General features: G+C 40.1%; 3 protein-coding genes and 1 long non-coding RNA gene across 5 annotated transcripts in view; 2 read left to right on the top strand and 2 right to left on the bottom strand.

Moving 5' to 3' along the window:
- Positions 1–4,109, bottom strand: part of LOC120538536 (tissue-type plasminogen activator-like) — a 13,123-nt gene extending 9,014 nt beyond the window's left edge. The window contains exon 1 of the mRNA XM_039767932.1: positions 4,054–4,109. The gene's annotated coding sequence lies outside the window, so the exon portion shown is untranslated. The remainder of the gene's footprint in view (positions 1–4,053) is intronic.
- A 114,508-nt stretch (positions 4,110–118,617) lies between these two features.
- Positions 118,618–206,615, top strand: ikbkb (inhibitor of nuclear factor kappa B kinase subunit beta). Its single transcript, XM_039768286.1, has 22 exons — positions 118,618–118,812; positions 132,997–133,137; positions 134,501–134,595; positions 157,224–157,341; positions 162,372–162,441; positions 166,973–167,061; positions 167,630–167,719; positions 169,264–169,388; positions 176,377–176,484; positions 177,169–177,298; positions 177,948–178,142; positions 178,230–178,341; positions 178,420–178,543; positions 178,714–178,865; positions 178,989–179,050; positions 179,245–179,354; positions 185,242–185,291; positions 185,385–185,484; positions 185,747–185,894; positions 185,984–186,114; positions 194,138–194,243; positions 201,248–206,615. The coding sequence occupies exons 2-22, from the start codon at positions 133,033–133,035 to the stop codon at positions 201,293–201,295; spliced, it is 2,268 nt and encodes a 755-aa protein (XP_039624220.1). The 5' UTR covers positions 118,618–118,812; positions 132,997–133,032; the 3' UTR covers positions 201,296–206,615.
- Positions 206,616–206,759: 144 nt separating this feature from the next.
- Positions 206,760–253,652, bottom strand: LOC120538806 (voltage-dependent anion-selective channel protein 2-like). 2 transcript variants are annotated; one of them, XM_039768287.1, is made up of 10 exons: positions 253,540–253,652; positions 233,114–233,185; positions 222,119–222,168; positions 221,881–221,883; positions 220,123–220,275; positions 219,841–219,893; positions 218,181–218,408; positions 217,057–217,207; positions 216,580–216,637; positions 206,760–207,250 (listed from the first exon to the last, which is right to left on the bottom strand). In XM_039768287.1, exons 2-10 carry the CDS (start codon positions 233,178–233,180, stop codon positions 207,159–207,161), a joined length of 855 nt encoding a protein of 284 aa, XP_039624221.1. In that variant the 5' UTR covers positions 233,181–233,185; positions 253,540–253,652; the 3' UTR covers positions 206,760–207,158. The 2 variants fall into 2 exon arrangements, with proteins under 2 accessions (XP_039624221.1, XP_039624223.1); XM_039768289.1 differs by lacking the exon at positions 221,881–221,883.
- A 19,274-nt stretch (positions 253,653–272,926) lies between these two features.
- LOC120538804 lies at positions 272,927–281,283 on the top strand. Its single transcript, XR_005635519.1, has 4 exons — positions 272,927–274,416; positions 278,524–278,638; positions 280,784–280,931; positions 281,025–281,283. It is a non-coding gene; the product is annotated as an uncharacterized LOC120538804 (long non-coding RNA).
- The last annotated feature ends 7,075 nt before the right edge of the window (positions 281,284–288,358 follow it).

Genomic DNA, 288,358 nt, shown 5'->3' with positions numbered 1-288,358 from the left:
GGAAAGAAAGAAGAAGAAAAAGAATGAGGAGGAGGACAAAAGAGAGCAAGAGGAAGAGTAGAATTGAGTTCATTCACAGTGACAGAGAGAGGCAGGGAGAGAATAAGACAGAAAAATGAACAAGTCTGAGATGCTCGGCAGAGGACTAGAAGGAGGATAAGAGCGAGAGGCGCAGCGGTGATCATGGGCTCTGGGAGAGTCCTGCGGTAAATGAAGGAAGTAGCAGGAAGAAGGAGGATCCCAACAGGTAATGACAGAGCTGGCTGAGGGAGAGAGTCGGAAAAGGGGCCACGTCGTTGGCATCACAGTCCTGCTGAGCAGACGTGGAGGGTGAGTAGAGGGCACAGACTGAGAGACGGAGCAGCACTTCGGCTGGATTTGTGGAGAGAGTCGATTCTGTGTCTACAGTACCGTTCATTCCTGGCTTTAACTATTTATTGCATGTATTTATTGTGTTTTTTTATGGCACCGTTTATACAGACAGTTATTTATTGAGGAAATTGTTAATGCACTATGCACACCGTTTCTTGCTTTCGTTTTTTACTTTTGCACTTTACACCTTTCAACTTGCTGCCGTGTCCTCACTTGCCCTGATCTGTCCTCAGTTATGAGCTACATGATGCTCCAGTAAATGGAAGGGCCCATGGCTGCGAACACGGAGCATCACATGGATGGCGGTCTGGTTTAGTTCTTCTGAGTAGATTTTGATTAAAAAACAACCGTAGGGTGGGTGGGTGAGAATACTGCGGCTGCAGTTGTCCAGTCTACTAATCTAGAATGGCGAACCTCTTAAGAGTGTGACCAGCAGCTGCCGACAAACCCTGCCATCCATTGAATCACACGTTAGCAGTATACTTAAAAAGCTGCGGACACTCAATCTGGAGTGTGAACACTGCTTAACGGGCAAATACTTCTAATCAGATCTAAAAGAAAGATAATATTGAACTGCTTAATAAACTTACTGGGACTTTCGGTTTAAAACTGAACTTTAAACCAGTCAGCTATATGATAATAACAATCAACTTTGTCATTCCATTCAGTTTATTTTTGTATTGAGCTCTTTCCGGAGTGCATGCAAGTACATCTGTCCATCCATTGTCTACACCTGCTTATCCAGGGTAGAGTCATGGGGACACTGAGGCCTATCCCAGAAATCCTTGGGTGCAAGGCGAGAACATCATCTGGACACAGGGTGAACACACAAGCACACACACACCCCGAACACCTAACTGGCATTACTTTGAATTTGGAGCACCCATAGGAAACCCAAACTGGCACAGGGAGAACATGCAAACTCCAAGCCAGGAGCAGCCAGGAGCAGCCAGGAGGAACCCCTGGTCTCCTTAGTGCTACAACTGGGCCCACCATCAAGCAAATGGAAACTTTACAAATGACTAATTACACAACAACGAGGACATGTCAAGACGCAGAGTTATTGTCACCTATCCCCACTTTCCTATTGCTGAACAGTTTATATGAGTCCACTTAATAAGCTGTCCAATAGCTGTTGTCCAACAATCACACTGGTTTCCATTTTGCATCATACCAGTCAAAAACTGCCAATTGCCTGAACTGGAAAATTCACTTCTGTACATTTAGACACATTTTGCTGACTCCTGTGGTCTCACAGCTCCAGTGGTCAGGGTTTAAATTGAAGGCCGCCCATCTGAACGTTCTCGCCTTGTCCACCCACATTTGGATTGTCTTCCACATGCTAAAGACTTACAGGTTAGGTTAACTGGTGACCCTTCAAACTGGCCTGGCATTTGTTTTTTTTTTTGTGGGTTTGTGACCTGCAATGGAGTTCATCCTGTCCAGGGCTGTTTCCTGTTTCTACTGGGATGTGCTCCAGTTTCCTGTGACTCTGTAATACTCAGAGTAGGTTTGGCAAATGTATGGGTGATAGAACATGACCTAAGGTAGTGCCAACCGATACACTCAAATATGCCTTTCTTTTTGTGAAACTGTAAATAAAATAATAGATTGAGTCACCTACATGACAAGAGTCAATTTCATAATCCATACAGTATCACTGTTCCTACCTACACTCCGAACACAACGTGGCTCTTCAAAGCGGTGCCATGGGTTAATCGCTTTTGGTTCCCCTAAACGACTGCCCATGTGATGGTCCCAGAAAGAGCGTCTTATTTAGATCTGTAACAGGCTCCATAAACAGACAACAGCAGATCTGTGACTCTTACAGCACACAATCACACAGGCTACGTTCAGATTTTCGTGATCTGCCAGTATCCTGCCAGGTAGCCAACTAATACATTAAAGATTTCTGTTTTATTCATATAATCAGAAACTTTTCAAAGCTCAAAGAACCAGCTTCATATACAAAGCCCCCTTCTTGGAATGAAACAGTTCTTCGTCAATCAGTGGCTCGACAAGGAAACGGACAATCCAGTCAAATGACGTTACAGGACTGTTAGTTTTTACAAGTATATTAAAACATGCCAGTCCATCTATTCGAGCTGACTTTGAATTTTGCCTCGACTACACTGGACACATTTAATCATATTTATTTCAGACAGCTTAAGAACAACTGCCAAGATCTAGCGGAACCATTGCTGTGCCATCAATCAGTTACTTCTTCTTGACAGCAGACAAGAAGGCCAGCGGTGATCCAAACTCAGCTCTGCTGACCGCAGTGTGCTTGCCTTGTTAATAAACTGACCAGCACCAGTGGCTCTAAAACAACCTCCATTCCAGTGGGCTTCAGGTCTACTCTTATGTGCCTTTTCCTTTTATAAAGCATTTTGCCAGTCCACTTGATAAGCTGTAAATAAGACGACCAGCGGCTTGTGCTCCATCATCTGTTGCCAAATGAATTACATCAAACAAAACGAAATAAAAAAACACTTGTTTACAGTCAATTACGTGAATCTCACACATTTAATAAATTGACTAAAGGATGTGGTTCAACAGTCACAGCGACGTCCCAGCACTTACATTACAAAAGTCTGGCAAGCAGAATGATCAGCTACGATGACTCAGATGAATTAACACTTGTCTATCGTCAGCTAAGTTAAACCAGTAAAACCAGCCAGCAAACTGTATTGCACTGATCCTCCTCAAATTTTGCAGCCTGCTGTGTGCAAGCCATTATGTTAAGCTGGATGGATGATCCATCTGATAAAGCAGCAACTAATTACACCCTAGCATTTCTTTGCTGAATTATTTTATATTGATCACTCTAACAGCAAGAGTCAAATAAAAGATAAAGGATTTTCCGCAGTCAATTGATGTTAAACGGCTGCATCTACATCAGCATTTAGTGCATTAGACTAGTAATGCATTTTTTTGTTTTAATCTGGTAAAGCTTACTTTCTTCTCAGGTGGTGTTTTGCTGGACAAGTGCCACTGTGGGGAAAACCTCAGACATGCTGGAGGAACATAATCTTCAAGATGCCGTGGGAATGCCCAAGGCAAATTCTGTCTGCACCGCTCAGCTTATTGGCACAGTAAACCTCACAAGATTTCAGAAAATGGAAGGCGGGCGGACCGCTGCCCATTCAGATAGAGTGTGCTAACCTACTTAATAAGCCCTCATGTGAACTAAAAGAAACAGTGTGGTCCAGTGATTTCTATTACACAGTAATAGTGCTTCAGCGGTGAATTTGCAGTAATTATATTAATTTAGATGCTGGCCTGCTGAATAGCACAAAAGCTGACGCTCAGATAAGTCACCTCTGCCCATCAAACAATTATTAGGCGGCTGACAAAATGACACCGTGCAAATGCAATCCGGTCAGTTCCTTTACACCTGTCAAAAGATGCGCTGGCTTTCGATAGCGGAAAGAACTTACATTTGGGAATACAGTAAATGATGCCATGAAGGAAAATCACTCGTCCGCAATGCAGTTGTTAATTTGACGGCTTCAAGTGGTACGAGCTCGGTTCGCCTTAGAAGGTACCCACTATTGACCGGAGCAAATAAATAAATACATACATACATAAAAAGTGGAGTGGAGAGATTCACCCATGCAGATTCTCCAAACCCCGGGTTGCATTGAGTCGGACAGAATGATAACAGGATCAGGGACTCACCAATAACCAAAGATGAGACGATCTTTCCCGGCCGCTGCACAACTCCAGTCTGGAGAGCAGCGCTCTGCTGCCTGGCTAAAAAGCTTAGATGGGCGGGGCCAAAAGTGCGTAGCTATGGGATGCGGTGGCGTAATGAAGTGCAGAGGATGACGGAGATCGGACAGGAGAAAATGGGACTTCAGATGAAAGGCGGGGCTTTGCAGCTAAAAATGAGGTAAGGCGAACTCGGGACGGATGGGGATGAACACGGTGATACAAGTATGACTTTATTAGAGGGGAAATGTAAAGTGCCAAATAATAAGAGTGTGTGACCAGCCCGGGCAGGGGAATGAGGGGACCGGCGAGTTTGAAAAGTTTATAAACGACCGGGACTGAAGATATCAGGAAGGAGCGTGAGCAGAAAGGATGAAGGGAGGAAGGCAAGAAGGAATCGCACAAGCCCGTCGAGGAAGGCACAGGCGAACGAACACGAACATTAAAAGAGTGAAAAGACGCGCATCATTTTCGCCAAACCAGATTGAAAGATTGCAAGTTTCTAAAAAAATAACAGGCGCAATTTGTAGGCTGTGAACAGCTGAACACATACCTGAATAAAATTAATTGCTATCGATAAGAAAAAGATGCAGCGCAAGAATATGCGACTGACAAGAGCCTGAATAGCGTGTTTACATTGACTTCAGTATAGCAGTAGTTTTACGATGAGCTGTGATAACACATTTCAGAAAACATAACGGAGCACTCCAGATTGTGGAAACACATCAAAGCACCGACTCCTAAAACCAACATCAGTTATAAGATGACAACAAATGGAAAGTGATGGGAGCTTAATGTAAAACTATATAAACACATCGGCGCTGAAATGTATTACATATAATTAGGAAAAGCAAAACGGGAGAGAGAGGGGAGGGTGACACGGTGGTAAAAGGACTCTGACTCACACCTGACATCATCTGATGGCGATGGAGAGCAGAAAAGAAAACTATCAGCTGAGGCAATAAGAAGCGAGTCATTTCCAAAACACACCGTATTGCTTCCGACAAACCCACATGTCTTTATGCTCCCTTCCTATCCGCTAAAGTCCTTTCTAACACTTATAAATCTGATATAGCTCCTTTCATAGCGAGGACCACCTCAAAGAATTACAAACAATTACACTCTACTGTACGGTAATACAGGTGACAAGTTTCTGATTTGGGCGTGGCTCAGGGAGTAAGGGTGTCCAAAACACCCCCCGAAACCAAACACGTGACACTGGAGCATTAAACAGGGAGATTCAACGAATCCGTCTGAAATGTGGGGTGGCACATTGGCGCACTTGGGACAGGATTTGGACTTGAACGTCCCCTTCCGGTTTATCGCCCGCATCTCAAAGGCGTTTGAGTTTTTTGACGGCTTTAAAACGTGCGTGGTGTGAATGGATGGCTGCTGCAGTGGGCACTACGATGAAATGCAGCCCTGTCGCCGTTGGATCCCTCCTCGAGCGCAATGCTGCCAGTATAAGCACCTGCTCCTCGGCCCTTAAAACCCTTAAAGCGGCATAGGAATTGGGTGGATTTAAGACTGATGCTGTATATGGATGGTATCAAATCTAAAACGGGTATTGTCAGCTTGCAGTCAGTCTGACTAAGTGTGAGCTGTTCGGCAATGAAGAGTGGAATCAAACCGGAAAGTGCGGTTGTGAAAAGTTAATGGTTGGAGACCGAGGCACACGGAGTGAAAGACTTATTCAGCCAATATATATATATATATATATATATATATATATATATATATATATATATATATATATATATATATATATATATATATATATATAATAAACGGTCTGCCATAATTTGCTTGATTTCTGATTTTTATATAAAAAAAATTAACATTTCATTAAAAGTGTGCAGACTGGCTACAAAATGTAAATGTTTGTTACGTATATACTGTATAAACTTCATACTGATTTAACGGTACAAAAATTCAGTTCATACAGATCAGATTTTACCTGATACAAAATATTTAATTTTTATTGGGAATTCACTTCATAAATATAATTTTGACTACATATATATCAAAGTTAGGGATGACCCAGAGGTGCAATGGTGTTCCTGCATGGAGTCTGCATATTCTTCCTGTGTCTTTGCTGCTTTCCTCCTGATACTTTGGTTTTCTCCCACAGACCCATACCATGCAGGTTAGGAGAACTGGTATCATTAAACTGGGTTCTGGTGTGTGTGTGTGTATGTTTGTGTCTACCCCTTGATGGACTGGTGCCCATTGCTTACTGGGATATTCTCCAGCTTCTCTGCAACTCTGCTGCTCTAAGTGGATTTTTAAAATGGATGGATATATCAAAGTTCACTATATATTCAGTAGCTGCTTGGCATGTCTTGATCTGTGTATGCAGGTATGACATGTAAGGGAAACGCCTCTCTCTATTTTCAGCTGACCAATGGAAGAATCATGATGGCACTTTAGCCCCACCTCCCCCCGCCTGACCCAAAGCAACAGCCAAACTATCAACAGATCAAGAAATGTGGACGCCATGTCAGAGCAACTCTAAAGAGAACACAAAAGCAACATCAACATTTGCTCTGTTGTTCTGTTTTTGTGTTCATGTGTATATACAGTGGTGTGAAAAACTATTTGCCCCCTTCCTGATTTCTTATTCTTTTGCATGTTTGTCACACAAAATGTTTCTGATCATCAAACACATTTAACCATTAGTCAAATATAACACAAGTAAACACAAAATGCAGTTTTTAAATGATGGTTTTTGTATTATTTAGGGAGAAAAAATCCAAACCTACATGGCCCTGTGTGAAAAAGTAATTGCCCCCTGAACCTAATAACTGGTTGGGTCACTCTTAGCAGCAATAACTGCAATCAAGTGTTTGCGATAACTTGCAATGAGTCTTTTACAGCGCTCTGGAGGAATTTTGGCCCACTCATCTTTACAGAATTGTTGTAATTCAGCTTTATTTGAGGGTTTTCTAGCATGAACCACCTTTTTAAGGTCATGCCATAGCATCTCAATTGGATTCAGGTCAGGACTTTGACTAGGCCACTCCAAAGTCTTCATTTTGTTTTTCTTCAGCCATTCAGAGGTGGATTTGCTGGTGTGTTTTGGGTCATTGTCCTGTTGCAGCACCCAAGATCGCTTCAGCTTGAGTTGACGAACAGATGGCGGACATTCTCCTTCAGGATTTTTGGTAGACAGTAGAATTCATGGTTCCATCTATCACAGCAAGCCTTCCAGGTCCTGAAGCAGCAAAACAACCCCAGACCATCACACTACCACCACCATATTTTACTGTTGGTATGATGTTCTTTTTCTGAAATGCTGTGTTCCTTTTACGCCAGATGTAACGGACATTTGCCTTCAAAAAGTTCAACTTTTGTCTCATCAGTCCACAAGGTATTTTCCCAAAAGTCTTGGCAATCATTGAGATGTTTCTTAGCAAAATTGAGACGAGCCCTGATGTTCTTTTTGCTTAACAGTGGTTTGCGTCTTGGAAATCTGCCATGCAGGCCGTCTTTGCCCAGTCTCTTTCTTATGGTGGAGTCGTGAACACTGACCTTAATTGAGGCAAGTGAGGCCTGCAGTTCTTTAGACGTTGTCCTGGGGTCTTTTGTGACCTCTCGGATGAGTCGTCTCTGCGCTCTTGGGGTAATTTTGGTCGGCCGGCCACTCCTGGGAAGGTTCACCACTGTTCCATGTTTTTGCCATTTGTGGATAATGGCTCTCACTGTGGTTCACTGGAGTCCCAAAGCTTTAGAAATGGCTTTATAACCTTTACCAGACTGATAGATCTCAATTACTTCTGTTCTCATTTGTTCCTGAATTTCTTTGGATCTTGGCATGATGTCTAGCTTTTGAGGTGCTTTTGGTCTACTTCTCTGTGTCAGGCAGCTCCTATTTAAGTGATTTCTTGATTGAAACAGGTGTGGCAGTAATCAGGCCTGGGGTGGCTACGGAAATTGAACTCAGGTGTGATACACCACAGTTAGGGGATTTTTTAACAAGGGGGCAATTACTTTGTCACACAGGGCCATGTAGGTTTGGATTTTTTTTCTCCCTAAATAATAAAATCCATCATTTAAAAACTGCATTTTGTGTTTACTTGTGTTATATTTGACTAATGGTTAAATGTGTTTGATGATCAGAAACATTTTGTGTGACAAACATGCAAAAGAATAAGAAATCAGGAAGGGGGCAAATAGTTTTTCACACCACTGTATGTACTGCCGCGGACGGCCAGGACCCTAGCCCTGGATGGGACATGATTATTGTGGAAGGACGGGGAGGCAGACTGGGCTCAGGACATTTTCTCCCAGGGGATGCTAGAGGTCAGCCCCCCTGGGTTGTTGTGGTTCCAGGGAATCCCGCAGGGCATGCTGGTAGTTGGAGTTGGCTGCAGCCCTGTTAATTTCCGTGGGATCAGCATGGCAGGAATGCCCCCACACCCGGAAGTGCTGCCAGAAGAAGGTCACTGGACACCTGCAGCACTTAAAGAAGCCAGCCGCCACTACTCTGGGTGCCAGAGTCAGGAGGTGGGTGGACAAAGCTTGCCGGTGGAGGAGTGGTGGCAAAGGAGAGAGACAGAGAGAGGAAGGAGAAAGCAAAGAAATGCATTCGAATTGTACATTGGTGCTTGACTGTAATGCCCCCACATGAATAAAACTGGGTGCTGCGCTGGAACTTGTGTCTTGGTGTCTGCTTGTGTTGAGTTTGGACGGCTGGAGTGCCCCGTCTGGCACCTGTGCTTGGCTGGCAGGTACAAGAAAAAAATAGACTTTGAAAGAGGCATGAGGTCCCCTGCCTACACAGAAATCGTGGCATAAGATTCCATGTAAGGAATGGGTACTCTGCCATCCCAGCAGGATCCAATGGAGGGACATTGCCCAGCTTAAAGGAAGGACAGGGGAAGCACAATTATTATATGTTCCCCTAAACCACTAGGTGGGAATATCCCTGGGGACAGGTACACCAATAGACAACCATAGGGTATGCTGGGATTTGTAGCATCGTGGAGCAGCCCTGTGGGTGTTCCTGGGCGCCATGCTTTGTGGTCTTTGGGGCATCCAGCAGGCTATGTCCTGGCTTTGGAAGTACTCACGGGGTTCGAGAGAAAAGGAAGTAACCTGCCACTTCCGGGTGAGTCGGAGTTGGGAGGAAGGAGTACAGCGCTCATCTGGAAGTGTGGAGGAGAGGAAAAAGAAAAGATGAAGATGTACTGTGTATGCTGGAGAGCATTTGGGAAGATTATTGTATTACATAAATCACTTACTTAAAGCTAGGACTTGTGTTCGTGTGGTGGTGTCTGAGGTTTGGGGTGTGGCACTGCCCTCTATGGTCCACCTATATGTATATATATATATATATACATATACAGTACAGGCCAAAAGTTTGGACACACCTCCTCATTCAATGTGTTTTCTTTATTTCCATGACCATTTACATTGGTAGACTCTCACTGAAGGCATCAAAACTCTGAATGAACACATGTGGAGTTACGTACTTAACAAAAAAAGGTGAAATAACTGAAAACATGTTTTATATTCTAGTTTCTTCAAAATAGCCACTCTTTGCTCTGATTACTTCTTTACACACTCTTGGCATTCTCTCGATGAGCTTCAACAGGTAGTCACCTGAAACAAAACCACTGATACAGTGCATTGCCGCACCCACTACACGACAAACCAACTCAGGATCCCAGATTAGGACCCGAGTGCAGCCAAGCAACGGGTGACACCTCAGCACCACACAAGTTCAGATGGTATGGAACCAGTGGGAGGTTTTTTATGGTGGCTGGAGTGCCAATTCTGCCACCAACCCCCAAGTTTTTCGTGTAGGTTGGGGGGCCTACATGCAGGGCTGGATGCAGATTAACGTCATACCCAGGACGGAGTATATATATTTATATATGTATATATATATATATATTTGTTCTTTTTGGGTCCAATTGGATTGTAGAATTGTGATAACTCTTTTCTGGATTGTAGCCATGAGCGCTGTCATGTCTGACTTATCCTCTTAGTTCAAGGTGAACAGAACAACAATTTGTAGTGCTTAAAGTATGAAGAAAAGTTGACAAAGCAGGAGTTAAACAACAACCCTATGATTCTCCTTCGTGTTGCACTGCAGCTCTACTCGTAATCAAGCCCAACATCCCAGACTCCCATCAAAGTTGCACAGTTTTCCTTTTTATATTACAGCAGACATAAACAGCTTGCAGTGTTGCTCGGGTAAGTGACATTAAGCTTTGGTCATTTTGTCTGCTAGTCTGGCTTCAGTCTGTTTGAATGTTTCACTTGCTCTGAGCCAGAAGGTGGCACTGGTGTGCAAACTGTAGCACACAGGAAAAAAAATACTCATTGGGAGCCCTGGGATCAAAATGTTGAGTTCCAAATGAGTCCGTCTTGTCTGTATAGTCCTGGAGAGCAGCTATGCAAAATTTGGTCCAGATTGGTGAAAGAGTGCAGGGATGTTTAGGGAACATACAGCCCAATGGCCATTCCGATTTCTATACTGTATATCCAAACATGCAAACTCTACACAGGGAACTCTGGCTTCCCTATTGCAAGGCAGCAGTGCTACCACTATGTCACCATATTTTTATATATTGATGGACGGCTGGCAGCTCAACCCGGCAGGGATGCACCAAGAATGAAAGGATGGGGAAGGCAGCTACTTTTGGACACTGCCTTCCCAAAGACGCTAGATGGCAGCTCCCCTAGATATAGCAGTGCCCCAGATTCCCAGAGGGCATCCTGGGATTTGAAGTTTAGTTTCTCAGCCCTGTTGGGTACCTTGGGTGGCCCAAGGGGGAGCTGTCAGAGGACCTGGGGAGTCATGCTTTCTCTATAGCCTGGACGTACTAATGGATCACACAGATGGGAGCCCTGAAGTACTTCTGGACTGGTCTGGACTTGAGTATTAAATTTCAGTCAGGGTTCATCCCCTATCAGGATTTCAAACACAGCTTTTGTCTTTTTTGTACATTTTGATTCCATGTCTATGTTAATATTGCTGATCATTTAGTTTCAAGGTATCTTCTTTGATGTTCTTTGTGTTCTGTGGGTGGTTCCCCAAGAGGCTGAGCCACCCGCCACTTACAGCAAAGGGACTGCCCGCAGCGCTATAAAGGCTGAAGAAAACCCCGCAGTCCCTTTGGAATCGTTGTGGTGTGTTGAATTTAGAGGGATTTTGAGAATTCTTGTGCTTTTGTGATAGTATGGATTTGGTTTTCGGACTGCCTATTCTGAAGGCATTGCCTTTTGTGGCCTTTGGCTTTGTGTTTCTCTGAGCTTATTGTTGTCGCAACAGAGCATTTTTGTAAACCTGAATGTTTTTATGAAGATTCCTTATTGCCCTTTTTGTGTGACTGAGGTTTACAGTTTCCTCCTCTGCTGGGCATTTTTAATCACTGTTCTTGACTGTATTCTTGAGCGCTCCCATGTAGTGCCTGATCTATCTATCTATCTATCTATCTATCTATCTATCTATCTATCTATCTATCTATCTATCTATCTATCTATCTATCTATCATATAGTGCCTGATCTATCTATCTATCTATCTATCTATCTATCTATCTATCTATCTATCTATCTATCTATCTATCTATCTATCTATCATATTGTGCCTTTCATATCTATCTATCTCTATCATTGTGCCTTTCATATCTATCTATCTATCTATCTATCTATCTATCTATCTATCTATCTATCTATCATATTGTGCCTTCTATCATATCTATCTATCTATCTATCTATCTATCTATCTATCTATCTATCTATCTATCTATCATATATATCTATCTATCTATCTATCTATCTATCTATCTATCTATCTATCTATCTATCTATCTATCTATCTATCTATCTATCTATCTATCTATCTATCTATCTATCTATCTATCTATCGTGATGTGCAAATAACCAGACTTTATTTTTCTTCAGCTGGAGGGCACATCTTCCCCATAATCCCTCCAGCCACAACACAGTCCAAAGCACTGCAAATACACAGACCACACTCTTCCACCGACACACCCCAGTGTGGTGGAAGTGCCGGCTGTATCCCTTGAAGCACTCTGGGTGTCCCTGCTCCTCTTCACCCCAGCACTTCCTGGTGTGGCGGAAGTGCTGAGGTCCAGGGCTCTCCAGGCATTGGGGCGCCCCCTGGCGGTGACCACAGGCCCCTACAGGGTTGAGCTTCAAATCTCTGCACCCGTGGCCCCCAAAGCAATTGGGGCAGTCGCCCCCTCATGGTTTGGAGGAGGCGCAAGCCCTCCACTGGTCCTCCTGGGCATCCTGGCTGGGTACCACCCCCAGCTGTGTGCCAATCTATCTATCTATCTATCTATCTATCTATCTATCTATCTATCTATCTATCTATCTATCTATCTATCTATCTATCTATCTATCTATCTATCTATCTATCAGGAGTGCAGGACTTCTAGAGAGATCTGGAGGACCTGGAACAAAAGGACGGTCTGTTTCTGTCCCTGGAAGTAATTCTGGAACTTGGTCAGAGGTGACCTTTTAAAGCCACATTATAGCCAGTGCCATATTAAAAACAGCATTAGGAGATGACTTGGGCTGAAGGCTCAGTTGACAAAGGTAAGACAGTGGAGGGTTGAATTGAATGACAGAGAGACAGAGAGAGACGAGAAGAAGAACGCCTCTGTGTATTTGGTAAGGTGTCACATGGGAAAACTGCCCCACTTAGCAGACAAGGAGTCAAGACCCCAAATTTATACGTAAAGAGTGCCAGTGGGTTTGTTTTCAGTACTATTTACTTTGTTGCCTTGTATTTTACCTTTATTCACCCCATCTCAGTTGTTTATTACCATATGGACCATTTTAAAACTTTTTTTCTGGATAACGAGGGTCATTATAAGAGTGCCCCCTCCCTTTATGTTATATCTATTTATTTTATATAGCTGCTTGCTTACAAAGTACCGTGAATAGGTGCCTCAAAAATTAAATAAGATTTCAAAATACCACTATGTATTGATTATACTGCCTATTTTAGAGTACAGTTGGTCTGAAATATGGTTGCCTCCAGCTGTGAAACTGAATAGTGGGCTTGGGGTAGAGTGATTGTCAAGACTGCATTGCGGCCTGGTAGTCACAGTTTCTGGTAATGCATACTTGAATCTGAAGTAGTTTCATGGACCAGCAAAGATAAAGAATCTGCAGAGTTTTGAAAATGCACAGCATGGAAGAGACAAAAAGTGAGTCAGCACAAATATGTTTACTTTACAATTTCCTCTCCATAATGTGACGATGATTGCAATTGGCTTTGTAAATACAAAACTTTATAATGAAACATAAAGCTGCTTCATTCAGTTCTTGGAGCATATCCTTGCAGCACCAGGCCTTAGACAGGAACCAGCCTTGGATAATCACGGGGCCACTCATGGACAGTGTCATGGTCCTGCCAGGGTTTTATCCCTGACTCAAGTTTGTTTTTTTTTGTATTTAGTCTTTTTGTTGACTATATATATACAAACCGTATACCAAAAAAGTTGGGACACTAAACAAATTGTGAATAAAAACTGAATGCAATGATGTGGAGATGGCAAATGTCAATATTTTATTTGTAACAGAACGTAGATGACAGATCAAACGTTTAATCCGAGTAAATGTATCATTTTAAAGGAAAAATATGTTGATTCAAAATTTCACGGTGTCAACAAATCCCAAAAAAGTTGGGACAAGTAGCAATGAGAGGCTGGAAAAATTAAATTTGGCATTCCAAAGCTTCGGCGCCACAGATGAAAAAGCCGTATCACCCATGCTGCTGAGCTTAGTTCTGGGGACTTGGAGGGTGTTTATATGTACAGAGTAGAGGGTTTGTGAGGAAGTATAAGGAGTGAGAAGTTCCTGTAGGTAAAGAGGGGCATGTCCATAAATGCACTGATGGGTGAGAAGGGAGACCTATATATATATATATATATATATATATATATATATATATATATATATATATATATATATATATATATATATATATATGTGTGTATGTATATTTTGACAACTCTACAGGGGCGAGTGAGCCACCCAGCGTGACACGGACAGATGCAGGTGGCACACTTATAACAACACAAAAACCCAAAGGAACAACACAGTTCAAAGCACCAAACACAATACTTTTACTTTTCTTTTCTCCTCCACTCCTCCTTGGCAAGCTTTGTCAACCTTCTACCCGACTCTGGCTCCCCGAGTACTGTCTGCTGGCTCCTTTTATATGTTACCCAGAAGTGCTCCAGGTGCTTGATGACCTACTTCCAGCAGCACTTCTGGGTGTGGTGAAAGGATCGCCCATACGGGCTCTGGAGCAGCTGCAGTGCCCCCAGGCGGCACCCTCGGATCCCAACAGGGCTGTAGACAACTCCATCTCCCATGAAGCCCTGCTGGAGTCCGAGGCACCACTGCAACCCATGGGGTCTGCCATCTAGTGTCCCGGGGTACTGTTCTGCCCACACTTGTTCCCCAGGTCCTGTCAGTAAAGAGGAGTCCTAGCAGGGCAACTATATAGGTGTATATATTTATATATATATATATATATATATATATATTGCATGTATATCTTTTTATACATATATATATATATATAACAGTATTATAACATTGTTATTTATGGTTTGTTATCATTATTTTTGCATTTTATTTACTGATTATTATTATTTTCTTGAGGCCTGCACATATTTTGAACAAGTGAGACCTCAACAGAAATTTCCATTAAACCTAACGTATATATTTTTAGCTTTTTTAATTTAACCCCATGGAAGCTTGGTTTGAGTCACAAAATTATCTTTCAATGAAATGAGCTAATGACAAGTAACATCTATAGACATATACAGTACTAGCCATGTCACCTGTTGAAGACTAGTTAGGTTGGTTTCTCTTGCCCTACGTGCACCTTAAGCACCTTCTCTCAGTATCCTTGAGTCTCAGCTACTCTACACCGGCACTTCCCCTCTCAAGCACATTCCTGTAAATCTTCCTGGCCGCTTTTATACTTCCCGTTTTTGAAGATGACTCTCAACAAGCCTACGGCTTCACTCCTCCTTGTTTGTCTCATACTCGCACTTCCACCTTCAATCACATCACCAAAACCAAAATGACAAATCAGATTGGAGCAGATACACACACACACACACACACACACACATACACACACACAAGCCTTAGCATTTTATATAATTGTAGATTAAGGTGGTGCAAAACAATAAATAAATAAATGATTCAAGTTCTCCATAAGGCCAGTTTGATCATATTTATAGCAATCACGTACAATTTTAACTTCAATTTTTGGTTGCATTGTTCACTACCATCATCCATGCTGACAGTTCATAAAATTCATTGAAGATTAGATCATCTGTCCAGTGCTCTGGTGATTTCTTACGAAACAACTGAGACCTTTCTTTGCCTTTTCTCATAAGGACATCAGAGAAGGGTGTTGTTCTTTCTGTTAGCAGATCCTACAACTTCAGATGTTCAGATTCACTTGTCAGCTTAAGATGTCGAGGAATGTTTGCTATGGTGGGCGCTGCAGGCTTTGCACCATCTTTATCCTTGTTTCCTTGGAGATTCTGTCATCAATAAAGGCTTTAGTAGAAACTCCTACTTACTACTAGAATGTTCTAGAAACTTCCATTTACTAGTACAATGTTCTGGGAGGGCGGCACGGTGGTGCAGTGGGTAGCGCTGCTGCCTCGCAGTTAGGAGACCTGGGTTTGCTTCTCCTCCCTGCGTGGAGTTTGCATGTTCTCCTCGTGTCTGCATGGGTTTCCTCCCACAGTCCAAAGACATGCAGGTTAGGTGCATTGGCGATTTTAAATTGTCCCTAGTGTGTGTGTGTGTATGTCCTGTCGTGGGCTGGCGCCCTGCCTGGGGTTTGTTTCCTGCCTTGCACCCTGTGTTGGCTGGGATTGGCTCCAGTAGACCCCCGTGACCCTGTAGCTAGGATTTAGCGGGTTGGATAATGGATGGATGGATGGATTTAGCCAATTTGTAACCCTGTGTAAGAGTGACCCTGGATAAATCCGTACATCTGTTGGATAAAGTCCATCAGCCTCATGACGTAGTCATATATTCTGGTACATGGGAGGAATACGTGTTGCACGTTCGGGCCATCCTCCATTCACTATGTGATTCAGGGTTCTGGCTAAATATTTAAGCTACATGGTGGGCTGGAGAAAGGTTAGACCACAATGCTCCAAAATCAATGCCATCCATAATTGGCCCTGTCCATGAACTGAGGGGCAGATACAGGATTAGCAGGGTACTATTGCTGGTTAGTCGATGAGGCTGACAGTCCTATGATGTACCTGAACCAGAAACTATCAGACCGGGACACAAGATATGCAGCGGTGGAAAGGGGATCTCTGGTGACAGTAAGGTACCACCATTTGTGCCGTGAGTTCACTCTTATTATGGATCAAGACACTCTCCAGTGGGTAACCACACACAAAGAGTCAAACCCATGTTTCTCTAGATGGTTCTTGGAGCTTTAGCCCTATAAATCATCATCAGGGTGCCCTTCACACCAATTGCTGATACCGTCTCTTGCTTTCATGACCTCTTGGCTTTGGCCGCTCACCCTGGCAAGTCTGGGCTCTGCGGGGATGTCAAATCACACACATCTGATTGTAAAACAAATTCAGGGCTCATTTGACACCAGTAATTCCACTCCAAGCCAGGGGTCCTCATGCTTTTCTGTTTCCCATCCTTAGAACAAAAGATGAACAGCATGAGGATCTCTGATGTCATTCCTCCTTCTGCCTGTATCCCCACCTCTTCCTCTCATAAGTTCCAACACCACCAGAAGAACTCAGTCAGATGGACTCACATTTGAGAAGACATTGCTTATCAGCATAAGCTGATGCACAGCCTACCTCTCATTTTTATAATATTTTTGCATTATCTCTTTACCATATAGTTAGGTCTATATATATTTGGACAGAGACAACTTCTTTCTGATTTTGGTTCTGTACATCACCATAATGAATTTTAAATGAGACAACTCAGATGCAGTTGAAGTGCAGACTTTCAGCTTTAATTCAGTGGGTTGAACAAAACGATTGCATAAAAATGTGAGGCAACTAAAGTATTTTTTAACACAATCCATTTATTTCAGGGGCTCAAAAGTAATTGGACAAATTAAATAACTGGAAATAAAATGTTCATTTCTAATACTTGGTTGAAAACCCTTTGCTGGCAATGACAGCCTGAAGTCTTGAACTCAAGGACATCACCAGATGCTGGGTTTCCTCCTTTTTAAAGCTCTGCCAGGCCTTTACTGCAGCGGCTTTACTTTCAGTTGCTGTTTGTTTGTGGGCCTTTCTGTCCGAAGTTTAGTCTTCAACAAGTGAAATGCCTGCTCAGTTGGGTTAAGATCAGGTGACTGACTTGGCCATTCAAGAATTTTCCACTTCTTTGCTTTAATAAACTCCTGGGTTGCTTTGGCTGTATGTTTTGGGTCATTGTCCATCTGTATCATGAAACGCCACCCAATCAATTTGACTGCATTTAGCTGGATTTGAGCAGACAGTATGTCTCTGAACACCTCAGAATTCATTCGGCTGCTTCTGTCCTGTGTCACATCATCAATAAACACTAGTGTCCCAGTGCCACTGGCAGCCATGCACGCCCAAGCCATCACACTGCCTGACTCCACCGTGTTTTACAGATGATGTGGTATGCTCTGGATAATGAGCTGTTCCACGCCTTTTCTTGCCATCATTCTGGTAGAGGTTGATCTTGGTCTCATCTGTCCAAAGAATGTTTTTCCAGAACTGTGCTGGCTTTTTTAGATGTTCTTTAGCAAAGTCCAATCTAGCCTTTCTATTCTTGAGGCTTATGAGTGGCTTGCACCTTGCAGTGCACCCTCTGTATTTACTTTCATGCAGTCTTCTCTTTATGGTAGACTTGGATATCGATACGTCGACCCCCTGGAGAGTGTTGTTCACTTGGTTGGCTGTTGTGAAGGGGTTTCTCTTCACCATGGAAATGATTCTGTGATCATCCACCACTGTTGTCTCCGTGGACGTCCAGGTCTTTTTACGTTGCTGAGTTCACCAGTGCTTGCTTTCTTTCTCAGGATGTACCAAACTGTAGATTTTGCCACTCGTAATATTGTAGCAATTTCTCGGATGGGTTTTTCTGTATTCGCAGCTTAAGGATGGCTTCTTTCACCTGCATGGAGAGCTCCTTTGACCGCATGTTGTCTGTTCACAGCAAAATCTTCCACATGCAAACACCACACCTCAAATCAACTCCAGGTCTTTTATCTGCTTAATTGATATGACATAATGACGGACTTGACCACACCTAACCATGAAATAGCCTTTGAGTCAATTGTTCAATTACTTTTGAGCCCCTGAAATGAAGGGATTGTGTTAAAAAATGCTTTAGTTGCCTCACATTTTTATGCAATCGTTTTGTTCAACCCACTGAATTAAAGCTGAAAGTCTGCACTTCAACTGCATCGGAGTTGTTTCATTTAAAATTCATTGTGGTGATGTACAGAACCAAAATTAGAAGAAAGTTGTCTCTGTCCAAATATTTATGGACCCAACTGTATGGGGATCACCACCTGGTGCCCCAAATCTTTATCTTTGTTGTTTTGTTTTGTTACAATACATCATTTTTTTCAGATTTAAACAGATTATTACAAACTTGTTAAACAGAAACCATAACATTGAGTCAACCATTGTACAATTGATCAGGGATGAGTTTTGTAAAAGGGAAACTAGAAATCCTAATCAGTCAGTCATTTTCCACCCTGCTATATCCTAACTACAGGGTCACAGGAGTCTGCTGGAGCCAATCCCAGGGCACACACACACACACACACACACCAAGGACAATTTAGGACCACCAATGCACCTAACCTGCATGTCTTTGGACTGTGGGAGAAAACCCACACATACACGGGGAGAACATACAAACTCCACGCAGGGAGGACCCGGGAAGCGAACCTGAGTCTTCTTACTGTGAGGCAGCAGCGCTACCACTGCACCACCGTGCTGCCCAAATCCTAATCATCAGAAGTTTTTAACAAAACTTTATTTTTGGAAGGCTTTTTGAAGAGAGTTTTTCTGTTACTGTTATGTAAATAACAGTCCCTTTGCTGTTCGATAAGATGGCATCTGACTTGTTATCAAATGACGCACATGCAGCAGCACACTGCAGGGGGATACAAACCACAATGAGACACTCAGAATGATGTCACCCACATAGTGAATAACAATTAAAATCAATTTCTAAAAAAAACAAAATGAGGACAAATTATCCAGAAACAACCAATAAAGGCAACCTGCAGAAGCTCCTTAATAGATCCAGAGAAGATGAGGGTCCACTGGAGAAGGAGACCAAGAGAAGGTGAGCAGAAGACTCTTGGTTGTGATTGTTAGCCGCTTAGCGAGCTCATTTTAGCGTCACAGACGTGTAACTTGCAATATAGAGAACCGGTGGGATAGGGTGGCTTTATTATATGTTTCTTATTACTTTAATAAGTTTACCACAGTGTTAGTGTATATACTGGTACTTCACGTGTTTTAGAGGGTTAAGTTAAACTTTTTAAGAGAGTAGCCTTTTATAATTTGAAAGGGCAAAGGAATGTAGGCAGTAGTACATTTTTGGAGCCTGCTTTGTGACATGTCACAGTCTTCTGATAACATTCTGCAGCAAAACACAAACTTAACGTGAGGCAGAGCAGGGTGGTGATATGAAGGAAACTCTGCTGGGCACATTCTACGCAGCAGACAAAATGAGACAATGAAAGACAAAATAATAACCAAGACGCCATGCCAAGTTTTAGAGCTACAGGCTAAAAGTGAATTTTTAGAATATCCTTTGGGAAATGAGAAATCTGACTCAATCAGCGATTGGGAGTGACTCCATTTTTTAACAGGGTGTGCAATCCTTTTTCAGAAAAATACTTAATATTCATATTTCCTGCCAGAAAGGTTAAAACTTGTATCTGTTTTACTTAGGAAGTTCATTTCATTACATGGAATATGTAAGAGTTAGTTGGAATGTGAGTAAGAAGGATGATACTTTTCTTAGGCAAGTATGCCATGGTAGGCTGAAGGATTTCAATGACAAGAGTAACAAAATCCTTAAATACTGTTGACGTGTTTTCAGTTGCCTTTCTGTTCTTCATGCTATCATACAAATTTATTTAATCAGCTCTATTAAATAATTACATTGGGACATAAGCAATTTGAGAAATGAGTGGAGACCATTGAGTCAATCTCCCGCCTATTTGCTTGGTAATAGCCAAGCTGTCCCCAGTATCCCATCCAGATTCTGTCCAGATAATACACTACTATGGCTGTTCGTTTGTCTGCTCGTCGGTTTGCAAACCGTTTGAACTATTGACGTGAAATTTAATAGACATATACTAGGTGATCTCTACTATCCGTTTTCAGGGTGATGATTTTTATTCCTCTTTATCTTGTAGAATCAACTCTCAGCAGTGGCCAGCAGGGCGGCCATGTGGCACATGCGTATGGGTGCCGTTCTCATTCCTACCACCTTCGCCGTCACTTCCTCTACCACCCCATATCTTAAATCATTCTTGAGGCAGATTGAACACTGAAGTGTCAGCTTAAGTGAAAAATTAAGAAAAACTTACTAAGTAATTGCAACACAAGCACTGACTTAATCAGTTTTAATGTGAAAAGACGCCAACGAAAGAAGAGAAGAAGCGGGCCGCTAGGGTTTGAGAAAACAAGAGCTATTCAGGAAGCAGCAAGGGCATCAATATCTGAGAAAATGAAGGCTAAACGTACAGAGAAAGAATGAAAACTAGAAATCAAGCGTGTCGTTATCATGCAGTACGCCGTTACTGGTGAGATATATTGCAAAATGGAATAAGACAAGTCTGCAATGAAAGATCATACGATAGGTAATAACATTAGCTCCTCAACATATCATTACACGATCAAAGTGCTCTTAATATCCATCCATCCATCCATTTTCCAACCCGCTGAATCCGAAGACAGGGTCACAGGGGTCCGCTGGAGCCAATCCCAGCCAACACAGGGCACAAGGCAGGAACCAATCCTGGGCAGGGTGCCAACCCACCACAGGACACACACAAACACACCCACACACCAAGCACACACTAGGGCCAATTTAGAATCGCCAGTCCACCTAACCTGCATGTCTTTGGATTGTGGGAGGAAACCCAGGCAGACACGGGGAGAACATGCAAACTCCACACAGGGAGGACTCGGGAAGCGAACCCGGGTCTCCTAACTGCGAGGCACCGTGCTGCCCGCTCTTAATATGTAAAAGGTAAATATCTACCAGAATCTATGCTACCGTGGCACGGTGGCGCACGGGTTCGCTTCCCGAGTCCTCCCTGCGTGGAGTTTGCATGTTCTCCCCGTGTCTGCGTGGGTTTCCTCCCACAGTCCAAAGACATGCAGGGTAGGTGCATTGGCGATTCTCAATTGTCCCCAGTGTGTGCTTAGTGTATCTGCCTGGGGTTTGTTTCCTGCCTTGTGCTCTGTGTTGGCTGGGATTGGCTCCAGCAGACCCCTGTGACCCTGTGTTTGGATTCAGATGGATGGATGGATCTATGCTACCCCACACAAACAGTTCTGGGGGTGTGCCATTCAAAGATCCTGTTCAGGACATTTTCTTATTAAAAATCCATTTGTCATCAGCCACCATAAAGGGACTCTCATCACTGACGATCCTCTGACATCAGCATGGCCTCTTCAGATCTCACACCTGTCCATGGGTGGTGTGGTTTCCATCCACATCAGACAACATGCATGTCGGTTTGATTGCTGTCCTTAATTTGCCCCCAGGAGGGTGTGTGAATGTGGCCAATAATGGATTGGTATCTCATGATGGGTTGATTTCTTAAAACATTGTTTCTTGAGCTTCTGTTTCATTCAGTCAATGTGGTCACTCACACGTATTCTAAGGGTGCAATATTCACATCTGAAACATAACTTCATATAAGTGTATGTTTTGTATTAATATTCTGCAATATTGAAAGGCATTGTTAATTGCTGGGATTTTCCCATTATGGCACATTAATAGACTCATTCTTCAAACTCTGTTTCGCTCTGTTTGCTTACATTTTCCATCCCTGGTAATGGGAATCCAGTTTTTCACAGCAGTTCTGTTATCTTTTTAGGGAGGCATCCTCATCTCATTATAAGAGACCTGCATTTCAAACACTGCTCCACTATCTCCTGCCTGAACTTGTCATCCTATGCAGGGCGTTTCCTTTTGGTCACACCACCATAACCGAGGGCAGATAAGGAGAGCTCACTGATCTGTTGGGTGGCACTATCACATCACCACAGCCGGTTTACTCCTCAAATGTTGTTTCACTCTCACCACATTAAATTTGCAATCATTACACTAGACAACACGTTTTCTCAAAATTTGCACTTTCTTAAGTTTTTTTTCTTTTTTGTGATTATGATAGAGATCTTAGAGAGGCACAAATTATAATTTCAGACTGACTGTATCACATTGGAATTTGGAGAAACATGAAAATAACTTTAACTGAATTTAGTGTGTTTAATCGCCAAATGATGCTGACACATTGTTCAGATGAGATAAAAATGTTTTGCTGCTGATTTTTGTTTGTACTCAACATCGTTATCTAATCTAATCTGATGATTCTTGTTTTAATGTTCAACAATATTCTAGCATTGATGGATTCCACTTGCCCTGATACTTTCCTTTGCTGCAATATCCTGGTGACACCTTTCACATGTTCATCACTGACTGCACCAGGATTAGCAGGGAAGAAGCCCAAGTGTGAGTGCAGAAAATTAATCTTTATCAACATGTTGTCATGAACATGAGCCTCCTAAGCACACAGAGGTCCACAAATACCTCAAAATAGGTCAACTGGCTTTAACCATCAAGCCCTGGATAGCAACAAAAAGGGCAAATGCAGAATTTTTAATAATGAAAGATTTATTACCAAAACAATACTCAGTTCCACAAAAATAAGCTCAGAGGCAAAATGAGTTGCCTCTTACAACAAGGCAATCAATACATAAATCACAAGAATAATCAAAAGACAGAGCACAGAGGTCAAAAAACTAGAAAATAAAAGACTAAAAAAGAAGCAACAAATCACCAGGGAACTCACCAATGCCAGTGCATTCAATGAACCGCAAAGGACTGTGGGTTGTCCTCAGGTTTTTGGTGATGGACAGGTGACTACCCACAAAACACATGATACATAGAAAAAGATATATAAATATATAGCAACTATAATGTAAATAAAGTAAACATTTCTATCTATCTATCTATCTATCTATCTATCTATCTATCTATCTATCTATCTATCTATCTATCTATCTATCTATCTATCTACACTGTATTACCAAAAGTATTGGGACGCCTGCCTTTACACACACATGAACTTTAATGACATCCTATTCTTAATATATAGCCTTTAAAATGGAGTTGGCCCAACCTTTGCAGCTACAACAGCTTCAACTCTTCTGGGAAGACTTTCCACAAGGTTTATGGGGATTTTTGACCATTCTTCCAGGACAGCATTCGTGAAGTCAAGCACTGACGTTGGACGAGAAGGCCTGGCTCACTCACAGTCTCCGCTCTAATTCATCCCAAAGGTGTTCTGTGAGGTTGAGGTCAGGGCACTGTGCAGGCCAGTCAAGTTCCTCCACACCAAACTCACCCATCCATCTCTTTGTAAACCTTGCTTTGTGCACTGGTATGCAGTCATGTTGGAACAGGAAGGGGCCATCCCCAAACTGTTCCCACAAAGTTGGGAGCGTGAAATTGTCCAGAATAGCTTTGTATGGTGAAGCATTAAGAATTCCTTTCACTGGAACTAAGGGGTCAAACCTAACCCCTGAAAAATAACCCCACACCATAATCTACCTCCACCAAATTTTACACTTGCAACAGTGCAGTCAGGCAAGCACCGTTCTCCTGGCAACCGCCAAACTTAGACTCGTCAATTGGATTGCCAGACAGAGAAGCGGGATTCACCACTCCAGAGGACACATCTTCACTGCTCTAGAGTTCAATGGCAGTGGGCTTTACACCACTGCATCCCATGCTTTGGATAGCACTTAGTGATGTAAGGCTTGGATGAAGCTGAACGGCCATGGAAACCCACTCCATGCAGCTCTCTACACACTGTTCTTGAGCTTTTGAAGGTCTGTAGCTATTGACTCTGCAGAAAGTTGGCAAGTTCTGCACACTGTGTGCCTCAGCATGCGCTCTCCCCACTCTGTAATTTTACGTGACCTACTACTTCGTGACTGAGTTGCTGTTGTTCCCAATTGCTTCCACTTTGTCATAATACCACTAACAGTTGACCCTAGGAATATTTAGTAGTGAGGAAATTTCATGAATGGACTTATTGCACACGTGGCATTCTATCACGGTACCACACTTGAATTCACTGAGCAACCCACTCTTTCACAAATGTTTGTAGATGCAGTCTTCATGCCTATGTGCTCGGGTTTATACACATGTGGCCATGGAAGTGATTGGAACACATGAATTCAATTATTTGGGGGGGTGAATACTTTTTGTTTTTGCAATATAGTCTATCTATCTATCTATCTATCTATCTATCTATCTATCTATCTATCTATCTATCTATCTATCTATCTATCTATCTATCTATCTATCTATCTATCTATCAAAAAACAAACAGACATAAATGAGAAATTAGAACCCAAGCAGGGGTAATAGTGCCCTGCCTAAAACATAATGCAGACTGCACGCCATGGTTTTGCATGCATGAAGCATTTTGTTTACCAGCTGTTTGGTGGTAGTTTGGAGCTCTGCAGTTGCCAAGAAAATTCTCAAATGCATCCCTGAATGCCCTACTATTCAGTTTCTACCAGCCCCATTGGCAGATCTTCATTGACATTGATGACGTGTCTGATTTTTGGTCAAACAAAAACACCTTTCTTAATCTTGGCATCAGTTATTCTCAGAAACATCATTCTCAAATATCATAACCCTTCACATTCCACGTTCATCACTTTCACAATATTTTCCATCAGTCCAAATTTCGCAAGGTCAGGTCAGGTCAGGTAAGGTTGGAGAGCATGCACTGGTACGACAGGTTGCCACACCCATCACACAACGAAACAGCTCGGGATCCTGGTTGGCAACCCCACAAAGAGATATGCAGTCCAGTCCCACTCTTTGGAAATGACCCCCTATCTGCTGCAGCCAGGTGTTACGTGGGCGTCCTGTTGGTCAGCCATTCGGGTCCCCAACAATGAGGATCCTGCCGGCCAGATCACCCTTGGGGAATCTCACCACACGGTCCTACTGCTGTAACTGACACTCCTTCACAATGCAGGTAATGTGCCTCATTCAGGACTCCATGAGCAACCACTCATTCTACACAAAGTCAAACCAGCGGTACCCAAGAATTCTCCGAAGAGACACAGTACCAAAAGAGTCCAGTCTTTGTCTCAAGTCACTGGATAGCGTCCATGTCTCGCAACCATATAGCAAGACAGGAAGCATCAGGACTCTAAAGACTTGGACCTTAGTAATTTTGCACAAATATCAGGAGCATCACTCACCCCTTTCCAGCGACCTCTTGACCCCCAATGCTCTCCCAATCTGTCTACTGAATTCATAGGAAGAGTCACCAGAGACATGAATGTCACTGCTGAGGTAAGTAAACTTCTCGATGCAGACGACACTCTCTCTGCAGGCAGACACACTGCTGATGGCTGTGCCCAAGAAGTCACTAAAGGCCTGGATCTTACAAGAGGAATCAAACATATCTTTGTTGGATTGGCAAGTGTTTATGTTTCACACTTGCACAAACTGGTTTTCCCAGATTGTTTTTTAATGTAATGAGACTCTTGGCTGTCTCATTTGCAGAACTTGATATATTTGACCTGCATTCCAACTTTTAGATCACCGCAGGTGTTCCAGTTGCAGTGGTCATACTGTACTGTATATGTTGTCATCACGTCTGGGCTGTTGAGTTGAAAAAAAGACAGGCAGGACGGGTCTCAGCAAATAGAACTTTTCTTTGCACTTACAGGAACAGAACTTAAGCAAACCGGACAACTTCCAAGTTGTCTCCATCACAATAAGTGTAAATCTTAAGTTTAATGGAACTCATAGGTGTCTTCTTCGAGACGAGTCGACTGTAGAGAGAAAGGGGCAACAGAGGACAGGACAGGGTCAGGACAACAGGTGAGTGAAGGGATTTTAAAGACTCGTAATAACGTGTGATGAGTACTTCAAGCAGTACCGCAGCAGCTGAATTAACATTTGACATTCTCAGAGAGTGTTTCTTTTCAATTAGAATGCTGTTTAAAAGAGTGTTTTCCCTGTGGACTGAAGCTGACCCCGGAGACAAGGCACAGCACTAACATTCACAATGTATACTTATAATATGAGAGGAAACCATAAAAGTAGACAATTGTACTAACACAGCACCTGATAAGAAAATGTAAAATTGATTTTGTTTTATGATCAGCTGGCCAAAATCAACAAGAAACACCCAAATGTGTTCAGGAAGGAAAATCTTCATTGCTGTCAAAGGGCATCCCTCCCCTTACACCAGCGTGACTCACATCAGGCAAGGAATGTTTGAGTAGTGCTGTTATTGCTCTCACGTCAAACACTGTTTCAGTCCATCCATCCCATGGCACTTTACATTACAGAGATGCAGGGGATGATGAAACAGCTCGGGATTCTGGTTGGCAACCCCCCCAGGGAGACACACAATGTCCAGTCCCACCCCCTGGAAATGATTATCTGTCTGTTGCAGCCAGGTGTTACGTGGGCATCCTATTGGCCAACAATGAGGATCCTTTGAGCTGGATCACCCTCGGGGAATCATTCCACTTGGCCATAGTGCCATAACTGACGCTCCCACACAAGGCAGGTACTGCGCCTCGTTCGGCACTCCGTGAGCAACGGCTCATTCGACTCAAAGTCAAAGCAGTGGTACCCAATGATTCTCCAAAGAGACACAATCCCGAAGGAGTCCAGTCTTCATCTCATTTGGAGTTGATTATTTTGGTCCCTTAAAGAGGGTGAAGTCTGGTCAAGAGGTACGGAGTAATTTTCACTTGTCTAACAATCAGAGCCGTGCATGTTCATCACTTTCACAAACGTTTCCATCAGTCCAAGTTTTGCAAGGTCAGGTCCGGTCAGGTTGGGGACTATGCACTGGTAGAGCACGGTTGCCTCACCAACCCCGTGATGAAACAGCTCGGGATTCTGGTTGGAAACCCCCCCCAGGGAGACACACAAGGTCCAGTCCCACCCCCTGGAAATGACCATCTGTCTGTTGCAGCCAGGTGTTACGTGGGCATCCCATTGGTCAACAATGAGGATTCTTTGAGCTGAATCATCCTCGGGGAATCATTGCACATCACAATAGTGCCGTAACTGACGCTCCCACACAAGGCAGGTACTGTGCCTCGTTCGGCACTCCGTGAGCAACGGCTCATTCGGCTCAAAGTCAAAGCAGCGGAACCCAATGATTCTCCAAAGAGACACGTTCCTGAAGGAGTCCAGTCTTCATCTCATTTGGAGTTGATTATTTTGGTCCCTTTCAAGTTAAAAGAGCATGAAGTCTGGTCGAGAGGTACAGAGTAATTTTCACTTGTCTAACATGGAGATTGCACACAGCTTGGACACCGATTCTTGCACGTCGATTCATTTGCAGAAGAGGCAAATTAAAATCATGTGCTCGGATAATGGAACAAACTTTATTGGAGCAGAAAGAGAGCTACATGAAGTAATTACAAATCTTGACCAAGAAAAAAATCAGCAACGCTATGACGAAGAAAGAAATCAAATGGATCTTCAATCCACCATCAGCCTCATATCAAGGTGGAGTACAGGAAAGACAAATCAGAAGCGTAAGAAAAATTCTACGCTCAACACTAAATCAACAAATACTCGACGATGAAAATCTCCAAATGGTGATGTGTGAAGTGGAAATCAATCATCAATAACCCCTCACAAAGATATCAGATGACCCCAAAGATTTAGAGCAGGGGTGGGCAAAGTCGTTCCTGGAGGGCCGCAGTGCCTGCGGGTTTTTGTTCCAACCCAATGGCCTAATAAGAAGCACTTATTGCTCAAGTGACACTTCTGCTTCATTTTCGGTGACTCGCTCGTTAAGATTTTGAACTCCCATTGCTTATTTTAGTCTTAAACAGCTGCATTCTCAGTTTTTAATTGCTCCTTATTAGAAATAAAATCAGCAAATGACTAAAGAAAGCAGCAGTTCTCCATTTAGCTTGTTACCATTGTGCATTTATCATGCATTATTTGGTTTAATTAAATACTTGGAAGAAAAGTTAAGAGAAAAAAAGTGAAGGACTGAGAATTACTCCTCCATTTTAGACTTCAAATCATTTGTATGATATTCTTAGAAAGGGGAAGAAAATCTAGAATATGAGAATAAGCTGACATGGCAGAGTTAAAGCACTAACCAGCCATGATGTTTAATTATTGGCAAGAATTGCTTTCTAATTAAGCAACTGGGTTGGATCAAAAACCTACAGCCACTGCGGCCCTCCTGGACTGACTTTGCCCACCCTGATTTAGAGGCACTCACACCTACTCACTTGCTGTTACTGAAGACACAACCCGACATGCCCCCTGGACTCTTTTCTGAAAATGACCAGTACACTCGAAGACGCTGCAGACAAGTTCAATACATGGCTGATTTGTCTTGGAAAAGATGGTCTAACGGGTACTTAAATTCCAGTACCATATCCACAAGACCACACGGTCCATAGCGCACCCCTCATTCAGTCAATCTGTGCCTGTTCACTCAACATAAGCTACAGTTACAAAAAGTCTCCACGGTAAACTGGAGCGTCAACCCCGGGTCTGTCAATTCGAACTTTGAGACAACAGGTCAACAAGAACACTTTAAAAATATAATTTAGCTCCAAAAGAATTCATGCCACAAAGTTGATTATACGGTAGAGTTTCAGGTTGCTGAAAATTAGAGGCCACTCTTTAGATAACAATTCCTATAGTTAGGTGTGCTTAATTAGGCCCTTGTTTTTATTTTCACTCTGTTGTGCCACAATTATAGCATAATGTGGTATTTTGCAAAAATATATATTTGGCCTAAGGTTTCAATTTCTGAGGTTATGTATCTTTCTTTCTATTCACCTGATTTCGTATTTCAATATTCTTTGGTTTTCAGAAGCCTCCGCTTCCCAGTTCTGTCGAAGATCAGTAAGAACACAGACCATGAGTTAGCATTTCAAAAGCAACTTATCTGTTCATTTTATGTATGCTCTCCTGAAAAACAGTTATTCTAAAATATTAAGATGATAACATGCACAAAATCCCAAAAAGGAAGTTCAAGAGGTTTGTTGTAATCTACATCTGTTTAAAAATCACATACCGTATACATTTTTCCTGCGTACGTCTTACAAAAATAAAAACAGTTTGGTCTTTCTGATCTGGTAGACTGCCAGCTGAAAAAAAAGCAATGTAAATAATGAGAAGTGTAATGAAATCTAGAAATTTCCATTCAGTTAAAAAAGACAGAAAGTACCGATAATCGAAACACACCACAGCCAAGAACGGTTTAGTAGGGGGTTTATGTTTAAAAGGAGATGCTGAGAGAAAGGCACAGTGAGTGGAAATGAGAAGACAAATTCATAGAATGGGAAATGATGAAGATAAAAGGAAAAAAAGATATGGTTGGAAATTCACAGTGTTACCCTTTCTCACCTTCTGTACTCATTTGCTCTGAGTAGCAAGATGGTGCAGTAATTAGCCTCACTATCTCACTGCTTCAGGGGTCTATATTTAATACTTGGCCAGCCACTAGCTGTGTGGGATATTTAAGCTTCCTAAGTGTTAAGGCCTAAGCAACAGCTATTAAAATTATAGACTGCCCAGGTTTGAACCATAGCTTTAGAAGGTACAGTATATGATGACTATCCAGGTCTCAGGCTTACGCTCATTGAATTGTTCAGATATTAGGCTACCCACATTTATAAACTGTTCTGATGTCAGATTTTATTACACTGTGGTAGTAATTTAGCATTTAGCTGTCTGTTTCTCAGACAGAGGGTGATGGTGTGAGGGACCTCATTAGAACTGGCCGATGTTAAGTGTGGTGTCCACAGGGGTCAGTGTTAGGGCCGCTGCTATTTTTAATATATATAAATGATTTAGATAGGAATATAAGTAGCAAGCTGGTTAAGTTTGCAAATGATACTAAAATAGGTGGATTAGCAGATAATTTGGAATCCGTTATATCATTACAGAAGGACTTGGATAGCATACAGGCTTGGTCAGATTTGTGGCAGATGAAATTTAATGTCAGTAAATGTAAAATATTACACATAGAAAGTAAAAATGTTAGGTCTGAATAAATAATGGGCAGTCAGAAAAATCGAGAGTACACCTTATGAGAAGGATTTAGGAGTCATGGTGGACTCCAAGCTATCGACTTCCCGACAGTGTTCAGAAGCCATTAAGAAGGCTAACAGAATGTTAGGTTATATAGCGCCTTGATGTGTGGAGTACAAGTCCAAGGAGGTTCTGCTCAACCTTTATAACACACTGGTGAGGCCTCATCTTGAGTACTGTGTGAAGTTTTGGTCTACAGGCTACAAAAAGGACATAGCAGCACTAGAGAAGGTCCAGAGAAGAGCGACTAGGCTGGTTCCAGGGCTACAGGGGTTGAATTATGAGGAAAGATTAAAAGAGCTGAGCCTTTACAGTTTAAGTAAAAGAAGATTAAGAGGAGACATGATTGAAGTGTTTAAAATTATGAAGGGAATTAGTACAGTGGATCGAGACTTGTATTTTAAAATCAGTTCATTAAGAACACAGGGACACAGTTGGAAACTTGTTAAGGGTAAATTTTGCACAAACATTAGGAAGTTTTTCTTTACACAAAGAATGATAAACACTTGGAATAAGAGACCAAGTAGTGTGATAGACAGTAAGACGTTAGGGACTTTCAAAACTCGACTTGATGTTTTTTTGGAAGAAATAAGTGGATAGGACTGGTGAGCTTTGTTGGGCTGAATGGCCTGTTCTCGTCTAGATTGTTCTACTGTTCTAAATGACTTCTCTGGCAATGCCCTCAATATGTTGACATCAGTTGTCCCACTATGTACCGTTCTGGTTTCAGGCCCAGTCTCACCATTTCCTTCCACATGGTATACATAGGTGGGCAGGTGAGATGTGGTCAGAATTTACTACAGCATGAACTTCCCAGGCCTCAGGCTTAGATCCAGGCAGTGCGCAGTCATTACATTATGGGCTATGTACACTCCCCGGCCACTTTATTAGATAAACCTGTTCAACAGCTTGTTAACGCAAATATCTAATTAGCCAATCACATGGCAGCAACTCACTGCATTTAGACATGTAGATATTGTGAAGACAACCTGATGAAGTTCAGACTGAGCATCAAAATGGGGAAGAAAGATGATTTAAGTGACTTTGAACATGGTGTGGTTGTTGCTGCCAGATGAGCTGATCTTATCTACTGGGATTTTCACGCACAACCACAGAATGGTCCGAAAAAGGGAAAATATTCAGTGAGCGGCAGTTATCTGGGCGAAAGTCCCTTGTTGATGCCAGAGGTCAGAGGAGAATGGTCAAATAGATTCAAGCTGATAGAAAGCTGATAACTACTCGTTAAAGTGAAGGTATGCAGAAGAGAATTGCTGAGTGCACAACATGTCGAACCATGAAGCAGATGGGCTTCAGCAGCAGGAGACCACACCAGACGCCAGTCCTGTCAGCTAAGAACAGGCAACTGAGGATACAATTTGCACAGCTCACCAAAATTAGACAACAGAAGATTAGGAAAACATTGTCTGGTCTGACAATTCTTGATTTTTGCTGCAACATTTGGATGGTAGGGTCAGAATTTGGTATCAACAACATAAAATCATGGATCCATCTTGTGTTGTACCAGCGGTTAAGGCTGTTGGTGGTGGTGTAATGGTGTGTGGGATAATTTCTTCACACACTTTGGTCCCCTTAGCACCAAATGAACATTGTTTAAATGCCACAGACTAGACTACCTGAGTATTGTTGCTGACCATGTCCATCCCTTTATGACCGCAGTGTACTCATCTTCTAATGGCTACTTCCAGCAGGATAATGTGCCATGTCACAAAGCTCAGATCATCTCAGGCTGGTTTCATGAACATGACATTGAGTTCACTGTACTCAGATGGCCAGATCTCAATCCAATAGACGACCTTTGGGATGTGGTGGAATGGGAGATTTGCATCAGGATGTGAAGCCAACATATCTTCAGCAACTGTGTGATGCTATCACGTCAATATGGACTAAAATCCCTGAGGAATGTTTCCAGCACCTTGTTGAATCTATGCCATGAAGAATTGTGGCAGTTCTGAAGGCAAAAGGAGGTCCAACCTGGTGCTAGCAAGGTGTACCCAATAAAGTGGCCAGTGAGTGTATATCTGAGTCTTAAACCAGTCTTGGATTTGAGCGATTCAAGTCACAGATCTGGTTATTACTTTTACAATGAGTGAGTGTAGGATTTAAAATCAGTTATTATTACATCTTGAACTGTCCAGACCTCAGTTTCGACTTGACCATCACTTACTACACTAACTTTATTCAGACTCTGTCACGGTGCTATATTTGGACCACATACTCGGTCCTTATACCTGTGTAACCTGGTCAGATTTACTGGTTGCCATATTAATGGCTCAAACCTTGGCATCGTCAATGCTTTGGGGACAGTGTGAGCATGTATGAGGCATATTTTTAGCTGTAATAATATTACATTAACCTTTAAATCAAGATAAAATCATTTTGAATCATTTATTTATGTTCCAAGTTCCATTTCAAAGCAAAACATTAAAGTTTATCTGAGTGTGATGTCAAATCTCTCTACTGGAAAGTTTGTTTGCATTGGCCAGAAGTTAGTATCAGACGGAAGGACAAGTAGTTGCCCAGTTGTGAAGAAAGTGAGGTGTGAACCAATGATGCTGTTGTGATTCTCTTAGTCTGTGCTGACGTTATTGCTACGCTGCATTCTGGCACATAGTAGGTGGTAGTGTCTGAGAATTAATGCACAGCTGCCCAGTCTGCCTATCTGTGCTGTTCCCAAACAGAGGCAGGCAGTTGATAAGCTGACTCAATCTGTCTGGTGCCAAGCAAGTCTGTATCATGGTTCCCACTGCTTCCCTTTATTGTCATTTAGTCATTTTTATTAAGTGGAGGGCCTGTGACGATGTGGGTTCTGGCTCCACGCTCCCAATGCTATACAGGAAGCCTTTGAACCCAACACCGTCGATAACGAAACCGAGTGAGCTAGTCAGTGAAGGCAAATAAACAATTGAGCAAGGGGTGGTGCAAAAAGTGCAATAGTACTTTTATTAAAAGACAGTCAAACACAAAACAGTGTTCCATATAAATAGTGCAGTAGTTTCAAATTCAATAAATAAATAATCCAATAAAAAAACGTGGAAGTAAAACCAATACAGTAAATAGAAGAAAAACACAATCCTTAAAAACCAGAGGTTAAAATCTTCTCATGGAAGCAGTTCTTTAAAACAACAACAAATCCGGTGCATCGTTTCTGTTAGTGTCTCACCTGCTTATCCCGTTTGGGCTTAGCAGCAGGCAAGACGCTCTCTGCAGCTGCCCTCCTCTTACACACACGCGAGACTGGAGACCTCCCGATCCCTGGCTTCGGTTTGGCTCTCATTCCAGTCCCCGAGACTTGATGTCCACAAATCACCAGGATGCACACATTGGGGACTCCACCACCAAGCCTCCCAACTTCCGCTGCCTTTCTGCGGCCCTCTGGGGCTCGTCGCTTTCCTCTGGGCACTCCCGCTACATGGTCGCTCAGCGGAAGCAACATCAACTCAAACGCCTGGGTGTCGGCCTAACACTCAGCTTCCTCGCAGCTGCCCACGAGCGCTCGATCGCGCTCACCACACGCACGCACCGCGTGTCAGTCTCTCCTGCACCGCCTGCTTCCTCATTCGTTCCCTACAACCTCCGTCTTCTTTTCTTTTCTTTCCTTATCTCGTTCCTTTCTCATTCCCCCAAAACCGACTCGCGCTTCTTTTTAAATGACGAGGGCCACAGCAGCTGCAGCATTAGCCACGGGACAATCACGAATGTGGGCAGTTCCTCACCTGTGCACTTGGTGAGAAACGCCAACCCTACGGATCGCCCCGCGGCCCACTATGGCCCAACGTCCCCTTGCTAAGCCGCAATCATTTATTTAAAACGAATGGCTTTTGCACAACAAGCTGTGGACCCATAACACCACAGGGCCCTCCAGAAGTTGGCGCCAAGTAGTAAATGTTAAAGGTGCATTCACTTGTCTAAGTGACTGATTCTTATTATGGTTTGCTAATGGCACTCACTCCCAGGTACTGCTATCAGACCACCAGATGGCAGCTACCTAAATAGCATGTTTGGTCCCTTAGGGTATCCACACAGCTGCTTTGTGCTCTCCTCTTCCTTGCTCTTGTTGAGAGGATGCAACAAAACTCCAGCCTGCATACATCTACTCTCACAATCTCCTGTATCTGGCCTTTGTGGAGTATGTGTTTCCAGGAAGCCTCTCGTCTGCCTCCATGTGTCTGGTAAATGATCTTGTGTCATCACTCCTTGCTTTCAAACTGTGGAATGATTTTCCCATCGCTATCACAAATTCTCCTTGTTTAGTGACCTTCAGGCGTCACTTGAAGAATCGTCTCTAGACACGACACCTCCAGCTTTTTGGAATCAGGGAGAGCTAACAGAAGTACAGTCTGCTCTCGACAAGCTGTACTGTTGTTTATTGGATAAGTGAGGCTTGGTGCTAACAGCTGTGCTAAACTTCCTGAACTCAGCCAGGAATTGCTGTTCTTAAGATTGCGTGGCCTTGCCAAGCACTAACATACAGTCATATGAAAAAGTTTGGGAACCCCTCTCAGCTTGCATAATAATTGACTCTACTTTCAACAATAAAGATAACTGTGGTATGTCTTTCATTTCCTAGGAACATCTGGGTACTGGGGTTTTTTTCCAAAGATTTTTAGTGAAGCAGTATTTAGTTGTATGAAATTAAATCAAATGTGAAAAAATGGCTGTGCAAAAATGTGAGTCCCCTTGTAATTTTGCTGATTTGAATGCCTGTCACTGCTCAATGCTGATTACTTGCAACACCAAATTGGTTGGATGAGCTTGTTAAGCCTTGAACTTCATAGACAGGCGTGTCCAATCATAATAAAAGATATTTAAGGTGGTCAATTGCAAGTTGTGCTTCCCTTTGACTCTCCTCTGAAGAGTGACCAACAGCATGGGATCTTCAAAGCAACTCTCAAAAGATTTGAAAACAAAGACTTTTCAGTCTCATGGTTTAGGGAAGGCTACAAAAAGCTATCTCAGAGGTTTAAACTGTCAGTTTCAACTGTAAGGAATGGAATCAGGAAATGGAAGGCCACAGGCACAGTTGCTGTTAAACCCAGCAGGTCTGGCAGGCCAAGAAAAATACAGGAATGTCATATGTGCAGGATTGTGAGAATGGTTACAGACAACCCACAGATCACCTCCAAAGACCTGCAAGAACATCTTGCTGCAGATGGTGTATCTGTACATCGTTCTACAATTCAGCACAATTTGCACAAAGAACATCTGTATGGCAGGGTGATGAGAAAGAAGCCCTTTCTGCACTCACACCACAAACAGAGTCACTTGTTGTATGCAAATGCTCATTTAGACAAGCCAGATTCATTTTGGAACAAAGTGCTTTGGACTGATGAGACAAAAATTGAGTTATTTGGTCATAACAAAAAGCGCTTTACATGGCGGAAGAAGAACACCGCATTCCAAGAAAAACACCTGCTACCTACTGTCAAATTTGGTGGAGGTTCCATCTTGCTGTGTTGCTAGTTCAGGGACTGGGGCCCTTGTTAAAGTCGAGGGTCAGATGAATTCAACCCAATATCAACAAATTCTTCAGGATAATGTTCAAGCATCAGTCACAAAGTTGAAGTTACGCAGGGGTTGGATATTCCAACAAGACAATGACCCAAAACACAGTTCAAAATCTACAAAGGCATTCATGCAGAGGGAGAAGTACAATGTTCTGGAATGGCCGTCACAGTCCCCTGACTTGAATATCAATGAAAATCTATGGGATGATTTGAAGAAGGCTGTCCATGCTTGGCAGCCATCAAATTGAACTGAACTGGAGAGATTTTGTATGGAAGAATGGTCAAAAATACCTCCATCCAGAATCCAGACACTCATCAAAGGCTATAGGAGGCGTCTAGAGGCTGTTATATTTGCAAAAGGAGGCTCAACTAAGTATTGATGTAATATCTCTGTGGGGTGCCCAAATTTATGCACCTGTCTAATTTTGTTATGATGCATATTGCATATTTTCTGTTAATCCAATAAACTTAATGTCACTGCTGAAATACTACTGTTTCCATAAGGCATGTCATATATTAAAAGGAAGTTGCTACTTTGAAAGCTCAGCCAATGATAAACAAAAATCCAAAGAATTAAGAGGGGTTCCCAAACTTTCATATGACTGTATGCTGTATGAGTCTTGGCTTTTGCTGACAATGCTTTAATTTTGTATCTCTGTCTATCCATATATGTATCCTTTTTCACAGCTGTTTTATCAGATCATAAGGCTTACGAGGAGTTGGAGTTTCTATTGTCAATAGGAGTGTGGCCACAGCTTATCATCCATAGTAAAAATATATACAGTAATCATAACTGTTTCAAGTCCCAACTTCATGACAAGAGAATCCAAAGGAGCATTCAGTCAAACATAATTCTACACAGAAATAAATGATGCATATATGAATAGTGTCTAGATGAAGGTTTCACCAAGTGGAAGTTTACACATTTTATTCTTGCACAACATTGAATCCTGCGGTGGGTTGGCACCCTGCCCAGGATTGGTTCCTTGGCTCCAATGACCCTGTATTCGGATTCAGTGGGTTAGAAAATGGATGGATGGAACATTGAGTCACAGTAGATTTAATTTGGCTTTTTGACACTGTTCAACAGAAAAAAGACTCTGCAAAGTCAGTCAGTCAGTCAGTCATTTTCTGTCTCGCTTAGTCATGAACAGGGAAGTGGGGGTCTGCTGCAGCCTATCCTAGCTAGCATACAGCACAAGGCAGGAACAAACCCTGGAAAGGGCATCAGTACATCACAGGTGACCCAAATTTATTACAGATATAAAACACACAATATGAAGCCCCTTAACACGACACACCTAAATTATCACTGGTGCAACTGATTGTTCTTAGAAATCACAGAATTAGTTCAATGGAAACTACCTGTCTGGGCTTTCAGTTGTTTGTAGTCTAAATGCACCTTAATGTGGAAGGGCCAACTTGTGGTGATTCAGTATGGCACTTTACCCCACACAATGAAGACAAAAGAACACTCCCAGTAAAACGTCAGTAAATGGAGATAAGAAAATCTTCAAGTCTCTGAATATCCCTTGGAGTCCATTTAAAGAACTGGAAAGAGTATGGCAGAGCTGGAAATCTACTGAAGCAGGCTCTCCACAAAAACATAGTGACTGTGCATGAAGACAACGAATGAGAGAGACCACCAAGAGACCTGTGAGAACTCTGCAGAAGTGATAAGCTTCAGTGGCTGGGACTTGGGAGACTGTGCGGACAACAGCTTCACCATTCACATCTTTATGTGACGGCGGCAAAGAGAAAAGCAAAAGGACAGACCATCTCAGCTAGTTTGCAAAAGGCACATGAAGTTGTTTGGATGAGACCAGACCTGATGAGAACAAAACTGAGCTGTTGGCCATCAGGCTAAACACCATGTTTAAATGCTGCACACCATCCCTACCGTGAAACACAGTGGTGGGGGCATCATGTGGTAGGAATGCTTCTCCACAGCGGTACTGGGAGGTTTATTTGTGTGTGTGTGTGTAGAGTAAAGTGAATGTGGTAAAATATGGAAAAATCCTACGGGATAGCCTGGTGCAGTCTGCAAGAAACTGGTGCCTTAGAAGAAGCTTTTTGGGTAAGACAATGACTATACAACAATGGCTTAACCTCTTGTTGCCAAAATTTATTTACAATGCTAAATTAAGGAGAAGGGTCTAGCTGGTACGTCAGGTAATGCCCACAAAGTCAGTCACAAAACATCCTTTGACTCAGATAACTCTCCTACAACACTAATCTTAACCATAGAGTTACGGGGCTATAATGTTAATCATAGTCTAATGTGCTTGTAATGTTGGGGCATTACATAACTGACCTCATTGGTTCTACAGTCTGCAATTACACTTTGTTAAAATTAAGTGGAGATTGTTAATTTGAATATAGCACACAAGCAAACAAAAAGCTGGTATGTATTTTCATCTTAGCACAACTTACCTCAAATTTGGACAATTTCTCGAAATTAATAGCCAAAATCCACGTGCATGGCCACACCAACACTTCGCTTCCATCAGGCGGATGTAGTTTCCACTAAGATTGCCAGATGGTGTGACCAGCACTTCGCATACGATCCTTGGTACGTATCGAATATGCATCAACTGGCATTGACGGGTTACATATGCCACCTCGGCTACATTCAGGCTGGAAGCAGTTTGAAGCGATTTCACGACAATCATCTTACAAGAGGTTAATATATTGGAGTGGCCAAGTCCAAGTCCAGACCCCATTCTGACTATGCCACTGTAACAAAGATAGCCAAGAGACATCAAAAGTGTGGGGCAGCCACCCGTATACAGTAATCCCTCCTCAATCGCGGGGGTTGCGTTCCAGACCCCCCCGCGATAGGTGAAAATCATGAAGTAGAAACCATATGTTTGTATGGTTATTTTTATATATTTTAAGCCCTTATAAACTCTCCCACACTGTTTATAAATATTCCCAGCACAGTTATCCAGCATAAAGCCTTTGTATTCTCTTAGATATTAGGTAAGATTCATTGAAATTATGTATGTAAACACACTGTTTATATACAGTAAAACCTAAATATTATTTTAAAGATATTGAGTGTCTCCGATATCACATATGTTACAGCCATTACGATTGACCGGCCACCAGCAATAAATACGTACAATGCAGGAAAAATTGTATACAGTAAATGTGTGTACAGTGACACTAAATGTACGTACATGTAATAAGTACTGTAAGTAGAAAATTAATTATGGTTACTCACCAACAATGACACGACGACTTGTCCGATAACAATGAGTTTAATTTTACTGTACAACAAAGGAGAGCGTTACAGCTCTTCTAAAGGAGCCTCTTCAGGCGACTGTGTAGCACCGCCATTGTTCTTCTTTTGGCAGTCTTCAATCCAAATCCCTAAAGCAGATTCCATCCGGACTACCGCCTTATTACGTGCACTTAAAACTCGTTTTGCGCCCTGGTTAAAAGGACACTGCGGCCGTAGATCTTATATTCTTTTCCTCCTTTTTAAATAAAAAGAATCGTGGACTCATTGATGCCGTAATGGCGTCCTGCAGCGGTGTAGCTTTTCTCTTCCTCCAACATAACCAAAACATTTACCTTTTCGGCAGTCGTTAGCATCTTTCGATGGCGCTTGGGCACGGCCCCTGAAGCAGTAGCAGGAGCAGGTTGTTTTGGAGCCATAATGAAGGGCTTGACTATGCACAAAGATAAACACAAAAGAGAACAAAAGGTAACTCTTTACACAGCGAAACACGTTGATGCTGAATGAGCCAGACGAGACTTCATGGTTAACGCAGCGGAATCAAATTCGTCGCTCCGTCGCTAAGCCAGTCCGCACACAGGAACTTAACTGCATGTTCCGATTGGATAGCTTCTCAGCCATTAACCAATAGCGTCCCTTGTATGAAATCAACTGGGCAAACCAACTGAGGAAGCATGTAACAGAAGTAAAAAAACCCATTGTCCGTAGAAACCCGCGAAGCAGCGAAAAATCCAAGTTATATATTTAGATATGCTTACATATAAAATCCACGATAGAGAGAAGCCGCGAAAGTCGAAGCACGATATAGCGAGGGATTACTGTAATATGCCCTGGTTGCAAATGGGTATTTTTTGTGAGTTGTGTTTAGGTTGAAATCCAAAACAGAAACTGATTTTAGTTTGATAACACAGTGGCTTTAAAGGGTGTGACAGGAAGTGACGTTATCTTGACCGGTACTGGAAGTGATGTCGTCCATAGTGCCTGGACCGGAAGTGACATCATTAATCGCGTCAGTACCGGAAGTGACGTCATCAGTAACGCCATCACCTACTGGGATTACCTGTGGATAGTCTGCAGAGGACAGAGAGAGAAAGTTAGTGTAGCTCACCATCTCCTGGGGCCTCATGTATAAACGGTGCGTGCGCACAGAAATGTTGCGTATGAACTTTTCCACGCTCAAATCGCGATGTATAAAACCTACACTTGCCGTAAAGCCACGCACTTTCAATGGTACCTCATGCCTTGTCGCACGCAAGTTCTCCACTCGGTTTTGCAGACTGGCGCACCCAGCCAAAGCAATGGTACTGTTCCTGTGTGGTTACACCTTATTTTCCTGATGCGCTTTATAAATACACCGAAACTAACCGCATATTGTTTATTAGTGTAATGCATCTGATTGCAATTAACTTGTAACAATATAATGGTCCAGGGAATAGCCATAGTATTCCAAATACCATAACTGCTTTAGCGTTGTTACTCTCACTTCTTCTTCTTCTTCTTCTTTCAGCTCCTCTTGTTAGGAGTTGCCACAGCGGATCATCTTTTCAATATTTCTCTCACTGCACCACTCAGAGTATTTATATCACTGTATCTGAGTGTGAATCACAGCAGCAGCTGATCGGAAAGGGAATTATCGGTATACAGCTTTAAGGACACGCTGTCTCAGCCACTGCAAAATGTTTTAAAGCCTTTCCTGTACGGACCTCATGGTTCAGAAACAGAAACAATATCATTTATAAGGTGAAATTCAGCAAAATATGTTTATTAAATTATACAGATAAAACTTTAACTTCATTTAAATATTCTATAAGCTTACAGATGGCTTAACGCCTATTACAGAGCTGATTGTATGGCGATCAGTTACTTGGGGAAAGAAAAGCAAGGACTGAAGTGACGCTACGCCAATATATATTGAATATAAAACAGAAAGAGAAAATAACAACACAGCTAAAAACACAGCACAAATTTCGCAAAAGTTAAATGCTTGTGTCATGAGCACGAGGCGGCTATGCAGCCATCCACTGTGCATAAGCTACCTTACTGACGGCGGGCTAAGCAGCCACCGATTCTTCCTCTGCCCAGTGCCACCACAAGCCTAGAGCCGCCCCTGATTGTACTGCTGCAATAAATTATTTCATCAAGTGAAACCATGTTTAATAATGTGCTTTAGCTCCTATCATCATGAAAATGACATCAATGTATACATCTCAGTATTTTAGTTATTCAGAGAACTGTAACATCACGAATGTAATGGATTCTGTGTCCAGTTGGAGGAAGAGAGCCAGTTTAAAAAGCAAGTAGTGATTCACAAACACAGAGCACATAGAAGATCAAATACAAAACAAAGCATTTAACGTGCTACTTTAATTACGATGTGATTTGAGAAACTGGTTAATTAAACGATTTTAAGATGAAGTTTATGATGTTCTACTTTAATGACAAAATAAACTACGTGATTAAAGTGGAAATGTCGAGATTGAAGTTGACATTTCGTGCTTTTTCCCACCGTGTGCCTTTTTCTCTGTACTCTAATAAACTTTCATATGACACTCAGACAGTGGGCTTACAACTCGCTTTTCACAGCGACTTTGATATGTGACTTCTTTTTATTTCCGCACTGTGTGATTTTGTGAATGTGAGCTTTCAAGTTTCTCCAACACGCTAAGTCACTCGACAACTTCATTTTGTTGATTATACCACGGTTTATTTGAACAAATACAGTAGTATATGTTTTTCCTTTGCCTCCACTTGGTATTCGCTGAAATTCTTATATTTTCCCCGTGCTTTTCCCATTGTCTTTTCACAGAAGGCTGTGCTTAAGGGCGATTTATATTGATTTGCATATTCAAATAGGCGTAATTCTGGGAGGATTTGGGGCGTTACGTAAGCGCGTGCACGAGTGTTAGTTTTCACGCTGATCGGGATTTATGTAGCGAAGAACGTGGAAGTTGGAGTATGCACAGATTCCTGCATCTGGATTTTTCTGTGCGTAAACACATTTCGCTTTTGTGCTTACGCCATGTTATAGTGCGAGTTCTACGCGACGGTGTTATACATGAGGCCCCAGGTGTCATCATCAGAAGAAAATGATTAGACATACAGGAATCAAAGGCAATATATAGTAAGTGGTGGAGGGGATTAATAAGGATTAATTTGTTTCCATGGCTGTTGGTGATCTAACATAAAATGTGCAGATACCACAGTGGATTCAGGAAATATTCAGATCCCTACACATTCACCATTCAGTACCATCCAATTCCTCAGAATGACAAAACAACATTGACACAAGTATTCAGACCCTTTACTCAGTCCTTAGTTGAAGCCCCTTTGGCAGTGATTCCATCCTGGAGTTTTCTTAGCTCTTAATGCTAACAAGGCTTGCACACCTGGATTTGTGGATTTTTTGCCATTCCTTTCTGCAGATCTTCTCAAACTCTGTCAGGTTGGATGGAGACCATCTGTGGACAGCTGTTTTCAGGTCTCTCCAGAGAGCATCGATTGGGTTCAAATCTGGGTTCTGGCTGGGCGTTTCAAGGATATTCCCAGAGTTGTCCCTAAGCCACTCCTCTGTTGTCTTTGCTCTATGCTTGGGGTCATTGTCCTGTTGGAAAGAAAGCCTATGGTGCAGTCTGAGGGCCAGAGTGCTCTGCAGCCATTTTTCCTTAAGGATATCTCTGTGATTTGCTCCATTCATCTTTCTCTCAGCCCTGTCTTGTCTCCCAGTCCCTGCTGCTGAACAACTACTCTACATTGTGACGCTGCCATCACCATGCTTTACTGTTGGAATAGTATTGTGCAGGTGATGAGTGGTGCCTGGTTTCCACCAGAAATGATATTAATTTTGGTTTCATCAGACCTGAGACCTCACAGTGAGAGCCCCGTGGTGTGTTTTTGTAACTCTAAGTGTGCCTCCATGCATCTTTTACTGAGGAGAGGCTTCCATCTGGCCACTCTACCATAAATCATAAATTGGTGGAGTGTTGCGGTGAAGATGAATTCCTTCTGGTAATTTCTCCCATTTACACAGGCTCTGACAGAATGGCGATTGGATTTTTGGTCACCTCTCTTACCATGGCCCTTCTTGCATGATTGCTCAGTTTGGCCAACTGTAGGAACAGCGGTGGTCATTCCAAACTTTTTTCATTTAAGAATTATGATGTCAGCTGTACTCTTGGGAACTTTCAATGTGGCTGGAATTTGTTTGTAGGCTTCCCAAAATCTGTGTATCAACACAATCCTGTCTCTAAGCTCCGCAGGCAATTCCTCCAACCTCCTGGCTTGGTTTTCACTATGACACAAATTGTCAATTGTCGGACCTCCTACAGTATATACAGGTGGGTGCCTTTCCTAATCATGTCCAATCATTTCAACTGATGACAGACTGATTCCAAACAAGGTGCAGAAACATCTCAATGATCATCAACAGAATAAGATGAGCCAAATTTAAATTGTCAATACTTGTGTAAACATGAAACTTCCTGTTTTCGCTTTATCATTTTCAGATAAATGTGGAGAGACTATTGAGCCTTATTAATAAGATTGCTGTGGTTGCAGACCATGATATGGATTTAGAAGAAATTAAATGTACTCACTCTGCTGCAACCTCATCAGTTTTAAGTAGATTTTTGATCCACACCCAAGTTTCCTGCAGTAGATAATCCTCTCTTGTGTTCTGCTAAAAGTGCAGCCTATTTCAAACAGGTTGTCTCGTCATTTTGGTAATCTGATGTTCAGCTATTTTGTTGTCAGTAAATTAGAGCATATTAAGAATTACCATTTAGACTAACTGTTTGAGTGGGAAAAATTGAAGAATTTACGCATTCCACACAATTAGCATCTTGGCCTTTGATTAAAATTGATCTCTGAGGCAGCATGCAATGCCCCCTTTTTGTCATCCTTTTTGGACTTCTGAATCACGCACAGTCTCGGACAATTTAGTAGATAGTAAGACTGGGCTACAACTGAGCTAAAAGTGTGAAAAAAATCTCTAATGTCAAACGTAAGAATGGAGTATTTAGGGGTGGATTTTTTCCCTACATATTTCCATTTTCCTCTCATATCCTCAAAGGCGAGTGCTTTTGATTAATTGTTGATTCTAAACTGTGAGTGTATTTGTAAGTGAGCCCTGAAATGGACTTCCTCTTGTGTAGGGATGGTTCCTGCAGAATATATTTTATCTTCACACATTTAAGACATGGGTTAATCAGATATGAGAATGTTATGATTTCACCTTGTTTTGTCTTGGTAGAGTAATATTTTACTCTACTTTCCCCTTTTGTATTATTAATGTGTAGTCTTTGTCAGAATGCCTCAAATCTCACAGACTTACCACTGTTTAGAACATATTGTACCATATAACTTCTCCCCACCTACCCTTCTACATCTATAACCTCAGGCAATTAGGTGTAGTAAAAGACAAGCAGGAGTTAAGTTACACTTTAAATAATGTATTATTGATGATATTCATAAATAGTAACTATAAGCAAAGTACAAGTGAATATTGGCAATCATACAACCTGATAAATGCTGATATTTAGTTTCAGGTGGCACACAGACTTGTAGTTACTTAAAATGTCTCTAGTTAAGGCACCATTTTTGGTCAGCTTTCTTCAGAACAGGCCACATGCCTGCCTCAATATGGCTGCTGAGCTGTGCACACCATTGTGTTGTTCATTTCAGTTCATGGTGTCTGAGATGCTCCTTTATCATTTGGTTACGGAGATAGGAGGGGTAAAGCAATCAAATGAATTGATTTTCTGTTCAACCCCACAGCCAATAGGGTGTCATGGTACTTAAAGGCTTCTGATACAAGCCAATTCCAAACAGCTATACTTCAGACCAAATGGGGCAGAGAATACCTTCACACCTGCCCCCAAAACCATGTGTTATAGTGAAGCTTGACAGCTAGGCTGTCTGGCTTTGCTTTGGGGTTGATTGAGAGGGTCCTGCCGAGAAACATTTGTCAAACTTGTTTTAGTGACTTCCACCAACCCTGTTGTAAAATTACAAAGGGCTGGTTCTTAACCATCAAATCATTGCTATTCTTATCAATGATAGACAGTAGTGTTATAAGTTACAAACAAAGACATACAACTGTGGTGTGGGTTTGTTTCCTGCTTTGCCCTGTGTGAGCTGGGATTGGCTCCAGCAGACTCCCCGTGACCCTGTAGTTAGGATATAGCAGGTTGGATAATGGCTGGATGGATAAAGACATACAAAGTATTTATCAACTTATATGCAAAATTTCACACTACAACACATCTTTTGTAAAACATTGATGAAATGATGTTGAGTTCTGTGATTCCAGTGTGCCTATTTTGCTGCTACTTGAAATAACAGCTGCTGGCAAATCAGCACCTAACTGCCTGGTCAGCTTTTTAGTAACTCATTGTGGTTGTCACACCCCATTCCAATGTTTTCCTTTTTCACTCTCTATAAATGTACACTCCTTTACTCACACTGCTCACTAGTGTGAATATTTGTCCATCCATCCATCCGCCCTCTTCCGCTTATCCGAGATCGGGTTGCGGGGCAGCAGCTTGAGCAGAGATGCCCAGACTTCCTCTCCCGGCTTCTTCTAGCCCTTCCGGGAATCCCAAGGTGTTCCCAGGCCAGCCGAGACATAGTCCCTCCAGTGTGTCCTGGGTCTTCCCGAGGCCTCCTCCTGGTTGGACGTGCCGAACACCTCACGAGGGAGGCGTCCAGGAGGCATCCTGATCAGATGCCCGAGCCACCTCATCTGACTCCTCGCGATGCGGAAGAGCAGCGGCTCTACTCTGAGGCCCTCCTGGATGACTGAGCTTCTCACCCCATCTTTAAGGGAAAGCCCAGACACCCTGTGGAGGAAACTCATTTCAGCTGCTTGTATTCGCGATTTCGATCTTTCGGTCACTACCCATAGCTTATGACCATAGGTGAGGGTAGGAACATAGATCAACAGTAAATTGAGAGCTTTGCCTTACAGCTCAGCTCCTTTTCACCACAACAGACTGATGAAGAGCCCGCATCACTCGCATGTCGCACCGATCCACCGGTCGATCTCACGCTCCATTCTTACCTCACTCGTGAACAAGACCCCGAGATACTTGACTTCTAATTGGGGCAGGATCTCGCCCAACCCTAACAGGGCACTCCACCCTTTTCCCGGCTGAGGACCATGGTCTCGGACTTGGAGGTGCTGATTCCCATTCCAGCCGCTTCACACTCACACACACTGCAAACCGATCCAGAGAGAGCTGAAGATCATTGCCTGATGAAGCAAACAGGACAACATTATCTGCAAAAAGCAGTGACCCAATCCTGAGCCCACCAAACCGGACCCCTCAATACCCTGGCTGCGCCTAGAAATTCTGTACATAAAAGTTATGTTATGTCAATCAGTGACAAAGGGCTGCCCTGGAAATGGGTTTGACTTACTGCCGGCAATGCAGACCAAGCTCTGACACCAGTTGTACAGGGACCAAACAGCCCTTATCAGGGGTCCGTACCCCATACTCAAAGAGCACCCCCAGAGGATTCCTCAAGGGACATGGTTGAATGCGCTTTCCAAGTCCACAAAACACATGTACACTGGTTGGGCAAACTCCCATGCACCCTCCAGGACCCTGCTAAGGGTATAGAGCTGATCCACTGTTTTGCAACCACGACGAAAACCACACTGCTCCTTCTAAATCCAAGGTTCGACTATCCGATGGACCCTCCTCTCCAGGACCCCAAATAGACTCTCCAGGGAGGCTGAGGATTGTGATCCCTCTGTAGATGGAACACATCCTCTGGTCCCCTTCTTAAAGAGGGGGATCACCACCCTGATCTGCCAATCCAGAGGCACTGTCTCTGATGTCCATGCGATGTTGCAGAGGCGTGTTAGCCAATATTTGTGTTTTTTTTAATTTTCATTTTGTCACGCTTGGGTCACAGATTTGCACAGAGACACAGAAGGTCGTAGAAAAAAGAAGGATTTTTATTCAGACACCGCAAACACATGAGCTTAAACGTGCTCCATGACAAGTCAGATATAACAGTTCCGCTAGGAGCAGAGAGAGATAAAAGCAAACAATCAATTCCCAAACTGACAGGCGCTGCGTAAGGCTTATAAGTCGGCGGAGTACCGCGCGAGGCTTGTATTACGCGTTATAGTGCAAGGATAAGGAGCAAAGTGAGGGTGGTCAGTGTTTCAGGGTTTGTGGTTTTCCCAGGGGCGTCTGTCTCTATTTGGGGTGCGATCAGCCCTCCAGCTCACACCCTCCCCCTCAGCTTTATTCACATTCCTGTGAATCAAGCGACTCTCTGTACTAGGTTCATTTAGTCACGTGTTCAGAACCTGGTGTAAACATGAAACTTCCTGTTTTCGCTTTATCATTTTCAGATAAATGTGGAGAGACTATTGAGCCTTATTAATAAGATTGCTGTGGTTGCAGACCATGATATGGATTTAGAAGAAATTAAATGTACTCACTCTGCTGCAACCTCATCAGTTTTAAATAGATTTTTGATCCACACCCAAGTTTCCTGCAGTAGTGGGATTGGCTCCAGCAGACTCCCCGTGACCCTGTAGTTAGGATATAGCAGGTTGGATAATGGCTGGATGGATAAAGACATACAAAGTATTTATCAACTTATATGCAAAATTTCACACTACAACACATCTTTTTGTAAAAACATTGATGAAATGATGTTGAGTTCTGTGATTCCAGTGTGCCTATTTTGCTGCTACTTGAAATAACAGCTGCTGGCAAATCAGCACCTAACTGCCTGGTCAGCTTTTTAGTAACTCATTGTGGTTGTCACACCCCATTCCAATGTTTTCCTTTTTCACTCTCTATAAATGTACACTCCTTTACTCACACTGCTCACTAGTGTGAATATTTGTCCATCCATCCATCCGCCCTCTTCCGCTTATCCGAGATCGGGTTGCGGGGCAGCAGCTTGAGCAGAGATGCCCAGACTTCCCTCTCCCCGGCTTCTTCTTCTAGCCCTTCCGGGAAATCCCAAGTTTTTCCCTGGCCAGCCGGGAGACATAGTCCCTCCAGTGTGTCCTGGGTCTTCCCCGAGGCCTCCTCCTGGTTGGGCGTGCCCGAACACCTCACCAGGAGGCGTCCAGGAGGCATCCTGATCAGATGCCCGAGCCACCTCATCTGACTCCTCGCGCATGCGGAAGAGCAGCGGCTCTGAGCCCCTCCTGGATGACTGAGCTTCTCACCCTATCTTTAAGGGAAAGCCCAGACACCCTGTGGAGGAAACTCATTTCAGCTGCTTGTATTCGCGATTTCGATCTTTCGGTCACTACCCATAGCTTATGACCATAGGTGAGGGTAGGAACATAGATCAACCAGTAAATTGAGAGCTTTGCCTTACAGCTCAGCTCCTTTTCACCACAACAGACTGATGAAGAGCCCGATCACTCCGCATGTCGCACCGATCCACCGGTCGATCTCACGCTCCATTCTTACCTCACTCGTGAACAAGACCCCGAGATACTTGACTTCTCTAATTGGGGCAGGATCTCGCTCCCAACCCTGACAGGGCACTCCACCCTTTTCCGGCTGAGGACCATGGTCTCGGACTTGGAGGTGCTGATTCCCATTCCAGCCGCTTCACACTCACACACACTGCAAACCGATCCAGAGAGAGCTGAAGATCATTGCCTGATGAAGCAAACAGGACAACATTATCTGCAAAAAGCAGTGACCCAATCCTGAGCCCACCAAACCGGACCCCTCAATACCCTGGCTGCGCCTAGAAATTCTGTACATAAAAGTTATGTTATGTCAATCGGTGACAAAGGGCTGCCCTGGAAATGGGTTTGACTTACTGCCGGCAATGCAGACCAAGCTCTGACACCAGTTGTACAGGGACCAAACAGCCCTTATCAGGGGTCCGGTACCCCATACTCAAAGAGCACCCCCAGAGGATTCCTCAAGGGACATGGTTGAATGCGTTTTCCAAGTCCACAAAACACATGTACACTGGTTGGGCAAACTCCCATGCACCCTCCAGGACCCTGCTAAGGGTATAGAGCTGATCCACTGTTTTGCAACCACGACGAAAACCACACTGCTCCTTCTAAATCCAAGGTTCGACTATCCGATGGACCCTTCTCTCCAGGACCCCCAAATAGACTCTCCAGGGAGGCTGAGGATTGTGATCCCTCTGTAGATGGAACACATCCTCTGGTCCCCCTTCTTAAAGAGGGGATCACCACCCTGATCTGCCAATCCAGAGGCACTGTCTCTGATGTCCATGCGATGTTGCAGAGGCGTGTTAGCCAATATTTGTGTTTTTTAATTTTCATTTTGTCACGCTTGGGTCACAGATTTGCACAGAGACACAGAAGGTCGTAGAAAAAAGAAGGATTTTTATTCAGACACCGCAAACACATGAGCTTAAACGTGCTCCATGACAAGTCAGATATAACAGTTCCGCTAGGAGCAGAGAGAGATAAAAGCAAACAATCAATTCCCAAACTGACAGGCGCTGCGTAAGGCTTATAAGTCGGCGGAGTACCGCGCGAGGCTTGTATTACGCGTTATAGTGCAAGGATAAGGAGCAAAGTGAGGGTGGTCAGTGTTTCAGGGTTTGTGGTTTTCCCAGGGGCGTCTGTCTCTATTTGGGGTGCGATCAGCCCTCCAGCTCACACCCTCCCCCTCAGCTTTATTCACATTCCTGTGAATCAAGCGACTCTCTGTACTAGGTTCATTTAGTCACGTGTTCAGAACCTGGTCGGTGCTTTACTGTGAAACTGTAAGGTTGTAAACCCAGAAACCATCTCATTAGACGAGAGTTTGTATCTTTCTGTCGGTACAACCACTGGAGTGGAGCATGATCAGTTACCAAAGTGAAGTTTCGTCCCCACAAGTAATAGCGAAGCGCTTCCACAGCCCACTTAATTGCCAAGCATTCTTTCTCAATTGTAGAATAATTGCGTTCCCTAGGAAGTAATTTCCTACTCAAATATGTGATTGGATGTTCTTCTCCATCAAAATTTGTGACAGGACTGCGCCCACACCAAATGCACTTGCGTCTGTTTGCAAGATAAAATCTTTTAGAAATCCGGGTTCCTTAGAACCGGGTAAGAAGACAATGCTTTTTTTAAATCGTTGAAAGAACGTTCGCAATTTTCTGTCCACAGGACAGGTCGGTTTTTTCTGCCTCTAGTAAGTTCTGTAAGAGGAGCAGCTCTATGTGCAAAATTTGGAATGAATTTTCTGTAGTAACCAGCGAGTCCCAGAAAGGCGAGTACTTGTTTCTGTGTCTCAGGTCTCGGGTAAACAAGCATTTCTTCTATTTTCCTTAATTGTGGCCTAAGTAAACCCTTGCCCATAGAATAGCCTAAGTAATGAGTCTCGGACATGCCTGTTTTCCTTTTTCACTCTCTATAAATGTACACTCCTTTACTCACACTGCTCACTAGTGTGAATATTTGTCCATCCATCCATCCCCCCTCTTCCGCTTATCAGAGATCGATTATCCGAGATCGGGTCGCGGGGGCAGCAGTTTGAGCAGAGATGCCCAGACTTCCCTCTCCCCGGCCTCTTCTTCTAGCACTTAAGGGGGAATCCCAAGGTGTTCCCAGGCCAGCCAGGAGACATAGTCCCTCAAAGCGTGTCCTGGGTCTTCCCCGGGGCCTCCTCCCAGTTGGACATGCCCAGAACACCTCACTAGGGAGGCGTCCAGGAGGCATCCTGATCAGATGCCCGAGCCACCTCATCTGACTCCTCGCGATGCGGAAGAGCAGAGGCTCTACTCTGAGGCCCTTCTGGATAACTGAGCTTCTCACCCTATCTTTAAGGGAAAGCCCAGACACGATGTGGAGGAAACTCATTTCACCCGCTTGTATTCGCGATTTCGATCTTTCGGTCACTACCCATAGCTTATGACCATAGGTGAGGGTAGGAACGTTAATCAACCAGTAAATTGAGAGCTTTGCCTTACGGCTCAGCTCCTTTTTCACCACAACAGACTGATGAAGAGCCCACATCACTGCAGATGCCGCACCGATCCACTGGTCAATCTCACGCTCCATTCTTACCTCACTCGTGAACAAGACCCCGAGATACTTGACTTCTCTAATTGGGGCAGGATCTCGCTCCCAACCCTGACAGGGCACTCCACCCTTTTCCGGCTGAGGACCATGGTCTCGGACTTGGAGGTGCTGATTCCCATTCCAGCCGCTTCACACTCACACACACTGCAAACCGATCCAGAGAGAGCTGAAGATCATTGCCTGATGAAGCAAACAGGACAACATTATCTGCAAAAAGCAGTGACCCAATCCTGAGCCCACCAAACCGGACCCCTCAATACCCTGGCTGCGCCTAGAAATTCTGTACATAAAAGTTATGTTATGTCAATCGGTGACAAAGGGCTGCCCTGGAAATGGGTTCGACTTACTGCCGGCAATGCAGACCAAGCTCTGACACCAGATGTACAGGGACCAAACAGCCCTTATCAGGGGGTCCGGTACCCCATACTCCAAGAGCACTCCCCACAGGATTCCCCAAGGGACATGGTTGAATGCGTTTTCCAAGTCCACAAAACACATGTACACTGGTTGGGCAAACTCCCATGCACCCTCCAGGACCCTGCTAAGGGTATAGAGCTGGTCCACTGTTCCACTGTTCCAACCATGACGAAAACCACACTGTTCCTTCTAAATCCAAGGTTCGACTATCCGACGGACCCTTCTCTCCAGGACCCCCAAATAGACTCCCCAGGGAGGCTGAGGATTGTGATCCCTCTGTAGATGGAACACATCCTCTGGTCCCCCTTCTTAAAGAGGGGGATCACCACCCTGATCTGCCAATCCAAAGGCACTGTCTCTGATGTCCATGCGATGTTGCAGAGGCGTGTCAGCCAATATTTGTGTTTTTTTTTTATTTTCATTTGTTATCTGGTGCAAAAGGAAGTGGGATGATGGTAAAGGTTTATAACATGGTGGAGATAAGATTTAATTAGAATTCTTAGAATTAAGTATATTGGTGTCACTGCCCACCAGATGAAGTATGTTTTGTAAATAGCCTCCAACAGGATGCTGAGTGAACACCGGCCTGTGACATCACTTCTCATTCTGTGCAACTCAGTCTTTTTTTATTCGAGAAACCCTGGACAAGTCAAACTGGCAGCAGCTGAGGCTTTACACAGAAATACAATTCAACAATATGACATGTGTATCACAATTACATCCTTTTCCTCCTCTCGTCTCATCTCCTGTGTGGGTAGGTGGGGTACATGTTTCTCAGAGGCAGCTGGCTGCCACTGCCGTGAGCTGGCATTGTGTGTCTGTTCCGGATTAGCTCTCTAGAGGGGGTGAGTGCAAGTGTAAGAAGCACGATATCTGCTTTGGTAGCTGCTCCTCCCTTTGTGGCTGCCAAAGACAGGATCACAGTGACTAACCGACAAAGGCAGGGTCTTACAGAGGGGTGACGTGAGCTGATGCTATGGCTGGTGCCGTCATGGAAGAGAAAGATGTGCTGACAGCCTCAGTCACTCAGACATGGCTTTTAAATTAAGTTTATTCTTACATAGTGCTTGTCTCTGAAGACAGACTCGTTGTGCCACTTAGAAAGGTTTTAGAAGGCTCTCTGAGTTGCCTCGAAAGCCTGCATATTGTAATCTTTTTAGTTAGCCAATAAAAGGTGTCATTTTGCTTGACTTCTCACTAGATACAAAAGCGTAAACAGAAATAAAATCACAAAATATTGAAATAGACCTTTTTATACTAGTCACTGAAGAATAAAAGGAAACACTTATCTAGAAAATTAAGAATAATGTGGAATATTTTGTACACTCAATAATTTTTCAGACTAAGGTCAAGAAAAGAAGCAAACCTCAGCCACAGTCCAATTCTGCCACCTCTTCTGTAACTGCTAAGGTCAAGCCTGTACAGACAACATTTTGTGAAATGCCACAAAGAGCATCCCTTAATAATACAACAATGCTGTCGGTGCTGCTAAAACAACAACCATGAAGTATAACTTTAAAATGAGTGGAAAAATAAAGTCACAGGGGAAGATATCTGGATAATATACTGGATGTGGCAGGACTACTGTTCCATTTTTTGCCAAATCCTGTGTAAAAAGGTAATGTGAAAATAGTGTACATATAATGTTAGCGATAAAGAACATATTTAGATAAACTATCGGAATTTATTCTACTCATCATATGCCAGGTGAGACAGATAAAGGTCTTGTTATGCCTGTTCTACTACCGAACCTGCATAAACTAAGAATTGATGAGCAAACTCTGCTGAATTCACTTTGACTCAAGTCAGGCAAAATTGCAGAAATGTTTAGGAATTCAGTGGTGAAGGAGAAACTCAGGTGGTTTTGAGCAGATTATAACAGTCATTCAAGTGTACCTGATGGCTAGAGCAATGTCTACCAACTGTGATGGGCGGATTGTTCTGGTCAAATAGAGACCTGAGCTGTGAGGCAGCCATGCTAATCACTGTGCCACCATGCTTCCCTAAGATACAATTAACAGAATTACAACAACAACATTTATTTATATAGCACATTTTCATACAAAAAGTAGCTCAAAGTGCTTTACATAATGAAGAAAGGAAAAATAAAAGACAGAATAAGTCAACATTAGTTAACATAGAAAAGGAGTAAGGTCCGATGGCCAGAGTGGACAGAAAAAACTAAAAAAAAACTCCAGACGGCTGGAGAAAAAACTAAAATCTGCAGGGGAACCAGGCCACGGGACCGCCCAGTCCCCTCTGGGCATTCTACCTAAAATAAATGAAATAGTCCTCTTTGTAGTTAGGGTTCTCACGGAGTCACTTGATGTTGATGGTCATACAGACTTCTGGCTTTTAACCCATCCATCATTGTTGGAACATCACGGTGCTTTGGGTAGATGGTGGTGGCTTGCACACCGGAAAAGGAAACAGAAGAGAGAGTAGGGGCTAGTACAGATTTTAGAGCCACCATGAATAGTTATTATGATGAGTTGGATATACAGAGTATCAGGATTTTGATTACAGTGAAGTTATGAGAAAGCCATGTTAAAGTAATGTGTTTTTAGCAGTGTTTTAAAGTGCTCTACTGTATCAGCCTGGCGAATTCCTATTGGCAGGCTATTCCAGATTTTAGGTGCATAGCAGCAGAAGGCCGCCTCACCACTTCTTTTAAGTTTTGTTCTTGGAATTCTAAGGAGACACTCATTTGAGGATCTGAGGTTACGATTTGGAATATAAGATGTCACACATTCCGATATATAAGATGGGGCGAGATTATTTAAGGCTTTATAAACCATAAGCAGAATTTTAAAGTCAATCCTGAATGACACAGGTAACCAGTGTAGTGACATCAAAACTGGAGAGATGTGTTCAGATTTTCTTTTCCTAGTTAGGATTCTAGCAGCTGCATTCTGCACTTGCAACCGATTTATATCTTTTTTGGGTAGTCCTGAGAGGAGTGCGTTACAGTAATCTAGTCGACTGAAAACAAACGCGTGAACTAATTTCTCAGCATCTTTCAGTGATATAAGAGGTCTAACTTTACTTATATTTCTTAAGTGAAAAAATGCTGTCCTAGTGATCTGATTAATATGCGATTTAAAATTCAGATTACAGTCAACAATCACCCCTAAGCTTTTTACCTCCATCTTGACTTTTAATCCTAATGTATCCAGTTTATTTCTAATAGCCTCATTGTATCCATTATTGCTAATCACTAAGATTTCAGTTTTCTCTTTATTTAACTTGAGAAAGTTACTATTCACCCATTCTGAGATACAAGACAGACATTGTGTTAGTGAATCAACAGAATCGGGGTCATCAGGTGCTATTGATAAATACATCTGTGTGTCATCAGCATAGCTGTGGTAGCTCACGTTGTGCCCTGAGATAATCTGACCTAACGGAAGCATGTAAATTGAGAAGAGCAGCGGACCCAGGATGGAGCCTTGTGGAACACCATATCGGATATCATGTGTCTTTATTATATTATATATTAATTATTTAATTAATTAATTATATCTTAATTAAATACCAGAACAGTAAGGTTTCTTGCAGACAGTGAAGCAGGAAGCGTGATTTCACTGAGGCTTGGCTCCCACAGATTCCAGATCAGGTGCATACCAAATAGTACAGTTTGATTTTGTTTTTCCTCTGACACGCCTGCTGCTATCAAATAAGCACAACACTAAGAAATGTGGATTTTTGACTCTGTCCTGTTTGCATCAACTGTACAGCACTCTGGGTGGGCTCACAAATTGCACACAGATCATGTACCAGTCCAAACAAAAATAGATTACCTTTAAGACACAAGTACACCAACACATTTCCACTTTCTTTCTGAGTACATGTTTTGTGTTTAAATGTACTTGCAGGTTTTCCACTCATTTCTAGCCTACCAGTAAAACAGATTTTATTATATCCAACCCAAAATAAGAATTGCATCCAGTATAGTGGGTAATGGAGGGGAGCTGTCCCATACATCATTGGCTGCTACAGCTCTTTGATGTCACGCTGGCCTTGCAAAGTGCCATAGGGTACCTGGGGGGGAAAAACTTTGTCTAAGCTAGTTGCATAGCACATTTCCAGGAAAATACTCAGTGAGCAAGGTTACGGGAGAACCCCACAAATTCGCTGCAAAAATGCTTTGGTGGATTTCATGATGTAAACATGCAAGGACACAACATAGGTTTGACCTAATCCAAGGGCTTCAGTGAAAAGCAGAGTTTCAGAACATACAGTAAGTTATGTCTAAATAGAATTGTTCAAAGAGAGGCCTGAACATGAGAAGATTAACCCAACACTATTATGTCTCAATGGCCCAAGAGATGCATCAATCACAATAATATAATTAAATTCTTTTTCTTCTTTCAGCTGCTCCCGTTAGGGGCTGCCACAGCGGATTATCTTCTTCCATATCTTTCTGTCCTCTGCATCTTGTTCTGTTACACTCATCACCTGCATGTCCTCTCTCACCACATCCATAAACCTCCTTTTAGGCCTTCCTTCTTTCCTCTTACCTGGCAGCTCTATCCTTAGCATCCTTCTCCCAATATACCCAGCATCTCTCCTCTGCACATGTCCAAACCAACGCAATCTCACCTCTCTGACTTTGTCTCCCAACCGTCCAACCTGAGCTGACCCTCTAATGTCCTCATTTCTAATCTTATCCATCCTTGTCATGCCCAATGCAAATCTTAGTATCTTTAACTCTGCTACCTCCAGCTCTGTCTCCTGCTTTCTGGTCAGTGCCACCATCTCCAACCCATATAACATAGCTGGTCTCACTACCATCCTGTAGACCTTCCCTTTCACTTTTACTGGTACCCGTCTGTCACAAATCATTCCTGACATTCTTCTCCACCCATTCCACCCTACCTGCACTCTCTTCTTCACCTCTCTTCCACAATCTGCATTACTCTGCACTGTTGATCCCAAGTATTAAAACTCATTCACCTTCGCCAGCTCTACTTCTTGCATCCTCACCATTCCACTGACCTCCCTCTTATTCACACACATGTATTCTGTCTTGGTGGTCCTACTGACCTTCATTCCTCTCCTCTCTAGAGCATATCTCCACCTCTCCAGGGTCTCCTCAACCTGCTCCCTACTGTCGCTACAGATCACAATGTCATCAGCAAACATCATAGTCCACAGGCACTCCTGTCTATCTATCTATCTATCTATCTATCTATCTATCTATCTATCTATCTATCTATCTATCTATCTATCTATCTATCTATCTATCTATCTATCTATCTATCTATCTATCTAATCTTGTCTGTCCACCTGTCCATCACTATTGCAAATAAGAAAGGGCTCAGAGCTGATCCCTGATGTAATCCCACCTCCACCCTGAATGCATTCGTCACTCCTACTGAAGACCTCACCACTGTCACACTCCCCTCATACATATCCTGTACAACTCTTACGTACTTCTCAGCCACTCCTGCCTTCTTCATGCAATACCACAACTCCTCTCGAGGCACCCTGTCATATGCTTTCTCCAGGTCCACAAAGACGCAATGCAGCTACTTCTGGCCTTCACTAAACTTCTCCATCAACACCCTCAGAGCAAACATCACATCTGTGGTGCTCTTTCTTGGCATGAAACCATGCTGCTGCTCACTAATCATCACCTCCATTCTTAACTGAGCTTCCACTATTCTTCCCCATAACTTCATGCTGTGGCTCATCAATTTTATCCCTCTGTAGATATTACAGTTTTGCACATCCCTCTTATTCTTAAAAATCAGCACCAGTACACTTCTTCTCCACTCCTCAGGAATCCTCTCACTTTCCAAGATTCCATTAAACAATCTGGTTAAAAACTCCACTGCCATCTCTCCTAAACACCTCCATGTTTCAACAGGTATGCCGTCTGGACCAACGGCTTTTCCATTTTTCATCCTCTTCATAGCTGTCCTTACTTCTTCCTTGCTAATCCCTAGCACTTCCTGATTCACTATCTCCACATCATATAAATAATAATAATTAATTCATTCATTATAAATAAAAGTGAATTAATCAATTAAATATAAATAATACAATTAATAATAAAACTTCTATCTCTTCATTTTGTTGAAGTTAGAGACAAAAGAGTTGAACACCATTTGGTTCTACAATTTCATTTTATTTCTGTTGATTTCATTTCCCACTGTCCACATCGTATCTGATGGTCAGTAAGAGAACCGTCTTCTGACATGACCTGCCCACCTCGGGCGGTACTTTCTGATTATCCTATCCAATGGTGGCATGCCAGTAATCCTGTACAGTTCATCATTGTGAATATCTGTACACTTTCACCCATCCAGACTTCTTCAGGCATTTTGATTGCATATCCACATTTCAACTCCATACATCACTTTCACAAGCACTTTCGACCTAAATATGCTTACTTTGGTTTTCAAGCTTATGCTTGGTTGATCCCAGACAGAGTTCTGTAGTTCTTGGAACCTAACAGCAATTAAAGGAATAACAAGTTTGGCATAAATTGGGCTAAAAGAGAAACTCAGTGTCTCTCTCTATCACTCCATCCATCCATCCAGAGACCAATCAACTTACTTAGATAAACAGTCACCTTGTTATTTAGGAATAGTATTTGGATGCCTAGACTCCTGACGAGAAGAGCTGCTGTCCATCTAGGTTGAACTTGATATTGTCACATCTTTTAATTAAAGTTTAGGATGTTAACTGTCAGCTGAATGTCAGAGGAGCACATCTTACTAGAGGCTCTGCATTCTTTAATGGCTGCACTGAGAGGCAGGACGTGTCCACACAAGGGAGAGAGAAGGAAGAAGATGGGAGGAGGAAATGATGTGAGAAGACAGGAAGGGGGGAGTGAGGTGGGAGAGTGTGGAGGAAAAGCAAGAAGGACAGATTCCAGAGTTAAAGGATAAGTTTGGTATTCTTCAAGTCAAAGTTATTTGTCTTATTTATTTATACCACTTCATGAACATGGTATGCATACATTTGCCATGTGAAACTATCTTCCAAAGTTTAATATTTTGTATAACTTTTTAAAAATCTCTTGCCTGCTCTGACATTTTATATTGGAATTAACAGGGCACAGGTACAGCTGGAAAACAACAGCTTTAAAACTACAGGGAGATTCTAATGGGCGGGACCCCAAGCTATAATGTGTTACTCACGTAATAATGAAGTGATAGAAACAAAATAAATACAGTGTATACCATGATAGATGTGTAAATAATCAAATCACACTTGGTGCTGGTCATAGGCGCCTTCTTCTTTCAAACACAGATCAACATATTGGCAAAGGTATCCTCAAGCATTGTACGAGTGATGGCAGCAATTTCCTATTCCATGTTTGCTGTAATTGTTCCAGTGCACGAGGCTTGTCCTTGTACACCTTTTTCTTTCAGTGCTCCCCAAAGCATGAAATCCAGAGGTGACAGATCCGGGGAACGAGGTGGCCATACTCCCTTTGAAATGATTGCCAAAAAACAATTCAATTTGTGCCATGCTGTGAGCTGACGGGTGACAGGTTACCCCATCTTGCCGGAAATAACCTTCACTAATCTCACAGTCATCCAGTTCATTCACAAATAAATATATACACACACATAATGGTCTGAACACACACTAGAACAATACGCAACAAATTAATAATTAATAATAATAATGAAAAAAATAATAATAATAACTTATTCAACAAGAATTAATAAGCAACAAATATATAATCTTGTTAGCATGTTCGCTGTGTATGTAACTTAAGTCTACTGTAGACACTGTGGGGCAAGAAAACAACCCGGTGCACTACTGTGACATCTTAACTTCATATCACTTGTATTCATTTATATATATTTATATATTTTTTAAAATTTACCAGCCTTTTTCAGTCATGCTATTTTTGGCTGCAGATGGCTGGCCAAAATGCACTTTAGTAGGCTGCCTTGAGACACTAAACTATAAAAATGCCAGGCTCACTACCAGCTGGAATCTCTTTCCTAAGTCAGTTTCCACATTTAAAAGTCTACAATACTGACTTTACCTAGCTGTAAATTTTTAAAATGAATTTCAGTTTTTTTTTTACCTCCTATGCTGTACAATTCTCTCCTTAAGTTTGAACATGAGACTCTGTCAGTTGTACTATTCACCAAAAGGTCTGACCCTTCTCTGTCCTGCTTATTAAGCTCACTCCTTCATTTAACTAATTTTAACATGCATTATCTGTGCCTCAGTATTTCTGCTATGTAGAAACTGCATTAATGGAAGGATAGATGGGTACTTTGACAATTGCACAGAAGTTTGCACTGCTGCCCCAAAATTTAAGGACCTGTCATTGACTTTTTAATCCAGTCTCTTCTTGTGTATTGATACTGGAGAGACTGTGTAGACACAAATTGTTGTCCTGGTTTTTCATCAGTCACCACTTTATGAGAGAGTGGAAAAGAGAAAGGCCACTGTTAAATAAATCCACAGGACATCTCAGCTAGAGTTTGGCAGATGGCACATGGGAGACTCTGAAGCCAGTTAGAAGAAGGTTCTGTGATCTGGATAGACAAAAATTTAGCTTTTAGGCCATCAGACTAAATGCCAGGTTTATAAAAAATTCTGTGGAGCATGGTGGTGGCAGGATCATGCTCTGGTAATGCTTCCTCACTCAGCCCAGGAAGTCTTGTGAGGGTGGAGACTCCAGATGCAAGGCTGTCATGGCTGTCAAAGATGCCCCTACTACTAAATACTGACTTGAAGGGACTGAATATTTATGCGATCGAATATTTTACCTTTAAAATCTGTAATTAAGTTTGACCAATTTGCAGAGATATGTTTTCAGTTTGTCATTAATGAGACTTTTTTTACGTTGATCAGTGTGAAAAAAAGCCAAATTAAATCTGTGATTCCATGTTGTACAACACCCAAATGTGCAAAATCCCAAGGGGGTGAATTACATAGGCACTGTGTACACATTAACATACACTACATATCTATCTATCTATCTATCTATCTATCTATCTATCTATCTATCTATCTATCTATCTATCTATCTATCTATCTATCTATCTATCTATCTATCTATTATATAGTGCCTTTCCTATCTATCTATCTATCTATCTATCTATCTATCTATCTATCTATCTATCTATTATATAGTGCCTTTACTATCTATCCATCTATCTATCTATCTATCTATCTATCTATCTATCTATCTATCTATCTATCTATCTATATATACAGTATATATATATATATGTATATTATATATATATATATAGTCAGACACTTCGTGTCTCTGCTGCTCATGTTGTGAAGAGGGGGGCTGAACGCACCCCAAGGAGATGCAGTTGTTCCTTTGAAACCCCCTCTTAAATTGTGATACAATGGGAAACACATACAGTTTTTTTTTTTTAACCTCCTCTTTGCTCGATCAGCTGCTGGCTTGCTGCTACTGCAGTGCACTTCTGTCATATCACCTATGTCAATATATTCAATCTCTTTTCGCTTTTACCTTTTCATCAATATTGCATTGAATTTAGATTCTGTGTTTGGGATTACATCATGACAGCACAACGTATAACTGCCCATGAGTGAATACTGTTTCTTCCTCTCTACAAGAAATGTGTCTGACAATAGCATTCACACAAATGAAAAATGATTTCTCTCGCGGGATTTCACTTTCACCAAACAACAGCTCTTTTAATTCTTGCGGATGTCTCTTCATTGGGAAGAAACACTACTTTTTCCTGATGGCAACACGAATTAGACGATCTACAGTCTCTGACTTAAAGTTTAAATCCGAACAAAATATTCAATCTCTTTTCGCTGTTCCATTATTTTACCAAGTAATAATTTCCACTTATTTTCGCTAATGTGATCTTTACTATCCATTTGTTGAGACTTTGAAATTTTCGTACTTTCATTATTTCTAACCTGTTCTGCATGTGTACAGTGCCAACGTTTTTGAATTCTTTACGACGTTCTACTTTGTCATCTGCTCCTTGTCTTTTATTTCCAGCCCCGGGTGTGGTTAACTCTCTTGGCACAAAGTCTCGTCTCACGGAATGTGAAAGTGTGAAAGTGTCTCTCTGAAAATCACATCTTGTCTCCTTCCAAGATTTTTTTATATATATATATATATATATATATATATATATATATATATATATATATATATATATATATATATATACAGTATATACTGTATATATTATGGAAGAGAAGGTCTATAGCATCACAAAGATGGTTACATTTTAATATAAACTCAGGATAGCAATACTCTCTCTCACACATATATATTATATACAGTATATTTGAGAGAGAGAGTATTGCTACCCTGAGTTTCTATTAAAATGTAACCATCTTTGTGATGCTATATTGCTTGATATGTTTATTGCATTCTTCTCTTTTACAAACTTGCATTGCTCAGAAAGCTAAAGTGGCCACTAAACAATAAACATTAAAACCCTAACACAAGTGCAGCTCCTTTCACCCTCCTTTCCTTTCTTCCTGTTTTCAACTTATTAGGAGCCATTAGAGTACAATGAGTTTTGTACAATTTTACTGAAAGAGTTACACAACAAACTTTAGACATTACATTTAAGAATTCAATGCAAATTTACACCTGAGAATGCACCATAGGTTTACAGGATCACTGCTGCCATGTGTACAGAGCACAGTGCAATGCTTACCTGCAAGTGTTAATGAACATGCAACATGTCACCATTCTTAGTAAGTAGAACTTACCTCAAACCTTTCCTGCTCCTTGGTGAAAAGTTCAACTGTACTGTTCTTCCATGAATATAATTTTTATTACTGCATCATCAAAATTTACATTATGTTATCTGCTACTTACAAATATAGGTGCATATTGTACTGAAGGATGTCCTCCAGTTATGACGTACGAGGAGGGTTATTTCTGTTATTTACTTGCCTGGCTGCCAGCACAAACTTAAGTCAGTGTCCCACCGAGAGCAGTGCATTGCAGATTATGTTCATTAGCATTACTAACTTTACAGCGTGAGTATAAAATAAATATGAGGTTTAAAAACAAAATCAAATTAAAATAAAAAACATCAAATGGAAGGTTTGCTTAGATAAATAGCTTTGATTTTCATCCTATTTGGCTGGATGGTCAGTCTGAGCCTTCCAACTAATTTGAATCACAATACTGTAGATAGTATCTGATATCTACATTTTTACAAAACAAAGCAAGCAGACACTCACATATTTGATTGTTACAAGGGCCATAGGGTCAATTGCAGCAAATCACATGTACAACATTTATCCTCCACTGCCATATTTTACAGATGGGTATGAGATTTTATCACGGTATGCTTCACCCTTCTGATGGTAAACACAAGGATGTCTGAGTGGCCAGAGATCATTTTAATCTCATTTGACTGTAGCTGCCAGTTACGATTATAATCAACAGCAGATGCTGAAATACAATGACATTCTAACAGCTGCATTCATTTTGTCTCTGCGGTTAATGCTGCTGCCTCATGAATGCAGCATCCTAGATTTGAATTACATACACACTCCTTGCCTATTTGGAGTGTACATAATTCTCAATGTGTTGGTGTGGAATTCTTCTGGTATCCTCATTTTCTTCCTACATACTGTACCTGACGATGTTCATGGTAAGTTATTCCCCAGTTTAAACTGGGCCTCAGTGTGAAGAATTGTTAGTGTGTGAGGCCTGTGATTGACTTATGCTCCATCCAAGCTAATTTTCTGCTTAGCACACAGTGCAGTCTAGAAAGGCTCAACACTGAAATGGATTAAGACGATTTCAGAATGTCTGTAGCTAAAACTGAAAATACAGTAAAACCTCGATTATCCATTTTTCAATTAACCGTCAGGGAAAAAAAGCAAAACATTGCGTAAGCCGGGCCTACCTATTACTGTACGACAGTATGCTGCGAGCTTTGCACATTGGAACAACTCTCCCTTATGCTAGCGCAGAATGTTCTTTCCCAGCACAGTATCAGTTACATACCTTCAGTTCTAACAGCGTTTCGTAACTTTTCTCTTTTGCTATAATTAATCTACTATAAATTGTTATGGGCAATAAACGTATGAATGTGGTGTTGGAATTGTCACAGAATCTGAAATTATCAAACATTTACAAAATGGCAAAAGTGTGTCAAGCATTGCTTCAATTTATGGAGTAGGTAGAACAGTGAATGATATAAAGTGTGATGCTGACAAAATTGAAAAATGTTTCGAAAATGGAAACCACTGATGGTAATGTTATTCTGTATTAATGTCAATGTTCTTCTGTACTTTAATTTTCTTTTTTAAATTCTGTTATATTTTGTTAATATATTGTGACATGCAGGTAGTAGCTTGTGATGTGCTGAACGGGAGCAGAAAGGGCAGAATGAATGCTGTAAGTGATGGGACTGGATGAAGGGCTTCTGTTCTGTAAGGAGCGTATACACCACTTAGGAGATGAGTGACAGGAGAAGTTAGGAGAAAAAGGAAGGTGCAGCGTAAAGACGTTTTGAGTAGGGAGTCAGAAGACAATAAACAGGAGTGTTTGCGGTATAGAGAAAAAAAGAATGTAAGTGGCAGGAGATAAACTGACTGTTAGGGAAAGCTTTCTTTGATTGTTTTTGGGGTGAGCTCCATAACCCAGATAACGGCGTATAAGACAGGGCACTAATTGTTACGGAATAAAGACCCCAAGTAAACAAAGAAGAAAACTCCAGTAACTCTGAGTTGCATTTGCTTATTATGCTAGTCATTACAATGTTATATAAATTGATTAATTGTATATTATAATATATTATATTATATTCTGTTAATATAGTTTTGCTTTGTAAATAAATATGACTATTCACTGATCTACAGTATACCATTTTTAAAGTAGCTGTTCTTTTCTCTTATCCATCACGGCCTCCGGTCCCAACCCCTGACAGATAACCAAGGTTTTACTGTAATGTGCATCCTTTGACGGCAGTGCTTCCATTTTCTAAGAATTTAACATTTGGCTGTGATTTTGGAACACATCTTAATTAGTTATATTTATCTATCTGATGCAGCTACCTGTAAATCTAGTGAGTTAGGAGCAACCAAAAGTGACTGGTATTCGTTATAGAGAATTGGTGTAGAGGTCTACATATACTACAAATGCTTAAACATAAACCCTCAAAGGTGTGTGATCTCCTGTAATCAGGTTAGGTGCATTGGTGATCCTAAATTGTCCCTAGTGTGTGCTTGGTGTGTGTATGTGCCCTGCGGTGGGCTGGCGCGCTACCCGGGGTTTGTTCCTGCCTTGCGCCCTGTGCTGGCTGGGATTGGCTCCAGCAGACCCCCATGACCCTGTGTTAGGATACGGCGGGTTGGAAAATGACTGACTGACTGGCTGATGGCACAGTATTTTAAATTGACTTGATTGAATTTAGAATATCTGTTAGTGAATGCAGCTTAAAGGTCTTAAAATTAAAGATTATAATATGAACTAGGCAACCCGCGGCGTAGCATACGCCGCATAATTATGTATTGATGGTGAACACTTCCTGAAAGACACAGTTGTCCAAATGGGGTTGGTTTTGAGGATACGACTGTAGGTGAATGAAAAGATGTAACTCTGGAGAGGGCAACATACAATACAGCGTTTTACACGCTGCATACAGCGATTCACATTCGCGACAAATATGATTCTTCTTAGATGGTGCTGTCGCGTCCACCCACGCTCTCGAAGCATACACACTGCCTGGTAACGTGCTCGCTCGCAAGAGCAACCAACAGAGGCCCGTCCACCAACTGTAAGACTGTTCCACACGCCGCGTACAGTGATTCACATCTGCGACAAACAAACTGTTCTACACACTGCATACAGCGATTCACATCCGTGACATGATTTTTCCTAGATGGTCCTGTTGCGTCCACCCTCGCACTCGAAGCATACACACTGCCTGGTCATGTGCCCGGTCGCATGCCGCGTCCACCCTCGTTCTCGAAGCATATACACCGCCTGGTCATGTGCCCGCTCGCAAGAGAAACTCACGGAGACCCGCCCACCAGCTGCCTGTGTGTGTGCCTTTGTCTGTCTCTGGTGCTGCCTGTGTGTGTGCGCGGCTTTCTCTCACGCTGCCTCTGTGTGAACCGGTCAGGCACAGAGAAGGTCGGCTGCTGAGAGAGCGTCTCAACTGTTGCAGGGCCTGCATTGGTGAAGCAGGTGAGACGGTAATGAAACAGAGGCACAGGGCTTATTGGTTTTTAAAGACTGCTTCCTTCACTGTGTTTTAACATCAGTTTTAAAGGATTGTTTTAAGGATCCCATGGGATACCCCTCGCAAACTGTTTTACACGCTGCATATAGCGATTCACTTCCGCAAGAAACATGCCTTTATGAACAGTCAACGTGGCTCAGAGGTGCATGTGGACTCTATGACAGACGAACATAAATGACGCTGGTTTTCCTGTGTCATCGCGTCCGAGTTGGTGGGCGTGGTTCTGTGAGTTGTCGTCATATCCAATGGTCTTAGAGTTAGTGGCACGCCCCTTCCAGCATGCTTTCCATGGGTGTCTTGCCTTAGTGAATTATATATATACAGTAATCCCTCGCTATATCGCGCTTTGACTTTCGCGGTTTCACTCTATCGTGGATTTTATATGATAGCATAACGAAATATATAACGCGGATTTTTCGCTGCTTCGCGGGTTCTGCGGACAATGTGTCTTTTTTACTTCCTGTACATGCTTCCTCAGTTGGTTTGTCCAGTTGATTTCATACAAGGGACGCTATTGGCGGATGACTGAGAAGCTAACCAATCAGAGCATGCAGTTAAGTCCTCCTGACTGAGAAGCTAACCAATCAGAGCACGCAGTTAAGTTCCTGCCTGCTGAATGCAGTGTTAACCAGGAAGTCTTGTCTCGCTCATTCAGCATCAACGTGTTTCGCTGTGTAAAGAGTTGTGCTCTTTTGTGTTTTGTGCATAGTCAAGCCCTTCATTATGGCTCCAAAACGATCTGCTACTGCTTCAGGGGCCGTGCCAAAGCGCAAACGGAAGATGTTAATGATTGCCGAAAAGGTAAACGTTTTGGATTTGTTGAAGGCTACGATTCTTTTTATTTAAAAAGTAGGAAAGGAATATAAGATCTACGGCTGCAGTGCCCTTTTAACCAGGGTGCAAAACGAGTTGTAAGTGGATGTAATAAGGCAGTAGTCTGGATGGAATCTGCTTTAGGGATTTGGATTGAAGACTGCCGGTTAGAAGAACAATGGCGGTGTTACACAGTCGCCTGAAGTGGCTCCTTTAGAAGGGCTGTAACTCTCTCCTTTATTGTGCAGTAAAATTAAACTCACTGTTATTTGACAAGTCATCGTGTCATTGTTGGTGAGTAACCATAATTAATTTTCTACTTACAGTACTTAGTACATGTATGTACGTTTAGTGTCACTGTACACACACATTTACTGTATACTATTTTTGTTGCATTGTACATATTTATTGCTGGTGGCCTGTCTATCGTAATGGCTGTAACATATGTGATATCGGAGACACTCAATATCTTTAAAATAATATTTAGGTTTTACTGTATATAAACAGTGTGTTTATATACATAATTTCAATGAATCTTACCTAATATCTAAGAGAATACAAAGGGATTATGCTGTATAACTCTGTGGGGAATATTTATTAACAGTGTGAGAGAGTTTATAAGGGCTTAAAATATATAAAAATAACCATAGAAACATATGGTTTCTACTTCGCGGATTTTCACCTATCGCGGGGGGGTCTGGAACGCAACCCCCATGCTCAAGGAGAGATTACTGTAGATTATGTTTCTTTTTAAAGTGAAAACTATCATAAGATGCCACACATTTTAATGCAGTATAAAAAGAGAGAGCACAAGTGACTCACTCTGAGTAAAAACAATGTGTCCACCAATAAATTACGCAAACGTAAGTTCATTCATTTTTACTGTTTATAAATTGAGAACATTTTTAATTTGGTGCACTTATCAGAAAGCATAACTTCTCTGCCTAAGACAAGTCAAGCGAATACTTGTGTGGAATCCACCCTGTAAAGTAAATGTGTTAGCTCATTGCATCTGCCTATTAAATAGGGAAATGTAGTTAGAAATTGTTTACAATTCTGTGAAATTAAAATATCGTGAATTTAGCAAATCTATTTGTGATTATGGGTAACAGGGATAAATATGAAATGAATTATTTATGAATTCTGTGTGTTGGTCCTTTAGTGAATTTATTATTCTTCTTCATAATGCATTTGGTGTATTGACCTCCTAAATGCATCTACAGCTTCTATAAAAAGTATTCACCCCCTTGGACATTTTCACATGTTACTGTTATATATCTTTGAATCCAAGTGGATTTAATTTGGCTTTTTTGACACTGATTAACAGAAGAACACTGTTTAATGTCAAAGTGAAAACGGATGTCTACAAAGTGGTCTAAATTAATTACAAATCTAAAACACAAAATAAATAATGGAATAAGTATTCAGTACCTTTATTATGACACATCTAAATCATCAATGATGTAGCCAACTAGTTTAGAAGTCACACAATTAGTTCAATGTAGGCGTATGATTGTTAAATAAATGCACATGACATCTCTGCTAGACTTTACCAGGAAACAAATGAGAGACCATAGGTCAGCTGGATAAAGGTTCAGTGGTCTGAGGAGACCAACATTCAGAGTTTTGGCCATTAAACTAAATGCTACAGTATGTATATACATATTATCAAAAACATGGCATTCTCACTGTGAAGTATGGCATTGGCAGCAGGAAGGCTTCTGAGGCTAGAAGGGATAATGAATGCGGCAAAACAAAGCAAACTCCTAGAGGAAAACCAAATGTAGATCTCAAAAAATCATCTCCTGTGGGAGAAAATTTGTTTTCCAGCAACACAATGATCCAAAACTTAAAGCCTAAGCTACAAAGGAATGGCTTAAAAATGTCAGGGTCCAGATCTCAATCCAAGTGAGTAATGGTGGCTGGACTTTACAAAGGCTGGTCACTCACAATCTCCATGCAATCCAACATTGCTTGAGCAGATTTTCAAAGTGAAGGGATGTGTAAAGCTTATTGAGAGAGACCTATGCACACAGACTCAATGGCTGTGGTGTACTAAAAGGAGGTGAATACTTTTGTGATCAATTATGTTGTGTTTTATATTTGTAACTAGGGGGCTTACCCCCTGCTTGCTTCACTCGCCAACCTCCCTTTCCTGCGCTACATACCAGCCACTTTGCGTCTCTGCTGCTTGTGTTGTGAAGAGGCGGGCTGAATGCACCCCAAGGAGACGTGGTCGCTCCTACGAAACTCCCTCTTAAATGGTGATACAACGGGAAACAAATACTGTTTAATTCTTACCTCCTTTTTGCTCGATCAGCTGCTGGCTTGCTGCTGCTGCTGCCGTGCCACGTAATCTACATCTCGCATGGCGCTTTGAACATTTAAAAGCCTGTACAGCAGCTGTCTTTGTCATTTACTCTTTGACTTTTATTTCTGGCCCCGGGCCTGGTTAAATCTGTTGGCACAAAGTCTCATCTTGCGGGATGTGAGTTCTTGATATTTTAGTTTATAATTTAAAAATGGAATAAGAATCTGGAAATCTAACAACATCACATTAAAGTTTGATAAATTCTGAAAAGAATGATACCAAAGATATATATGTAGGTTTTAAAATAAGCCCAATTTAAAGTGTGACATAAAAACTCACATAAAATGTTTGCACTTTTAGGCTTAGGATTTTATATACAGAGAGTAGATTAATCATATCAATATGCAGAGATCTGTCTTCACTCTGACATCAAAGAGTCTTTTTTGTTGATCAATATCAAATCAGCCAAATTAAATCTACTGTGTTTCAATAATAAAATTTGAAAACTTCCAGTGTGGCGAATACTTTTTAGAGGCATTGTATCTAGTGTGTCAATTCATGGCACAGTACTGTAGTGAGTGCTCACTCTCTGATGATTTGTCACCACTTCTGTATGTCTTGCCAGTTTATGTTTAACTGTAAATATTGGGGTGTAGACTGTGGTGACATTAGAATATTTAAGCTTAGAGTTAGGTATGGTAACACTTTAGTTTAGGTACTGCAAAAATGCATCAATTACTCATTTACTGTCATGTAACAAGAACTTAACAAACACTTCATAACTCAAAGCATCAGTAAAATGTTTATTCATCTCTGCAATGAGGCCTACTAATAAAACTTCACTTTGGAGTGGACTAAGGTGGCTTAACTGAGACACTTTTCTCTTGACATTACATACAGTATTTAGTGTACAAACTGTGAATTCTTTATATTAACAAGTAATTTGACCATCTTGTCAATATGCCACACTGCACAGAGATGACTAACCAATCTACTGTACTATGCTTCATAAGTACAGTGATCCCTCGCTATATCGCGCTTCGACTTTCGCGGCTTCACTCTATCGCGGATTTTAAATGTAAGCACATCTAAATATATATCACAGATTTTTCGCTGGTTCGCCGCTTTCTGCAGACAATGGGTCTTTTAATTTATGGTACATGCTTCCTCAGTTTGTTTGCCCAGTTGATTTCATACAAGAGACGCTATTGGCGGTTGGCTTAGAAGCTACCCAATCAGAGCATGTATTACGTATTAAATAAAACTCCTCAATGCTATAAGATATGCATCCCGCGCGGAGCTTGTTTGCTTCTCTCTGTCTTTCTCACTCTCTCTGCCTGACGGAGGGAGTGTGAGCAGAGGGGCTGTTTGCACAGAGGACACGGACGCTCTTCTACAAAATGCCGCTTTATCGCGGTGCTTCGGCATACTTAAAAGCACGTATTGATTTTTGGATTGTTTGCTTTTCTCTCTCTCTCTCTCTCTGACATTCTCTGCTCCTGACACGCATTCTTTGAAGAGGAAGATATGTTTGCATTCTTTTAATTGTAAAAAAGAACTGTCATCTCTGTCTTGTCATGGAGCACAGTTTAAACTTTTGACTAAAGGGTGTTATTTCATGTCTAGAGGGCTCTAATAATGTTAACAGTGTGGGAGAGTTTATAAGGGTTTAAAATATATAAAAATAACCATACAAACATATGGTTTCTACTTCGCGGATTTTCACCTATCGTAGGGGGTTCTGGAATGCAACCCCCGCGAATGAGGTGGGATTACTGTATTACGAAGTAGCAAATGCATTTTTGTGGCACCTAAAGTGTTACTAAATATTTATTAACATAGAGCTTCACTCATAATGGAATCTGTGTATCTCAGAAAATTCAAATTATAATATTTCAGCAGTCTAGCACCCTATTTAGTGCTGTGATAGACGACTGGGGACCTTGCTCCACCGGGACGCCGGAAGAAGGGAAGGACTGGGAGAGGAACAGTATTTTCCCTGGGATGCAAGAGGGCAGCCCCCGGCCCCCCACCTCAGATTGCAGGAGGGCCACAGAGCTTGGAAGCCCAACCCTGTGGTGGGCCGTGGCCATTGCCAGGGGGCGCCTGGATGGTTCCAGAGCCATGGACTGCAGCACTTCCGCCACACCAAGAAGTGCTGCAGGAAGGAAATCAGGGAGCACCTGGAGCACTATATTATAAAAGGGGCCGCCTCACTCCATTCAGGGAGCTGGAGTTGGGCGGCAGAGGACAGAGCTTGCCGGAGAGGAGTAGCGGCGGCAAAAGCAAAGGAAAAGTAAAGTAAAGTAAAAGGACTGAGCATTGTGAATGAATTGTGCACTGTGTGTGTGCTGTATAAAAGGCAAAAGAAAATTAAAAGTGTGTGCTTTTGGAAATTCTGAATCCGTCTCTGTCTGTGTTCTGGGTGTCTTTCACAGCGCTTGTTCCTGTCTTGATGGTGCTGGAATATCCTACAGCTCCCTCGACTAGAAGAAATTAGTATGAAACAAAAATGGATGGATGAATTGGGAGCTTGGCCAACTTTCTATGTCTGTCATGTGGATTCAGAATATTAATTGACAATGTTTCTGCAAATAAAGTACAAAATGAATTAACTGTACATTGAGTAAAGTCTCTGGGTATGTGCGCACAATTATTTCTGTCATCCCATGACGGAATAATGATGTCTCTTCAAAGCAGGCCGTGTTCTGTGTAGTTTTATTAAATTTTGGTGTAACATTTTGTAAAAAAATTCTCTATAAGAGTTGAGGGAAGTTTGCTTAAAGTTCTTAAGGAGAATGGGCATAAGTGATGTTAGTTAACACCAAACCAGCTTGGAGCTGAAACAAGTTGGCTGGCCTTTCAAACTTGTGCTGCAGTGAGTCAATAAGGTTACACATTCAGTAAGGTCAAGCACTGACTTAATGACTCCAGCTAATCTGACCGTACGCTATAAGCAAAACTGCAGTGAAGCCTTAATGGAGGCAAAATGCCAGTAAACTTCCTCCACCAAAATTGATGCTGGAAATTCGATGCGATCAACTCTTACTGTGTATTAAACTTTATTACTTTGTTAATCATGTGACAACAAACGTCAGCCGGTTATTAAAAAAGCATTCCTTACTGGTGATGTGTGGAAAGTGTCGTCAGAATTTATTTTGTTTTACTATGGTCACTAGAAAGTTCTTTTGTTTTTGAAGCACTGCTCTGTGACTCTTCACAATGAAAACAGGAATGCATGTTGATGTACTGGCAACTTTTCAAGCTTCCAGTCATCATACATCTCCAAGTTAAAAACTTTAAATGAAACAATAAATCCCTTTTAACTGGTCAGTTTCTACAAAGGGGAAAGAATACACATTCTTCTAAAAAGGTCCCACACTGTAGACACAGTAGGTAGTTAAAAGAACAGTCCATTAAATGCAAGTAAGTAAGGCACAGCTAACTGGATGGCCAATTGTTGTGCTTTATGACATTTTTGAAGCTCTAGATGGGCCTGTATTCTGTGTCTAGCTTTCTCTGTGTGATCCTACCCATGGCGGTGTACATTCTTCTGTGTGATGTAAAAAGGCAACACAACAATTCCAAAAAGTTATAAAGCTTCTTTATAAAGTCCCACAAAGCAGACCAGGACTTTCCCAAATGTAGCCTCACCCTAGGAGGTCATCCCCCTAAACACCACAGAGAGTCTTTGGCCTACAGAGGACTAAAATTGGGCCATTGCTTTTAAAATTCAAATATCTAGGGGTAAATATCACAAGTAAACATAAAGCTCTTTATCAACAAAATTATGCCATCTGTATGGAAAAAATTAAGCAAGACTTGCATAGATGGTCATCCCTTCATCTCATGGAAGAATTAAGCTTCTCTTTTTATTTCAAAACATTCCAATATACATCAATAAATCATTTTTAAGCAATTAGATTCAACTATAACCTCATTTATTTATTTTTGTTTTTAACTCAAAACATCCACATATTTAAAAAGCGACCCTACAGAGACCTAAGGCAGAAGGTGGCATGGTTCTACCAAACTTTCAGTTTTATTACTGGGCAGCAAACATACAAGTTATAAAAACCTGGCCATAGACACAAATAGATGAACATACACAGGCTTGGTCAGCAATAGAAATAAAATCCTGCAGTACTTCTTTATATTCCCTGCTCTGTGCCCTAATAAATGCAAGTTATCGCCAATATACTAATAACCCAATTGTGCTTCACTCACTCAGAATATGGAACCAATGTAGGAAGCATTTTAAGATGGAGAATCTTTTATCTGTGGCACCTCTGCATGAGAACCACCTTTTTCAACCCTCGCAAAATATGCAGTTTTTAATATCTGGAAAAGATTTGAGATTAAATTACTTAGAGATCTTTATATAGACAACATCTTTGTATCAAATACATTCCAAATTTAACTTTCCAACTACACATTTCTTCCACTATCTTCAAATTAGAAACTTTGTTAAACAGAACCTGCCCGATTTTCCTCATCTCGCACCCTCCTCTATGCTGGAAAAAATATTGCTCAATTTCGAGGACTCAGACCGCATTTCTGCAATATATAAAATTATTTTACAGTCCCTCCCTTTCAAAGATCCAAGAGGACAATGGGAAAAAGATCTCTGACTCAACAGAAAAGGAGTGGAAGATAGCAATGCAGAAAATTCACTCGAGCTCCATATGCGCAAAGCATACAATTATTCAACTTAAAATTATATATGGAGCACATCTGTCTTGCTTAAAACTGTCCAAAATGTTCCCAGGGCAAGATCCAACCTGTGAACGCTGCAATCAAGTCCCAGCCTCACTGGGTGACATGTTTTGGGCCTGCACCAAATTAACACCATCCATCCATTCATCATCCAACCCGCTATATCCTAACTACAGGGTCACGGGGGTCTGCTGGAGCCAATCCCATTTCTGAACAAAAACTTTTAAATGCCTTTCAGACAGCCTTGGTGTCACAATCCGTCCTAATCCACTAACAGCTGTGTTTGGTGTTCTTCCAGATGGGCTTAAAGTGGAGAAGGACAAACAAACTGTGATTGCCTTTACTACACTATTGGCACGCAGACTTATTTTGCTAAACTGGAAGAATCCTAACTCTCCTCTTTTAAGTCAGTGGGTAACTGATGTTTTATACTATTTGAAATTGGAAAAAATCTAATTCTCAGTTAGAGGATCTGTGCAGAACTTTCTCAAAACCTGGCAGGATCTAATCAATAATATCTTAGAATAAGATCTTAAAGCACTGAGGAAGTAATTCTCTTCGCATTTCTTTTTCTTCTCCATTCATCTTTATCCGCCTATTAAACTCATCAATTTATGTATGTCCAATACAAAAACTCTTCATAAATGATGAAATATTTATTGCTATGGCAAAAATATCAAAACTAAAGAACCAGACTTTACCTAAAAAGACAACCCACCGTATGCAAATCCAAAGACCAAACCAAGAAAAATCCAGAAAACTGCCACTAACAAATAATAGCAATCTTCCACAGTCAATCCACTGGAGGATGAGCTTCCCAGTCTCAGAATATAAAGACAGAGGGCAGAACTTAAGCTGTGATGTCAAAGTGGCCCCGCCTCCTTGGGTTCCACCCACAAAACACAATGACTGTACTTAAAGTGAAATACACAATACATAATTTAACAATATATAAACAACACAATAATAACAAAACTTACATAAAAACACAAAACACATAACAAATAATAGTCCAAAAAATTCGGACTTGAGCGTCAATAGGGATTTTCACCCTAGGAACCAAATTACCCAAACTATTTTATAGCATTTCAGCAATTACCACTCTGATTCTGATCTTTCTGATCATAAAATAAGACATTACGATAGAAGTTGAGGAGAAGAAGTCACAATTAATTGCAGAATAATGGTATTTGAGGGTTCCTCTAGAGTGCTTCTTTCTTTTGCATGATCTGGCTCAAAAATGAATCAGTGCATCTTCATCTCATACAAGGCTTAAGTTTCAAGCTCGATGTTTTTCTGTCCAATCGCTTTAGCTCTAGACCGTCCTCAAGAAAATGTGACACACACACACACACAGACAGACAGACACACACCCATCATCGACATATCAGTGGTTTCGGTATCAAGGGACCCTAAAAACTCGAGATTAGGTGAAAACTGGAGATAGATATTTTTGATGAATCTAAAGCTTTTGCTCCTCTCCCATAAGTGATAGATTATGGTCAGGGAGGGTGCAAAGCAAAAAAAAAACAAAAAACCCACACATATCAAATACACAAAAAACAGCTCTATGTTAGCCTTCCCTCCCACTACTAAATATTGGTACAAAGGTAGGTCACTCCTTTTAATTTCTTATGGAATGGTAAAAGACCTTCTCATTAACATTCCACTTTCATTTGTAACAGGCAGCGACATGGAGAATCGCTTCCCAGTTTAGAATTCTACCAGTGGCCATTCACTTTGCACTGTGGGAGGCCCTGGTTTTGTCCCACTTCCCATTCTCCTTCATGGCTCCTCATCGAGTTCTAGTTTGGCCTCCCCCATTATCTCTGCAAGGCTTGTTATCAGGCTCTTTAAAAGAAAAGTCTGTTTACGGACTGTGTTATGCTCTTCTGTTGATGTTGAAAAACCTGATGCTTCTTCCATGATATGGCATACTTGTACTCCTGTTTTTCACAATCCTGTTTTTTGAGTGGTGGCAGGCCATGCATTTTACCCTCCTTGGAAGAAGTTGGGGGTTCACCTACATGGAGACTTGCTTGATGGTTTTACGCCTTATGATGTTACAATCTTTAGAGACACACTTTAACCTTCTCAGCTTCTGCTTCTACTTACAACTCCGGTCAGTACTCAAGTCATGTGGCATTTCTCTATCTGACTCTGTTTCTTCACCCTCTTTACTATTTTACCTTTTTTTTTCACCAAGAAAGCAACCTGTCTCTACCCATTACTCTGCACTCTGCCAATCATCCTACAAACTTCTCCCTCTACTTTCACTTTGGGCTAATGATCTCTCTCCACTGGCTTCACCTCTCTCCTGCCATGATATATATTGAGGAAGGTTCGATTTTGCTCTAGGAACCACAATTATCAATTAATACAAATACAAATACTTTACAGACAATACCCCACTCCTTAGAAATATTTCTAATGGGTGTCTCCTCTGATCAGCTTTGCCACCTCTGCTCACTTCGTTTTCATACCATCTGTTCTGACACAGCACTGCAAAAAAAGTCTTTTCTCTTTGGACACAGGCTTGTCACTTTTTATCTTCATTTCTTTCTGTGACTGTTAACCTTTTGTCTCAGACCCTGCTATTATTGGATCTCTCTACCATCATTCTCACTTTACCAGTGTAAAGTGTTCTGTCTCTCTACTGTATTTTAGCAGCCAAATTACTCACCGCCTCTCAATGGAAAACCCAAAACTTTCAACAATTGGTGTTCCTCATTTTTTAATTTAATCTCTTTTGAACTGTCCATATGCAGAATGAATTGTGCTTCAATTAAATTCATAGAGAACTGGCTCAGACAATTTGAACCTGGTTTTCTGGGTCTCATGATATAGTCTTTTTTATTCAACTAGCCTGCGTAGGCGGTGTGGTCAGTTTTGTACTGTTTTTATTTATTTTTTCTTTTTGTCCCTAGGCTGTTATTGAGGGCATTGTGTGGGGCATTAGGGGATTTGGGTGCCTTCTTATTTGGCTTGCCTTTAGGTTTAATGTATACACATTTTATTTCAGTACAAAAAACAAAGAACAAAAAATTTAAAATAAACTTAAGCTAGAGCAATAAACCTTTCTGAACTGTAATATTCCGGTTTCTATCTAACATCCTAAAAACATGTGGACTAGGTGGATTGGCAATTGTAGTTTGTTCCTGAGTTAGTGTGGCTATGTGAATGGGCAGGTCTTGTAATAGGCTGGCATCCCATCAAGGGTTGTTTCCTGCCTTGTGATGTTGCTGATAAGCATAATACACCACAACACCGTGTCCTTTAATTATTAACACTATACATTATTTAAATGAAGTTAAAGTGTTACCTATATAATAAAAATATTTTGCTGCATTTCATCTTAAAAATGATATCATCGTCATATGTAAATATGCGCTTTATAAAGTGGTTCAGGTTGTGCGATATTATAACTGTAGTGCAAGTTTACAGTGAGGTGATTGTACTTATAAGTACAAACAGTTCTACAAGGAGCAGTTGATGGACTGATTGAGTGTGTTTAGAGCTCTTGGGATGAAATTGTTTGTGAACCGCGAGGTCCGTACCGGAAAGGTTTGAAGCGTTTGCCGTGTGAGAAGCAGTTCAAATAGGAAGCATGGCTGAGGCAGCGTCTGCTTGATGCTGTATACTGATAATTCTCTTTCCGATCAGCTGCTCCGAGTGGTGCAGTGAGAGTAATATGGAAAAAGATGATCTGCTGTGGCAACCCCTAACGGGAGCAGCTGAAAGAAGGAGAAGAAGTTGAAGTGAGAGTAACAACGTTAAAGCAGTTATGGTATTTGGAATAGTTTGACCATTCTGTGGACCATAATATTGTTACTGGTTAATTAAAGTCCGATGCATCAAACTAATAAACAATATGCTCTTAATTTCAGTGTATTTATAAAGCTGCGTCAGGGACGTGGACCTGAAAAAGAAAGATAAACCACACAGGAACAGTAGCACTGCTTTGACGCTGGGTGCCGCCAGTCTACAAAACCGAGCGGAGAACAACTTGCGTACGACAGGGTATGAGGTACTATGGAAATGTGCGTGGCTTTACGGCAAGTTTAAGTTTTATACATCGCGATTTGAACGTGGAAACGTTCTTACGCAACATTTCTGTGCATATGCCCTGGTCTTTTTTTATAACATCCTCTTCATGACAAAACCCTATTTTCCCATCTGGGCAGAATTCTTGAACAGATTAAACTGTTTTTATGAGACAAAACAGCTCCAATAGGAATAAAAGACCATCCAAAAACAAATGGAGTAGCTGGCAGCTACTATGCAGCAGTTATCTCTTCAAAGTAATGGCCTACAACAACAACTTGAAATTGAATCTGCCAGTAACGCCTCTTTAGTTTTGTGCATTAACAACAAATTCCACACTCTGAATGTTTTAATGGAAATGCTGCCATGTTTAGGGGATTTCCTAATTAATGCTGGCTTAATATTTGTCTGAAAAGGCTACATCTTGTATTTTATAATACTTTTGATTCATGAGCCTTAGGAATGGGTGTCTACCCTTTGACACAAATCACCCTTATGTTAATAACGAGGATGATTTAATAAGAGAATTTCGAGGCATAATTTATCAGCCAGAAGAACAGGGGTGTAACCACTTATTGCCTGATGCATTTGAAGCAGGGTTCACTCCCAATTAAATTATCACCTTGAAAATGTTGGCACCTGACTCAGGGTGGATTACACCAGCTCTGATCTCAGCTGCCATGAATTCTGACTGTTTTGAATTTTTTTTTTTTGAAGGGAATACATTTTGTTTTCTAAAGTAATACCTAATTTGTACAGTTTTCATCCTTGCGATTCGTGCGGCATAATTAAAACCACTATACAAAACCACTTTCGAAAAGTTATAATTATTTGCAGTTGCATTTTCATCTCATCACAATAGCATTTTGCATCTCACTTACCTACCTGAAGGACATTACAAGTCCTCTGCTTGACCCCCTACAGTTTGCTTATCGAGCAAACAGGTCAGTGGACGATGTTATCAACATGGGACTGCACTACATCTTGCAACATCTCGACTCTCCAGGGACATATGCAAGGATCCTGTTTGTGGACTTCAGTTCGGCGTTCAGTACTATCATTCCAGAAGTTCTTCTCACCAAACTCACTTGGCTCACTGTAACAGCCCCCATCTGCCAGTGGATCACAAACTTCCTGACAGATAGGAAGCAGCAAGTGAGATCTGGAGAAATCATATCCAGTACACGAACAGTCAGCACTTACGCCCCCCAGGGATGTGTTCTCTCCCCTCTGCTCTTCTCCCTCTACACAAATGACTGCACCTCAAGAGACCTGTCTGTTAAACTCCTGAAGTTCACAGATGACATGACAGTCATTGGCCTCATCAAGGATAGTGACGAGTCTGTATACAGAAGAGAGGTTGAACAGCTGGCCCTCTGGTGCGGTCAAAACAACCTGGATCTGAACAAGCTTAAAACTGTGGAGATGATAGTGGACTTCAGGAGGAGCCCCCCAGTGCTGGCCCCTCTCATACTACTCAACAGTACTGTGTCTGTCGTGGAAAACTTTAGGTTTCTGGGATCCACAATCTCCCAGGACCTGAAGTGGGCACCAAATATAGACACAATTGTCAAAAAGGCCCAGCAGAGGTTGTACTTCCTGCATCAGCTCAGGAAGATCAACCTGACTCAGGCTCTTCTCATCCAATTTTGCTCTGCAGTAATCCAGTCTGTTCTCTACTCGTCCATCATAGTCTGGTTTGGTTCAGCCACAAAACAGCACAGAAACAGACTACAACGGACAGTCAGGACTGCAGAAAATATCATTGGTGCTGATCTGCCCTCCATTCAGGTCCTATACAGATCTCGAGTCAGGAAACGGGCAGAAAACATCATTGCAGTCCATCAAACCCTGGTCATAATCTTTTTCAACTACTTCCCTCTGGTAGGCGCTACAGAGCACTGTATGCCAAAACTACCAGACACATGAACAGTTTCTTTCCACAGGCTATCGCTTTCATGAATACTTAAGTTAATCTCACAGCATCAGAGATAATACTTGTGCAATAAACCAGTCAATAACTATCATCCATTGTACTGAGCTCGTCTCTATGTGTATATAATGTAACTGCTTATCTTATTTCATTATTCTATATTCCATAGTTTGTATTTATTCTGATTTTGCACTTTGTACAAATGCACTATAGTCTTTTTGCACATTTCCTACATACATGTAGATATGTATATACAAATATATATTTCTTTCTTGTATATGTAGAAATGTTACTTTGTGACAGTTGTATACACACATACACGTGCACAGAGAGCAAGGTAAAACCAGAGTCCAGTTCCTTGTATGTGTATATATACTTGGCCAATAAAGCTGATTCTGACTTGCTACACACAGTTCGGAGTTACTAGGGGCACGTCCAGGAACCTGCGCTCATTTCTGTCATTGGCATAATGGTGCCCTTTAAGAGTATCTGACAGTCCAAATTTATGGATATCTAAAAGACTTTTGGTATGCATTATTAATGAGTTTTCTTTGATTTTCAACTTCACTTTGTTTCTGACTACAAATATGGCTTCCCCCTTAGGGCTGAAGAAAATGATACATTTTCTTAGTTCTGACTCTAAAAATGTATACCCCAAAGTGAAGTGATACCCTGAAAGAGTGAGCGATTTAGAATGGGAACTCACAGATAAATGCTATCGCTGCCTTTAATAATTTGGTACAGCAGTTTAAAAGACTAGAGATTCAAGTAGAAATTAGGGCTTGTGTACTCCTAGTCGCTAGTAGTGCTGAAACCGTGGTTTAGATAGATACTTTATTAATCCCAAGGGGAAAATCACATACTCCAGCCGCAGCATACTGATAAAGAACAATATTAAATTAAAGAGCAATAAAAGCACAGTGCAAGTTAAAAAATGCAAGGTGGAGAGTATGAGGCAGGTATAACAGTCAATAACAATGTATAATAATGTTAACGTTTATCCCCTGGGGTGGAATTGAAGAGTCTCATAGTGTCGGGGAGGAACGATCTCCTCAGTCTGTCAGTGGAGCAGGACGGTGACAGCAGTCTGTGGCTGAAGCTGCTCCTCTGTCTGGTGATGATACTGTGCAGTGGATACATTGGAATCCACAATTTATAAGCCACAACTGATTCTTGGGGGATCAAAAGGAGTACCTTCACTTCATAAGTCAATGTAAAATGGTCTTCAAACAATAGCTTCAAAGTCAAAATAGCAAATAGTAAAAAGATTTTTTACATAATCCCTATTTAGGCTATAAGCCCCCTGAAAGGGTGGCGGCTCTCTGTGCTAAATATCATCCCATTTGTTCCTCATTAGAACTGTGTCTTGAGGAATTTCAAATCATATTTGATACTCCTGAAAGGGCAGAAGCAGCCGTTAATCTGTCATTCACATTATGACAAGGGCACCAAAGTGTGAGTGACTACGTAATTCAAAACAGTTACTGCAGAAGTAGTGTGGCCTGATGAACTATTAATCTCTTTATTTAAAAAGGGTCTTACACCTGAGATTAAGGATGCTGGGTATTTTGTATCTTTTCAACCTTCCCTGGCTCTTTTGATATAAACTTGTTTTCAACTCCTAGAATTTGGTGATGACATTAGTTTGTTGCTTTATAGCTTAATTTTATTTTTGTGAAATATTTTAGAAAATTTCCACTGCCATTTTTTGAGCTCCCTCTTTTCGGGGATGTGTCCTCTGAGGTTGTGCACAATCACTCATGATACAATGGGATAAAAGTTCATACCCTTATCCAGGTTCACAGATTAAAAACACAAGTCCTTGATATTACCTCTCTTAACGATTTGATGACTAGTACCTTTGTTTAGATTCTGGTTGCTGTAATTCTTGCTCTCCAGGTATTTGACCTGTTTTTGTCTTTTCTTCTGGTTACCTTTTAAAATCCTACATGCTTTCCCACAAAGTGTAATGACCACAAGATCAGATGTAAATTTAGGGATTTGAGGGAAGTTCAGGATGATGTGAAAACCTTGAGAAAACAAATGATGGAGAAACAAATATCTTTACAAAAGCTTGTTCACAGAGAGGTTAGACATATTCTCACAAGCTCAAGCGTTGGCACTCCAAAAAAAAAAAAACAGGCAGCCATACCACATACAATGAGGTTTATGGATGACCCAGATGAGTGTTGTGGTTTTCTCAAGCAGTACAGAATAGTTTTAAGCACAACCACAAATGTATTTTGATGACCACACTTGCATTATGTTTATAATGTCACTGCTTCACAAAATACACCACAATGGGCATCCACAAAGTATGACACAAATCACATGCATTGCTTAACTTTTGATCTATTTGTGAAGGAGAAATTATGATGTTCCAGCGTAGTCAGAATTAGAGGCTAATAGATTTTTAAAAAGTTGCAACAGCACAATGTCCATTAATTAATATGTTACTGTTCATAAAAATTAAAGGAACATGGCCGTAGTAGGTTCTTAACCCATCAGCAGGACCGGTATCTGCTCCTTTGGTCAAAGAGGAACAGGATGAGCACTGCCAGCGCCCTACAAAATGACCTCCAGTAGGCCACTGGTGTGAATGTCTCTGACCAAACAATCAGAAACAAACTTAATGAGGGTGGCCAGAGGGCCCGACGTTCTCTAGTGGGCCCTGTGCTCACTGCCCGCCCAGTGCCATGGAGCTCGATTGGCATTTGCCATAGAATACCAGAATTAGCAGGTCCACCACTGGCGCCCTGATTCACTCTGAGCACATGTGACAGACGTGAAACGGTCTGGAGAAGCCGTGAAGAACATTATGCTGCCTGTAACATCGTTCAGCATGACCGGTTTGGTGGTGGGTCAGTGATGATCTGTTGAGGCATATCCATGGAGGGACGTGCAGACCTCTGCAGCCTTGACTGCCACTAGTTATAGGGATGAAATCATCCTTGGACTCACTGTCAGACCCTATGTAGGTACAATATAATACAATACAATTTATTTTTTGTATAGCCCAAAATCAAACAAGAAGTGCCACAATGGGCTTTAACAGACACTGCCTCTTGACAGCCCCCCCAGTCTTGACTCTCTAAGAAGACAAGAAAAAACTCCCAAAACAAACCCTTGTAGGGAAAAGATGGAAGAAACCTTGGGAAAGGCTGTTCAAAGAGAGACCCCTTTCCAGATAGGCTGGGCATGCAGTGGGTGTCAAAAGAAGGGGATAAATGCAATACAATACACAGAACAGAACACGAGTAATCTTCAATACAGTATAAAAATAAAAATATTACAAGTACGGAGCAGAACTTAACAGTAGATGATATCACATAATATGGTTTGTTTAGAGTCCTGGAGACCTCAGCTATCAAACTGCCTCCCTCAAATGGCCATTTAACAGCTGAGACAGCACTGGGCCAGCCAATCCGATAAAAGAACCCCTTCTACCCAACGATTCCTGCAATCCTCCAACAGGGATGACTTTACCTTAGGCAGGCAAAACAACTTGGCTGGTGGGCCGTGGTACCGAGTGCCACATTTGAGTATCAACAAGAGAAACAGAAATGGTGAGGGTTAGTAACAAATTATAACGGTCATGTTACTTATGTTTTAGTGCTAATGACTAACAACAGAGATGCAGTCTGTACAGTTAATCAGCAGCTCTAGTCAGGATATGCTAAACTGAAATACTGAGTCTTGAGCCAGGATTTAAAAGCTGGGACCAAAGGGGCATCTCTTATGGTAGAAGGTAGACCATTCAACAGTTTAGGGGCCCTGTAACTAAAAGCTCGACCTCCCACTGTTATTTTAGTAATCTTCGGAATCATAAGCAGACCAGCATCTTGAGATCTTAATGTGTGCTCTGGTTTGTAAGTCATGATAAGTTCAGACAAGTAAGCTGGGCCTTCGCCATTTAAGGCTTTATATGCTAAAAGGAGGATTTTGAAATCTGTCCTAAACTTAACCGGGAGCCAGTGTGAAAATTTAAGAACTGGAGTCATGCGTTCATATTTTCTTGTTCTTGTAATAATTCTGCTGCTCAGTTCTGTATTGGACTCCTGTCTGAAAAGACATAATTTTCACTTTTGTAAAAAGGGTAATTTTGCCTCCATTTATTTCCATAGCACAAGGTTTTGGTTGTGCTTCAAACCTTTTCCTATGTTTGCTTTTTTATGTTACAGTAGAAAAATACAGAGAATATACACTCACCTAAAGGATTATTAGGAACACCTGTTCAGTTTCTCATTAATGCAATTATCTAATCAACCAATCACATGGCAGTTGCTTCAATGCATTTAGGGGTGTGGTCCTGGTCAAGATAATTTCCTGAACTCCAAACTGAATGTCAGAATGGTAAAGAAAGGTGATTTAAGCAATTTTGAGCGTAGCATGGTTGTTGGTGCCAGACGGGCCGGTCTGAGTATTTCACAATCTGCTCAGTTACTGGGATTTTCACGCACAACCATTTCTAGGGTTTACAAAGAATGGTGTGAAAAGGGAAAAACATCCAGTATGCGGCAGTCCTGTGGGCGAAAATGCCTTGTTGATGCTAGAGGTCAGAGGAGAATGGGCCGACTGATTCAAGCTGATAGAAGAGCAACTTTGACTGAAATAACCACTCGTTACAACCGAGGTATGCAGCAAAGCATTTGTGAAGCCACAACACGCACAACCTTGAGGCGGATGGGCTACAACAGCAGAAGACCCCACCGGGTACCACTCATCTCCACTACAAATAGGAAAAAGAGGCTACAATTTGCACGAGCTCACCAAAATTGGACAGTTGAAGACTGGAAAAATGTTGCCTGGTCTGATGAGTCTCGATTTCTGTTGAGACATTCAAATGGTAGAGTCAGAATTTGGTGTAAACAGAATGAGAACATGGATCCATCATGCCTTGTTACCACTGTGCAGGCTGGTGGTGGTAGTGTAATGGTGTGGGGGATGTTTTCTTGGCACACTTTAGGCCCCTTAGTGCCAATTGGGCATCGTTTAAATGCCACAGGCTACCTGAGCATTGTTTCTGACCATGTCCATCCCTTCATGACCACCATGTACCCATCCTCTGATGGCTACTTCCAGCAGGATAATGCACCATGTCACAAAGCTCGAATCATTTCAAATTGGTTTCTTCAACATGACAATGAGTTCACTGTACTAAAATGGCCCCCACAGTCACCAAATCTCAACCCAATAGAGCATCTTTGGGATGTGGTGGAACAGGAGCTTCGTGCCCTGGATGTGCATCCCACAAATCTCCATCAACTGCAAGATGCTATCCTATCAATATGGGCCAACATTTCTAAAGAATGCTTTCAGCACCTTGTTGAATCAATGCCACGTAGAATTAAGGCAGTTCTGAAGGCGAAAGGGGGTCAAACACCGTATTAGTATGGTGGTCCTAATAATCCTTTAGGTGAGTGTATTTCTATTATTTTAAAAATCATTTTTTTATTTTAGCAGTAAGAGATCAAACAAGAAGGAAACGAGACATATTAAGAACAGCAAAGATTAAACTCAATATATAGTTTATATGAAGGAATAACAAATACTAAGTTTTATGGGTGTGGTGCAGTTACAGCACAATTTTATGTAGTGTGTGGGTGATGTTAAATAAAATGAAGTTATGAGTTTTTATATTCTTGTTTATCACGGTCCTGGATAGTGATGACAAGTTACATATTGGCTGGACATGTAAGTAAAAATTTCTCTGTACTCTATACACAAGACAAAGCTGCAGCTACATTATTTAATTATGAGAGTGAAAGTGGGGGCATGTGCAGAAGTGGGCCCTGAAATGAACCGGTGGTCTGTCTGGGTCTGCTTCCTGTTTTATACTCTGTGTTGTCGGGATTGGCTCTGACCCCATTGCAAATCTGAGTTGGATTAAGTTGTTTTAAGAATGTTATAGTTTGTTATTACTTTTCTCGTGCTTTCACCTGTAAAGAGACGCACTACACTAATCATTATATAGAAAATACTATAATTGATTAAAAATCATTGGAGATTATATCGAGCAATGTGATATAAAGACTGAAATGGATAAAAACAAATAAATTGCATGACTGAGAAACATTCACCTTTCTAAGTATCTGGTACAGGCTTTCCTCCACAATGATGTGTTCTTCTTTCCTCAATGAAACATTGCATAATTTTTTTTTTACAAAAACAGGCCATTCAGCCCAACAAAGATCGCCAGTCCTATCCACCTAATTTCTCTAAAATAACATCAAGTCGAATTTTGAACATCCCTAGAGTCCTACTGTCCACCATGTGATGAAGCCGGTCCCCTACAGATTCCCTCTTCCCACATGAGAGTCTGCTGAGCCAACACCGTCCATAGTTATGACCAAGATGAGCTGACAAATGAGGACATTTCTCTGATGATGCCAGAGGATGGTGGAAAAAGTGCCCAAGTGCTTTTATTAAAAAAAACAGTCAAAACAAAAGTAAAACCAACAAAAGAGTTAATTGTGCAGCGTTCTAAAAACAATACATATATAAATCCATAAAAATCCAGTGAAAGGTGGGGATAAAAAAATCAATAAATAAATCTGTTAAAAATCAGAGGTTAAAAATGCAGGCTAACTCCTCCTGATCTCAGCCCACCTCTCCCCGGCTCACCCATTGCTTGCATTGCCGGCGGAGACTCAGAAGCCACAAGCTCCATTATGCCGACCCCTGTCTTGACTGCCTCCGGAATCACAGCCAGACCGTCTGACATTGGCTCTCCTCCCTTCTTCCTTCGCGCTCACTTGGTCGCATCTCGGAGCCAAATGTTCAGTGGGGCGAACTAGCCCCTTGAAACGCCACAGCCAACGTTACTTCGCGGGGCCCCAGCTTGTACTACTTCCTCCTTCTAGGTGGCCAGATCGTACTTCCAAGACTGCCTTTAACGTCTTTTAACCTTTTTCCTTTCCATCTTTTTCCTTTTCTTTGATTCATCTCCCCTTTTTGTGCCAGCTAGTATATATAAACACACACATTTGTGTGGGCGCAACGCCTTAATCACATGCTGCGGGAAGCCAATGAAGCCATTGAGAATGATCACACCCGCGATCTTGTCCCAACTACCTCATTAACTCATTCATGCCCACAGAGAGAGGATTTAAAACCTGGCCCTTTTTTTTTTTTTGAAGCCGCGGACCCGCTATACCACACACACTACTTGGTTATTTATTCCATGTGTCTATAGTTCCCCCTGTGAAGCAAAACTTACTAACGTTTGTGCAAAATTTACCTGGGTGTATTTACATTAGTGTACTCACACTAGGCACATTTGTTTTGTACTGTCCCCGAGCACGATTGTCCCCCCACTCTACTCCCATGCTGGCCTGCTCTCACACTGAACTTTCACATTCTGGGCCTGGTCATGCTTTTGTCATCACCATGTGACTTTGTGGAAAGCCAAAACAAGATCCAAACACGGATTGACAGCATGCATGTCAAAATGATCCTTCTTATTTTGTATTTTTTTTTGAGTCGTGTGTGGCAGGATAATGCTCTACCCTCTTACAAATTTATTGATTGTGCAGCGGACTGTTAATCATGTTGCATGTACAAGATGATTTTTACGGAGGCAAATGATTTAATGGGAGGAATTTACAGCTTTTCTTGCCAACTGCAACTCACGTTCCTCTGTAAAGTGAGAGTAAAAACCCATTTTTAACTTAAATGGTACTGAATAAAATGACGTTGCATCATTGATCTCATGTCTGTGAGCCATGCTCAGGCATGCTTAGCGATCACACTGTTCCCAAATCTTACTGAACTGTGCCTGGGCCCTCCTCTTTCAGGCGGGCATGGAACAAATTGCAAGTGTGAATACACCCTTAGTATAAGGGGAACCAATGTCAGGGAACATCGTCAATAGGCACATTCATTAATGTTTAGCTTGTATAACACCATTTATTAAGAGCACCACTATAAATTTCCCCTTGGAATTAATAAAGTTTCTATCTATCTATCTATCTATCTATCTATCTATCTATCTATCTATCTATCTATCTATCTATCTATCTATCTATCTATCTATCTATCTATTATATAGTGCATTTCACTCTATCTATCTATCTATCTATCTATCTATCTATCTATCTATCTATCTATCTATCTATCTATCTATTATATAGTGCCTTTCACTCTATCTATCTATCTATCTATCTATCTATCTATCTATCTATCTATCTATCTATCTACTTGCATCATCTAATCATTCTTGATTCTATCTATCTATGTCTGTCTGTCTATCTATCTATTTATTTATCAATCTATCAATCAACATAAGATTATTTGCTAAGAAAACATTTCATAGATTCATGGGGTACTAAGCCTATCAGAAATGTTAACTTTTTAAAGGTATTATATTGGGACATCTTAGCAAACCAAACAATTTTGATGGACCCAATGCCCTCATCCACATTTGAAAGAGTTCTTATTATTACACCAACACAAAAAATACACATGCCACACAGGCTTTATATGGTGTTTGGGCTGGTCGCTTGCTGTGGCCTCATCCCTTAAGGCTCAATATACTGGAAACAAAAATAAATTAGTTAAAAGTATTAACATAAATTAAAAATAATGATTGAAAAAGACAAAATTGATTAAAGAAAGAAAGTACTAGGATGTTGTACCATGTTAGCCATTATGGATGCAATGAGACGTCAGGCAAAATTACACCTTTTATTGGCTAGCCGTTTATTTCCATCTTTCATGAAGAAGGGAACTAAGTTGCCTTGAAAACTTGCATATTGTATCTTTTTAATTAGCCAAAAAAAGGTGTCATTTTACTTGACTTGTTACTACATTGATAATGCCTAACACGGTACAACACCCCAGTACTTGTGGCTAACTAAAAAGACAAAATCTTATAACTTGAGGAAAGCGGACTTAATAAAGTTAATAAATAAGTTTTTTCTGAAATCCAATAAAACAAAAAGACTGAAAAATCATCTGAAATGGAAAAATAAGGAGCATTATTAAAAAAGTAATACTGAAAAGATCACTGTACAAGAAAATTAAAAAAAAAGACAGATAATTAAGACATAGAGGAATACCAGACACTACAGCAAGAGATTAAAGAAAGCATATGAAATGTCAAACGAGAAACTGAAATAGAAATTGCTAGAGAAGCCAAAAAAACAGCAAGCAATTGTTTCAGTACTACTTGAAGTAAAAAGATCTATCCATCCATCAACCCGCTACAGTACATCCTAACACAGGGGTCTGCTGGAGCCAATCCCAGCCAACACAGGACGCAAGGCAGGAACAAACACCGGGCAGGGCGCCAGGCCACCACAGGGCACACACACACACCAAGCACAATTTAGAATCGCCAATGCACCTAACCTGCATGTCTTTGGACTGTGGGAGGAAACCGGAGCACCGGAAGAAACCCACACAGACACGGGGAGAACATGCAAACTCCACGCAGGGAGGACCCGGGAAGCGAACCTGAGTCTCCTAACTGTGAGGCAACAGCGCTACCACTGCGCCACCGTGCCGCCAAGTAAAAAGATGATAAATGAAAATTTAAGAAACCTTAGGGACACAAATGGAGAAATTATTGAAAATAAGAAGGAAATAGCAAATGAATCAAAGAAGAATTTCACCCAAGTATTTGTAAGGGAATGCCTCATGTAGAATTAAAATCAAACGCTGAGATTGTAGATTTTAAAACATAAACGTCAGAAGTGCTTCAAGCCCTCAATATGTTGAAGACTAATAAAACCCCTGGACCTGAAGGGATTTTAACAATTGTATTGAAGGAAACGAAAAGATGTCATCTAAAAATCCTTATTAGATGAGTTTGAGCAGTCACTTGAGAAAGGAAAAGTACCTAAGCATTGGAAAGTTGTAAATGTGACTCTAGTCTTCAAGACGACACACAAAATGGAGCCTGGTAATTACAGACCAATAAGTCTTACTTCTGTGTTATGCAAAATTGTGGAAACTATAATAAGCAAAACATTTGAAAATTACCTAAATGAAAATAATATACTAAATAGCAGCAAGTATGGGTTTATGAGAAGAAGGTCCTGCAAAACCAATCTTTTACATTTTTTTGAAGAAGAAAATGGAATAGATGACAAAAACAAAGCATAAGACATAATTTACCTTGACTTTCAAAAGGCCTTGATACAGTCCCACAGCAAAGATTACTTCTGAATGTAGAAGCTGTAGGCATCAGAGCTAACCTACAAAACTGGATTTCTAGTTGGTTAACTGGCAGGAGACAAAGAGTACAGATAAGAGGAGAATGCTCCACATGGAGCGAGGTCATCAGTGGAGTCCTTCAGGCTCTGTTCTTTGGACCTTTACTTTTTCTAATTTACATTAATAACATTAGTTCTGGTATAGTTTGTAAATTTGTAAAATTTGCAGATGACACTAAAATGTGGAGGGATGGCAGACACTAAGGAGGCAGCAAGAAGAATTCAAAAAGTTGTGGACAACCTTCAGATGAGGGTGAACACTTAAAAAAATGCAGTTTAATATAGAGAAGTGCAAAGTGCTACACATAGGCAAAGAAACATCCATCCATTCATTATCCAACCCGCTATATCCTAACTACAGGATCACAGGGGTCAGCTGGAGCCAATCCCAGCCAACACAGGGTACAAGGCAGGAAACAAACCCCGGGCAGGGCACCAGCCCACCACAAGGCACACACACACCAGTCACAATTTAGAATCACCAATGCACCTAACGTGCATGTCTTTGGACTGTGGGAAGAAACCCACGCAGACACAGGGAGAACATGCAAACTCCATGCAGGGAGGACCCGGGAAGCGAACCCTGGTCTCCTAACTGTGAGGCAGCAACGCTGCACACTGCGCCACCGTGCTGCCCACAAAAGAACATGAATTATAAATACACCAACAACGGCACACTGCACAATAACGTGCAGTGAATACACTTGACTTGCATTCATTTTCTCAGAGGTTGATGCGCTTGCTGCTCCCTGAGCAGCTCTTGTTTTCTCCACCCTAGCGGCCTGCTTCTTCTCTTCTTTCGTTGGCATCTTTTCACGTTAAAACTGATTAAGTCAGTGTTTGTGTTGCAATGACTTGGTACATTTTCCTTAATTTTTCACTTAAGCTGGCAGTTAAGTCTTCAATCCGCCTCAAGAATGATTTAAGATATGAAGAGGTCAGGAAGTGACGGCAAAGGTGGTAGGAATGAGAACGGCACCCGTATGCATGCGCCACACAGCCGTACTTCAGGCCGCTGCCAAGAGTTGATTCTACAATAAAATAAAATAAAAATAAAAAGAGGAATAAACTTGGAGGTCAATCATCACCCAGGAAGCAAATAGCAGACCTCATGTAGTACATGTGGACCAAATTTCAGGTCAATTGGTCAAACGGTTTGCGAGCTACACATGATTTAAAATCCTGGACAGACAAACAGACAGCCATGGTAGCATATTATACAAGAAGAAGATGGGAGACACTACAGTAAGCAAACATTGAAAAGGATTTAGGGGTTTTTATGTTTATGTAGCATTTTCATAGACTAAGTCATGTAGTGATGCTACAGCTACAGCTTTGCATTTAGTATAATTGTTTATATTCTGAGTTAGTCATGAAATTTACAGATCTGAATCTGTTTAGCTCCATCTATAACTGGATTGTCTGGAAAGCTGATCATACCATAGTAATTGGCCTGGTACTGTAAACAATAAGGCTGCATGTAGGAATGAGATGACTAATACAGAACAGTGTTTTAACATCAACCAGGCTCTGAAAGCTTGTTATGTCACTATAATTGGTATAGACTTAAGGAATCAAATCAGGCCACACGTAAAAGGATATCAGTACAATCTTTTAGGTGCTTCAGATTCCTTCTGTTGCATGCTGAAAAAGTCACAAGAGTGCCTGTACTTTCTGAAGTACTTACAGAAAAGAGGGATGAGTTGACACCTACACTAATTTTGTACGTACTTTTTCCAGTTTTTCTCAGTTGCTTTGAGGCATTTTACACACCAAAAACTGCATTCTCGTAAAAAAAAGCTCCTGAAATCCCCAAAGCAATAACACATTTGAGAATGGCTCAGTCACATTTATCATCCTGTTTACACAAACTGCAAATGCTACAGCACACATTGCACAACTCCAAACACGTTTCTCACTGTGTTTATGCATTCTTTATTTGAATCTGACGAGCCTTTCAGTCAGCTATAAACATGTCTCACTTGTGTAGACAAAATTGTGTTCATTTTTGCATAACATACACTTCATACATACAGCATGAATATATCTATAAAGGACAAGACTAATGTCCATCCATTCATTATCCAACCCGCTATATCTTCTGGAGCCAATCCCAGCCAACACAGGGTGCAAGGCAGGAAACAAACCCCAGGCAGGACGTCAGCCCACCGCAGGACGCACACACACCAAACACAAGTTAGAATCGCCAATGCACCAAACCTGCATGTCTTTGGCCTTTGGGAGGAAACCGGAGCACCCCCACGCAGTCATGGGGAGAACATGCAAACTCCACGCAGGAAGGACCCGGGTCTCCTAACTGTGAGGCAGCAGTGCTACCCACTACGCCAGCGTGCCGCCCCAAGACTAATGTGAAATTCGTTTTCACATGCAGTTAATTCTCCAGTAAAGTCTCCTTCTCTTGAAAACAATTCATACACCTACTGTCAATAATGTGTATAAACAGGTCATCCATTCATTTCCTAACCCGCTGAATCCGAATACAGGGTCACGGGGGTCTGCTGGAGCCAAACCCAGCCAACACAGGGCACAAGGCAGGAACCAATCCCGGGCAGGGTGCCAACCCACCGCAGGACACACACAGGCCAATTTAGAATTGCCAATCCACCTAACCTGCATGTCTTTGGACTGTGGGAGGAAACCTGAGCGCCCTGAGGAAACCCACAGACACGGGGAGAACATGCAAACTCTACACAGGGAGGACCCGGGAAGCGAACCCGGGTCGCCTAACTGCGAGGCAGCAGCGCTACCACTGCGCCACCATGCCGCCCAACAGGTCATAGCATAACATAATATTTCAAACTGTAGTTTAGAATCTATGGCCTCTGCCCATCACTTTATATGTTACTTTCTAGATTTTCAGAATTTTACCACTGCCCCACTCTAGTAGCACAGACCTTGTATTCACACCTGACCAAGAAATAGAAATATGGTGTCAACATGGTGAGTGAAAACAATGCCATTGACTTTGGGATATTCAGAGTGCTATCTATCATGGAAGACATTAACATCTTTATGCACATCATCTACGTGATCTTTTAAACTAGAGACAGGGTTGCTGAAGAGACATACCCCGGCAAAGAAACAACTATACAGGGTTCCATTTGACAGGAATAGTGAGATGGCAAAGTAGGGCACATACAGTATATGTACAGGTAAGGCTAATCAACCTGAATGTCCACCTTAATAAAAGGATAGGTGTCTGTGTGTCTGTCAGAGTGTCCATCCAGTTGCTGTGTCTCTGTCACTCATAAAATGGTGTACCACAAACATTTTTAGTAATAAACTGCATGGCACTTGTCCTTCTAATAGATGGTGCATCACCAACATTAACGCTGCTTTTACGAATCCCATACCAAATGGCATATAACAGAGACATGTACATTGCATGAGGTCTACACTGATTAGATAGATAGATAGATAGATAGATAGATAGATAGATAGATAGATAGATAGATAGATAGATAGATAGATAGATAGATAGATAGATTTTCATTTTATTTACCTTAGTCATGTGTATGGAATATAGACATCCTTTCACAAATGGGTAATATAAGAATAGCTGTAATGGATTTCCTGCTGGGCCAGGGGTTACCAGGAAGATAGAAAGAAAACATACTTAAATACACACAAAATATGTTACAATGCAACTGTAGGAAATAAAGGTTTGGCCAGAGGTAGACATGCTCTGTTCCTGAACCAAACACACCAACAAGATCAACAAATAGGGGCACCAGTGAAGAGAACAGATAATTGATATCAGAGATAACTGTAGTAGGGAGGACAATAGCGAGAAGGTGATTCAGCATGTACTAGGGATGCCTAAATCTCCACCTAAAGTGATAAAGAAGAAACAATCTGGCATGAAACACGTTGTCTTGTTTTACTTAGTTAGATGGCAGCACACAATCCCTGGGTGGGAGAATTAAGATTGTGTGGTTCTATAAATAATGCAGTTCAGAATCTGTCCTATACCGTAGTTCCAGATCTTTAAGGAATCGGTGATGCAGAAGACTCAAGAGCTGCCAAAGATCTTTGAGGTTTGGTGTTCATGATATTTCACAGACCCACTCCTGACAACATAACTAATTTGTCTAAAGTCACACCTTGCATTAGAAATGAGCTGGCGCTCCACTCCTAGACATCCTGTTTTCAAACAATTGAAACCAATGTCTCTGTTCACTTCTGTTACAGTACAACAGTTATACTGGACAATAAAGATTTTGCTTCCTGAACACTTTTTGGGTGTATCTTATGGATTTTGGCATGCTGATAAAAAAATCATCTTTACAATTCACAATCACATATTGTCTGATTGCAATTACCTATTTTTGTGATTTCCTCTCATATTATATGTATATGTTACCGGCAATGTATGAAAAGCCGGCATTCTATAGAATACCTAGGCATTGTATATAATGCCCGGCGTTTTTAGGCAATGTATGAAATATGAGAATTATTACACACTTTCCCTAGACATTGTATATAATACCTAGGCATTCTATAGAATGACAAATGCTATTTAGGCAAAGTATGAAAAAAGGTCCTGATAAGGCTATTATATAAATGACGTGCATTCCTCAAAAATACAAATGTTATTCTGAAAAAATAATGAGAGTGGCATTAAAAAAAATTTATTCAAAATACATAAAGAAAAATGAAAGTTGTACAAAACAAAATTTATGCCTTTCTTATTAAAGGAAACAAAATTTTCATATAAAAAATAAGAAATTAAAATTAATCTACTTGTTGCAACGTGGTAGGCTTGAATGACATTTTGAATTACATTTCATTACAATTTTCACGCAAAGACATTTCATATGGCGGCACGGTGGCGCTGCTGCCTCGCAGTTAGGAGACCCGGGTTCACTTCCCAGGTCCTCCCTGCGTGGAGTTTGCATGTTCTCCCCGTGTCTGCGTGGGTTTCCTCCGGCGCTCCGGTTTCCTCCCACAATCCAAAGACATGCAGGTTAGGTGGATTGGCGATTCTACATTGGCCCTAGTGTGTGGTTTGTGTGTGTCCTGCAGTGGGTTGGCACCCTGCCCAGGATTGGTTCCTGCCTTGTGCCCTGGGATTGGCTCCAGCAGACCACCGTGACCCTGTGTTCGGATTCAGCGGGTTAGAAAATGGATGGACATTTCATATTTTGGCACTTTGTCTTACACATACATTTGACGAATCCTTGGCTGCTTCCACTGGACTGAGTGAGCAATTGCAACTGCCGGAGAGGAATTTCATGGTCAGGAACATCTTCAATTCTAAGCAAGTTCTTAGGGCATAAAGTGAATTGTGATCTTGCACATACTTGTTTTAAAATTCCTTCAGAAGTTCCAAGTCGGTAGAAACCATCCTCTGTCACACTCATTACAACTGCCAATATATTGCGCGAATCACCTTCATGGACCACAGTAAAAAACTAATTTTCTGTTGAACAAATTTAAGTAAAATTGCGTATTTTGACACTCCCGAACAAAACGCAAAGTGCAACTGACAAATTCTAAGCCTGAGGCGCGTGTTAAAAGTCACATGCCTTGCCACTTGATATTTGAAATGAATCAGAGATGTATTTCATACTTTGCCGGTTTCTCATTTGCCATTCTGTAGAATGCCTAGGAAATGTGTGAGATATGAATCGTCTCATACATTGCCGGCTAGTGTTAGGCATTATATACAATGCCTAGGCATTGTATAGAATGCCGGATTTCAAACTTTGCCGGTAACATACATATACAGTACAACAACTACAACTGGACCATCTGTTGTGATCAAAAAGTAGTGGCACTACTACTAGAAATGCAGCTTAAACATTCCAAGTTCTGTAACTTCATTTTAGAATGGAAAATCTGTGCTAACTGTCTCATTACATTAAACAGAACTGGCTGCTCCATAAGCATATGATTCCTGGGCAGGAAAGTGTGGCAGATAAACCAACACGCAACACAAGATATTGTTGCCTCCTTTTCATTATAAAACTTGGACTGATGAAAAATTTGGTAAACGCGATGAACAAGGAAGGTGAAGGATTTCAATATTTGAGATGCTTCCATGAAAAACCAACACCAAGAGACTAAGGAAATCACTTTTGTTGGTCTACAAATTAACCACAAGCGACAAGCAATTCTAAGATCTTCTAGTGGGGCCAGTAGAAATCACATGGAGGACACTTAAAAATGTTGTGAACTTCTTTGGCATCTAAAGAGCACCAAACTACATCCAGCTGGTTGATAACATACATCAAGCAAACAAAACCATGAAGTGCCACAATGTGGCTAAAAATTAATTTTCTGCATTCAGACTTGGATGTCTTTCCTTCAAATCTTGGTGCAGTCAGTGACGAAGATTGTAACATAAACCAGGACATGGTAAAGGTGGTATCAGGGCAAATGGAATCTATTGGTGTTGGTGATAATTGGTACACACTGAAATAAGAAAGTATCAGATGCTGAGTAGATGTGAATCAAATTAAGCTAAATCGATGTGTCAGCATCATTAAGAGATTAAACACACTAAATTCAATTAAAGTTAATTTCTTGTTTCTTTAAGTTCCTATGTGATATAGACAGTCTGAAGTTAAAGTTGAAACCTACTATCATAATCACCAAAAACGTTTCAGGAAGCAAAACTTTTGAAAAAATTTGTCATGTTGAGGATGGGAAGAAGACGATAAATTGAACGAACTTGGATCGTGGTGTAATAGATTAGGGCGCTCCTCGCACCCTTGTACCCCAGACTATACGTCAGACACCAGGTAAAAGTCCAAAGATGATATTTATTGGATGGATGGATGGATGGATAATAAAGTGCACAAAGCACACTCTCCACCACAATTCTCCAATAATAATCACAAATACAATAAACCAATCCTCCACTCCCAGACGCTTAGCCACCCTGCCTCCCAACTCAGCTCATCGTCTGGGAGCTCCCACAGTCCTTTTATATTCCCTGACCCGGAGGTGTTCCTTCCCAAAAGTCCACAAGTCCTTATTCCTTCCGGGTCAGGGTAAATAATGTTTTTTCTCACCCCGGAAGCCCGTCGCTCTTCCTGTGACGAACTTCCGGGTCATAGGGCATGAAGAACTCTTCGGTCCTCCCTGCAGCTCCCTCTCGTGGCCCCCATGGCATCCAGCAGGGCGGTGCATAAAAGCTACATGGACCATAATGCCCTGCTGGTCTTCTGGGGACCTCCATGCTGCAAGGAGGGCTCCACCTGGCGGCTTGGGGGTATTGGCCGGGGTACATGGCCGGCCATATCTTACAGTGGTTACCATGAGCATTATGTTTTGTATCCTTGCAACAGGCCAATGAAAGCTCCCTTTATTTAGAGGTAGGAGCTAGATTTTATAATAGTCAAATAAAAATATTCATTTAATGGGTTTAAATCATTACAAACATTCATAAAAGATGTTTAATAACATATAGAATGTGAAAGTCTAAAATAACAGCAGTGCAAAACATTGGTAAAGTAATTTTACAGAATCTGGTACTCAAAAAAGCCAGTACTCGCTATGACTGATGAGAACAAATTTAACAGAAAACAGAAAAAGAAAATTTAAGACAAGTGGTAGGCGATATATCAAAAGAACTTTCGTGACTGAGCAAAATATGAAAAACAGTTAAAAGCGAGCTTTAACAAAGCACCTCTAGTGGAACAAATTCTTTTTCTAGTGAGAGTGTGCTTTTTTTATTTTTAGGTAAAGTTCTGATAATAAGTTAAGTTACAGAATCCCTTTCCTCTTAAGTAATGTGGCATCTAGAATGTCACCAAATTGACATGTTATTCAAAGCAATACTGGATAGACACTGCAACAATAACCAAAAATAACTGGAGATTGCGGCCGCGCAAATGACGAGGGAGGGAGAATTCCAAATGACTGGGGTGCCAACTGGGCAAAAACCCTGTTTAATTCCAACAAAAGTGCAAAAACGTTTAAACAAAACACACACTTGATTAAGCTATATCATTGGGACAGTTTCACTGTTACAACGGTCAGTTTTCAACAAGACTCACTGTCTCTCTCTAGAGACAAAATGGGTCAAAAATGAGGCACCACCTTCCGGAAGAAGACCTCAACATCCATCCATCCATCCATCCATCTTCCTAACTTGCTTATGTAGGGCAGGGTCATGGGGTAGGTGAAACCTATCCCAGAAATCACTGGATAGGGCATCAGTCCATGGTAGGGAGAATACACACCCATACTCGGGCCAGTTTAGCAATGCCATTTCACCTAACCTGTAGCACCACAACATGCCTATCTAAACTGTAACATGAGAGAACATTTCTCATTGTCGACTGAATTTACTACAATTACAATGTGATGTTTAATTTTCTGTCTTTATTTTACCCAATCATCCATCCATCCATTTTCCAACCTGCTGAATCTGAACACAGGGTCACGGGGGTCTGCTGGTGCCAATCCCAGCCAACACAGGACACAAGGCAGAAACCAATCCCGGGCAGGGTGCCAACCCACCGCAGGACACACACAAACACACCCACACACCAAACACACACTAGGGCCAATTTAGAATCACCAATCCACCTAACCTGCCAGGAAACCAGAGCGCCCGGAGAAAACCCACGCAGACACGGGGAGAACATGCAAACTCAACGCAGGGAGGACCCGGGAAGCGAACCCGGGTCTAATAACTGCGAGGCAGTTAACTGTCTGTACTTTACTCACTGTAGCGTATTAATTATCCACACTTGTTAATACCAGAATTAAATTCCAGAAATGAATATTCTAATTGTGTTTTAAGGTACGGAATTTTCCCACAATACTTCTGGACTCCATTATTGAGTTCAAATGACTTGTTTAAAATATGACTGTCACAATACATATCGTTTTTGGATCTGGTTGCTAAATTTTATAGGCAAGTGACAAGCTTTTTAAAGTAATTATGACTGCAGATGTCCAACATATAAGCTGTCCCATATTGCGATGCCTGTCTTGAAACAAAGTGTCCCATAGCTGGGCATACTTCAGGAAAACCCTATGCGTCACACTCGGTTACTATGGCAACATTAAAGAATGCTGCTTGTGTCATTGGCTCTTCCTCTGGTGTGTAAGCAGGATGTGTGCGAACAATAATGTGTGGAATCATTGGCTGGACAGTGCCATTCTGAAGAAACTATTGCAGACTCTGATAAGACACTGTATCAAATGTTTGTGCAATTAATAAAGGCAGATAACAGGTGTTTGTTTAGCGAAGCAGCACAGGTTTCAGGTTATATGAATGGTGAGCTCATGTGTCAGATAGCTAATGGAAACAAGTATCAGGTATTTGTGTGGTTGCCAAAGAAAAATGTCAAATACTCATGTGGCTGATGAGCTCAGTTAGCAGGAGTTAATATGGGCAATACTTCCAAGTATTAAGTGTCTGAGTAACTGAAGAACACACTTGTTACATTTTTGTGTAGCAGATAAGCAACGTTTATCAGCTATCTGATGAGTTCAGGTATAATGACTCTGTGTGACTGATTGTTTTAGAGGCCAGTGAGTGAAGCATCAGTGTGTATGTGGCTGATTTGTCCAGGTTATCAGGTTTATGTGTGGGTATCTAAAATTAGTATGTGGTTAATGATATGAGCGGGTTATATTGCTGCGCAAGCATTAGGCTCCTAAGTGCTGGAAAATGATGTTTTAGTTTCTGATAAAATCAGTTGCCACATGTTTATGTAGCTAATGAGTGCAAAAGCTGTATGAGAGGTTGGCGTAGCTCATAAACACATCTGGTATTTTTGTGATTGTACTGTGGTTAATAAACATATAGTATGTATGAAGAGTTTGTGGGGGTGATGTTCATGGCTAATGTGTGCAGGTGTCAGGTGTTTGAGAGAATGTTAGGTACATTTGCTAGATACTTATGTGAATGATAAGTGCACTAATTGGGTGTATATATGTATGATGGATGGAGTTGTTAAATGTCAGTGTGGCTGATCAGTACAAATATGAGGGACTGGTATAGCTTGTAAGCACAAACATCAGGTTATTTGCTTGTATGGCTTTACTAGCATGAATACTAAGGGCAGCTAACCAGTGTTATTTAGGCTGATATTAGCTGTGAGTCTGATAACCATGAGTTTAGGGAGTTTCTGTGTCATCTATTAATAGAACTTATGAGAAAGGTGTTAGGTGTTGGTTTAACTGATGAACACAGGTGGTAGGTTTAGCTGACGAATGCAGCCAACCACTGTTTTGTGGCTTGTAGATGGTTAATGTATATGTACTGTATATGTGATAGTCACCAGGCATGGGCTGGCATTCAGGCTAGGATGGTCCAAGGTCCCATAACTGGCCAGGAGACCAGTTTAATGGAAGGAACCTCTGCCTGATCTGGAATTACTTCTTGTTTGCGGTAGCGTCACACATAAGTGATCCTGTGTCTGGTATAAAAGAAGCTGCCCGTCCTCATTCATTTGCGCTACAGTCGGGTGGATGTGGCAAAGTTTGCCTGGAGGAGTAAAAGGAGAGGATGAAAAGAGAAGAAACAGGGCAATATAAAAGGAAATGTGCTTGTGCAATATTTGTGTATCATCTGTGAGGTATTTGTGAAAATAAATCACTCTTTGAACTGATACTTGTGTTGGTATTGAAGTGTTTATCTTATAAATAAATGTGTACGTTTGGAAGTGTGTGAGTCTGTCCAGCCCGGAAGTGAGAGGTGGAGTCGGGCTAAGGGCTCCACCTCTGAGGATATGCAAGCGAGGCCAGCACGTTGGCGAAACAAAACCTGTGAAGAGAGAGTCACTCGCTTATCCGCTATTACAGAAGCATGGCGAGCACATTGGCAAAACGGTACCCCTTTCACTTTTCCTCCTGCTGCTAATACACAAGTGAGGCGAGCACGTTGACAAACCTCAGAAGAAAGACAGTTCATTACCTATAAAAAACATGGGCTTACACAGCTAGTATATATATATATATATATATATATATATATATATATATATATATATATATATATATATATATATATATATATATATATATACTAATAAAAGGCAAAGCCCTCACTGACTGACTGAATCACTCACTCACTCACTCACTCACTCACTGACTCACCACTAATTCTCCAACTTCCCGTGTAGGTAGAAGGCTGAAATTTGGCAGGCTCATTCCTTACAGCTTCCTTACAAAAGTTGGGCAGGTTTCATTTCGAAATTCTACACGTAATGGTCATAACTGGAAGCTATTTTTCTCCATTTACTGTAATGGAGTTGAACTCGAAAGCCGTGGGGGCGGAGTTTCGTGTGACATCATCACGCCTCCCACGTAATCACGTGAACTGACTGTCAACGCAGTGCGTAGAAAACCAGGAAGACCTCCAAAAAGCGCTGAAGAATACATGCATTATATAATTGAGAAGGCAGCGAAACAATAAGAAGCGAGCGACTGACACATACAAGCATATTCATGAGTGCTGCTACTTCGGAAACAAAGCAAGGTGTAAACCTAAACTTTAAATTAAGTTCATAGACAGGCTGCCGCTGGCGTTTGTCATGCCCACAGGTAATGCGGGATACAAGTTTAATGAGAGGACGCAGGATATAAACGAGAGTTTTGATCACTTTGTAACTAAGTTAAAATTGTAGGTGAAGGGGTGTGCTTATGCAAATTCCGAGAGACTGTGTTTGTGGGGGATTGACAGTTAAGGCGGGTGGGGGAGTCACGTCATCATCTCCCCTCCCATTTACCTCATTTCGCTCTGAGCTGAGCTCCGCGGCTACGCGTCTTCGAAGCAACTTCGTCAGACTGCCACCAAATACTCACAGAAAAATCCACAAGTTAATACACACGCTGTCTGTAGAGTTTCTCCACACTGAATCCTCCAGGCACTACTTACAAAAGGTTACATTGACAATCGTGTTACGTTATTTTAAAAATGTTTCTTTTTCTTAGCACAAGCACAGCTGAGAAGCTTCGAGGCATGTGCTCCATAACGCGCTAAAAAATCACGCATTTAATCACACTTTGCATTACAAACAAAGGGGAACTTCTGTCAATGCATGATTTCCTGGTACACCGATTACATTGATCAGCACTTCCCGATTCATTTTACCCTCGCACCCCCTTGGTTTGAGAAGAAGTATGAAAAAATATGAGGTTAACACAGAAAAACAGATCACCAATTGAAGCTTTATGAATAATCGATTCGCCATCAATAATTGTTTTGGTAAAGCCATACTCAGTGTAATCCTCCATCAATTTAATAAATTTTTCCGCCACTAGCCATGATTAAATGAACGGTAAAAAAGTAAGAGCGAAGCAGGCAGGCGACACGTCAATAGCTCGAATTTGGATATAAGTGGGTTCTATTTAGTCGCCAGAAATATCTTTGTTAGGAATGGAAGTTGAATTTAGTCTTTAAATTTCTATGGTGAAGAAAAATTTATGCAATGATGACTAAATTTAACTATATAAAGTCAAAACTTGTATATATAAAGTCACTGTTGGAATAAATAAAGTCAAAACTTGAATATATAAAGTCAGCGTCAGTATATATAAAGTCAAAACTTGTTTCTGAATATATAAAGTCAAAACTTGAATATATAAAGTAAGCGCTGGAATATATAAAGTCAAAACTTGAATATATAAAGTCAGCGTCGTAATATACAAAGTCAGCGCTGGAATATCCATCCATTTCCCAACCCGTTGAATCTGACCACAGGGTCACGGGGGTCTGCTGAAGCCAATCCCAGCCGACACTGGGCGCAAGGCAGGAACCAATCCTGGGCAGGGCACATGCATCATTTTCAAAACATTAACCGAACAGTGTTTTTTTTTATTTATTTTTCTGAATACGTTTTTGATAACTTAGTTCAGTTCAGAGTCATTTCAATCAATAGATTTTGACTTTCACTTTATATATTCAGGAGTGAGTTTATATACTCCGATGTTGACTTTATATAATCAGGAATGACTTTATAAATTCCGACACTGACTTTATATATTCAACTTTTGACTTTATATATTCAGAAACAAGTTTGACTTTATATATTCCAGCGATGACTTTATACATTCAAGTTTTGACTTTATATATTCTGACGATGACTTTATATATTCATAAAATCAATGTGTGTATATATATGTACACATGTATGTATATATATATATATATGTATATATATATATATATATATATATATATATATATATATTTGCCACCAACACTCATGACAATGACAAAACAATTACATTGTCAATCATGCTACGTTATTATTAAAATGTTTCCTTTTCTTTTACTTCTCCGCTGCCAAGCGTAGGTATTTTGCTATATATATATATATATATATATATATATATATATATGGGTTGGCACCCTGCCCAGGATTGGTTCCTGCCTTGTGCCCTGTGTTGGCTGGGATTGGCTCCAGCGGACCCCGTGACCCTGTGTTCGGATTCAGCGGGTTAGAAAATGTATGGATGGATGGATATATATATATATATATATATATATATATATATATATATATATATATATATATATATATATATATATATATTGTGTCATACCTGGATGGAGGTGTTACCCAGCCGGGACGCCTGAGAAGACAGGAGGAGGTCTGGTGCCTACTCCAGACCTTGAGGGGGAAACCGCCCTGGAGGCCTCGGGTAAACAGCTGGGAAGCTCGACCCTGTAGGGACCCGGGGTTACTGCCACAGGGACCAAAATACCAGAAAGACCCTAGACCTCAGCACTTCCGCCACACCAGGAAGTGCTAGGGGGGAAGAAAAAAGGGACACCTTTTCTGGAGAGACAGCCGGCACTTCCGCCACACTGGGGCGTGGCTTTGGGAGATTGCCGGAAACACACCTGGAGCACATCCGGATTCTTATTTAAAGGGGCCACCTCCCTTCAGATGGGACAAGAGTCGGGTGGAAGATTGGGACAAGGTCTACGGAGGAGGCAGGAGGCAGTCTGAAGAAGAACGGGAAGAGAAAAGACATTGTATTGACCAGGACTGAGGGGTATTGGGGATTGGTGGGCACGGAACTGTACAAATAAGGAAAAATAAAAGTGTGCTTGGTGACATGAGCGTGTCAGCCTGTCTGTGTCCAGGGCAATATTCACAATGGTGCCCAATGTGGGGCCCTTCGTCTGTTCCAAAACAGGGACCCCAAAATAAATATTTTGTGGACAGCCCGGAGCAGCAGGCACCCCTGCACACGTTTCAAGGGTGCAGAGTGCTCACGGCCCGAGAAAAGGGAAAAAACCCAAGACTGCCACCGGAATGCGGTCGGTGACCTACCAGGTGCGGGAAAATCCGGACAGGCGTTGGGTGAGTACAGCGGGCTCCTCTGAGTGTGCTGCTGCTGAAGGCGTCCGGGATGGCATGGTGCTTCAAGCAGACGGGATCCAGCAACTCCGATCCCTGCGTGCCGCCGGGCTGGGTTTGTGTTATGTTTTACAGGCAGCGACTGCCCGGGTTTATACAGAAGACAACTGCACGCCGAACCGTGGCGCTTTACAAACACGACAGCGACAGCATGGAAAGCTGCCGGTAAGGAGACGATGCAATCAGAAGAGCCAGAATGGCGTCACACCTGGAAGAGAGGAGCCAAGAATGGCCGCGGAACGGAAGTTCCTCCCTGAGACGGGCACAGGATTGGATGGTGTGTCTTGTGTGCCCACCAATGACTGTATAGAGGCGGGACCAAGGAATGTCCATCTCGCACCAGTAACAGACCCGGGCTGGGGGAGCCTCACAGAAAGCAGTCGGCGAAGATGACTGACAACCAGGTAGGTCAATCGTCAACTGACTTTCTGTGCTTGTCCATGATGCCGGTGCTAGGTGCCATCCGTGCAGAACTGCAGAAACTGAAGGAGACGGCGGGCGCGTCAGTGACATCACAACGGCGCGACGCTAGAATCTTTAGACGGACTGGTACCGCGGAGATGGTGAGTAGAGATGACTTCGTACAGCATAAAGGAGAACTCACCGAACTTGGCCGTGATCCAAATGAACGGTATCAAGTAGGGAGTTCTCCGACACTGCATGCAACGGTGAGTTCTGTGTGCGAGGGGAAGGGAGAGACAGCGAGAGGGTTGGCAGGATGCGGGCTGATAAGTGCCCTGGGTTCTAGCGCCCTACGCCCCAAACCTGCAACAGTCTCTCGTCACTCTATAGGGACGCAAACTGGACAGGGTCTGTACCTTTCCCATATTCAGACTCAAACCGTTAAAGCGTCCCAGAATAAATGGAGGAATTGAAGGGAGAAAGCCGATTCCTCCAATAAGAAAGGTCGTCCTCTGCAGTGGCAGAAAAAAGCCCCGGAGTAGGCGGGGAAGACGAAAGTGAGAGCGGACCCGTCAGAACCAATGAGATGGGCACGGAACCCACGGAGGGGATGCCAAACAGGCAAGTGCCGGGGTGCCGGTCGGATCGGGGGGCGCTGCCAGTGCAGGGCACAGGGGGATGCTGGGAAAGGGTCTCCAGGCAGCGGCTCTGCCCCCTTGTTTCTGGTTGTTGCAGGACCAGACCCTGGACAAACAGAAGGACCCGCTTCGTTGGAAACCTGCCCTCACGGGATGGGATGTTTCACTGGAGGATTCTTCGCTGGCGATGGGGCGACCCCACCTCTGGCGGGGGCTACGGAGGCGCGAGCGGCTCGCTCCAAAGGGCACGAAAACCTCGGAAGGGGTGCCAAAGTGGTACGTTCCAGGGTGCCAGCTTGGACCCTGGACACGTGGTAGGACCCTCTTCGAGGAGGAGTTGCCCTCGCGGGACGTGTCGCTCCGACCGACGTGTCTTCACTGGTGGTGGGGCAGTGTCATACCTGGATGGAGGTGGTACCTAGCCGGGACGCCTGAGAAGACAGGAGGAGGGCTGGTGCCTGCTCTAGACCTCGAGGGGGCGACCGCCCTGGAGGCCTCGGGTAAACAGCTGGGAAGCTCGACCCTGTAGGGACCCGGGGTTACCGCCAGGGGGACCCCAATACCAGGAAGAACCTAGACCTCAGCACTTCTGCCACACCAGGAAGTGACATCCGGAGTGCCTCTGGAGAGACAGCCGGCACTTCCGCCACACTGGGGCGTGGCTTTGGGAGATTGCCGGAAACACATTCGGGTTCTTATTTAAAGGGGCCACCTCCCTTCAGATGGGACAAGAGTCGGGTGGAAGATTGGGACAAGGTCTATGTAGGAGGCAGGAGGCGGTTTGAAGAAGAAGAGGAAGAGAAAAGACATTGTATTGTCCAAGACTGATGGGTATTGGGGATTGGTGAGCACGGAACTGTACAAATAAGGAAAAATAAAAGTGTGCTTGGTGACATGAGCGTGTCAGCCTGTCTGTGTCCGGGGCAATGTTTACTATATATATATATATATATATATATATATATATATATATATATATATATATATAGTCACGCATGAGCACATGGGGAGCAGTTTAAGGACCCGACGGCACCGCGACAAGTCGTGCCAGGGGAAAATGGCAGCATACTAACCTCTCTTTTCTTATTTCCTCAGAAAGAACGAAGCACTGCCGCCATAATATCACAGCACTTCCGGGTCCCTTTCTGCCCTCTGGTGCCCGTTTGATGATATCAGCCACCCATCCATTACCATGTTTTTCCCAACATCCCACTTACCACATCATCACTTCTCAGAAATGTTACAAGTGGCACAGAGAAGGGAGTATCTTTTTGTAATTAGAGAGTGGTAAGAAAAAAATAAAACAGGGAGGACAACCATGTTAGTTAGCTATTAAACTGATTTACACCTGTGGGATGCATTAGAAGAACCTTTCAAACTGTTTGATGTTGCTCAACATGGAAAAATCCACAATATTGCAGACTTCACCTAGACCTATAATGCCAAAAATAATGCCATTCCTGGCAGTGTTTTCATAGTTGGAGACGCTTAGGATGACACTGTTTCAAATACACGGTCCAGCTTTCTTTTACCCAGCAGTAAAGAATCTTGATAGCCTTAATATTAATATGACACTTTGAATTCAGCCTTTCCAGGGATTTGAAAATGCCTTCGCCTCTAATACACCTGTGCTTCCACAATGAAATAAGCTAAATCTATTTGTCCTTCTTCGCTTCCAACAGTTCACCACACTGCCAATGTGAAAGCCACCATAGTAAAAGATTAGTCTTACCTACTTGGGAGGTTCTGATGCCCTATTTAATCCGTTAAATACACTTGAAACCTGTCTAGTCAAATCCTTGTAGCATTCTTATATTTCTTGAGTGGCCTCTAACCTAGCTTGTGAAAGTGAAATTGCATAATTCATATACAGTATGGCCATAATTTCCTACAATATTCACATCATAACATAATAAAGAAGCTTTTATGCCTTTGGTCAGTTACATTCACTTCACAGCTTGAAGCACTAAATTTGCTATTGGAATATTTCCTCCCTTCCTAAAGTCAGTTCATGTAATTTTCACTCAACCAGTCTTAATGTACATGCCTTGGTAACCATCACCCCTTTCACCACATTCTGCTTTATCACAAATGCTAGAAATTTCAGCTTAGACAAGACCACCTAAAGGATGAATCAATCAATATGGTTACAGGAGAGCTGAATCCCATTCTAGCTGCCACTGGCTCAATACAGGAATTCACAAATACATTCAGGAGCAATTCAAAGCCACTAGGCTTTTAGATAACATAAGAATAGATGAGAAGAAACCCACCTGAATTGGGAAAAACATGCCAGCTCTGAACAGAACACAGCCCAGTCTGCATCTGAATAAATCAAATTTTATTTAAAATAATACAGAGCTACCCAAGAAACAAGCTGGTACCCAGCCACTGTGAGCAGGCAGCATTATCTTCTGAAGTATCATACTTCCTTAATAAATCAATGAAACAACCTTTCTTTTACACAGCATCTTTCACAATAATCACTACCTGGCCCATTTTACAAATCAAACAAGGGGTCCTAAACTCTTACAGCCAGCTACCGCACAGACATTAATTAATCAAAATTCTTTATGAAGAAAATGTATCAACTAAACAATTTTCAATTGAAGATACATGGGGAAATCAATTAAATTTTGAAAAGGATGCAGATAATTTTACTTTAAATTATATGGAGAATGACATAAACAAGCATGTTGGCTGCCTGCTGTCCACACAGCTTCCTTTAAGGCAGGCAGAACCAGGAACCACACACTACCACTGCTCATGACCCCGTAGCCTGCCTGCCCTGCATACCGAACATTCCAAAAGCTTTTTCTCCCCAGCCTGTACCGAGAGCTGACTCTTCCGATGGGAATTTCCAAAGTTACCCAGGATACTATAATGACTTCACGGTACTTAGCTTTTATTTGCTGAAGGAGTGTTCATCATCTGAGGGACACTGTCAACTCACTGCTGTAGTACATGACATGGAGTTATTTGTGCATCCTGTGTGCGCGTATGCAGTAACATGATCTTATACACAATAGCAGACTGCAATCCAAAAACAACACTGCCCAAACATCCAGGTGGTTAGAATAAATACTCCAGAGAGCACAATTTAATAATAATGGACCTCAATAAGCAAAGCTGTTTAAAAGGTAGAAGGTTAAGATGCAATATGTTAGAACAGACTTGTCTAACGATAATAAACATTCTGCTGTGTAGTTCTACCTCCTAGTTGCCTCAGTCACTGACAAATCATTGAGAAAACTGATGGGTCCTGCAAATGTTACACCCGCTAATTTTGAAGTCAGATGAAGTGACACCTACTAAATGCCCCTAAAACTGTGTTTCTCTGTCAAGGCTATGCACAATCCTAAGGGCATGTCACCAAACCCATACGAGTCACACAAGAATATCTCATAGACATCCATCCATTTTCTTAACTCACATTTTCAGCTCCAGAGCTATGAGCACCTGTGGCCCATCATGGCAGCATAAGAGACCAAGATAGAAGGTAGCCATACATGTGACACTAGTCAGTTACACAGAAAATGTGTACAGTTTTGAGGCAGCACTAACTACTGTGTGACTGTTCCTTAAACAGAGCTTACAAAGAACTGGAAAGACAAAGGCTTTATATGGTATCACTATAACATACTATGTAAAAAAACATAAGAAGATTGCCCAGTCAAGATAAATGAAGCTTGATTCTCCATTTTGTTTTCTAAAAAATGAATGTGAAGGTTGTGATGGTAAATTTAGATCACACCCTTTCTGTACTGATTACAAATTGTTGTTGCTGACTTATAAAGCTTTGTATGGTGTTTTCCCCCAGCATATGTTTGAAAGTTTAGTCCATTATAATCCCATTTGCCGCTTCATTTACAAGATGCAGGTTATCTAGTAATTCCTTGAACTAAAAAGATCACAGCTGAGAATAGAAAATTTTCTTATATAGTTCCCCAATTTTGGAATAGTCTGCTCAAAGATATGAGAGATTAAGAACACACTTTCAATATTCAAATCTAAGGTAGAAATGAATTTATTTAGCCAAGCTTTGTAACTGACAATGATATCTAATTATAACAAAATTAAACCAATGTATATGCTATTACCTAACATTATGAATGGTTGACGTTATTGGCTATCTATCTAATTTTAAAGTGCAGTTGGATAAGTCAGTAGTTGCTCTCGGACATTTTTGATTTTGATTTTTTACTTACTACTACATTAGATAAGAACCTCTTGTTAAGTGCTGTACTCTGGCCATTTGTGACAGGGATAGGGGGAGTTGACTAAAGACAGTAAGGTGTGTAGAAACTCTTTACATTCTATCAGTCATCATCTCCATGTAAGAAAGCTTGGAGGAAGAGAGACTGGGATGGACCACTAAGGAAAAAAGTTACAAAAAAGTCAGATGATTAGCTTACTAAGAAGAGAGCAGACCAGATGATGATCTGAAGGAAGCAGATTAGAAGGAATTGAGTATAACCACAAGTTTATCTGCCAACTGAACACATCTAGCACTATCATGTTGTAAGATTTGTAAAACCTCATTCTTTTTGCTTTTGTTTATTGCACTAGTTATAGTTTTTTAAAGATTAAAACTTACTTTCTATAATATACTGATAAATGTTTCTTTCCATCTTGCCTGTTTTAGGGCTCTATCTTGTTGCCTGAGGTCATAAATATAAAATGCAGTGTAACAAATGAGAACTATAGCAGGGATTTAACAATAATAATAATGATAATAATAATAGTCAGTCAGTCAGACAGTGATTTTCCAACCCGCTACATCCTAACTACAGGGTCACGAAGGTCTGCTGGAGCCAATCCCAGCCAACACAGAGTGCAAGGCAGGAACAAATCCCAGGCAGGGCGCCAGCCCACCGCAGGGCGCGCACACACACCCACACACTATGGACAATTTAGGATCTAACCTGCATGTCTTTGGACTGTGGGAGGAAACCGGAGCACCTGAAGGAAACCCACACAGACACGGGGAGAACATGCAAACTCCATGTAGGGAGGACCCGGGAAGCAAACCCGGGTCTCCTTACTGCAAGGCAGCAGCACTACCACTGCACCACCATGCTGCCCATCATAATAATAATAATAATAATATAGATTTGAGGCATTCTGTTATGGTTTACATTAATAAAAGGCATAAAGGGGAGAATAGGGTCACACATTGACCTTACCACAACCAAACAAGCCTACACATGAATAATTAGAAACGTATACTTTGCGATTTACACATGTAATAATTTGATTTCTCTCCTCTATCAATCACTTGCAGGATGTAATGTTTGGAGGCCCAAGTTCAGAATTCAACTTCTACCTGTTCTGAAATCAGCCAATCTTCTAAACAAGTTGATATTGCAGACCTGGGGCCTCATTTTCACGTTCAAATTGCGATGTATAAAACCTAAACTTAGCGTAAAGCCATGCGCATTTCTACGGTACCTCATACCCTGTCGTACGCAAGTTCTCCGTTCGGTTTTGCAGATTGGCGGCACCCAGCGTCAAAGCAATGCTACTGTTCCTGTGTAGTTTATCTTTCTTTTTCATACTCACATCCCTGACGTGGCTTTATAAATACACTGAAATTAACCGCATATTGTTTATTAAGTCGCTTTTCCACTGCATAGTACGGCACGACACGGTTCAGTACAGCTCACTTTTGCGGGGCTTTCCACTGGGAACAGTACCTGGTACCTGGTCCTTTTTTTAGTACCACCTCAGCCGAGGTTCCAAGCGTGCCGAACCGTTACCAAAATGTGACGTGTAAACTCTGCTGGTCACTGATTGGCCGGAGAAAATCCTCATTACTGCGTCACTGAACTTGCGACACGAAACACAACAGACCCGCGAAGGTTCGAACTGGTTTTAACCAAAAATGGCTGTTCCGTGGTCTGTTGAGGAAGTACAGACGTTCCTCTCGTTGGTAGCCAAGGAGCGGCTCACTGTCACTGTGAGACTTTGTGAACTTCAGCTTTCGAGTTTCTCCGACAGGCTATGTCACTTGATCAGCTTCCTTTTCTTGTTTATACCACTGTTTAAACCAACAAATAGTATGTTTTTCCTTGCCTGCACTTGGTATTCGGTGAAATTGTTCTATTTTTCTTTGTGGTTTTGCCATTGTCTTTTTACAGAACGCTGAGCTTAAGGGCTATTAATATTGATTTACATATTCAAAGAGGAGTTTGGGGTGGGACAGCAGGCGCGTGCACGTGCGTTACTTTTCATGCTGATTGGGATTTATGTAGTGCAAGAACATGGAAGTTTGCGTACACACAGATTCCTGCATCTGGATTTTTCTGTGCGTACACACATTCCTACTTTTGTGCTTCCGCCATGTTATAGTGTGAGTTCTAGGCACGGCGTTATACATGAGGCCCCTGATCATCTGGGATCCTACCAGACTTGAGTTCCTTATAAAGCCATCAGGCAAACTGACCCTGGTGTGCTCACGCCTGCCTCCATCACTGAATTCAGCCTCCTACTTGAAATGACTACCATAGAAAACCAACTTAAAATTTTGAAATCTTTTTAACATAACTATACATGACTAAACTAAGACTATAAGAAACACAGCATAGGTATACATATACAAGTATTAGTCTTTTTGTTTTGTTTCTACTATGTAACATAGTATAGATTTTTTTTAGATTTTGCCCATTTTTAATTACTTCTGTGCTGACCAATGGAGAGTAGATGCCCAGCTTGAGCATAGTTTCCTCTCAAGGTTTCTTCCCACTACAGTGTGTCAAAGACTGGTTTGCCACTATTGCCATGGACTTGTTCACTGAGGTTTAAGTTCTGGAAATAAGTAAAGTTACTTTCTAACAATGTATGTTGTAAAAAGCACTGTATCAATAAATGCTGTTGTTATTTTGTTTCAGGAAATGATTGTTTTCCAAAGCGCATTTCCTAAGATCTTACTGACTGATTAATGATGAACACGGTATGGATGTGACTGATTAGGTCCTTGTAAGGAAAACACTTATTGTACTGATGCCCATTGTGCCTGTATTTTCATTTCTAAATGAAAGCATTTAAAATCTATTTTATGGCAAATTATAGACAATACAGACACAGAGCAAATACTCTTTTTTATACAGCACTCTTTATTAATTTTCTTTTCAATCTGAGAATTGTGCTTATTGTTAACAGATTGTTCCCTTAATTACTTTTAAGTGAGCAGAACTGAGGTTGTGTCAAGTTAAACAGCTCCCTTTGAGCACCACTGTCTTCTCCTTGTAGAACCGCTCAGTTGCTCTTTTATATTGACAAGATAAATTAGTTCATTAGAACTAACTGTTCACTTGAAACACTGCATTGTCATCCATTTAAGGTTATTAGAGAATAAAAATATTTATCATACAAAATCCTCCATGGAAATGCTTCATTTGCGCTGAGAGTTTAGCAAACGTAAATAAATCTGAGAGTATTTCCATATCTTTTTGTATGCAGGGCCTGCATTTGCATTCCATTTTTATGACATTACATACAGTTATTTAATTTATCTTGGCTAAATCTGCAGAAGGAGGTGTTGCTCAAAATCATTGTTTCTTCAAGACTGAAAGATCAAAGAAAATGTGGACCAAAAGAATCAAAACAAACCTTTACAACTTTTTAAGTGAAGTTAAAGAGTGAAGTGTTAAACTGTGGGATCTCTATACAGTATAAATACTAATATTTACCTTGAGTATTATCTCTCTGTTTATCATTGCTTCCTGAGAACTAATTGACAAACTGGATCTACTTGTTCTTCCCATGTAACTGATTAGTGACAACATGATACGGAATGTGCTAACATGACTTTTAAAAAGAAGTGTTTGAAATTCACTGAAGGATTTAAAAATTCCAAAGACTGGAGCAGCTTTAAAAATGATATGGCAACACTCATCACACACTGGTATGAATGTGTCAAGGACATGAACATGGCTCAGATTTACATGTGATAGAGTCACAGGTGTATTGAAGATAAGCAAACATCCAAAAAACATCAGGCTATTAGCCGTCCTACGTTTGGAAGCAGACCACTGATGAAATGAGTCTAAAAGGTGTGTCAGGAATTGTGCAAGTAACAGATGGGCAATACTCATTCAGTCAATCAACAGCTTAGTGCAACAGCAGTGCTGTGCATTGTCTCAGGTAGGGTATGTCACTTGACGATCCAACTAAGATCCACTCTTACTAGTGGTAAACAGAGATGTTAAGTTTGCATTTGGCTAAGAAGTACAAAAACATAACACTGGGAGTTTGGAAAACATCACCTAGTTGGATGAACATTCAAAAGATGATCAGTAAGCAACAATCGACAGCCTTCTTCAACAGATTGAAGTCTAAGGAGGAGATTCTGTCCATGTCTGCACTTTTTCGTATGGACCCTTTGGTGTTTTAAGTAACAGATTAACAAAATTAAAGACAGATAGATGGATAGATGTAAGCTTTTATGAATAAGAGTGAAAATTCCCATTTTCTAGCTCAAAGCAAAACGCAAATGAAATGCTCTCATATGAAGAAAGCTGAGAATTATTAGAATTACTTACCCAGTATTTCTCAGTCTATGGTAGAATGTGAGAAAGTGAAGATTTTCCATCAATTACAAAGATTTCCTTCTATATGGATGTAAAAAAGATAACAGAAATCAAATTAAAAACACTATTACTTAATTAGATTTCAGATGCAAGTAGGGAGGCAAAAAGTACTTATAGCTGAAATAAGCCTGCCATCTACAGCAGTGCTCCAGGACTATGGGGTGGTGTACCATCTTCAGCATCCTCCTTCCTGGGGTGTATGGAAAAATGTTAACTGTATCATAAATTGTGTAATGCAAACTTAAGTGTAGCATACCTGATAACCTAAACTTTTTAATATTATTATTTTATTTTCACATTTATCTAATTTTTAAAATGATTTGATTTACAACTTCTATTCATTAATAGACCAGAATCTTGAGCTGAATACTAACTGTTTGAGGCTTAAATCTTTTCCTGTGTCCAAGTTGTTTTTCATTTTTGTTTCACCTACCAATAAATTGTTTGTTACATTAATTGGTCGGTTTGAGTATGCAGTTGAGCATGCCCTGCAATGTACCGTGGTGCCTGCCTTGCATCCACTGATGCCAATAACATCTCTAGCTTCCTGTGACCAGAACTTGAATTAGGTTGGTTTGGGAGGGATACATACATGTTCTTCAAACAGAATAAATAATTTCTTATAATCTCAATTTGTTCCTACACTCCAAATATATATTTTCAATTCCATTTGGTTTATAACAGTTTCTACATCTGTTTCTACTTAATTTCGACATACTGAAAATAGGAAATACTATATTTTAATAGTTTACCTTATGAGCAATCGTTTTGCTCTTAACAATGACACTTTAGTTCTTGTTTGGGCCATTTTTGTAGAATTGTAATGTTCTCCCCATATTTGAGTTGGTGTTTTTTTACAGTATCAACGTTAGGGTAATTGACTGCACTAAAATGTCAAGAGGCAACCAATTCCAAAATGATTTACTGTCTATTGATAGGTTCAGGTCCTGAAACCTCAAGAGACCGCTGTGGTTGGGATAGGCTTTTAGCTGTCGAAAGTCTTATGCTGGTTAAGACAGGGGGTTCTTTAAAAAAAAAAAGATGTAATCTTTTAGTTTTAGATATCACCTAAACTGTATGTCATCCTGACAGTACACTTAACTCAAGTTTAAAAGCACAGGCATTGAAATCTGGACTGGGGGCCCACTCTCAATATATTACAACCAAACTTCACGTTGTTTTCAACATTATTCTCCATGTGTCTTTTTGAGATTTTGAACAAGTTATCCCTTAATTCCTTTTGGCAACAACATTATTTAAATTTTATATACTTGCCTGTACTTTGTCCTGCGAATGTTTTTTTAATGGCGACCTGGAACTCTCTTAAAATGGACTTGGTCTCTTATCTATCATATAATCATATCTGTTGTTTGAATCCCATGTTAGGAATGTTAGCAGATCTGCTCTTTTTCAGTTGAAGAACATTTTTCAAATCAGATATTCTCTCACTGATCATGTCGCTCAAACACTTGTTCATGGTTTTGTCATCTCTTGGCTTGATTATTGTAATGCTATGCCCTTTGGTGTTTTAGGCAAAGTCTTAAATAGATTACAACATCCATCCATCCATTATCCAACCTGCTATATCCTAACACAGGGTCATGTATAGAATTATTCAGCCAGATTTTAACGCATGCTAAACCTTGGGAACATATAACCATTTTAGGGACTTTTTTGCACTGGCTGTCTGTTAAATATTGAACCTCTTATAAGATTCTTTTGTTAATAAATAAAGCTGTCTATGGCAATTGTATATTTCTAACACGTTAACGACACTACACACCCAGACAATTTAAGGTCATCTAATGTTGAATTTCTTGTCCTGCACACTAAATTCAAATCACTGGCCGATCGATACTTTTAGTTCTGCAGCATCCAGATTATGGACATCCCTGTCTCTTTATTGTAGACCGTCTCCTTCAATGTATCTGTTTTTAATTTTGACTGTCTTATTTATTTGATTTTTTTCTAGGTTTTTTGTTTTAACTTAACTTTAACTCACGGACAATGTCATGAAAGGCACTTACAAATAAAATGGATAGATGCAGAAGACAGGAGGATATGGGAAAAAATGATAGGCTGTGGAGACCCCTCACGGGAGCAGACGAAAGAAGAAGAATATAAGAAACCTACAACGCGTCACTTTCAAAATATTAACTTATTTTCAATTCATTTGTGCTAGTATTAAATATTAAGTCACAAAACCGCAACTTGCCTCACATTAAGAATGCGAATACAGTACATTGAAAAAAATATTCATCGTGGAAAGCGCTAATGTAGTAGGTGATTTTGGTTTCTTCGAGAGCTTGAACTCCAGAGATATTTCGTCGTGTGGTGGGTGCAGTAACGTATGGAGCAATATTTCGGACAAAATTAAATAAATAAATAAATGCGTAAATAAATAAAAGTACTGTGAAATGTGAGCATAAATAAATAAATGTATCATGAAATGAAGCCTTAATAAATAAATGTATCATGAAATGAGAGCATAAATAAATAAATGTGTCACGAAATATGTTTTTCGTTGCTTATTTATTTATTTCATTTTGTCTGTAACATTCCTGCAAACCGTCATGAAATACGGCTTGAAATAAAACTGTCACTTTCACTCGTCAAAGTTGAGAGGGTGGGCTCTAACACGCCCTCTAGTTACTGATTGGTGAATCGATAGCACAAGAATTAATTAGAAAAATGCTTACTACTGCCGATGAAATGGATTCTGCCGAAGATACTACGTATTTTAGAAAGAGAATTGAAGATTTATCGGAAGAAATTACAATGTTGGCGGCCCTTTTAGACTCCGATATAGATGAAACTATTTTTGAAATTATCGAAGAACAGGTGGAACGGACTCTACTACACTTCAGTTCAGGTGACGCAGTTCCCTGCTCTGGACGTCCATCCTTTGACATTCCAGCTGAGTCAATAGAACACCTTCTGTTATGTGGTTTAGAAGTACTACAGATTACAGATCTACGGTGGTGTGAAAAACTATTTGCCCCCTTCCTGATTTCTTATTCTTTTGCATGTTTGTCACACAAAATGTTTCTGATCATCAAACACATTTAACCATTAGTCAAATATAACACAAGTAAACACAAAATGCAGTTTTTAAATGATGGTTTTATTATTTAGGGAGAAAAAATCCAAACCTACATGGCCCTGTGTGAAAAAGTAATTGCCCCCTTGTTAAAAAATAACCTAACTGTGGTGTATCACACTTGAGTTCAATTTCCTGATTACTGCCACACCTGTTTCAATCAAGAAATCACTTAAATAGGAGCTGCCTGACACAGAGAAGTAGACCAAAAGCACCTCAAAAGCTAGACATCATGCCAAGATCCAAAGAAATTCAGGAACAAATGAGAACAGAAGTAATTGAGATCTATCAGTCTGGTAAAGGTTATAAAGCCATTTCTAAAGCTTTGGGACTCCAGTGAACCACAGTGAGAGCCATTATCCACAAATGACAAAAACATGGAACAGTGGTGAACCTTCCCAGGAGTGGCCGGCCGACCAAAATTACCCCAAGAGCGCAGAGACGACTCATCCGAAAGGTCACAAAAGACCCCAGGACAACGTCTAAACAACTGCAGGCCTCACTTGCCTCAATGAAGGTCAGTGTTCACGACTCCACCATAAGAAAGAGACTGGGCAAAAACGGCCTGCATGGCAGATTTCCAAGACGCAAACCACTGTTAAGCAAAAAGAACATTAGGGCTCGTCTCAATTTTGCTAAGAAACATCTCAATGATTGCCAAGACTTTTGGGAAAATACCTTGTGGACTGATGAGACAAAAGTTGAACTTTTGGAAGGCAAATGTCCCGTTACATCTGGCGTAAAAGGAACACAGCATTTCAGAAAAAGAACATCATATCAACAGTAAAAATGGTGGTGGTAGTGTGATGGTCTGGGGTTGTTTTGCTGCTTCAGGACCTGGAAGGCTTTTTTGTGATAGATGGAACCATGAATTCTACTGTCTACCAAAAAATCCTGAAGGAGAATGTCCGGCCATCTGTTCATCAACTCAAGCTGAAGCAATCTTGGGTGCTGCAACAGGACAATGACCCAAAACACACCAGCAAATCCACCTCTGAATGGCTGAAGAAAAACAAAATGAAGACTTTGGAGTGGCCTAGTCAAAGTCCTGACCTGAATCCAATTGAGATGCTATGGCATGACCTTAAAAAGGCGGTTCATGCTAGAAAACCCTCAAATAAAGCTGAATTACAACAATTCTGCAAAGATGAGTGGGCCAAAATTCCTCCAGAGCGCTGTAAAAGACTCATTGCAAGTTATCGCAAACGCTTGATTGCAGTTATTGCTGCTGAGGGTGGCCCAATCAGTTATTAAGTTCAGGGGGCAATTACTTTTTCACACAGGGCCATGTAGGTTTGGATTTTTTTTTCTCCCTAAATAATAAAAACCATCATTTAAAAACTGCATTTTGTGTTTACTTGTGTTATATTTGACTAATTGGTTAAATGTGTTTGATGATCAGAAACATTTTGTGTGACAAACATGCAAAAGAATAAGAAATCAGGAAGGGGGCAATTATTGTCCGAAATATTCCTCCATAGTAACGTGCTGTATTAGTGCATGTGCTTCCAGCCCTATCCTCGTATGCTCCACCAACTCCTCCGCCAGGAGTCAGTCAGTCAGTCAGATTCGGGAACGGGCGGTGTTGTGCTGTGCTGAGCGTCGGGGACGCGCACGTCACGTATACAGTTTCAGGAAGTAGCCGAGCGGCGAACGGGCGGAAGAAATTTGTCAATGTTTTGTTTGTGTTTTTGAATGCGGAAACAAGACGCATTTATTTATTTCATTGAATTTAATACTATAATGGAGAGCAGCTCGATATGAGGGCTACTATGCGTTCGCTTTGAGGTAAGACAAAACCGGCTGACCGGAATTGATCAGGTGGTCTGAGGGCAAGTAGTGACCTCGGCAGAGTTTTGTTAGGTTGTTAGTGTCACTATATTACCTCATTTCAACAGACATATGAGATCCCAGGAGGAGGGGTAGAAATGGGTTGCTAATCAAGTGCAGGGTTGTTTGGGACAGGATATGAGGATAGGTTAAAGTGCATAAAAATTAGCAGTCCGGATGCAGGTACTGTAGACAGTTTACACACGTTGTGCTTTCTCACTGGCCGATTAACTCATTTTTTGCTGGTTTCAATATTCCTTCTAAATACTTACTCATTTCATAGTGCGAGATTGCGTTGCCTTGCTAGAATATTGAAGCCGTGATTGGACTGCGCAGTACTTGTCATGCTGATAAGATTTCACAAATGTCTGAGTCCAGCACAGCAGATTTTTGTTTTTCCAAGCTTGAATAAAATAACTTGAATACACAGATAAGCCATTTATTAAGTACAGAGAAGAGCAGACCCACATGTAAGTGAGGTGACATTTTTCTGTGCCCCTGGTGTTTTTCTCTGGGCCCTTCAGTTTTTCTTACACATCTCAAAGACTTCCTTGTTATACATATTTGTCAGATTGATTAAGTACTGGTGTGCTATGAGCTTTCCCTGCAATATTCAGTTGTTCTTGTCTTGCCTCAACTGATGCCCGGTCCAGCTTCCTGTGACCTTAAGCTTGGGTTAGATTGGTTTAGGGTGGATACATACATGTTCATCATATAAATTAAATCTTTTCTTATATTTTCATGTTGCTCCTAAACACCAGTGATACACTTTCAATTTCATTTTCAGTTATAGAACCAAGTAAAATTTGTCATCAAGTACTTAATGAAGATAGTGAGTGCATATATAAACCATGCACATTTCAAGAAAGTCACTGAGTGCTTGGGAAGTTTCTAAGGACTGGAAAATGGCAAATATTATCCCATTATATTAAAAGATTGATTAGGTAGATTCACTATAGGACAGTAAAATTCAGTGTACATCACTGGTTAATTAATGGAAGGAATTATTAAGGAAAAGATTGAGCAACACATTGCAAGAACAGAAATTTAACTGAACAGTCAACATGGGTTAAGATCGGGAAAGTTGTGACTTACTAACATGCTGGAATGGTGTGAGGATCGGAATATTATTTATCCTGATGTACAGAAAACATTTGATAAGGTCCCACATGAGTGGTTGGGCATCAGTCTAAAAGAAGTGGGAGTTTAGGGTGTTGTGTGTAGATAGGTGAAGAATTGGCTAAAACCCAGGAAGTACAGGGTTATGGTGTGAGGAGCCTTATCAGAATTGGGTGATGTTAAGAGTGGTATTTGTCAGTGGTCAGTGCTGGGGCTGCTTCTGTTTTTAATATACATAAATGATTTGAATAGGAATATAAACAACATGCTGGTTTAGTTTACAGATGATACCAAGCAGGTTGATTAGCTGATAATGTAAAATCTGTTGAATAATTACAGAAGGACTTGGACAGCCTTAATGCTTGTTCAGGTTACTTTTGTATAAGCTGAAATTTAAAGTAATGTGGGAAATAAAAATGTTGAATTTAAATACACAATAGGTGAAAACTGAAAATACTGTTTATGAGACGGACTTAGATGTCATACTGGACTCTGCACAATTAACCTCCAGACAGAGTTCAGAAGCCATTAAGAAGGCAAAAAACAATGTTAGGTTGCTTAGCACCATGTGTAGAATAGGAGGTTATACTCAATCTAACTTTATAACACACTAGCATGTTTTCGCCCCAAAAAAGACATAGCATTGTTAGAAAAACGTCCAGAGTAAAGTGACTAGGCTGATTCCAAGAGCACAGCTGATGAGTTATGAGGAAAGATTAAAAGCGCTTAGACTTAGCCAAAGTGAATTAAGAGAAGACATGATTGAAGTGCTTAAAACTATGAAGGGAATTAGAAGGGAATAAGTGCATGAACATGGGGACACAGTTGGAAACTTCTTAGTGTAAATTACGCACAAACTTAAGGAAGTTTTTCTTCACAGAGAGAACCACAGACACTTAGAATAAGTTACCAAGTAACGTGGTGGACCACAGGACTTTAGGGACCTTCAAAACTTGAGTTGATGTTATTTTGGAGAAATTAGGTGGATAGGAGTAGAAAGCTTTATTGGGCTAAGTGGCCTGTTCTTGATAAAAAAATTTTCTAATCTTCTACTATAACAGTTTACAGTGATCCCTCGCTATATCGCTCTTCGACTTTTGTGGCTTTACTCCATCGCGGATTTTAAATGTAAGCATATCTAAATATACGTCACGGATGTTTCGCTGGTTCGCAGATTTCTGCGGACAATGGGTCTTTTAATTTATGATACATGCTTCCTCAGTTTGTTTGCCCAGTTGATTTCATACAAGGGACGCTATTGGCGGATGGCTGAGAAGCTACCCAATCAGAGCGCGTATTACCTATTAAATAAAACAACTCAATGATATACGATATGCTTCAGCACGTACTGATTTTTGATTGTTTGCTTTTCTCTGTCTCTCTCTCTCTCTGTCTCTGACATTCTCTGCTCCTGACGGAGGGGGTGTAAGCAGAGGGGCTGTTTGCTTAAAAGATATGGATGCTCCTCTAAAAAATGCTTAAAGACTACCTTCACATTGATCCCTTCCTTGCGGCTGCTTTATCGCGGTGCTTCCATTTAAAAGCCCAACAGCCCTATTGATTTTTGATTGTTTACTTTTCTCTCTCTCTCTGACATTCTCTGCTCCTGATGGCGCTCCTTTGAAGATAAGATATGTTTGCATTTTTTTAATTGTGAGAAAGAACTGCCATCTCTGTCTTGTCATGGAGCACAGTTTAAACTTTTGACTAAAGGGTGTTATTTCATGTCTAGAGGACTCTAATAATGTTAAAAAACGTATTTAGAAGATCGTAAACAGGTCTTCTATGCTCTAACTGTGAAAATATTAGATTTATAAATAAAGAATCCTACTTCGCGGAAATTCATTTATCACGGTAGAGTCTGGAATGAATTAACCGCGATAAACGAGGGTTTACTGTACACCTGTTTCTACCTTATATCAATCACATTACATACTCAAAACGATCAAATCTTAATAGTTTATTGTCTGGTGTGTCATTTTTAGCAGCGGTCAGGTTAAAACAAACAGAATTTTAGTTCCTTTTTGGGCCTTTTTTGCAGAATGTACATGTTCTCCCCATATTTGAATTGGTGTCCTATTCCAGTCCTAATGTTAGACCAGTTGATTGCACTAAAATGTCAAGAGGCAACACTTTCCAAAACCATTCACTGTTGATACACATGTTCAGGTCCTAAATCTCTAGGCACTTTGGAGGATATTTCTTTTGGGATAGGTTTTTGGCTGCTGAATCCCCTAATGCTGGATAAGATAGGTGGCCCTAAAATAGACATAAATATTTAGTTTTAGATCTCAAATTGCTATTTTATTACACTCATTAATAATATATTGTTATATTAGGTGAAGAACTACAAAGAAAGATAATTCCATTTCTCTATTTACTGAAACTGCTTAATCCAATTTTTGTGTGGAGCTATTTTGGTAGCGTCATGCTGAAGGCAGCAAGTGGGATGAGGTGTCATTCCATTGCCAGGTATAACTACTCATACACCACTTGACTCGTTTATTGACAGTTTTAGTTTTCTTTGGCATATGAGAGAAATATTAATAAGGTGGAGAAAAACTCACATAGCCATGAAGAGTATACGCAGTCTCCAGTTGACTCAAACAGGATTTGAAACTAGAGCAGCGTGACAGAAGTCATAACCACAGTCCCACCATGCTACCCTAAAACCACATCTCTTTAAGTATATATATCTGTCATAAACATTTGATTAATATATGTTAAAATGGCACATGTCAAACTGTGTTGTTACCTCCCTGAAGATACAAACAATTCTGTTAAAAATGGCCCTAGAAAGACACTTCAAGAAACCCAAAACAATTGTAAGGATCCAATCAAATTTAGAAGAAACCACGAGGGAGTGTGACATACTGTATATTGAAAGGATTGTAAATAGAAATTGTATATATGGAGTCATAATATGGAGGGCACAGGTCAAAAATAATACAACTTATTGGGGGATTTACATCTAGACATGGTGCAAAGCCATTAAGAACGCTCATAGAATGTTAGATTATTTAGCACGATGCATAGAGTACAATCAAAGATGGATATGCCAAAGCCATATAATGCAGTGGTGAGCCCCCAGATGGAGTACTGCATGTGGTTTTGTTTCTCCAGGCAAAAAAAAGTCCAATGAAGAGCAACTAAACTGATTCCATGACTCCATATTAGGAGTTATGAGGAAAAATTGAATGAGTTGAACCTTTTCAGTATAAACACATACTTCAGGGACCTACAAAACTTGACTTGGTGTTAGCTTGGAGAAATAAGTTGGCAAGCTTTCTTGGGCTGAAAGGCCTGTTCTCACTGAAATAATGATCTAAAGTGGAACAAAGGGTTTAGTAGTAGTGGAAATATAAGTAAAGTGCAGTTTTTGTGCACCTGTGACACAGATGGGTATAGGGAGGAATCAGAGATTATTTGAAGCATAACTACAGAATTTCAATAGGTCAAAGCAGAGCAAAGGTAAAGTTCAGATTGACTCTCGAAGTATAAGAGGTTCAGGGCAGATGAGTTGCCACCAGTGTTCTGAGTAGAATATAAGAAGTCTCAAATGCATTGAGAGTGTGGGTCATAGTTATTGAATTTCAGCAAAGATCATGTATCAGAAATTCTCAGACATGCAGTATTAATCAAGTGATGGTTTTTGAATCTCAAGATAGCCCAACCCCTGGTTGTTTTCAGGCTTTACTGCTTGAGAGTTATTGACTAATTACCTGCGACATAATGAAAAACATACTGTTTTATTTTTAAGGAGAACTTGTCTGTGAAATTTAAATAAACCTTGTTTTTATATTGCTACACGTTTAGCTTAGAAATGTTGCACAGTTTCAACTGTAGACTTTGCAACAGCTAAAATGTCTATCCATTCTTTTATAATATCTTGGTTAGTCTCTATAGTGGTTTACCGTAACCCTTTAAAACTTTCGTAGTCACTCTTAACTGGCTGAAGATTTCAAGACATAACACTCTAATTTTGTCCCATCTTCATAGGCCTGCCATTTCTTTAGTAATACTGTAAGTTAAATAGACGTACTTGAAAAATACTAGTAGAAATTAAAAGGAAGTGTCTTGCACAAAGAAAATAGGAAGCAATTTATAATGGAAAAGATTATTGCAATCTGGAATAAATTCTGGAGTCATGTAATTGAATTGGAATCCTTGGTAACTTTTAAGGAGTAATTTGGTAAAATATTTGGAACCCTTAGCCAACTAAGCAAGCTTGATGAAATAATTACTTTGTTTATTCTCATTTGTCATATTTCTCTTGTTTTAATATTCTCTATAGAAGATTTAAAATATAATTTTTAATTTGTACAACCTTGCTTTTTATGTCATTGTAGTATCTGTACATTCATTGATGCATCCTTATAGGGAATAGAATTTTGCAGATAATGTTTTAGTGATGAATTTTCTCAGTACTATTGAAAATGTAAGGGCCTGTTTAAGTCTGAAGTGACAGCCGTATATATTACAGTCCAATAACTTAGCCGTTTGTTCTCTGTTTTCATAGACGTAAGGGAGCATTGAAGAGAAGTCTGAAATATTTTTAGTGAAGCTTGACAAGCAGTGCTTAAATTTTTAAACAATATTTTTGTTTTGATCCATCTATGTTTACTGTATATGTTACCTTTCATAGAGGCCACTACTTTAAGATAATCAAAAAAAGTTTTTAAGGAATTGTCACTTCAGCATATTCTGTAAATAAAAGTATACAAAAACATGACAAGAATTAAACATTATGAAGATTTTAACACATTGTAATAGTTGTGGTGAAGCAAGCGAGCAGCAAAGTAATCCATTCCCTTTCTAAAGTCACCTTTTCCATTACAGTTTTGCAGAGGTCTGGACCTAGTGTCTGATCTGTAACTAATCCCAGTTGTAGAGGACCTAAGGTAAAAGTAGGGGTGGTACAGGATTACACAAATTTCCTACGTAGCACAGCTTTTCTCTTTATTCAGTGTGGGACTATGGGTTTCCATCAAAGTTTTGCTGAGAAAAAATACTTTTTTTTTTACAAACAAATATAAAGCACAGCAGCATCCTTGATCTGATTTAGTTTTAGATTGAAGTAAATCCTAACTATGAAATAAACTGGTCTTTCATGGTTCTAATGGACTGGAAGATTTGCCCTGTGGTCCAAATGTTATGCAGCCCAAGGCTATAATCAATCTGTCATACAGGGATCATTTAGAGTTTTTAACTTATAGCATTTTTCTTTTACATATATTTCAAAGATGGAATTGGTTGAGAACAGGTAATTTAGTCCAATATATCTCACAATTTAACAATTTAATTAAGTTGTAGAAGTATCAGGGACTTGGGAGTTGAAGGTTCCCAGGGTGCTAAGATCTAAAACATTTTTTTTTTGTTCCATGTGTCACTATACTTTACTCATTTCATATTTTTAAGCATGGCTGTCATTTCAGGTCATAGCTTTCATTTGCTTAAGCTGAAAAGGTTGTGGAAAAAATCCAGTCATTCTTATGTGAACTTTCTCTATCATTTCAACAGCTATCTAGTAAATGGAAAAACAAAATTGTATATTCCATAAACTGGCTGTGTAACCGGTTATCCAGATTGAGCATAGCTGCTCTTGATTTGTACTTCAAATAGCATGGGACATGTGTGCCACATTACTTATATCTTATTGGCCTTTTTTAAGCTCAAGTTTATTATAAGGTCTACATAGTAGATAGATAGATACTTTATTAATCTCAAGGGGAAATTCACATACTCCAGCAGCAGCATACTGATAAAAAATAGTAGAATAACTTACTTGCATTTCTCCTAAGAATAGTGACAGTAATGTAATATAAACACAAAAAACATACTGTACATACACTTGAGTAAGGCCTTTAACCTGAAAATTGCTCCAGAGGCACTGTACAATGGTTGACCATGCGCTCTGATTCCTAAAGGTCATGTGAAAAGACAATTCCACCTTGGGGGGTTAATACAGTATTCCAAATCAAATCAAAATACATGAAATTAAACATATACTGTATACCAATATATACCAGAACGCTGAGCGCTTGTTATTATGACTAGCTATTTAATAACCTTGCATTATAGCACTGTTAATATGACTGACTGTTCAGTAATCATATGACTTGTGGATAGAAACTGGACAGGCCAGAATCAACGAGTATGAATAGTCCCAAAGCAATAGCAGAAGGGATTAGTGAATAGAGCAAATGTGCAGGATGGCTAAAGTCGTAACAAGTCATGTTTGACTTTCTAAGGCAGCATGTGTTATATATGTCCTGAACAGGAGGCAAGTGGGTGTCGGCATAATTTTGTGCCTCCACCACTCTTTGCAGTTTGTTATGATCATTAGCTGAGCAGGTGCCATGCCAGGATGTGTTGCAATCAGTTAGGATGGAACTGCAGTTTGCATCTATAGAAGAGAGTGAGAACAGATGGAGAAATACAAGCTTTCCTCGGATCTTTAGTGAATACAGAAGTAATTTTCTGTATATTTACTGTATAAAAGTCAATGTATGTGTGTGTGTATGTTCCAGCATCACTTCTGAACGGCTGGAGCGATTTTCATGAAACTTGGTGCACGTGTTTCTCATTGGTCGTCTAAAAATACTGTAAAGTGAAATCACCCCTAACCCACTCCCTTCTGGGTAGGATGGGGGGTGAACTTACGGTCTTGTATGCATGTTATCATCCAGTTGACATACAGAACAACCACCAGAAGGCGAACTGGAGTTGACTACCATCATTCTTTATATTTGAGTACCACCGCACCCCTATTGCTTTTGAAATTAAATAGAGTTGGCCGGTTCCAAGTGTCAACTGAATGATAACATATATACAAGACCGCACGACAAGCACATTAGCGAGTCTTCATTGTTTGTTAATTTATTTTTGTTCTTAAGATGTGTGTATTTTTTTTAGTTATATTTATCTCAAACAATTATAAAAAAAAAACAACTTTATTTTCTTCCCGTCTCTTGGTATTTCAGCTAGTGAGTTATAATAAAGCAGCAATATAAAGCATCATGCCACCTTTGTAAAGATGTTTTTTGCTCAGGTCCTTCCTTTGCAGTTCAAATTATGCTTATAAATGGAAAGGGGTTTGAAGACAATGGCAAATAATATTGGTTTTAAAAGAAATTCTGATTTCACATTTTAAATCAGAATTTATATTATTTACACTAACTGACATCTGTAAGCTGCAGTATGACAGGCAGACAGTACAGTGCAATGACCGAAGCACTGGACTTTAAACTACAAGGTTAGTGGTTAAGTTTTTGCCTCAGTATGTGACCATGAGCAAGTCATTGAAGCTGCTTATGCTCTAACTGTAATGCATCCTGATCTTGGATGAAGTCATTAGTCAGATAAATAATGATAAATGAATAGTTAAGCCCATGCGGATATACTGGATCCAATCACTGGTTTTTGTATTCTGGTGAATAATTAACCTCATTTATTGTTACTATCAAATGTCTGTAAATATTCTTGTGGATAATAAGGAAGAGCATTCTCTTTCCTGTTGATAAGAACTTTGGCAAGAATTTTCAGTGTTCGGTAGGATATTGTTTTGTAGCATATGCATTCTACAAGGTATTTCTCTTGGGGAAAGCACAAATTGACTAATGGTAATAGTGTTTTAGGTACAAGCTTTTTTCTTCTTTGGCTTTTGCAAATATATATATTAATGGAGAGCTTTTGTTTTTTTTTTTTGTTTTGTGCCCTTCCCCTACCATAATCTATTAGCTATGGGGGGGAGGCAAAAGCCTTAGATTCATCAAAGATTTCTATCTCTGGTTTTAGATCAGCGACCCTTTAATACAATTTCCCATGCTGTGGCAACCCCAACCATACAATTATTTTCGTTGCTACATCATAACTGTAATTTTGCTACTGTTATGAATTGTAATGTAAATATCTGATATGCAGGATGTATTTTCATTGTTACAAATTGAACATAATTAAAGCGTAGTGATTAATAACAAAAACAATATGTAATTGTATATTGTGAAATATTTATTTCTAATTACAAATAAATAAAATTTTGTCTTTATGACTTACGTTTATTTGGTTTTCTTCATTGTGTATTGAACTGTATTCACCGTATTCATGTTGTATACTTATGTGAAAATTTGAAAAGCATGGCGTAGCTTGGGTAACAGTCATACTATAACAACAGTAAACTACTTTGCTACAAAATTGTTGTGACAGTACGCGTAAAAAGCCAACTTTCGTGCGAAGGTTGAGGCTGCCTCTTTCTCACCAGATCAGAAATTCTCGGGGCAGTCTTTGCAAGAGCACAATGAAGATCATCTTCTGCAACAAGTCTACTTCTGTATTTAGACTTGATAACCAACAAGCTGGAAAACCTTGTTTCACAAAGATATGTTGTTGGAAATAGAAGAAGAAGTGTGTAAATCCCTGCAACATCACGCCGTTCGATGTACAGTGATGTAAACAGTTAAAAATAATAAGGTTATGACAATTAAAACGTTTGAAATTTTTCTGATTCAATTGTCTGCAACATCTATCCTCGAATTACAATTATAGTAAAAAACTAGTAATTACCAATGGAAAAAATTTGTAAAATAACAAGTTTTACACATTAGAATAGACAAAACCCATATTTCCAATGGTCTTAGGCGACCCCCGACTGGGTCGCGACCCACAGGTTGAGAACCGCTGTTTTAGATGGATCTTGACGTTTTAGTTCCCCTTTATAATGAAAAAAAATCAATATTTTGATGATGGGTGTGTGTCACAGTTTCTTGAGGATGGTCTAAAGCTAAAACGGCTAGATGGAAAAACACCAAACTCGAACCTTAAGCCTGCTATGAGATGACGATGTGCTGATTAATTTTTGAGCCGAATCGTGCAAGAGAAAGCGGCACTGTAGAGGAACCCCCAAATACCATAATTCAGAAATGAATTATGAATTCTTCTCGTCAATTGCTATCGTAATGACTTATTTTATGTTTAGAAAGATTAGCATTGGTAAATAATTGCTGAAATGTTATGGAATAGTTAAGGTAACTTGGTTCGTAGGACACAAAGCCTACTGATGCTGACATCCAATTTTTTTTATTTATATTCTGCTGGACAAGAGTCTGTGACTGCAGCTTTTCTGCTTTATAGAGTTTTAGTTATGTTTAAATTATCAAAGAGTGTTAAAGGTTTCTTCAGCTTTTTGTATATAATACCTGAAGTTGAAATAAAGAGTGAAGCATCTTATATTATTACTTAACTATGTCCTTTACTTTTCTGTGTTTGTTTACTTCGGTTCTGATGGTATGTTTCATTTATGCAATAGTATTCTGACCTTGTGTATATATTTCATGTGCTAACATTTTAACATTCTCTCTCTTTATAAGGTGAATGAAATTATTTAACAAAGCGTTTCTCTTTTTAATAAACTGAATTCTGTTTGTAAGGCCAATCTTTTCCCGTAATACTGAGCAATTGGTGGTCTTTTTAAATTTAGAAATGTGATCAATTTTCTTGCATTTCTGGGTTTCTGCTTTTGTGTGAAGAGCAAAATATTATTTGACCCCACGTATATATGCTCCAAATGTCTCCCAAGGTCCTCTGGCAGAAATCTTGTTAATTTTAATAAAAATAGCAATGTATTAATGCTCCGAGTTTCCAAATAAGTGGAGCATTATCAGAACAATAATGTTTAATTGTGACACTTGAGAGAACATAAAATATTTTTTTATCAATATGTAGCGGGGCTACATAGTAATAGTGTCAAATGTTAGTACTGAGTGCGTCTTGTTTCCATCGTCCCGTTTGCCGTTTGTGTGCGTCAGTAAATGTCGTCCCCGTAAATACAAAGGGGGACGGATGATGGAAGGAAACCGCAGCCCCAAATCTGGAAAACACCTGTTAAATATCAATCAATTACATCCAGCACAGGACTATTTAAGCAATCAGGAGGAAAAAAAGAGGAGAGAGGAAAGGAGAAAGAAGGAGACCATTTTTTCTGAACCACAAAGCAACTTACCTGCTGTTTTTTCACATCACGCTTTTATCCTAGTTTGTTGTTCATTCCGCCAGACTGTCTTCCATCCCTGATCTGCAGAGACCCCGGGGTCAGATCATCATCCACCACGCGCCGAGGAATCACGGTGAAGTTGCTCCATTTGCCGGGAAATTCAAACAACTCGCTTATCTCTCGTACAGTCATCCGTCTGCAGGACAATTTTTATAACCGGATTATAATTCACGATCATTCATTCCGTTTATCATTCATTGTTGTTATTCGTTGTTTGTTATATGTTACAGGGGCAAGGTAGGTTTTGTTGTATTTATATATGGTGGTGTCACGTTGTTGCTGTGGTGGAGGGTTACACATGTATATATATTTTTCTATTTATTTATTTTGCATATTTCTTGTTATTCCATTTAATACAATTAATCAGTTTAATTTTACATATCTGCTTTTCTGTTGTGCTTATATTTACACCGTCGATTGTGGGGAAACGTTTCATTTGTTAGAGGTACGGCTTGATATTTAGATTCATTCTCAGAAAATTATCCAGGCCACAGGTCTTGGAGGTGTAGCTGCCGGCTGGGAAAGGGGTTGGCTGTTACAAACAATTAGTTTGTGCGTATGTGTAATGCACTTATCAGAAATAAAAGAATATTTTCTTGAATATGGTTGGAGATACCTCTATGGCTTTGATAATTTAGTTACTGTATTTTTAATAAAATGGGAAATTTTTAGGGGATTTTAGGATAATACTGTTGTAGCTAAAGATGAGTAATGTAAAGCTAGGTTTATTCACATTTTAAATTTCAGAGCTACAGTATATGTTTGTGATTTTATATATATATATATATATATATATATATATGGAAGGAACATCAGCTATGAGTTCTTAATCATCCTATTTAAGTGAATATACAATATATTAGGCAGAATTAGTCTTTTTTCATTCAGTTGTCCCACTTCTAAAAGGCTTCTGAATAAAAAATGACCTCAGAGACAAGACAGTTGTTTGGTTTATGAAACCATATTCCTACTCCTCTGGTTTTATTGCTGTTACTGGAATGAAGTACCTCTCCAATCTTTTCTTCCTTTTATCAACACTTATTAGTATATGTAAGTATCAGTAAATGTAAGTTCTAAGATTATATTGATTGGTACTGTATGCCACTTGCTCCGAAGCATTACACTGATTTTGATTTGATTGAATTACCTTCCACCTCAGGATTGTTTACATCTTTTGTTACAGATAGTAAAATTCTAGCAATAAATATAGTTGCTCATGTCTTGAAACATTTTGGCCCCTGCTTCCCAAAACTAGTCATTACCTAGAAGCAATGAGTGAAATGCCATATGGTAATCAGGGGTCCCGTCAATGGTCCACTTTTGACTGAACATTGAAATCTTACTCTGGTACTGTGGAATATATACAATGAATATGCTATGGTTTATGCAATCACTTAGGTATTATTAATGAAGGATTGCTACTCTTCTCTGACCATTTCCTTCTAAATGTCTACTCCCCTTAAAGTGAACTCAGATCAATGCCCCAAGGCTGCTGCCTGCTGGGAATTGAAGTCGTCTCAGTAGCACAAGTTCACGTTCAGTGTAATAATAGGCTTGTGCACTGAACAACAATAAACAGCAAAACTATACTCCAAAAGCCTAATAAGACAGGTGATTTTATTTTCCTGTGCTTACAGACTCAAATGCCTCTAAAACAAATGTGGCTAGCTTTGCTCTGTTCCTGACCTGAACACCTTTGGTATCATGATATCAACAACAATCACCATCACATTCTTCGTAATTGCTAAGATAATGTCCAATTAAGGCAAGCACTTAATTTGTTTCCTATGAAAGTCTTTGCTAAATTTCTCATATCTTCCTCATTTAAAAGAATCACTCCTATTTTTTGGCTGACTCAAACATCTTGTCCCATCCAGCCTGTGAAGACCTTTCTGCGTGCTGCTACTATTTCTTGCAAATTCTGTAATGGTACTGAGTCATTTATAACACCATAACATTTGCTTAAAATTTATTTTCAGGGGCTTTCAAGAGGGTTTTAGATTACCCCAGAGCAACACTATATTGCACACCTTACCTTAAAGCACAAACTTATGTTTTTGGGAAGGCAGAGGTTGATATAAAATTCCACCCATCCAAAGTATTGCTTTTTATTCTGTAATAAAAAATAATTTGTGATAGTATGTTGTAGCATACAGTTGTTTTCTGCGTACTCTTAAGTCAACATGCACTTTAAATTTTCAAACCTACTTAATTCAATTCAGGGTCAAAGTGTGCTTCAGCCTATAAAATCAGACTAGTTTGTGTGAAATAACATTTAAATAAGGAATTCCATTTTAAAAAGAATTTCCAAGTATTACACAATTAGGTGACATGCACATTGACTTCATTTTATCAGATTGTATTCTTTTTTTAATCCTCCACTGAAATTTCCAAATTTTATCTGGCCTTTTAATCCAGAGTGATATAATTAGTTGTGCTCACTCTATTCGTTGCTGGGTCTAAATTGGTTGTTGTTATTACTGGAAGAAAAGGATGGTTACAGCAGATGGTAAGTATACTGGGAAATCTTAGCTAGATGTCCTGCTTTGATATGTGTAAAGTTTGCTAAACGAGTGGCAATGATCAATACTAAAGGTAGAAAAAGTTAAAGTATTACATGAAAGCTACAAATTTCTGATTTTTTTGAAAACTTGGAAAACAAAAAGAAAGCTCAATCCTTCCATGTTACAAAAGATACACTTTTATTCAGTATGTTTTTCTCTTACAGTATCACTCTTGACAATAGTGTACAACATACAATAGGATGAGGTGGGACCGGTGTGATAAATTTAATTTATAACAAAAAATATAATGACAATCTGAATAAAAAGGATTAGATCTACAAGTACTAAAAGTCTGATGGCATTTACATAACTTATTTCTGTACCGAAAGTTCTGAAATCCAGTAGAGGTTTAGTATCTTCTGAATGTCTGGCAAAAATTTTTGACACTTTCATTTTCTTTCCTCTTAACAGGTTGGGCTTACTTTTTAGGGGTGAAGTACCTTCACAATGAGCCGCCCACCATCACAACAGATCCAGGTCTGTGGCTCCTGGGAGATGAAGGAGCGTCTTGGCACAGGAGGCTTTGGCAATGTCATGAGGTGGCAGAACAAGGTAACTTATGTTTTGAGTTGTTTGAACCACCACAATTCTTGTCATGTGGTTATCATCAGTGGCATAAACAAGATACTCTATATTAGAATTCTATTATACACTATATTGGAAGAAGTACCATATTAGAAGGGAGGTGTGTTGCAAAAGGAAATAAATACACCTATGTATTACAAAATAGTAAAGCTATCTGTCCCACTTGGGCCATACGCCAGATCAGTCTCTTTAGGTACCTAACATGTGGTTGCTCAAATAGAGCTTTTTAATAATAAAAATGATTATTGTTGTTATTGCCATGATTTCTCAGATTCTATTTCTCATTGTTACTACTAAAACTCCAAAGCTGTCTGACAGCTTACAGTTATTTATACCCAAATGTGAGGTTTATTCTGTTTTACAGTTATTTATGTCTTTATAGTTTTTATTTATTCCTTTCCTTTAATATGCCATCACCCTGCTACACTTACTATCTATAACTTGGATTTTGGTTAATCTGAACCTTAGAGATTTAGTGACTACAAGTTTTCTTTCAGAGTAATTTTTTATTTAGAAATAATTTCTCAGAATTAATGGAAAATGTTATTATAGTTTTTATTTATTCCTTTCCTTTAATATGCCATCTCCCTGCTACACTTACTATCTGTAACTTGGATTTTGGTTAATGTGAACCTTAGAGATTTAGTGACTACAAGTTTTCTTTCAGAGTAATTTCTTATTTAGAATTAATTTCTCAGAATTAATGGAAAATGTTATTACATTTGACTTTTTGTTTATACCCCCATTCTGTAGCAAGCAAAATTCATACCTACTTTTACAGCAACAAGCTTTAGTTTTATACCCCAAAAACACACTTCTAAAGACATTGAAGTGTCCATTCATGAAGGGAGGCAGACCTAAGTGATTACCCTAAACCTTCTTTCCATTGCTTGGATTAAAGAGTTAAAGTGCCCTTCCTAAGCCTTTACATTGTTAAATGGATACAGTTTGTTTCCTAAGACTGCTTACTTCATAACACCCAAATTGCCTGTATACTGTATTTAATTGTTGGGGGAAATTTGACTGTAGTGTAGGCTTTATAAAATTTTACTAATTAGAAACAGTTGATTTTGAAATATTTGTTTAAAAATACTTGCGTATGTCAATCAGCACTTACATGAAATTACAACTTAACCTTAAAGTGTTTACCTGAAGTGTTATATTAAGAGCCCTGATCTTGTTTTTGAGTGACAGCACACAAGTCCACGCAGTTTGGTTTGTTGTGCGAGCCACACTTAATGTATGAAAGTTTGTAGAAGAAGGGTGATATGGTAATGTATAGAGTACATGTGAAAGCTCCATTGATATATTTTTACCTTCTCTTTATAAGGAAACAGAGGAACAGATTGCCATCAAACAGTGCCGTCAGGAGTTGAGTCCAAGAAATCGAGAGAGGTGGTGCCTAGAGATTCAAATTATGAAAAAGTGAGTTCATTCTCTAAACATTCCAGATAAAGATGCATCTCTGCATGTTAATCTTTGAGCTCATTATAATGGTGAGGCTGGCTAGTAAAGGAATACTGCACCCAAAACATGATCTTTTATATTGTAGTGATCATCTGAGAAAAAGCAGAAATCTCACATTGCCCTGATACAATGGTCTTGAACATCAGCAAATAATATCAAAACTTCCATTAAAAAATGTCAAATTACTCATGTCTCATAATCCAATTATTAAGTATCTAGTCATACACTAAGTGTCTTAAATTTGTATTTTTACTAAAATATTGTTAGATAAACCATTTTTGGAAAATCCAACACTGTTGTGCATGACAGTAAAGTGCACAAAGATGTGATTAAACTTTTGAAATAAAGGCCCTCCTTCCTCATTATTTCCCATTAGTCTTTCATACTCCTTGGCTACCCTGATGTCTCACATTTTAATCACCTGTAGTACTTCTGAGCCGTTTCTCTTCAGTTTGTGAAATTACACAGGTGAATAAATCTTCTGCTTGTTGAAGTATATACATTATGCACAAATGTGATGCATTCTTTCCATCTGCTAATGCTTCTGCATGTTTATGTTTTATCTTTTAATCTCTGATTATACACTTGCTGTGCAAGTGTTGATATCACATGAAGCACTATGGTAACCATTGAATAAGCTTATTTATTTATGAGCATATCTGTTGACCAGCAAAATGGGGGTTGGGAAGGTGCGACTTTAATTCAATAGATCAGGACTATTTATGTGCACTTCCACTTCCTGTAAATGGTAAATTGAGATTTTCTTATAGCCTTTTCATATTGCTTACTGTTTAGATAGATAGATAGATAAATACATACATACATACACACTCACTCACTCACTCACTCACTTACTTACTTACTTTACTCAATCAATCAATCAATCCTCAAAGGGAAATTAACATTTAAGATGCTCCCCGTTGAGGTCAGTTTTAGCAGGTATTTTTTTATCTACATCAAAGCATGAAATTTAAATTTTGTCTTTTTGATCACTACAAACAATGCAGAGTGAGTAACAGATGGAAAAAATATAATTTATGGATGGAATATTCCATTAAGAAGATGACCAACCTCATTTTTACATTTTGATCTTGTGGCCAGTCTGGTGAGATCTCCTTGGATTGTACATTTTCCAAATATGGTTGGACAGTCTAATTGGCTAAGTTTAAAATAATATTGCCCACGGCTTTTGTGACTATGGCCCGGGTTGTGGTAGAGAGATGTGGGATTGAAGCTAAATAAAACTTTCCAGATGAGTAACAGTTAGGATTCAGAAACACATGGGATTTTTTTAATAAACACTTTACCACCCTCAGAGTTCAGATGTATTTTATTCTGAATTGCATTACACAGAGTTGTTTAGCATTTGACTGTCTGTGTATAAACCGTAGAGTTGTGTTTAAGATATTCTAGCTTTGGGTGTGTGACATTATTAATCTTATTAATACTAGCAGACTCCCTGAAATGGTCTTTGTTCTTCATTATTTTCTTCAGTTTACTTCACACAGTGACTTCCACAAGATGTTTCACAAAGTCATTAACAAGATGATAATGATGGGCTTTCATTCCTTAAACCTTTTTTTTTAATCTGTTTGAGTTGTATTGCTTTTTAATTTTGGCTCAGTTCTTCCTGTTAAGCTTAATATGCAAAAGAGTCAATTTTTAAATATTTTCTCAACTTATAGTCGAATTAATTCCAAAGCAGTTCAGCATTAGCTGTTCATTTCATCTTCTTTCATGTACAAAAACCAAGAACACTGCAGTCTTCCATTAAAGAACAATTATTTTTAAACAAAAATGTTTCACTATTACCCTATTCTTTTATATTCCATCTGATTTAATGATTATTTTTACTGTTGGTCAGTGGTTACCTGTAACCTATCTAGTTCTTATTGTTGTCTGTTTAACGCCCTGAAAAGAACTTTGTTGTGCTACGTTATATCAACTCCTGATTCAGATTATTTCTTTTTGCACAGTACATTTCTTGCTGATATTTATGTTACGAAATCGACTGAATTCCTGCAGTTATTTCATCCACAGTTATTAGAGGGGCATGCAAAACAATGGTCCAGGTCCTGTTATTTTCTTTGCGTTTATCTGTAAACTGAAAAAATGAATGAAATTTATTTGATATTTGAAGTACCTTACTAATAAAAAGTTAAGTTGTTTCTATGTTGTTCTGCTGAAGGAAGGGGCTAAGCAATGTTACACTGGTACTTGCTCAAATTTACATTTATATATTTGTGTGTATAAGTGCCTGAGGCCTACAACCATTTGTGAATTAATCTTTCCAGCTTATTTTACACTGCAGTGCAGCATGAGCAGGCAAAAGGTTTTACCCAAATGTGTACAGTTGTTTACCTTGATGGGTGTTAGGACAGGACTTGGGAGGAAAACCAGAACCAGCTTTATTTAATACATTAGGCTTAATATTATTATTATTATTATTATTATTATTATTATTATTATTATTTTTTGTGGATGGAAAGTTTTTTTTTTTACTTTAACTTGATTGCTTGTTTTTTAAATGGAAATACTACAAATAAATGTTTTGAATGTTAAAAAGGTATATTTGTATATATTGGTGCATGCATAACTGGTCAGTTGTGAATTTTCATATTTTAATTCTGTAAAAATCTTTCTAAAGTAATATGCACATAAAATGATATACTCAAAAGGACATCATTTTTACTTTATCAAAGACTGAGGTCACATTTTTCTTTATTAAATATTTTTGTAACAATAAATCATATTTAAAAATGATGGCAATAATAGAATGTACCTACGTTTATTAGTAGAGTGATTAAAATACATGTTTTTAAATATCCTTTTATAATATCATGTTTTTAAAAATCAAGCCCAAATAGCTTTCATAGACATCAGATTCCAAGTCAAGTGATGTAAAAATTGTATTGATTGATAGACTGCTGTTAGTTTGGAGGAACTTTTTCTAATTGTTGTTCATATTGATTAGCACATAAAAGTACAAAAGTTCACTGTACTCAGTACATGTGACAGTAATGACCCTATTAAATGACCCTATTAAAAATATAATTGTTGAATGAAATAATTGGAGAGTTAAAATTAATGTTGAAATCGTTTGCACGTGAACAAAATCAATCAATCAATCAGTCAACATTTATTTATATAGCACTTATTCATACCAAAAAATGTAGCTCATAGTGCTTTACAAAATGAATAGAAAAATAGAAGACACAATAAAAAATAAACATAAGTCAACATTAATTAACATAGAATAAGAGTAAGGTCCGATGGCCAGGGTGGACAGAAAAAACAAAAAAACTCCAAGAGCTGGAGAAAAAAAATAAAATCTGTAGGGGTTCCAGACCACGAGACCGCCCAGTCCCCTCTGAGCAATCTACCTAACATAAGTCAAACAGTCCTCTTTGTATTTAGGGTTTTCATGGAAGGACCTGATGATGATGGTCACGTAGACTTCTGGCTTTCAGTCCATCAATGTTGGTGCATCATGATGCTTTGAGTAGGTGGAGGTGGCGCAGGCCGCCACCACAAAGAAACCGGAAAAAGAAACAGAAGAGAGAGTAGGGGTCAGTACGGATTTTGGAGCCACTGTGAATAGTTATTATGATGAATTGAACATAAAAAGCTGATGAGATAGTGGGATTCTGGCTGTATATGTGACTCTTCTGATATCTCTGTAAGCTATACTGGGGAACTGATTTGCTGTTAGGACCAGCAATTGGATGAGTTAAGGAGAGGCATACAGTAGATAAGCTGGAATAACATCTTATCACTAAATTGAAAAGAGTAAATTAATCAGTCACACAGAATGTTGATTTCTGTTTTAAAACAGTTCCATTTCAAAAATTATCCAATGTCTTTAAAATAGGAATTTTGAAATTAAAAAAGTACAGTATTCTGAATTTGAGTTACGGTACTTTTCGTTTCAGATTTCCCTATGGAATAAATATACCAAATATACCACATTTTAATGACAAATAATTGCAATTAACAGGTTTAAAAAAAATAAGAACAGAAGTGCTTCTATGATGTACACTTCACTATAATGGGTAGTCCTCATTATTGATTTAAATACTGTGACTGAAGGGGACTCTTTAACATTTGTACAAAGATCTTTCCAGAATCTGACATCCTTATTGCTAAAGGCCATGTCTGCGACAGTTGTTTTATTTGCCCTTGGAATTTAAGCAGGCGTCTGTGTTCAGATTACTGTGCCTGCTTTCAAGTAAAGGCATGAATGAGTTTATAGGGTAAGGAGAGGCCAGGGCTTTTAAAGTTTAATATTTCTTAGAAGGTGAACTTAAAAAGCAGTTCTAGATTTAATTGGAAGCCAATGTAGTGATTAAAGTTATAGGGTTTTAGTTCTACTTATGATTTTTGTAGCAGTGTTTTGAATTAACTATAGAACAGTAAAGAAAATGTTTAACTGCCCAATTATGCAGTGCAGTAGTCAGTTTTTCTAGAATGTACTGGCAGGATAGAGAAAGTGAATAAATGTGTCGGCTAAAGTTTAAAATTGTTTATACTAAAGAAGATATCACTGAACCTAGAATTTATAAAATATTATTAAGATAAGATAGTCCATCTCTGTGATATTAACAAGGTAGTTGGCTGTTTTGAATTTGCATGTTCTCCCCTTTTCTGTGTGGAAATTCCTCTTGCAATGCAAAGATGTTAATGTTAGGTTGATTGGCTGTTCTGAATTGATCTTGTGTGAGTGTGAGTGGGTAAACATGTGGAAAACATTTTATGTAGAAAAGTGCTAACTGCTTTGTTTCTCTTCATGGTATTCTCATGTAGCACTTGATGCTCTACTTCCAAGTTGTTTGCCTGCTTATAGAAAATCATTTTCATCTGAGATAAAGGACCATTGTAATCATTGGGTAGAAGGGTAATGTCATCAGATTGGCCAGCACTAACTCACTTATGGAATAGCCAATAAAGTAGGCAGCTAGTTAGCCAAGGTCTTTAGGACTCCTTTTCTACAATTTGGCAGTGGTTCTATAATTAGCTAATGAACCAATGATGTTGTTTTTCATGTATGTTAATTAGTTTCTGCTTTGTTTTTGAAGTATTTGGACCAATCTGTATCCTTATATGTGATAGTTCTGTGATGTAATCTAGTCTTGAATTTCGATGTGTAGTTTACTATTGTATTGTATTTCTGCAGTGACAATGATAGACTGGCCAACTAACCGTGTGAAGAGGATTACTTGTGTTCTTTTTTGTGTATTGTATTTTCCCCCATTTTTTGACACCAAGATTTCTTCCATTGTTTTTTTTTTTTTTTGGGGAGTATTTTTTCTTGTCTTTTTAGGGAGTCAATGCTGTGGATGGGCTGTTAAAAATCAGCCTATTGAGGCATTCCTTGGTTTTTAGTTGACGAGAATATGGATTTTGCAAGTTATGGAGCTTTACTTTCATATTTGAGGTAGAATTTTATTTCACTACTTTAGGAATTTTTTTTTCCTTTTAAATTTTAATGGTGTCTTGCCTGTTGTTAGAATTTGATATTCTGGTTTTGACTCTTACTCTTTGTTTTGAGTTGATTTATTTCTTAATGTTTTTGGCTTTGGTTATTATTAGGCTTTTCTTGGTGAACAACTTTTTATAATTCCATTCTTACTACAACTAAGCACTGTGGACTAAGCCCCGGACACAGACAGGCAGACATGTTGTTAAGCACCACCACACGTTTATTTACAAGTCCAACTATTTACAAAGTGCACCAAAACCCCAAACTCCCCAAAGTCCAGGCCTCTCACACTCTCTGCCTTTCTCTTCGGACCGCCTCCATTCCTCTTCTTCAAGCTCTTGTCCTCTCCTCACCCGACTTCAGCCTTGAATGAAGGGAGGCGGCCCCTTTTATAACCACCCAGATGTGCTCCAGGTGTCCTGTACCCGGAAGAACTCCGGGTGTCCCCGATCCTCTTCCCCCCAGCACTTCTGGGTGAGGCAGAAGTGCTGAGGTCCAGGGCTCTCTAGTCATTTGGGGGCCCCCTGGCGGCGACCACGGGCCCCTACAGGGTTGAGCTTCCTAGCTTTCTACCCATGTTCCCCAAAGCAACCAGGGCGGTCGCCCCCTCGTAGTTTGGAGGAGGTGCAAGCCCTCCTCTGGTCCTCCTGGCTGTCCCAGCTGGGTAGCAGCCCCAGGCACTCGCCACAGCACTTATACTTACAACTAAGCACTTGAAAAATGAGTTGCGTGCTCTGAAGAGTTTATATTTTGTTTTCAAGTTTATTTTTTTTTTTCTGAAGTAAATCTGCATCTCCTGGTGAGCTTCATTAAAAATGTACTGGTGGGAAACTTGGGACAGTCGAGTTAGAAAAGAAGAAAGGCTAGGTGCAGCTGCAGTGTGAGTTTTCAAACTGTTTTGTGTTTTTCCTTGACTGGTATAACAATCAAATTCTATTGCACAAACCTTTGATTGTAAATCAGTGAATGTTATGCTAAGGCCTGATTCACACCTATACTTCTGCAGAAACACACATTTACACATTGATTTTCTCTGTGTGTTTTGTGCAGTGACTGGCAGTTTTAATGGATTTTAACACTTAAAGGTTTATATATTTTCATGTGCTAGTTATGTCTGTCTTAGAAGTATTGAGCAGAAAGCATCCTGTACATTGAAGTGCACCAGTTTAGTGTCCCCATTGGATCACATATGCATCCTAATTGAGCATGCATGCGTTTGCGTTATGTGAAGAAAACTGTAGCATCTGGAGAAAAACCCATGCAGACCTTTGTCCATACTCAGGCTAGGATTTGAATTCTAGATGTTGAGGACGTAGGACAAAGCCCTAACCACTGTGCTTATAGTGCTGATCCACCGTTGAAACAGCAAACCATTTTTTTCTCCATTAAAAGACAATATTCTGAAGAAAATGCCACTCTGTTTATTTGAATAGAAAATACATTTTGTGTTTTAATTTTGTCTCACCATGAAGAATTGTTCCTTAGTAGTAGTTACATATAACAAAAATATTATTAAGAAGATGTGTTACAAAGAAAGGTTTTTGTGGATTGCTGCTTTACAAAGAATTTGTGTGTTTATTTTTAGGTCTGTAGATTTAAAATAGGATTACTGCCTACTCACGTTGTCCCCCAACCACACCCATGTTTTCATTTAAAGTTGTGATATGTTGTTTTAAAATTTCTGTTACTATGGGTTCTCTCATTTAAAGCCTTCAGTTCTCCTAAAGACTAACTATTCTTTATTTTATTTTTCCAGTATTGGTAGTTTGTAAAAGAAAGGGAAGTCTCAAGTTGCTTATTTTTATTGTACTCAAAGAAATTGCCAAAAAAGATAGCATTTAGTATCAAGTAATGAATGTAAAAGTTGTTAATGCCTTTAGAAAATTTTGTGACTTAAATGTGAAGTAAAGCTGACATAATAGTTAAAATTGAATGCATACTGATGAACAATTATGAATGATATAGTAAAATATGATTACAAATATAGATATAATGTCTGCAAACAAAAACATGTACAGGTTGAGTCAAAATTATGTTGACATTTGAATGGCGGAAACATTTTATTCACAAACCATACTTCATATGTGCAAGATGATTTACAGGAATGTCTCATCCTGTTCGCCATCATGTTCAACAAATGTACCAAATGTGGCACATAAACTGTCCACAAAAATTGTATATAAGTATATACATAGCAGTACCATTAGTGTTAACATAAACTTTGAATATGTTTGCAAAAAAAGCTGTCACTTACTGAATTCACAATATGTGCTATATCCATGATCTTACAAAAAAATTGGAACTGATTTAACATTATGTACACTGCAATTGCAAACATATGGTTTTATTGAGGAGAAATCATAGTATAATTTATTTTAAAGATCTGTATAGTGTTATCGTTTCATGAGCCCTGGACCTTGGACATTGTTGGTTAGTATGTGGTTAGAAAGTCTTCTTGGTTCTGGTGGAGTGATAACATTAAATTAACAAATTGTCCTTGACAAAGAAAATTGCTTAGAGAAAACTGGGTTTCAGAAGGGCTCAAGGAGCCAAACTGAAAGCCTTTTACTTAGATATTTATTAAAATATACACTTTAGCACTGATTACCCAAGCATTTGGCTCTTCTATTTACATAGCTAGAATTATATGCATTCTTCCTAATGTAGCACCTTTTATGCTGAAAAAGAATAAGAAGAGGAAAAAAATATCTTAGCATAGTTTTTTTTCTTCAATTCCACACGGGGGTAAACACTAACATTATTCAAAGTTATTGTCTGTTTTTACATGCATTTTTATTACTCTTTAATTTAATATTGTTTTTGTATCAGTATGCTGCTGCTGGATTATGTGAATTTCCCCTTGGGATTAATAAAGTATCTATCTATCTATCTATCTATCTATCTATCTATCTATCTATCTATCTATCTATCTATCTATCTATCTATCTATCTATCTATCTATCTATCTATCTATCTATCTATCTATGTATGTATGTACTTGTGTTTCTCTCATTATGGGAGTATTGGAGCAGACATTTGTAAGGCTAGATGCTTTTCCTGATGCCATTCTCCTTTACCTTTTAAAATCATCTTTTATAACACACAATAGAAGCAGTGATCTTTTAGTGCCTGTTTTATTGAATTACGATGGATTTAATTAGGCTTTATGACACTGATCCTCAGAAAAAGTGAAAGAAATCTCTACAAACTGTTGTAAATTTGTGATCATGATTAAACAGAAAATTGCGTAACTATTTACCCTTTTTGCTATGATATGCCTAAATTATCACTAGTGCATCCAGTTGGTTCTAGCAGGCACATAATTTGTTCAGCGGAAATCATGAGTTTGTAGTCAAGGTGTTTCAAGTGAGTATATTATAAATATAGCTGTATTTGGAAGGTTCATCTGTTGGTGAGTCAGTTTCCTGGCAACAAAAGCAAGAAGACAAACCAATAATCCAAACAACTCATTGATATGGTTATTGAAAAGAACCAATCAAGGAGTGAATATATAAAAAAATCTAAGTCACTGAATATCTCCTGGAGTACAGTTTGGTAAATCATTAAAAAATGGAAGAATATGGCACAGCTCTTTTTATAGGCACTATATTTTACCCTTTGGGGTAGAAAGATGAGATTTGAGACCATTTGATGGAGGGGGCATGGGGGTAGTCTAAGGTTTACTTTAATTGTTGGTGACTTGAAATGGGCATGTTTGAGTGCAGGGCGTTTGTGGGGTGCCAGGAGTTGGAAATGATTTTGAGCAACACAATGTTTAAGAAGAAGAAAAACAAGTTCGCTTCAAATGAATCTGATGGTGTCAGGAGCACAATAAATTGGTGGCAAAAATGGTGGATCGGGGCTTTGTGAAAAATATGAAGGTGATCCTAAACGAGTGTTGTGTATCGAACCATTGGTGTATGATAGGAGATCTTTTAGAAAAAAGTAGGAGGAAGAGGAAGTATGGCCCTATGATGGCTGTCTTGCAGATGAAGGAGGAGAATATGAGAAGTACATTTGGTGAAACATTGGTAGCAAGATGATTTTTCTGAATCGTCAATTGTGAAACAATAAAGAATGTCTAATTGAAAATAACAGAAGGTGTTTCTCGTTGGACAGATGGACTACCAAGATACACAAAAAACGTAGCGGAATGCTGAAATAGAACTGAAACAATGAAGAATATCTAATTGAAAAAGCAGAAGTTGTTTCTGGATGGACAAACAAACCACCAATACACATGAAAACATGGTGGTGAAATGCTAGAGTAGGAATGACAGTTCAGAATGCTAGAGAAAAGAATTAGAGGATCAAATGAAAGTAAAATGTAGTTTATTTTCATAAATGGTTAAGTGTCTGTTTCTTGGTATTAGTGAATTTGCTCTCATTGCTGTCTTTTTTACTTTCTGTTCTATAAATTGTCCAAAAATTTGACCTCAAGATTTTGATGAATCTCAATGTTTTAGACCTCCCTGAGTCCAAAAATACAATTTTTTGAATTATGTCCACGTGTCTGTCTGTGTGTGTGTGTGTATGTGAACACGATAACTTGAGTATACTTTCAGTTAGGTCAACCAAATTTTGCATACAAGTATTAGGTACAAAACGTAGATTTCAATCAACTTATGCTATTTCTGCTAACCCGAAGTGGTACTTTTTTATTTATACAGCTGCAGAGTCCAATTTATTCAGCTTTACTTTTGTAGTAATTGTTCAGTATATTACTAATTTGATTTGATTTATTGTTGATGGTTCTTTAATGTACATAATATAAAAATATAATCATTGTCTTGTGATTTACTCCTCAAATATCCATCCCCATATTTGAGTATACAAGAAAGTCTAGGGGAGACTGCTCACGATTTTTTGCATTTGTTCCGAACATGTACCATCTGAACTATTGTAGATCCACTCCTTCTGAATCTGTAGAATTTCTATCATAATGCAGGAGAACTAGACATAAAGTAGACTGAAGCCATTTATGTGTTTACTAAATGGCTTTGGAAATTTAGCTTTTTGCCTCATCTTGTGGGAGAGCTATACTAAACAATTTTGGGACAGTTGAAGAGTCAACCAAGTTAGAAATAAAATATCAAATGTATTTTTAAAGCTGGCAGCAGAGCAAGTACCCACAGGAGATTCCACTGTTGGACATTAGCTTATGCAATTTTCCAGAATGGCTAGCTGTCTCGCCCACAGCCTACACAGGCATCATGCATGTTTCTTGGAAAATATGTGTGATGATTACCCACACAATCCCTATGCCACTGTCAGATATATGTAGCTGGTAGCTGTTTTTGACCAAGTTCAGCAAACTGATGCTAAAATTACCACCCCATCTGCTGCTTACTCCTGAGCTAAGTTGACACATTTTGCTTCTGTTTCTTTCTTTGTTTCTTTTGACTGCCAGGATAGGTGGGGTTGTAGAACAGGAAGTGGTAAGATTGTCTGGTGCACATATATTATTGTGATGTGGAACATAATGTCTGACCAAATTTTTTTATTTCTATGTTTTTTTTTATAGATGCCATAAAATTATCTATTTAAAGACATGTTTTACATTTAAGAATACTGCACACGTCTGAAAGTTTACTTTATTGTACAGAAATCATTTACAATTTTGTACTTTATCAACTGGCACAGGCACTATTGGTTCTCATGGCAATCTGACCGACTTAATAGGTAGAGTCACCAGAAACATGAATGTCGCTACCGAGGTAAGTAAACTTCTCGGCAAGGAAGACACTCCCTCCACAGACAGACACACTGCTGATGGCTGTGCCCAAGAGGTCATTGAAGGCCTGGATATTAGTTTTTATCCAGGATACTCACAAGCCAAGAAACTTGGACTCCTCACTCAGTCTCTTGAGAGCCCCATTCAGAGCCTCCATTGACTCCACGAAGAACACAGCATCGTCAGCAAAGTCAAGATCAGTGAATCTTTCTTCACCAATAGATGCCCCACGACCTTGCCCAAACCCAGTCCATGCAAGCAATGAACAGAGTAGGAGCAAGAACACACCCCTGGCAAACCCCAGAATCAACTGGGAAAAATGCAGAGGTTCTGCCACCATTCTGCATAGCGCTCACAGTACCGGTTTACAGGCCGGCCGTGATATTCAGCAACTTTGGGGGAATCCCACAAAGTCTCAGGACGTCCCACAGAGCAGCTCAATCAACTGAGTAAGACACTTTACTAAAATCGAAAAAAGGCTCTAAAGAAACTCTGCCAATATTCGCGTTTGTGCTCCATGAGAACCCTCATTACAATACAATACAATACAATTTATTTTTATATAGCCCAAAATCACACAAGGAGTGCCGCAAAGGGCTTTAACAGGCCCTGCCTCTTGACAGCCCCCCAGCTTTGACTCTCTAAGAAGACAAGGAACAACTCCAAAAAAAACTCCAGTAGGAAAAAAATGGAAGGAACCTCGGGAAAGGCAGTCCAAAGAGAGACCACTTTCCAGGTAGGTTGGGCATGCAGTGCAACAGGTACACATGTCATACTGTAGGAAAGACGGTTCTTGCAGCACTGAGAAAAAAATGAAAGAGACAAATATATGGGGCATTGGGTATAGATTTATGGTACTTGTAAAAGTTTTTCAGTTTTACTCTCTCAATGATGATCACGCTCTAACATAGCCTGCCTCCCTGCCTGCCTCTCCTGATCTGACTCTTAAGTATCAGCGCCAGCATAAATTCACACCTGATCTGACGCTGTTTGTTTTCAAATAATATTGCAATAGTGCAATAACGTTTTGTGATTGGTACTATTCAGGTCATAAAATGATTTCTTCAAAATGTCACATATACCTATGTCTGTGTTTTTTTTGTTTTTTTGACATTATACACAATAAGGTGCATACTAATTCTGTGTGAGCAGGAACACTAAATAAAACTGAATAAAAAAAAATAAAGTGACGGTGAGATACGAAGAAGGCAGATTCACCAGGGTTTGTGTGTCAGCTTTTATCCCTCCAGATCAGAGAATATACAGTTCCATTGCCTCAAAACACTACTCACATCTCCAGTTATTCCCAGTTTCAAATAAAAACTAACAGTGTCAGATCCCTAGGGCGGTAGTATGTATCGTGATCGTGAGAGAATAAAAGTGAAAAAAAAAGTAACTTTTTCAAGTACAGTACTATAAATGTACACAGTCTGCTACAGACGCAAACCAAATGTATGTGTGTACTGTATAATATTAACAATAAGAGCAGCGCACTACTGAAAATGGCAAATATAGGAGGCAGTGGGAATCGAACTGGTGGCCTCTTAATTACAAGTCAGCAAATCTTACCGCTACGCCGTGGAAGCTGTTGTATCGTTCTTGAACCTTTTGTGAAAGTGTTTATTTGATCTTTGGACTTCAGGCTTCACACATTCTATAGTTTGTGCCTACATTTTGTAACATTTATTACTAACATATGAAAAAGTTTCTGTTTTAACAATGTGTTTACACAGATTACTGTGGAAACGGAACACACATAAAATGCATGTGTTCTAAATAACAATCTATTATTTCCACTCTAAAACTCCAGCAGTTCGCTCACTCCCAGATAATCAAACAAGGCATAAGCTGGGAAAACTTAGTGAACGTTCTGCGACGGTGGGGGATGGAATAGCCGGCTGCTTGTCTTAATCGGCACATTTACAGGACAAAAGACGCTAGCGGAGAGGTACGAACAGATTTAAGGTGTGTCGGATTTACGAGTTTTCTCGTAGGCTCTGGTAATTCTAGTGTTAAATGCAGATTAGCAACATTCAGATTTAGTTGCCAAGCTAGTTGTGTCTTATATTTTTAGAAAGTTTTTGAGAACCCAAGAAATATTTTCTTGCTGGTTTAGTATGTTACAATATATGACATTGTCTTTTCACGTTTATTTTGTTAGATGAGCTGCTAGACAGCTGAATCTGTGACTTTTCCTGTAAACATAAAATAATAAAAATCATGTGTTACCATAAGTTTTTCTGAGGTTTCTGTTAGCATCTGGGCAACCTGCCCATGCCTCATCTTAGAAGCATGTTGCAAATGGTACAATTTGCTCCCTCTCTGCCAATAAAACTAATAGTTTAATTAATGATATCAACTTTACTGAGGAAAATAGATGTGTTATGTTTTTTATAGCATTTTGTTCCTTTTGTTTTCATTTACATGGAAAGGTTGGGCAATATAGTACATGGAAATCAATATTATTAATTCTTTCAAAAACTTGTACATTTTTGAAATGCAATCATTATATGAACATGGTTTGAAATTTAAGTATAGTTAATATTGCCGAGGATTGTTCAGCAATACAGCTTCATTACAGTGCCAGGGCTCTGGATTTAAAGACAGGACAGGCATTTTATGTTGGGAGCCCAGACATTCTCAGTAGGGGTTTTCTATTTCAATTTCCAGCATGGGAAACATACCGTATATCATTGAGGAGTTTTATTTAATATGTAATACGTACTCTGATTGGGTAGCTTCTCAGCCATCTTGCAATAGCGTCCCTTGTATGAAATCAACTGGGCAAAGCAACTGAGGAAGCATGTACCATAAATCCATAAATTAAAAGACCCATTGTCCGCAGAAATCCGCGAACCAGCGAAAAATCCGTGATATATATTTAGATATGCTTACATATAAAATCCGCGATAGAGTGAAGCCCCGAAAGTCGAAGCGCGATATAGCGAGGGATCACTGTATATATATATATATATATATATATATATTGTGAACGCCACCCGGGCACAGACAGGCGGACATCTTGTTTAAAACAAACCACCACACGTTTATTTACAGTATTTTACAAACTATGGTCACAAAGACCCCCAAATAATGGTCACAAAGACGCAGTTCAGTGCACAAAACAAACCCCAAACAGTCCTGGCCACAATGCCTTGTCTTCGGGCCTCCACTCTCCTCCTGAGCTTGTCCTGCTTCCACCCGACTCCAGCCTCGAATGAAGGAGACGGCCCCTTTATAGAGGACCCGGATGAGCCCCAGGTGTTCCCGGCAATCCTCTTCTGGCCACGCCCAAGTGTGGCGGAAGTGCCGGCTGTCCTCCCGCTGCTCTCCAGGCGCCGCATAATCTTCCCCAGCACTTCCTGGTGTGGCAGGAGTGCTGGGGAAACAAGTCCCAAGGCATTGGGGCGCCTCCTGGCGGTGACCACGGGCCCCTACAGGGAAGGGCTTCCATGCCCTGACCCGTGGCCCCAAAGCAACCCGGAAGGCGCCCCACGTGATCCAGGCAGGGCTCTGACCCTTTCCGTCCCTCCTGGCGCCCCGGCGGGTCATGGCCCCTGGCATCCCTGACAGTGCCCCACAGCCAGCGAAGACCTCTCGTGGGTAAGAGCACCCGCCCCGCTGAGGGCAGCAGAGCCCAAACGGGTCCCACTCGAGGATAGCCGGGGTCCGGCCCCGCACTCCTAGCAGGGACAGGGGCGGAGACACAATCTGAGCACCAACCCATGGTGCATCCCTGTGCCTCGCACAGGTTGTGCTCCCCTTTACCGCACCCGGGCCTCCTCGATCGGCACCCTCCGGACCTCCACGCCTTTGTTCCAGCCACTGCTCCCCGTAGGCTCCTCCAGCTGTGAGCGCACCTGCGCACCAGCAGAGAGATCATTCCGCAGACGGCCCGACATCAGAGGGCTGTTCCACCACGAAGAGGTTCCTTCAGCTCGCCTGGGTCCGCCCCTACAAAAGAGAATACAGGGGCAGAACCGCTGCCAGCACCCAGCTCGTGCATGCACGGGCAGCGCCTCCCTCCAAACACCCCGCACTTGCCTGATCGGCATCCTCTCCGCGCCTCCATGTCCCTCTCGATGATGGAGCCGCCGGCACCGCTTCGCGCCTCTCCGCCGCCCAGAGGGGATTCCCTCAGGGATTCCCTCTGCCGCTCCAGAGGGTGGCCAGCCGTGCAGCGTGCACCCAGCAACGCTGCCTCACCGTGTTGGAGGAGGCACCCAGCCGCTTAATCCTCCCTTCACTTTGGACGCCTTTGACGGTGTGCGACTCAGATAACCAACGCGAGCCCCTGTCCCGCCTGCGCCCCTTCATATCGGAGGAATCGGCACCCAGCCCTTTATTCCTCCGCTCACTCTGGGACGCCATGACGGTTTGAGACTCCTTATGGAATAAAAGGCGCTCTGTCCCGCTCTGCGCCCCTATAGTGCGGCGAAGACCGCAGCCACTCGGGCGGAGGGCGCTTAGGACCCGGGCACTTAGCAGCCCGTGTCATTCAGCGCCCTCGACTCCCCTCACAAGATACAGCCCGCGGCGCGCCGACCTCCTGTCGGAGGGCTGCTTACTCGGAACTGATCGTTAACATCACAGCCTTTTTCAACAGACCCTCCTGCATGCTGTACGGAGTCGGCTGTACTCACCGTCTCCGCCGACCTCTCCGGCTGGAGATTCCAGCGCCGCTACCCGTCCGCTGTTGATCGAACGCTTTCAGCGCCGCGCCTTCCTCTCCAGATCCAGCACCTCAGCCCGGAGGGCACGTAGCATCTGTAATACACGCTGCTCCACGGGCTGAAGGGACGCCCAGCTCCGCCAGAGCAGCCGGCAAAGACAGGAAGTTAACCGACGCGAGCCTACCTGTCTGTCAGCCTCCAACGCCGCCACTTCCTGTGGGCCTTCTCCTCCGCCCAATCGGTCTCCCCTGCCCGTGATGGACATTCCTTGGTCCCGCCTCTCTGCAGTCATCGGCGGGCCCACAAGACACACCGCCCAATCGCGTGCCTGTCAGGGGGAGGGACTTCTGGTCCGCGGCCATCTTGGCTCTCCTTCTGCGGCGGCGACGTGCTTGCCGGCAGCCTTGTTGTTGCCGGCACCTTTTGAGCTGCAGCGTCTCCTCCTCCAGCCCTCGCGGCTGCCGCTGTGCTGCCGGAGCCCCGCAGACCGGCATGCGCCTGCCACTGACGTGGATCCGGAAGCCCTGTCTGCAACAAAGAAAACACGCCCGCCCCCATGGGCCGCTGCCGCTAGGCAGGGAACTCACCTCCCGACTCGCCAAACCGAGGACACCTCCTCGGCGTGGCCTTTCTTGACGCCATGCCGCCCCGGACGCTTCCAGCAACGGGCGCTCGCTGGAGACCGCTGCACTCATTGTAGGCACGCCGCCCTCCCGCATCAGGGAATAACGGCCCTCCTGCGGACCCTGGCGGTCCGTGGGGTTCCTTTACCCGCGGTGCTGTGTGCACGCAGCCCCCGCGGTAAAGTGGGTGGGGTCCCCTGCTGCGCCGGGCCGTCCACAACAATATTTTTTTTATCAGGTCTCCGCCTTGAAACAGGCGGAGCATCCTGCCGACTACGCCAGATGTGAACGCCACCCGGGCACAGACAGGCGGACATCTTGTTTAAAACAAACCACCACACGTTTATTTACAGTATTTTACAAACTATGGTCACAAAGACCCCCAAATAATGGTCACAAAGACCCAGTTCAGTGCACAAAACAAACCCCAAACAGTCCTGGCCACAATGCCTTGTCTTCGGGCCGCCTCCACTCTCCTCCTGAGCTTCGTCCTGCTTCCACCCGACTCCAGCCTCGAATGAAGGGAGACGGCCCCTTTTATAGAGGACCCGGATGAGCCCCAGGTGTTCCCGGCAATCCTCTTCTGGCCACGCCCAAGTGTGGCGGAAGTGCCGGCTGTCCTCCCGCTGCTCTCCGGCGCCGTCATAAATCTTCCCCCCAGCACTTCCTGGTGTGGCAGGAGTGCTGGGGAAACAAGTCCCCAAGGCATTGGGCGCCTCCTGGCGGTGACCACGGGCCCCTACAGGGAAAGGCTTCCATGCCCTTGACCCGTGGCCCCCAAAGCAACCCGGAAGGCGAACCCCACGTGATCCAGGCAGGGCTCTGACCCTTTTCCGTCCCTCCTGGCGCCCGGCCGGGTCATGGCCCCTGGCATCCCTGACAATATATATATATATATATATATTGTGGAGCCGACCCGGACACAGACAGGCGGACATGTTCTTAATCACCACCACACGTTTATTATATACAATATTTACAAAAGTCCAGTGTCACTTAGACACAAACAAACCACAATACACAGTCCTGGCCTCACAATGCCTTTCTTCGGGCCGCCTCCACACACCTCTTGTGCCTTGTCCTTCCTCCACCCGACTTCAGCCCTGAATGAAGGGAGACGGACCCTTTTATATCCTCCCAGATGAGCTCCAGGTGATTCCCGACACACCTTCGTTGGCCACGCCCCAGTGTGGCGGAAGTGCCGGCTGTTCTCCCGGCAGCTCTCCGGGTGTCCTCTTAAATCTTTCCCCCAGCACTTCCTGGTGTGGTGGAAGTGCTGAGGTTACAAGTCCCCAAGGCATTGGGGCGCCTCCTGGCGGTGACCACGGGCCCCTACAGGGTGGGGCTTCCATGCCCTCGACCCGTGGCCCCCAAAGCAACCAGGATGGCGGCCCCCACGTGATCCCAGATGGGCGCACACCCACTTCCGGTCCTCCAAGGCGTCCCGGCCGGGTCGTCGCCCCTGGCATCCGCGACAAAAAAAAAATATATATATATGTATACACATACTGTGATAGATAAGGGGCGCTATCGCTCCCTTGAACCCCTGCCCAAGACTCCAGACACCAGGTAAAAGTCCAAATGATGACTTTATTAAATCGCCACAGTGCACAAAGCACCCTCTCCTCCACTATATTCATAAACAATCACAATTACACAATAATCCAATCCTCTGACTCCCAGACGCGTTGCTACCCTTCCACCCAGCTCAGCTCGCCGTCTGGGAACTCTCATAGTCCTTTTATATTCCCTGACCCGGAAGTGTTCCCAATCCCAGTCCATGTGATCCTGTATCACTTCCGGGTCAGGTAAAAGTTCTTTTCTTCACCCCGGAAGCCCGTTGCTCTTCCTTTGACGAACTTCCGGGTTATAGGGCACAAATAAGTCTTTGGTCCTCCCTGCAGCTCCCACTTGCTGCCCCTGTGGTATCCAGCAAGGTCTTGTATAAAAACTACATAGTCCATGACTCCCTGCTGGTCTTCGGGGCACCTCCATACTACAGGGAGGGCTCCATCTGGCGGCCTGGGGGTATTGGCCAGGATGACAAGCCGGCCAAAGATCACAATACATACATACATACATAGCATTCTAAGTGTGAATCACAATCTGATTGTATGGGTGGTTACCTCCCAGGTAACGCGTGTGGTTGGTCTGCAAGTTGTCAAACATCCACCATGGGTGCCCTCTCAGTTGCGAGAAGCAGATCATAGAATGTTGCATAGTTAATTGTCGAATAATGCAAAGAGGAAGCGACACCTGTTTTGCCCTCATCGGGGATCGAACCTCGGACGTCAGACAAACGCACTTCGATTTTGACATTGTGAGAAGAAAAATCCTCTTCCAATTCCACATTCAGCCCATACCCTCCCCAAACAAATTTTTTTTAAATCCCTTCTTTAGTCAACTTAAATTGGAAGACTAACTAGATCACAGCCGGATTTTCGCAGTAGCTCACACATTTGATCATGTGTGCGGGATGACCAGTGTGTTAGAAGAAGATCTCAGACTGGCCGCCCTGTATGTCAATCAAGTGGGAAATGCCATAGGGAGGATATATGATTTTTTTTTTTTAATGCAACGCGATCTACCTGCACTACCTTTGTGATCTACCGGTCTATCGCGATCAACGCATTGGGCACCCCTGGTCTAGCACAAAACATAGAAAACCTGGAAAACCTTGAAATGAACCAAGTGATTTTCCAAAAAAAATGAAAATCTTTTGTTGTACCTCTCTTGTTAAACTGTAGCATGTAGAGTAGTCACAGGGTTAAGAATAGCTCTGACTGAGGGATTTATTAGGTAAAGCAACATTCATCAGGAGAGACTTAAATTGCAATGTGATGATAAGTAAGTGTTTTTGTGAAGCCACTTGATATTTTTCTTTTGTGCAGTGACACATAATATGTCCTGATAAACATGTATTTTATTGTTACTTATACAGGTAAATTTATGTTACAACGAACTTCCAGGTACCTAGAAAATATTTAGTTGTAATGAGATTCATAATTTGTAGCTATAGTGCTTTCTTTAACTTGCGTCCAGGCGTCTGCAATCATTTCAGTAGCTTTTTTCACGTTAATTTTAATCTTCTCATGTCAACAAGTTAAGCTGATGAGAATTTTTCTCAGCATTTCCTTGCGATAATACACTTTCAGGGTGCGAATGATGCCCAAATCCAATAGCTGAAGCACTGCGGTGCAATTGGGTGGGAGGAATTCAACACGAATATTATCTAAATGCGGAAGCATGTTGTGGGCAGCACAGTTATCATTCAGAAGTCGAATCATCCTTTTCTTCTTCTTCATATTGTCAGGTTTCTGAACTCTTTTGGGATCCCCCCCAACCAACGGGAACGTCACACTGAAGTGCATTCTGAAGCGCGATTGCCACGTCTGTGTAAGATTGTTTGTCCATTGCTGGGGCAGGGCAACAGCAGGCTCACAGCGGTGCAGTGAGGTGCCACAGAAGGAAATCCTAAAAGATCGGGTTTCGTGCTATAAGTCCCTGTCTTACACCCCAAAACACAAGGCTGAATCTCAGTACTTTAGCAAAACCAGCGTTATTCAGCTTGAAAGAGGAATAGCAGGGTTATTTATTGTAGCATGATCTGCCACTCTCCTATACAGAGACACAGCAGTCAGACAGGGTTGTGACCAGGTTAGTGGCCAAGTAATCCTGTTCCCTGCATTTACTATGTTCCTTGCATCACCCATCGAGTTTGCTTTGGTAGAGAGACGCAGCAGAGCAACAGATAAACAGTCTTCCACAGATGCGGTGATTGCACTTCGGTACGCTCTTCGGCATGCTGTCTAGTTGGGGAAGATCCCAAGAGAGTTTAGAAACCTCACATTTTCTTGAATGAGTGCCGTATTAATAAGAATGTTTCTTCAACGAGCATCACTGAACCACATAAAAACTGTTTTTTTGAAGTCTTCAAATGCAGCAGTTCGCATACATTTGCAACCCAAGATTTTTCTTCTTTTTTTTGCTCTGTCTTCGAAGAAAGTTGACAGTGTTGATGGTTAAAAATTCGAAATTACTGGCAACGTCTTTTTTCTTTTTGCCGCAATCGAGAACTGCAAAAATTGTATGTTTTTTTTCTAATATAAACTGTTATGTTTTTTTGTATGTGCCGTTTCTATAGGAGGGTGGCAATGAGTTAAATTCCAATAGATGTTTTTCAAGTGTTGATGAGAAATAAGCAAAAGGTATCACTGAAAACCACCGAAAAAAACAAAAACAGCAAAAAAACAAAAAAACAGTATGAGGAAAGTTCAAAGAAAGAATTTTTTTATAACAATGTTTCTGTTTGGGGATCGTTGTGCACAACTGAGCTGCGATCACAGAAACAACTGCTCTTTGGATGATTCATTCAGGCATTTTAAGGTCTTTTGGGTAGCGCTTCGTTATAATGAAAGTATCTGCTGAATGTACTTTGTTGTAACGAGATTTCTATAGACTCGGGACCATAAAAGTACTTCGATTTAATGAAAATTTCATTGCAAAGATATTCGTTGTAATGGAATTTTACCTGTATATTAAATTCAGTTTTTGACATAAGCATTACCTCATAAATATGAAAGGTATGTTTTCTGCCGTTAAAATCGTAGCCACTTCAAAATGCACATGGTATCTGTGTACTAATTTTTTGTATTAATTTTAATTAAAAGCAAATAACAACCCATATAATCAAGTCAAACTTAACAAACTAGATACTGCAGTAACTGTCTCAATAGCAAACCTATTGGTCATTCAAAGGACGGGATACAAATGCTAAAATCACTGAGGTGATTCTCTGCAGGATTTAATTCTATATGGCTGAGGTGTGAAAGAGAGAAGACTGCATCTGAGTTTTCAGTTTATGTTCATGTTTATTACCATGTATACAGAGCACAATGAAATTCTTACTTGTATACCTTCCAAGAATAGAAATAAATATATTAAAAAGTGTTTATTGCAACAGCCTCTGTCGTGGTCACTTGTCGTGTCTGTAGTCCTTGCCTTTCAGCCATTCTCTGGACATGTTTTGCAGTAGAAAAGTGCCTGTCGAGCAATGACTTTCATCTGTGTTCTACCACAATATTGCACATGGTGCTAAACAGTTTACTGCCAATTTCATGTAATACTTCATGGAATTGAGTTGCACGGACTATAGCAGTAATATTTGATGGCAAATGTGATCTTTTTGTGTAGCAGATCTTGCAGGCTCGGATTCAAGGAAGTGAACCTGGGGAGGGGGGCTAAGGTGAGTGGTTAAATTTGCAGAAAAACTGCAGTGATTGGACAAAATTGCAAGGCTGCGCAAAATTTGTGGGGATTGGTTGAATTTGCATTAATAGTTGCGATTGCGACATCGCAACTTCCTGGAGGGTCTGTCAAGCTTTTCCAAGATGGTCTCCCATCCAAGTACTGGCCAGGCATGAACATGCTTAGCTTCAGATGGATTACCTGTCCTGAAGTGCATGTGGTGTGCTGCTAGTTATTTTATTATTATTATCATCATCACAGAATACAAGCATTTATATTGCATCCGGAGAGATTACTTATTTCTACTTTAAACAAAGAAAATTCAAGGAATGGTTACCCAAAATATCATCATGTCTCCTACCCCACAAGGGGTTCTAATACTCTAAATCACTGCTGCATATACATGAAAGACACTTAGTGGCTGTTGCTGAGCCTTCTCATCAAACACTCCAATCACATAATCCCCCTGCCAGTTTACAGGCAGAATGATGGTCCACTGCAAACATTGACAGTTTAGGTCAAGGCCTTATTACCTCCTTTAGTTACAATTTGAACTGATACAGAATAGAACAATAGCAATTATCTTTTATCTTATAATTATCACAATTGGCATATTATAACGTTACGCTAGCTAGTGTGATTTAATGTATGTGTTTAATTTGAAAATTATAAAAAATGTTAACAATTTGACTTTTTTTCATATACAAAAATATGTAATTGTTACTAAACACCAGTCTATGAGTGTTAATTGGAGGTGGCTATGCTGCTTGGTTTTGGGATGACTGTACATTTTCTTTCTACCAACTAAAGGTCTTTTTGTTTTTCTGTAGGTTGAAGCATGTCAATGTTGTAGCTGCTAGAGAGGTTCCTGAGGGAATGCAGAAACTTGCAACCAATGATCTCCCATTGCTTGCTATGGAGTACTGTCAGGGCGGAGATCTACGAAAGGTGAGAATTTATTAAAAAAGAAAAAAAGAGAAACACAAAAAAAAGAGTATCAAAATAGCTTGTTTCCCCTTTTGTGCATAATAATATGGTGAAGTGTTTAAATCTGTAACAGCTGTTCTGCTTTTCAATGTTAAAGAGTCAGACTCATAAACAACTCCAACCTTCTTTAGTTGGAAATGCTTTTTATTACTTTGTAGAGGTCATTTTATGTGGGTTATCATGGGCTTTTCAATAGACAGAGGCTTCAGTTATAATATTATAAATGCCTCTGAGCTCTGCAATTAAAGCAGTAATCGACTGTATTCCAGCTTTCTCCTGCCTGGTAATGCCTTCTAGTTTAAAGTACCTAAGTTCTTGTGTTCTTGAGTAACTTTTCAAGGCGATGCATATCATGCACATTTATTGTGGTATTTTTATATATAGAAATTACCTTAAAGTAATGATTGTAAACACAAACTGTCATGCTCATTAAACCATGGAATTTGACAAAAGGTTGTCAAATTGTATATGCAAGATTTAGTTGACCAATTTTAATGGTTAATTACATAGATGCAAATATGAACATTATCTTGCTTTCATGAAGGACAGTAAAGCTAAACTGATTGCAGCTTTCTATGTGAGCTTGTTCAAAGTTACCTTCTGATTATACCTTGTTCTAAAAAATGAGCTTTGTCCTCCGCACAATCCTAAAGCTGGATTAATCACACGTAGGACATTGAAAGATTAATATATTCTCATAGAAATATTAGTAAATGGGAGAGATTATGGCATACAACTAATTCTTAGAGACATTAAGGCAGCTTATTGCTACATTGTCAAAGCTGCCTGTATCAAGTTGTGGCAGACTAATTTCATTACCAGTGAGTATTCATTTTCTAGCATAACGGGTAAATGCTTAGAAGGAAGTTTTCTTTTGTAATTTAGAAATTGTCTTGTAATATTGTACCAAATTTCACTGTATGAACCTGAACATCCAATTATATAATTGTAAGTGGCTATTGCTTAGAAATTACAGTTAATCAAGATTTATGTCACAGCATTTTAGAACTGAACAGTGCATGAATTGTGAATATCTTGTACACAAGATTGTAGATACAAAGAGCACATTTAAAGGCACTGTAATTTTTAGAAAATTATTTTGCTCGTATACATCATAAAAATGTGGGTAACTGAAAAGATAATGTAAATGTTCCCATTCATACTTTACTATTTAAAAGGTTGTAATCTGGACTGTGCTTACCATTTTTCACCAGAAAGAAGTTTTTGTTAAAATAATAATAATATACTGTACTGACACATTATCTTAAAAATAAAAAAATTCCCAGAAAAGATTACATGCGATTGAAGGAAGGCCAAGAGAAACAGTCAAGCAGATATGGAACTAAATGTTTGACATGTTAAAAAGAAACAACACCAATGTGAATTAAGAGCAAAAGCCAGCAAAAACATGTCAGTTGTATTTGGCAAGGAAAACAATAGATCAGGTTCAAGTACTGTGTATTGTCATGTATACAGGGAGCAACGGGTTTATAAGATGAGGAAATCTTTTATCTGAAGTATTATGCTTGTTTTGTTACTTTTGATGTAAAGTTTAATGTGGAATCATTTGCCTTTGATCAACACAAAAAAGGCTTCAATGAGGAAGGGAAAATAAACATTTACAAAGTATGACACTCTCAATCCCCCTTATTTCAGTTTAGTCTCTCCTGACAGCACTTGGTGCAGGGTAGCAACCGATCCTAGATGGGACAGTAGTCCATCGCAGTGCCCATTTATACATTCACTCGTGCTCAACACTGAACCAGTTTTTGATCACAAGTTGACCTAACAGACATGTATTTGGGCCACTGGCTGCAAACCAGGGTACTTTCTGTAAAATCTACAGATACTTGAAGAATCAACACAGCAGATGATGGAGTGATAACCAATGCAATACCATTCTGGGCCAAAATTATACAGTTACTTTTAAGTATAAAAAAAGAAATAAATTTGTTTGTTAAGTGTTAACCACCTCTTTAGTTGACATTTGATGTCATCTTTGGCAGAAAATGCAGACATGAGTCACTTTGGAAGATTCAGTCAGAATTATACTTTGATTTCTATCATATTTGCCCTTGCCTAGATCTCTTATATACCACAGCATGTTTTTGATGTTGCATTATTGACAGAATTCTACAAATTTGTAACATAGGCTGCCAATGCATAGTCTGAGGTTAAGAAATGTTTAAAGCAATTTTTGAAAATTTTATGTTGTTGAATGACTTAAGAATTAGTCATTTGTTTTCAAGGTTTTCTACTGACTTTTATCACAGGCTTCAGGTCTATTTGTAAAAATAATGAAAATCAAAAAAAGTTTTAATTCTTGTTACCTGTACACTTACAAAAAAATATATATATATATATATATATATATATATATATTACATATTTACGTAAAAGTCACGGTATGAGGCCTTTCATGATTTCATTTTTTGTAACCTATCTAGCATAATCAACATGTATCACATAACATGTATGTAGAGGGATATTGATTTTGTATATTTTCTGAAAAAAAAAAATATTTTCTATAGCTTTCAACTTGAATTATAATACGTAGAGTAAATTATTAAAGTGTCACAGAACATTTTTTCCCCGAATTGGTTGATGAAGTGAAAGGATGTCTTTTGGGCATGCCGGTAATAGCAACTGACAGCGTTCTGTTTGGAGTTTTTTTTTTGTTTTGTTTTTTCTGTCCACCCTGGCCATCGGACCTTACTTATTCTATGTTAATTAATGTTGACATATGTTTATTTTTTATTGTGTCTTCTATTTTTCTATTCATTTTGTAAAGCACTTTGAGCTACATTTTTTGTATGAATATGTGCTATATAAATAAATGTTGATTGATTGATTGATTGATTCTGTTAGCAGTTATGATGTTAAAATTGGACCTTTGCACTTTAAATCCGTTGTTTTCTCCTCACTTGCCACTGTTCAGTCCCCCATGGGGCATCACAGAGGTACTTGATAAAAAAAAAGTATTTTAAAAGATAAATAATGTCACAACCACCTATGCTATCAAAATATTTTGTTGCTGTTTCATAAATCTCTAGTACGTTAGTGAAAAACAAACTCTGCCGTCTGAAACTCATATTGACAGTTTGCTAATCCACTTGTACTTGATGAGTTCATCGTGTTTGTCTTAAATGAACTGCTTAATTTTCTTGTAATACAAGTTTGGCTATTGAATTACCTCTTTTTAATACTATAGGAAAACACATCTGTTCTTTTTAAAAAAATTATCCCAATTTAAAATTATTTAGTTATCGTAAATAATTACTAGTTTTCTTGAGCACTCTTGGATATGCGATATGTAGTCCATCAGATTTCTTTAAAGTTTAGCAAATAATGGTAATATATTCTTTGATTTTCTGTGGGTTTAATTTCCCCTTTACTCTTAATACACATCCCCTATTGATTCAGTGGGCCCTACTGATAAATACTGAAAGACTCTGTTATACTGACCTTTGAATTTAAGCCACTTTCATCTCTGGGAGCATTTTTGTATTTCTAATTTACTTCTAAAATGTTGCTTTTATTCCCTCATAATCTCTAGGGCTAGCACTGGATTAACTTTACTTGTACATATTAATTTGATTTTAGATTCAACTTTATTTCTAAATTTTGGGAATAAGTAATCCTACAAGATATATGAAGAATATCTTTAAGTCCAATTCATTAGCTCAACCTTTTAAATGATAAAATATGTTGGATATTATGTTTTTAGGAAATTGACAAATTTGCTGAAAATGTGTTTTACTAACATTAATAGTTTTAATTTATTATAATGTATTTGCTCTGCCAAAGCAGTCTGAAATATATCATGATTTGAAGATTCTGAGAGTTCAATGACATCTATGTTCAGCATTCTATCTTCATTATTACAGATTCAAAAATGTAAATAGACCTCTCTTGTTGGCATTTACCATACATACTGATGTTATCTATGAATTCTGTGAATATTTGCTGGGTCTTCCAACTTATATCTGCATAATTATAGTCACTATTCCTATATCATTCCCATCTAATCTTGCTTTATTAATAATGTGTTAATTATTGCTTATTCAGCCTCCACTGAAGGGTCGTTACACATTAATACTGTCAAACCTCTATTCTTGAAGCATTTTATTCAAACCCGAATGTCTTTACTAAAATATGAGTCATTTCCAATTTGACTTTTACTTAGTGTTACCCACATAAATTGGCCACCATCCACCAGTTTGAGCCTGCCCACTTTTGTAAATAATGTGTATTTACACATTATGCTACTGTAAATTCATCCCCATCTGTAGAATACAGCATGGTTTTTGTTACTGCTATAACGGAAATGTTGTATGCAACTACTTTATGTTTACTATTAATAAAACACTGCAAGCCTAAATTATACAAAATGGGTAAAGATTATGACAAAATGAATAAAGAATTTTTAGCATTATAGCAAATTTCTGTCAATTAATGATTTTATATATGCTTATTTCCCATGGACGAGCAATTCCAGAATTTATATTTTTGACAATATTGATTTCTAATATTTTACATGAACTTTTAAATATGACCTATCCTAACATAACACAACCTCCTTACATACAAGGTATGCATGCCTCTTCTCAGCATCAGTGCCTCTCCAATATAAATGTAGTTTGCCTTTGGGTTCAGTGTTTTAAGCCATGTCTTAAATTTCCTCATCCCTTCAAATTACAGCATATGAACAATCATGTAAAACATGGAGGAGTTCTGAATACAAACCCAACACTTTATCTTACAATTTATGCATATACTTATTTATCACTTGGACATCTGGATATCACTCCCAGCTGTGGCCAGAGGTGTTTCACATACCTGGTGAGATGTCCCCAATATTAACCATGAAGACAACACACCACATGAAACCCTGCATTACTGGTGGAAATCTATTGTTTGACCCCTATGAAACCAAGGTATTTTTATATGTTACCGTCTCCTCTTTCTTTTCTCTCTTTCTGTTACTATAGTACCTGAACATGATGGAGAACTGTTGTGGAATGCGGGAAGGATCAGTCCTTATTCTTCTGTCTGACATCGGTAAGGGTACACAGCTCCTTTACAAAGTTTCTACTGTGAGCATGCAGTGAGCCGCTGCCCACTGTGGCTGAAATCTTAAAGCTCCAGTCAAATTGTACATAAGAGACATTATAAATATTTCTTGAACAGGTTCTAATGATTTTTATTCAAATAAGTTGTTATGTTTTGCTTACTGAACCTGAAGTACCTTCATGCTAAGCTTATGCACATAATCTGTGTAATAAATCTAGTGCTGTGGTTGTGTGATTCATCCATCAAATTATGACCAACTCTATACACCTTTGTGCCTTAGCTTATGTTTAAGAAGCTGAGTGAAGCAAAAGCATGGGCAGTGCTCATTTCAACATCTTTGACCTAGAACTTTTGGTTAAGTTTGGTGGATGAATATATGTTTCAACAACACGTTGATCATACATTTGTATAATTTATATCAATTTACCGTTTAAATTACTCCCAGTTTCAGAGTCTTTGGTGAAGATGCAGTTTTCATTGCTGAGAAGAAACTATCCACACTAATTCATAAAAGTAAAGTTAAAGAGTAGCTGCCTTGGAATATCATGTTTATTATTGCTTTATTCTGCTCAGTTGTGCTGTAATATAAAGTTATAGCCCCATAATGATGAAAAATGCTAAAATATTTGCAAAATCAATGTGTCAAAAGTAGAAAACTGTTATTAGATAAAATGCAATATTTTGGTATTATTTTGTGTATGCCGTTTTTAAATTTCTATATTTTTGACATAAAACAAACTAATTTTCAGTAGAGTACAGGAAGTTTGTTGGATTAGAAAGTACTGGCAACAATGATGAGGTGAAACAATTGTTAACCAAATTCATTGAACTAGAAGAAAAATGTTCATAATACCAGATTTATTTTTTTTGCTAACAGAGGTTAGAGATTGTTTTATAGCTCACCAGTGGGACCTGTTTGAATATTTTTGGATAATATTAAGCATTGAATGTTAGATGTGTTTAAATAACATAACATTCACATACCTGTTTAATCTGATACAGTTTTAAAGGGAACATTTCCAGTAACATTTTGTGCACAACAGGGAAGCAGTCTATTTCAAGGCTATTTTTTGAGATTTTACACCTAAGAAAACATAACCTGGTTTTTATCCTTGTAGATTTTACTTGCTTACTCATAATAGTCAGCACATGCACTTTTGGAAGTGCAGGGAAAATCAGGTTTAAGTTGGCTAGTCTAGGGAATTTTCTATCAGGCTTTATTTTCTGGATGTGATATAGGGAAGAAGTGTAAACTTAATTCATTGGATAATTCACGAAATGCATAGGTAGTTTAAAATCTGTATCCTTGTACTTTTGATCTTGTGTATACAACAGGGGGCATTAGCTCCCTGGGAATTACTTATTTTGTAATTGCGGTGTGTTACATAACCTGAATCTATATAGGTACAATATAAAAAGGTGATACCCCTCCCTTAGTGATACGGCGGTAAGAAATCACATAGGCGAAATAACTTAGCTTTGTTTAATGATGGCTTACGCTGCATAACAGACAAAGGAAGCCAATGTCAAGACGTTTGGGAGAGGGGGCCCAATTTGTAGAGTCTGCCATTTTTGCCATTGCAGTGGAAGAATTTTTAGGATCGGATGACGTTATCTCCTATCTGTCTGTCGGCTTCAAAGGTGTGCTGGGCAATGTTCCAAGAATTAATACTCTTTCTTCACGTGCAGGCCCCCACTTAGGTGAATTATGCAATTCCAAACAAGGCAATGAGAGTATACGGTTTCATGCTGACTTTGACAGACAAAAATAGTATTCAGCAGTTTTCAGTCTGTCCGTCCATTTTGCAGTTGTATCTATCTGCCTTGTCTTTTTTAATGCTTGCCTAGCAGTTCTATATAGTGAACCCCTGAGCTAAATCTGGCTTTGTGTCAACTGTGCATGTGAGTAGAAAAAGGCAGATTTATAAGATATACAGTGGTGTGAAAAACTATTTGCCCCCTTCCTGATTTCTTATTCTTTTGCATGTTTGTCACACAAAATGTTTCTGATCATCAAACACATTTAACCATTAGTCAAATATAACACAAGTAAACACAAAATGCAGTTTTTAAATGATGGTTTTATTATTTAGGGAGAAAAAAATCCAAACCTACATGGCCCTGTGTGAAAAAGTAATTGCCCCCTTGTTAAAAAATCACCTAACTGTGGTGTATCACTCCTGAGTTCAATTTCCGTAGCCACCCCCAGGCCTGATTACTGCCACACCTGTTTCAATCAAGAAATCACTTAAATAGGAGCTGCCTGACACAGAGAAGTAGACCAAAAGCACATCAACAGCTAGACATCATGCCAAGATCCAAAGAAATTCAGGAACAAATGAGAACAGAAGTAATTGAGATCTATCAGTCTGGTAAAGGTTATAAAGCCATTTCTAAAGCTTTGGGACTCCAGCGAACCACAGTGAGAGCCATTATCCACAAATGGCAAAAACATGGAACAGTGGTGAACCTTCCCTGGAGTGGCCGGCCGACCAAAATTACCCCAAGAGCACAGAGACGACTCATCCGAGAGGTTGCAAAAGACCCCAGGACAACGTCTAAAGAGCTGCAGGCCTCACTTGCCTCAATTAAGGTCAGTGTCCACAACTCCACCATAAGAAAGAGACTGGGCAAAAACGGCCTGCATGGAAGATTTCCAAGACGCAAACCACTGTTAAGCAAACAGAACATTAGGGCTCGCCTGAATTTTACTTAGAAACATCTCAATGATTGCCAAGACTTTTGGGAAAATACCATGTGGACTGATGAGACAAAAGTTGAACTTTTTGGAAGGCAAATGTCCCGTTACATCTGGCGTAAAAGGAACACAGCATTTCAGAAAAAGAACATCATACCAACAGTAAAATATGGTGGTGGTAGTGTGATGGTCTCGGGTTGTTTTGCTGCTTCAGGACCTGGAAGGCTTGCTGTGATAGATGGAACCATGAATTCTACTGTCTACCAAAAATCCTGAAGGAGAATGTCCGGCCATCTGTTCGTCAACTCAAGCTGAAGCGATCTTTGGTGCTGCAATAGGACAATGACCCAAAACACACCAGCAAATCCACCTCTGAATGGCTGAAGAAAACAAAATGAAGACTTTGGAGTGGCCTAGTCAAAGTCCTGACCTGAATCCAATTGAGATGCTATGGCATGACCTTAAAAAGGCGGTTCATGCTAGAAAACCCTCAAATAAAGCTGAATTACAACAATTCTGCAAAGATGAGTGGGCCAAAATTCCTCCAGAGCTGTAAAGACTCATTGCAAGTTATCGCAAACGCTTGATTGCAGTTATTGCTGCTAAGGGTGGCGCAACCAGTTATTAGGTTCAGGGGGCAATTACTTTTCACACAGGGCCATGTAGGTTTGGATTTTTTTTCTCCCTAAGTAATAAAAACCATCATTTAAAAACTGCATTTTGTGTTTACTTGTGTTATATTTGACTAATGGTTAAATGTGTTTGATGATCAGAAACATTTTGTGCGACAAACATGCAAAAGAATAAGAAATCAGGAAGGGGGCAAATAGTTTTTCACACCACTGTATGTGTATAGTGACATATTAAACTTATAATCTCATTACATCTTGCTACATAAAATTTTAAATATAACGTTAATTGCCCCTGTACTTTTTTGTATATACTGTATAGGCATTGATAATGAAATGGTCTCCCAAGGTGGTTGTTACATAGCAAATTGACTTTTTTTAACACCACCCTGTTGTTTTTATGTGTGTAATGTTTTCTTTTTCCTAAAGATGAGGTCAGTTTAGTTTAAAAGAAAAAGATTTACAGCAGGTAATATCGCCCTCATGGAAAGTTAAATTGATTTAATCAATATAACTTTCCCAGTCGCATGACAACAAGAAGGTACATTACTTAACAATATGCAATGAATTAAAAATTAGAACATTTTTATACCATTGGTAGAATAATGTTGTTAAGTTTGATGAGCGTTTTAATATACTTTTTGTTTCAGATATATCCTTCAGTTTGGCCACTTCTGTAACATTTATGATTGTATGTGTCTTGTGCTCAGGATGTTAGTCAGCGTTACACACTACCATTCTTGGTAAACTTAGAGTTGTTGAAGCAGGAAAATGGGATTGAGCAATTTCCACTTTATTTTATTGTCCAAATTAAATTGAGTGAAAAGTGTTTTCCTGAGATGCCCACAATCCTTTTCACATCTGTACATTGGGGGCTTGATACTGAGAATTCCTCTTAGCAGGAAATGATCCTTCCGTTCTGCATTTCCATTGGAGTAACAGAGTCAGTAGCTTAGGAAAAATGACACATAGTAGAACGGTCAATCTGTTCACACCAAGGTTGTCAATCCTTTGGAACCAGTTTCACAAACATATAGTAATAAAAATTACCTGCATGAATGTGTAAATCATGTTTTTTCTGATGTAGAGAGGTTTATCATTTAAGTATTAGATGCAAGTTTAGTTTGCGCCATCTGGCTCATACTATATGCCTCTAATTTCTCAAAAAAATTAACTCTTCTACTTTTTTAAGCCTCTGCTTTGCGCTATCTCCATGAAAATCGAATCATTCACCGGGATCTAAAGCCAGAAAATATTGTTCTACAGCAGGGAGAGAAGCGAGTAAGTATAGCAAATAACTCTGCCTACAAATAATTTTATGTTATAATTACTTTTATGAAGAACATTTTATGGCTTTTCTATTATTCTATTATTAATTCTATTCCTATTATTTGTATTATTTTTTAAGTACTAGGGTGTACCGTGTCATGTTTACATCTTGCCTGAAGAAGGGGCCTGAGTTGCCTCAAAAGCTTGCATATTGTGATCTTTTAAATGAAAGGTGTAATTTTGCTTGAATTATCACTATTATTTTTTAAGCAATCTTTATATGTCATTATACCGACCATACTATAAAATAGTTTTATAGCTTTAATGTTGATAGTGTTGCATGTGTTTTCCCAAGTCTTTCAACAGTAAGAACTCAAATGACAATTCACTGCATCTCTTTAAACAATTTTTTTGGAAGGCAGTCAAATAATCTTTACCTTATCTATTTTATTAAACAATCATTACTTTCCTGCATACACGCATGCAAAAATACATACGGTGCATGGCAAAATGTTTTCTTCTTAAATTTGTTCTCATTTCCTGCTTTCCTGATGTAGCACCATGATTTCTATCATTGCAGTTAATCCATAAGATTATTGATCTTGGCTATGCTAAAGAATTGGACCAGAGCAGCCTTTGTACCTCTTTTGTGGGAACGCTACAATACCTTGTAAGTGGATTTACATCTGACAAAGCACACTTTTAAATATGAAGTTCATGAATTGTGGAGGATAACCTGGTCATCTAATGGGATGAAAACCGTACAATTATTTAACACAATATTGAAAGGGCCCAGGAAAATAGCTAAAGGAAAAGGTTAAGCCCCCATTGACAATGAGATTGCATTGGTATGTTCCAGTATGGGAAGGAGGCACTTCCAGGGACACTACCCTAATCTCTGAAGGTGTACAGTATGTCCTAGAAGGAATTCCAGAGATAGCAACAGAGAAAGAGAGAGTTAAGCCAAGCTGATCTGCAAAGAAGGCATGCAATCTTCAGAATGACAACTTGCAACATATTGTTCCTAGCCAGGAAAGGTGTGACAATGTTACCTTTTAATGGTACAACTAAGAAAAGTAAGCAATTCATTTCTCTCTGGCATTGAAGCATGCAAAATGTAATACCAGATGAGTCTGTTTTGTCTATTTGAGAGGGTACCAGGGGAACTTCCTTAAATTATGGTCATCTTCAGGCTACAAGCCTGCAAAAACACCCAAGAGCCGTTATAGGAACTTGTAAGGTGGTTATCCTGTTCCCAAAGTGAAAAACAGGTCGGCCACCATTGGCCAGAATTCTTAGACTCTCTTAGACTCTAAAACTCAATGGACTGAGGGAGAGAGAGAGAGAAGGGGTGCTGGAGAAGGGGACAAATTAATGAGCCACACCAGCAGACAAATAGAGTTTGATTCTTTTTTTCCAAGGCCCAAAAGTTTAGCATGATTTTTAATTGTTTTATACTTTTTTGATCCTCTCCTGTATTAAAAAATAAATAAATTATGTTTGAGGTTCACTTGATATTATGTTTGTGTTTGGAGGTTTGCCTAAAGCAGTGGTTCTCAAACTCGGTCCTAGGGACTCCCTGGTACAGCAGGATTTTGTTCCTACAAACTCCTAGTCTAATTAAGTGAGGCGTTATTTCCCAGTTTCTTTGTTTTGGGGTCAATGAAGAAACTACAAAAGTAAGTGTGCTAATACAGTTTAATAAAAATTAAGCAGTTATATGTTATATTTTTTATGTTCAGAATGATTTCCATTCTGCCTTTCTATTATTGACCAATTAGTGGGTCCGACTCTGAAGCAGTTGTAGCCATTATTGTTTAGTGTTGTTAGCCTGAGTATCTGCTTTGCTTGTTTTTAATTGTCACTATTAGGATACAATGAAGGGAGCAGACTACACAGAATAAGGGAAAAATATTAGGAAACAACAAAAAAAAGAATTAAGTATTTAAAGCTATAGAAAAATAAATATTCCTAATGTTTTATAATGCAAAACTCATACTGCTGTACTTTTATGAATTTGAATAAGAGAAGGGAAAAATTAAAAGAAAAACCAAATAAATGAAATCAGTTATTGTGAATCTGGTTGTAACAAAATCCTGCAATCACAGGGGGTCCCGTGGATCGAGATTGGGAACCACTGGCCTAGAGTATATATCAGATACATTATACATTATTTATGTTATTCAATACTCATAACTCTGACTCTCTTTACAGGCACCTGAGCTTTTAGAACAACGCAAATACACCACAACTGTAGACTACTGGAGTTTTGGCACATTGGTTTTTGAGTGCATCACTGGTTTCAGGCCTTTCTTGCCTAACTGGCAACCAGTACCCTGGTACTTAAACTTTTTATGGTTTATATGTTGATTGAAATTTTTGTGTTTTACTTTGTGTTGAACCTAATATGTGTGTTCATTTATGTAAATGATGTGCAGTTTAATATTACAATGGAATTATACCTGGAAACATGTGCATGCCTATCTGAGCATTTTACGGTGCACAGAGTGCTATGCAATAATGAATTGATTTAAATTGAACATATTTGCAAAAACTGGAGCAAATATCCTGCTAAACTAGACCTGGCCATCTCCTGTGTTAGGACTAAGAAAGAATCTCAGGAATATTCCGTGCTGTGAATAGTCCATTGGTCAGAATGTGGACTTGCACCAGACGTTAATGTGAGTGGACCAATCATAACAGGATTGGGCAGTGTTGTTTATAAGTCTGTGGCTAATTCTAGAGTTTCTTTCATAAGAATGTAAAGTTGTTTATTTTGACAAATAACTAGAATGTTGAGAAATCCTGGAAGAAGAGAGGTACTCCTCATCTGAGTACAGGAGGAAACTTCTTCTTCTTCTTTCGGCTGCTCCTGTTAGGGGTCACCACAGCGGATCATCTTCTTCCATATCTTTCTGTCCTCTGCATCTTGTTCTGTTACACCCATCACCTGCATGTCCTCTCTCACCACATCAATAAACCTTCACTTAGGCCTTCCTCTTTTCCTCTTCCCTGGCAGCTCTATCCTTAGCATCCTTCTCCCAATATACCCAGTTTCTCTGCTCTGCACATGTCCAAACCAACTTAATCTCACCTCTCTGACTTTGTCTCCCAACCGTCCAACTTGAGCTGACCCTCTAATGTCCTCATTTCTTCATCCTTGTCACGGCCAATGCAAATCTTAACATCTTTAACTCTGCTACCTCCAGCTCTGTCTCCTGCTTTCTGGTCAATGCCACCGTCACCAGCCCATATAACATAGCTGGTCTCAGTACCATCCTGTAGACCTTCCCTTTCACTCTTGCTGATACCCGTCTGTCACAAATCACTTCTGACACCCTTCTCCACCCATTCCACCCTGCCTGTACTCACTTTTTCACCTCTCTTCCACAATCCCCATTACTCTGTACTGTTGATCCCAAGTATTTAAACTCATTCACCTTCGCCAACTCTACTCCCTCATCCTCACCATCCCACTGACCTCCCTCTCATTTACACATATGTATTCTCTCTTGTTCCTACTGACCTTCATTCCTCTCCTCTCTAGAGCATATCTCCACTTCTCCAGGGTCTCCTCAACCTGCTATTAAGCCCAGTTTCCACTAGTAATAGTTGTAGTGTACTCAAGCCACTGTAGAAGTAAAATAGATTGCACACTTCTGTTGGAATCAATTCTTTTTGCAATAAAGTAGAACATGTTTTTTTAATTCTTTGGCTTTTTGCTTTGGTATGTTTATTCTTTATTAGTTATAATTCATTATTAGTAATATTATTATATTTATATAGCACTACTCTCACTGTTCAAGGCACTTAGACAGAAGGGGAACCATTTCAATCACCAACAATGTGCAGCACCCACCTGGATGATGCAACGGCAGCCATTACTCTCACCACACATTAGCTATTAAGTGGTGAAGGAATGAGAGAAAATAAGACAATCAGAAACATGGGATGATTAGGGGGCCAGAATGGACAGGATTGTCTGTGATGGACAATTTAGCCTTGAGATCAGGATACACCCTACTTTTTTGAAATATGCCCACAGATCTTTAATGACCACAGAGAGTCAGGACATTGATAATACAAATCATCTAAAAGATGGCCCTATTTGTACAGCACAGTGGCCCTGTCACTGGACTGGGGCATTGGGATCCACACACAGACCCCAGGATAAGTGCCCCCGTTGGCCTCACCAACACCTCTTCCAGCTGCAACCCAAGGTTTCCTAGATTGTTTCCCATCCATGTACCGGCCATTCCCAAACATGCTTAACTTCAGGCGGATTACTTGTTCTGAAGGGCAGGTGGTGTGTTAGTTTCAGAAGGAAACATTTTAATTACGTTTTTTATGTTGTATCACACCTAAGATTGGGCATTTTTATTATTTAAACTACAAAATTTGATTATATTAGGTGTATTTTAATAGCTTTAATTTTCCCTTGGGGACAAAGTATTATCTGTTTGTCTGTTCATATTTTTGCATCTGGGGCCCTTGCAGGTTATGCCACTTACTTGCCCATGCAGTAGTTCACTGGTTGGAACTGAGATAAAACCTGTGCTTTACAGTCTAACAGTCAAAACTGCCCAGGACCAAGATTGCCTAAGCATTATTAATCATGATGAAATATGCAATGCCGTTTAATCAAATTGTAATTAAGTTACTAACAGTCAGCATATTGTTGTCTTGATCAATACTCTATTACTCCAATTGTTACAGATTTTTATTACAAATCCATTGTCTTATTAAAAATAAATGACTAAATAAACTGTCAAGTACATGTTATCTAGATAGTGCTTATTAAAATACTACACACCCAGGAATCATCCAACAAACGTTTACTTAAATTAAAGGTAGAGATATACAGTGGTGTGAAAAACTATTTGCCCCCTTCCTGATTTCTTATTCTTTTGCATGTTTGTCACACAAAATGTTTCTGATCATCAAACACATTTAACCATTAGTCAAATATAACACAAGTAAACACAAAATGCAGTTTTTAAATGATGTTTTTATTATTTATGGAGAAAAAAATCCAAACCTACATGGCCCTGTGTGAAAAAGTAATTGCCCCCTTGTTAAAAAATAACCTAACTGTGGTGTATCACACCTGATTTCAATTTCCGTAGCCACCCCCAGGCCTGATTACTGCCACACCTGTTTCAATCAAGAAATCACTTCAATAGGAGCTGCCTGACACAGAGAAGTAGACCAAAAGCACCTCAAAAGCTAGACATCATGCCAAGATCCAAAGAAATTCAGGAACAAATGAGAACAGAAGTAATTGAGATCTATCAGTCTGGTAAATGGTAAAAGCCATTTCTAAAGCTTTGGGACTCCAGCGAACCACAGTGAGAGCCATTATCCACAAATGACAAAAACATGAAACAGTGGTGAACCTTCCTAGGAGTGGCCGGCCGACCAAAATTACCCCAAGAGCACAGAGACGACTCATCCGAGAGGTCACAAAAGACCCCAGGACAACGTCTAAAGAACTGCAGGCCTCACTTGCCTCAATTAAGGTCAGTGTTCACGACTCCACCATAAGAAAGAGACTGGGCAAAACGGCCTGCATGGCAGATTTCCAAGATACAAACCACTGTTAAGCAAAAAGAACATTAGGGCTCGTCTCAATTTTGCTAAGAAACATCTCAATGATTGCCAAGACTTTTGGGAAAATACCTTGTGGACTGATGAGACAAAAGTTGAACATTTTGGAAGGCAAATGTCCCGTTACATCTGGCGTAAAAGGAACACAGCATTTCAGAAAAAGAACATCATACCAACAGTAAAATATGGTGGTGGTAGTGTGATGGTCTGGGGTTGTTTTGCTGCTTCAGGACCTGGAAGGCTTGCTGTGATAGATGGAACCATGAATTCTACTGTCTACCAAAAATCCTGAAGGAGAATGTCCGGCCATCTGTTCGTCAACTCAAGCTGAAGCGATCTTGGGTGCTGCAACAGGACAATGACCCAAAACACACCAGCAAATCCACCTCTGAATGGCTGAAGAAAAACAAAATGAAGACTTTGGAGTGGCCTAGTCAAAGTCCTGAATCCAATTGAGATGCTATGGCATGACCTTAAAAAGGCGGTTCATGCTAGAAAACCCTCAAATAAAGGTGAATTACAACAATTCTGCAAAGATGAGTGGGTCAAAATTCCTCCAGAGCGCTGTAAAAGACTCATTGCAAGTTATCGCAAACGCTTGATTTCAGTTATTGCTGCTAAGGGTGGCCCAACCAGTTATTAGGTTCAGGGGGCAATTACTTTTTCACACAGGGCCATGTAGGTTTGGATTTTTTCTCCCTAAATAATAAAAACCATCATTTAAAAACTGCATTTTGTGTTTACTTGTGTTATATTTGACTAATGGTTAAATGTGTTTGATGATCAGAAACATTTTGTGTGACAAACATGCAAAAGAATAAGAAATCAGGAAGGGGGCAAATAGTTTTTCACACCACTGTATTGGTTAACTCATTCAGATTCATTAGTATGCAGTCCCTAACCTCAAAATGTTCTTGTTCTATGATATTCCATTTCCCACCAAGTGTAAGAATGGTAATATTTAGTATGCATTAAAAGAGTAATGAGTAGTTAGTCCCATTTCACTAAGGTGGCTTAATTTAAAAACCTGTTGCACAGACATAGTTTGCTGCCGAGCATGCACTTGATATCCTAAAGCAGAAAAATTATCTCCTGACGTATAGTTACTACAATCACATTTCAGGTAAAATTATTAATATTCAAAGATGTAGAATTCATAAAATGAGCAGCATAGTATGCTGTAAAGTACCAAAAGGTTTTGCAGAAAATTGCACATTTCAATTTCAGGAAGAGAAAGGTTGATTCACTTATTCCCTATATTTGTATATGAGTGTGATATTGGCTAGAGAGTGTCAAATATGAGATGCTATACAGAAAAGGAGAAATGTATTTGAACATATTTCTTAGTTTAGGATCTAATATGGTTATGTTAAATTTTGCCTCTGATCAGCATATTATTTTCTTAAAAGGTAACACTTGTGTTTTTAATTGACTCCAATATTCTACAACTACATTCTGAAATACAGTGGATATTGAAAGTCTGCACACCCCTGGCAAAATTGCAGTTTGTATAATAAAAAACTGAAGCCAAGATAAATCCAGTCAGAAACTATTTCACCTTTATTGCAAAATTGCCATCTATACAAAGAAGGTGAAAACAAATTAGAAACTGTTTAGTGAAAAAGTGGAAAAAACCGTACAAAAAGCTGGTTGCATTAGTGTGCACAACCTTTAATAACCAAGGATGTGGCTGTGTTCAGAATTAACCAGTCACAATAAGTCTCATCTCGAACAGTAGTTAGTATATCCTTGACATCAATTAAAGTGGCTATTATTGAGCTCAGGTAAAGTTTGGCTGTTCCTGTAGGATTATCCTGATGTCCTTTTGGTTGCAAGATACTCCAAAAGCCATGGTCCACAAAGAGCTTGTAAAACATGAGCAGGATCTCATCATTGAAAGGTATCAGTCAGGACAGGGGTACAAAAAGTATCCAAAGCGTTAAACATCCCATGGAGCATGGTGAAGGCAGTCATCAAAAAATGGAAAAATACGACTCAACAGTGACTGTGCCAAGATCAGGGTGTCTCTGCAAGATTGATGAGAAGACAAGGAGAAAACTGGTCAGGGAGGCCTACAGCAATGTGTGATAACAGTTAGTCATATTTTTAATATGTCTGGGTTGTGGGGTAGGGTAGCAAGATGAAAGCCTTTTCTCACATAGAAAAACATCCAGGTTCAGCTAAACTTTGCAAAAAGGTATACCTACAGCCATGCAGAAAAATGTATTATGGTCTGATGAGATCAAGGTTGAACTTTTCTGCCATAATTCCATAAGGTATGTTAAGCTCAAAAACAACACAGCACATCATCAAAAGAACACCATACCCACAGTGAAACATATTGGAGGCAGCATTATGCTCTTGCTAGAACTGGGGCTTTAGTTAAGGTGGATGAAATCATGAATAGCTCCAAGTAATCTGTTTTGGCACAAAACCTTCAAGCATCTGCTAGGAAGCTAAAGATGAAGAGGAACTTCAACATAACAACTAAAAACATACATCAAAATCAACAAAGCAATGGATTGATTCATCAAAGGAGGATTAATGTGTTTGTATATTTATTTATTTAAAATGCCTCTGTAAAAATCCAAATTTCCCCCGGGGACTAATAAAGTTCTACCTACCTATCTTCCTTTCTTCCTTCCTACCATCTGTTCCTTTCATTATTTTCATGGGCAGAATACTAAGGTGCTGCTGATGCTTAGAGAGTATCCAGTTTTTAAATATAAGGGTTGCCTTTATGCTGTTTGCAGGTAATAATATAATAATAATAAAAAATTATTTATATAATGCCTTCCCCATGCTCAAGGGAAAGACGCTGATTTTGTCTTTTTGGCCATCTGTCTGTGCTCTCCATTGCACAGTGGAATGAGTTTTTAGTTGAGTGTGATTTGGTTAGGCTGAGATTTACTGCCTCTAAATGTAATGTCATAGCACCTCCCAAAATGATCGCCTTGTTCTCCATAGTTAACAAGGGAGCAATTGACTTAAGAGAGAGGGAGTTCAAATACAACGGCATATTGTTCTCTAGTGAAGGTAGAGATGATCATAAGTTTGATAGACTTTGTAGGTGAAGCAGGAAGGAGGTACGTTCTCTGAGTTTTTTGTCTGGTAGTCACCCTACATCTCCATCCTCACCTCTGGTCATGAATTCTAAGTAGTGGGTAAAAGAATGAGTACCAACGGTCAAAGTGAGTTTTAATGTTGCTGAGTTCAGTCCCCTTGACAGGACGAGCAGCTTAACAACATGGGAGGACATTGAAGCCTGTTGAGGTGATTTGGGCATTTATGTGGGATAGGCAGTGGAGACTTTACTTGAAGTTTGTATCAGGCACATCTCATTAAGATTAGACTCGGAGGCAAACCATGGACATGCATGAATCATTATATCCCTGAGGGTGGGGTGACCTGGGCAGTCTAGCTCAGAATGTTACTATCATGACCCTCATCAGGAAAAGGAAACATAAGTGAATACATTTTTTATACATAGACAATTAACCAACTTTTTTTTTTGATACTATAAATAAAACTGTGAGTCAGATATAACAGTAGCTGTTGTGTTAAAAGAGGTGTATTCGTGTTACTTAAATTTTATAGTTAATATGTTGTTTGTCATTTGTTTTGTTTTTGTAATTATGTTATTGTATGCTTTCTGTAACTAGTCGAATAAAATTTTCAAATAATAGACTTCACATTTTTCTTTTGATACTGTGTTTTCAGGCACACCAAATTGAAACAAAAAGAAGAGGATGATATTGTAGTGTCGGAGGACCTGACTGGGGAAGTGAGGTTTTCCAAGCACCTGCCATATCCACATAACCTTAACAGGTGAGTCATAATTTCTTACTGTACATTCTGGAATGAAGAAACAGCAGGAAGGTGAAATGGACCTCTTCTGAGTTGGCATAGAGCATAGGTTCCCAAACAGGGGTAAACTTGCTTAAAAAAGCTGAAATCGGTTAGTTTCCCAAGACAACATGAGACTTGCTCTTTCAACAACTGCACCAATAGTATCCAGAAATGTAGGGGAAAAGCAAGAACAAGCATGTCACTGAATGATGTGTTCTCCTCGACTCAGTGTGTTTTTGTTCTGGTATACCAGTATCTGCTCTTCATTAGTTGTTTTTAAGTAAGTGAAATAGCATTATTATGTGGTAATGCTATTGTTATTTGAACTTAAAATAAAAATTGTAAAAACAGTATCTTAAAAGTTCCCCTTTGTTGATCACTTTGTTATGGTAGAAGCATAAACTCAAATATTGAACAAAATAGTGCTGGGGTAAATTTATTTTCAATAAGTTGCCAGGGGGAAAATGGGTTTGAAAAAAGGTTGGGAACCCCTGGCATAGAGGAACTAAAAGAGGAAGTAGATACAGTCTTGAAAATACCTGTTTTGAACCGTTTGATGGCTTTAGGTTTAAAAATGCATTTTTGTCTGTAGCTTAGAAAGAAAAATCTGATTCTTCTGCTTGCGTTGAAAGATAATGAATTTTCTGACTGTCCACACTGCAGGTTCCTCGCAGAGAAAATGGAGCGTTGGTTGCAAATCATGTTGAAGTGGAACCCGCGTGAGAGAGGTACTGATCCGTTTTATGGCCCCAATGGATGCTTCAAGTCACTGGATGTCATTCTCAGTCTCAAGGTAGCAGCTTGTTTACTGCAGTTTTTGCCAATTTTGGTCCTAAAGAATTTACCTGTAAATCACAAATTAATAACAGGTCTACAAATATGAAGTATTTTAAGTACTGCGGGTTTTTAGGGGCATTGCACAGAAGCAGCTAATTCCACTTGCTTTTATAACATTTTTTCTTATTTTTACCTATTTTTAAACCACAACTGTCAGAGAAAAAAGATCAAACGTATCTAAAATTTACGAATTGAAAGTAAAGCATATGTTTGGCTGTTGTATTCACAGTTGTTATATATTATGGCTTTGATCAGAAATTCCTCATTGGAGTGCATTTGAGAATATGTAATTTCTGTTGAATGAATTTATCTGTTGTATATGTTTTCTGGGAAAGCTTAACTCATTATAGTATGATGTAATTTCTTGTGGCGCTAAACTGTGGACAGTTATACTTGATCTCAGAATTTGCCTGCCTACCACATGCCTGGCAGATCATACTTGGTATTACTAGAAAATTGTGTGAAGGTTGTCTTCTCTTTTGCCAGTTTGTTATATTAGATTATGTAGAAGTTTATTTATTAGGCTTCCTCGTTAGCTTAATGAACGTCTGGCTGCTTGTAGTCCAAGACTGTTAATTTTATCCCCCTCGTCTTCTTCACATTAGCTGGTTCATGTCCTCAACATGGTGACAGCAGAGATACATACTTACCCGGTCCAGTCACAGCAAACTATTCAGTCTTTGCAAGAATGCATTGCAGTTGACACACAAGTTCAACCAGCTAATCAGGAACTTCTTTTGGAAGCTGGAGTTCCGCTGGACCCCCTGAAAGATATCACACAGTGTGCAGTTGACTACAAGGTAGGTTAAGCTTTCTTTTAACTGGTATAGTAATTATGTTTTGGACACGTGGTGATTAGGCTAAGGGTGACTTAATTTTGCTCATAGTTAATTGATGGACGTATAGACATGCCTTTGCTGTTCCTGTTTGACAAAAGCAAGAGTAGCTATGAGCCTCATTTGAGTCAACGTCCCATGCCGGAGAACATCAAGTTTGTTCGTAAGTAACTGTTTTTATGGCTACATTACCCTGTATAACTTCACTATGGAAAATGACAATCTTCTTAAATTGCCATAGAGGTGGACCCAAAGAAGGTTCTGCAGTACAGTCAGCTGCGAAGGACTTACGGCCAGGCTTGGCACACAATTCGCACACTGAAGGAGGACTGGCAAAGGATTCAACAGGGGCAAAAAGCTGCCCTGTAAGCCTACATCTTCATCTAAAAAAATATTTGATTAAATAAAATTGTGCAATAGTATTTGATCTTTAGAAACAATATTGGTTAAGTCAGTTTAACATATATCAGGAGGGCCTGCACACAGAAGCACATCTGTTTGAAATTGTTTTTATTTTTTGAATGTTCCTGTACAGTATGAGCCTTCTACGCCACAATGGTTCTTTGTCCAAGCAAAAGAATGAGATGACATCTATGAACCAGAGACTGAAAGCCAAGCTGGACTTCTTCAAGATGAGTGTCCAGATCGATATGGAGAAATACCAGGAACAGAAGGTTTCTGGCATCAGTACGTTCCTGCTGCGTTAATAATATAGTAATGGACTTCACACTGGGTTTAAGATTCCGAATGTGTGTCTGTTCAGATAGGAAATATGTTGTAATGATCAGTGCATTTTTCTTCTCCCAACAGCGTCTGAAAAGATGATATCTGCTTGGATGGAGATGGAACAAACTGCATTGATTTGTGGACAAGTAAGAGGGGAAACTTAAAGGTTTTCTTGTTTATTATTTTTCTTTTTTCCTTTTAAATGTTCTATTGTCAGAACTGATTTTTATTTGTAATCAATAGTGTCTTCTTTGGCTGTTCATTTCTGTTGCCAAAGCATTTAATGTATGGTAATGCCATCTTAATAAAGGCACTCTCAATAAAATACATTATTTTGTAGCAGGAGGAAGTGATGCAGCTTGAGGAGCAGATGATGTCACTTCAGACTGACATAGTGGAATTGCAAAGGAATCCTTCGGGATGGAAACATGGAGATGGTCTGGATGGACTGTGAGTGTAAACTCTTCAACGTCAGAGAGTATTTCAAATCAAGATTTTTTTCACGTCCTATCTTCTGTTGACTGGTCCGGAGAGGCTACTTTTGTGAGAATGTTCTGCCAAAAATTGCTTCATCGTTTGCTTAATAGGGCAAGAGGAAAATGACTCGTTTTTTATCAGTGAGACACAACCTTCTTTATCCAGCCCCACTCCATCCATATCTACTTCCCTGCTGGCTTTATTCCCTTCATCTGCATAACAGTGCACATGTTCATCTAGTTATTTTTCATATCCATGTATTTTTTTTATCGCTTCATCCACATTCAGTTTGTTGCACTATGTTTAGTGAAATCTTCAACAACTGGCACAAAACGTCTGATAAACAAGGTCAAGCTCAAGATCTTCAGTTGACCCTTCACATAAATCTATTACTCCTATTACTATTACTTTATGAAGTCATAACCTACAAAAGATCAATGATCTTCAGTGTGTGTGCTAAACAGACCGTGTCAACCACATTCACACCTCCTGCCTTTTTGCCTCCAACAGTCATCCTGGGCTTTTTTTCATTAACCTTCTGGAATTTTGCTTCTAGATTAACTTTTCCATTTCATCATCCTTTCTTAAGTTGCATTTTATTTTTATATTTATGGCAGACTTTAGTAATACTCATGCGTTCTCAAAGTCCATCTCACAAGCTCTCACAGCATCCTCCAGTTCAGCAGTACCTAATGAAATTTCTACCCCTTTGTGTGCTGCTTTTCCTGAAATTACATCAAACTGTAACTCATATACATTGTTTCTTTTTTGTGGGCAGGAACCTGATCTATAATTTTCAGCACTTTGTCAGTCACCTTCGCGGTATGTCACAAGACGTTGCTACTTGTTAAGTGCCCAGTTTCACTGAATTACCCCTTTCCCTGTTTAGTCGAATGAGCAGACTTGTTTGTCCAATCCATTTGAATACTATTTTTCCTGCATTATGGATTATTGAGTTGCAACAATTTGTCAGACATTTAACTACTTATCTCACATTTAGCTTTCTTGTAACTCAGTATGTTGCTTTGCATCTAAGACACAAGTCCAATCACAAACGTGTTGTTTTCAGTCAGGCAGTCAGACATTCTTCAATCCAGTTGACTTAACATTTAGAACGGTTGCTTTCTCTGTCATTGTCTCAGGAAATTTAAGTCTTGAACTCTCTTGGTATAACTCCCAGACCTTTAGTCTCTGCACATACACACTGATATTGTTACTTGGCTCTGCCTCTTGCTATCAGGTAATGTTGTGTTATCTATCTGTTTATAATACTTTTTACATGATTGAAACATTGGCAATTTGCTGAAATTATTTCATAGGTTCAAACATAGGTTGCCAGCTGGAAAACAGTTTACGAGTTAAGCAACCATGAGCAGTCATTAAACTGAGTTCATATATATATATATATATATATATATATATATATATATATATATATATATATATATATATATATATATATAGTGAAAGATCAGCCTCAGCACAGACAGACATGGACTCCAAATGTACAAAACACGCACCGTTTACTTACAGACCCCACAACACCAACACAGTGCACGAAAATACCACACTCTACTCAGTCCTGTCTCTTTCTTCAGGCTGCCTCCACTCCTCTCTCGTAAGCCCTGTCCTCTTTCACCCGACTGACTCCAGCTCTCGAATGGAGTGAGGCGGCCCCTTTAATCACGCCCCAGATGTGCTCCGGGTGCTTGGTGATGGTCTTCCGGCAGCACTTCCTAGTGTGGCGGTAGTGCTGCCTTTGCACCCGGAAGCACTTTGGGCATATACAGTTCCTGGTTCAGCAGCACTTCCTGGTGTGGCAGAAGTGCTGTCCTCTAGGGCTCTAAGACCATCCAGACGCCCCCTGGTGGTGGCCACGGATCCCCACAGGGTTGAGCTTCCCAGCTCCATTTCTATGGCCCTGATGAAATCCAGGGGGGCTGCGTCCAGACAGTGCCCCTCTCCCGGTCCGTTCTTTTTTCAGGTGTCCCGGTGAGGCAGGATGCCTGGTTGTCTGCCACTATATATATATATATAGTCCCTTAGTATGGAGTTCTGTGTAAAAAGACACCATAGAAATTAGAGGTGGCTTCTTTGATTGGTCATGCAAAGAATTAAAGGTACAGAACATTATTATCAAGTAGTGCTTGTTAATATGTTGCAGTCATTCTCTCCACTTTGTTTTTGCCTCTGTGGTAATTTGAATTGAGGCTGCAGTGGGATGCAGCAGGGGCAGCTATTTTGTGTTTTCTTTCCCTGTTTTTCCTCCTGCTTGTTTCACGTTTTTCGTGTTTTGTTACATCTGCTCTTCTCACACTTGTACTTGGATGTATAGCATTGCTCCTTCGTTTAATCAAAAAGCTAAAGTGGCATTTTAGAATTAAATTTTTGAGTGAGGAGTTTGATTGATTTAGATCATTTTAAACTGAGTGAACTGTCTAATTGTTCCCACCGACTTTTAAGCCACATTCACTCATGGTTGTCTCCAGAAATACTGTATATTGTTTTATGTCTGGCTTGACAAGACTATACTATGCTCAAAAATTAAGGAAACACTTAATCATCACAGTCTAGCACCAAGTCAGTTAGGCTTCCAGGATGTCATTCTGTCCAGTTAGGAAGCACAAGCGATTCTGAGTCAACTGCACCTGCCTTGGTGCAAATGTAAGTGAAAATAGTTGCATTGGAGAGGCGACAACAATACAAGCCCCAAATAGGGAATGGTTTTGCAGGTGGTGGCCACAAACAGTTGTTCTCTACTTACCCTTCCTGACTGATTCTTTTCTAGTTTTTCAATTTGCTTGTGTCATTGTCACTACTGGTAGCATGAAGCGGTACCTACAGCTAATTCAGGTTGCATAGGTAGTCTGGCTCCCATCCATATGTGCCATTGCAAGAAGGTCTCAAGAGCATGGAGCAGATACCAGGGGATGGGCCGTTACACAAGGGGAGCTGGACAAGGTCGTAGAAGAGCATCAACCCAGCAGCAGGATGGGTATCTGCTCCTTTGTGCGAGTAGGAACAGGAGGAGCACTGCTAGAGCCTACAGAATGACCTCCAGGTGGCTACTGGTGTGCATGTTTCTGACCAAACTGTCAGAAACAGATTCCATGAGGATGGCATAAAGGCCCAATGTCCTCTATAGTGGGACCTGTGCTCACAGCCTGTCACTGTGCAGCTTGATTGGCATTCGCCAGAGAATACCACGATTGGCAACTCCACCATTGATGCACTGTTCTCTTCACAACTGAGAGCAGGGTTAGGTTTAGGGTTCCTCCTGGTACAGGACAATGCCTGGCCTCATGTGCCCAGAGTGTGTAGGCAGTTCCTGCATGATGAAGGCATTGATACCTTTGACTGTCCTGCACTTTCTCCATACCTGAATTCAACTGAGAACTATCAATGCATCCTACACTGCCAAGTAGCACCGCAAACTGTCCAGGATCTCACTGATACCCTGATCCAAGTCTGGGGGGAGATTTCCCAGGACACCATCTGCCATCTCATCATGAGCATGCCCAGACATTGTCAGGAGTGCATATAGGCACTTGGCAGCCATACACACTTCATATTATAATCATATTATGAGTTACTGTCATGAAATTCACATAAGTTGGATCAGCCCGTGATTTCAATTTTTGACTTTGATTTTCGGTGTGATGTTGAATCCAGACCCTCAGTGGGTTTGTGAGGGTTTCCATTGACTGTTGTTGTATGATATTTTTCTCAACAAATTACACAGTATTACTCTGTAAAGATTTTCCACTTTCATATTTTGTTCATTGAGATCCAATGTGTGATTTAAGTATCCCCTTAAGTTTTCTGAGCAGTGTACTATTTGAAAAGTTGGGCTAAAATTACTACAGCAGTTTCCAGATGTGTCCCATTGACCTCTCAAAGGTTGCCCTTAAAGTCATCATAATAAGTCAGTGTGACCCAGAGCTATAGACTCAGGAGTGTTCATCACAGTAGCCAGTTCAGTCCTCACCTCAGACATGTACAGTAATCCACAAGCAATTTGGTTAACTTGTCAGGACTCCAAATGTAGGCATTTGAAAAGAATTATAATTACATAAGAACAATAAATTGCTTTTGGATAGAAAAATGAGCAGGTAAGAACTGTCATAAGTTGATCAATGTGAAGACCTCTGTTATATTTTGTTTAAGTCATATTTTCATTAGTTATTCTGAAAATATTCAGGCTTTAATCCCATATTTCATCAGTCCCATAAAAAGTCTCTGAACCGTACTTTGCATATACTCTGTATCTGATCTGTCCTCACTCTCCTTACTGCTTTTACTTTCCTAATGAGAGATCGGACTTGTGTTAGATAAACCTTAAAGGAGAAGTTCAGTATTTTTAAAGACAAAGTCATTGCTTCACAATCATTGCGTACATTCATTTGTCACATAAAGTTGTAGTCTAATATGAAGTCTTTTTAGTTTTTAATAGCAAGTGAACTGAAAATATTTTATTACTTCAAGTACAATATTTCCAAGAATCTGTGATTAAATAATTATTTCTAGTTTCCTTTTGTTATCACTTGGATGCCTTATAAATGTAGAAGGCATACTTTCTTTGATCGAAGGTTTTTCTGCTTCAAACTGCATGTATTTGGTTAAGTTTTCAAGCTTTTCCATTAACCTATGGACCCGCAAATCTGGTAGTCACATTGTAAGCTACAAGAACAGACAAGGAATTTTTTAAAACTTATAAGAATAAATGCTTCACTTTAGAACACAACGTTATATGGCAAATAAATACATACCATAATTATGAAGAAATAACTTCAACTTGAAAAATACCAAACATATCCTTTAACATTTTCTGCTATCTGTATGAATGCTGTGCCTTGAAGTTTATTTTGACTGTGCGTATAAAGGAGGAGTTCCTCCTATTAAGATTTCATTTACTTTTTGAAGACTGCGACCTGTAGTGGGCACACCTGCACCCCAGACACCCAGACACAGCCAAACCACACAGTAACGGGTTCAAGGAAAGAAGTGTTTATTCAAACAAAAAAACTTTTACAGGTTTTAATTACCTGATAAATCAGTCAACATTTTATTTTGCTTCTTTCCTTTCCGTCTCCACCTCCACTCTCTGATGAGCAAGCCTTGTCCAACTCCGACTGCCGGATGCTTTTCAACACGAACTCTGGAGTTCTTATAGTCCAACAAGATTGCCACATGGAAGCACTTCTGTCTGAGGTTGAACCTCTCCGTAACAGGGGAGTCTGACAGCACCTGAGAAACCCAAAAGGACTGCCCAGCAGAACTACAACTCCCATGCAGTCCTGCGGCTGTGCAAACGGGAGCCATACCAGAGGGACACTGCCATCTGCTGTAGTCATAATAATAATAATAATAATTCATTACATTTATATAGCTCTTTTCTCCGTACTCAAAGCGCTATCCACACAGGGAGGAACCGGGAAGCGAACCCATAATCTTCCACAGTCTCCTTACTGCAAAGCAGCAGCACTACCACTGCGGGACCTGTGAGTCATGGAACACAAAGCCTAGGGAGGCAGTACCCCTGCTATCCTTCCCTCATAACAGCCTCCCAACCGGGAAAGGTACCATTAACCAACCCAATCGGGATGCCCGTCCATCCTTATCCTTCCTTTATTCCGTGTCTTCGATGACAAATCACTGATTTGGACAGGACATCTGTTTTATGTTCTCTGTGCTGAACTTACAATGAAACATGTTGACTTGTGTTTCTGTGTTTGTGTTTATACACTTGTGATTAATAAGTTACTTTGGATAGATGGTGTTGGCTAAATAAACAAATAAAGGTCCGATTTCCAGCTAAGGAGATGATTTTTTTTTTTTTAATGTATATTTTCTTTTGCAGTGAGGGAAAGGCCATGGAGCTATATCGCCGATTGAGGGAGAAGCCAAGAGGTGAGCATAAAACATTATTTCCATTAGGGACATAGTCTGCTCTTATAATAGTTCTTGTTCTTATAATGTTGGCTGATCTGTTCTAATCTATAGACCAGCGCAGCTCTGGAGACTGCCAAGACATTGTGAAGCTGGTAGTTCAAGCTGTGTTCTTCTATGAGAAGAAACTGAAAGACTTTTATGCACATCTCAGGTGGGTCAAACTTGCATTATCAGAAAATCAGTGTTGCCTTGAAATAAACGACAGAATGATTATCAGCCTGTGGAGTTTGCAGCTAATTGTTTACAGGCATCATAGCTAGTCTTTCTGACTGGTCATAATTAATATGATGTCATCTGGAGTCCCTAGACTGTGAAAACAAATACTTGCACAAACCCTTGGAAGTTCTGAGTTTCTCCTCTGAGGTTGCCGTTGCTTACCAAGCGTCTCTAATGAAACTTTTTTTATGTTCCAGTAAGACAGTTGTGTGCCGGAAAAAGGTGATGGACTTAATCCCTCAGGTTGAGGGGGTCATTCAAAAGATGACAGAGAGTGAGAGAACCATAACCAGCTTGCAGGAGAAACGTCAGAAAGAATTGTGGAACTTGTTGAAGGTGGCCTGTGTGAGTATTGGGGTCTTACCATAGCTGAACTCTTTTTAGTGAAGATGTTTCAATACGATTTAAAAGGATTTGTCTTTGTGTTCCCACAGAGTAAGGTGCGCAGTCCTCTAAGTGGGAGTCCTGAGAACATGACTCCTTCACGGTTTAGTGCCAGCGCACCACATATGCTGTCTGCTCAGGCACGCCCTGTCTGCAAGGCGACGTCAGATTCCAAGTGCAGGTACAGCTCTTAGGTGTTGTAACGTCGAATCCTTTCACAACTCATGCATTTTTAATGTCGTTCATTAAATGTGCTGGTGGTATTTTTTTTATTATTCTTGCTGCATCAAATTACATGTATCTGACATTATTATGGTAGTAATGTATAAAGCTTATGTTAAAATGTGACTCCGCAGAAAGGGCAAAGCACTGATGTGTAAAATTTGGCAGTAAAATTAAACACGCATTAGGTTGACTGTTGTATTTGTAATTTGATCATGTCCACAAGTGCTAAACTATAATTCTTGTCATAGTGTCAACACTGCCAGTTTTCAAATCCATTGATTCTGTTAAAGGCAACTGTTTTCATGTCAAACATCTACAGTGTTAGCAAGTTCAACAGGAACAGAATATGATCTGCAGGTTTCTTGGCATCCTACTTCTCCTTGTTAAACAAGGACGCTACGCTTGAGTTCAAACAGTGTGATGGCACATAAGCATCCTGACCATCAGTGCGCATGTGCATGTAAGCAAATGTCAAGTTAACCAGCCTAACATTGGGTTTCATCATTTTTCGCCTTTTGTGTTTTTGAATGGTACATGAACACTTCAGGACAGAAAATCTGGACTTGTACCCAAGGATGCAAGGAAGTAATCACCATTTTAACTTCAAAGTAGACGTGGTGTAGAGTTATTGCCTTTAGTATTTTATGATTTGCATTGTAGGTCATGGAAGTGTCTATTCCTGAATGTCAGAACTTCATTAATAATCTCCAATGAGTCCAGTTAGTCAAAACAGATACACATTGCTCATGTGCATAAGATTTATTAGCCATTAGCTAATCATGATGTTTCCTTATACTTAGGTTAGGTTGGGAGCACTCACCGATCACAGCACATTGCCACACTCACCACACGGCAAACCACCCGGATTGAGATCCGAGTGCATCTGTGCAATGGGTGACACCTCAGCACCACACTGAACAGGGTGAGGTTTCTTAACAGAGGCTGGAGTCCCAATCCTGCCACCAACCCCCAAGCAGGTCCTCCAACTTGCAGGGCTGGATACAGATTAATGTCATACCCAGGATGGAACAATTGCAGGTTAAGGGCCTTGCCCCCATTATTTAAGTAAAGCTAATTTTTTTGTCATTGGCTTGTGCTTGGCAGAGTTTGCCCTACAGTGGGCTTTCATCTCATCCAGGATTGATCTTGCCTACAATGTGGGAACTGATGAAATGTTCATTTATTCATAGGTGCCTTTCTAAAAACCCAAGGACACCGAACAATAGATAAAACACACATTAGGTATAAACAAAACTAAAAATACAAAATTTAAAATCAGACAGAGCAATTGTAGTCAAAGAGAAAAAGCAGTGTTAAACAAATGTGTTTTAAGTTTAGATTTGAAAAGTGAGAATGATTCAATATTTCTAAGCTCAGATGGTAGTGAGTTCCAGAGATGGGGAGCAGAGCGACTGAATGCTGTGCTCCCCATTGTGGTAAGATGGACGAAGTGGACAGTTAAGTGAATGGTGGACAAGGATCTAAGGGTATGGGAGGGAATGGCAACATGGAGGAGGTCGGACAGATGTGGAGGGGCAAGGTTGTGGATAGCCTTAAAAGTTAACAGGAGAATTTAGAATTGAATGCGGAACTTAACTGGAAGCCAATGAAGCTGCTGCTAGACGGGGTGATATGGTGAAAAGAGGGGGTTCTAGTAATGATACAGGCAGCTGAATTCTGGACCAGTTGAAGCTTATAAATAGATTTGCAAGAAAGACCAAAGAAAAGGGAACTGCAATAATCCAGACGAGAAGTGAACAGGCTATGAACAAGTATAGCAGTGGTGTGGGGAGTGAGGGAGGTGGGAATACGATTAATGTTACGCAGGTGGAAATATGCAGACCGGGAGATATTACTGATGTGGGACTGAAAGTTAAAGTACTGTTAAGAATGACACCCAGACTCTTAACCTGTGGGGAAGGGGAGACAGAGGAATTATCAATAATGACTAATGGGAAAAAAAGATTTAGACCAGTGATGAATATATAATTATAATTGATATAAAATGTATCAGGCTGCATTAACATAAAATAATTCATTTGTAATATGGATATACAGGGGAACCTTGAGATACGAGTTTAATTAGTTTCAGCACTGAGCTTGTATAGCGAATTTCTCGTATCTAGAACAAACTTCCCCATTGAAAATAATGGAAATCCAGTTAATCCGTTCCGCACCCCCAAAAATATCAACATAAAAATCAATTTTCCTAACAAATAACATTGATAAATAATATATACAAGTGGAACCACTGTTTGCAAGTAACTTGGTGTACGAGTGTTTTGCAAGACGAGCTAAATTTTTAAATAATTTTGACTTGATAAAACGTGCAATGTCTTGCAATACGAGTAGTATGGATACACTTTGTCTGCTGAGCGTCATGTGATCATAACTGAGCTGATGGTTCTTCTCTCTCGTGCGCATCTCTCTCTCCTTATCTCTCTCGCGCGCCGCCTCTCTCTCTCTCTTATCTCTCTCTCCGCCGCCTCTCTCTCTCTCCACTCCTCTCTCTCTCTCTCTCTCTCCTCTTGAGGGCAATCAATTCCTTGTGGAATCACAAGCGCACAAACGCGTAGATCCTCACGCTACAGGAGAACAAGGAACACTGAGTGAGCTGACGGGCTGGCACCGTCAGCTTGGATGAATCCCCGAGTCAAGGCAGATCGGGAAACGCGTCACGCATACCCACAGCCTGGCTCGTGGCGCATTACTCAAGCCAATGCTCGTATTTAGATCAGAATTTTTCACTCATACTTTCCTCGTATCTTGAATTTCTTGTATACAAAGGTGTTCGTATCTTGTGGTTCCACTGTATATTGAAGTATAATGTAAATAACTTAAAATCAAAGCAGTAGTTCAATAACTAAGTAACAAATGTAACAGATAGAAACATAAACAGTTAAAGAGTTGGGCCTCCGTGACACGTTGGTGGATGCCCCGTTTAATCTGATTAATGAACAAAAAGAATGGAGGGTCAAGAAATATCCAAGGGCTGTCTGGTCCAAAACACGGCTTGCACTGCCTATAGTGTGTGCTTCCTGGTAGGAGGATCTGTCCTCCCCAGTAGCTGGTCCATAAATGAATGTTTCTTCTTAAGTAGCGGGAAGAATGGAGGGGAGCAGGACTTCTGGAGTCAGAGTGGAAGAGGTCAGAGGTCCTTCGGGTGGCATCCTCCACTCTAAAGGTAAAGAGGGAAAATGAAATTAACAGTGGTATTTAGCCCCCCATTATCGTTTACCTCAATTCTGTTCTCGACAAAACGTTGTTAGGCTCACGTGTCTGAGGAATGGCAAAGTTGCAAAAATGTTGATGAAATTCACTTCTTGATAAATTGCTAGAAATTAGCAGAAAACATACTACTAAGTATTCATCTGTTTAGGTATTCAGTTTTCTTCTTTTTTGTGTATGTGAGTTCATTAATTTTCTGGCCTGCTTACTCTAAACTCTGGGTTGAAGGTAGTAGCAGTAAAGCTGCAATGTGGGCCTCAGATTTGGATGAGGTCTCTTAACATTCGGGGCATGGATCTTTTAAATATGAATGTGAATATTCTTTATGTAAATTTCTTTTGAGTATGAGCAGTTTTGAAAACAAACTTTTTATTTTGTATCTTATATAAGATGATCATTTTGGTCAATTATGGACAAAGTATTGCATCTTTACATGTAGTATAAGGTAAAACATGAACTATACTACATCCATAGCCAAATCGATGCTGGAGTGCTGTTGTTCATCTTCTAAATATTTATTGAGTTTTTACCCTTATACAGAGTAATGCAGTTATGTTGTGGATGTTCACATAACTTGGACATGCACTATTAAACAAGTCACAGTAAGTATTGTCACTACTGGGGAGTGTTGCAGCACCTCAAACCCTAGACACAAACTCACAGACACAAATTCCAATATATTAAAAGGGTTTATTAGCATCATAACATGTTTCTCACTTCTTACAATGATCATTTCTTTCACCTTGTACTCCTCCAGGCAAGCTTTATCCCCTTCTACCCGACTTTGACTCACCTGGCTGATGTCAGGCAGCTTCATTTAAGACACAGGAGTACTTCCGGTCCCAGGGCATAGTCTGTCAGAAGCACTTCCGGGTTGACTGTAAGTCCCAGAAAATAGGAACTATGCATCCCAGCAGCTCCCCCTGGTGGCCCCCATGGAACCCAACAGGACTGCCTTATGGGACTACAAATCCCACCATGCCCTGCGGTTGTCTGTGGAGGAGTTCCAACCCCGGAATTCTGTCACCTAGTCTATTAGGGAAGAAAATGTTCAGGCATACTCAACTTCCCTGGTCATAATTTTGTAGGGCAGAAAGCTGGCATAGAAGATAAATGAATGGACATTTTTTGGTTACCTTCCTAAAGCTTCAGTCACAGACCACTGCAAGAACTGGGAGTGAGACGTTCATGTCTTAGGGGATGTTAGCTGTAGGGCAGTTACCTGAGCCCATTACTGAGATTCAGATTGAAAATATGCATTCTTTTAAAAAAAATTCAATTTGAGGTCAAATTCAGAGGGTTACATGTGCTTCCTGTATGAAATGCCCACAAAGTGTGTTATCTACTTTAAATGTTCATTCATTCTTCAGGCTATAGTTTGTAATACAGATAAAACCTAAATATAATGGCTACCAAAGTCATTGATTAAAAAAAGACTTTATTTAAGGACTTTTATTGCATGTCAGGCTGGAGTTACACAGTACTGACAAAGCATGAAGTGCTTCATTAACTCTTCTGGGATGGATGTCAACTCTTGTCGACAGCAGGGGTTAAGGGTGGCTGTTGGTGTTTGAGGCAGAAGGTGATAATCCGCTGTAAATGACGATAAAACTCACCATTATGTTCATGGTAGACCCACTTTGCTAGGAGGACTGTTAGATTCGTTGACTTGACATTGGATCCTCGTGTGTGCGTGAGTAGCACAGAGTAAACAGTGTCTAGAATGGCATCAACATCGGGCGAGAAAGCGAAGCAAATGCACAAAGCACAATACTTTGTGTACATTATTTATTTTTTGTATATTATTGCTGAATCAGACTCTTGACTTCTCGAACTCCGATACGAGTGCAAGCAATCTGGAAATTGAACACGAAACACAGGTAGTTGTTTTTTTTTCCAGAAAGTGCCTTTCAGCTTATGAGGGATGAGACAAACAGGTATGTAATAAGTATGTGAATTTACATACTGCAGAGGCTCATGGAACATAAAAATAGAGTGACATTTGTTATAAATAACTGTTTTATGTTGTTTTATGTGTAAAACAATTGCTTTCTGTGCTGTTTAGAAAATCTACTTTTTTAGAAAAATATTCAGATATGGAAGAGAGAAAGAGAGAGGAGAAAGGGATTAGGAGCACACGCTGATACAACGCATTGCCACATCACCACACGACAAACAACCTTAGGATCCCAGATTAGGACCCGAGTGCGGCCTTGCGATGGGTAACACCTCAGCACCACACTAGTTCAGGTGGAACAGTGTGAGGTTTTTGGGACAAATCTGGGGGTGGGTGGCAGAATTGGCACTCCAGCTCTGGGAGAAAAGGAAAAAAAAAAGAGTTATAGATATATGTGATTTTATTAAACAATACAGCTCTTTTTAAAAAAAGTGTTTTGGGACTGTTTAGACTCTCTGCTTCCTTTGAGAATCTACAGCTTCATTGGACCTGTAAACTATGTCCCACGGCTAGTTTTCCTCCAATTCAGAAAGGAAATTGCCGATATTTCTAACTAAACTGAATGGTTGATATTTCACTGATGGCCATATATGACACAATACTTTATTGATTAGAATTTAGCTTGCTGAAACTCCAGATGAAACAGTTGCTTCCTTATCTTCTACCAATAAACAGTGACTAACATTACAGTCAAACCATCTTTAAAGTACAAAGTATTAATACATTTAATCATCATCTCAAAAAATGATTGCATTAATCCAAAATGCACTCCCTGCACTTGATGTTTTTCCTCTCCTGACGTGTTACCATAACACACACACAGTTGATTGTCAATCTATAAAAGTATTCCTTTGCCTCCAGATTGACAGCAAACCTCCTAAGCTGTGATAGGCCTTGCAGTCTCTGGTGAGCTTTCTTAACGTTGGGGAACAGTAGGTGTTAAGAGGACTCCACCCGGTTGGACATACCTGATACACCTCCCTAATTAAATGCCCGAACCACCTCAACTGGCTCCTTTTGATGAAGAGGAGCAGCCAGGCTTTGCTTCTTCAAACCAAGGCATGTTAGAGGTATATAATTTTTTATATCATTTTCAACGGTATTTTAGGCTGGAGTATACCCTTTTAGCCTGCAGTTGGTCTCATTTCTCCAAGTAATGGCTTCTGTAAGCTGTATAATCTTCTTGTCAGAAATCAATGGCCATAAGGCTGTGTCAATTGTGAACTTTCCGGGAGTGAAGAAATCATTTTCTGTACGACCAGCAAATAGTCGAAAGGTGAAAAGTCCAAGATGAAATATGACAGCCCTAATAAAACTGCAGCTGACAGCAGTACTCAGCACAGGAAAAGCATGAAATGGCACCCCTCCTAGCAAATCCCAAGGCATGCTAGTAAATAACTGTTGTAATAAACCTTCAGAAAGGTTGGAGTGATCACTAGAAAATAAGTCAAATATGTAATTGGAATAAAAGAGTTAGGAGCCACGTTTGTACAAATCAGTTGCTTAACACAAGCGTTTTGTTTCCATATTTCTGTGATGTCAACACTGGCCACTGCGGTGATTCGCTCAGAGTCGAAGGCATTAGGTCACTCACTTGTTTTTTCTTTTATACATTGAAACTGTTCTCACCAATTGATTTTTTTCCTTTAAATTTTGTTTATTTTTTACATTTTTGTCCCCATTTTTTATTTTCTTAAAGCCACATTTTTCAACTCATGTTTTCTGTTTGTGAAAACTGTTTAGGTCTTTCAAAGGAAACACACATTGTATATTTTCAAGGGGATGATTATAAGGCTTTTCCTTTGTGTTGTAATGGCACCTACACACTTTTATGAAATGAACTGTGGAACCTGCTTTGACCAGTAGGAGGCGCCACTACACAAGTCCCGATATAAAAAAAAGGTTTATTTGCACCAAACACCTTAAACACTCTTTATAAATCACAACGATATTCATTTTCTTCTCCTTCCACTCCTCCACGAGAAGTTGACAATCTTCCACTCAGCTGACTCTGACTTGCCTGGCTGAGATCGAGTGGCATCTTTTATCTATGACCCAGGAATATTTCCGGTGCTGGGGCATAGCCCATAGGAAACACTTCTGTGTCGAACAGAAGTCCCTGAAAGTAGGAATTGTAAATTCTGGCAGCTACCCCTGGTGGACCCAACGAAACCCAGCAGGTCTGTCCCACGGGACTACAGGTCCCAGCATGCCCTGTGGGTTTCTATATGGGATTCCCAGTCCAGGGATAAGGTCATCTAGTGTATTGGGGGACAAAAATTTCAGCAGTGTTCATTTCCCGAGATAGGCCCAGTTGCAGACCTCTGCAGCAATTCAATTCAGTAGCTCCACTGGACAGCCAATTAGATTTCTAGTTTTTGTCACTTAGTTTACTTGACTTGAGTCAAATAACCCTCCCCAACCCTAATCTCAATCGTAGTGTAACCGGATGTTATCACTGATGTATAATATAAAGTGACAACCTCCTCTATGGAATGGAGCTCTGGAGAGCCACAGCTACAGTCTATTGCATTTCCCCCAGACCTTCCATTGCACTTTCATCCCAGCCTGGTAAGGATCCTTGTTCAGTCTTGGCCGGGATGCCAGTTCACGTGTGCCGTCTGTTACACTGTCCAAGGTGGCAGGTTTACGGGGTTATCTGTGTCATGTACACAATGAACAGTGAAGTTCTTTCATGTGCTAAACTAAGCGATCCTGCTTGGATTGTGAAATGGTAATCTAAGCCTTTCAATGTCTGGTATCTAAAGAGTGACGTTCTCCATCTTCTTTATAGAGATGAATCGTTTGTGGTGATTGAAGAAAGCAGGAACTTTGAATGTCAGCTGCAGAGTCTGGTTCAGGAGACAATCCAGGAGCAGGAGCAGCAGCATGACATGAAGGTAAGGTGCTGGCAGAGGCTCCTTCACCAAGCAAGCAAGTATCATCTTCCTGCATGTGCTGGTGCTGGCATTTCATCCAGAGCTGGCTCTTGCCTTTGGTTCTCCCCAAAGTTGAGTGGGATAAAGCACGATGGATTGTTTTTCAAGCTTTGTTTACTGAAGCAGAGGCTTAAACAAGTGTATTTACAGCTCTTATTAAGCAGAAGACCCCCAGTAGCTGAGTGCATATTGCAATTTTTAAGCCAAAGCAGTACAGAGAGATAATTTGGAGCAGAAAAAAAATGGTTGGCACAAGGGTATACCATGACTAGAAATGCAATGCACGGCTCTGTAGCTTCTGCAGTCTGTTAAAATAGAGAATAAACTAAACTTTTTTTGCAGTAGGGCAGCACAGTGCTTGGCATGACTGCCTCACTGCTCCAGAGTGCCAGGGTTGATACCCATGTTCATTAGTTGCCTGGGCATATTCTCCTAAAGATTGTATGGGTTCTCTTTGCACATACCTACGATATGGATACAATACAATAATACAGTTTATTTGTGTATAGCCCAAAAATCACACAAGGAGTGCCGCAATGGGCTTTGACAGCCCCCCAGCCTTGACTCTCCAAGACGACAAGGGGAAAAAAATGGAAGAAACCTTGGAAAAGGCAGTTCAAAGAGACCCCTTTCCAGGTAGGGTGGGCGTGCAGTGGGTGTCAAAAAAAGGGGGGGTAAATACAGTACACAGAACAGGACACAAGTTAACCCTCAATACAATACAGTAGTGCAATAGAAATATTACAAGTACAGAGCCGAATTAATCAGTAGATGATATCACATTACAGGATTCAGATTTGTTCAGAGTCCTGGAGACCTCGGCCATCAAGCTGCCTCCCCCAATTTGCCATTCCAGAGTTGAGACAGTGCTTGGCCAGCCAATCTCATGAAAGGACCCCTCTAGCCGACGATTCCTGCGATGTTAAAAACAGGCCAATTTTTAACTCACCAGTGTGAGTTTTTGGGACTGCCTGTATGAGTGTGCCCTGCAGTGGGTTGGCTCCCAGTACCACCAGGATTGACACTGACTTTCTGCGTCCCTAATCCGGATAGGCAGCTCAAGCCTATGCAACACCAGATGACGTTTCCTGCAATTTTCATGTACATAATCTTAGTGAGTCAGAGGCAGTAGGCGGCACACCCCTGTGAAGCTTATCGTCTAATATGACATACCCAGCTACTCACTCCAACTAGTAGGCGATTTGCTACGATAAAATCAGACAGGTTTAGTCGGAGGGGTGGGTGGGTTCTGTGTGCATGAGAGCTGACAACCAACAAATGCTCATCTGGAAGTAAAATGCATAGATGTATAGAAATGAGGAATTAAGAATGTGCGTGTTTTGAACCTTGCAACCAGAGACTCATCTTTCAGATCTTGTGTTTTAAGTACTGAAGCAGAAAAGAAAAGAAGATAAAAGGGCAGAGTCTGTGGCTGATCTCACTGTCCCTGTTAACCGTTCGTACAGCGCTGGCTCCGTCACGGAGGCTTTGGTCTGCACAAACAGAAGAGAGGCTCATCTGTCTGATGTCTTGTGTTTTACTTACCATAACAAAAAGGAAAAAAAGAAAGGTCAGCACATGATCACTAAATGTGACGTAGGCAGTGAGTTTCAAATTGACATGGTTTAGTAACGAGATCAGTGACTGTGGTGGGCTAATCTGACATACTGCACTCCACAGTTAGAAGTCATGTAATGTGGTATCAGCCTTAGAAAGTATAGGGACACATATTTTTCATATGTAAATTTTTAGAGTCGCTTAATTCGGTTTGGGGAAATGGGAAGTGAGTGTCTGTCCTGGCATCAGGAAGGAAAAAAAAAAAACCTAGAGGAAAACTCATGGACATACAAAGAGAACGTCCAGACTCTTAATGGGCAAGGATTTGAACCCTGAAGCTCGGCTTTCACGATTTTATACAGAGTGGTGTAATTAGCAAGCAGTAACTGGACCCGGCATCAGTAAATGTGGGCCCCTGACTTGGGTACTGTGCTGCAAGGAAAGCTGCCACTTCCCTGTGACTGTCAAGTACAATTAGAATGTGTGGAACATGGTGGGTTGTTGGTTGCCAATTGGCCTTATTTGAGGCTTAAAACAGAGAGTGTTCTGTTGGTTTTCAGACTAATTCAAAATATGGAAGAACTTGATGACTGCAGTTTCTGATCTCACATCAGATTGCATGGCTAGAAATCACAGGGCATGACAAATTAGACGACCGCGTAGCACAGTTCCACATCTCCAAGGTACCTTGGGCTTGCCCCTTTCTCTGACCACCAATAATGTGCTAACTGGCAGAGCCAGTCCCCATGCCAAGTCTTTACAGCAGGACTGGCGATCTCAGATCCTGGAGGGCCGTAGTGCTTGCAGATTTTTATTTCTGCCACTTTCTTAAGTGATGCTAAGTTAAGTGAATTGCTTATTATATTTTTTTCCCTGAACAGAAGCGAGCCAATAGATGATAAGTTCATGTGTCTCAACCAGTCCCAGAGGGGCCACCATCTTCACTCCAGCCAGTTTCCCATTTAGCTTTCATTAAAACCCATTATTTAATGCTATGGCTTGTTAGTGCTGTCATTCTGCCGCAACAAGCATTTCCAAAAGTGGATCAATATTTCTCAGAGTTTCATGCTTCTCTTTTCAGATGTTTTTATTGAGACAGATACTGTATAAAAAGCACAGGTGTAGATGGGATCTAAGTTAGCCTGCAGGTTAAGGAACAAAATGAAGCAAGTAAAATACAAGCCAATTAAAAATCAAGCCTATGTTCCATTGGAAGAAGTTTTGGCTAATATTTGAGAAAACCCTGCAGCCACTGCAGCTCTCCAGGAAGTGACTATGGTATCCCAACACGTTTCAGTCACATTCCCACCCCCCTTCTGTCATGGTATGAAGAACGTGAGACCTCAGAGTTGAGCCTCTCCCGTTCGTGTGGTCCAGATCGCCTGCATTCTGTGTTCCTTACAGCTACGTTCTCTGCATTGTACAGTTGTGCTTGAAAGTTTGTGAACCCTTTAGAATTTCCTTTAGAAATCTATATTTCTGCATAAACATGACCTAAAACATCATCAGATTTTTCACTCAAGTCCTAAAAGTAGATAAAGAGAAACCAGTTAAGCAAATGAGACAAAAATGTTATACTTGGTCATTTATTTATTGATGAAAATGATCGAATATTACATATTTGTGAGTGGCTAAAGTATGTGAACCTTTGCTTTCAGTATCTGCTGTGGCCCCCCTTTGCAGCAATAACTACAACTAAACGTTTCCGGTAACTTTTGATCATTCCTGCACACCAGCTGGGAGGAATTTTAGCCCATTCCTCCATACAGGACAGCTTCAATTCTGGGATGTTGGTGGGTTTCCTCACATGAACTGCTCGCTTCAGGTCCTTCCACAACATTTCGATTGGATTAAGATCAGGACTTTGACTTGGCCATTCCAAAACTTTAACTTTATTCTTCTTTAACCGTTCTTTGGTAGAACGACTTGTGTGCTTAGGGTCGTTGTCTTGCTGCATGACCCACCTTCTCTTGAGATTCAGTTCATGGACAGATGTCCTGACCTTTTCCTTTAGAATTCTCTGATATAATTCAGAATTCATTGTTCCATCAATGAAGGCAAGCCGTCCTGGCCCAGATGCAGCAAAACTGGCCCAAACCGTGATACTACCACCACCATGTTTCACAGATGGGATAAGGTTCTTATGCTGAAATGCAGTGTTTTCCTTTCTCCAAACATAACGCTTTTCATTTAAATCAAAAAGTTCTATTTTGGTCTCATCCGTCCACAAAACATTGTTCCAATAGCCTTCTGGTTTGTCCACGTGATCTTTAGCAAACTGCAGACGAGCAGCAATGGTTTTTTTTTTGGAGAGCAGTGACTTTCTCCTTGCATCCCTGCCATGCACACCATTGTTGTTCAGTGTTCTCCTAATGGTGGACTCATGAACATGAACATTAGTCAATGTGAGAGAGGCGCCTTCAGTTGCTTAGAAGTTACCATGGGGTCTTTTGTGACCTCTCTGACTATTACACGCCTTGCTCTTTGAGTGATCTTTGTTGGTCGACCACTCCTGAGGAGGGTAACAATGGTCTTGAATCTCCTCCATTTGTACACAATCTGTCTGACTGTGCATTGGTGTAATCCAAACTCTTTAGAGATGGTTTTGTAACCTTTTCCAGCCTGATGAGCACCAACAAGTCTTTATCTGAGGTCCTCAGAAATCTCCTTTGTTCGTGCCATGATACACTTCCACAAACGTTTTGTGAAGAGCAGACTTTGATAGATCCTGTTCTTTAAATAACACAGGGTGCCCACTCACACCTGATTGTCATCCCATTGATTGAAAACACCTGACTCGAATTTCACCTTCAAACTAACTGCTAATCCGTGAGGTTCACATACTTTTGCCACTCACAAATATGTAATTTTCAATCATTTTCCTCAATATATAAATGACCAAGTATAATATTTTTGTCTCATTTGTTTAACTGGTTTCTCTTTATCTACTTTTAGGACTTGAGTGAAAACCTGATGATGTTTTAGGTCATATGCAGAAATATAGAAAATTCTAAAGGGTTCACTGTACTTCTGGCCGAGTCCTTATTGGTCCTCAACTCTTGCACAAACTGGGCCAGTCACTACGACTTAAGACAAAATCAAACCTGAGCTTTCAATCATGTAGTCGGACATCCCAAGTGACTCTGTCTAACCAATGTGTGTAGGTGAGGGGCTTGTGTGTGTGAGAGCTGACAATCCATGAGCGCTCACCTGGAAATACAGTGCTTGAAACAAAGCAATGAGGAGTAAGGAACACACGTGCTTGGGACTTGAGAAACAGGAGACGGACTCGTTTGTTTGGTGGCGTGTGTTTTTTATGTACCACAAGAGAATGGAAAAAAATAATAAAAGTTCAGAGCCGAACTAACCAACCTGGATAGTAGGGTTGCATCATATACTGGTACAAGAGAAGTACTGAAAAACCTAAATTTTAACACGGTACAGCATCAGCATTTCATGATTTTTGGTACCGAAGTACACTTCAGCTTTCCTCTCATTCCTTTCCCTCGACACTCACTATTGCAGTTGTGGAAAAACATTTTGTTTGGTGGACTTCATGAAACAAAACTATAACTGAACATTGCTTTGATACAGTTGGGACTTCACAAGAGAAGTTATTGGTTCAACATGATTGGGACAAATGGCTATTAAGAAGGAAGCAGAGTGTTGGTGCAGCATGTCATGGAAGTTGCTTTAAGACCAGAGGTTTGGAGTTATTCTTTACTTGTTTCTGAACCATGTTAGTACTGATAATGAGGTCCGAAAGCTGGTATTGATGCTAAAATCAAAATGTTAGTACCAATCCAATACTACAGGAAAGTCTTTGTACACATAGATATACGCACAAAGACACCAGCTCTGCCATGCAGTATGTTACTGGCAGTCAGAAAAATGGGCAGGCTTGTGGTACTTTGGAAATATGAAATTGTGCTGTGAAGTCGTTGTGCCGTTGTCCTCCCAGCCATTTAATCTGACATTCAAGGACAACAAGATCAGCAACTGTAGTCGTTAGGTTTGACATCCCTCCCATCTGGAAGTCATGTAATGTGACATTTTTTGAATGAAAATCAGAGTAAGTGGAGAAACCCTGAACAAGCACAGGGAGAGCACACGCACATCCTAAACAGGAACTGACTAGGCAAGTGTAGTCACATGGGGCCAAATGGGAATACACATCTGGGGACAACCTAATAAAAAGTGTGTAGTAAATAGTGAGAAAATCCTGCGCTGCAAAGGCTTCGACCACAGGGCTTCTTCCTGAAACACCCACCCCAAATTCCGCTGTTGAGGGTGGGTGATGCTTGACGCTGAGAGAGAATAAAAAGCCAAAATTGTTGTTGTCCATCCAGGAGCTCAGTAGCACAAGGTAACTGAAACTTGATGATTAATTCACACACACACTGTAATGAGTGCTGCGACGGTGGAGACAGTGAGACAGACACACAAACACATAGGCCACCACAGCTACTGGGCTCCACACATTTGAGAAGTGCCTCTGTCTGCTCCAGTATCCTTCTGCCATTTTGACTGTTGCATCACTATATGGCGTAACAGCAAATAGACTTTAAGCAAGCACTGTAGTCTGTGGATATACAACGTGGTAAAACGCTGTGGTTATTTTGTCATGGCATGTTTGTATTTCCAATTACACAGTAATGTTACATTTTCTTCAATTACTCATTTAGCGTGCTGCCTTGTCATTCTTCTGCTGGAGTCGTTGAGCAGATTTGTTGGTTCGGGTGTGTTGAGTACTGAAATCTACACCTCACCTCTCTTAGCAGCCAGCAGTCCTATGATGGAGTGTGTTTTACACCTTTCATGAATGTAGTTGCCATTTCTTTCAAGCTTACATCAACTCCTATCACAGTGAGCACAAATGGCACCCGCGACAACATATCCTTCACCTTTACCACTTGATGCCATTAAATGCCAACAGAAAGGGTTTTCACTTGCAACAAACATGCAGTATGCTCTCCAGTCATGCAACACACATTTATATGTCTAACAGGGATTTTTTGGGAGACTTTTTTAGCTGTAGACGGTTCTTTGTAAATGGAAGCTTAACGTTTGTCAGACCAGGTTAACGAGAGCACCTCTGATCTCTGCAGTTCAAACTGTTTGAGCTTTGCCTTTTTGAGGCAGTTGATTGGTTTAAATATGTGACACTCTGTCTAATTGTTCCCACCCACTTTTAAGCAATATTCACTCCTAGTTGTCTTTAGATGTATTACATGTATGTAAGTCTCCAGCAAGACTAGGACTAGGGATCCACACTGGGACTCTGCTCTGTTTTTATTTGGCTAAAAGTACAATTTACCAAACCAGCAAGATATTAATTCTCCAACGACGGAGCACTCTATTCTACGTTTTCTTATTGAATGTTTTAAATAAAGATAACTCTCTTCCAGGACCTCCAGAAGTGGTGCTGGCTCAATGAAAGGGAAGCAAGTTCTTGAGAGGGAGGAATCGAAACCACAGAGAAGCTTTCTATTGGCCGAGAGTACGAGTTTGGCTCACAGCACAAGGCACGTCAAGGAGCTGCAGAACTCCCAGGCTGCATTTAAACGTTTCATTCTTTCTTTGTCTTTCTTTTTGCCACTCTCTTGTGTATGAAGCACTGACTAATACGGGGACGTTGTGTTTATAAATTCTGGACAACTCTAAGTGTAACGTTACATGAGAGAATTCCTGTGCCATATTGCCAAATGGACACAACCTCTACGTATTACACTGTTCAGCGTGAAAATCGTACACATCGTAAACTAAGACACACAACCTGCTTAAAGATAAAAAGCAGAATGCTCTGGAAAAGTGAAAGGACTTTAGGGTTATCAGCTTTCTGTAACGGAATGTAAACTGCTGTTTTTCACTGCGTATATCAAAATGTTTTATTTTTGTAATTAAAGGTCTATATATATATATATATATTTTTTTTTTTTTATGGGCAGTTACCGACTTTGAATGTTGTTGCCACTTTTCAACCTTGACATCCACAGTCCTGGCTCACCCTTTGAGAAATTCACCATTGCTGACCTTTCTGTGAAGCGCTAACATGGCATACAAGTTAAACCTACTGGCGTTTGGCCGATTTTATTTTTACGATTAAAGCAAATTTAGTAACTTATTATTTAGAAATGTACGGTTAAGGTGAAAAGTTTCCATCCACTTGTATAACAGAAATTCAACTTCAGTTTTAAATTTATTGTGGATTTTCTGAAACCTTCAAAACATCAAATGATAGCTACAAGGTATAAAATACACTCACACGTACACCTGCTGAGATTACGAATGCAGTTCAAAGTTCCAAAATGCGTTTTAACTTAACGGCCTGTTAGAGGGGACGGTTGACTCCGGCTAGTAGCTTCTCTGTGTTGCTTGTTTGACGACACTCTTTGGATTGACTGACACGCATTACCATGAGAGAGTCCGAGGAGCTCAGTGTAGATGTGAGAATGTGAGAAGGAGAAGCGTAGACTTACACAAATGGCATATCTAAACAATGTCAGAGTCCAAGACCACCAGTTCACACAGTTGTTCCTAAGGACAAGGTATTTGGATCTGGAGACACTTTGCCAGGGGGTCTGGAAGAAAACCTAAGCTGTCACACTCATCTGGTAGGAAGTTGGCAGGAACAACCAAGAAACAGGTCTGCCACGGACTAGAGCAGGGGTGTCCAACTCCCTCCGATCCTGGACGGCCTCAGTGGATGCAGGTTTTCATTCTAGCTCTTTTTTCTTAATTAGTGACCAGTTTCTGCTGCTATTAACTTCTTCTGCCTTATTTCTAGTTGACTTGCTATTTAAGACACCGACCCCTTCATTCTTTTCTTTTTTCCTTAATTAGCAGCCAAACAATAATGAGACACAAAGTGAGCCAACGCATGACCAGCTAACCAGCGTCCATCATTATAATGCCTGAAAATAAAGAAAGGTGAGGGTCTCAGTAATGTTGATCTGCTCAGGTCCATAAAATATTCTGATGGTTCTCTTAGGGAAAAAAAGGAAATCAGCCATATTAGAAATGGCTGCTGTGGCAGAATGAGGGCACCAGAAAGCCATGGAGGTAAATAACGGGTTTAATTGACAAGAGTCGTCTTCTAATTAAGAAACTGGTTGGAGTTAGCTGGTCATCTGTTGGCGCACTTCACGTCTCATTTGTGTTTGGCTGCCATTTAAGGGGAAAAATCAAATCAGAGGACAGAGTCTTCACAAGTCAATGAATAATGAATTGGTCTCTGATGAAGAAAGTGACAGGAAGGAAAACCAGCAGCCACTGCGGCCCTCCAGGATCGCAGCTGGACCCCACTGATCGGCCGCTGGAACACCAGTGTCCCTGGCCACAGTCCAGCGAGTTTTACTACGCTATGGGGTGAGTGGCTGCCATCCAAGAACAAAGCCCCTGCTCCAACATGAACTCCTTCAAGCTCGAGTATACTTTTTGGCTGGTCACATGGACAAAGGAAAAGCCTGCAGTGAAGTTTTATGTTAAGATGAAACAAGCAACATCCAGGGGTATGTTTGGAGGAGAAAAACATGTGGCAGTCAACCCCAAGTAAACTGTGCCAGCTGTTAAGCGTGGTGTCGGTGGCGGCAGCGGCATCACGCTCTGGGGCTGTTTTGCTGCTGGTCCACTGCACAAAGCGGACAGAATAACAAAGGAGGAGGAGGAGGAGGATCACCTCAGGATTCTTCAGCACAACCTCAAACCATCAGATGGAACATTGAAACTTGGACACAATTGGGTGGTGTTGGTGGCATCATACTCTGGGGCTGTTTTACTCTCAGTGGAGCTGGTGTGCGGCACAAAGTGGACAGAATAATAAAGGAGGGTTACCTCAGAATTCTTGAGCAGTGTCCTTTTATTTTTCTTTTGTCTGCCAGATACCTGACTGATTAGCTCAATGAGGAATTGAAAAGTTTAGAAGAAAAGGATAAGTAGAGTAGTGGAGTAAAATGGTTCATGTGTCGAGTATGAAATGACTTGAAAAGATCAACGTTGCCATCAGCTTGAAGCCCGGACACAATTTGGTGTTTCATCAGGACCCTAACTTTAAACACACATCAAGACATTAAATGTTTGGAATGGCCTTCCCGATGTTAACCCTACTGAAAACATATGGCCTGGGCCAGGAAACCAACAAATCTGCTGTTCCGCTAAGAACAGTGGCCATGCCAGAAGCTTGCTGAAGGTGAAAGCAAATATTAGGTGCGTTGTGTGGATATTTTTGACCCCGTGATGTTTTCAGAAAACCCATCTAAACGTGTGTGCTAAATTGCAGATTTTTACTTATGTAACAAAGATCTTTGTTGTTCTTGTGTCTGCCCAATACCTGACTGATTAACTAGATGAGGAATTGAAAACTAAAGTTTAGGAGAAAAGGATGAGCAGAGTGACGGAGTAAAACGGATCACGTGATGCTGTCAGTGGGTCTGATCACTGGTACTCTTTTGGGGTATTTCATGTTGAATGAAGAGCAGATTTCATTTAAAACTTGAACCAAATGGACTTTTACATCACTGTACTTTCATCTTTTTAGCAAGAACATGTCCCTTGTGTGAAAAGGAACTCTTAGACACCTAACGCACGATGGTGAGATGAAGATATTGGCTTATCAAGGTCTGTAAAGTTGTTCCTGGAGGGCCGTGGTGGCTGCAGGTTTTTGTTCTCACCCAGGTGTTCAATCCTTGCCAATAAGTGACCTTCCTTGATGTTGCACCTTGTTAGTGTTTCCATTCTGCCATGTCAGCTTAATTCTTATTTTGTAGATTTTTTTCCTTTCCAAGGATATCATCCAGATGGGTTGTAGCCTGAAGCGGGTGAGTACTTCTCAGTCCTTCACTTTTTTCTCTTCAGTTTTCTTCTAAGTGTTTTATTAAACTGGAGGAGTTCACGATGAATGCACACAGTATAATTAATGACACGCTGGATGAGGAAGTGCGGCTTCCTTTGACATCTTCAACTTTTTGCTAACTAGTTAAATTATCAAACTAAACTACCACGAAACGATTACAACTTCAAAACTGTACAGGAGTAAATGCTATTTAATTTCTTGAATAAACTCCTATTTCACTTTATAATACAAACTGATATTATATTTATGGAAACAATACAATTGAATTACGGTAAATACACTTTATTCTTCCCGGATGACTTATCAGCTGATAAGCAGTTGCTCAATTTTTAAGCTACATTTTTTTTTTTTTTTACATTTCATTTGAAGTGTATAGAAGCAAAGGCTCGTGTGACGTCAGTTGTGAGCAAGCACCATAAAGCTGCGCCTGAGAGAAGCCATCTGTTCTTAGATCAGCGCCTGCAATTCCCGGCTTGAGACCCTGCGACTTCTTTATGGTCACAGCAAAGCTGACACAAAAAGGACATGGCCGACTTTTAAGAGAGAATGGGACATTATTGGGAATGAAACAATTTGACCTCTTCCATCACCAGTCAATATTTCAGCTTATTATATGACTGCAAAGAGCTCTGACTTTTAATTTAGTCCCACTGCAGAGTTCAGGTGGGCTCCACTTTCTCGGCCGCATGATTGGTTGACCCTGCTTTCTGTCTTTTTTCTCTCTTTTTTTAGTATTCCTCTGGCAGTTTGTGGCTAAGCGATTGTTTTGCTGCTGTTAACTTTCTTTCAATTCTTCCTCTGGCATCACCAGATTTTAAATTGGTTCTCATTCTAGAATTCGTATTATCTGAATGTAAATAAAAAGATCTAAAAGTAGCAAAACATGTTGACTTTATGCCACTGAATGTGAATGGTTAGTTAAATGCCCCCAGTGAATATGTTTAATTGTCAAGGTCCACGAGTTGAGCCCCAGGAGCAACACTGAGGTGATGTCTTCACTTGTTCTCTTTTTTTTTTCACGACAATCTGATTGAATGCATCCTCAATTTGGGACTCACTTCAGAAGTGGTAATTCACCTGAAGCTTGGCGTGTTTGGGCCTGGCCAGTTGTTGGGTGGGAGACAATCTAGGCAAAGCTGGTGTTGCTGCTGGGGAGGCCATCAGGGGGTGCTCACCCTGTGGTCTGTGTGGGAATCCCAGTGCCCCAAAGCAGTGATAGGGAGGACAGTGCTGTAAAAATGGTGCTGTCCTTGGGATGAGGTATAAAACCAAGGTCCTGACACTCTACGGCCATTCTTCAAAAAAGACCAGATGTGTACGCTGATGTCCTGGCTAAGTTGCACACCATGGCCTGGTCATTTTGGACCCCTAATTATCCCATATCTCTAATTCTCTCTCACCCTTTCACCACGCATTAGCTATTTTGTGGTGAGCACAATGGCCCAAGAATAACTGCTGTCATTTCATCCCAGTGGATTTCCACTGCTTAATGATAAGCGGATTGAATAATTAAAAATCAGCTACATAAATATAATTAAATTAAGAAAATGTGTTGCATAGCAGGATTTTATAAAGAAGAGTGTAGCCGTTCATCTGGGTCCCAGTCATACCTACCTAATTTCAGGTAAATCGCTTCAGCCATTCTCAAATGACTCCCAGACAATCCGACACATGTTAACTTCTTAGCCATTAAAAACAGTGAATGCAGCTGTTCAAGAATAAAATAAGCAGTTAAGGGTGGGGAATCTTAACAAGCAAGACCACTAAAACGAAGCAGTAACTGACCTCTTATTAAGAAATGGGATTTGGGCAAAAACCTGCAGCCACTACAGCCCTCCAGGACTGACCATGCAAACCCCTGCCCTAGACAACTGTGCAAAAGCAGGAAAGGTTCAATCAGCTATAAATCTGTTAAAATAAAAAAATATATATATATATATATATATATATATATATATAAAATCAAATTCAATCTGATGAGTTATACTTGATAGGTACACATGAAATACACTTTAATGTTTCATTTGAGCTTTTACACAATAGGCTACACCACTGACAACACAACGCCCTTCTGGGTATATCTTGTTTTATTTATATTTTTGTAAAGTCAACAAGACTTAGAAATTTGTACATGGAAAAAAATAAAACATGCATATAGGAAAATTCTAAAAGGATTCCCAGGAGTGATGTGAAAAAAGTTGTCTGAGGATATCTGAATCCAAGATACAAATAAATTCAAAATACAACCATCTTGGTGCAGCGCGGCTGGTGTGGCAGCAATAAAGTCCACACTGTTGGGAATGGGGTGGAAATAAAAAATGACTTAAACCTGGACATCCATCATCCACAGCCTGCCCCTAAAAACACAATGGCCAATGATTCCCAGGCTGCAAAACTTGTCTAAAATGAGGGGTGGGTGGCTGGGTGTCCTCAATTCTTCAGAACGTTATCTTTAGGTTTGGCCCACTTTACGCCTCAAGCTCAAATCCCAGACCGATTTTGTGGCCACCAGCACTGAAGTTCTTGCCATCGATCAATGTTGAGAGAGTCAGCTTCACTCCTGTCAAAAGATGGGACAGAAACAAAGTGTGTCAGGAGCTTTCCTGCCGCCATTACACGGCGGTACTTAGGCACTGCCCTGCTTGTGTACAGTTCCATACCAATGTTTGAACACCACTGGACACATGACATGTACTGTTAACACTTGAAGGTTAAAAAAATAGTAAATACACAAACTAAAACACTTGACACGTTTTGAAAATGTTAATGTACAGTTACATTTTAGTTAAGAGTATAAGTAAAAGTCTGGGCACCTTACTCTGCCAGTACTTCATAACAACTACTTCAGCAAAAATCACAGCCTGCAAAGGATTTTTTGTGTAGCCAGCTAGGAGTCCGAGTTCTTGTTTTGGACATGCGCTCTCGTTCTTCCTTACAGATCTCGTTCAGCTGGCAGGTATCTTTGGTCAATCATGCGTGCACAGCATGTTTTAAGACCTGCTCACAGAATATGTTCAAGTCCGGGGAGGCAGTGGCCTTGTGTTTCTCGAGGTAACTTCATAGTTGATTTCAAAGTGTGTTTCAGGTTTACTGTTTTTTTTGTGGAATCCATTCTTCACTGTGCTCACACAATGTTACCTGTGTCTCCAGGCGGCCACACAACCCCAAAGCATAATGGGCGCTCCCATACTCAACAGTCAGCAAGGTGCTCGTCTCTTCCAAGTGCTAATCTTTTTTTTTTTTTCCTCAAAACAAAGCTTTTTGTGGTTGTAGCCCAAGGGTTCGATTTTAACTTCATCTGTTAACAACACTTAATTCCAAAACGCTTTTGTCTTATGCAGGTGCTGTTTTTGTGATGGCTGTTCCTTCAAGGCCATGCCCATGTCAGTAACCCTGCGCAGGGCAGCAGGGCCCCACCATTCCTTTATCTGTAGGTCCCTTGCAGTCATTTGTGGGTTTTGCTTTGCTTTCCAGTATGTGTACAAGCTCTGTGGTCAGTTTTCTTTGTCTTCCAGATCTTATCCTGAACCTCCCACAGTTCCCCATAACTGCCATTTCTTAATGACATTTCAACTGCTAGCTGGCAGCACTTTGGTATTTGTTTTAGCCTTCCCCTGCTTTGTAGGCCTCCGTTGGTTTAATTTTCTGGTCCTCAGTCAGTTGCTTAGAAGAGGCCATGGTTGTTGGGGGCTGCACAATGTTTCAGGGGTCAAAGCACTTATTAGGCTCTGGAGGCGTCATCAGCTGACAATTCCTAATGCAATTCTTGACCAGACTAAAGACCTGACGAGAGTTGATACCTTACAACTGAAAGGGTGTCCAAACATTTCAAAATGCCACATTTACTCTTATTTATTTCAACATTTTTTCCAAGGTACAGTAACTTTTTCATAAAAATGTCAAGTGTTTTAATGTGTTTGCTCTCAAAGTTGTATTATTATGTCAACAAAATACATACTTGGCCAAAGATGTTGAAACTTTTGCAAGGGGACTATAATTAAAATAATGTACTTTTCAATTCTACAGCGATCTTCATTAAGTGCAAACCGATTTTGTGCAATTGAATACAAGATGGATGGATGTCCCAGCATGAGAGGGATCTATAACAGGTGGGCACCCAATCATGCCTGGATATACTCTGGCCTTCAAGGAGTACAGAAAATGAATATCACAGAGGCAGGTGAGCACTACCAGTTGTGCAACACAAACGTAAAGGTGTTAAGTGGAGGATCAGGGCTGACATGGTGGCCTACTCTCAGGTACTGTTCGGGTCTCTCGCCATTCCAGGAAAACCGAGGGACTCAGAAGGTACAAAGTGTGGTGTAAGAGACAGACATGGGGCCTGTAGTGCCAGGTGGGTACATAAACTGGTTAGCTGAAGAATGTTTACACTGTGGACATGACATGCTTAAACAAACAATAGCATTAATAAAAATAAAGGACAACATCAGGAAAAAGGAAAAGGAGGTTGGAGAGGAAAACTGAATAAATGTGACCCAAAGAATGTAAAGGGAGGGGATGACAGCAAGAATGAACTAAAACATTCAGACAGTGAAGCAGCAAATGCCCTAAATTCCTGCTTTTCATGTATGAAGAAGCTGCAGTCTTCAAGTGGCTACAGGGACTGTTGACAAGGCACTCGGACACAAGGCTGAAATCTGGATCTGGGAACATTTATCCGTAAAGAAATGGAGGTTCTTATACAGTACTGTAGGATATAAACTACAGAAACCTACAGAAAATCCCAAAGACTGTAATCCTGCAAATGTTATCCCCTTATATAAAAAAAATGATTGGCCTGATCCAAGTAGCCATAGCCCAGTTGGTCTGACATGAAACACAGGTAAAGTAATACAACAAATTATTAAAAAGACAGAGCAGCTCATGGCAAGAAAAGGAGTTTTACATGAATCACAATAATGAAGTTCTGTTTTACTAACATACTGCAATTCTATTAGGAAGAAACAAAAGGATACAATCACAGAAGTGCATATGACATTGTTTATCTTGATTTTCATGACAGTTAGTAATTAAACTAAAAGCAGAGGAGGTTTAGGACACAGTCTGTAGGCGAGTACAAATTTGCATCAACAAGAAGCAAAGGGGTTAGGTGAGGGGGACATCTTTAGAATTAAGTGATGGTAAAAGTGGTGGCCCTTAGCGATCAGTGCTAAGGCCGCTGTTATTTTTGTTAAATGTGGACAAGAACATAATCAATAAGCTAATTAAAATGTGCAGATGACACCAAACTAGGTGGCAGAGTGGGAAACAGACGTGTGTGAATCATTGCAGAGGGACTTGGACAGCATACACATGTGGGCAGATTTGTGGCAGATGAAACTTAATCCAAGTAAATTTAAAGTATTGCATGTAGAAAGTAAATGTTAGATGTGAACACACAATGAGAGGTTAGTAATTCGCATTACTCTACGGCAGTGTTTCCTAAACTATAGGTCAGGGACCAATAGGGAGTTTTTGTTTCTGTGGCACAAAAATAGAAGTACTAACCACTTTCCATTACACAACCTATTAACAAACTGAGAAGGCCGACAGAAAAGTCGTATATTAAAAAAAAAAAGAGCTTGTGAGGTGGAAGGGACCACGGCAGCGTTACAAGATTCAAACACTGAAATTATTACGGGCTACACCTCATAATGACAATGTGAAAAAAGTTTACTTGAGATTTTTGCAAATTTATTAAAAATAAAAAACTGAGAAATCACATGTACATAAGCATTCATAGCCTTTGCCATGAAGCTCCAAATTGAGCTCTGGTGTCATCCTGTTTCCCCTGATCATCCTTGAGAAGTTTCTGCAGCTTAACTGGAGTCCACCTGTGGTAAATTCAGTTGATTGGACATGATTTGGAAAGGCACACACCTGTCTATAGAAGGTCCCACAGTTGACATTTCATGTCAGACCACAAACCAAGCATGAAGTCAAAGGAATTGTCTGTAGACCTCCGAGACAGGATTGACGTGAGGCACAAATCTGGGGAAGGTTACAGAAAAATTTCTGCTTCTTTGAAGGTCCCAATGAGCACAGTGACCTCCATCATCCGTAAGTTTAAGAAGTTCAAAACCACCAGGACTCTTCCTAGAGCTGGCCGGCCATCTAAACTGAGCGATCGGGGGAGAAGGGCCTTAGTCAGGAAGGTGACCAAGAACCCGATGGTCACTCTGTTAGAGCTCCAGAGGTCCTCTGTGGAGAGAGGAGAACCTTCCAGAAGGACAACCATCTCTGCAGCCATCCACCAATCAGGCCTGTACAGAAGCCACTCCTTAGTGAAAGGCACATGGCAGCCCGCCTGGAGTTTTCCAAAAGGCACCTAAAGGACTCTCAGACCATGGGAAACAAAATTCTCTGGTCTGACGAGACAAAAACTGAACTCTTTGGTGTGAATGCCAGGCGTCACGTTTGGAGGACACCAGACACCGCTCATCACCAGGCCAATACCATCCCTACAGTGAAGCATGGTGGTGGCAGCATCATGCTGTGGGGATGTTTCTCAGTGGCAGGAACTGGAAGACTAGTCAGGATAAAGGGAAAGATGACTGCAGCAATGTACAGAGACATCCTGGATGAAAACCTGCTTCAGAGCGCTCTTGACCTCAGACTGGGGAGACGGTTCATCTGTCAGCAGAACAACGACCCTAAGCACATAGCCACAATATCAAAGGAGTGGCTTCAGGACAACTCTGTGAATGTCGTTGAGTGGCCCAGCCAGAGCCCAGACTTGAATACGATCTTAAAATGGCTGTGCACTGACGCTTCCCATCCAACCTGATGGAGCTTGAGAGGTGCTGCAAACAGGAATGGGCGAAACTGGCCAAGGATAGGTGTGCCAAGCTTGTGGCATCATATTCAAAAAGACTTGAGGCTGTAATTGCTGCCAAAGGTGCATCGACAAAGTATTGAGCAAAGGCTGTGAATACTTATGTACATGTGATTTCTCAGTTTTTTTTATTTTTAATAAATTTGCAAAACCTCAAGTAAACTTTTTCACGTTGTCATTATGGGGTGTTGTGTGTAGAATTCTGAGGAAAAAAATGAATTTAATCCATTTTGGAATAATGCTGTAACATAAAATGTGGAAAAAGTGATGCGGTGTGAAAACTTTCCAAAGGAACTGTACATAGCACCGTGTTAGTATTATACTGTAACATGCTAAATCCACTTTCAGTGCCCATTAGCAACTGCTTGGTCCCTCATCATGTGTTCAACATTACAGCATACACTGAATCTAAATCTGTAGCAGAGGTGCAAAGACTACACTGGCTGCATTAAGCTTTACTGTTTTAACAGGAAGAATTCCATCTTGTCACACTCTTTTAAAGTGGCTCAATAAATGTCCTGAGAAAAACAGAGATACAGCACTTAATTTGCCTGTACGGCATGTTTATTAATCCATTGAGAAAAGGAACAGAAAATATGAAAGGGGAGAGACAAGCAGTAGACATTCAACTCGGTGTCAGCTGGTAGACAGGTGGAGTTAAACATTTCAGACTGGACTGTTTGTTGAATTATTCAGCAAGGTTTATCCTATCACTCAGTCCATATAAAATACAAATAGGGTAAAGGCAGTTTTTAGGCGTCATTTTTTCCCCCCTTAACTTGGGTAATTATATTGAAAAATGTATTATTAATGGTGAAGTTCATTTGGCATTATTTAAAAGAAAAAATTGAAGACCATCTAAATAAGCTGCCCTGCCCTAATTAATTCATTTTTGAACTAATACATTTGCTTAACTGGCACTATGAATCAAGTGACAAAGATAAATGACCTCCCATACAGTCTTTCAAAAATCAGCATGTCCTCACACTGCACCCTAAGATTATTTTTTTCCTCTCATCTTTGAGATGAACATCAGGAGTCTGTTTCTGCTTTGAATTGCACTGGCAATCGGAAGGTTGCCAGTTTGAATCTCGTAAATCCCAAAAGGGACTCTGCTCTGTTGGGCCCTTGAGCAATGCCCTTAACCTGCAATTGCTGAGCGCTTTGAGTACTGAGAAAAGCGCTATATAAATGCAAAGAATTATTATTATTATTGAATGATAATATTTGTATCCAGGTCCTCCCTGCGTCGAGTTTTCATGTTCTCCCCGTCTGCAAGGGTTTCCTCCCACAGTCCAAAAACATGCAGGTCAATTGGATAGCCGACACTAAATTGACCCTTGGGTGTGGGTGTTCACACCGTGATGGACTCGTACCCTGTCCAGGCTGGGATAGGCTCCAGCTGCTCTGTGACCCTGCTGTAAATAAGCACTTTTGGAAAACGGCTTGGAGGAGTACTGTTTAAAACAATGTCTGTTTTAGTAATAATCCTGTGCAAAAATATGCTTGGAAGCAAACAAAAAAAAGTTACTTTTTTATTATATGGCCATTGCTGTTTGTATCGTTATGACTCTGCTGTCATGTGCCTGCACAGCATCAGAAATCCTTTTGCATGATACTGATTTTCTAATTTGCGTCCTCAGATTAAAAAGTTTAAGAAACTCCTTTACTAACCACACTCTTATGTCTTTATTCAAAAGCCATAAAGGCTGTGACAAAACTGTTTATACCAAAATGGTTTAAGTGCTTGTAAAATTTATCTTGGGCAGCATGTCGTTATATAAGCCATTATGAGTAAAAGGCGTAATGGAATACCGTTTGTTCACCAAGACTTATGGACTTTCCTTATAAATTCCACTTTGAGGACAATCACACGCTTATCTTGTAATATTTACAACTTAAAGTTCAAAGTGAAACAATTGCGAAATGCCTCTTATCTACTACTTTAAAAGTTCCGTAATCTTAACCTGAAAATATATCCAAATTGCAGAAAAGACATTAAAAAGTCTAGTGCGTCAAATTGATATTTCAAAAACCACTTGGACTAGACATTGCACAACTCTGGCTGTACGGCCTGTACAGATAAAATTTTAATAAAACTCGGTTTTATCCCTAAGTAGTACATACTGTAAGCTAGGAATTTCCTAAATGAAGGACCATATTGCATTATTAAAGTGCAAAAACACCTAACTTAGCAACATCATACTCTGTTCTTGCTGTAGGGTAGAAACTATAAATGACGATGGCACAACTTTGTGCATCTGACAGCAATTTACAAGAATAATTTACTTTTACTTCTGGTAAGAATGTTAAAGCCTCTGTAAATATAAGAACAGTCCTCATGTGCCACGTTAACAGAAGTAGTCAGAAACTCTCCAAATTGGTTACACTGTGCCATCAGCAGGCCTGACTGAGGCCGAGGTCATGGCACACCAATATCTGTTAATGCAATTACAACAGCTAGAGTTACTGAAACTTTAATTTGAACAGAGGGTGCCAGGCTCCTTAGTCTGGCTTGGGGCGGCAAATTCAGATCTTTGAAGGCAGCTGTTACTGCAGGTTATTTTTCATTCCAGCCGTTTCCTTAGTTAGTAACCAGTTACTGCTACTAATTTAACCGACTTTTTTCCTTCAATTATAATCAACTTTCTTGTTTTTCTTTCATTTTACTTAAATGGTAACCAAAATAATAAGCTCCAAAGCAAACAGATAACCAGCTTACTCAAGGGGGTCTCAAACAGTCCTAGAGGGCTACAATTGGAATCCCAACCAACTGCTTTTTTAAAATGTAATGAAACCAACTATTTTATTCTATGACTAGTTAGTGTTCTCATTCTAACACATCAGTCATTTCCAAAACTGGCTGTCGGGGACCACCACCCAAGTATTTGTCAAGCAATAGTTGATCAATATTTCCCTTTTTCTTTCTTTTTCAAATATTTTATTGAGACAGATAATGTATGAAAGCCTGGCCATCTGTTGACTTGATTTATATCCCATTATTGAATGGCTGATGGTTAAAAAAAAAAAAAAAAGGTTTGAAAATGCATATCAATTAAAATCTAAGTAAAGTATGCTCCATTAGCATTAGTAGCAGGTTACTAAAGGAGGAAGTAACTGGAAGAGAATGCTACAGACATGATGGTCCTCCAGAAATGGATTGTTACAAGAAATCCATCCTACTCACTTAGGTGTCCAAAATAGCATGAAGTCAAGATTTGAAGATCCCTAAAGTCCTGCTCTCTACCACACTACTCGAGCATTTATTCTGTGTGCCTGTGGTTCCTTGTGTGAAGAAAAACAAACTTAAATTTGTGTAATATCTGCTCGTAACAAGTTTCCAACTGTGTCCAAATGTGTTGTTCTTGCAGAATGTAAAAGTAGCAACAGGGATCTACTGTACAAATTCCTTTCATAAGGAATCTCAATTTGTTTTAATTAAAAAAAGGTGTCAGCTCCTTCAGTGTTTCATCCTAACTCATACCTTTCCGTCCTAGAATCAGCCTAATTTCCCTGAACACAGTACTCCAGGTAAGGCCACACTAGTGACTACTTAACATAACCTAAAATCCTATTAGCCTTCTTGATCACTTCTGTACACTGTTCAGATGTAGGTAGTAATGATTCCACTATGTATCCTAGTTTCTTCTCATAAGGTGTACTTTCAGGTTTCAGACCTCCCATTGTGTATTCAAATCTAACATTTTTACTTCCTAAATTACTTGTATTAAATTTCTCTTCAACAAATCTGCCCAACACCCTCCTGACATCTCTCAGCTAGAGTAAGGAGTCTGGCGCCCTCTGCTGAAATTTAAATTACTCTAACTCAAATGTTTCTAACAACTGCAGATAAAAAAGATAAAGCATTAGAGTAATAATTTAACTACAGGAAATGTGGTACAAGGAAAAATACTTCAAGTAAGGAAAGAAAATTGCTGGTTCTACTGTAGTAAATGTCACACCATTGAGTGTATAATGATATGCCTGCTAATGTTAACAGTAGCTTCAAATTAAGGAGCAAGATCTTCACTTGCTTTACAGTTATTTAAATGGCCTATTTTGGTTTTATTAGATTTGTGGGTATTCTGATGGGTTGCCCAGCTAGTAAAATACTGTCAGGAGCTCAGGGCACCACCGTTGTGGAGACTGTGAGAATAACAATTACAACAAACCTCCAGAGCAGAAAGAACCATAAGAGTAGATGGAGAGGTCCTGTACTTATAAGTGTCGATGCAAAGGGGCATCTAGAGGCAAAGTGTTTGAAGAGGGCAACAACACAAATGAGAGGAAAAAACACAATCTAGGCAGGAGTGTGCATTGTCAACCCAGGGCGCTAGGGGTGTGACAATCTAGCAGGTGACAAGGACATTCAAATCACAGAAGAGAAATCAAAGAAATGAATGGCCTACAGGAGATGGAGCGCCTTCTGACTTAGAGGGGACAGCGAAAGCACTTAGATGTGAGGCATAGCTGCAAGTTTTGCACTGTAAAATTGTATTTCCACAAGTTCATTTTGCTCACTTTCTTAACTTAAAAGTCTATTCTAGTTGTGGTCTGCGTGCAAAGGTCGGCTAAAGAGGGTTTCCTCCATACAAAACACAAATTCATCTTTTGATTATTATTATTTTTTTTAGTACTCACAATGCAGATGTAATTATGTGAGAGAATACAGGCACAGAATGAGGTTAATTTAAAAATGTAATGTTTTTGATTTAAGTTAGAAGAGCATGTCAATAAATACATACTTTTATAAGGAAAAATTAAAAGTAGTCCAGAGATTTCTGTGACTAGGATATGCACATCTACATTACTTTAAAAACCTGTCAATGGCATTTGTAACTGATTATCACTTTATCATTTATTTAAAAGTAAACATGTACCTCATACTAACACCTCATTCTACGCTGGGATATTCTTAAATTCTGCTTTATTTGTTTTGTGTCAATAACTCCAAAACCAGCACTTTGTAATTTTTAGGTAATTTTAAACCCACAATCCCAGATCTGAATAACTCGAAATAATGTTAAAGGATGAAATGTGTGTTTATACCATACCTGGCCTTAGGGTCTGTGTGTATCCAACTCCAATTAGGCTGGCATTGTTCACTTTGGCCTAAAAAAGAAAAAGAAAATCAGTCCAAACAACAGATACGAAGTACAGAGCCAAAGAATCCATGCAAGTTTCACCAAGCCAACAGAACACACGCGTAAAGCACTCCTCCATTACTGTGGAATGTGAATGTAATGCTAATGAACTGAAACAGCAAGTAGCAAATGATTTGGCAAAATCCAGAAGGCTCCCTGCTCAGTCAAGCGTTGCATTGCTTTATGACCTTGTTTATGCAGGTTTGGATACTTCTTATTTCAAATTAAAGTTCAGCTTGTTTAGTATACCATAATGCATCATACTCATGCTGCACTTTATATTTGTTGAGTGTAATACTGATATGTAAAAGTAATGATTCAAAAAAGTCAAAAAGAAACAGTAAAATCCAAACTTCACCTTATCAGGGGACTACAACAGGTACTTACACAAATTGAGGAGTCGGCATCTAGCTTGTATTTGGCCGCTATGCCAAAACGGGTGTTGTTGCTTCCAGCGGTCCAAGCCAGATTTACAGCAGTCTCCAGGTTATCATTTACTTTCTGGTAAATAGATCCACCAAATTCAGTGCCATCATTTCTACAATTAATAAAGAAAAAAAAAAAAATTGGTAAAACTGCAGAAGAGGTGTGGACTGTCTGACATGAAAGCTGCTAATCAAGAGAGAGACAGATAGACAGACGAACATCCATCCCAAAGAGGGGAATATAGAGGCAATGTGTGAAAAGCAGGTATTGTATAGAATACCTAGGCAACGTATGAAATATCTGTGTTGTTACATACTTTTCCTAGGCATTGCATAAAATGCCTAGGCATTATAAAGAATGACAAGTACTATTTTACGCCAAGTGTGAAATGAAGTACATCAAATAATTCAGAATCTCTGACGTAAAACTGGATAGCACTGATGCCTTCTTTAACAGGATAAATCAACTTGCTTTTGTTCTCTACTATTATCACATCGTAGCGTTTCAGCAGCCAATAGTCCCGTGGTTCCTTCTTAGTAGTCGTTTTAGCCTTTGTTACATCATTCACTAACTTCCGTTGTAAGTGTCTTCCTTTAGAAAATGGGTCAGCACAAAGATCCAGCAAGCACACGCCACTCCAGACTGAAATGTTCTGGCAAGAATAAACTTATTCTACACTCTGCCGGTTTGCTGTTTAGGTATTGTATAGAATGCCTAGGAAATGTATGAAATGCAATGTATTTCATACTTTGACGTCCTATTTCGGGCATTGCCTAGGTATTCTATAGATGCCGGTTTTCACACATTGCCGGTAACATATACAATACCAAGGGTGCTATTTTCCTTCCTTTGTCCAGTCACATTTTAGGGGTTAGCTTTTTGTGCGTAATTTAAACATTTAAATTGTTAGTTACGTTACACGGATTTATCAGTTATACACAACAGGATTTACTTTACATAACAGTACAGACCTTCTGAATGTGTCTGCATAGCACTCACTGGACTTTAGGATACTGTGCTAGCTACCTCACTACTGTCGCAACCACATTTAATCACAGTAGCCTCTGAAAAGAGCACATACTCACACGTTGGTATGGAGCTGGAAGTCACCAGCTTTATAACCAAGAGCAAAGTTATTCTGGGCCAGTTTGGACTTGGAAGTATCGAAGGCCATCTGGTATCCTGCCAGCCATCCGTCATAGCCAAGGACTGCTGTTCCATGAACAGTGGGCCCAGCAAAGTCAAAATCGATGTCACAGCCCAGGTTGACGTAGTCACGTTTATAATTGGTTTTAAGTTTGCCACTCTTCTTCCTGGGAGAAATTAAGAATCTTTAAGTTAGGTGTAGTACTGGTCATTTTCACCATAGCCATATCTGTTTGCAAAGTCATGCTAGCAGTCTAGTTATGTATTTAGATGAATAACATACAAACACACTATATTTTCTATATTTCTAGGGCTGTCGGATCAAAAATCACTATTCAAATCTATATGAAAAACATTCTTATTCGAGCATAACCCTGGATATTCAATTATATAAGAAAGGTCCATTACTTTACCTTGCACTGATTTTGGCACCATGTTAGTGCATACACACTATTCTGCAGAACTTCAGTGTTTTGAATGTGTTTTGTACATCACTTCCCCAATCAGCACTCTTAAAATAACTTTTCTGTCATAATTTATAAATCAGATATTTCTTATCCACAAAGCTCTCCTTTTTGGTTATTGCCTGCACTAATGAATCAATGAAACACACCTAAATAAAGAATCACAAACACCTATGACACCTGAAATGGGGGTGAAACCATGGCTAAAATGTATTGTCATCTCTTTGTGGTGTGACCAAGATGTATGCAAATTCCCTTAAATATATATTATATATAATATAACACACACACAAAGTCATGACCAAAATACTGGCACCCCTAAACTTCTTTCACAGAATGCAACGATACAAAAAAGCAAAGAACACATGTAAAATTTGATATCATTTCACACAGAATTCTACTATGGACTGGAGACAATTACTGGTACCTTTCCATAATTTATTTATTTATATTATGCACACACACACAAACATTATATAGAAGTTAAATTCTGCTAAACCAATTTATAGATAACCACTGGGCACCTTACTTCTTGGTCATACAGCATACAGAAAGTGCAGACTACATTGAATCAGTGCTTCACAATAGCAGAGAGACAAACAGAACCTACTTTTATAACTCCATGAGGTGCTGTATCATTATAAAAAACTGTATACCAACATACTGGCCATACCCATGGTTAGAACTCATGGTCTATATTATTTGTGTTTTATGATTTAAAGTACAGTATAATATTGCTTCAGTCATTTTATGAATAAGCTTGAAACTTTTTTGTATAAAATAAGTAAAATAGTATACATTTTTGCAGATATTACACTAATGGACATTTTTCGTGCAAGTTCCAAATCACATTCAAAACTGGTCAACAATCATCCACAGAAGCAAAACTTGTTATTAACTTAAAACCCATCTGTATATATTTAATTTTGTCATGTTTTCTACATATTATCTTTATTTCTTTCATGGAGGACACTTTATAAACGCTAAATCTATTTTCCCTTCCATCAATGCTTACCTGTTCACATAAAAATGGAAACAAAAAGCAATAGGATTAAATGACCTGGAAAATGGATATGAAATGTAATGTAAACTACTTGCACAGACAAACATGACGCTTGTGATAGCACTCCTTTACCCAGTGTTTGGCACAAATGATGTGTCAAAGGTCAGCTTCAGTCCTTTGGCCAACTATGGGTGGGGAAAAAACAAAACACAAAATAAGTATCTTGGGCTGATCATAAGAGGAAAAAAACAAATTATCAAGTTTATCAGCAAATGTAATCAAATGAAGCATCAAATGTCAATATCTTCTTTTCATACACACTAGTTAAGAGCAAGTAAGAAAAAACAGAACCCAAAACAAAACACATACTTGTCCATAACAGTGCAAAGTAGATAACGGAATTGGCCAACTTACCTGATCCTCCATGCTAACCTCCGTGGTTAGTGTGTTGTCTGTGTTCCATTTCTGGGTGAAACTAAGTCCCAAATCATGCATCTTGTATTTGGTCTCAAGGCTACCAGAGGCCTTGCCAGTGTCTGTGTTTGATGATCCAGAGGTGTTGAACTCCTGCCAGAAAAGACATTCATTAGTTTCTTATAAAAGAAAAACAAACTCCTTTTTACTTTTACAGGACCATAAGACATGTCATCATTCAGCCGATTACCTAATTAACTACATATGGCAGACTGTTCTAGGTTCCTGAGAAAGTTTATTTAAAGAAGTGCTTTCCAATTCCCATATTTGCACTTCCAGATTTCTATTGTTAAGCAAACTAATGTGTTGCTAATAACCCAGTACAGACACCAAACTCACACTGCTTTGAGAAGCATAGAATTGAAGTTTGTCTAAAGGGCTGTCAGTGGTTCAGCACCTGCTTATTTGGAGGCCCTCATCAGGACTTATGTGCCGTATTGACCACTCAGGTCTGCTCATACCACCTCCATGTGGCACCAAATTTCAATTCACTCTTTTCATGTGTAGTCCTTCACTGGTGGGAAGAGCTGCCCACATTCATCCAATCAGAGTGTTTAAGAAGCATTTGACTTTTATATTTTGTGATTATTTTGCTAATTACTAATGGTTTTTGATACTAGGTTAAATTTGCAGTTAAGGCAAGTCTAACTAACTAGTCTTGTGTTTTAATTGGCTTGCTTACTTTCAAGGTCTGCAACACTTTTCACTTGTTTTGGTCAGCGTTTGTAACCCATTGTTGTAACACTTGTTTCAAAACTGACTGAAACTGACTATGGTGACCTCATTTGTAAGCCTCTTTGGATAAAAACTTCTGGTAAATAAATTATATGTAAAATATGTGAACAAACAGCTGTATACAAGCTGAAAATGATTCCTTTTAAAAAGCAAAGACCGGGCACTAGGTTTAGGTGATCAATACACAAACTGCACCTCTGTCTCATTAAAAAAAAAAAAAACAGTTGGATTTTAACTATAGCAACAGTAATTGGTTTTTCAGAACCTCAAATGTTGCACTAAGGTTTTCACTGACCTTCAAAATGCCCCTTCACATTGTGTTTTCCCCCTCTCTGTAGCCCTTGCTTATGAGCTCAAAAAACACATACTGTACTGAACTGGAAATGAATTATTCCAGTGTCTACAGCAAGTAGCAAACTCTAGGCTGGGCAAGTAACAAGTGAATGTCTGATATGCCAGATTATAGTTTGTATTCAACATGGCACCAGATGGATGCTAAAACATCATACCTTGACATATTGTGCACAAGCAGTTCTTTCGTGTTGTCACAGGAACAGTTTTTCTAATGAAACCTGACAGACTAACGGCAGGAAACAGGACTTTTGCCAGCAATGGGAAATGTTTATAAATGCTTATGCTTTAATAAAAACAGTAAAACATTATATGATCTGGATTTTTTTGAATGTTCAATTGTCATTCCCAATAGGAAAGTATAAACATTACCACCCCTGAACAATGTTGCTCATGGCAGCCCTACCATCTGAATTAACCATACTGATGCACAATTTAAAAACCAGTAACTGAAATTTGAAAACTGCCTCTTAAACATTTCAATGCTGGAATGTACCTAGACTGGCTCTGTTGAAAAATCTAAAAATCAAAAAATGTGAGGAATCTAACAACCACAATACTTCCAAAGCATAAGCACACTGTGTTATTATATTTAGAGTTGGGCCATCTTACCATCTGTAGGAAGCATCCAATGGCAGCAAGAAAAAGAAAAAGAAACACTGCATTAACTACTATTTAATCTAGTAATTTGAATACAAAATGAATACCTGGACCATGATACATCCAGGAATTCACTCCTATCCATTCCTAGTTTCTAGACACTACAGAGAACTGGAAATTACAAAGACATGCTGCCATGCTGGTTATGGACCTTACTTAAGAAGCCACCTTTCTAGGCTTGATTACTCACCACTCCACTTTGAGACTTGGTCTTCAAGTCCAGCTTCACCGCTCCATACCCTGCAAATACCATACTTTGTTAGCCGAGCCAAAATCATACATTCTCTGCATTTTGCATTTCAATGTTTAACTATTTACGATAAGCAGGTCAATTGTTCCTCTTCATGTAAAAAGGAGAGACCAGTATGTCTGACTGATTTGTAATTCACTCTTCCTAATGCAATTTTTATAATCAATATAAATTTAGAAAGTGTGCGGTGTACAGCAATCTACCTTTTTTTTAATCTTTTCTGAAACCTCCTAACTATAAGTTAAAGGTTAAAATTCATCAAGGTAAACATTTAAATCGTTTTCACAATTAAATGTCACTGCATTTCAGGACTTGAGCCACTTTTATTGTATAAGTCAATAAGCAGTGTTGATAGGCTGGGAGTAAGAACACAACTCACATTTACTGTTGCAGAGGATACATTGTCTCAGGAGCGACCAAACTGCTGTAGTTATGTGAAGTGAGAACTTTTAAATGGAAGTCACAGGACCAGTAAGGTAAAGGAGTATTTTACCAGACTGAGTTTCCCATCGTCGTCTTTTCTCTTTTAGAAGGACTCATTCAGCAAATGACTGGGTTATAATGTCCAGAATCTCTCATCCCTGATACTTACAAAAAGGTTGTCCAGTTTTTTGCTTTGACTACTCAATATACAGTAGAACCTCGGTCATGAACCGAAGCAATTTCCCCCATAGGATTGTATGTAAATACAATTAATCCGTTCCAGACCATACGAACTGTATGTACATATATATATTTTTTAAGTTTTCTAAGCACAAATATAGTTAATCAAACCATAGAATGCAAAGCATAATAGTAAACTAAACGTGAAAACATTGAATAACACTGAGAAAACCTTGAACAACAGAGAAAACTAACACTGCAATAGTTCGCACTATAGCGCTACCAACCGCTGGCTAAAAGCACTTTTGTTTGATGAGTTTTAAGCACAGGGGAAAAAAATGAACATTTGAAAAAATCCGTAATTTAATAAACCACCAAGAAAAGTAACACTGCAACAATGTACGCTACGAACCAATTGCTGGAAACAGAAGTGAAAACAAAGTCAAGCCCAGTGCATTCTTTAACTGCCTTCCTACCTTAATGCGTCCAGCTCTCTCTTGCGCTGCCTGTGTGTCTGTATCTCGCGCTGCCTCTGTGTGTTTGTGTGTCGCGCTCTCTCCGGTGCTGCCTCTGTGTGTGTGTGTGTGTGTGTGTGTTTCGTGCTGTCTCACGCTGCCAGTGTGTGTTTGTTGCGCTCTCTCGCGCTACCCGTGTGTATGTGTGTCACGCTCTCTCTCTCTTGCTTGCTGCACAGGAAATGCACAGGGAGAGACTGAACATGTACAAACCGAAAGGGAAACTGGCTTCTTTGTATACCGAGTGTGTGGTCGTGAACCGTGGCAAAAGTTTGGCAAACTTTTTGGGCGTAAACCGAGTTGTACGTGTACCGAGACGTTCGTGAACCGAGGTTCCACTGTAGTAGCTTATTAAAGATTCTCATGACGTTATACAGTGTCTATAGAAAGTATTCACTTCTTGAAAGTTTTCATATTTTACTGTTAAACAACATTGAATCACAGTGGATATTTTAGAATCGGTTTTATGGAAAACTGGTAAAGAGAAAGCAACTGTTGTACATAATAACAACAAAAAAAATGAACAGAAGGCATATATATATATATATATATATATATATATATATATATATATATATATATATATACACACACACACACATACAGGTAAAATTCTTTTACAACGAACTGCCAGGGACCTAAAAAATATTTTGTTGTAATGAAAATTTCGTTCTGATGAGATTGTGTATGTGTTGCTATAGTGCTTTCTTTAACTTGTGTCCAGGTATTTGCAATCTTTTCAAGAGCTTCTTTCACGTTAATTTTAATCTTCTCCTGTCTAGTAATTTTTCTCAGCATTTTCCTTGCCGTAATACACTTTCAGGGCGCCAATGATGCCCAAACCCAATGTGTGAAGCACTGCTGTGCAATTGGTGGGAGGAATTCAAACCTAACATTATCTAGATGCAGAAGCATGTTGTCGGCAGCACAGTTATCAATCAGAAGCCGAATCATCCTTTTCTTCTTCTTTTTCCACACTGTGAGGTTTCAGAATTCTTTTCGGATCTCCCCACTCAACAGGAATGTCACGCTGAAGTTCATCATGAAGCGCAATTGCTGCGTTTGTGTAAGATTTGTTTGTCCATTGCCTGTGCAGGGCAACAGCAGGCTCACAGCGGTGCAGTGAGGCGCCACAGAGGCGAATCCTAAAAGATCGGGGTTGTGCTATAAGTCCCTGTCTTACACCCCAAAACACGAGGCTGAGTCTCAGTACTTTAGCAAAACCAGCCTTATTCAGCTTGAAAGAGGAATAGCAGGGTTATTTATTGTATTGTGATCTGCCACTCTCCTATACACAGACAGCAGTCAGACAGGGTTGTGACCAGGTTAGCGGCCAAGTAATCCTGTTCCCTGCATTTACAATGTTCCTTGCATCACCCATCAAGATCTTTTTTTGTTTTCTTTGGTGAAAAGCCGCAAGTGCTGTAAGCCTGCTGTTGCCCCAGCAATGGAAAACAGTCTTCCACAGATGTGGTGATCTCACTTCAGGACGCTCTCTGGCGTGTTGTCCAGTTGGGGAAGGTCCCGAGAGAGTTTAGAAACCTCAAATTTTCTTGAACGAGTGCCACATTAATAGGAATGTTTCTTGAACGAGCATCACTTCACCACATTTTCGACGTCTTCAAATGCAGCAGTTTGCATACGTTTGCAACCCAAGATTTTTTTTTTTTGCTCGGTCTCTCAAGAAAGATGACAGTGTCAATGGCGAAATTCCGAATTCACTGGCAATGTCTTGTTTCTTTAGGCCATAATCGAGAGCAGCAAAAATGTAAAGTTTACTGTTATCGTTTTTTCGTGTCTGCCGTTTCTATAGGAGGGTGAGAATGAGTTAAATTCCAATGGATGTTTTTCAAATGTTGACAAGCAATAAGCAAAAGGTATCGCTGAAAACCACAGAAAACAAAAACCTCAAAAAGGAAAGTACAAGGAAAGTTCAAAGAAAGAAATTTTTTTTTTTTTTTACAATGTTTCAGTTTGGGGATCGTTGTGCACAACTGAGCTGCAACCAGAGAAGGCTGAAATTTGGCAGGCTCATTCCTTACAGCTTACTTACAAAAGTTAACCAGGTTTCATTTCGAAATTCTACGCGTAACGGTCATAACAGTCGACAACGTCCGCCATGTTGAACTTTCTTATTTATGGCCCCATCTTCACGAAATTTGGTAGGCGGCTTCCCTGCGCTAACTGAAACCAATGTACGTACTTATTTCAGTGGTATGATGCCACTGTCGGCCGCCATATTGAACTTTTCAATGGTCTTTGTTACTTATGGGCCCATCTTCAAGAAATTTTGTACGCGGGTTCCCAACACTAACTGAATCCTACTTAGGTACATATATATGTCCATAGCCTGCAGCTCGGTCACTGTGTGAGGCGGCGTTGGGTCCCCCATCCCAACGCCTCACACGTTGTTGGCTGCCTGCCTATATAAGGCCGTCCGTCGCTCCAGTCTCTACATTCCCTTCCTTGCTTCACCACGGGATTCTCGTCTCCCTGCTGATAACTACAGCCTTTTTATTTAATGCACGGCTTCTCCGCTGTTTTATTGTTCATTTATTACGATTATAGTTATTGTGTAGGTATTTTAGACTTACTTTACATTGTTCAGGTACCCATTTCCTTTATCATTCCAACCGTACCCCCATTGACATGTCTATCGAGGTGATCACCATCGATCAAAGAACTGTCACTTACTGAGTGGTTTCCATGCCCAGAGATGGCACCTACCTTTTCCATTCTCTTTGTTACATATTGCACGGCCACATCAGGATTACTCTTGATATCCGGAGGAACATTGTGTCTTATGTATTAAATGACTGGGACAGGTTCAAGGTGTGGACTGATGACGGTACAGGAGATAATTATACTACACAGGAGCACTATAAGAGTGAAATGCTTAAGCCCTTCACCTATGGATCTGCATGTGAGTTGATGGCTGCCGCTGAATTGTTCGTTGTAAACTTTCAAGTGTACCGAAATGGCCAAATATTTTACACCTTTTGACAACCGCCAATGCCTCTTAAACATCTTAGATTCACAGGTGACGATTTCAGTAGTGGACACTTTGATGTTTATGAATGTTTAAACTCTCAAAAGCTTGATGTGAAGTTATCGATGAAATCGGTTATATACTTACAACGCTTGACAGATGCCGAATGTCTCTTCAATACAAGTCCTACAAATACTGTCGTAATTGAAACAAACCATGAAACTCAAACCGATTATGACAGCAGCAATCCAAGCTGTGGGATTTGAAACAAGATTACTGTTCACATGGCCAACTGTACGTTGCCTGCTCAAGAGTAAGCTCAGCGCACAGCTTGGTCATATTACAACCGGAGGGCCGAACTCACAATGTGGTATACAAAGAGATCCTTAACAAATAATTATTGGTATATTTTCCCTCAGTTTAAAAAGGTTTAATTTTCTTCTTAATAAAAATTTTAAGGCAGTACTTCGCCGCTGCGAAGTGCTGGTATTTTGCTAGTCATTTAAGTAAATTAGTACTGGCATTCACAAAATACAATGCAGGGGGTAAACTTTAATGTGTGGAAGGGTTGGAGATCCCCCAGTATAACAAGAAATGGGGGGGTTTTAATCTTGGGGGAATTTCAGAATAATGTTTACAAAGAATTTTATACCATGAACTGTCATATCTTCTTATGTGCATGTTCTAAATGTATTCTCGGACATTTTTTTTCCAGTACCCAAATAATACTGCTTAAAAACAAAAAAAAAGAAAATGAGCAATTATCTATACTGATGAATTAGTCAATTCCAAGATAATTCAGGATATACAAAGCTCTTTAAAGCAGTTTTTCTAACAACATGCTTTTAAAGTCTGGTTTGTCAGAGAACCACTCTCTAAGTTTTTACTGTTGGCTATTGTAAGATTTATATTTGCCAGATTACCAGGTTAAAAATTACTACTAAAAAGTAATATATCATGGATAAGTCAAATTAGTCTAGTTATATTTTCATTTCTTCTTACAAATGCATGACAATACAGTTAAATGATCACACTCCATCCAATCGGTAATATCATCCATCCATTATCCAACCCGCTATATCCTACAGTGGGTACGGAAAGTATTCAGACCCCCTTCAATTTTTCACTCTTTGTTATATTGCAGCCATTTGCTAAAATCATTTAAATTAATTTTTTTCCTCATTAATGTACACACAGCACCCCATATTGACAGACAAAAAAATAATTTTTGAAATTGTTGCAGATTTATTAAAAAAGAAAAACTGAAATATCACATGGTCCTAAGTATTCAGACCCTTTGCTCAGTATTTAGTAGAAGCCCCCTTTTGAGCTAATACAGCCATGAGTCTTCTTGGGAAAGATGCAACAAGTTTTTCACACCTGGATTTGGGGATCCTCTGCCATTCCTCCTTGCAGATCCTCTCCAGTTCTGTCAGATTGGATGGTAAACGTTGGTGGACAGCCATTTTTAGGTCTCTCCAGAGATGCTCAATTGGGTTTAAGTCAGGGCCCTGGCTGGGCCATTCAAGAACAATCACAGAGTTGTTGTGAAGCCACTCCTTCATTATTTTAGCTGTGTGCTTAGGGTCATTGTCTTGTTGGAAGGTAAACCTTCGGCCCAGTCTGAGGTCCTTAGCACTCTGGAGAAGGTTTTTGTCCAGGATATCCCTGTACTTGGCCGCATTCATCTTTCCCTCGATTGCAACCAGTCTTCCTGTCCCTGCAGCTGAAAAACACCACCACAACATGATGCTACCACCGCCATGCTTCACTGTGGGGACTGCATTGGACAAGTGATGAGCAGTGCCTAGTTGTCTCCACACATACCGCTTAGAATTAAGGCCAACAAGTTCTATCTTGGTCTCATCAGACCAGAGGATCTTATTTCTCATCATCTCAGAGTCCTTCAGGTGTCTTTTAGCAAACTCCATGCGGGTTGTCATGTGTCTTGCACTGAGGAGAGGCTTCTGACAGGCCACTCTGCCATAAAGCCCTGACTGGTGGAGGGCTGCAGTGATGGTTGACTTTCTACAACTTTCTCCCATCTCCTGACTGCATCTCTGGAGCTCAGCCAAAGTGATCTTTGGGTTCTTCTTTACCTCTCTCACCAAGGCTCTTCTCACATGGTAGCTCAGCTTGGCTGGACGGCCAGCTCTAGGAAGGGTTCTGGTCGTCCCAAAAGTCTTCCATATAAGGATTATGGAGGCCACTGTGCTCTTGGGAACCTTAAGTGCATCAGAAATTTTTTTGTAACCGTGGCCAGATCTGTGCCTTGCCACAATTCTGTCTCTGAGCTCTTCAGGCTGTTCCTTTGACCTCATGATTCTCATTTGCTCTGACATGCATTGTGAGCTGTAAGGTCTTATATAGACAGGTGTGTGGCTTTCCTAATCAAGTCCAATCAGTATAACACAGCTGGACTCAAATGAAGGTGATCTGAAGGATGATCAGAAGAAATGGAAAGCAACTGAGTTAAATATACGAGTGTCATAGCAAATGGTCTGAATACTTAGGACCATGTGATATTTCAGTTTTTCTTTTTTAATAAATCTGCAACAATTTCAAAAATTATTTTTTTTGTCTGTCAATATGAGGTGCTGTGTGTACATTAATGAGGAAAAAAATTAATCTAAATGATTTTAGCAAATGGCTGCAATATAACAAGAGTGAAAAATTGAAGGGGGTCTGAATACTTTCCGTACCCACTGTAACTACGGGGGTCTGCTGGAGCCAATCCCAGCCAACAGAGGGCACAAGGCAGGAAACAAACCCCGGGCAGGGCACCAGCACACCGCACGGCACACACACACACACACACACACACACACTAGGGGCAATTTAGGATTGCCAATGCACCTAACCTGCATGTCTTTGGACTGTGGTAGGAAACCGGAGCACCAGGAGGAAACCTACGCAGACACGGGGAAAACATGCAAACTCATTTCCTCTCTAAGTACACGCAGTCTTCTTTCTGAACTAACTCCATAATGGAATAAAAGTGGCAATAACGAGAGACTGTTTGTGTGGCTTGCCTTGTTTTCCTTTTTTAATAAATCCAATTCCTGCAATTACAAGCTAAATTTCTCCTGCCTCATACTTAAAGCACTCTTGAGACATGACTTCTGTTTTCTTTTCAATATGTGTTGATTGGGTTCTTTATCATCACCTTCTTCTTCTTTTGGCTGCTCCAGTTAGGGGTCGCCACAGCGAATCATCTTTTTCCATATCTTTCTGTCCTCTGCATCTTGTTCTGTTACACCCATCACCTACATGTCCTCTCTCACCACATCCATAAACCTTCTCTTAGGCTTTCCTCTTTTCCTCTTCCCTGGCAGCTCTATCCTTAGCATCCTTCTCCTAATATACCCAGCATCTCTCCTCTGCACATGCCCAAACCAATGCAATCACACCTCTCTGACTTTGTCTCCCGACTGTCCAACTTGAGCGGACCCTCTAATGTCCTCATTTCTAATCCTATCCATCCTCGTCACACCCAGTGCAAATCTTAGCATCTTTAACTCTGCTACATCCAGCTCTGTCTCCTGCTTTCTGGTCAGTGCCACCATCTCCAACCCATATAACATAGCTGGTCTCACTACTGTCCTGTAGACCTTCCCTTTTACTCTTGCTGATACCCGTCTGTCACAAATTACTCCTGACACTCTTCTCCATCCATTCCACCCTGCCTGCACTCTCTTTTTCACCTCTCTTCCCAAATCCCCCTTACTCTGTACTGTTGATCCCAAGTATTTAAACTCATCCACCTTTGCCAACTCTACTCCCTGCATCCTCACCATTCCACTGACATTCCTCTCATTTACACACATGTATTCTGTCTTGTTCCTACTGACCATCATTCCTCTCCTCTCTAGAGCAGATCTCTACCTCTCCAGGGTCTCCTCAACCTGCTTCCTACTATCGCTACAGATCACAATGTCATCAGCAAACATCATAGTCCACAGGGACTCCTGTCTAATCTCGTCTGTCAACCTGTCCATCACCATTGCAAATAGGAAAGGGCTCAGAGCTGATCCCTGATGTAATCCCACCTCCAACTTGAATGCATCCGTCGCTCCTACTGCAGACCTCACCACTGTCACACTTCCCTCGTACATATCCTGTGCGACTCTTACGTACTTCTCTGCCACTCCCGACTTCCTCATACAATATGACAGCTCATCTTAAGGCACCTCCTGCTTTCTCCAGGTCCACAAAGACACAATGCAACTCCTTCTGGCCTTCTCTAAACTTCTCCACCAACATCCTCAGAGCAAACATTGCATCTGTGGTGCTCTTTCTTGGCATGAAACCATACTGCTGCTCACTAATCATCACCTCACTTCTTAACCTAGCTTCCACTACTCTTCTTATAACTTCATGCTATGGCTCATCAATTTTATCCCCCTGTAGTTACTACAGTCCTGTACATCCCCCTTATTCTTAAATATCAGCACCAGTACACTTCTTCTCCACTCCTCAGGCATCCTCTCACTTTCCAAGATTCCATTAAACAATCTGGTTAAAAACTCCACTGCCATCTCTCCTAAACACCTCCATGCTTCCATAGGTATGTCATCTGGACCAACGTCCTTTCCATTTTTCATCTTCTTCATAGCTGTCCTAACTTCCTCCTCGTTAATCTGTTGTGCTTCCCGATTCACTATCTCCACATCATCCAACCTCTTCTCTCTCTCATTCTCTTCATTCATCAGCCTCTCAAAGTACTCTTTCCATCTGCTCAACACACTCTCCTCGCTTGTGAGTACGTTTCCATCTTTATCCTTTATCACCCTAACCTGCTGCACATCTTTCCCAGCTCGGTCCCTCTGTCTAGCCAATCGGTACAGGTCCTTTTCTTCCCCTTGGTGTCCAACCTCTCATACAACTCATCATATGCCTTTTCTTTAGCCTTTGCCACCTCTCTCTTCACCTTGTGCCTTATCTCCTTGTACTCTTGTCTACTTTCTGCATCTCTCTGACTATCACACTTCTTCTTTGCCATCCTCTTCCTCTGTATACTCTCCTGTATTTCCTCATTCCACCACCAGGTTTCCTTTTCCTCCTCCTTCTTTCCAGATGTCACGCCAAGCACCCTTCTTGCTGTCACCCTTACTTCATCTGCTGTAGTTTCCCAGCTGTCTGGTAACTCTTCACTGCCACCCAGTGCCTGTCTCACCTCCTCCCTAAACTCAACCTTGCAGTCTTCCTTTTTCAACTTCCACCATTTGATCCTTGGCTCTGCCCTCACTCTCTTCCTCTTCTTGATCTCCAACGTCATCCTACAGACCACCATCCTATGCTGCTTAACTACACTTTTCCCTGCCACCACTTTACAATCTTCAATCTCCTTCAGATCAACTCTTCTGCATAGGATGTAATCTACCTGTGTGCATCTTCCTCCACTCTTGTACGTAACCCTATGTTCCTCCCTCTTCTTAAAATACGTATTCACCACAGCCATGTCCATCCTTTTGGCAAAATCCACTATCCTCTGACCTTCTTCATTCCTCTCCTTGACACCATACCTACCCATCACCTCCTCGTCTCCTCTGTTCCCTTCACCAACATGCCCACTGAAATCCACTCCAATCACCACTTTCTGTCCCTTGGGTACACTGTTCATCACTTCATCCAACTCACTCCAAAAATATTCTCTCTCACCCATTGTACACCAAACCTGCGGTGCATATGCACTAACAACATTCATCATCACACACAATTTCCAGCTTTATAATCATTACTCTGCCCGACACTCTTTTCTCCTCCAGAACACTCTTAACATACTGTTCCTTCAGAATAACCCCCACCCCATTTCTCCTCCCATCCACACCATGATAGAACAATTTGAATCCACCTCCATTCCACCTGGCCTTACTCCCCTTTCATTTAGTCTCTTGCATGCACAATATATCAACCTTCCTCCTCTCCATCATATCTGCTAACTCTCTCCCCTTAGTGATACTGCCAACATTCAAAGTTCCTACTCTCAGTTCCACTCTCTTTACTTTCCTCCTCTCCTCCTGCCTCCGGACACGTCTCCGTCCTCTTCTTCTCCTTCTTCTTCTTTGGCCAACAGTAGCCCAATTTCCGCCAGCACCCTGTTGGCTAACAGTACTGGTGGTGGTCATTGTTAACCCGGGGCTCGACCAATCTAGTATGGAAATTTGTATTGTTGTCCACATATTGATTTGGCAAAATTTTACACCGGATGCCCTTCCTGACGTAACCCTCCCCATTTATCCGGGCTCGAGACCGGCACGAAGAAACACACTGGTTTGTGCAGCCCCTGTGGCTGGGTTGGTGCTTTATCATCACCTTAGTGAGCCATTTCCATATGACATTTTACTCACGACTTTCACATGTATTCTTGTGCCTTCTGAAGTAATTTGTTTACTTGCAGTCACGCAATCATGCATGAGTACATGAGTATGTCAGTCTTTCTCGGTTTTACCAATTCTGTAAAAACATATATGATGTATTAAGAACTTTGGTATCAACTTGGTACAGAAAAATTGGTTCTTGTGACAGCCCTACTTTCCACCAGTGTCCCAGAGTATGTAATTTGCTATTTAATCATAATTCCGTTGAGCGGAAAAAAAAAAACACAAAGTAGGAAAACAAGCCATTACAGGTAGTTAACATAGCAGCTGAAAGCAGCATACTATGGCAGAGTACGACACTATCATAATGCAAGCCCACTTCAACTCACAACAAGCTATTTCAAAGATGGTAGAGGTAAGAAAGTTTCATACAACAATCATGTTTCAGATATGATGTAAACTACTGGAAAAAAAACATCTCAATCATTGAAAGTACAACAGGACTTACCGTATCCTTTGCTAAAGATATCCTTGGCAGATTTGCCCAAGTCTGAATACGAAGGAGGAACAGCCATTGTGCCTATGGTGTGGAGAGAGACAAAAAATAATATTTATAACGGAGATTAAACTTCATGCATAAATTTATTTGTTACATCTTGGCACACACAAGATACAAAAAAATCTTTAATGTGCAGCAAAGACAACAACATTTTTGACGATGTCAATGGTTATGGGATGTTAACTGACATCTAGAATTGTTTACCAACTAACAAATTAAACACACAATATCTCTATGCATTTTGGCAAAGTTGCATAAAGATGCATCACATAAAATAGTACATATAGAGTTGTGTAAAATAATAATAATAATGCATTTTATTTATAGGGCACTTTACATTTGCAGTAAATGTCAAAGTGCTAAAATGAGTGAATCCTGTAGTGAGACTTCTTGTAAGGATGACAATCACTGCAAATGTACCTGTCACAATGACTTTAAAGTAGCAGGTAATTCTTTAATTGCACTTTTATTGAGCCCCTGTTTATGTCACAGGTTCACTGGTCTCCATTAAACACTCACATTACTATATGCTTCTTAATTCTATCAATTGTTGGAAAACGTTTTACAGAAAATGAAAAGATTATTATGACCTTAGACTGACAGCTGAGTGATTACACCCACAATGTTCTGTTCCAGTGCTGCTGGGAAAGCAGCCTCACTAAAAACCAACCAGCAAGCACAGTCTATCCTCTTCTAAACCACTGTGTAAATCTTATTTACGATGGCTGAACAGACAAAAGTGGTTATATGGTGAACGATTTTAAAGGATTACCAACCTAATGTTGACATCTTCAATATCACAATTGTCTTGTTCAATCTATTTTTCATTATATCTCATATATGCATTTCATGTTGTATGTAGTCTTCCCCATCACTGCGCTCTTGCAGACCATTAAAAAACCTATTTAGCATATACACCACAAGTTACATTATAAAACAAAATAATGAACTTGACTGCATAGCTGTCAACCTATTGCAATTTCAGGTCCTGAAGTGCTAAGGTGAAATGAACTTTCTTTCAAACATCACTACAACTTAATTGGCCACCACTGTTAAACTGTACTCAATAACAGGATCTGAAAAAGCCATTCACGTCAATTCTCTCTGTTGGGTAAGAGCACATTAAAAGCAATGTCATGAATAATATAAAAAACAAAATCATCAAAACGAATGAAAATAGAAAAGCAATACCGGGCAAATGTGCAAATTTCACACTTTGCATGACACACTGGTCAATCAGGAGAGCACCATCAGCACATTGCTGAATCCTACCGCAGTGTTTCAGAAGAATGATTTTCAAGGTTTTTTTTTTACCAGCTGTCATTATGTTAAAACATTTCTTATGGCTGCAACTGTGCCGTTCCTGACATTTTAAGATTCATTTTAATAGATTATTGTCATAATTATTGTCTTTATTTTTCATTATTTATTTTACTCTTTAGACTTGAATGTGTGGTTTTTATGCACAGGCTGTTATAGTACTGAAGTGTCCCCTTGGGAGAGATTTAATGATGAATGTATCCATCCATCTATCTATCTATCATAGGTTGTGCCCAGGCAGGAATTTACTTAGGAGTTGGGAGGCAGCAAGGAAAAGCACCACGCAAATGCCCTGTACATTAAAATTACTATCTAGGGGATAAAACACAGGGTATGTAGGGCTGCTTAGCAGGTGACAGTCCCACCAAATTTTAAATACATAACCCACCTACTCATGTGTAAAGTTTTTGGCAGTTAGAGCAAAAAATTGATGGAAAGTGGTAATTAATTCTATTGTATCTAAAAGTGACAAGACAATATACTGTTGTAGCTGCTGTTCATCCATCCTCCCCCTTGCTGTGTTATACCCTACCATCATCCATGAATTGTGCCTATTTTATCAAAGAATTAAGTACAACTTGTTTAGTTCAAATAGATTACTAGAATATAATGGTGACACAATCAGTTCTCATCTGAGACATTGTTCAAGTATGCTTCAGTTTCACAATCAGTCTTTTGACCTTTGGATCATAAACTCTGTGCTGACTAGTCCTTCTTAGTAACTAACAAAATAATAATAATTATAAACCCCCAAGGACTGCACAGACATATCATTGGATGCTGTAACAGCTTAAAGGCAAAATGCTTACGTTATTGCATTTCTTAAATTTTTTCTTTCTCAGACGTTATTCTGCAAAGATGTCAACCAGAGATTCGGAAAGGCCACAATGCCTGTAAATTTTTACTTTGACACATTTCACAATTAAGTAACATAATTGATGCTTGCTTTTTATTAAATTCTTAGTGCAATCATTCTTACATTTTTTCTTTCACAGGTTATCTTCAAAATATTTGTACATTGGACCCGATTAGTATTCCTAGCTTTAATAATTTCCAAATATTTTCTAATAAACAGACAAATTATAATGAACACATATTGTTTAAATGGGAGTTTGACAAAGATGTCCATGTTGTTTGCATCAAACGGTCAATATGAAGATGGTAAAGAAAAAAAAAGGGCAATCAAAGTGTCTGAGTGCAATATTAGAGGAATACAAGAAAATAGTTAAGCATTCTACATCCTGAGTAAATTAAATAAAATCCTTATGTTGAAGTTTGAAGGCCTGTATGTAGCAGTCTGGGATGAGACATGTCCTAAAATTGATCACTAGAAAACAAAAAAGAAACCACCAATCAGTGCATCACTATAAAATAATCATATTACATAAAATAGGATATAATCTATCCAAGTTCCTTTGAATCATTACAGGGGCGCTTGGACAGCATACAGGCTTGGGAAGATTTGTAGCAGATTACATTTAATGCAAGTAAGCATAAAGTGTCACACAAAGGAAGTAAAAAGGTTTGAATACACAATGGGAGGTCTGGAAATCGAAAGTACGCCTTATGAGAAGGATTTAGGAGTCATAGTGGACTCGAACATTATCAACTGACAGTGTTCAGAAGCCATTAAAAAGGCTAACAGACAGGAATGCTTCCATCAGATTTTTAAGACCGATTTCATGTTACTTGATCAGTAGAATTCAGTTACTAATTAAGACCCCCCCAACCGTCACCCATGTATCCCTTTAAAAAAAACTTTTTGCATGAAGCTCCTGCATAACCAGATGCATAGCGGCCTTATGTCCTAGATTAAAGTGTATTTTTATAATTAAACAATTTAATTATTTAACTATTTTTTTATTAACAAAATGAAATTCTGGAGGCTTATTGCTCAGTGACCATAAAAATACTAAAATAAATAAAATTTACTTAAAATACATACTAATAAACTATGTATAAAAATATTTATCTGTAATACATATGGCATATGCTTCTCATAATTACAAGCGGTCATAATCTTTACTTTTTCTGTAATGTTCCTATCTGAAACAAGGCTTATTAAAAAAAAGTACAGGGTGGTCCAGATCTAATTGTGCAGATCCAGTTCATCTGGATTACTTTGATTTATGCATGGACGATTCCAGTTCAGTGCAAAGACGATTCTTCATGTCGAAGTCCAGGATTTTTCAGGTGATTTTCTATGTAATAAACTTAATATGTTATAGCGTAATGAAAATTGCATAATTAGATTTGGACCACCCTATAGTTTTCCACCATTTCTCTAACAGCCGCTGAACTCATGTCATGGTGTGTGTTGTGTTGGGTGTTTGGGATGCCATGTAATAAAAAAATATTACACACACAATCAATTAATTGGTATTGGCAGTTAAACACTGCTTAAGTATAAATATACCTCTTACAGGTTTTAATAATTTTTAATCATTAATTGCACTATAGCTGTTTTTACTGGTAAAGTACAGATTTACTATATTTATACAGGTGTGTTTTTTTTCTTCAGTGAATCGGCCAGACATTCATAATTCTTAAGGTGTAATTATAAATATGGATTACCACTTTAATACTGCAGTACTTGCTTCTTATAAAACCTTGTACTAATAATAAACAGTACACATCTTTAAAAAAGCTGCAAATGTATCAAATGTTCATTAAGCTGTTTATAAGAAGAAGAAACAATACTAACTTGCTTAAAAGGTTTATAAGTAAAAAACATTTTGCTGTTAAGCTAACAACACTACTGTTAACGAAGCAGCAATTTCAAATTCATCTTTATATTTTCTTTTTCTAATTGAAAAGATGAGGCACTTAAAACAAGCTTGTGCTCCAAACTCAGACAGCATACATTTCAATTAAAGGTCAAAATGAAGAGGTCTGATTTAAAGTAGCTTTTCTTGCAGTTTAACTTCTCCAAATCCTTTTTCTCAGTTTACTGCTCCACTTTCTTTAATGTAAAGGCTAATAATTCAATTGGGGCACTGCAACTAAATTACTACAAAGCCTTAAAAAGCAGGGGAGGAAAAGATCTATTTTTGTGATGAATTTACCAATCACCGATTGAGAGGCGAGAGTTTTTTAGTGAAAAATCGGCCATTTTAGATTGGAGGCCCATTGATCGGAAAATATCTACTGTGATGGACAGCTGGGTTCCATGCCCGGCCAGGACGCCTCTGCTGCATATGTTCCGGGAGAGCCACCTTGGGCAGCTCAATATCTCCCCCGGGACGCTTGGTGGCAGCCTCCCTGGCCGATGTTCGTTCCCCAGTCTCCCGCATGGCTCCATGGGACATGGAGTCCTCCACAACCTGGGTGGGAGCTGGGGTGGCCGCTAGGGGGTGCTGCAGAGACTCGTGAACCCAGCTGGACGAGTCATCAGCCCCATCCGGAGGTCCAATTGGGACCAGGTGGTCAAGCACCTGGATCACCTTCGGGTGGGCTATAAAACGGGCCAGCCTCCACCACGGAGGGGCCAGAATCGGGAGGAGGAGGACGAGGTTGCCTGGGAGGAGTGGTGGTGCAAGGTGGAAGAGTTGTTGTGTTGGATTAAGGTGCTTTTGGGACTGTGTTGGGCCTGTGGGACATGGGGAAGACATGTGCCCACGATTGAAGACTGAAATAAAAAGCCTGTGTATTTTGTACACGTGCCTCTGCGTAGTCTGTGCCGGGTCGGGCACTATACAGTGGTGTGAAAAACTATTTGCCACCTTCCTGATTTCTTATTCTTTTGCATGTTTGTCACACAAAATGTTTCTGATCATCAAACACATTTAACCATTAGTCAAATATAACACAAGTAAACACAAAATGCAGTTTTTAAATGATGGTTTTTATTATTTAGGGAGAAAAAATCCAAACCTACATGGCCCTGTGTGAAAAAGTAATTGCCCCTTGTTAAAAATCCCTAACTGTGGTGTATCACACCTGAGTTCAATTTCCGTAGCCACCCCAGGCCTGATTACTGCCACACCTGTTTCAATCAAGAAATCACTTAAATAGGAGCTGCCTGACACAGAGAAGTAGACCAAAAGCACCTCAAAAGCTAGACATCATGCCAAGATCCAAAGAAATTCAGGAACAAATGAGAACAGAAGTAATTGAGATCTATCAGTCTGGTAAAGGTTATAAAGCCATTTCTAAAGCTTTGGGACTCCAGTGAACCACAGTGAGAGCCATTATCCACAAATGGCAAAAACATGGAACAGTGGTGAACCTTCCCAGGAGTGGCCGGCCGGCCGACCAAAATTACCCCAAGAGCACAGAGACGACTCATCCGAGAGGTCACAAAAGACCCCAGGACAACGTCTAAAGAACTGCAGGCCTCACTTGCCTCAATTAAGGTCAGTGTTCACGACTCCACCATAAGAAAGAGACTGGGCAAAACGGCCTGCATGGCAGATTTCCAAGACGCAAACCACTGTTAAGCAAAAAGAACATTAGGGCTCGTCTCAATTTTGCTAAGAAACATCTCAATGATTGCCAAGACCTTTGGGAAAATACCTTGTGGACTGATGAGACAAAAGTTGAACTTTTTGGAAGGCAAATGTCCCGTTACATCTGGCGTAAAAGGAACACAGCATTTCAGAAAAAAACATCATACCAACAGTAAAATATGGTGGTGGTAGTGTGATGGTCTGGGGTTGTTTTGCTGCTTCAGGACCTGGAAGGCTTGCTGTGATAGTTGGAACCATGAATTCTACTGTCTACCAAAAAATCCTGAAGGAGAATGTCCGGCCATCTGTTCGTCAACTCAAGCGATCTTGGGTGCTGCAACAGGACAATGCCCAGAAACACACCAGCAAATCCACCTCTGAATGGATGAAGAAAAACAAAATGAAGACTTTGGAGTGGCCTAGTCAAAGTCCTGACGTGAATCCAATTGAGATGCTATGGCATGACCTCAAAAAGGTGGTTCATGCTAGAAAACCCTCAAATAAAGCTGAATTACAACAATTCTGCAAAGATGAGTGGGCCAAAATTCCTCCAGAGCTGTAAAGACTCATTGCAAGTTATCGCAAACGCTTGATTGCAGTTATTAGGTTCAGGGGGCAATTACTTTTTCACACAGGGCCATGTAGGTTTGGATTTTTTTTTCTCCCTAAATAATAAAAACCATCATTTAAAAACTGCATTTTGTGTTTACTTGTGTTATATTTGACTAATGGTTAAATGTGTTTGATGATCAGAAACATTTTGTGTGACAAACATGCAAAAGAATAAGAAATCAGGAAGGGGCAAATAGTTTTTCACACCACTATATAGCGTCTTTCACACTACTAACAGAATGTTATTTTAAATAGCGCCCTGATGTGTACAATACAAGCCAAGGAGGTTATGCCCATGCTTTATAATGCACTGGTTAGACCTCATCTGAATTACTCTCTGCAGTTTTGGTCTCCAGGATATAAAAAAGACAAAAGTGCTGGAAAAAATTCCGGAGAAGAGTAACTAGGCTGATTCCACGGTTACAGGGGATGAGTTATGTGGAAAGATTAAAAGAGCTGAGCCTTTTCAGTTTAAGCAAAAGATTATTAGGAGGAGACATGACTGAAGGGTTCAAAAATAAGAATGGAAACAGTACAGTGGATAGAGACTGTAATATTAAAATGACTTCAAGAAGACACAGTTGGAAACCTGATAAAGGTAAATTTTTCAAAAATATTTAGAAGCTTTTCTTCATATAGAGGACCACACACACTAGAAATAAGTTGCCAAGTAGTGTGGTAAACAGCAGGACTTCAAGGACAAAAACTTGACTTGATGTTATTTTGGAAAAATGAAGTGGATTGAAGTGTGAAACTTTGTTGGGCTGAATGGCCTGTTCTCCTCCAGATTGTTCTAATGCTCTAATAAAGCCACTGTGTAACAATATAGGGAGGTCATGTTGACTCATAACATTTTTAGAACAACATTATGAACATCGATTAGCCAACAAAAAAGAATGTCACTGTAGCCAGAGCCATCAAACTAATCAAGAATGGGAAGGACCCAGGCCCTGACATGCCAACAGCTGAGGCATTGAAAGATGGTGATCATCTGGCTGAATATCTACATATGCTAATTACATTAATATGAATGTAGAACGCATTCCTGTGGAATGGAAATCAGCCAACATTGTCTATGTATTCAAAAAGAGCACTAAGATACAATGTGAAAACTACAGGGGAGTAAGTCTCATATCAGTGGCTGGGTCAGTATTCACACAGATAATCAGAGCCCATCTCCAACCATTCTATGTATCTTTCACAAGAGAATAGCAAAGTGGCTACAGGCCAGACATGGCCAGAACAACTTTTCAGTCAGGCTGGCGTTGGAAGAGCGCATAAGATGCGGCAAGAAAACCGTGGCAGTAGTTATCAATTTCAAAAGTGCTTTTGACAGTGTGTATCCAAATCCAAGTAGAAAGTACTAAATACAATCAATCAGAGTACCTCCATAATTGGTCAACGTCATCACAGACTTATACTACATACATGGGAAGCTAGCCCACAGTTTTTTCATCCAAACTAGTATAAGGCAGGGCTGTATGCTGTCCCCATTCCTGTCATCAACAAATGGGCCATGGAAAAAAGATTAGTTGGCCAACCAGGAGTCGTGTGCAGCAACAACGGCCTGACATTCACTGATTCAACCTAAGTGGATGACATTGTTTTCCTTGAAGAATCAAAAGCAAGAGCCCAGGAGCTGTGCAACAACATTAGCAAAAAGGTTAGAAAGCTGTGCCTGCATATCAATGCCAAGACTACCCAATGCAAAACATGGATTGATGATGTAGGCTAGTGTTCTTCAACTTTTTTGGCTATGTGGCCCAGTTGCACAATATTTTGCTTTACCCCTCAGAGTTTAGAGTGCTTTGTTATACTTTGATCACAGAAAGCAAGGTGGAGAGAGCTTTCCCCATGGTGTTTTGACCAGGTTGATCAATGTATTAACCAACTTTGTAGGATTATTCCCTTGTGGTTTTTCGAGTGGACTAATCAATGCATATACTAAGGAAGAGCATGGTGGAGGGGAGGTGACCCTCCACATCATTAGAAGGATGCTAGCCCCATCAGCAGGCACACCAAAAACTAAAAGGGCAAGATTCAGAAGATTTCTAAAGGTCTAAAGCTGGGGCCCCATTCACTGAGTTTTCTGATAACACAGAGAAAAACTACATTGATTAGTGGACAGAAGCAGAGGTGACTAGATTTCTTTATTTAATAGAATAACTGTGGCTTTTCTTGTTGATTAATTTCTATGAGGAACTTAAAATACTCATAATACTCATGCTTAAAAATGAAGTTATACCATACTTGTCATCGCCAACTAAAATATAGATTTTTTTTTAAGTTTCAACTGGTAAGGACTATATGGAGTTGGATTGTCAAAAGTATCAAATATCTTTAAGTATTGATTGCATCATTTTTAACATTGTTTCAATCATCATATTTTATTGTATTGCTTCTACAGCCTACATTATGAATGCACTTCTGGCTTGGGCATTTGCAACCCTGTTTCCACCCCCTCACAGGTGTTAATAAGACAGCAACTTTAACAGAGTCAAAGCCTTCACCAGCAAGCTTAACTGACAAAGAGTGTGCCCAGAGAGGCGTCTGGAAATACTTTGGTAGGTAGGTACCTTATTTTTAAATTTTAAAAACATTTTTTTCAGAATAAGCCTGCAAACTTTTGCATTTATAGGAGGGGTGTGTTCTTTTTTTCTACTGATTAAAATGTTTTTTTGTAGTCAGTTAAATGTTTAATGCTTTAAGACTGGAGTATGCATTTATTTTAACTGTGGGCCAGTTTTATTCTGTGCTGTTCATTCAGGGTCACCAGTCACCATGAAGTGTACTTCCGTAGTGCACTATTTTCTATTATGCTATTATATGTCATTTTAAAATTATATTTCCATCACATTTGATAGATAGATAGATAGATAGATAGATAGATAGATAGATAGATAGATAGATAGATAGATAGATAGATAGATAGATAGATAGATAGATAGATAGATAGATAGATAGATAGGATGGATGGATGGATGGATGATGATAGATAGATAGATAGATAGATAGATAGATAGATAGATAGATAGATAGATAGATAGATAGATAGATAGATAGATAGATAGGATGGATGAAAGGCACTCTATGATAGATAGATAGATAGATAGATAGATAGAATGGGGAATGATAGTGTAACGTACTATAAAAGATTTCAGTGCTCAGTTGCATAAATAGTGCATCTCCTCCTCCGTGTGCTCATATACTGTACTCTGTGTATTACAACAAACTCTGAATTGTGGGATGGTGAATAAAGAGAAAGCTGACTGGATTTGGTTGTTTATGATGACCACTTCATGGATGAGGTTTGTGTGAATGCAACAAGGTGGTCCACTTTCCTATGAGTTGTATCATGAAAAGCACAGCAATGACTAGATTTAAACTTGTTTATAAGAACTTTACTATTATCCTTTTACAAAAAATAGCAATACTTGAAGCATTTGCATTTAATAGCTAAAATTTCTTATTTATTTTCATCAATTTCAATTTATTTTTATTGAGTTGCATTGTATACTGTATTGGGTAATGAATTTCAATACTTTTCTTAGTATTGTATTGAACTTGAAATTTTGACATTGTGACAAACCTAGTAGGGGGCCAAAGCCTAAACTGGCAACAGCAGCAACATGACAAGAAATCATCACATGTGTAAACTCAAAAAAGTGTTAAAACATTATACACATTTCAATATATTTAATTGTAAAAGCCCTTCCATAACACATATGGTGCACATATCCATAGCAGACCAATACAACTACACAGATGCTCCTGTTCAACTAACTGCTTGTTCTTGGGGTAAGGGTGGGGGCAAACATAATCTTTGTGAATACAAGGAGAATATGGGAAATTCAAAAAGAATAATTCCAGTTAGAGGTGCAAGAAGCCAAAACCTCTGCCATCTTACCACTTAACTAATGAAACTAATTCATATTTAAATAAGCACCAACAAAGGAGACAGGCAGAGGTATCTCCTCTGGTATGTTTTCAGTTACTCAACTCTCTTCCCTTTTTTAAGAGGAGAACATGACAGCAAATAGTCATTCTGTGTAGATACTGCATGTTCTCGCTGTGTCTGTGTGGGTTCCCCTCTACTTTCCTCCTACATTCCAAAAAATGTGCACATTAAATTAACTGGTGTATCTAAACAGTAGCTGCTCAAGCTGATATGGGTGTGCACTCGCATACCACTTAGGGTTAGTCTTACACTCAACACTGAATGGCCCCTGGCAGAATAAATTATTTGGTAGATATTTAATATATAAGCCACTAAATCAATACAAATTGAAGATTTGTACATGACAGATTAAGAAAAATGAGTATATGTAACACTGAAAACATAATAAAATATATCATAGATGAATTAATCAAGCATGTGATTTTATAAATTGTAGTTTTCAGAAATGAAACAGAAAAAAATTATGGCAAAGAAATTTTCAGCATTGCAGCTACCTAGATCCAAATGGAAAGCTACTAAAGCTACTGTATCTTGTGCCCTTCAACTGACCATGCAGGATCAAAAACAGAAGGTCATACTGCAGCAGAGTACAAGCATCTTGTGACAACTTCCCACCTTCCCCTGTTCTGTCTGTGGATATTCAGGCTCCTCCCACTCATTTATCTCCATGTTTTCATTTTGTTTCCACCATGCAAAATTCAATGAATATACCACAGAGAAAGTAAATAAATAATACATGGAAAATGTTATCTTCAGGCTGCATAATTACAGTCATATGTCAAGAAAAAATAAAGCCAGTAAGATGAAACTGTAATAGGAAAATATGCCAATATTTACAATTTTTCTGCATATCTGAAGATTTTCCTACACAAAAATAAGTCTTTTTTCTTAAGGACTTATTAGAGTCATTTTTTTTTTTTACTACTAACCTCAGCTGAAAATATTGTTGTCTTAAATGGAAGTTTTGAAAAAAATTCAAGAGTGGAAGAAAAATGCAATCACTTTAAAAATGTAGTGGATTGTTATGGACAGCATTAGAGAACATACAGGGAGTCAATCCATCACAAGAGACACATCCACAAACAAAATTCAATTAATAACCTTCACTAATAAAGTACATCAAATCCAAAATCAAATCAATCAACTCAACCAGTATTACTTTGAGATATAGAAAAAAAAACAACACTCCCAAGATAAGACTCCATACAAGATGGAGGAGAACATGTAAACTCCACACCAACAAAAGTAGTGAGGTGGCAGCACCATTCTACCTTTTAATATAAGCATTGTTGCTAAAGTATGTTTTAAAATTTGGATCTCAAATGAGAGATTTTTGTACTTATCTGGAGTATAGAAGATGGCCCCATATCAAAAATGTCTCTAAACTTTTGGAATCAGCCTTTTGGATCAGTAAAAACAATATACATTCAAGCAAAGTGACCACATTAGACGGTACATGCTCATGACACCATGTACAAAAAATCCCGATTCTTAGGAGACCACTATGACTACTAAACTATGCTTACCTAATGTTTCCTAGCTAGACTCATTAACAAACTGCATTAAACAAAAGGAACATTTTGAACACCAAAGCAGAAATGCTTGATAATACCTGACAAAAAATATTGCCTTATGCCTTTGGTCCCAAAAAAAACCCTCACAGTAGGGATGGGTTCAGAATATGGATGGATGTGCAATTTATAGTATGTTTGTGGTATATGCCTAGAATGTCACTGCTCCCCAAATAGATTGATCCATTTGTCCATCCATTAGTGACTGTGGCTAGTCCAGTTTAGATTTATAGAGGCAAGAGACACTCAGGAAAAATGATTGCAAGGCTCACTGTATTCACACACACCTCACTCATATAGGGACAGTTCAGAAAGACCAATTAACTTAATATGCACATCCTTAGGATGTGGGAAGAAAACCACATTCACAAACACTATTTCACACTGGGCTAGTTTACAAACATCAAATAACTTAACATGCATATCTTTAGGATGTTGGAGGTAAACCGTAGTACACAGAGAAAACCCCATACAGACAAGGGAGGACATACTGACTACACATGCAGAGTGGCCTGGCTCCTGGAGCTGTGAAGCAGAAGCATTAACCAGTGTGTTACTACCATTACAGATGTGCTGAAATGTGCCAAACAGAACCTAAAAAAAGTCATCTGTTTAATTACAATATATCATCTTGCATATAGAAATTACATTTATATGCAAATACTGCCTTTGCATTTTTAGCTCCCTACTTGATCTTTTTTGAGAACTGTGCAGAATGACAATTATACAATGAATTTCCTAAGGCTGTCGAGCAAGCTTTTTACACTCAGACATATTTGAAATACAAACCGGATTCCAAAAAAGTTGGGTTGTGAATAAAAACTGAATGCAATGATGTGGAGATGGCAAATGTCAATATTTTATTTGTAATAGAACGTAGATGACAGATCAAACGTTCAATCCGAGTAAATGTATCATTTTAAAGGAAAAATATGTTGATTCAAAATTTCACGGTGTCAACAAATCCCAAAAAAGTTGGGACAAGTAGCAATAAGAGGCTGGAAAAAGTAAATTTGAGCATAACGAAGAGCTGGAAGACCAATAAACACTAATTAGGTCAATTGGCAACATGATTGGGTATAAAAAGAGCTTCTCAGAGTGGCAGTGTCTCTCAGAAGCCAAGATGGGTAGAGGATCACCAATTCCCACAATGTTGCAGAAAGATAGTGAAGCAATATCAGAAAGGTGTTACCCAGCGAAAAATTGCAAAGACTTTGCATCTATCATCATCAACTGTGCATAACATCATCAGAAGATTCAGAGAATCTGGAACAATCTCTGTGTGTAAGGGTCAAGGCCGTAAAACCATACTGGATGCCCGTGATCTCCGGGACCTTAAACGACACTACACCACACACAGGAATGCTACTGTAAAGGAAATCACAGAATGGGCTCAGGAATACTTCCAGAAACCATTGTCAGTGAACACAATCCACCGTGCCATCTGCCGTTGCCAGCTGAAACTCTACAGTGCAAAGAAGAAGCCATTTCTAAGCAAGATCCACAAGCTCAGGCGTTGTCACTGGGCCAGGGATCATTTAAAATGGAGTGTGGCAAAATGGAAGACTGTTCTGTGGTCAGACGAGTCACGATTCAAGTTCTTTTGGAAATCTGGGACGCCATGTCATCCGGACCAAAGAGGACAAGGACAACCCAAGTTGTTATCAACGCTCAGTTCAGAAGCCTGCATCTCTGATGGTATGGGGTTGCATGAGTGCGTGTGGCATGGGCAGCTTGCATGTCTGGAAAGGCACCATCAATGCAGAAAAATATATTCAGGTTCTAGAACAACATATGCTCCCATCCAGACGTCATCTCTTTCAGGGAAGACCCTGCATTTTTCAACAAGATAATGCCAGACCACATTCTGCATCAATCACAACATCATGGCTGCGTGGAGAAGGATCCGGTACTGAAATGGCCAGTCTGCAGTCCAGATCTTTCACCTATAGAGAACATTTGGCGCATCATAAAGAGGAAGGTGCGACAAAGAAGGCCCAAGACGATTGAACAGTTAGAGGCCTGTATTAGACAAGAATGGGAGAGCATTCCTATTTCTAAACTTGAGAAACTGGTCTCCTCGGTCCCCAGACGTCTGTTGAGTGTTGTAAGAAGAAGGGGAGATGCCACACAGTGGTGAAAATGGCCTTGTCCCAACTTTGAAATGAAATTCTGAATCAACATATTTTTCCCTTAAAATGATACACTTTCTCAGTTTAAACTTTTGTTCCGTGATTTATGTTCTATTCTGAATAAAATATTAGAAGTTGGCACCTCCACATCATTGCATTCAGTTTTTATTCACGATTTGTATAGTGTCCCAACTTTTTTGGAATCCGGTTTGTATAACATAGAATGCCGACACTTAAATTTTTTAATGTACTAGTTCAAAGGTGATTTAGGATCTAACCAATGTAGAGACCTGAATTACAGAAACTCTGATTTTAAATCAACTGATGCACTCATATACTGTAAAGAATCATGTGCTAATGTATTCAGTAAAAGACAGTACATTAAAATAAGGATGGGTCACGCATGTTTTCCAGCTCTCTGAAGTGGGAAGTGTGTATAGTCTGTTTTCCAATTATTTGTATGTGGGCTTCAGCTTCATCCCTGCAGCTGTGCTGTTAAGCTGGACTGGTGACTATGATCTGGCACTGTGCTCGTGAGTGAATGTGGGTAATGAGTTGTTATGTTCAAGTTGTCATGTGTGTTAATAAAATTTTTACTTGGGTGCCTCTTTACTTTTGATAACAGATTTTTTAAAGAGGTTGCTGTTGTAATGACCTGCTTAAATAAGAGTATCACTTACGTGACTTTTGCTTAAAGGATCCTTTCCTTCAAGCCAAAACACAGATCATCAATCATGAAGAATCTGCTGCATAGTACCTATCTAACAGAACTCAGCACATAACAAATGTCTCAAAAATGATGGCAGTCTAAATGCTATAATGAATCACCCAAAAGTGCAGGTGTACTTGTGCATACACAATTGGCTCAAGAAAATGGAATAATACTACAAAGATTTTAAGCAGTTTTGATTATTTTTCCAAAAAGACTTCCTTCTACTCAATGGCAGATATTCCGTTCAACACTTCACCAGTAGAGGTTATCTGATTTAAGAAGATATCTTATTAATCGTATTCAAGTTGGATTCATTTGGACCACAAGCAACACTTACTGAGCATAAATGAATGCATTTTTCAAATCATGTACTCCATCATAGAATGGCAGAGGGCAGGAGCCTATAACAGATGCCTGATAGGAACCAACTGGATGAGGCACAAATTTATAATACAAGTGCATATGTATTCACACACATAAAAAAAAAAAGCGAATAAGCCAAACCTGCATGTCTCTGGATTAAGCAAAATTTTAATCCAGTGGCAAATTCACAAAATAGGTTTGACAAATTTCAACACTAAAATGTAGTTCCAAATGGATAAAAAGAGGATAATATAGCTGGGATCAAGTTCAGCTCAGTCATGGTTACACTGGAGTGGCTTATACAGAGGAGGGACTGATGGTTAAGGATACCATTCCCTTATCCAGATCCCGTCAGCCTATTTTTGGCACACTCACCACTGTTCTGTCAACACCTTAAAACATTTTCCTGTACGTGCTTTGCATGAATCAGTAACTCACTAACGATATATATTTCTTCTTGAAATGTCTGTTTTCAACGTGGTATGAAATCTGCTAAAAAGTTTTCACTTTACCATACTATGCATTACTCTAAATGTCGTTAAAATACCAAAGACCACAAACCCCTTCGACAACTTCTTGGAACTTTTGTTTCCTACTCTTGCATTGCTATTGGGTGATAGCCAACATAAAATAATTAATGATTACCTCATTTCAGCATTTACAGGAAAAATAGGTAATAATTTTGAACAAATGAAAGTTACTCCACACTTAATGGATGCTTGTTTTCTAATTGATATATTTGTTGCTATTTATATTATTATATGTTATTTCAATAGCATATGTACTACATTTAATTTATATATATATATATATATATATATATATATATATTTTAAACTAAACTACATTTTAATTTTTGTAAAGCATTTTCAGTTGAATTCAATATATCAAATGCTATTTAGATAAAGTTATTATTACTACATTTCTAACAAAATTTATTTCAAAAGCCAATGGGGAAAAAAAAGGATTTTATTGTTACCAGCACGAGTCACATATCTTTATTTGTTTTCATTCACACTCACCAGAGGTGGTACAAAGCAGCTTCAACTGTCAATTTTCAAGACTGCAAATAACCAGATTGCTAGAGAGCAACCGGACATGTTCACTTAAACTAACATGCCCAAAAGGGGAAATGCATGTATATTTAATTTCTTACTCCATTTTAAATATTAAAAAACAGAACATCATATAATTTTGAACGTTTCAAAAATCTGAGAACACTACACACATTGTTTCAACCACTGGAAAGAAGAACAAGTTTGTAAGAAATAAATGCTGGGATTTGACATTATCAATTTCTCTGGGGAGTGATGGGTAGCTTTGAAGGACAGGCTTCTATGCAAGCAGCAGATGTAATATTTGATTGGGTTATCTACATTAGCCCGAGTAAGTGTTCTGATTATCCCTTACACCAGAAAGTCTGAATTTATATTTTACCATAAACAATTAAGAAACCCTAAAGATCAACTGGGTTCAATATGACAATTATTTTACTTCTCTCTGCAACAGTTTCAAACAGTATCCTCCCCTTAACCAGCTTCTGAACAGATCAACTGGGTTCAATATGACAGTTATTTTATTTATCTGTGGAACAATTTCAATCAGTATCCTCCCCTTAACCAGCTTCTGTACAGAAGAAATTCCGGAGGGAGTTTTTAAAGCAAAAATCTGTCCTAAAGCAGTGCCAAGCTTAAGAACTACAGCAAGTGAATTTCCAGGCGAGTCAGCAGATTGGTTAATGCCTATAACTAACTGAAATATGCAGGACTTGGCATTTTCATGTATATAACTGTACAACCAACCAAGTTTAAACACCAAGATCTTTCCTACTGACTACTTAAATGATATGCTTATATTTTTTAACTTTTTTGACACTTTCATGGCATACAGTATGTTCATTTGCTCTGGAAATTTCCATTAAGTGAAGATTTAGTGAAGTGTATAAGTTAATGTTTGGGACTGTAAGAAGTATTGGTATCCTCTTCAAACCTAATCAAGTCCCTTAACCTGCAGAAGGTTGAAATGACCATATATGGAAACATGTTTACTTTGCACTTGTGATTTGTAAGTCATTTTAGACAACTTTCAAATTTATTATAAATGATTGCACTCATGGGGTGGTCTCCAATGAAATGCATCATTTAAGATTCCCTTAACTATGTCAGCACGTTGCACTAAGCTATACTACACAGTTAAACACCACACACAAATCAATCAGAAGATAGGACAGATTTAAACTGACATACTATGAATACATCCAGAGGCCTCCTCCTATGAAAGCCACAAGACACAATTCTTTACCTGGGAAAGAGAACTGGAATTGTTTTTTCTGGTCTTAATCGCACCAGTCTGGAGCATGTAGTTGTGATGTTTACAGGTGAACTTATCTTAACTAGTGTATATGGAAACAGCTGTTGCAGGAACTGTGTCCTGTAGAAAATGAATACGGGGTAGCACCCTATATTTAGGCTGGAGAATATGAAACCAGTCCCATGTGATTCTCTATTAGACAGAAAAGATCCCAGGGAAATCTGGAACCCAGACAGTTCACCAAAGAGAAACTTTAAGGGGAATTACCTTTGCAATTTCTATGTATAATCAGTAAGGCTTCATTCTTCATGGGGATAAGAAATGTGTCACTCCCTGTTTTGCTTCACTGCTAAATTCAACAGTTTTTAAACAAACGCATATAATAAGATATTCATCTCATTTAAAGCTCCTAAATTCTATGCTTTTTAATCCTTTCATTAGACTTTTAATAAATAATGTTCTTCATAGTAAACATACTAATAAAGCTTTTGCATAACATAATCATACTAAATAAATTTCCAAAATAAGAACATTGGCGCACACCATCCAACCACTTAATCAATCTCTCTTTCCATTTTCTTAACTCAACATAACTGAATTTCTGAGTCAACAGGAGCAAGTGCTTATCCCAAACACAAGTGACAAGGACTCTGGAACCCAATCTGGAAAGGATGTCAATCCTTCATTTATTTCCTTAACTCATTCATTAACCCATACATTTTCTAAACCAGCTTTATTCTGAGCAGGGTTGAGGGGTGCAAAGCAGAAACAATCCTTGGACAGGGTGCAGTTCTCACTGGGTGAACTCACATGCATATGCGGGCCAGTTTAACATTGCCAGTCCACCTAACCTGAATGTCTCTGGAATGTGGGAGGAAATCAGAGCACCTGTAGGAAACCAACAGGGACACAGGGAGCAGCAGCGCCACCAATATGGCACCATGCTATCCTTTCCTGAATCCACTTAAGCAAATGAAGCGATTCAAGGTTGAATGGACAGTAATCATGGTCCTGCTTTCAAATCCCAGGCTGGGCACTCACTATCTGTGAAAAATTTCCCCATTTTCCAAATGTTTGCTGTGGTTTTCTCCCGATACTGCCAATCTGAATGATTGTGTGCTTGTGTCCCATGCTCAGTGCTGGGGAACTTTACTTTAAAAGCAACTTTATTACTAATTACTTACAAAAACAGACACTAAACGTTATATAGTTATCATATAATGTGTAACAGTATGTCATTTTGGAGTTCTGACAATTTTCTTGTGTTTTATTAATATGTTTAGATCTTCATATGCTGTGAAATAAATAACATCTATCCCCTTTTTCAATCCCCAAAGGTTTGTGGTATGAACACTGACTGCTGTGTCACCAGATGACACTGTTTCAATAGATCTATGGCAAATAACTGGAAGAACACTAAACTAACACTTTGTTAATAGGCTTCTGTTACTGGATTGCAAGCAGTACACTATTCTCTGCTTGGCTGTGCGTTTAATCCCTGAAAACAACTGGGAGTACCAAAGTCCACATCTGCTTCTGGCTTTACACCCAGTGCAGCTGTGATCCTAAACTGGGCTGATTATATTTACCCCTCAGCATAGGCAGGATTAAAAGTATATTTATAAATTTTGTTCCATTCTTTTCAATTGATTGCATGCTACACACGTGCTTAACCTATTCCTTAGTAGCTGTCATCTGAAAGCTAGGGTACACAAAGCACAATGTTACAGAATAAAAGAAATTATTATGCAAAATAATGCTTTTTTTGTAGCATTGGAAATAAACTTCAGTCGTAATGCATATATTTTTTTGTGACACAGGTATTTTTCCTTCAATAAAATATACACTGTGTTACACTACTCCTTAGTTTAAAAATTAACGTGACTACATAATGCATGTTACTTTTAATGTGCTACCTCCAACAGTGCCTATGATGGACTAGCACACCCTGTCCTATGTTAGGTTGTCTCACAGCCAAATACTCTTCAGATTGGCTCCACCTGCCTGTGGATATATGAATATGCAGGTTAAGAAAAGAAATGAAAAAAGTAGGGTCATTAAAAACAGATGGGAAACGCCACTTTCTATTAAATGTCACATACTGTGGTCTGCCTTATTGTTACTCAAACACATATAGGACATTTTGTACAAATGAATTAACGTATATTGTACACATATTACACATATGTACACATACATATACACATACATATTCTAATACATGGCATACAGTATTACACTGGGATAAATGAGTATAAATATACAGCACAGCCTTTGCTCACTTTAAGTCACACATTAAAACACCTCCAAGCTCTGCCTCACACATTTGAATGATAATTCACCTTTCATATTTTTATATACCGAGTGTACACACACCCCTCTTTCCGATCCCCTTTAATGTTGTCAAGCCGATCCCATTCCCTACTCCTAGTTCTTGCCTCTCACTCTGACACACTCGTATGTGTTCACCCCTCCCCCAAGCTGCACATTCTTGCTTGCACACACACCGTTATAGTCCTCCTCCTCCTCCTCCTCCACAAGGACACTAGAATACTGAAATCTTTCCCTTTCAAGCACGTTAGTATACAGTCCGAGAAGGACTGTCATTGATCCTCCAGGTCACAGTGATCTCCAGGCCAGTGCTGCGGTTAAGAAGCTTACCAAAGGGTTACAGACTTCTCACAGACAGCTCGCCGCCTGAAAAGCTTTCGCTTTCACCAGGAGACGTACGAACTCCAGGCGTTTCCGCCCCAAAGCCCGACATCACCTCACTCGGTTGTCATTTCTCTGCAGGAGTTGTGTAGGAATACTGCCCCAATGACCCCGCTCACCACTCCCAGGCCTAGCCGGCACACTCGTACTACAATAAATAGCTCCTAGCTGACCTGCTTCATAAAAACGTCCCACTCGTTATGCCTGACACACGCCATGTAAGCGCCCCGAACTCACCGGTAAGCAGGTGTGGTACGCTTTACACGATGAAAGCGGCTCAGTCTCTCAAAGAGGACAGACTGAAGGAGAAGCTGAAGGGACGCGGAGCATGCGCAGCACGTCTGTCACGGCACGTCTCGTTTCTAAACCACGCCCCCTAAACGACAATACGTGCCCTACTGGACACGCCCCCCAATGGTGTCCGACACGCCTTATCTGGAGTGCAAATGGATGTGTGATTTACTGTTTGATCTGTTAGAGTAAATAAAGTTTTGTCAAGTTCATGATTTGCTTGTTTTAATTGCTTAATTTTATTTATGGCCTTCAGTCGCACTGAAAACTGAGCTTCCGTTGGTACAAACCTGTTTCAGTCGGCTTTTGGAAAGTGAGTTTGTGTGCCCTTCACCAAATTACAGCATGTCGTTATTTAGTTTTTATGTTTGGGTCTCTGAGTGAAAGCGTTTACTACGGAGACCTCCAAGGTAAATAACTGGGTGTGTCATTGTTTTTGCAGCCATTAGTTGGAAGGTAGTACTTGAAACATGGGACCTGCAGGGCAGGGCAGTTTCCAGAATGTACATACACAACAGTACCAATAACCGACAAAGCACTTAACATCCTTCTTGTGCTAAAAAGTGGTTTAAAATTAAGAGATACTAGTGGTAATGGCCGAGGAGATAGCCATGGGATAATTCTGTGTGACAAACTACAAATTAGATAGATAGATACTTTATTAATCCCAAGGGGAAATTCACATCCTTTGAGGCTCTCATATTAGATATTAAAACAGACTAGCAGTGTTAGAAAATGGGCCTCTGTAGGTGCTGTTAATAGAATGTATTATGTAACAAAGTACTATTCTGTATACTTAATTTTTGCTTTTAATTTTGTTTGTACTAGGGTCTAATGTTATTAGTTCACTGCAGCTTATTACTCTTGAACATTCTATGAACAATTTCCCATAGGGTTGTAACAATACGAAAATTTCAAACTTCAGATGGAGCAACCCTCGCCATAATGCCTGATAATGGACTGGCATCCCATCTATGATAACTTCCTGCCAGGTGGCTGCTGTTGCCAGTTTAGGCTTTGGTTCCCTTCTAGGGTTGTCACAATGTCAAAATTTCAACTTCAGTACAATACTAAGAAAAATATTGTTACCCAATACAGCATATAATGTAACTCAATAAAAATAAATTGCAATTCTGTATGCATTAAAATATTTACATTGATGAAAATAAATAATAGATAATTTAGTCATTAAATGCAAATGATTCAAGTAATGTTATCTTTTATAAAAGGTAAGAGTAAAGTTCTGTAAACAAGTTCTTGTCATTGCTGTGCTTTTCATGATGGAGCTTATAGGAAAATGCACCACACTGCTGCATTCACGCAGACCTCATCTATAAAGTTGCTACGACAGGCTAGCCAGCCAAATCTAATCAACTTCACGTTAGTCACCATCCCACAATTCAGTTCATTAAATGCATTACACATTTAACTGACTATGAAAACATTTTAAGCTGTACAAAAAAAATAAACATAAAATAAACATTACATCCCCACTTCAGACATACGGTAGCTGTTTACAGGTGTTTACCTACTGAAAAGTATTTCCAGACGCCAGTCTGGCTGCCCTCTTTATGAAATAAGCATGCTGATGAAGGCTCAGAAGCTGCTGATGTTGCCATCTTATTAACACCTGTGAGCCTACAATTGATACTTAATGGTATTTTGATGCTTTTTACATCCCTAATTTCCCATGAATAAAACATTCCTGTCATTAATGAATTCTTGCATTTCCTAGTGACTGACCTTGGGAAACTGTATTGTACTGCTGGGGTCGACTGCAGAATGGGTTTTTGTTTCTCAAAAAAAAAGTAGCTAAACATGTTATATAGTTACTTATTGTACAATATAATGTGTTACAAACACTGCATTATCCAACCCACTATATCCTAACTACAGGGTCACAGGGGTCTGCTGAAGCACAAGGCAGGAAACAAACCCCGGGCAGTGCGCCAGCCCACCGCAGGGCACACACACACACACACCCCAAGCACAATTTAAAATCACCAATGCACCTAACCTGCATGTCTTCGGACTGTGGGAGGAAACCCACGCAGAAACGGGGAGAATATGCAAACTCCACGTAGGTTGTGTTAATTTTTCTTCTGCACATTTCACTGGCTAGAATTTGTTATTAAATCCTACTTTCAACTTGTGCAGCAATAGCGAGCGAGTTTCCTAAAAGAGCAATAATCCATTGGCATTTGGCATCAGGAAGCACAGCAGCGGCCCAACACTACAATATGAAGGAAGACCATCAAAATGAATGCACATTTGTAATGAGGCTTTAATGCAGCATGCTGTTTTACAATTTCTAAACAATTTAACATACTGTACTGGAGAGCTGTATATCATTTAAATTTGTAGTCTGACAACGTAAAGAATATTATATTATTAGCACTGAATCATGTTTTATTTAAACATATTACAAACAGCAATAATATTTACAGACTGCAGATTTACGTGTCCTTGATTATTTTTAATTATGGGGTTGTTTTGTTCTTGTAAAAATATTGTAGTGACTTCTTCACTGCACCTACACTCACAGCCACCACCTTGGTACCCAGACTCTATCTGTACAATTTGACTGCTAACCATATCTTACTTGAGTTTCGCCAAATCTTCCTCGTGCAAATATTATGCACAACATATCCTGCTGTGTCTACCCTATTGGTCAGTTCTGTTTTTTGCATGCCTCTCCTATCCCTTGTGCTGGTGGCCTTTATTTGTGTAAACCAGAAAGTCTCATGCGGCAGATCTGTCCCAGCTTTGTCTGAGCACTAAGCCAAAAAAAGGTTGATGCACGTTAGAATAGCCAGCTCAGTACAGTATTATTATTATTATTATTATTATTATTGAGAAAAGAAAATGTGTCTCTGCTAATTTTCTTTTTTCTGTAACGTCACCAAATTTCAATCAAAGCAGTCAGAACATTTTTTAGATTTTGGGATATTTCATTTTTCTATTGTAAAGGTTATTTTAACCCCTTGTGAAAGGTAGGAGGCGTCACTGAGCCCCAAACCTTGGTCACAACCAACACAGACACAGTCAGGTTCAAGTACAGTGATTTTATTCTTTCAGAACGTTTACAGGCTCGTCTAGAATTGTCTGTATAACATAACACACCACAAAATAAAGACTTTCCTCCTCTGTCCTACACCTTTTCATCCAAACAAGTGTTGTCCTCTGCCTCCTGATGCGACTCGCTTGGATGAAGTTGAGTGGCTTCTTTTATCAATGACCCGGAAGCACTTCTGCTGCTAGGAGTTAGCCTGCTGGAAGGACGAAGGTCCCTGAATATAGGGATTGCTAATCCCAACAGCTCCCCTTGGCAGCCCCCACGGAACACAACATGCCTGCCCCAGTGGACAGCAGGCCCCAGTATGCCCTGTGGGTGTCCGTTTGGAAATCATAATCCTCTTCACTGGTACGTGCCTCAACTGGAAAGAACTTAAACTCATTGTGTAAATAATGATTATAAAAGCTGCAACAGATGGGCCTAATTTTAATGTGGGTGATGATCTTCAATCCCCATCACTAAATTGGAAAGATCAGGTTTCACTTGTGCACTCACACAAAAGGGTAAAGAGAATGCAGCAGGGTCAATTGAACCTACCACTCAGTTGGAAGCTGATATTACCAAAAACAATATTTTTTCTAAATAAGTAATTACTTTGAGCATATAATGGGAAATTGGAAAAAAAAAAACATTCGAAGATGAAGCTGGGGGTTACTTTAAACATTTTAAAAATGAGAAAAATTACTGAGGGAAACTTATGACTTATTTTTTATTTTTGGACCGCGTCAACTTAATGCAGAAACACCTCTGGACACTTGCCACATTCATTCAAAGGAAGGTACAATGAGACATATCCTGGCATCACAATGACTGGAAGTCTGCTCCTGGCAAGGCCAAGTGTTTCTAGGGCCTGTCTCAGAAAGGCATTTTATTGTTACGTATCACAACATAAGAAATGTAAGTTTAATCCAGTAAACTCTCATTTGAATGTAAGATACAATATGTTGCAACCTTACCGTAAATTAATTTTCCTTCATTAAACAACACTCAATACCCCAGAATGACAAAGCAAACACAGGACTTTAGAAATTTTTGAAAACTTACTAAAAATAGAAAAATGAAACGTCACATTGACAAAGGTATTCAGACCCTTTACTCAGTACTTTATTAAAGCTCCTTATGCAGCGACTATGGCCTGGAGTCTTCTTGGGTCTGATGTGGCAAGCTTTGCACACCTGCAGTTTTTCACATTCTTCCCATGTAGATCCTTTGAAGCTCTGTCATGTCTGATGGACACCATCGGTGGACAGATATTTTAGGTCTCTCCAGAGATGTTAAATTAGGTTCAGGTCTGAGTTTTGTCAGGGACACTCGAGGACACATCAAGAGTTGTCCCTGAGCTACTCCTATGATGGCTTTACTTTGTTCTTAGAGTCATTGTCTAGTTGGAAGTTGAATCTGTGGTTCAACCAGAGTGTATTAAGGATATCTCTGTACTTTCCTCTATTCAGCTTTCTCTCAACCCTGTCTGTTTGCTCCTGATTATTAAAAACATTTCTTGCATTAGCATAACATTAGTATTCAGTTTAGTGTATGGGTTAGCAACATGCAGTGTGTTATCCAGATGGCAAGGGTTGCCAGAGGCATATGTGGCGCCATGGTAATAATGGGCAAGGGTAGCCTCAAAAACATAGCCTCTCTGCATACCAGTGTGAGCACACCAGGGTGAAAAGGCTTAAAGGTGAAAATGTCATCAGAATGTCATCTCCAGGAACAATCCACAAAAACGGTGCTTGTTAGCTCATGGGAGGTATGCAAGATTCTCTAAGTTTACTTTGTTTTCTACATTCTGCTGTGCAGCCCATTCTGTTCCCAGCTCAGATGTGATGTCCTAGAGAATGTATCAGGTATTAAACTTTGTCTTGTTCAAAGTAGACAGATATGGATTACAACAGAATGGATAGCATGTTTGTGTAAAACTTTGGATACAATACGGAAAAATGGCATATTATGTAATAACTCACACAAAAAATGGAATAGCTTATAAACAGGTGCCATATATAGTACAACCTAGTGATAAATGAAACAGCCGGGTTTAGATTTGCATACAGTTTTGTGAAACTAACACTGAGGTTCATTTTGTAAAAATGTGACAAGCTACATATTTCCCACATGAAGACACACAAAAACGCACTGTAATGCACAGTACTATATTTTCGCCATAAAACAACTAATTACACAGAAAGCTGCTGGCCCCCTTCTCACACCCTGGCCAGACATTATCTATTAAACACACTTTCATGTTTCTTGATTTCTGTAAGTGAGCTTGATGGTATGCACACTTCATGCACCATTCCAGTTTCTTTTATGTCCCTGATGCATCTTGATGACTGTGATTGCCTAGATGTACAAGTAGAATAACCTCAACAAACGGCTGACAGCTCCACAAAATGTGTACACCTTATAGGAAATGAGTCCAGAATACTAAGTGATAGGCACATTCGGTAAAATTAATGCATAAAAGCTCTCCCAAAACAGGAACTTAACTCCTTTCAACTTGTGTCAATGGTATGACTTTACTGAAACTCCAAACACCATTTGTTTCTTTAACTTTTTCTGTGAATGTAAACATTTGTAAATGTAAATCATTTTGCTAATCATTAATATAACTATGTTCATTTTCTGAAATATTCCAAAAAATATTAAATACCTTATTAGAGTTGTTTAGGCGGCACGGTGGCGCAGTGGTAGCGCTGCTGCCTCGCAGTTAGGAGACCCGGGTTCACTTCCCAGGTCCTCCCTGCATGGAGTTTGCATGTTCTCCCCGTGTCTGCGTGGGTTTCCTCTGGGCGCTCCGGTTTCCTACCACAATCCAAAGACATGCAGGTTAGGTGGATTGGCAATTCTAAATTGGCCCTAATGTGTGCTTGGTGTGTGGGTGTGTTTGTGTGTGTCCTGCAGTGGGTTGGCACCCTGCCCAGGATTGGTTCCTGCCTTGTGCCCTGTGTTGGCTGGGATTGGCTCCAGCAGACCCCCGTGACCCTGTATTCGGATTCAGCAGGTTAGAAAATGGATGGATGGATGGAGTTGTTTAAGTTCAGGGTACTCTATGGTGAAGAATACTCCCCCAAAGTGATCCACATTGTGCAAATTAAAAATAATAATAATGCCATCTGATCTTAACTGTCCATGCAGGTATTAAGTTCATCTGTTGTTTTGTCTTGAACAAAATATAATGAAAATATAGTCCAAAATGTACAGATTTTGTACCCCACAACAGTTCTTTAATGTAAGCAGTGAGATCTTTCACATCTTCTAATGTATGTGTAATATATATTTATCTGTCAATCTATTTATGAATTTATTTATTTAAAGAGTATCTATCTATCTATCTATCTATCTATCTATCTATCTATCTATCTATCTATCTCCTTTGTCTGACCTTTCATCAGCCATAGACTCAGTTTGACTATTCACCTCTTCCCTCTATAAACTTAAAATCAAGGAGTTTGCATCAGACCTCCCCTTCTGGCCAGTCTTTCTTTGTCTCCTGGCATAAATCACTGTCCTTTACTTGGAAAAAGAAAAATCCACTGAATTGGTTCTGCATTCTGTTAATAGATTTAATAGATTTCTTCTCATTCCTTCACTTACAGCCTCTCTACTGACGATACCCAGTTATTACTTCATTTCATAATTTGTTTTATTAAACTCCAAGTTTCAGCCACTTCTGACTTCTCATCCCAGATGGATTAAATATAATCTTAAACTCAAAATCTCAAAAGTAGATATTCTGTACTTGCCTTTTTGCTTCTGTAGACACATATCTTCCTGTAAGGATTGTTCTCAACAGAGGTGTCCTCTTGCAGTTGGATATTGTCAGGAACCTTGTTGCTGTAGCATCAATCTACAACAATGTTTGTCATTTCTCCTGATATTATTTGTACCGATTTTATTGAACCTGCACTACATTAGTACAATCTTAGCATCATTGTTCACATAGACCACCTGATCGTTTTATGACAAACCCATTATGTTCCAATATGTTCTGCCTTTTTTGAAGTTTTTGAGAGGAAGCCTTCAAAGGCTGAGAAAGTCACTCTCTGAATGGTGTATGCAGACTGTCACACAATTTGAAGACTGTCACATACTGATAACTTCCCTGACTTGTAGACTCGCACCAATTGCTCTTGATTTCTGAGTCAGCACACGGTGCTTTCTGACTAAATGATATTTCCAGTTACACAGTGCTCACCCTGTGTGTACATCGCACTGAAATTGCATTGGACTTGACGCTTGGAAATTCTAAAGTGTTGCAAATGTTAGAAGAGGACTTAATTACTGACACAAGTTTTGAACTCCATTCATCCATCCATTGTCAGAACCACTTAAAGCACTTTGGGCTCTAATTACAATACAATACAATACAATTTATTTTTGTATAGCCCAAAATCACACAAGGAGTGCCGCAATGGGCTTTACCAGCCCTTGCCTCTTGACAGCCCCCCAGCCTTGACTCTCTAAGAAGACAAGGAAAAACTCCCAAAAAAAAACCAGTAGGGAAACAATGGAAGAAACCTTGGGAAAGGCAGTTCAAAGAGAGACCCCTTTCCAGGGCATGCAGTGGGTGTCAAAAGAAGGGGGTCAATACAATACAATAGATATACAATACACAGAACAAATCCTCAATAATTCAGTACAAAGTTTAAAATGTCCCTTTTACAAGATGTCTAATATGTAAAAAAATGCCATTAGGCATGTAGCTGCACAGACCCTGATGGAAGCCACCAATGCAAAGAGTGCAGTGGATCACAGGGCATATACTTGCATATACCTACCTGTATTTACAGAGGGGTATAGTTAGCTATGTGTTTCCAGCTAGCTCTGTATTAAGGGCTGTCAGGTTCAGTCCTGGAGGACTGCAGTGGCTGCAGGGTTTTCTTTCTAATCCAGTTTAAATAATTATAAGTCAATCCTCACCCATAGCAGAACTTATTTAATTTTATGACTTGCTAACAGTGGAGTTTCTGCATTAAGGGCCAGTGAGACACTGTCCCACCAGGGTTTATGCAAATAATTAATAAGCTTCCCTCAGTAATTGAATTTTATTATTAAAATGCTAATAACAACCCTCAGCTTTGTCTCTTTAAGAAACTCTTTTCCAGTTTTTCATTATATACTCAATGTAATTACTAAAAATATTGCTTTTTGTAGTATCAGTTTCAGATGAGTATCTGATCCAACTACCCTGCAGTGTTCTCTATACCTTTGAGTGTGGGTGTGTGTGTGTGTGTACAGCCTGAATCTTCTAGCTTAGTCTGAGGCTTGAAGATCATTGCTTATATTATAAGAAGGACAACCTGTTTTTCAGTTTTTTTAGACACTTGTTTGCACATTTGATTTAGTCTTTTAGATCTCCTTAAAGGTACCCATAGCAGTTTGAAATAGAACAAGAAAGGAAATCAATACCAGGAATGCATTATTCACAAGACATTATATTGCATCTTCATTTCTGATTATTACTGAAGGAAATTCTGCTAAAATTGAAAAAGCCACCAAGGAGGCCTGCACATTTTACAGGTATTTATGCAGAAAATGTTTTTTTTCTATTGTTTGTTAGCAAAAACACCTGTGCACACAGTAGGTAACGCTGCTACAGGACATGCAGTGTTCAATTCAAGTCATGGTAGTTTGCATGTTTTCTCCATGCTTTTCTGATTTGCCCTTTTTCACCTCAAAACTGTTTGATTCTGAACTTGAGGTATTGCTGTTTCAAATTTTTTTAATCACTTCTTTTCACTTTCGTGTCAGCCACTATCTGATAGATAGATAGTATGAAATAATGAGCCTTGAGACAAAATAAACGTTTGGGGCAGCCACCCATGTGCTTGACCTTGGCTGCAAAATAAGGCAAAGTATTCAGCACAACAATGTACAGAATGGAGTCCAAAACAGAACTGATCAACAGAGGAAGGGTTTTATAGGGAGGTTTGCGAAAGTGATGTCATCCTCGGGGCGGGGACAGGAAGTGACATCTTCATATTCAGGTAGGATTTTCTGTGTCTGGTCTGCAGGGACAAAAGAAGAGGGTTGAATGCACCCCGCCACTCCCTGATTGGGCATGGAATTCCCTTCTTTTGATCCCTGTGGCTGGCTCCCATGCGCTCATGTGTGACAATAGATAAATACATACATACATACCGGGAATACATTATTCAAAAGACATTATGTTGAATTTTGATTTTTTCACACTAAAGTGGACTCTGCTAAATTTGAAAAAGCCACCTAGGATGCCAACGTGTGTTACAGATATGTGTGTAAAAAATGATTTTTCCAACACTTTGCTGGCAAACACCTGTCCACACAATAGGTAGTGCTGCTACTGGACATGCAGTGTGTAATTCAAGTCATGTACTCTCTGTAGTCTGCATGTCCTATCCGTGTTACTGTCCTTTTTCACCTCAAAGCTGTTTGATTCTGAACTTGAGGTGCTGCAACCCCCACTTTAGGGTGTTTGTGGTTAACAGATTTTCCTGTCAGGGGACTCGGCTTACTTAACATTTAAACCTATATGGCTGTATTTTGTCCAATGATGATGATGTCAAAGGGTATCACAATGATCTGATGCCAACTGAGACAGACCAGTCACCAGCATCCCATAGTTTGATTGATTTTTTTATGATATGAAAGGCGTGTGAACTTGTGCGTGTCACTACTCGATAGGAAAAGAAACAGACACTATTAATAAGGTAAGTTCATATTTACATTAGAAAAGTCTGTACACATAAAGGGAAGTTCTGGTAGGACAAGCCAAAGTAACATGGAAAGAATGCATATTACACAGCCTGCAGGACTCGAATTGCACACCGCATATCCAGCAGCAGTGCCAACTATCGTGTGGCCAGGTGTTTGCTGGGTCAGCATGAACAAAGCAATTTTTTACATACACTACTATCATACATTAAAAGTTCTTTCTACATTAGGACTTCTTTGAAGCAGGACTATCAGACTGGTGGCTTCTTTTCCACACAGTGTAATGAACACCTGTTGACTTATTTGGTGGCCCATTTCAAATTTAGTCTTCCTTAGTGGTAGGTGGGAATCAAGATTCAGTGTCTTGTGAAAAATGTATTCCTTATAGTGATGTCTACCTTTAAAGGTGCAAATACAACTACGTTTTTTGTACCTTTGCGTGTGTGTGCTGCATGTCCATGACTAGGAAAAGCCCCAGTGCAAACGTGCAATTTAAAAAACAACAATGGGCATTCCTCATTTTAATACAAGTGATTGCTTTCACGCCCCATCACAAAAATGAAAAATTCACGTTTCACATGCACAGGCACAGCCACGGGATTTTGAGCAGTGGTTCTCAAATGTTTGGCCTCGGGACCCAGTTTTTTCTATTTTTGTTCAGTTAACTCTTTAGTAGCAGTAAGTTTAATGTAAATTAGCCCATATTTTCCTCTAAATGGCACACATTAACAAATAACAGTACATGCATATTCAATATTTAAAAAAACTGTACATGATGGAGGAAACATGCATGGTACTCATCCAAAGCTAACTTGACATATTGCTGTTTAATACAGAATCGAATTCAGTGTCTATTTGTCTTTTTAATTGGTAAACTGAGCTTTTCTGAGTTTCACAAGTTTGTCTAAATCAGGGGTAAGTGAAGAGAGTGCGAGAGGAATATGTCTGAGTTTGTAGGCGTCTGACTTGTCTAGAATTTCGGTGGACACATCTATTGCACAAGGCACTTTAATTATATTTGGCAGTTTCATGTGCAATGAGACGATGCCCAGAGTGCCTGCTGGCTTGTTGTACAAATGTGCTAGGATGTTTTTTTTGTGAAGCCTCAAGATTTTCATTTCTTCATTTAAAAAGTTGAAATAATTTACTTGTGCAAGCAGCATGCTTTCTCTCAAAATGTGTTTTTATAGCCGAAGGCTTCATGCTTTTACTTGGTAGTACTAGAGCTCTAGTAACATACAAAGGCCATTGCTCGCCTTTCCTCATGGTAAAAGCAGATCGATACCACAGAACATCTGGGGTGTGCGTTCTTTGAACAGTCCTCCGTATTTTAGGATGGATTTTGTGAGGTTGATACAAGATTGGAAAAGACATGAGTGGATGAGGCTCTGGGGGCATTTGAGGAACTTGTCCATGTTTGTTGGCTTTCTTAATGAATGCTTGTAACTGGACTTATGTCAGTCATTTCAATTCCCCAGTAAAAGCCGTCCCTTTGATTGGGTGCAGAACTGTAATCTGCAATCGGTAGTTCCCAGTAACACAGCGGGAAAAAGGCTTGCAGCTCCAGGCATGAAGACAATTTCACATAATGCAAAGAGAATGATTTTTATAAAGAAGTAATTACATTAAGCATATGGTAGAAAATCTGAAAGAAGAAGACAATGATGAGGGCTGTTGTAAACATTTTAATAAGTTAAATTATTGAGGGAAGTTAATTACTTGCAGAACATCTGCTGGGGTTTTGCTCCAGTGACACTTAATGCCAGAACACCACTGGCAATATAAGCTGCTAACTGCAGAACAAGAGGAAGACAGACTCCCAAGTTACTGCACCATTCAGCTCTGCTGTGAATTATTCTGGGTGACAGTTGTATCCCCATGTTCTTCCATCATACTGCCTTCCTGGCCGGGTATTTTTCCTCAGCTCATCCCTGCCAGGATGCCAGTGTACCCACTTCCTCACTGACATCCTCTGCCATTCTCTTGGCTGAGGGAGGGAACACCCTGCCACTCTTCCTGTCCATGGTCCATACAGTCAGGTAAGGGAAGGGAGTCCATCCTGGCAAGGACGCTAGTCCCTGCATGCCATCCATTACACTGTTAATAAGTAAAAAAGAAATCACAGGTCTGTGGCACCACCTATTGGCCTTTGCTGTTTTTTTTTTTTTCTTTTTTTTTAGTCAGTATATTTGCATTTAAGTTACAATGTTGCTTAGTTTTCTGTCTGTAGCTTTTGTATGCTTGTAAAAAGGAGCAGAAAACAGTAGATCTTTCGTATTATCTTAACAGCCTAAACACATTTACTTTGTCCGAATAGAAGACTGCTTGGGAATAATGGAGTCTTATAGTTTTTCTTTTTCTGGAATGGATGTTTCATTAGTGGTGTGGTCCTGCCGTAACAAGTATTTTTGATTTTGTACATGTTGGTTTTCTATGGATGTCAATTAAGGATTTTTGTAGAGCAAAGCAGATTATCATTTCTTGGTCCTTCATTTATTTTCTTATTTTATTTTTAAGTGCTTCAAGAAAAAATAAATTTTATGATGAACATGCGTAAGTGTAAGTGGGACCAACTTAGCTAGTAAGCTTTTTTGTTTAACGGTATCTGGTTAGGCAATAGGGGAGGCAATTAAAACTGTGAATGCATTTATTGTATGAGTTAAATAAATAATGAAAGGTTATGAATCATAGTAAGTCCAAAATAATTTTCCATTAGCAGTTGTATTTGCCGTCTAATGAAAAAAAATGACCAGAATGAAAACCAGAAAGCTCTGCAGCCCTGCAGGAGTAAGACTGAAGAGCCTGCTTTAATGAGAGCCTCATAAACAAGCAAAATCTACAATTTCAGAAATAACTGGCTTTGCAAGAAAAATAAACGCATGTGTCATTAACAGCAAGGACTGGCTTCTGATTTGGAGATGGGTTAGAGTAATGAACTGCAATCACTGCTGCCCTCCAGAACCGAGATCGGGGGTCCCTGCTCCTACTGATTTCCTAGGCAAGCCAGCAAGGAAGAATTTGAAAAATAATAACATTATATAAATAAATATCTATATATATATATATAATTCACTAAGGGCACGCAAGACACTGAGGGCACGCAAGACAGTGAGTGCAAGCAAGACAGAGCCCCGCCCGCCAACTCTAAGACCATGGGATACGCTCGACAGAGCCCCGCCCGCCAACTCTAACCCTCCTACCGCATCATGGGATACGCTCGACAGCTGTAACCGTCCTCCCGAGTCCAGCGTCGCTCTCAAGGAACGTAAACAACTCACCAAACACAGCCTCAGTCGCTTTCGTCTGTGCAAAAGTCCACATGCACCTCTGAGCCACATTGACTTTACACCGCACGCAAGACAGAGAGCCACGATCGCCAACTCACAGTGCCCTGCCCACCAACTCTAAGACCATGGGATACGCACGACAGAGCCACGCACGCGAACTGTAACCGTCCTCCTGAGTCCAGCGTCGCTCTCGAGGCACGCAACAACTCACCAAATACGGCCTCAGTCGCTTTCGTCTGTGCAAAAGTCCACATGCACCTCTGAGCCACAGTGACTTTACACCGCACGCAAGACAGAGAGCCACGATCGCCAACTCACAGAGCCCCACTCGCCAACTCTAACTAAGGGCAAGCAAGACAGAGAGAACACGCAAGACAGAGCCACGCCCGCCAACTCACAGTAACTCGCCCACCTAACTCTAAGACCATGGGATACGCACGCATTTAGTGTATAAATGGATATAAATAATTGCATGTAAACGATTTGCCAAAATCTGTTGTATGTAAACGATACTGTTTAAAACGTTATTGTTTTTTCATCAGAAAACCCGGTTTCCACATCTACCTGTGTTAGTTTAAATGGCACTTTTACCACTCGCAATAGGGCGGACGCGCTGACTTATCATGTCGAATGGGCAACACAGTGAATGCGGCGTCTATCTATATATGTCTATGTTTTCCATAGCCTGCTACAGGAAAGGTACTCTCTCGACCATTGGCATTGGTTTCGCTCCTTGTTATTTTCGTTATACTGCGACGGTGGTTTCCTAAGCCTTTGTTATACTGAATTTCTTTCTCACCGTTTTCCGTTCCTATTCTTACACCGCCGTATGCTACGGTGGGCTTTGGCTAGTATTTATATATTATTAATAACAAATACAATTGGAATAATAACATTAGATGTATATATAAAAGAAACATTTGATAACTTTTGAATAAAGGTGCTGATATCTCTACTGAAATGTTAGTATTTTAAGTACTTAATGGATACAGACAAAGCTGCCCCAGTTGTTCAAGCTTAATTAGCAGAATGACAGAGATCAGGCATTGCTTTGTATCCAAAATCCTAGACACAATTGAGCACATCTCAGGATGAAGTCCAAATAGAGCCTTTTGATTCAGCACAGGACCTGATTTACTGCCAGCAGCACTCCAAGTAATGCTGAGCCCTGTAGGGCAGCACACCAGCAACAATTTTTTTTTCTATGAACAGCCCACTAGAAGCACTTCTGGGTCAAACAGAAGTCCCTGAAAGCAGGAAGTGAGAATCCTGGCAGCTCCTCCTGGTGGCTCCCACAGAAACCAAAAGGGCAGCCCCAATGGAACTACCGGTTTCAGCATGCCCTGCTTGTGTCCGTGTGGGAATCCTAACCCAGGGATGCTGACATCTACCATATCTGAGGTGAAAGTACTTGTATGATGTTGCCCCCCCTTGTTCTTCAACTGCATTTGCCTCCTATTCCATCCCTGCCGGAATGCCAACCTATGCATGCCATCCATTACAAAGTATAGTGCACCATAATGTTGTCTTTTCTATATTTTTCTTTTAACTGTGCAAACTGCATCATTAGCACTAAAACATGAGTAATATTACAGTTATAATTTGTTACTAACCCTCACCTATTCTGTTTCTCTTCTCGGAACTCAATGCCACGGCTTACCCAGCCAAGTTGTTTTGCCTGCCTAAGGTAAAGTCATCCCTGATGGGGGATCCCAGGAATTGCTGGGTAGATGGATCTTTTCACCGGATTGGCTGGCCCAGCGCTGTATCAGCTGTGGAATGGCCAATAGGGGGAGGTCTCCAGGACTCTAAACAAATCCTATTATGTGATATCATCTACTGTTAAATTCTGATTTGTACTTGTAATATTTTTATTTTACTATTATACTGTATTGAGGATTACTTGTGTTCTATTCTGTGTATTGTATTATATTGACCTCCTTCTTTTTGACACCCACTGCACGCCCAACCTACCTGGGAAGGGGTCTCTCTTTGAACCGCCTTTCCCAAGGTTTCTTCCATTTTTTCCCTACAAGGGTTTTTATTTGGAGGAGTTTTTTCCTTGTCTTCTTAGAGAGTCAAGGCTGGGGGCTGTCAAGAGGCAGGTCCTGTTAAAGCTCATTGCGTCACTTCTTGTGTGATTTTGGGCTAAACAAAAATACATTTGTGTTGTATTTTAATATACAGTATATTGAGTGACCATTTGTATCAGAGAAATACACTCCTTGTTTTCCATAATATTTTTTTTCCTGAATACTTAAATCCATCAGATAGTGGTAAAAACAATGAAGGAACAGCAGAAATACTGTAGGTACATTGGAGCCAAACACATAAGTAATTACTCCAAACTTTCGCTGCCCAAGCTCCTTTCCTTTGGACTTTAACTAGCCAGAGGGGAGGGCTCAGGTGCAGTAATGCCAGGGTGGCCCTGCCTCCTGGGGCTCAACCCACAAAGGACTTGGAGAATTAGGACATTTATAGAAACAGTACATAATTACAAAAATAACATAAAAGACAAAAATACTAAAAGAATCATTCAAAAATAGCAAAGACAACAATCTATACTAATAAAAGGCAAAGCCCTCACTCACTCACTCACTCACTCACTCACTGACTCACTCACTCATCACTAATTCTCCAACTTCCCGTGTAGGTAGAAGGCTGAAATTTGGCAGGCTTATTCCTTACAGCTTACTTACAAAAGTTAAGCAGGTTTCATTTCGAAATTCTACACGTAACGGTCATAACGGTCGACAACGTCCGCCATGTTGAACTTTGTCATTTATAGCCCCATCTTCACGAAATTTGGTAGACGGCTTCCCTGCGCTAATCAAAACCTATGTGTGTACTTATTTTGGTTATATGACGCCACTGTTGGCCGCCATATTGAAGTTTTCAATATCACTATTTCTCCAATTTCCCTTGTAGGTAGAAGGCTGAAATTTGGTACTTATTTTGGTGGTATGATGCCACTGTCGGCTGCCATATTGAACTTTTCAACGGTCTTTGTTACTTATGGGCCCATCTTCAAGAAATTTGGTACGCGGGTTCCCAACACTAACTGAATTCTACTTACGTACATATATACGTCCATTGCCTGCAGCTCGGTCACCGTGTGAGGCGGCGTTGGGTCCCCCATCCCAACGCCTTCCACGTTGTTGGCTGCCTTTCTATATAAGGCTGTCCGTCGCTCCAGTCTCTACATTCCCTTCCTTGCTTCGCCAAGGGATTCACGTCTCCCTGCTGATAACTACAGCCTTTTTATTTAATCCGCAGCTTCTCCGCTGTTTTATTGTTCATTTATTACGAGTATAGTTATTGTGTAGGTATTTCAGACTTACTTTACATTGTTCAGGTACCCATTTCCTTTATCATTCCAACCGTACCCCCATTAACATGTCTATCGAGGTGATCACCATCGATCAAAGAACTGTCACTTACTGAGTGGTTTGCATGCCCGGAGATGGCACCTACCTTTTACATTCTCTGTGTTACATATTGCACGGCCATATCAGGCTCACTCTTGATATCCGGAGGAACATTGTGTCTTATGTATTAAATGACTGGGACATGTTCAAGGTGTGGACTGATGACGTTACAGGAGATAATTATACTACACAGGAGCACTAGAAGAGTGAAATGCTTAAGCCCTTCACCTATGCATCTGCATGTGAGTTGATGGCTGCCGGTGAATTGTTTGGTTGTCGCTTTCAAGTGTACCGAAATGGCCAAATATTTTACACCTTTCGACAACCGCCAATGCCTCTTAAACATCTTAGATTCACAGGTGACGATTTCAGTAGTGGACACTTTGGTGTTTATGAATGTTTAAACTCTCAAAAGCTGGATGTGAAGTTATCGTTGAAACTGGTTGTGTGCTTACAAAGCTTGACAGATGCCGAATGTCTCTTCAACACAAGTCCTGCAAATACTGTCGTAATTGAAACAAACCATGAAACTCAAACCGATTATGACAGCAGCAATCCAAGCTGTGGGATTTGAAACAAGATTACTGTTCACATGGCCAACTGTACGTTGCCTGCTCAAGAGTAAGCTCAGCGCACAGCTTGGTCATATTACAACCGGAGGGCCGAACTCACAATGTGGTATACAAAGAGATCCTTAACAAATAATTACTGGTATATTTTCCCTCAGTTTAAAAAGGTTTAATTTTCTTCCTAATAAAAATTTTAAGGCAGTACTTCGCCGCTGCAAAGCGCGGGTATTTTGCTAGTCAATCATAAAATACATATAGGGTATACTAAGTGATTGACATAAATGCAGACTATCACTGGACTTGATTTGTGTCTTTAACATGTCTCACTCTCTGCCCTGTCGTGTTGTCTGTAGACTTTATGTTGACTTGGTAAATTGTGAGTGTGTCTGCACATTGGCTGTGTAACCAGTAGGGGCACCAGCGAGCCCTAAATCCCACACCCAATAATGCCCAACACAGTCAAATGTTCACATAATGGATTTTTAATCCACCAAGCACTTTTTACATTCTTTTCATTCCTTCCACCGACCGACTTCTCAAGGTAAGGCAGAGGGGTCCTTTCATGTTGGAGCCAGAACAGCTTCTGGTGATCCAGAATGACTTGTGGAGAGCACTTCCAGGTTGTTTGGGAACCAGGGCAGTCCACATCCAACAGCACCCCCTTGCAGCATCTGGGGACCTCGACAGGACTACATTTCCATACTCCAGTTCCCATGAACCTCTGTGGGTGGCCAAGCTAGGAGACCTCCAGCAGACCACTGCCACCTAACATATGAGGGATGGATCTGTTCTTGGCCTCTGGCTTTTACTCATCCATCCTCATGTATCTTCCATCCTTATAGGAGATCATGAGGTCCTCCAGCTGGGATGCCCGTCTGTACTCCATGGCACTCACAGCTGTTAATTGTGTTTGGATACAAGGATTGTTTTATAATATAATGGGTTGTTGTACACAATTTTTGGTGTTCTTTTTTATTAACCCAAAGATTTTTTTATTTTTGCTCAAGTCTTGTTTTGTTTTATTTATGCAGTGCCTACTGGAGGCATCATATAACCAAACTCATCATTCTGATGACATCATGGATGCAACAGTATTTACACGAAAGAAAACTCTATCAGTAGTTAGTTTTGATTTCAAGAGGCCCTAGTGCTACATTTGCACTTCTAGTTGTGAGTTTGTGTTGTCCCAGACGTCTGATTCTTGTCTTGTCCCTTGGGTATCGCTGCCAGTTTTTTTTTAATCAGTTTTGACCCCCCACTTTGTTTTGTCTGTACCTGTCTTTTTCTTTTTGATCATCTCATGAACCTGTCCATCATTCTCACAATAATCCTTGGGTACACACTGTATTGTGTTCAACTAGATTCTTTCTTCTTTTCATTTCTTTTTTCCTATATGTTTTAGGCATCAATTATAATATTTTAGTTTTTTATGGATTAGCCTGATTTGTTTTTTGTGGAGTTGGCCTCGACAGCTATGGCCTTTTCACAGGAGCCTCTACCAGGCTTAACGCCATGCTGTTTTTGAGAATCTTACTAGGAAATGTGGGATTAAAATTGTCATTGATCCTGTGATTTTAGTAGAACTTTGTGTGACTGAACTTGCAGAAGTACATGGCTGTAAAAATGTTCAGTCTCTTGAGAGCCAAAATTAACATTTGGAGTTAACTCAAACCGAGCACCAAATATCTTAGATGTAATTTAGCTTTTCTGGTAACTGAAAGTTATTTAAGGATCTCAAAATACCTCCTTTTTAGTTTAAGTTTTTTGAAAAGCATTAAGGTATACATCCATTCGTTTCCCAAATCTGCTTTATTCTGTGCAGGTTCGCGGAGAAGCTGGAGCCTGTCGTAGCAAGCAGAGCAAAAACAGTCCCTGGACAGGGTGCCAGGCCATCGCAGATATTAAGATAAGTATATTTTATATAGAACTGGTCAATCAGTTAGGCGACTTAGGAGGCCTCGTAGGGCACCACCACCCGAGAGGCGCTGATTATGAAAACTAAGGAATCTCCCCAAGACACCGTCCCAGCCTGCGGTGCTATGAACATAGAGAGTCTCCATTTTGTTAACTCAAAGGGCACGTGTTACATACATCTACTAGCCTTGCATTTGAAGATATCTTAAATTACATTTTCAGATCTCTCAAACCAATGTCATATCATATTTAGTGGCCGGTTCGAATCCCGTAAATGCCAAAAGGGACTCTGCTCTGTTGGCTCCTTGAGCAAGGCCCTTAAACTGCAATTGCTCCATCCCTGGTATGACGTTAATCTGCATCCAGCCCTGCATGTAGGCCCTCCAACCTGCAGGGAAAACCTGGGGGTTGGCGGCAGAATTGGCACTACAGCCACCATAAGAAACCTCTTTTTGGTTCCATTCCACCTGAACTAGTGTGGTGCTGAGGTATCACCGGTTGCATGGCTGCACTCGGGTCCTGATCTGGATCCTGAGTTGGTTTGTCATGTGGTGGGTGCGGCAATGCACTGTATAATTGCGTACTCCTAACCTATGCATTGAAACAAGGAATTTAGCTCCAGTTATTTGATGGCGCTCCAAGAATAGCTACAGTACATGACAGACATACTCACAATTGATAAGTTTGCATCTAAAATAAATAACAAGACATACAGTGTAAACATATGTATACAAAGTGCAGTACAGGCAATCCTAAAGTATGTACTGTAAAGGATGGGAAGCATGAGCTGATGACTCAGCTGGGATAGTTCGAGGACCCTTGTCCAGCCAAGAAGCCAAAGCAATACTTGGACAGGAATGTAGGCAGGATATTCCCTTTCTCAACCAAGAGATGAGCAGAAGGTGCCACTAACACAGTGGAGATGCTGACATCCCAGAATGGCTCAGTTGAGGGCTCCAGGAGGCCATTATACCGGAAGGACAGGGAGAGATAAAATGTGTGAACTATTTGCTGCCCCAAGTTACGCGATGACAGCATCTAAGGTCTACGTTACCAGTATGGACACCCACATGGTATGCTGGGATCTGTAGTTCAGCAGGGTGGCCCCATTGGGTACTGCTTGTGCCACCAGGGGGTGCTACAGATATGTGAACCTTACTTTGTAGGACTTCTTAATAACTTCCAATGGACCATGTCCTAACACTGGAGGTACTCCCAGGTACTAAATAAAAGGAATGCGTCAGATTCAGGCAGCAGAGGATAACAGTTGTTTGGAGAAAGAGGAGTGGGACAGAGACGGAGGAAGACTTTTATTTATACTGTTGTGCTGTGCTGTGTGGGATGATTCTGGAAGGGCCTGTAAAGTTACTGGAAAGAATAAAAATTATTGCCTTTGAAACTATGACTGTTATTGTGCCAGTTGTGTCGAGGGCTGAAGTGCTGCAATGCCCCCTAGAGGTCACAAAACACATTAGCTGTATGTAAGAATATTGTGAAATATTAGGAGTGCGCCTATACTGAATAAGGACAGCTATATTGAGAGCTTAATGGCCTGTGGAAAGAAACTTCTTATATCTGCTTGTTTTGGTGTAGTTTATAATGCCTGGCAGAGGTTGTGGCCTGGATGTGATTGGTCGGTGATCATTTTCCCTGCCCACTTTGAGACTTACAGGTCCTGTAAGGTGAGAAGACTGGTGCCAGTGATCTATTCAGCAGATCTGCCTATTCATTGTAGCCTGTTCTTGTCTTCTTTGGTTGCTGATTCACTGAACTCCCTCAGCTTTGGCAGGAAGTACATCTGCCACTATGCCTTTTTTATCATGGAGACTATATTGGACTTTCATATCAAGCACTTGGTGAGTATAGAGCCTAAAACTATGAAGTTTTCCACAACTGTTACCTTATTTTTAAGTATGGAGAGGGGAGGTAATATTGAGGGGCCTGTCCAGACGTCCACTGTCATCTCCACAGTTTTGAACGTGTTTAGCTAGATTGTTCTCCGCACATCAAAGGACCAGCTGCTCAACCTCCCTTCTGTATGCAGACTTGTCACCATTCCTGATGAGTCCAATAATGATTGTGTCATCTGCATATTTGAAGAGTTTGAAAAAGGGGTCCTTACTGGTGCAGTGTTTAGAATAGATGGAGAAGAGCAGCAGTTGAACAATCATGAATTGCAATCCAACCAAACAGATGACCTGCTAACTCAGGGGTCTCAAACTCAGCTAATGGAGGCCCCCATGTTTGCTGTGACCAGTTTTTTGTTTTTATTAGAAGCCAGGTCTTGCTTTTAATGACCCCCATTTTTAGTACTTACTGTTGCTCTCATGTTACCACACCAAACATTTAACATACTGTTAATTTTTCAGCTTATTTTGTGGGCCTAAGCAAAACAATATTTCTCAGGCCTTCACTTTTTTCTTTTCAGATATTTTATTGACATAGTTATTGATTTAGGACACTGAAGTGCAGTTTGGATTAGGTTATCCATTGCCATTGTTTGATAAGGAAGAAAATAGCAAGTTGCAAATAAAAACTGGGCTAAAAATTGGTTACTAATAAAGCGTTTGGTTGGACAAAAAACCTACAGCCTTCCAGGATGTGAGTGCCATTTTTGTGTTTGAGAAGCTAAAGACAGCAGCAGGAATCACCAGCAGAGGGCACTTTGGTTTAGCGTCTATTGTGGATTAAGTTCATTTTATACTTGACTCTTATATACTGTCTAAATATTTTAGTTTTATTGCTATTGTTGTCTTTGTGGGGAAAATAATTAAAATTCTTATAGGACAGAATAAACAGGTAAGCAAATGTGTTCCACATTCACTGGAATAATCATTGAAATGTAATTGCCAAATTGACTAAGAATTGCACTTTGCATTAATGAAAACACTGTAAGACAATATGTGCAAAATTAAAGCAAGGACATTTATACTTTCTGGCTGAGGAAGAATATGCCTGAAATGAAGAAGGAATAATATTTAATGTAAAGGTTTTGCCATTTTTGTGGCTTTTAAGTGCCTTTTGACTCGAGTAGCCTGCACATACTTAAGTGTTAAGCCCAGACTGTGACAGTCCAGACATATTAACACCATGCTGTTGGAAGCCCAGGAACACCAACGTGGATTTTGAATGTTGGTTTGTTTACTATAAAGAGCAATTTAAAGTATTTTATTAGCAAATACAAGACAATATAACACAATCCACCATATCATGAGCTTTGTTGATGAAATCAGTTTCCACCAAAGGAAAACCCAGAAGTCCAATAGATAGAAAAATGGAACAAATGAATGAAAAACAAACAAGTGAGCAAACTTTATTTGTCTCCAAGGTTAATGCAATACAATTTAAAATTCCTAGAAATAAACATATGGTGAAAGGTAACCAATTTCACTATGCAAAAGGAAAAAGTCAACATGCATTTCAGTGTTGTAATAAATTAACTCTAGGATAGTGTCTTTTAAATGCACCAGCAGTTGATGAAGTCCAGGGCCACATCACTTCCAGTCTTGTGAAAGCAATGGGACCCGATTGCTAAAGCAACATAGTGGCCTCCAGATACTCCAATAAACACTACTAAAATTAATAATAAGTACAAACATTCTTAAACAAATTTAAAGAAAATGTACAATAATCCAAAATCATATCAGGAATAAACTAGAATACTTACCACTAAGGGAGTACTTTTGGAGCAGGGGAAATTTCCAGAAAAAGGCAGGACCAAACAACTAATGGTATTAAGGATAAAAAGTAACAAGTTGAGCTTAAGAAAAGAGCCTGATAGTTGTGCCAAGAAGCACATTATTACTAGAAGGCTTGAAACCGAGACAGTGTGTGAGGTGTAAGAGCAGGGCAGGTATAACAGTGACTTGTCTTTGTTGTATGGTCTTTAATCTGTAAAACGCATTGTTCTAGAGGGATAGAAATCAGAATTCTGTAACTACAGATACTATTTTAAAAACAAGCTGAAAAGTGCCCGAATTACTAGCTTTGGTTCAAACAGACTGCAATGACCTTTAAAGGACTCTTGGAGACAATTTGTTTGGCTACATCTGCCTTCTGTCTCTTCAGTGACCAGTAATTTTTTACTTTAATGCATGTGTGTATTGTTGTGTTCTTTTTTAACTACTAGCTGAAATACCCAGCGTTGTCCGGGAGGAAAATAAAGTGTTTTTTTTTTTTTTGAGAAAAATATAATAAAAAAAACACAGCTTAAAAAAAAAATTAATTAACAAACAATAAAGACTCACTAATGTCCTTGTCTTGCGGTCTTGTATGTATGTTACCATCCAGTTGACGGTCAAAACATGCCAACTCTATTTAATTTGAAAAGCAACAGGGGTGCGGTGATGCTTAAACATAAAGAATGCTGGCAGTCACCTGCTATATACTAAGTGTGTAAGCCGCACAGGATCCTAGAAAGTACTGAAATCGTCAGAACTACTCTGGGCATCGTTTGTGCATTAGCAGCTAAGCGACTCTCTTTCTTAGGAGGTTCCCTTTTGCTGGTGTGCTGGCCTCGCTTACATATCCTCGGAGCTTGAGCCCTCACCCTGACTCTACGTCTCACTTCCAGGCCTGACTGACACACACACTTGCATGATGTACAACTCTATTTAATTTCAAAAGCAACAGGACACCTCAAGTAGGGGGATTGTCATTATTTTTTCCTACAGGGTTATCAGGCTGAGGAAAGATGTTGCCAATATAAGAACAGTGCGGTAGAAGTTAAACATTGTTGATTGGTAACTGGCATATAAATAAAAGGTGTACCCGGCTTCATGTGTTTAGGATAGGACCAAAGTAAAAATTAGCTCTGGGTTATATCCAGGGGTACCTGCATGTTGTTAATGCCAAACTGAGTGATTCCCTATGACAGGCATTCTACACATCACTCATGATCAGTACTTAAGTGGATAGGGTCTGTGTATGTGCATCTTTCTACGTGTGTCAGTCTTCGGTTTGTCACACACGAGCAAGTAGGAGGCATATAAAGGGTCTGAGTAAGTGTAATAAAACATCCGACCAGGATGTCTTTCTCAGTTCCCTACAGACTTTTCCCGGGAAATCCTGTAAGTTTCCAGTGCCACAGAAGACATCACTTCCGGAGCCGGCCCCTGTGCTGATGTCACTTCTGGTTCCGGCCATTTTGAATGACATCATTTCCTCTACTGGCCTTTAAAGCCTCCATCTTGGGCTATTGTAACCAGTTCTGTTTTGGACTCTGTGATATGCACATCGTGCTTCTGATTTAAAACCCTTTTGCAGCTGGGAAAAACAGTATACGGGTGGCCCCAAACCTTTATGATGTCTTGGACTCTTAATTGTTATAGGTTGCAACGGTAAACCAATCCATTAATGAACTTTGTAAGTTCCACTCATCCCACAACAATACATGCATTAAAGACAAAGAGGATATAAATGTCTTGCTTTAACATTACCTTACATGGAGTGTTTGGGAAATGGAAAAATCTGTTTATTACCTCATGCTTTATAGGGGATTTCAAAGTTTGGTACAAAATTGGAGAAATGGTTGGTGGTGACATACCCAAATCAGAACTACTGTATTACAAATCTGAATTTCCCCTGTAGTCTAAAAAGTAACATTACCAACACTTTCATTTCAACTGCTAGTGCATGTCTTCTCCATATAGGTGGAGCGATGACATGACTGACAAGATTTGTTACAAATATTATTCCTTCTCTGTCAAATCAATATTTTTTACAAGTTCATTGCACTCCAGTGTTTCAGAAAAATTCAGCATTTCCTGGGATGTGCATGTTGATCTCTGCCCGAATGCCATCTTCTGGCAGCTTCTATCGAGTTAGGACAACTTACAAGTTCTCCTAAATCCTGGGGAAGTTAGAAGTAGTCTCCTGAATTGGGACTGAATTGAGAAAATGCTTTGATTCCTGAAAGTAGGACCAAATTTTCATCTCTCTAAAAGCTTTCCCAATTCCTTCAGAAAAGACTTGAACTCTCAGAACTACGGAGGAAGAAAACATCAAGACAGTCCCAGGGTGGTGTCATATACCTGAGAAGAGCTTGGATGGTGTATCCTTAGGCGTGCATTCATGACAGTGAGTTCTCCTCTTAATCTGCTATTTCCGCTTTTGGAATTTGCCATTAAATGCACAGTGTACTGCTATTTTTTTGTATTATTTTTTTTAAATACTGAAAGGGCCTGTCATTGCTCGGGTATCCACCTTAAAAAAGGGCAAGTGTCTGTGTGTCTGTGCCTCTATGTATCCGTCCAGTTGCTGTGTCTGTGTATCCAACTGATGGCACAGCACAACACGAACACATAGGAAGTAAAAATATTAGGATTGAATACACAATGGGCGGTCGTAAAATCGAGAGTACACCTTATGAGAAGGATTAAGGAGTCATAGTGGACTCCAAGCTATCAACTTCCCAACAGTGTTCAGAAGCCATTAAGAAGGCTAACAGAATGTCAGGTTATATAGCGCCTTGATGTGTGGAGTACAAGTCACAGGAGGTTCTGCTCAACCTTTATAACACACTGGTGAGGTCTCATCTTGAGTACTGTGTGCAGTTTTGGTCTCCAGGCTACACAAAGGACATAGCAGCACTAGAAAAGGTCCAGAGAAGAGCGACTAGGCTGATTCCAGGTCTACAGGGGTTGAATTATGAGGAAAGATTAAAAGAGCTGAGCCTTTACAGTTTAAGCAAAAGAAGATTAAGAGGTGACATGATTGAAGTGTTTAAAATTATGAAGGGAATTAGTACAGTGGATCGAGACTTGTATTTTAAAATAAGTTCATCAAGAACATGGGGACACAGTTGGAAACTTGTTAAGGGTAAATTTCGCACAAACATTAGGAAGTTTTTCTTTACACAAAGAACGATAGACACTTGGAATAAGCTACCAAGTAGTGTGGTAGACAGTAAGACGTTAGGGACTTTCAAAACTCGACTTGATGTTTTCTTGGAGGAAACAAGTGGATAGGACTGGCGAGCTTTGTTGGGCTGAATGGCCTGTTCTCGTCTAGATTGTTCTAATGTTCTAATGTTCAAACAAACAAACAAACTGCTTTTAAGAATCCATAGCAAATGTGCCATCTGTTGGAATGACAAATGCAATGCACTTCAGTTCTACATGCATTATGAAGTACATTCCAACAGTTGGTGCACTGCAAACATTAATACTGAGGTCCACATTAATTACTTTGATTTAGACAGATAGCACAACTAGTATGTGTGTAATGGGTTAAGGTAACACAAATGTTTGTGCTTTATAAATGTTGACTCTTTTGTCATTGCTGGCTGAAATGTAAGCGTCTTCGTCACCCACACTACCTCTCTATCAGTTCTATCAGTTTGTCTGCTCTTGCTTTTTTTGTGTGTGTTTAGACTCCAGAGTTTTGGTAACTCCTTGCTAGGTTTGAACCATGAAAACTGCTTCTTTGTATGTCCTGCTTTACTGTGGTTTCACAAATGGATGTTTAATCCCACATCAATAAATTGGATAGCTTTTCAAGTAATTGAATCCATGGACCGTAGAATAAATCTACAGTAGAGGGTCTGGGTGGGGGATTGTGCATCACAGATATTGCTGCAGGTCTCCGTATTATTACAGGAGAGAGCACCAGTGCCCGTGTTCAGTAATCTCATAACGATCATCTAAAGTTAATTTGTTCACTGTTGATTTCAAATTGCTAAATTCACAATGCTGTACTGCATCTCATCATACAGGGTGGTCCAGATCAAATTATGCAGATCCAGATCGTCTGGATGACTTTGATTTATGCAGGGACAATTCCAGTTCGGCGCAAAGACGATTCTTCATGTCGTCAGTTCACACACTTCTCGATGGTCCGGGATTTTTTGGGTGATTTTCTATGTAATAAACTTAATAAGTTATAGTGTCATGAAAATTGCATAATTAGATCTGGACCACCCTATAAAATGGACTTAAATTTGTATCACGATGAAACTGTAAAATGTACTATTTCTGTCCTCAGTTGTTCTCTTTCTGTCATATTCTAAACAGTGGCTTGTCATGTGCTAATATATTTGTATTACATGTGATTCTGCAACAACAAATCTCACTAAAAAAGGATGTTTTGGTGTTTACAGCATTTCTTGGGGGTGCCACGTATGTACCCATAGGGGACAGCTTAAGACCTCTGGTGATTGTAATTCCCCGCCACTCCAGGGGTTAACGCTGTGTCCAAATGCCTTTTCTCTTTCTCCTTCTGCAGTCTGGAAGATTGAGAGCTGTAACAAATCTGACGCCACTTCCGGTGTCAGTCCGCCTGGACCTGCCAGTGGACTTAAGACCAAAAGGTCCGCCACCTTGAGACAGTAGAATTGGGAAGTCATGTCTGGAACAACGTCTCCACAATTATTGTAGGTTACTTTTGTGTTTATTGCATTTCAGATTTACAGTTTGACCAGAGTGGTTGCCCAGCTTTTTATCGTGGTCTGTCTGTTCTCTTACAGGAAAGTTTGGAACAGTCATCCTTAAGGGTTTACAGCACCGTAGAATCCATTTGGACAAGCATATTTCGCAGACGAGGGTCTAGATGAAAATAAATGGTAAAAAAGCAGTCAAAATTGTGTCACAAAAAGCAGACACAAGAGTCATTAAAAGGTTTGGGGTATCCACCCGTATATTCTCTGCCAAATGGGTAAATTGCTAGCACTGATGTGCTCAGAACGGAGTCCTAAACAGAACTGATTAGGTTAGTCAAATATGGTAGCTTTAAAGGCCAGTAAAGGAAATGACATCATCGAGGGTGGAAACGGAAGGGTCCTCTTCCATAGGTTTGGACCCGGATGTGACGTCATCAAAAGGGCTGGAACAGGAAGTCTCTTTGGTCAAGAATTCTTCACCAGAAGTATCACCATCCAAAGGCCCAGAACCGGAAGTGACACCATTAAGGCCAGGCAGAATTTCTCATGAACGGTCTGTAGTAAAGTGACAAAAAAGGTCAGTGCACTCTGCCACCCCCTGGTCTGGGGTGGAATTACTCTCATTTAGACCCTTTAGCTGCCTCCCATGCACATGTGTGTGACAATGGCTAAATTCCTTTGATGAGACTGTGGCAGGCAGCCGGGTTCCATACCCAGCTGGGATGCCCCTGTTGCATATGTTCCAGGGGAGCAACCATGGGCAACTCAATACCTCCCCTAGGACACTTGGTGGCAGGGCTCCGTGGGAGATGGAGTCCTCAACAGACCAGTTGGGAGTTGGGATGGCGGCCAGGTTGTGCTGCATGGATTCCACAGCCCAGCTGGACAACTCTTCAGCTCCACCCGGAAGTGCAGTTGGAACCAGGTGGTCAAGCACCTGGAACACGTCTGGGTAGGCTATAAAAGTGGCCAGCCAGCCACCACCACTCAGTGGCCAGAATCGGGAGGAAGAGGTTGCCAGGGAGGAGTGGTGGTGCCAGAAGATGGGTTGTGGTTTGCTACTCTGAGTGCTTTTGGGACTGTGTTGTGGCTGGAGGAATTATGGGGAAGACGTGCCCTCCAGCTGAAAAAAATAAAGTATTTGTGTGTTTTTACACATGCCTCAGTGCCGGGTCGGGCGCTATATAGCGCCTTTTCACAGAGACAAAATCAGTAACTCAGCAAGGCAATAAAATTGTTATCCAAATTAGTTTTGAATAAAACTCAGTACCTAGTGTCTTAGATTAGATTCCATTATGGCCAGTAAAAAGCTCTTTGTGCTTTGATAATGGAGTCCTCCAATCAGCCACAGTGCATTGCTGCAGCCTGATGGGAACTGTAGTCCTCACGTCAGCAATGTTTTTTGGATTGCCCCACCCCTCCGTACAAGCTCTGCCCAGTACTGCATATGGTCGATATTTTAAGTTGGACCAGTGGCATCGCACATGCAAAATTTCATGAAAATCTGTTCAGCCGTTCTTGTGTGATAGGCGACCAGACAAATGAACAGATTAGAGATTAGTCAGCCAATAGACACATTTATATAGAAGAGGCCATTTCCAATTCTCTTTGCCAGGTTCATCCTTCTCCCAAGTGTCTCTTATGTCTCTTTTTTTATTGTTCTGCAGAATCATCTTAGTATTATGATGTTTCATTTAATGTTAGACAATAAGCTTGATGTTCTCCTCTGGAAGACTTAATAGCATATGCAGGAGGAGACATTCGCTCTACTTTGGTAGAACTCTTATTATTTTGATGAGCAGTGTTCAATGTTTCTGTGATTGACAAATGCAGAAATTTTCATTTAACAGATTTTACAGTTTTAACGTATCGTTCATCTTATTGACAGTCAACAGTTCCCACCCACCTCACAAGAAAAATCAGTCACTTTGCCTATTAGCAGTTTATTGTCTTTTTTATTAAGGTTACAAGATCTTCAAACTTTGACAGATTTTAATTTTCTAATGAATATTGCCAAAAAATAGTTGTTTTTTTTGTCAGTACTGACATATTTAGTTGCAAGTGAGATTACGTATAGTTAATAAACAATTAAACTAAACCATACAATATTTTCTTTGAACATTTCCTGTCCAGGTTAATGCAGCGTCTATTCCTAATCAATCCAAAGAAAACCTCAAGTTCACTCAAAAACTGTGTAGTAAATCATTTACCCCTTTAAGATTATTGTAATGGTTTAAAAGCCAAGTTTCATTTCCATGAACATCCGTTGATTTTCTAAACTCACTTATTCAGTTTAAGGTCTCAAAGAGTTGGTGCCTGTCCTGGAAACACCAAATGGAAGGAAGGAAGGTAGGAAGCAATGGTAAATGTTGCACACTCTTCCGCACACCCACATTCTTTCACAGTTTAGATTTGTCATTAATTTTATCCACACATTTTTGGAAACTGTGAGAATTGGCCATTAAAACAAACATTTGGACATATGGAGAACATGCAAACTCCACAGAAAAACACGACAGGCCATGAATTGATCCTGGGTGCCTGCAGTTGAGGAGGTATCAGTGTTAGTCAGTTATTCCTAAACACAAAGAAAACAAGATTGTCAGATAGATCACAATTTAAAAAAAAAGATTTTTAACAATAGTCCTTGTCTGGCCCAGTTTGAATTTCAAAAAACAGTTCTCATTGGATATGATGGATCAGCACCCATCCAGTGCTGTCTCCTGCTTTGAACACAAAGCCTCTGAGATAGTCTCCGTCTCTCTGCGGTCCGAAAGATGTTTCCACTCAGGTCTTAAATTGTGCTTCATCCAGCCCTGAAAAGTCTGATCTGCCCTAACCGTGGTGCAGAACATTCACCTGCGTTAGCTGTGTTTGTTCACTGTAGTTGTTAAATGTCACAACCTTTCACAATTCATGAGTGGAATGAAATCAGCTGATGGAAACTTCCTCCATTTTCGTTTCTGTTTAATCAACATCAGGGTACTAGAGATCTGAGCCTATTCTGGTAGCATCAGAAACAGGGCAATAAAAAACCCTGGATGGGATACCAGGATACACTCCCATGCACCCACACAGAGTAAATTTAGGGACTCCCGTTGATCAAAGATGCATACCTCTGGGATGTAGAAGAAAAAGCCACACAGACACGAGGACAATGTAGAAGCTCCGGTACAGATCGGGACTGGAGCTGTGAGACAACACCACTAACCGCTGTCCCGTCCTTGATGTAAATGATTAGGCTTAAGCTACCGTGAAAGCTTAACAAATAAAAGTAGGCTACTGCAGATTACTGCACAAACTGAAAGGGGTTTTGTGCTCCATGCTTGAATCAAGTCCCCTCATTCTAAAACATTGCACAGTGCTTAGCAAGGGAATATGTACAACTGCTGTCTGCTCTGCAGAGTTAAGTATATGGCATAACATAATCTAAAAAAGAAAGGTCATAAAGGGTTCTTTCTGCTTGTGCTACTTGCTATGTATGGGAAACAAAAAAGATTCTAAATAACACAGTAGATCATTCTCATAGACTTCCTATGGTGGTCATGTATCAAGTGGCCTAATGGCTTTTTTGTCCCCCATTTGCTTTCAGAAAAGCCTTCATTCATTGTGGAATGACATCAAGTGGGTGTCAAAAGTGTCGCACTGGGTTGCTGGCCTGTGTCAGCTCTAATTTACGGTTTCTACAAATTAGTTGGTGTTAGATCCCTTCACATTTCATCTCCTCGCACATACGCTCCACTGCCTTACAAGCTGGTTAACAATGAGACCCCTAAATTAAAGTAACGTTTATGTCACACTCCTGGAATGTCCTAAGACGTTTAGTCATTGAGCATTATCCCATTAAAAAAGTAAATTAGTAGGTGAGTACACTAGGGATCTGCACTGGCAATCGGAAGGTTGCCGGTTCGAATCCAGTAAAAGACAATAGGACTCTGCTCTGTTGGGCCCTTGAGCTAGGCCCTTAACCTGCAATTGCTGAGCGCTTTGACTAGTGAGAAAAGCGCTATATAAACGCAAAGAATTATATTAATACTAGGCTGACCCGCCTTTTAAGGTGACCGACTTTTAAGTCGACCACTTCTTAAGGCAATTCAATATGTAGATCAATTTGATATTTTATACAAACTCATTAATTTGGTTATATTGCATTTGAGCGGTATTACTTTAATACTCGTAGTTTCTGTTATTTTGTGATGAAATTTAAACTTTTTTTCTATATTGAGGTCGCCCTTTTGAACCCCCCCTGATATTTACTACGCGGTGAGGCATTTGTACTCCATCAACTTTAATTATTTCCAGAGACATAATTTTGTCTATTTTTCCTGCGCATCGCGCACAAAAGCAAGGGAACGATGGGAGCACCAGAACTCTGCTCACATCATGTCGCTTCGTACCGCAAGCATGCAAGTAGTAAGTCTGTGATAAGCGAAATACCGCTACGCTTTCCACTCACGGGACGGAAGGACAATCCCGACCGCTTTTATATAGTAAGAAAGAAGAAGAAGATATCGCACAGTCTGGAGTAGAAAATCATCTTTTACCTGGAAAAACGAAACTACAAATCCCATCGTGCATTGCAAAATGTAGGGCGTGTGTGAAACTCCGCGCCTGCGTAGCACTCACGGGATGGAAGGACAATCCCGACCGCTTTTATATAGAAGGATTAATTTAAAGTATTATTTGTTTTCAAAATTACCATTACGTTTACTTTGCAGGCTTTACTATTTTGTGGCCTCATTGCCACAAAGTGCTGTGTGGCTGCCGGCATTCAAGTTTTAATTTTTCTTTAATTTTTTGTGTCTTATCCTGAATGGATTCTAGTGATTTAGGTCTCTTTTCTGAGTTTCTCATACTTAGCGATTCTAATTCCAAAGCTAAAATTGCAGTTTTTAGTGTAATTTTAAGGGACTTATGATTTGTTAGCAATATTCCATAACTGCATTTAATTATTTTGTTTTAGGTGCCACCATTTTGTGAATTCCATCGTCATGATATACTGTAGGTCTGTTGCCAGGATTGTAAACTTGGGGGTGACAACTCCAAGAGGTGAATTGATGAAAGGTGAAACATTCGTCTCGATAGACATTTTATATCCGAGTCTGCGGAAAAAAAAAACTAACAAAAGAATAACATGTGTACTTGATTTCTGTACTTCATATTTTCAGTTTGATTTTAGATTCATGATTGTGCTTCATTGACTTCCTGGTTATGTTTCTTTGCTTGTTTTTCTGATGGTCATCTCTTCTTCTGATCCTTTATTTAAAAACTACCTTCTCGGTGCTAGTACAGCTAGGGGACACGGTCACGGTGGTTGCGTCTGGTGGGATCACTGGAGCGGCGATGTGCATTCTGGCAGTACACAGCAATTTTCATTCAAGCTTTTGAGTTCTAGCCATTGTTTCTCAGTGCTTCAGCATTTGATTTAAGGCAAATGATCCCAAGACTTTGTTTTTCTGACAACAAGCTTTGGTTAACATTTGGTTTTGACCAAAAGATGGGATTAACTTTCTGGTTTTGACACTTGCATGGATTGTTCTTGCCTTGCACCCTATGCATGCTGGATTAGGCTCCAGCTCCCTACAACCTTCCCCAGGAGGTATGGTTTGGTATCTTCTGTCCTTTACTTTTTGCCCTTGTGGCCTGCTGTTGTACCACCACTTGGCAGTACAGAAACCATCTAACTGTGGACAAGTTATATTGAGATAATTAGCTGCATTCATATATTGCATTCCTTGTGTTGTGGGATCAATCAATGCCATGATGTTAACACACTGCAATGTTACGTTACCCTTAGCAGCCTGCCAGCTTACACCTTTCTACAGTTTTATTTGCTCCTTGGTACCAGCTTTCATGAGTCTGCTTACAAACTTTTTCTCTGCAAGATTCGCTATGGCTTTGTCAAATTATAACCCTGCTAATGCCTCTCGTCCCTCCACTTTCATAAAAGTTCTCAAAGGATCAACTGGGCATTGTAAACAGAGAGGTAACGATTTGCTACAAGCTGATGAAAGGATTGCAATGCAGCCTCTTAGGCAGTGGTCCTCAAGTTAATTCCTGGAGGTCCCAGTAACTGTTAGTTTTTGGTCCAACCCAGTGTCTTAAATAGAAGCCAGTGATTGATGCTGAAGCAGTTACTCACTTGTCGAGATTCCTGACCTTTACTTGCTTCTTTTAGTCTGAAACAGCTGCATTCCCCATATTACGTAAAATTGCTTCTCATTTTCTTAGCCAGCTGCTAATTAAAAATGAGATGTAAATGACAAAACAGGCAGCAGTTCACCAGTTAACCTGGTCCCATTCCCACCATTCTGTGTGTTCATTTTGTAGTACACAATGGACAGTCTCAAACTTGTTGATACTGCTTATGGGAAGGACCTGTGATTCAAAGTGGACTCGTCACTATAAAGATCAGAGCAGTCTACAGAAATGATCAAGAAAGCTAATAGCTTGTTAGGTTATAAATCATGAGACGTGGAGTACAAGCCAAGGGAGTTATGGTTAAGTTATATAATGTCCTGGTAAGGCCTCAACTGATGTATTGTGTTCAGTTCTGGTCTCCATATTACAAAAAAGATAAAGCAGCGCTAGAAAATGTCCAAAGACGAGTGACTAGGCTGCTTCACGGGACTAAAAGGTATGAGGAGAGATTGAAGGAGTTGAAGCTTTTTAGATTAAGCAAATGGACATGACTGAAGTATTTAAAAATATTAAAAGGAAATTAGTACAGTGGATTCAGGCTGTTATTTTAAAATGAGTTCATCAAGAACACGGGGACACAGTTGGAAACTTGCTATAGGTGAATTCTGCACAAATGTTACAAAGTTTTTCAGTTTAAGCAAAAGGAGATTAAGAGAAAACATGATTGAAGTGTTTAAAATTAATGAAAGGAATTAGTGCCGTGGATCCAGGCTTTTATTTTAAAATGAGTTCATCAAGAGTATGGGGACACAGCTGGAAACTTATAACTGGTAAATTTCACACACACATTAGGAAGTTTTTCTTCACTCTGAGAACCACAGGCACATGGAATAAGTTTAGACCAGCGGTTCTCAAACTTTCGTATTTCGCGCTCCCCTCCTTTTAATAATTCTGCGCCCCCTGCATAATATAAGATAGATGAGAATAACCCATGATACAACTAACAAAGGTATGGTACTCGTGTGTTGTCGCGGTATCCTGTCATTTTTACTTCCATAAGATTTGCATGTGTTTGGCTAACTTCGATGAAATATTCGCAATTTATTTGTTTTAAAGTGCTTTAATAACTGTTAAAATGCCTTGTGTGGTTTTTGGTATAGTAATTCTAATCACAAAAACAAAGAATAAATGATTTATTCTTATTTAATTATTTTTTTATGTAAAGAAACAAATATGTTTTAATTTTTAAAAATCTCGTAAACAAGGACGCCGATGAAGTC

This window comes from Polypterus senegalus, chromosome 11 (assembly GCF_016835505.1).
Source record: "Polypterus senegalus isolate Bchr_013 chromosome 11, ASM1683550v1, whole genome shotgun sequence".
In the NCBI taxonomy this organism is placed as follows: Eukaryota; Metazoa; Chordata; class Cladistia; order Polypteriformes; family Polypteridae; genus Polypterus; species Polypterus senegalus.
This window is presented reverse-complemented; position numbering and strand designations above follow the sequence as displayed.

Bases quoted from the DNA above. Each gene is read 5' to 3' on its own strand.
- ikbkb (XM_039768286.1), top strand. From the start codon at position 133,033: ATGAGCCGCCCACCATCACAACAGATCCAGGTCTGTGGCTCCTGGGAG. The intron at 162,442-166,972 runs GTAAGGGTACAC...TACTTTTTTAAG, and splicing joins TATTCTTCTGTCTGACATCG to CCTCTGCTTTGCGCTATCTC. The intron at 178,342-178,419 runs GTAAGTAACTGT...AAATTGCCATAG, and splicing joins GGAGAACATCAAGTTTGTTC to AGGTGGACCCAAAGAAGGTT.
- LOC120538806 (XM_039768287.1), bottom strand. From the start codon at position 233,180: ATGGCTGTTCCTCCTTCGTATTCAGACTTGGGCAAATCTGCCAAGGAT. The intron at 219,894-220,122 runs GTAAGTTGGCCA...CCCCACCCATAG, and splicing joins AGGTTAGCATGGAGGATCAG to TTGGCCAAAGGACTGAAGCT. The intron at 217,208-218,180 runs GTGAGTATGTGC...TATTAATTGTAG, and splicing joins TTCCAGCTCCATACCAACGT to AAATGATGGCACTGAATTTG.